General features: G+C 34.8%; 9 protein-coding genes and 2 pseudogenes across 14 annotated transcripts; 6 read left to right on the top strand and 5 right to left on the bottom strand.

Moving 5' to 3' along the window:
* LOC109060133 overlaps positions 1–1,124 on the top strand; it is a 12,458-nt pseudogene extending 11,334 nt beyond the window's left edge.
* A 10,685-nt stretch (positions 1,125–11,809) lies between these two features.
* LOC109068034 (inactive ubiquitin carboxyl-terminal hydrolase 53-like) lies at positions 11,810–61,529 on the top strand. 4 transcript variants are annotated; one of them, XM_042761133.1, is made up of 18 exons: positions 11,810–11,831; positions 24,141–24,374; positions 24,525–24,690; positions 29,138–29,230; positions 29,333–29,467; positions 31,546–31,659; positions 32,525–32,607; positions 32,718–32,802; positions 34,997–35,143; positions 38,184–38,333; positions 39,748–39,916; positions 40,474–40,623; positions 44,293–44,428; positions 49,082–49,762; positions 51,252–51,319; positions 57,667–57,718; positions 58,735–59,411; positions 60,539–61,529. In XM_042761133.1, the coding sequence occupies exons 3-18, from the start codon at positions 24,547–24,549 to the stop codon at positions 60,616–60,618; spliced, it is 2,964 nt and encodes a 987-aa protein (XP_042617067.1). In that variant the 5' UTR covers positions 11,810–11,831; positions 24,141–24,374; positions 24,525–24,546; the 3' UTR covers positions 60,619–61,529. The 4 variants fall into 4 exon arrangements, with proteins under 4 accessions (XP_042617067.1, XP_042617065.1, XP_042617064.1 ...); XM_042761131.1 differs by lacking the exon at positions 11,810–11,831 and adding an exon at positions 13,068–13,274; XM_042761130.1 differs by lacking the exon at positions 11,810–11,831 and adding an exon at positions 13,068–13,602.
* Positions 61,530–62,145: 616 nt separating this feature from the next.
* Positions 62,146–99,487, bottom strand: LOC109064837 (FRAS1-related extracellular matrix protein 1-like). The gene is made up of 38 exons (XM_042761129.1): positions 99,273–99,487; positions 89,500–89,954; positions 87,284–87,378; positions 86,820–87,133; positions 85,606–85,802; positions 85,200–85,523; positions 84,327–84,435; positions 83,693–83,824; positions 83,235–83,579; positions 81,270–81,412; positions 79,930–80,126; positions 79,731–79,821; positions 79,487–79,654; positions 76,900–77,108; positions 76,828–76,839; positions 75,398–75,491; positions 75,066–75,318; positions 73,975–74,178; positions 72,692–72,877; positions 72,387–72,583; positions 71,670–71,877; positions 70,971–71,115; positions 70,669–70,810; positions 69,329–69,524; positions 68,716–68,980; positions 67,186–67,603; positions 66,753–66,954; positions 66,508–66,652; positions 66,171–66,300; positions 66,022–66,091; positions 65,785–65,931; positions 65,432–65,634; positions 64,691–64,738; positions 64,347–64,523; positions 64,157–64,261; positions 63,942–64,057; positions 63,769–63,854; positions 62,146–62,817 (listed from the first exon to the last, which is right to left on the bottom strand). The coding sequence occupies exons 2-38, from the start codon at positions 89,833–89,835 to the stop codon at positions 62,615–62,617; spliced, it is 6,612 nt and encodes a 2,203-aa protein (XP_042617063.1). The 5' UTR covers positions 89,836–89,954; positions 99,273–99,487; the 3' UTR covers positions 62,146–62,614.
* Positions 99,367–106,213, top strand: LOC109101983 (annotated as a pseudogene).
* A 1,167-nt stretch (positions 106,214–107,380) lies between these two features.
* Positions 107,381–127,571, top strand: LOC109075704 (tetraspanin-5-like). Of its 2 annotated transcripts, XR_006160513.1 has the most exons (11): positions 107,381–107,750; positions 115,774–115,824; positions 116,114–116,260; positions 117,453–117,623; positions 119,771–119,896; positions 121,541–121,588; positions 122,912–123,028; positions 123,106–123,167; positions 124,417–124,503; positions 126,381–126,423; positions 127,308–127,571. XR_006160513.1 is itself a non-coding variant. In XM_042761128.1 (10 exons), the coding sequence occupies exons 1-9, from the start codon at positions 107,667–107,669 to the stop codon at positions 126,391–126,393; spliced, it is 819 nt and encodes a 272-aa protein (XP_042617062.1). In that variant the 5' UTR covers positions 107,383–107,666; the 3' UTR covers positions 126,394–126,423; positions 127,308–127,571. The 2 variants fall into 2 exon arrangements, 1 of the variants encoding a protein (XP_042617062.1); XM_042761128.1 differs by lacking the exon at positions 124,417–124,503 and having other exon boundaries at positions 107,383–107,750.
* A 4,501-nt stretch (positions 127,572–132,072) lies between these two features.
* On the bottom strand, positions 132,073–170,656 carry LOC109102477 (rap1 GTPase-GDP dissociation stimulator 1). Its single transcript, XM_042761127.1, is given in 16 exon segments — positions 132,073–133,210; positions 134,151–134,156; positions 134,293–134,421; positions 135,293–135,419; positions 136,670–136,774; positions 139,351–139,511; positions 139,609–139,743; positions 140,551–140,685; positions 142,025–142,168; positions 148,391–148,516; positions 148,632–148,760; positions 154,410–154,556; positions 161,076–161,201; positions 164,686–164,808; positions 166,000–166,098; positions 170,264–170,656. Coding segments are annotated over 16 exon segments (1,818 nt in total). The 5' UTR covers positions 170,268–170,656; the 3' UTR covers positions 132,073–133,088.
* Positions 170,657–176,789: 6,133 nt separating this feature from the next.
* Positions 176,790–190,760, top strand: LOC109087373 (excitatory amino acid transporter 3-like). The gene is given in 12 exon segments (XM_042761126.1): positions 176,790–177,117; positions 180,218–180,358; positions 183,755–183,847; positions 183,926–184,040; positions 184,568–184,610; positions 184,689–184,793; positions 184,874–185,058; positions 187,255–187,362; positions 188,194–188,316; positions 189,373–189,567; positions 189,666–189,780; positions 190,151–190,760. Coding segments are annotated over 12 exon segments (1,797 nt in total). The 5' UTR covers positions 176,790–176,804; the 3' UTR covers positions 190,412–190,760.
* A 4,390-nt stretch (positions 190,761–195,150) lies between these two features.
* Positions 195,151–198,132, bottom strand: LOC109087391 (gamma-aminobutyric acid receptor-associated protein). Its single transcript, XM_019101600.2, has 4 exons — positions 197,926–198,132; positions 196,219–196,297; positions 195,944–196,062; positions 195,151–195,849 (listed from the first exon to the last, which is right to left on the bottom strand). Exons 1-4 carry the CDS (start codon positions 198,013–198,015, stop codon positions 195,784–195,786), a joined length of 354 nt encoding a protein of 117 aa, XP_018957145.1. The 5' UTR covers positions 198,016–198,132; the 3' UTR covers positions 195,151–195,783.
* A 1,168-nt stretch (positions 198,133–199,300) lies between these two features.
* On the bottom strand, positions 199,301–208,088 carry LOC109087393 (CTD nuclear envelope phosphatase 1A-like). 2 transcript variants are annotated; one of them, XM_042761124.1, is made up of 7 exons: positions 207,497–208,088; positions 204,527–204,593; positions 204,260–204,378; positions 202,875–203,063; positions 202,717–202,735; positions 200,533–200,617; positions 199,301–200,446 (listed from the first exon to the last, which is right to left on the bottom strand). In XM_042761124.1, the coding sequence occupies exons 1-7, from the start codon at positions 207,608–207,610 to the stop codon at positions 200,386–200,388; spliced, it is 654 nt and encodes a 217-aa protein (XP_042617058.1). In that variant the 5' UTR covers positions 207,611–208,088; the 3' UTR covers positions 199,301–200,385. The 2 variants fall into 2 exon arrangements, with proteins under 2 accessions (XP_042617058.1, XP_018957146.1); XM_019101601.2 differs by having other exon boundaries at positions 202,624–202,735; positions 207,497–208,080.
* A 1,655-nt stretch (positions 208,089–209,743) lies between these two features.
* On the bottom strand, positions 209,744–214,009 carry elp5 (elongator acetyltransferase complex subunit 5). Its single transcript, XM_019101606.2, has 8 exons — positions 213,749–214,009; positions 213,615–213,675; positions 213,441–213,521; positions 212,072–212,283; positions 211,774–211,949; positions 211,608–211,703; positions 211,428–211,528; positions 209,744–209,928 (listed from the first exon to the last, which is right to left on the bottom strand). The coding sequence occupies exons 1-8, from the start codon at positions 213,795–213,797 to the stop codon at positions 209,820–209,822; spliced, it is 885 nt and encodes a 294-aa protein (XP_018957151.2). The 5' UTR covers positions 213,798–214,009; the 3' UTR covers positions 209,744–209,819.
* A 1,723-nt stretch (positions 214,010–215,732) lies between these two features.
* On the top strand, positions 215,733–222,250 carry LOC109087395 (ataxin-1-like). Its single transcript, XM_019101602.2, has 3 exons — positions 215,733–215,925; positions 218,985–220,099; positions 220,883–222,250. Exons 2-3 carry the CDS (start codon positions 219,110–219,112, stop codon positions 222,191–222,193), a joined length of 2,301 nt encoding a protein of 766 aa, XP_018957147.2. The 5' UTR covers positions 215,733–215,925; positions 218,985–219,109; the 3' UTR covers positions 222,194–222,250.
* The last annotated feature ends 12,910 nt before the right edge of the window (positions 222,251–235,160 follow it).

The raw sequence follows: 235,160 nt of genomic DNA, 5'->3' as shown, positions 1-235,160 counted from the left end.
TTGAATAAAATATTTTCAGTTTTCATTATAATTTTAGTTTCAGTTTTAGTAGTTCTGTTATTTTGTCATTTTTTATTATTATTCTGATATTTCTATTTATCCTAAATTTATTTATATTTTAATTTTAGCCATTTTTTTAGTATTTCAGTTAGTTGCAAAGGACACATTTACATTTTTTAAGCTCTGCAAGTCTCCATTTTTCGTCTAATATTTATATTTTAAACTATTTTTTAATAGTTTTAGTTAACAATAACAATGCTGCAGATTATGTTTAGACTATTATACATATGTATTGCCCACTTTTCATCAATTTCTAATATCTAATATAAAATAATAACAATAGGCCCTTTTTCTCTTTGAACATCCTGCAGCATATGCAAACACAAAGTAATGCTGTTTCATGTTGACTGAAGAATATTTGCCAAATATTGGAAACCTTCCTGTACTGAACATAAGAACATGTTTTATGAGCAAATAGGTGCTATCCAGCAGTATTTGATTTAGTCATTCAGTAAGATACCTTTACCTAAAATGTGCTGGGTTTGTATTATCTGCCATTCCTTTTTCTGTAAGATTCTTTTTGTTGTGTTGTCTAATAAAACCATAAGAACTCATGTTCTGTCACTCTTCTAATTGAAGGTGGCTATTCCATTCGGTGGTTTCGGCAAGGCACCCAAAGTCCCTGTTAAACCTTTGGATGTGAACCCCGACTTCCCAAGTCCCGTGGTCGCAGCACCCGCCGGGGTTAAACGGTCCACCTTCAACAGAACGGCCTCGGGCTGGGTGACTGACAGCGCCCCTCTGATGCTTCCCAGCATCCACCTTGAGCCCATATCATCCATGTCTTCCACATTTATCCCCGAGTCAGATGAACTCTGAGTGTTATCCTTATCATTGTGAGCTTGATTGTCACTAGAATATACATTACTGGTTAAATGTTGGGACTGATTAAGATTTCTTAATGTTTCAAGGCTGCATATATTCAATCAAAAATACAATAAAAAGAGAAATATTTTGAAATTTGCAATTTAAAATAATTCTTTTCTAATGCATTTTATTGTGAAATGTGATGCAAAGCTGAATTTTCAGCATCATTACTCCAGTCTTCAGTGTCACATGATGCTTCAGAAATCATTCTAATATGCTGATTTGCTGTTCGAGAAATATTTTTGATTATTATCAATGTTGAAAACTGTTGTGTTGCTTAATATTTTTGTGGAACCTATTATACAGTTCAAAAAATGTCAAAAGAAAGAAAGAAAGAAAGAAAGAAAGAAAGAAAGAAAGAAAGAAAGAAAGAAAGAAAGAAAGAAAGACTTCTAATCAGCAAGGATGCATTAAATACTGTTATAGAAAATGCTATCTATCTTAAAGAATCCCGAAAAAACTGTATGATGGTTTCCACAAAAATATGAAGAAGGAAAACTGTCCTTTCAACATTAATAATGATGCAGAAAATTCAGTTTTGCACCACAGAAATAAATTACATTTTACAGTAAATTGCAAATTTCAAAATATTACTGTTTTTACTTTATTTTTGATCAAATACATACAGCATTGGTGAGCATAAGAGACTTACATTAAAAACCTTAACAAATCTGGAATAAATACACAATCAGAAAAAAGAGGTACAAAAGCTGTCACGAGAGTGGTACCCTTTCAAAAGATACACCTGCTTACCTTATTTTAACCTAAATGTGCATATTAGTACCTCAAAGATACATATTAGTACCTTTTAAAAAGATACTGCCCCAGTTTTTGTACCTTTATTTCTGAGAGTGTGCATTGCAAATGTAGTATATTGAAAATGTACGACACTCAAGTAAGGCTATTTTATGGTATAGTGATTGATTTTTGTTTTTTGGATTATTGGAAGTGTCTCCTAATGTTGATCTAATACCATTTCACTAAGCTAATGTAACCCAAAGACTAGAAGAGCTTGCCATAATGCCCTATACAAACCTGTAAATATGTATTTATAAAGGGCTAACATCAACATTTAATTAAATTATTGAATAAACATAAAGCCCAATGAACTTACGTTTCTATTTTAACAAGCTACAAATGTATTTGGCATTATCACAACATATTTTCAAAATGCACTATAGAGGTCAATTAAAATCCAGCAGTGCATGCCTACTGTATGCTTGTGTCAGTTTTTTCACTATCAAGGTTAGAGTCTCCAGGGCCGACAAATTGAATCTGTTTTCCTGACGCAGCTGAGATGAGTGATGAGTCCCTTGGCTTTTGTAAAGCTGCTGTCTCTTGCTTTCTATCAGACAGTCGCTGATGGGCACAGCTCACGTCCGTCACCGCTCAACTTCAGCCTGTTTAGCCTCAGCTGCGTCTGTACCTAACATAATACAGATCCAATGGAATGAAAGGGAAAATGAGTTGAAAAAGAAGCAGCTTTGCCATTTTTTCATCACCTACGATGCTCTCTGGGATACTTGATTCTGATTGATTGATTGATAATTGACCCTAGTTTTATGTTTCTCTCTATCATCTCACATAATAAAATAATTTAAATACACATCAACATGTTGTGTCTATATTGTTTATTTATCTGTGTAATAAGCAGGATGGTGTATGTTCAGCCTGTCATTATGATCAAATAAACCCCTTCTGAGGGATACAAGACCTTTTTTCAAATCGGGGTCTTAAAGGAATAGTTCACTCAAAAATGAAATGTAGACCTTCCAAGATGTAAATGAATTTATTTCTACATCAGAAAAGATTTGGAGAAATGTATCTTTGCAACACTTGCTCATCAACGAACCCTCTGCAGTGAATGGGTGCCGTCGGAATGAGAGTCTAAACAGCTGATAAAAACATTGTGTTTGTAAGAAACAAATCTATCAAGATGTTAACAACAAAAAACAACCACCTCCCAAAAAAAAACTACACAACACAATAATATTGCTTCCTCCAGTGAAAACAATTAAACTTTTTTTTTTTTTTTTTATTGCCACAATTTAATTAAAATGAGGCAATAAATAAATAAAAAGGTCAAAGGAATTTCTTGCCATGACTTCTTTATTATTTTTATGACAGTTATGAATAATTCAATTTTTTTAATATTATTAATTCTTTATTTTAGTTTTTTTTAGCATAATGGTAGGACATTAAAATGAATTGACATGGTTATGAGAAAAAGTTTGAATATTTAATTGAATTGAAATATTTTATTATTATTATTATTATTATTATTATTATTATTATATTTGTAATATCTTGCTTTTATTATTATTTTATGGTAATGAGATTGCCTTCATTTTTTGTAATCAGAAAAAAATGTGATCACATCAAATACTGAAAAATCTGATTGTCAACCATTAATCTGAATATTTGGTGGATGTGTCCTTATCATGTCTTTATCTCTCTTTTTTTTAATAGCAGCATCTGCAACGATGCACATTTTTAACTGCTTTTGACTGTGTAAAGGTGAGCACGTGTGTCACCCATACAGTGCATCATTTATTATCCAGTTAGATCATCTGCAGCAACAAACACACAAAGGGAAGCAACATAACATCAGCATGTTTTTTTCTGACTCAGGCTGAGGCTAATTGGTTGGCTTTTCTCCAGCAGCTTCTGTTTGCTTACACACTCAGTTAGCTATAAGGACTTAACTCAATGTTATATTGCGGTCAAGGATTTCAACTACTTAGATTTATGATTTTAATGAAAAAGAGTCTTTAATTAAGCAGATATGTACAGACATAGATCCGTGCATCATGTATTCTTTATAAAATAAAAGACAACAATTTAAATTTAATGTAAAAAAAAGTCCATATTGTATACTGCACTTTTTTCATATTTCCGGGGTTCTCAGAAGCAGAAGTCATCATGGTTGGGTAAATGTCTATAGTGGTGAATGGAAACTGAAACTAACATAATTTTGCATTCCCATTTACTCCAAAAGCAAAAGAAAAAAATCCACAAGTGTTTCTATGACTTTCCCAAAAATGAAAACCACAATGAAAACATTGATTTTATTGGTCGGAAGAGAGAAAGAAGTCAAACTTACCATAATTCCCTGAAACACTAACGTAGCAGTGTTAAATACTTTTCTGTAATTTGATACCAAGGTAATATATATATATATAGTGTTATAAATGTACATAAATTAAAAAACAAATAAACAATTTGCTAGATTTACAATGTTAATAACTGGAAATGTTGTCACAGTTTGTGATAAAGGACCATTGGTCACCAACTGCACATTTATATGTTCTTAGCAGATACTTAATTAAATAATTAATTAATTGAAAACCTTGTGAAGAAAGCACTATAATTTTCATGTTGGAAACTGATTGATAATAGATAATCTGTTACGTTGTGCATAAACCTGACAGGGTGATTAAAAGAATAATTCACCCAAATGGAAATCAGAGTTGGGGGTAACACATTACAAGCAATGTGAGTTACATAATCAGATTACTTTTTTCAAGTAACTAGAAAAGTACATAAAGTTACTTTTTCAAATAAGTAAATTCAGCTACCATGATACTCCACTTAATCACTGAAAAAAATCCTTTAACAAACATTTACTTAACTCACATTAACATGTTACTTTAGTTCTAGATTAAATGTGAACAGCATTAATTCCTCTCACTCACTCACTCACTCACTTGCTCACAAAAAAAAATAAAAAATCAGATTTAGTTTTCCTCAAAATTAATAAAAACAGTTAAAAGCAACTCAGAATATGACTCAAAGCTGCAATAATTAAATATGTTAAATAATACAAATATCCTTTATGTATTTAATCTCATTTTATTAACCAATTTGCTGCTACCTTCGATGATTCAATTCAACCATAATAAGAAAAAATTACACAATATAAACTAACATTTCTTCTTCTTCTTCTTTTTTTATTGCTAAAGAGTGTTGAACTTTCTTCTTCTGCGTTCTACTGTACAGATGTGAATTTATATTTCCTTCAGCCTGAGGATTTTGGTGTGAAAGGGCTTTTACTTTTGCCAAAAATACAACTTTTTATTTTAAAAGCAAACAAGCAAGCCCAGCCCAGATTTAAGAAGTAACGCAAAAGTAACATAACGCATCACTTTCAATAAAAAGTAACTAAGTAACGTAATTAGTTACGTTTTTAGGAAGTAATGCAATATTATAATGCATTACTTTTAAAAGTAACTTTCCCCAACACTGATGGAAATTTGATGAAAATGTACTCATGTTTAAACTAAAATTAGGGAACAAATTCTAAATTACCAATAAATATATTTTGTCCACATCGTGCGCAGGGTTCAGTAAGAAATGTTAATGATCCTACAAATAAGCACTACTAATGTATACACACACAGAAGGGGTGGCTATGTTCTTGACAAGCTTTTATACTTAAAAAATAATGTTTAATATTCAGTGTTTTTTTCTTTTTCTTTTTTTTTTTTTAAAGTGGGCACAGTTTCAGAAGATTTTGTCATCAAATTATGCAGTAGACTCTTGCCAAAACAAAAGCTAAAATAGGAAATACCCAGTGTCCCACTGGCGGAGGACATGGCTGTATTCCTAAACACTGTCTGTTTGATTGCTGTTGGAAAGCCTTGAATCGAGTCCCTCTAACAAGCTTCTCTGAATTCCTGCACTGGCCCTCAACGAGCTCGCTGTAACCCTGAGTTGCTTTTGAAATTGTTTATCAAGGGTTGGGCTGAACTTTCCTGTATCTTTGTAACATCCGTTAAAAAACTTGTGAAAATAAATATATTTTAAACGCACCTGTTTGCCCCATGGGTGTGTTTTTTTGGTAAACTGCTAGCTCTAATAATAAGTGAACTCAGTATGGTGTAATGAACAGTTGGGCGTTTCCAGTTCCAGTGTTTCTTTGATCAACATCTAGCCAGACTTAGTAAGAGCCTCCTCCCTGATGTCAGATCTACTACACAAGTGGACTCCTTTCTTCTAACTTTGGGAGCTTCTAAAGTCTTCAAACAGCAAATGCAGTAAAAGTTTTAATGAAGATGTTTTGTGGCCATGTACGTCATGTCACTGCAGATTTAAAGTCAGCATGAAATGGAAAGTGTGATCGACTTTTCTCCTCCTTGAACAAAAATAAAATCATTATTGTAGGACGGGAATTGATTTTGTCCATCAGGAATTGAGGGGGAGGGGAAGTCAGTGTGATCGATTAAAGATTATGGGCACATAGTTTAAAAAAAAGGATGTGCACTGCAAAATTTTGATTCTAGTTTTGATTTTATAGTGACTTCTGCAGTGATGTCTACACTAGTTTGTGTGTGTGGAATAAGGAGTATGCTGAGCATATCTAAAGCACAAATAACCCCCGACAGAAGAATACACACAATAATATAGCAAATATTTGACCATGTTCACTATAAAAATACCAGTGTACTGCATACTGTGCAGCCAATATAATATGTCAAAAAGCATAATATTTCAAACAATAGTATGCATGCTATATTGTTGGCACGTGACCTCGATACTGAATGACCTGTTTAATTGCATGTGATGTCAACTTCACATTTTAAAATTAAAAATGTTATTTTGCATTTTTAGAAATTCTAATTCTGTGATTGTCTACTTCATAAAGGATACATGATGAAAATATGTGTAACCAATTAAAAAAAAGTCTTAATTTTTTTTTTTAATATGTATTATTTAATATTATTTATTTATATATTAATATTTAATATATTATTTAATATTGTTTTAATAAAACGTATTCTAAATATTTAGCTTTAATTTATTTAATTTTATTAATATTTTTAATTTATTACTCAATATTTAATATTTTTACAGAGCTCACTGCAATGCATTCTGTGATTGTCTACTTCACAAAAAATACATGTGATGAACATATGTAACCATTAAAAAATAAAAATTCTCAATTTATTTTTTTACATTTATTTCTTAATATATTTCATATGTATTAATTTATTAATAAAATTTAGGATACAATGTATTATAAATTTTTATCTTTATTTTTTTATTTTTTTATTATTTATACTTCATAGAGGATTATACGTGCTACTCTGCACAGAGGAATAAACATCCTGTACGGTTGATATTTAACTTACATTACCAAACTAACATTACATGCTGCCAGATCTGTTGCTGTTTTAAGTGATTAACACACAATTAACCTCCTGAACTAATGCTGCTAATAACTGGCCTGCAGTCTGACTCTGGACAGTGAATAGTCCCATAAGGTGATCAAATAACATATGAATGTGGCATGATCTGTGGACACACAGATCTAGAATTTGATGTAAAATTGGATTGGGGGTAACAAAAAATGCCTAAAGGTCAAGCGTAGGTTGTTTAGGGCATGGTAGAAAGGTGTAAAGGTCCCTGTTGAGCATTAATGGAAATGAGGCATGCCGGCGCACCTGCGACTCCTGTGTTTAAGTCATCGGAGTCAGCATTGATCTCTTGCACACTGCCATTACATAAAGTGACAGAATGTTATTATGACTAACATGCAGCAGCCATTCAAGATTGAATGAAATGTAATTAGTGGTGCTCGCTAAGGTAATCATTACTATTACTATTGCTCATACTTCGGATTAGAGATTTGAACAAACCATTTAACCTAAGTGTTAAACTTTGCATGTAACTCCACAAGTTTGGTGCAAAAAGGGGTCCAGATGCATTTGAGACATACTGCAATCTGATCACTCAACCCAACCTCAGCATATTTCCGAAAGAAAATTTAGCTATCCATATATCACTGTAGTAAACTTAATAAAATATACTATAATATGATACTAAATGATTGCATCATATATATATATATATATATATATATATATATATATATATATATATATATATATATATATATATATATATATAATATATATACATTTTAAATTTTTTTTAAAAAGCATAATTAAACATATATTTAAGTTTCAGTAGAACTGACATTAACGTATAGCCTTTTTAAGTTAACCATACTTGTCAATACGTTCAGAAGTCCTACTTCGGTGGGCCAAATTTAATATGAATTTAAACCAGGGGTCTCCAAACTCAGTCCTGGAGGGCCGGCGTACGCTATTCTGTGTCTACGCTGATGTGGGGAGAGACAGAGGAGAGGAACACCGCGCTGCCTGATGCGCTGTTTTCTTTCAAATCAAAGCTAAATACATGTAAAACGAATCCTGTGGGCTTGTTTTCTTCATGTACGAAAAGTATTGTCGTCGCTCAAAAATGTTCTACGCTGATGTGGGGAGAGACAGAGGAGAGGAATTATTGAATAAAGTCGTTATTTTTGTTTTCTTCATGTACGAAAAGTATTGTCGTCGCTTCATAATGTTACAGTTGAATCTCTGATGGCAGATGGAGTATTCTGATGATGCTTTTCATTCTTTCCTGGACCTTGTTATTTATTTGGCAGTCTATGGGACAGTCACAAGCCTCCTGGTTTTCATCCAAAATATCTTAAATTGTGTTCTGAAGACCAACAAAGCTTTTACGTGTTTGGAAGGACATGGGGGTAAGTGATTAATGACAAAATTTTCATTTTGGGGTGGAGTATCCCTTTAAATATACTGAAGTATAATTCTTTTAAGGGCATATTTATAGTGCAAAAACCAACATGAGCAAAACCAAATCCAGAAGTGATTTGACTGATCAAGACTTGTGACTACATGTAAACAGGCCCAATGAAACTTAGAAGTGGACTCTCTTGACTTCCTAGCAACCAGGCAGAACATCCACCCACACCCACAGCATTCCTGGTGAACAAATCAATAGTGCACATTATTGCAAGAAAAAAAATATTTGTTTTTGTGATTTTTCATTAAAATATAAAAACATGCCATGATTCTGAAAACAGCTTAACTTTTTCCAAGTTGCAGATGGATAAAATCAAGTCCCATCCTCTTTTTATGCTTCTTAAAATGTTGTTTCCAACATGTTTTCACTCCCAAATTGTCACATATGGACGCTTGATCAGGACACCCTGGCATTACTTTTTATGTCATACACTGAACAAAATTATAAATGCAACACTTTTGTTTTTGTCCCCATTTTTTATGGTTTTCAATTTAAACAGCCGCTATAATGTTATTTACTTTACTCCACACTCTTAAAAATAAAGGTGCTTCACGATCCCATAGAAGAACCTTTTTGTCTAAATGGATCCATAAAGAACCTTTAACATCTGAAGAACCTTTCTGTTTCACAAAAGGTTCTTTGTGGCGAAAAAAAGGTTCTTCAGATTAGAAAAAAGGTAAGAAAGAGATGGTTCTTTAAAGAACCTTTGACTGAATGGTTCTTCGTGGAACCAAAAATGGTTCTTCTATGGCATCGCTTGAAGAACCTTTTGAAGCACCTTTATTTTTAAGAGTGTATTTAGAGATTTCTAGGCCCCTAAACTGACCCCTACCCCTAAACCTAACCATTTCTCAATATAAAACAATGCAAAAAGAGATGAAAAATTCGCAATTACCTTTTTTTTTTTTATTTAGTGGCAGAAACTGGCCTCCATAAATAAGTGATTATGTGTAACTTATTTTTTTCCTGTTTTTTTTTTTTTTTTTTTTGTTTGTTTTTTTGCCCATACAGCAACAGGCAGATACAACTAAAGTCACAATTGATTAAAAAAAAAAGAAATGCAATTGGCTCTCGTGTGTCTCGTGACATGTTGTCATGCTAAAGTTTTGGATTTATCTTCTAAATGAGATGAAAGGAACATGTTATTGTATCATGTTGACTTTACAGCTCAATAAGAGTGACCAAATGCACAAGTTTTTGTGTACAATATCAGCCAGTATACATACATTACAGTACTTGTACACACTACCAAACCAAGGTCCTAAACAAACCAAAGCATCATGTTTGAACTAGTGTGAACTGATTTTGCCTCAGCACACATCAATAGCAGCAGGCTGGGAATGGCACACATCTACCAGCCCAATTATTTAATGACCTGCTGCCTTTAGGATCTCACCCAGTTTTAAAGCAACAGCCCAAATTAACTACACAGTTAATGCAAACGTGAAATATAATTAAGCCATAATTCTACCATGAGAACTGTGTAATGAAACTAACACTGCTCATAAGCCATGGCTCAAACTCCTGCTGTAAAATTGAAAATGTACACTCCATTTACCAACTAATGATCTTCTATAATCTTCTCTATGTCCTTATTACCATTCTACACATGGTCCTGGAAAGTGGGAAAACCGCTAGTCTTTGAATCCAGGCATTTTAAGCCATTTTTATTCGAGGGTATGTTTATGAACACAGAAAACCCTTGCATTTTCATTATATAGATACTCAACAACCCAATAAAGAACTTTGTGCCACACCGACTGCAAGTCATTTCAAAACCTTGAATATCAGAGAAGGAAACATTATATGTTCCTAAGGGAAAAGACTTACAGAAGGAAAATGCATTGTCTCTTAAATGGGCTTTCCAAGTACTTCCTTGGGAAAGGAATGTCCCGTTCCGATACACTGTGACCTCTCTAAGAGCACTCAAATAATGTGCCTGATTTCCTTTTGCACTCTATTCCATCGGCCCATTCAAGCACAGCACAATGGTCAATCACTGAATACATGCGCACTGTACCTCCTATAAAGAGATATTTGGGTAGTGATGATTAAATGGATATATGACTCGGACGAGAATGAGCACTGCACAGTGTAATGGACTATCAAACCCAGTTAAATATTTCCCCCTCATCGTTTTATGTAACAGGATTGGACAGATGGTGTCCAGATAACAGCAGTCTTACATCACATCGCACCAGACTACTGCTTTCATCACCAGACAGAAGACTATAAATAAATAATACAAAGCCGTTAAACGTCCAAAGCTGACAATACATGAGCACTGATCAAACTTTATGAGGGGAACCCTTTGGGTATGTTCACAAGACAATATTAGACTACTGCATACTGCCCAGTGTATACTGCGTGATATATATATGTATATATGTATATATATATATATATATATATATATATATATATATATAATATATATGTGTGTGTGTATGTATATATATATATATGTGTGTGTGTGTGTGTTGTATATATAATATATATATGTGTGTATGTATATATATATATCAGGCAGTATACACTGGGCAGTATGCAGTAGTCTATATACATATATATAGACATTCTACATATATATATATATATATCTATATTATATATATATATATATCTGATATTTGTCAACTGCTTATTGGGTAAATGGTCTGTAATTGATTGACTGAATATATACATGTGTGTTGTGAGCAATCATATATGAAGATGAAATGTTTTAAAATATTGTGAACATTGAGGTCCTGACTCCTGTGTGACCGAAATGCTTGTTGTGGATTTTAAAGGCATTGAGCGCCTTATTTTTTGCACTTTTAATAATAAGAGTATTGCTAATATCTTGGCATGTTATCATTTGTTTTTGGATACACAGTATGCATTTAAATATTGAGTTTGTTTTTTCACTATTTTTGGAGGAATTTCTCTTATATATTGTAAAAATTAATAAATTGTCTACAATATTTGTTGGCAAAAACATATAGTTGTGTATGTTACTATTTTTGGTATTCAAAAATTTTAATGCATGGTTCCTGACATTTTTTTTTACCCAATTTACTGTAGTGTGACAACATGCCCCACTGCAAATATAATTATATAATATAATTATGGACCGCGATTAGGACTCATGTGCTGCTGGCAGGATACTCGAGCTGTTTAAGATGTGCTGTTTTTTTCTCTATGAACTTACTTTTCACAGGTAAATTATCCCTCTGTAAACTCCACAGACCTCAGCGAACGAGCGCTGGCACGTGCATGCGGCAAACAGATGGAGCACAATAATCGTTTCAAAGGTAAAATTTTGAACCTATAAGTAGGCCTCAGTGTATTTTATGATAGCTGATAGCAGTAAATAGGTAATTAAAATATAATGCAATTAATAAATATATACTCTTGTGTTCATTTACTTTAATTTTTAGTATTTTTAAGCATTATTTTTGTTTTTAGATTGTAATGTTACAATGTTAGAATGTAATGTGATTTCAGCCTCTTTAGTAATCTACTTTCACTAGCCTATATTTGTTTTCATTGCCTTTAACATAAACATTGTTCCATTGGACAACATTGGGCAAGATATTAGGCTTTATTACACGGCTCTGTGGAACACTTGATTCTGATTGGTCAGTCGAGACATTCCGAGGTATGTTATCTCTGGATAACAACCGGTAAAAGCTAATAACACAGGCGCATCCGGGTAACAGCAGTCCGCGCTGCACTCTTGCTTGAACTATTTTTGTTCTTGGTGGGTGGAAGCTTTCCGTTTGTTTAGCTAATTAAATATTAAAACTCAATTCAAAATGATGTACAATTGTTTAATTATGTCATCCTGGTATCATGGACTCACTCTCGTTTCATACAAACCCAGCTGCTGCCATTTTGCTACGATTGTTGTGTTCGCTGTAATGGATTATGAGAACTATCAAACTGGTAAGGTTTTAAAAAAAATTGTCTTAATTATTTTGTGGTGAAATGTTGTGTAATATGTGGTTTGACTGCACCGTAAGTTTCCCTTAAATGTCCGTTTAGGTTGAATTTGCCGCTTGCTCGCAACTGCTGTCTTCACGGAAGCTTTGCATTCGAATATTTCAACTCAAATCAATATTTCGCGTCTAATTATTTACTTATGTGGCAAGTAGCTTCGCGTCGGGGTCCTGATCACCCTGTCGGGGTTTATTCTGCGAGAACAACCGGCTGGATGTACATTATCCCTTACATATTTAAGTGCTGTCAAACGATTAATCGCGATTAATCGCATACAAAATAAAAGTTTTTATTTGCATAATATGTGTGCGTTCTGTGTACATTTATTATGTATATATAAATACACATACAGTCTATATTTTGAATGTATTTACATGTTTACGTGTCTATATTTATATTCGTATTATTAAATATTATTTTTTGCCATATCGCCCAGCCCTACAGTATCTTTGATCGTTCTGTTCAGCTCACTTCACGCGGTCGTAGGTTATTAGTTCAGCTGACGCGCCGTAATGCACTGAAATGCTACAGTCAAGAAGCCCAGCAAGGATTGAAACACAGCCACCAAAATGAGTCTCTAGCTGCTCCGTGTCGACACAGCAGAGGAAAGTGTGAGAAAGCAGGAGAAACTCCTCCCTTCGGCGTGCTGCACTGGGACAGATCGACTGCAGTACACACTGTATTGTAGAGGAGAGGAGAGAAGAGGAGAGGAGAGGAGAGGAGAGGAGGAGTTTCGAAACCAGCTGGAAATTCAGGTGCCCGCAGTCAGTCAGTAAACTCATGCCAGTACTGCACACCGGACTACTGCGGGACCGCTCACTTCACATTACAGGATTATAACTAACTAAAGAAAGAGTGAAAACAACATTGAGTCATAAAAGCGAAGGCGCTTTTGGTGTTGTGTTTATAGTGCACATCTTCACCGGTGTGTTTTCGTGAGTCGTCTGTCGCTTCCGCTTTTCCGTTCAGCAGTTTGTCGCCGAAATTCAGCAGGAGTCAATGGGATTTTTTGATACTCAGTAAACTATTTCACTGGACACTGAAAGGAAAAAAAAGGAATATCAGTTACTTATTGTTCATGTGGTGAGTAGACATGTCTCTTGTCATGTCAGTACATTTTGTTTTGGTCAAACTTTTCTTCGCCATGTTTCATTCGTCATTGCGCATGTGGCGGAAACGCACCTGAACCAGGTGAACGCGCCTGGCGTTACTGTTTACATTTAGAGCTTTTACGTGACTAATCCCTGCTTTATTTTTTAAAATACTTATTTCAGTACGTACAGAGTACGTGCAATGTTGTGACGTAGCCTTCGCGTTTGTATAGTAGCTTAATATTAATATTTTCAGTATAAAGTTAAGCACCACTTGATTGATGTCACTACTGCAGGGTCAGAATCCGCTTTGATACTTGGTACTACTGTACAATACTCGATAAAATACTTAAAAGCTGAATCTATTAAACAAATTCATCCCTACATTTGCTGTATCCAAATGAAATTTAACGTATTACTCACAGTGAGAACTTGTCTTACTGATAGCAGTATTTGTGCTTCGTGCCTCACTTATGTTGGAATTGTATTTTGATCATTTAAATGAAGACACAGTTTTAGAAATAGAGATAAATGTATTCACTAATGGGTACCTGAGACCTTAATAATGTGGTAAACCTACACCAACTTAAACTGCAAATTATCAATTTTCTTAATCAGATTGTTTGTATGGCCTTTCACTAAAAATATTCAAAAGAAAAAAAAAATCCACAGATAATAGATTTGTATAGAGGACATATCTTGAGTTTAATTTGCTTAAACATTTACAAATTTTTGCTTCTCAAATAAATCTGAATTTAACAAGGAAATATTCTAAAGATTCTTAAGTTTTTACTGGAAAGCAATATACACATGCTGATTAAAAATGAATTCTCAAAGTGTAAGTGAAATGACTCTTTAGTTCAGCATTATCTTTGTATGCAATTAATTTTTGAATATTATTTCTATGAGCTTGGAGAGTAAAAATAACTGAATGAAAATGGATAAATTATCATATTGGGTTTTGAGGATATTGTTGTAGTTTTGCTGTTTTTTATATAAACACAAACACAAAAAAAAAAACATAAAAACATAACCCCAACTGGGAGTGCAAATGTTGTTTGTATTTTGCAACAAACATTACAGCTGATTAAATTGGCTCCACACACCTGCCAAAGCGCTCTTCTCATTAAAGTTTGCTGCCCGTGCATTTCATTTCAACACCATGCGATTGCAGAAGTTTGGCACTTATGCACGAGGCTAGATATGTCAGCTTTTCTTTGGCTCATTTAGTTAGTCGAGAAAATTGCAGCACACATTTGCTTTCCCTCTGATCCCTCAGAATATTTATATGCCATTAGTATTTATGCTTCAAAATCTTAATTTGTATTATTGTGGTGAATTTTAGTCCAAGTAAACAAGTCATAGATATTTGTATTGACAAAAAAAAATAAAAAATGAGTATTGCGCGATTAGGCAACATTCATTTAGTTTCTAGCACTTTGGCTTTTTCATCATGCTCCTATTTGCTCTGCTGGTGCCTACGTTTCTCCCCACACCAGTGAAATCGAGACTGCATGCGGCAGAACCGGCTGCGTCTTCCACTGTGGCCCTTCTCATCTGGGATGAGTTCAGTTTCCTAACCGCCCGCAGATCTGTAGAAAACACTGATTTCAGATCAGTTCGCATCTGTACCCTGCCAAGGTGTTTCCTGGTGGAAATGAATGAAATGTTCAGGGAGGAGTTTCATGAAAAGGCCGTTATGCAGATAGAGTTTGTGGAAACTAGGATTGGTTTGAATATGTCCTGTAACTAGCGCAGAGCAAATGCGCTCATAGTTTTTGCATAGGCGTGTGCACATTTGTGCATGTGACTGCGGGTGTGTTTCAGCCTGAAAAATAGGACTGTTTGTGCGAGCTTAACAATGATGTCACATTTATGAATCATACATGAAAGTACAGCATTGCCAAATGAACATTTCATTTGAGGCTGTGGGTTGTCTTTTTTTGACACATACAACTCTTACCTTAAAGGGAATAGTTCACACAAAACTGAAAATTTGCTGAAAATGTACCTCACCCTCAGGCCATCCAAGATGTAGATTTGTTTCATCATTGGAATTGATTTGGAGAAATTTAGCATCACATCACTTGCTCACCGATGGATCCTTTGTGGTGAATGGGTGCCGTCAGAATGAGAGTCCAAACAGCTGATAAAAACATCCACAATCCACAAGTAATCCACACCACTCCAGTCCATCAGTTAACATTGTGAGAAGTGAAAACCTGCGAGTTTGTAAGAAACTAATTTATCATTAAGATGTTTCTAACTTCAGACGGCTGCTTTCAGCTAAAATACGAGTCTATAATAATGCCTCATCCAATGAAAAGTCAATATTGTGTCTCCTCACTTCAAAATCTACCAACATATGTATGTTCAGAACTGTTTTGGTTTATAAACGTTGCTTGATTTGTGTATATTTCTCTCCAAATTCAAATGAGACGACTTTTTCACTAAAGAAAGCAATATTATGTCATAAAAATATAAAAACATCTTAATGATGGATTTGTTAATTACAAACATGCAGCTTTTCATTTAACAAGATGTTAATTGATGGACTGGAGTGGTGTGGATTATTGTGACGTTTCTATCAGCTGTTTGGACTCTCATTCTGACGGCACCCATTCACTGCAGAACAAGCCATTCTTTAATTTTTATGAGTGTTTATTTTCTCTGCTAACTTTTTTCACGCTTGTCAAGATGCTACTCTAAAAGTAACTGACAGGTGCATATGGGTAAATCTTTCCAAAGCGGTAGAAGTTTTTGCTGATCTCACCAAATCCAAATAGTCCTCTTCTCAGCACAGCATCCAGCTGCTTCATTTGCTATTGTTTGCAAGGAATCCTCCTCTGAATATCTGGAAGTGTCTGACTAAGCACCGCACTAATAATGCATGAAGCCACTGAAGCTGAATAAATATTTTAAACCATTTTTCAGTTAGAAAATGAAAGGAAAGCCAGTTGGTGGCCGCATTGTGAATTTGACATTCATTGGCAAGCCATAAAAAGGAAGCGAGGAAATGTTTAGGAAGTCGAGTACGTTTCAATGAGGATATTGTATTTCAGTCACTGATAAAAGTTGATGTCTAGATAAATCTGTTTTTGTTTGTTCAGGAGTTGTTTTGTCACCTAAGTATTAATGTATTATGTGTTTAATGGCCGTGACCTGCCCGGTGTCTCTGAACTCAAAGTGCTGACCGCGTGCTGGAACGCAATGCACGACCAACAGGAACCCCACTCAGGAAACCGCCGCAGCATTGTTGCTTGAAGCCAAAACAGTCTTCTCCGTCCCTTCGGGAATTCTGCCGCACCCTCAGTGTTGTTTCAGGGTTTCAGGAGCGTGTCATGTTTCGTGTTTCACCAGGGCAAAACTCTCCTTTTTGTGTAATTCTTTTGAGTTTACTGTCAGAAAAGGATGTTATTCTTCACAGAGTGATGACGTGTTTTTTTAGCACTTGTCGCTGTGGCGTGTGGCCTCTCATTTGGTCCTTTTCACTATGACTTGTACACAGTCTTTCCCAAATGCTTCTGACATCTGGTTGCTAAATAAGACTCCTGGCCTTTTTAGGTCTGGATCATCATTTATAGATGTAAAAATCTTTGTTTGTTTCATTGCATAACTATCCATCTGCCGTCTCTGCAGCTGTTTCTCATCAAAAAAATTATCATACACACCCCTCACACATATATTATCAAACATACATTCACTTACTCTTTCATTCAAGTTACTGTTGTTGTGCGTTAGTTTCCATAATCTGTGAGTGTACAGTGATTCAGACGTTTTGTCATTGCTGAAAACACAAGAATGTGGGGTTACGTACAGTACAGTAGCATCGGTTTCAAAATCTTCTACTTTTATTTCTCATACCTATCCTCTTTTCTTAAGGAAAGGAGATCATCCGTAGATAGTGTTGTATTTTGTTGTCTCGAATAAGAATGGTATGTAACCAGAATCTGATGCAATTTGGCCACATTTCTTTTTCGAGTCGAATCATGATGAGTTATGTTACATGGAAATTTTGAGTAGGAGTTGAAGAATGAGTCAATAAATAAAAAGGTGCTCATTAAACTTTTGAACTTTGTAGATGGCAGTGTGGCAGAAATCCATTTTCGTATTTTTAAATTAGCTTTAATATTTTATCGATGTATATTTTCTGTTACACATTACGAGTGGTGTCATGAAATGATCTTTTGAGTGATTTACACCTGCAGGCTCTTCACTACTCTGTGAATCTCCTCTCCGTCGATCTGCGGAGGGATCTTTAGATTAACACAGGAAAGATGTTAAACCATTTGTGATTTCATCATAGCCTTGAATTTTGAACATTTCAGCACATTGAGCTCCATATTCAGAGAAATTATAATCTTAGAGCAGCAGTAATCATGGTAGGTAATTAATAGGCAGGTAATATAAAACTAATATATAAGGAGAAGGAGCCATTTATTATTTTTACTTCAAGTCTTGAATATTCAGTTACCAGTAAATCAGTTTAATGTGAGTGAGATGATGAAGTTGTGTTAGTGTGGGAGATAATATACAAAGAAAAGTCTTGATCTATCCATTTGGTCTTGAAAACAAACAGTAGAAGTCAATAGTAAAACTAGAAGAAATAAACTCATACAGGTTTGGAACGACTTGAGGGTGAGTAGTAAATCACAGAAACTAATTTTTTTGGGTGAACTGTCCCTTTAAATCCACTGTGTGTCTTTTTTTTTTTTTCAGGATTTTGCACAAAAATGTCTCAGTTTTGGTGAATCATTGTAGATTAGGAAGCTGATCAAAGGCGTGAAGAGAACACAGGAAATGATGTCATGTTCAGTTAATTTCAGCTCTTTGTAGAAAGGCTGGGGGATATCCTCACTTACATTAGGTAAGAAATGAAAGAGTCACATGACCGCATGACTGAAACCATACTGTCATCATTACTTTCAATGAAAGTCTCTTTTTGTAGCTGTGAAGTTCTGGCACCTAGAAATGGCTAGATATGCAGCCGTGTGCTCATATTCCACCCTTGTGAAATACTTTTAAAATGAGTTCTTATTCTAGAAATACTATACTTTAAAGGAATATACGTAAGTGCCAACTGAATGTAATGTTTTCAGACGCATAAATGCATGTTAATGTCAATATATTAGTTTAAGTTTATATTAAATGCAGTTAACTGAACTGTGTTTTCTTGACCCACTTAAGTAGGACTTAAGTACATCTCTATATGTAATGAAGAAGTTGCAGTTTAATAATTTAAAATGTAAGCTCAAATAACACCCTAGAGTGTAAATTATAAAAAAGTATGTTTTTTAGTATAGTAAATATGTACATTTAAATTACCAAAATGTACTAAAAACAGAAATGTTTTTCCCTTTGTGTTTTTGAAAAGTTTCATGTACAGATGACAACGCTGTCAAAGCGATCCCGTTCATACAGATCAGCGAAAACGACTAAAAATGCTGTATTATGCATGCCAGGCTAGTAGCTGGCGATGTTACTTTGTAAAGAAACACTATGTGCCTGCGCACATACCTATAGACTGAACATATAATACACGCCATGCTTTTCACAAATGTGTGTATATATATATTTTTTTTATTATTTTTTTTTTAACATGGAGACAAAAAGAGTATAGCTTTCAAAAATTTTTACCTCGAAACCCATTTTCAAAAGTTTGTGCGTTGAAAACAGTGTCGTGTAAACACCCCCTTTGTATAATTCTTTACAGCATTTTTTAAATGTGCTTTATAGTGAAACTGTCAATTTGACTATTTTTAAAAACAATTACTTAAGCGTGTAACACACAGTTATGGAAGTATACTTGAAGTACACTTATGTACTTTATTTCATTGCTATATTTTCTTCAAGTACAGTTTTTTTTTAATACTTTTAACATTTAAAGAACACTACAAGTGCACATTCACCACAGTTAAGTGCACTTATTTTACACGAGGACATATTAATTCCATCTGCTGTATCAAAAATGATAAGTCTGATCATTTTGCACAGCTCTCCTCAATAAGCGGTACATTTGGAGGTTTTGCTCATGTCGGCTGCACAAAAGGAGCAGTGAGGTATATATCAAAGTATAATGCATTGGGGATAGCGGTTTGTCGAAGTCCACAACCTGATAATAATAGTAATAGTGAGGCTTAGCTTAGCATATAGCACTGATCAAGTGATCATCAGCTAGATCTGATCTTTATAATGCATTGGTAATGTACAGTAGGCAGTGTGGGTGCTGTTTCTTTCTAATGGCAGGTATTTTTTCATTTACCTCTTTTTTTCTGTGCTACCTCACCCTCGCTCTTGCTGGCCAAGTTTGTGTCTTGCTGGGATGAATGACCATGACCGGTGGCTCATGAGCTCAGGAGAAAAAACGTCACCCATAATGTCAGCATTTTCCGCTCTCCAGCTACATCATCACCTGATTGTGGGAGCTATGGTTCACTCTGCGGCACGCTGCTTTCTATTACAGCGAGTGATGATAAGACCGCAGATGACTGTGGAGGTAAATGTGGGGCTGATGTTTCGGTCTTCTCTAGAGCTGAGAAGTGGTTGAAATCTGAGAGGTCAAAGCAGAAGAAGATATGACCGTGTTTGGATGTGATTAATCAAATCAACTTTTTGTTGAGAGTTAAAAACAGACTTCTAACAAACAGTAACTGTAACATTAACCTCTAACTGTAACATTATCCAGAAGCTTTTTTAATACTTCCTCTAAATAATGCTGCTTCCTAAAAAGTAAATAGCAGTTGGATTTTCTGTTGAAAATCTAAAAGTTGAAGTAATGTGAGAAGGTGAAATCAGGGAGGTTTTATTTCCCACACTGTAGAAAACAAGTCTGTGAAAATAAGACACAATGATGTTAATATGAAGGAATTTTCCGTAGTGTTCTTATACTAGAGTTTGGCCCGTACTTTGAATTACACATTTTAATGCATAGTGTGTTAGGGTGAAAAGAAATGTCTTTAATATTTTATTTATTCATTTTTCATTTTTTTAAATCCAATTCATGCTTTATTAACTTACTTTTTAACAGGTATTTTCCTTTATCTCCACCTTGTTAACTTTATATTTATATATCATGGATGCTTCTCATGAAAAAAGACCAAATTGAACTCTAAAATCAAAAGAGAGAAAAAAATGAATTATATTTGACATTTTTCATCACATTTTCCTGCCAAATTCCCATTACCATAATGTGAAAAGCATCTTTCTTACTGTAATAAATTATTAAAAATCATCCTGTCTGACATTTTTTCAATTAAAATCTAAATTAAAAATTCATAGTCACTGAACGCATGGAAATATTAGGGAAGTTTAAATTGTGAATTCTAGTCTGTTTTCTTTCTTTCTTTCTTTTTTCAAATTATGTACTTAGTTGTCATGAAAATCATGCCACAATGCAACAAATCTTAATGTTATCCTAAAGTTATCTTCATTGTGAATTATGACTTGGACAGGTTGAGAAGTTTATTGATTGAACCAGCTGCTTTTTGTTTATATTTCATAAGTGTTTTCAAATCAGAACAACAGTCTGATTAATAGAGTTTTCAGGGTGGGGGAGGGGGGACAAAACAAAAACACCTGAACGTTATGTTCCACCAAACTAGTTGTGGTTGGCCCAAACTGGAACATGTGTGAGACTTGTTTATGGAGGTGTGTCTCCGGGGGCCGAACACGGAGCCTAATCCTGAAGACAAGAGCTCTTTAGCAACACTGTGGCTTAAGTGATCACGCTGAAATGCTGTTGCTATGGCAGACTGTGAGCACATTAATGAGAAAGGCACTCCGTAACCTCAACGTTGGTGTTTTTGCCTTGTTTACATGCTGCTGCTTTTTTTTGTTGTTAAATATAACCAAAAATACTGTAAATAGATCAGTGGTCAAACTCTGTTGGTCACCTCAAACTGCTTCTGAAACCTCCAGTTGAATGTCTGACATTCTAAGTGAATGACACACGGATACGTAGCTTCTCTTCACTCTTAACACTGTAATGCTTTTTGTCAATTTGGACCAAAACATTTTATTTTTGGGATTTTAGTTGTTTTTTTTACTTCGTCAGAATGGTACAAAACTTGTTTTTGGCACTTGCTATGTGAACATGCTAATGGCATGATTCAAAAAAGGTTAAATGGTACTGGAAAAATTATGGAAATGTTCATTGGAAATGAATGGGAAACCAGTTTCATCTAGTGGAAGCGTTTGGTACTACGCCTAAGCAAAATCTTACCGAAAGCTGATTTTTTTGAGATATCAACTTCAAATTTGGAACACAGCTTGTTTAGATTTATGGCTTTGATTTTCTCATGGTTGTTGAGTAAAACATGTTTTGGAAAATATAAATTTCATATTAAATTTAAAATAGTAGTTTTGTGCATTTTTGATAATAATAAACTTAAGCTTCTACAACTTTTTTCAAACTTTTTTTTTCAGCAGTAGTCTGCCTGTTAATGTGTTTCTTTTAAAAAGAGACCAAATTGAAGTCTGTGCTCCAAAGCATTCAAGATTTACGATAGCTTGGAAATTTTAGGTCTTTGCTCAAAAAGGTGGTTTACAGTTAATAAATGAATCATAAAGATAATTAAGTACCATAAAATCCCCTAAAGATATTTAAACCTTTCCATTGCACAAAGGGTTATTTATAGTGGAAAAAGTTTTTTTAGATTGCTGCAAAAACCCCTTTTGGAACTTTTATTTTTAAAGGGTGTTGAGAATACTATAACCGGATATGCTGAAACTGAACTTAGAACCAAAAGTAGCAAATAGTCTCCCACATGTTCTTATTTTTGGCTTTTTTTTTCACCAAATCAAGCAGTTCCACCCTTGATCTACTCCAGACCTCCACACCATAATCTCCAATGTGAGCACTGCTTGTGAGTGATATACTGTAGGCCTACTAGAAATGAAAAAACAGTAAAAGGTTGTGAGATTTCAGTATTGCAGCTGTAACAGTTAGACTACATGATGGAGAATGGCCTTTGCATTCAGTCGCCAAGCAGAACAAAGTTGCCGTCAAGCAAAAAATTATTGCGATTTAATTTCTTTTTGTGAGTAGTTCTTGAGTAAAACTTGCCCAATGCTTCAGTTAGGGTGGATAGCATATTTTCAGATCCATGGGTGTGTTTCTAAATGCTCCCTAGTTTAGCCCAAGGGAATCAGCCATTTGTAGTGCTGGCGCATTGTCAAAACCATTCCTCCATGCACTGAAAAATATGCTACCTGGAACTTTCCAGAATCCACATGGATTTTGCTCTGTCTGCTGAGATGAATGGGAATGCTAATGAATGCTAGCTTTATCCAGGTATTATAGACCTCATTGGCTGCAATGAAGATGCATGATAAAACAATAAACAAGAAGGATACTGTTTATACAACAGTGTCTTTGTTAAAAGACCATTAATGTTCAGTGATATTCAGCAATATTATTGATTCGACTGCACTGACACTATTGGAGGAAACTTGAACTGTCTTTTGTACACTACTGTCTTCTGTAGAGTTGCCTTTGTCAGTGTTTCAAAGTTGATCAATTATGAAACAACTTGAGTTAATGAACTGAATTAACATTGAACTAAATTAAGCTAAACAATGACACTTGTCTTCTGTAGAGCTTTTTCTAGCTAAATCCATTGTTTTAAAATTGATGAACACTGTAATTGAACCAAATCGAATCAACACTGAACTAAAATTAACTGAATTATTGCACAAGTATTGTCTTCTATTATACTGCTTTATAGCTGAATATAATTATAATTGATTACCTTTGCAACATCGGCACTTATTGAACTGAATTGAATCAACATTGAACTAAACTGAGCTAAACGATGACGCTTGTCTTCTGTGGAGCAGCTTTAAAGCTAAAATTGAAGTTGTTTCATAATTGGTTAATTTTGCAATATTTACATTCATATTTTCCTGTTTATTAGTGTAAATCTGCTACAATGTGTACAGTGCATTATGTTTGAAAATGACTTGACTTAAGTTAACAGATATGCTTTAATGCCGCGTCACTGTGTTGATATTGACTCATTATAACAGTTAAGGTATCAAGGCCATCGCTACTGGCCAAATTTTTTGTTAGATTTTCAAGAGGAAGCAACAAAGTAGCTGCATTTGCATATTTTGTTCAGTCTGTTATTCCTTCTCTGTGCACTTGCCAAGACTTTGTCATGTTGTCAGTCTGTTCCTGTTGGGCAACATCAGCTTGCTTGCATAGAAACAAGTCGGTGCCGTAAAACCGTAAAAAGGTTAAACAATAACATTATTCAGTGCAGCAATACCAGTTGGATGAGCTGACCTACTGACTTTTGCACAGTGTTGAATGTTTAGCCACTCCTCTTGTTAGTGATTTGTAAGGAAGTCTTTATAATGATATGGAGTTTTGTGTTGTTGTTGTCAGTGTCTCAATTTGAAGAAATCAATATACGTGATCAGCCAGGCTCACATTCAAAGTATAGATGTATTTTTTGTAATGAGTCATTCAAGCAGACATGTTAAAATGCTCTTTAAAGAATTCATGCATTGCTTTGCTTCTCTCCACAGAGTGAGTCCTACTCATCCTAAGGCTGATGTCCTCTGAGAGCAGTGTCTGAAACATGGATGACCCTTTAAAGGTTGACTGATTCCAGCTGACACCTTCATAACTATGCTGCGAGTCTCTCAAGGCCTGATGGCCACAGTAGGCGCCAACAACCCCCCGAAATTCCCAACCCAATTCAGGGAATGATCAAACCATCCTGTCTAGGACATACACATCAAGAGACCTCTTACATACAGGTTAGTAACAAAAATTAAACCCTTTTACTCAGTGACTGACTACAACTTATAGGAAATGGACATTAAGATCCTCAAGTTAACCTGTCATAACAATCCTTTCCCATTTTGACTGCTAAAATTACTTGAAATTACAACTCAAAACTTCTGCAGGACTGCAGATATCCCAAATCTAATGGCATGGGCCAAGTTCTTCAGGAGACCAGGAGGCAATCTTGGCAGGTCTTACCAGCCGGGATCTATGCTATCCTTGGCCCCTACCAAGGGACTACTAAATGAGCCGGGACAGAACAGCTGCTTCCTCAACAGTGCAGTGCAGGTACGTGTTTAACCCAAAGCTAATGAAACAGTTGCATGAGCAGGTTTGTTTTACATTACATGACATTAATACTATTCTTTACTTGGAATAAATATACTTAAAAATGGAAGTCTAAATGAATTTAATAAGTGAAATATATATATAACAAATTGTGGAAAAATAATGTGTATATACTAAATATTTTAAATTAAATATTTAAATGTATTTTAAGGCTGTATTTATTTGTTCAAATAAACAATAAAAAATTATAATTTTTATAATTATAATTAATTTAAAAATAAAAAAATAACTGTTTTCTATTTTAATATATTTAAAATGTAATTTATTCCTGTGATGCAAAGCTGGATTTTCAGCATCATTACTCCAGTCTTCAGTGTCACATGATCCTTCAGAAATCAGTCCAATATGCCGATTTGCTTCTCATGAGACATTTTTTATTAAACCAGTAAAACCCATTACAAAGGAGGCATTTGTTGCCTCCAGTGGGGACATAATTACTGATTATAATGACTTATACTGTGTTTTTACATGTTGCGTTGCATATCGCGCCACGTAAACATAAAACTATGTCTGTATTTGTGATTCGGAGAAACGTGCTAATGTTACTCTACACTGATTAAAACTCGCGTTGGAATCGTCAGTGGCAAAGTTTTTAAATATGAAAACGTACTTACAGGCTGTGAGTCAGAAGTGCCAGACTGTCATGCAAAGTTGGAATTGCCCCACTTTATAGAAACAGCCTTTGGGCACAGACGGCCATGTAGGCTACTCTCCCAGGTTCAGAAAATAGTCCTCTGTAATGTGCTGCCCACATCTGAATATTTGGGTTTAAATGTTCTGGTTAAGTGTTTGTAAATACAATTTAACCACTGATTTTCAAGTTTCTTAGCAGAACATTTGGGCGGCGTTGTTATGCAAATCTTCCGACACAGAGACATAGACGTGTTTGAACAAGGTGTTTTAGGAGGGCGTGGACGAGTCTTAACTTTTATGAAGAATATATCTTTGGGTTTGAGACTTTAGTCTTTGCAACTTTAGGGATCGTATCTATTCACGAACAGCTTTTAACACTCCAAAGAGAAAGGAAAATTTGAAATTGCATCATATGACCCATTTAACCTTTAATGGCTGGCTTTAAAGTCTTCAACTTTGAATGAATGAACTAAATACTGTTACCTAGTACATAACACCTATATATAAAAGTCAGACAGACTGGACTTAACACAATCACATAAAAATATCAAGCCACCCCCTGAACGTACTTAACTTTCTTATGACTCATTGGAAGTCCGACCTTCACAGCAAACTGTCATCTCCACTCCACCAGCATCCAAACTCCACCCTTTATCCAAAACTCCTCCCGTCATCCCCCCTAAATCTTTGTCATGCTCCCAGTTCACTAGTTACTGGAAGTCAGTTTTCCCTTTTGGACTGGACTGTGGACATTATGCTTGAGTGTATCTCTGTTATCTTGTTCTTTTACTCATCACCATGGAGTGAGGTCATGCTCAGACTAAGTTGTCTGGGGCCTAAGGGAAAGACACTGAGTGAAGAGTAACCTTACTCTGGCCAAGCAAGGACAATGAGTCATAATTCTTGGAGTTGTAACAACAAAATGATCTCACCCCCATCTTGTCATAGCCTAATCTCCCTTGAGATCTTCCACCAAGCAAGGACAATGAGTCATAATTCTTGGAGTTGTAACAACAAAATGATGCCTAATAAGAAAAGGCAAAGACATACAATAATGCATGGCCTTTGGATGCTGACTTTAAGATTGGCACTATGAAGTCGTCATGCAAAACCAGAATAATATTTTAGGAGTTTAAAAAGATAGATTTGAGAAGAAGCACACTATCGCCAAATTTACAATGCAGAGGTGCTTCTGAAGTGGCATTTAGGTATCATTACATGGATTGTTTAATGCTACTCTGAAGTGGCATGAATGCATTTACACAGATGCAAATGCAACTGTATGCTTTGGTACTAGGTGCTAAGGTTGGTCAGAGCAGGCTTAATTTATGTGGCATTACATCTTTACACAGCAGTTTTTGAGCAGGGCATAGAGCAGCCTTTAACTTGGCTGTGTAAAAAATGCCTTATTTTTTGAGGGCGCTTCCCTACATACACAGGATTTTGAGGCACATTTCAGATAGGAAGGCTGTTACAAACTGCTTCAACACAATCTTTACACAGCTGAGTTAAGGGTGCTCTGTGCCTGCTCATAATTCTGTGTAAATAAACAATGGCACATAAAAGCCAGACTAAATTATGCCTGCTCTGACCCACCTCAGCCCCTAGTATCAAACTACTGTATAAAGGTGCAGTTGCTGAGTAAATGCATTAATGCCACCTCTGAGCAGCATTAAATTGACTGTGTAAGAAACCTGTACCAAATTTACACAGCAAAGGTGGCACAGAAGCGCTTCTGAAGTGCCATTTAGGTGTCTTTACACAGACTGTTTAATGCTTCAGAGGTGGCACAAATGCATTTACACAGCAACTGCACCTTTTTGCCTATGTGATTTATTTTCAGATTGTATGAGGTTTACTAAAGTGCCAGACTGTCATGCAAAGTTGGAATTGCCCCACTTTATAGAAACAGCCTTTGGGCACAGACGGCCATGTAGGCTACTCTCCCAGGTTCAGAAAATAGTCCTCTGTAATGTGCTGCCCACATCTGAATATTTGGGTTTAACTGTTCTGGTTAAGTGTTGTAAATACAATTTAACCACTGATTTCAAGTTTCTTAGCATGAACATTTGGGCGGTGTTATGCAAATCTTCCGACACAGAGACAAAGACGTGTTTGAACAAGGTGTTTTAGGAGGGCGTGGACGAGTCTTAACTTTTATGAAGAATATATCTTTGGGTTTGAGACTTTAGTCTTTGCAACTTTAGGGATCGTATCTATTCACGAACAGCTTTTAACACTCCAAAGAGAAAGGAAAATTTGAAATTGCATCATATGACCCATTTAACCTTTAATGGCTGGCTTTAAAGTCTTCAACTTTGAATGAATGAACTAAAAACACTTATACCTAGTACAAAACCACATAAAAAAAAATAAAAACTACACTAAACACAACAACAAAAAAAAAACAACACGCCACCCCCTGAACGTACTTAACTTTCTTATGACTCATTGGAAGTCCGACCTTCACAGCAAACTGTCATCTCCTCAGTGCCTACCGAGAGAGTATTTACAGCATCCAAACTCCACCCGTCAACCCCCAAATCTTTGTCATGCTCCCAGTTCACTAGTTACTGGAAGTCAGTTTTCCCTTTTGGACTGGACTGTGGACATTATGCTTGAGTGTATCTCTGTTATCTTGTTCTTTTACTCATCACCATGGAGTGAGGTCATGCTCAGACTAAGTTGTCTGGGGCCTAAGGGAAAGACACTGAGTGAAGAGTAACCTTACTCTTGAAATCCAAAACCAAGAAACAAAAAAAAAAAACAAAAAAACAAACCCCACCCACATCTTGTCATAGCCTAATCTCCCTTGAGATCTTCCACCAAGCAAGGACAATGAGTCCATAATTCTTGGAGTTGTAACAACAAAATGATGCCTAATAAGAAAAGGCAAAGACATACAATAATGCATGGCCTTTGGATGCTGGACCTTTAAGATTGGCACTATGAAGTCGTCATGCAAAACCAGAATAATATTTTAGGAGTTTAAAAAGATAGATTGAAGAAGCACACTATCGCCAAATTTACAATGCAGAGGTGCTTCTGAAGAAGTCACATATATATAACAACACATATATTTTAATAATGCTACTCTGAAGTGGCATGAATGCATTTACACAGATGCAAATGCAACTGTATGCTTTGGTACTAGGTGCTAAGGTTGGTCAGAGCAGGCTTAATTTATGTGGCATTACATCTTTACACAGAGTTTTGAGCAGGCATAGAGCAGCCTTAACTTGGCTGTGTAAAAATGCCTTATTTTGAGGCGCTTCCTACATACACAGGATTTTGAGGCACATTTCAGATAGGAAGGCTGTTACAAACTGCTTCAACACAATCTTTACACAGCTGAGTTAAGGGTGCTCTGTGCCTGCTCATAATCTGTGTTAAATAAACAATGGCACATAAAAGCCAGAGTAAAGTATGCCTGCTCTGACCCACCTCAGCCCCTAGTATCAAACTACTGTATAAAGGTGCAGTTGCTGAGTAAATGCATTAATGCTACCTCTGAGCAGCATTTAAATTGACTGTGTAAGAAACCTGTACCAAATTTACACAGCAAAGGTGGCACAGAAGCGCTTCTGAAGTGCCATTTAGGTGTCTTTACACAGACTGTTTAATGCTTCAGAGGTGGCACAAATGCATTTACACAGCAACTGCACCTTTTTGCCTATGTGATTTATTTTCAGATTGTATGAGGTTTACTAAAGTGAGTTCATTCTAAATCTGAATTTCCCAAAATTCCATGCAGGTTCTTTGGCACCTCGATATCTTCAGACGAAGTCTTCGTCAGATTCCAAACCACTACTGCTTGGGCGACTCCTGCATCTTTTGCGCTTTGAAGGTATTCTCATGACCAAACACATCATGAAGCGGTGTTTAATGCTTCCTTTAAAAAGATGTTATAGTGTCAAAAGTTTGAAAGCACTTCATGTTTGTTTTGCAGGGAATATTCTGTCAGTTCCAGCACAGCCGAGAGCGAGCGTTACCCTCAGATAACCTGCGTAATGCCCTCGCCGAAACCTTTAAGGACGAGCAGCGCTTTCAGTTAGGCTTCATGGATGATGCTGCTGAGTGCTTCGTAAGTGTCTTTGTGTGTGTGTGTCTGTGTCTGTGTCTGTGTCTGTGTCTGTGTCTGTGTCTGTGTCTGTGTGTGTGTGTGTGTGTGTGTGTGTGTGTGTGTGTGTGTGTAATTTTTTTTATTTAATTTTTATGTATTTGGGTGGGTGATATATCTACAAAAAAGATAATTTGATAATATAGACATTTGATATAGCCCAGTAATACATAGTACTGAATAGAATATAAATAGAAAATCCAAAAGGATCTTTTATTTATTATAAAAGGTTATTTTATTTATTTATTTATTTATATGTTTATCACACTCTAAACACAGTGATCAATTAAAAAGTGCATTCTAATCAATGCAACATATCAGACATTTGATATAGCCCAGTAATACATGCAATATTATGAAAATAGGAAATTAAACTTAAACATATTTTTAACATTTAATTTTTTGATTTTGCAGTCTGCTGGTTGTGTTTTTATTGTTATCTTTTATAGAGAAACGAAAGGGAAGATTTCCAAATTAAGCTCTGTTGCTATAATGTGTATTATGCACAGCACAGGTCATGCACCCTTGTCCTAGTGTCTCTGTCTCTTTCTGGAAAGCTGAAGTAAGCATGTTCACCCTAATGTTATGTGCAGGATTTCTCTTAGGGCCGTCTAATTGCAGTAAACCTGCTTAGCACTGGGACCTGTAATCATTTTCTGTTTAGCACAGCAGGACTGTGGAGAGTCTGTCATTACCTCAGTAAAAGTGCATTAACATTGCTGCCTTAAACAACACAATCAATGAAGGATCTCTATCAATGCAAGCCTGGAGTCCACAGATGCATTCACACTTCTCTCACAGTCAATGCAGGCTCTCTATCGGTGCTGGGGTAGATCATTCATCCAATGCTTTTGTATATTTGTACAAGCAGCCCTGAGCCAGGACAGGACAAATTAGCTAATCTGTACTGTAGAAACAAAATTAATCTTGCCTTTTTTCAAAACGGCAAATTGTCTCAGCGCTGCTGGTGTTACTGAATGTGCCCACGGGTCTCAGGTTTGAAAGGGTGCATTTAAGCAGATAATAGGCTTGGGGAAAATTGCTAAAGCTTAAAGTGCTTTCTCCTAATGCCAAGGTATCATTGTACCAGCCCAAACAAATTTAGTGTGATTAGGTCACACCGAATATATAGTGTGCATATGTGACCCTGGACCACAAAACCATTGTCAATTTTTCGAAATTGAGATTTATACATCATATGAAAGCTGAATAAGCTTAAATAATAAATAAGCTTCCCATTGATGTATGGTTCATTAGGATTGGACAATATTTGGCCGAGATACAACTATTTGAAAATCTGGATTCTGAGGGTGCAAAAAAATCTAAATACTGAGAAAATCAGCTTTAAAATTGTCCAAATGAAGTTGTTAGCGATGCATATTACTAATCAAAAATTAAGTTTTGATATATTTACAGTAAGAAATTTACAAAATATCTTCATGGAACATGATGTTTACTTCATATCCTAATGATTTTTGGCATAAAAGAAAAGTTCATAATTTTGACCCAATCAATGCGTTTTTTTTTTTTTTTGGGTATTGCTACAAATATACCCCAGCGACTTAAGACTGGTTTTGTGGTCCAGGGTCCCACACACACACCACACACACACACACACACACCACACACACACACACCCCACATATATATATAAACCATTAATATAATATAAAAATTCTCTGCTCTCTGCTCTCTCTCTCTCTCTCTCTCGCTCTCTCTCTCAAAATCTCTCTCTATAGATATATCATATATATATATATATATATATATCTATATATATATTTCTTTTTATATTTATATTTTTATAAAAATCTATATATATATATGATATATATATATATATATATATTATATATATTATATATATTTGTTGTTTTCTGTATTAATATGAAAACTCATTGTGAGGATATATTTATGATTTAATTGTGATTAATTACAATAATTGTGATCTTATTAGTTTTGTCTTTTGGAGAACGTCATGTCAGTATTTGTGTAAAATGCACTATGACACACACAAACTGTAGGTTTTATATATTTCATAGGAGAACATTCTAGAAAGGATTCACCTGCACATCGCTCCCGATGCAGAGACTGACGCTTGCACATCTAAGTCCTGTATCACTCACCAGAAGTTTGCTATGGCACTTTATGAACAGGTATCGTAGCTTTTTAATACTACACGTACACACACACACGCATGTCACGTGAGTAATAGTGAACTGATTGTCGGGTACAGCGGGCGGAAAACTCACAGGGAATACTAATACAGGGACATTTACATTCACTCTCCCTTCTTCCCCTGAGAGATGGAAGCAAAGCCCTGATAATACCATAGTGCTCATATAGTGTGTGTAATACACTACCATTAAAAAGTTTTGTGTGTGTGAGTGGAATAAATTAAATGTATTAAGCCACAAGGATAAAATAAATTGATCAAAAGTGACAGCAAAGACATTAAAAATATTAAGCAGCACAACATTGATAGTAATAATAAATGTCTCTCAAACATCAAATCATTAGAATGATTTCTGTATGATCATCTGACACTGAAGACTAATGATGCTGAAAATTCAGCTTAAAAATCACACATAAAATCTTTTAAAATCATTTCAAGTTGGATTAATATTTCATAAGGTAACTGTTTTTTTTACTGTATATTTAATAATATAAATGCAGCCTTGGTGAGCATAAGAGGCTTCAGTAATCTTATTGACCCCAAACTGCCATATTTATGTACTATAGTATTTATTTGGTTCTTCAGAGTACCATAGTATTCCTGTCGTACATGCCCAGTAAGTATTTCTATTGCATAATACAGAAATCAAGGTGCAACCATGGTACAAATAAAATATTTGAGAATGATTCATTCTTGTTTTGCCTGTAAAAGTCATTTTTAAATTCAGGTTTAACACATCTGAGGCATCTCTTACATCACATACAGTAGTGTAATTGAGGCTTTACATAATATAGCAGTCATCGCTTGTGATGCATGATTGTGTGTGCTTGTGTTTTCCCCTGCAGTCAGTGTGTAGGAGCTGCGGTGCGTCGTCCGACCCGCTACCCTTCACTGAGCTTGTGCACTATGTGTCCACCACAGCCCTCTGGTAAGCCAGCGCCGTCATGCCTGACACAAGACGTGTTTATGTTGGAAGATTGACCTGAAAAGATTTTTTAAATCTCTGTTTCTCTTTCGTCCTCTTTCTCTGCGCTCCAGCCAGCAAGTCTTGGAGAGGAGAGATGAAAGGTTTGGGGAGCTGCTTCAAGCCGCCAGCACAGTTGGAGATCTGCGTAACTGTCCGGTAGGTGGCTGCTCATGTTGATTAATAATGTGGCATTTACAAGCACTTCCAGCCCTGAGAGGACACTGTCATGCATATGGTATGATGGCTCTTTCTGCGCTGTGATGTCGTTAGGCACACTCAAGGACAAACACACACACACATACACTCTTCTTATCTGATATTCTGCTAGTGTAACACCTTCATGTGACAAGATGAGCGAGATGAAACCTGAGACCGGAACGTTCTTCTCACATGTCAAGACATATTCTGCATTTTTAAACAGGCAAAGTAGGAAGTTACATCCTACTACAGTCACTGCCAGAAGCAGTACAACATTCATGTGTCTCACTGGAGTAGTAAAATGTTTGGTCACAACAGGGTTATTAATGTTAACTAAAACGGTAAAAACATGTTACTGTAGCTTGAAGGAAAATACACAAATACTTAAACTTATTTTAAGCTAGTTGCCAAGACACCTTGTCATTTTTATGTCATTTAACTTGATAAACTAAGATAACTGAAGCTAAAATAGTAACTACTTAGACATACAATAAAACTATAAGTGGGTCAAAGTCATGAAACATTCAGTTTTGGTGTCTGCATCAAATTCAGTTTTAAAAAAGTGATTTTATATACATAAGTAAATTATATGCAAGTAAAGTGCCTACCTTTAACGTTCCTAATAATAATTTTGTAAAAAAAAAAAAAAAAAAAAAACAAAATAATAATGAATTAATAATCATCAATAAAGTGTACAAATATATATATATATGTGTTTCATCATCATGTGTGTGGATATACTATATATATATATACATTATATATATATATATATATATATATATTATATATATCACACCATATATCTATATCTGACCTGTACTATATATAAATATATATATATAAGATATTATATATATTATATATATATATAATTTTATATATATTTTATATACATATTTATATATATTTATATACATAACAGTTAAACACGAACTTATTCTGACATGTACTTATTAAAATATAAAAAAAAAAACGTGCATTTTTAATAATTAATTTAATTATCTATTTTAGATATGTGTCTCGTGTGTCAAACAGTTATCACGATTATCGCATCCAAATAAAAAAACATTTGCATGATATAGTGTGTGCTCTGTGAAAATATGTATACATATAACACATTACATAAAGTATATATTTTGAAAATATTTACATGTATTAACATGTCTATAATTATATTCATGTACATATAACATGTATAACATAACATATTTTTTTTAAATATATACATGCATGTGTGTGTATTTATATATACATAATACATATACACAGCACACACATACTATGTAAACAAAAACTTTATTTTGGATGTGTATAATCATTTGACAGCACTAATTTTAAATAATTAATAACTTCTTGTTGACAAATGGGTAAAACCTAGTGGATTGGTAAAAACCAGCACTGTAACCCTTATATTGAGTCTTTTAATGTCATCTAATGATTCTAGTTTTATATGTGCCAGACAGATTTTTTTATTATATGAATTATTGTTACATCGACATTTTAGTGGGTGTCTTCTGTAAATCATGTTTAAAATGTATGATAGCTTTAATTTTTTGCTCAATTAAAAAATTAAGCCAGAATCATTCTAACGCATTAAAAATTAAATTTAAAGCTGTATTAAACTTATTGTTTTTGTTTTTTTGACTTAAAACCCCTTTTAGTGTTCGACCCAAGTAATAAAAATGACAAAAATTCACAAAGAAATTCCTAAAACTTTAACAACATTTGAAATTAAAATGGAAAATGGAAAAATGTAGACTAGTTCAAAATATTAAAATTATAGTAGTATCTCAATGATACTAAAACAACACAAAAACATTATACCTGAAAATGTGCTGTACTGGCATTGAAATTTTACTGATTTACTCGGGGTGGGATGCATTTTCATTCAACTTGTCTGCCATTTTTGCTCAGATTTTTAAAAAGTTGTATCATACATAGCATACATAATCATTTATTAGGCTGAAATAAGGTGTTTATTGTTTTATAAATCTTGTATTAATTGAATGGCAAAGTTGTTTAGATCATAGTTTTTATGGTGATATACAGTTTAGAATTTGACCATAAACCTTGGTGTTGTTTCAAAACACTGTTGCTCCTTAAACACTATGTAGTTCTATTCTTACATCAGATTACATTATTATTACAGAGTAACTGTGGGCAGAGAATCAAGATCCGGCGCGTGTTGATGAACTCTCCAGAAATCGTGACCATCGGATTTGTGTGGGACTCAGACCAGTCAGACCTCACCGAAGACGTCATCCGATCTCTCGGACCACATCTCAACCTCTCAGGGGTAAGTCTCGTAAATACACTCTGCTCCACCTGCTTAATCTCAGCAGGGCACCTGGCCGTGTCCTTAAAAAACCAGAGTACAAAAGTACTACATACCTCAATGGCGTTGTACAACATCTGTGGTGATGCAGAAAAAAAGATCGAAAGGGTTGAATGTGCTTCCGGATTGGTCACGTGATTTGATTATACTTGCTTTCAAAGGTCTGTTTAATATAAATGTGAATGTGTTAAGGACTAAGTAGTCTTGAATTCTCCTTACTTATAAATATTGTGGTTGGCAAACCATGATATAAACTGTAATACTAAATAGAACCATATTCGAAAAACATTGTATAATGAAAAAAAATTGAGAAAATGGGGGGGGGGATTGAAAAGCCATTTTCACTCAGAACCTGCTTTTAAAGTTCACAAAGCATTGCAAAGAAAATAACACTTTGAATTAAACAACATTTTGAAGTAGGAAAACTGATATAGTATTTTCTTATAAAGCACACTCCGGCAATCTTTATTTTCAACTTTGAAAAGTTATATGGTACTTAATTTTACTTAAATCAAAAAATAACATTTTCAACATTTGCTGATCATTTCTTCTGTGTAACACTTTTATATATAAAAATAAGGTACAAATACAACGGAAAATAAAAATACAATGGAAGTCAATGGTAACCAAAACCACTGACTGTTTATGTCACGCAGGTTTGAAGCGACATGAGAGTGAGAAAATAATTACAATTTAAATTTTTGGGTGGACTATCCCTTTCAGACAGCTTTGAAGAATCCAATCAAATCCCAAGAAAATTACTATGGTGCATGTCTAAAAATATATTGCATTACCATGGTACATTTTTCTTATTACAGAACAATAGAATAGTTGGTAAGAAGATTACTGTCCATATTACATCATTCTAAAAAATAAGACCTCAATAAACAACAAGAATCTGCTAATCAGCGTGGCGGTTACCCAGATGTTTATGTCTGTGAAGATTGAATCTTTGTGGGGAATTCCAATGAAGACCATCTTATTTCTGGCTATTGCATAAAATATAGAATTCAAAGGAAGCCTCCATCAAGATTAAAAGGTTATAAAAAGCTTCTGACATCACCACGGTCGCTCTTTTACAGTTATTTATTTATTTTTGTAGCACATCTGGTGCTGGTGTCATTGAGGCCAGTTTATGGTGGTGCCATGGAACATAAGTATGAAATAAAGCAGACGTTTATCCTCTTCATAAGACTGAGGTTGTGTAACTGCATCAGTGCCTGAATAGCCCACGCCTGATGACCAGAAGCCACTGCAGTGGAAGGTCATCTGACTTCCGAGTGTGTAGATGCCGTTCATTTCCAGCCTCATGTGTAGGAGTATAAAGACATACTTAAGACTTGTTTACCACCAGACAGGCCTTCTGTTTGTGCAGCTGCATGCATTTCAGATGGATATAATGCATCTATACACTCTTGAAAAATAAATATTCCAAATAAATAAATATATTCTCAGTGGTGCCATAGAAGAACCATTTTGGCTTCCCAAAGAACTTTTTTTGTTGTTTGTTTGTTAGTGCGAAGAATGTTTTAATATTTAGAACCTTTTTACAAATTTGAAGAACATTTGGAATGCAATGGAGTGGTTCCATGGAATTTTAAGGTTCTTAATGGAACCATCAATGCCAGTGAAGAACCTTTTAATAGTCTAGGTGACCTTGCAAGAATCCAGATTGGAAGAATCAGTTCTTTCACTCAAAGCGAACGTCGCAGATGCTAAATAGCATTCATTCATTCTTTACGCCCACTTCCATGTTACCACCCTCCAGTATTGGATTCGTCTCAGCCGAAAACCCTTGGACAAGTACAAAGGCCTTAATTCATTCCCTGGTTCTCGCTGTGATGGTGGAGACTTCAGAGGGAAATCGCTCCCCCTGCTTGGAATCCATTGTTTCACAAGCCTCCGAAGAAATTCCAAAAGAACTCCAAAGAAAACAGCTATTCAGGAACCAGGGTGTGATGGAGCAAGTGTTGGTTATGCAATAGCTGCTTTATTTAAACTACATACTTCTGTGTTCTGTCACCTACTTCTGGCTTCTAAATCTGAAGGACTCTTTGACGCAATGATTTTAACTCAAGAAGACTGCAGTCTAGCATTCGTAGCTTAAGAAATGCTGCTTAATTGTGATCACAATTATTGCTTTGCGATTATTCTGTGCTGTTTGCTGCGACTGCATTTGCAATCAAACCTCAGTGATGAACTGTAATAAATCTAAACATGGATCTCGACTCTTCTTTGCGATTGTGGCTGCTGAATAGATGCCTTTACGTAACCTCTGTGTCACAATGCGAAGTCATTTTTGTTGTTTTAATAGAAAAACATTAACATAATTTGGAATTGTTGTAATATTAGGAATTTCACGGGTTTAGATGTTGAGAGAAGATTCCCGTTTTAATGTGATCATGCTTATGTGTCTATGCTCTCTTCATTTGTCCTTATGTGAAAGTGCAATAATTCTGATCAAATATAAAAAGAAGCTCTTCAAATGACATTAATCACAATTCATTTGGAGTTGGACCATTATCAGTTTAACCATTATCATGTAGCCCCATACTTACATTCTCATCATTTACTCACCCTCATGTCAATTCAGACATGAAATTATAATTATGAATTAATTTTAATTATTTTATAATTTTGTGTGTGTATATATATATATATATATATATATATATATATAATATATATTATATACTAATTAATATAATATAATAATAATTTATATAATTATTATTTTCCTTTTATCAGAAAGGACTACATTTGCTAATTTATTTAAATAACCTCTTCACTGGAAAGTGCTTTAGAGGCTAAAAACAGTTGTTTTAAAATCCCCTCTTTTTGGTTGACAAATATTAGAAGAACATTGTGCTGTATTCTGCTGTTTCGGCCAAATATTTTTGGTTACCAACATTTTGGTGCATCACTACCTTCTATATTAGAAGAACATTGTGTTGTAAGATTTTTGTTATAATTGTCTAAATGCATTTGGGTGTGTTTGCAGCTCTTTTATCGCGTCACAGACGAGCGTGCAAAGAAGAGCGAGCTGCTATTGGTGGGAATGATCTGTTACTCCAGCAGACATTACTGTGCCTTCGCCTACCACACCAAATCATCCAAATGGGTTTTCTTTGATGACGCCAATGTCAAAGAGGTGAGACTACATTTGCCTGTTAGGGCTTAAGTCCTTCTGTCTATATATTTACACAATTACTATTCACAATGCTAACGACCACCAATCATTCCTTTCTTCATTCACCTCACTAAACAAACAAAACACTCCATCCCATACACACACATAAAAAAAACATACCATTTAACATACCGAACAGATCACGGTTTTATTTCCTGGAACGTTTTTATTTCCCTTTTATTTACTTGAACCTGAACTTGAACTGAACTTGAACTGAACTTAATTTGGATTGAACTTAATTTGGACTGAACTTAACTGAACTTAACTGAACTTAACTGAACTTGACTGAACTTGACTGAACTGAACTGCAAAAATAGATTGTAAAAAACATGATATTGTTTTTTCAAAATAGCATTAAGTCTTACATGCATTGCTAAAAATGAATACCTTCCTCCGTATTTTTGTCTTGTTTTCCAATACAAATATCTAAACATCTTTAAATCAAGATCGATTTACTTGAGCTGCAAGATGAAGATATAGAGTCTTGTTTTCTGAGAAACTGAACAAAATTAAGTGAGTTTAAAAAAGAACAAATATCTGTCATTTGGGGTTTGAAAAATTTTCTCTTTGAAATAAGTTGTTTTTCTAAGTCCATTGGTGGATATTTGTTCTTTTTATTCATAACCTTACTTTATTTTGATCAATTTCACAGAATTGCAAAACTTAACGCCATTTCACTTCTCAATTAAACTGATCTTCATTTACAAATCGTTAGACATTTGCACTTTTAAATTGCACTAAACTAAAATTTCAACAAATATAAAAATAAAACTAATTCACAATAATAAGAAAAACCATAATGGCATCTCAATTGTACTCAAATTACAATGCCACCAATATGTGGCGATGCAGTGTAGTGGTGCATCTCTTCATCAATCTGTCAGTAGTGTGCGGCTTGTGCTTGCGTGTGCACTTCAGCTCTCACTGGGCTAGTGCTGCTCGTCTCCATCTCCAAGATAGATCACTCTCGCACACACAATATGTGCACTACAGTAGATGTGTGTGTGCTAACAAAGCATAGAGAGCCGATCCAGTATGCAGTGTAAGAGAAAGTACTTCATTGTTGATTAAGCATGTCTTAATTCATCTCCTTTACAGTCTTGCCTGCTCTTTTTAGACTGTTCAGATAATTATGTTTCTTTAATGCATCCTCATACTGCTTGCTGACTTTACCTGCTTTTTTTCCTCTCTCTCTCTCTCACTCTTGCTCGCTCTTTCTTTCTCTTCCGTCTGTTAATTAAGAAGGAAGGTTACATCTGTTTACCTGGAGAAACTTTTGCCGTACAACCTCCGAAGCATGCAAGCCTTCACCTCTAATAATAATCTAACACTTCAGGTAACTGCCATTTATATGCTAAAGAACTTTTTTTTTTTTGTGGGATCCAGATGGAAGGATGTGGTCACTAAATGCATCAAAGGTCACTTCCAGCCTTTGCTCTTGTTTTACTCTAACCCTGATGGCAGTGCTGTGGTAACAGACGAGGCCCAGCGGACCAACAGCAGTAGCACCCAAAATAAGAGCTCAGTCAATGGAGAAGCACCAGGTAGAAAACCAGTTTCAATGCAGTATACATTTAAATTCAACAAAATTCAACACATACCAATTTAAACAAAGACTCTGCTATGACTTATTTCGAAACTATTTTTGTTGCTGGTAGCAAAAATATTATAGCTGTCAACATAAATTAAACATAACATTAAATAGTTATTTTTACACCTTTAATAATGCATTTGTCATTTTAACAGTTTCATTCTGCTTTAAAAAATTAGATTAATCACAGATAATTATTTAATCACCTGAATTTTCAGATGCGGGCTTCCTTAAAAAAAAAAAAAAAAAAAAAAAAAAAAGCTGTTCAAAATATAATAATAGAATAAATATATTTTCTAAAATATAATATTAAATAACATAATATTAAATAATATTTTGGAATATAATAATATTGCAAAATATAATAAAAAATGTTAATGAATAAAGTTCTGCGTCTTCATTGAGTTTATAAGCGAGGATAATAATTAAATAAATAATATTATCAAATTAAATGAAATAGTGGTGCATAAAAAATAAAAGAATGGAATGATTTGTATGTGTCTCTTTCAGGTACTCCTATACTGGGTGGAAAGAAGTTGGAACTGACGCGAGAGAACTTGACTGCTTTCTTCTCAAATCATGGTACTCCGAAGCAGAAGTCTCAGCCTCCCTCTGTGTTCAGTCGGGGCAGTAACCAGACCAGCGGCGGAAGAGGGCCAGGTAAATAAAAAAACACAAACACACACATGTGACCCTGGACCACAAAACCAGTCATAAGGGTCAATTTCTACATAAAAAGAGATTAATAAAAAATCTTAAAACTGAATAAAAAAAGCTTTCCTTGTTAGGATAGGACAATATTTCTATTTTAATTTGATTAATTGTGCAGCCCCAGTAACAACATTATGACAGATGTTTTCTTATTTGAAAGTCAGGAATGAATTACACCACTCAAGACTGTTAAAACAAAACAAAAGACCCCAAAAGTGTTATTTTAGTATCATTGAGTTACTAAGTTGAGATATTTTTTGTTAATGGTTTGAATTAGGAAATAAAACTATTTTAATTTTTAATTAACAAATATTAGTTATATATAAATAAAACACACACACACAGGAGTTTAATATGAGTTTATATGTGTGTGTATATATATATATATAAAATTATATATATATATATATATATATATATGGTAAACTAAAAGAAAATGAGAAATTAAATGGATATATAAAAAAATATAAAACATAAAAACTACACAGATAGACAGATATATATATATATATATATATAATATATATATTTAATTAACAAATATTAGTTATATATAAATAAAACACACACACACAGTTTAATTAACTATAACAACCAAGGACCAAAAAAACCACACACACACACAGTTTAAGGTTTTATTTCAGTTAAGGTTGATTTTATTTCAAGTAACTTTTTATTTTATTTTAGTTTTAGTTAACTGTAATAACCCTGGACCCAAAATACCCAATACCTTGATTTACCTGTTTCACTTGTCCTAATCCTCATGCTTTTTTCATGAACGGTGCAGTGGTCGAAATGTTCTTTCTAGGAGGCAACACTGTTCCCCCACAAAGTATTTTAATACCCAGAGGATCAGAGAGAGCAGCGCAGGATGTTTGGACAAACACAGACAAGAAAGACCTGCAGGGAGACTTATGGCCTCGTACTCCAGTAGCCCACATTCCTCTGTTATTACAAACCATAATGGCTTGATGCGTCTCTCATTTTATGGTAGAAGTTTCCTCTCCACTAAAAGCTCTTAGATCATCTTTGTAATGGATTTCTGTCCTTAGGCAGTGAAAATATTCCCTTTGGCTCGGGGATATAGCTTATAAAGCCGTGCAAAATGAGTCTCTTTATTGTAGTCCTCAGCGACTCAAGTGCACAGCTGCAATTCGAACAAAGTCTTACTAGAATGTGACAATAATTTACTTTGTGCCAAGTCATTGCAGTTTGTTTCATGAATGTGTTTACATTGTTTTGACATCATTTTAGGCAGTCTATATATAATGTATAGTGGCCTCAGAAATCATACGATACTTAAGCCACAGTTAATGTATGAATGTCACTGCATTTGATGATAAAGTCATAAATACCATAAGATTCACTTTTTGAAAACATTTTTTGTTTTGGTTTGCTTTGCTTTTATTTTTGGTTTAGTTTGTTTGGGTTTTTTATGGCAGGGTTTTGGGTTTTTAATTTTGTTATTTTGTTTTGTTATTTGTTTTTTTGGTGTGTGTTTTTTTTTTTTTTGTTGTTGTTTTCTTTTGTTTGTGTGTGTGTGTTTTGTTGTTGCTTTTCTTTGTTTTTTGTGTTATTTTATTTTTAATTTATTTTCTTTGCTATGGCTTTGGTTTGGGTTTTTTGTGTTGGTTTATTCATTTTTTTGTTGTTTTTAATTTTTTGTTTTTTGATATCTTGTTTTGTTGCTTTGTTTTGCTATTTGTTTTTGTTTTGCTTTTTCTCAATTTTGCTATGATTTTCTCTGCTTTTTTGTTTTTGCTTGGTTTTGGGTTGCTGTTTTTTTTTCCTCCTTTTTTCAGTTTGTTTTAATGTGGCTTAGATGTCCATGTATCTCTTCAGGCCACTGTAAAGCCGCGTTTCCACCGCTGGAACTTTACCCAAGAACTAGGGACTATGGGCTGGTACTCGGTGTGTTTCCACCGCAGGAACCAGGAACTAAATAAAGTTCTGGGTAAAAAAGTGCCCCTCAGAAAGTCCCTGCTCACAAGGTATTACTTTTTCAAAGTTCCGGAACTTTTGGGGGCGGGACTTGGGCGCTGAGGATGCTGATTGGTTGAATTCATGCAGCATTGTGATTTCAACCACCATTTATTCAGATAATTTTCTAAATATTACCCTTATTGTGTCATGAAATGTAGTTTTAAAAGTATTTCGGGTGAGAATGTAGTTGTTGAAAACTCAAATCTGGGGTTTATTTATAAAGACAGCGCCTATTTGAAAATCTGTTTTGCCGATTTCGGAGACGGTCAGCTCCACGAGATCAGCAGACGCTCAGAGCTCATGTATCTGCCTAGAGCAGTCTCAACTCGGCTACTCCTTCTGAGATTTGCCTCTGGCTCTGATGTCTCTTTAGTGGTTAAACAAAAAATATAATTCATTTAGAGTAAATCTAACAGGTAATCTTTGGTCTTTATTCAATTTATCTATATGTTAAAATGAAAATGAAAAGGAAATTGATATAATATTTAGTTTCATTGTAATGTAGGCTTTATATATACACATTTCCCTGAACCAAGTACATTTCTGCGGCTATTATTATGTTTAAATGAAAAGGAAAGGAGGCAGTGGTATTTGATATCATATATTTCGTTTTATTGTAAATATACAGTGAGGAAAATTGCAGTAGCCAAGGCGAGCTGACTGATGTTATCAGGTACACAGCTTTTTGCAGAATTACCGGACTTGCGTCGTTTCGTCCGCGGGAGATCATACTCGCAAAGACTCGCAAAGTCCGAACTACCGAGGATGCAAGTCAGAAATTTGCGTACTTTGTATCGAGAAACACGAGCAGGCTTACGTCACCAGACTAGTTGCCTAATCTTCACGGTACTTTAGACCGCGGTGGAAACACAGAAAGCAACAGGTCTGGGGGGAAAATAGCTCCTGGGGAAAAAAGTTCCTGGTACAATTGTTCCGGGTAATTTCAGTGGAAACGCAGCATAAGAGTAAACTTTACAAAGGAGATCTGTATCTTTGAAGTATGTTTGGGAATGTGATCTGAGATTGCTGATATCATGATGTTTTCTCAGCTGTGACCGTTATGTGACTACAGTGTGTTCAAGGGCAAGAAATGTCCTTTCTCTTTCTGTTATCTGTCTCTCTCTCACTCTTAGCTCTCTTGTAACACTTCACTGCTTTTCTCCTCCAGCACAGCAAAAAATACTGGAACACACACACACACACACACACACACACACACACACACACACACACACACACACACATTGATTGCTGTTAAGGCTCTCAGGCTCTACTGTCCTTCCCAGAAGCCTCAGGGGTGTATTTAAAGAGTGCAGAGGCCACACTTTCTCCCACCATCCCAAAGATCCTTAACTTCAAGTGTACTCTAATGCTTTATTTGAAGGGTGCTGCATATGGATTTTACAGCAGACCCATAAAACATACTTGACAGGTTTTTTAATGGTTGCATTAACACATCAGAATGCCTGTATCAAAAAAAAAAAAAAAAAAACATTAGATTCAGACCATTCAAGCGATATAATTTTTAAGACGTTGGTAGGACCTGATTTTGCGGAAACAGTGCCTTTTGCTTAATTTGTGGAATCTCTGGTGAAAGTGCTGCATTTATCCATATCTGTGTTGTTTGTCTTACAGTCAAGATGAACTTTGATCCGATTCAGAGTCAACTCAAGGAGATTTTGCGGGAGCTGCCAAAAGAAGGCCGTCCCATTAACCTTATTAAGAAGGACTCAGATCGGTCACAGACGAGACCAGAAACACTGAGGCACCGAAATAATAACTTTAAATATTGACTTTTAAATGACAAAAAAAAATTTTAAAAAATAAATCCTCCAATTTACTATTAATTATACAATAAAAATCAAAAATAATAATAATAACAATTTCAATGGAAGTCTCTTATGGTCTCTATATCTCTTATTCCTTTGTTTTGTGTTGTGTGGTGTTAAAAATGTTTAAATCGTGAATTAATTAATGAGTATCATTATTTTGAGGAGTCATACCACACTTTAACAACCTAAATAAACCTTGTCTTGTCAGAAAAAGGTCAAATTATTTGATATTTTAATTGACTTTTGACCTTCTTGAAGTATTCAATAAAATGATGCAAAGCTAATTTTTTAGTAAACCATAAAACTTTAAATAAAGCATAAAATAAATAGTATGTAATTGTTTTAAATAAAATTTTCTTTACATTCTATATTATTTATGTTATTGTATACATAATAATATTATTATAATGTTGTATTTTTGCTTGGAAACATAATCATATAAAATTGCATATAAATTCTAAAATGCAAAACTAAGTTATATTGTGAAATATTATTACTCAAAAGTTGGAATAATAATTTTTTCAATGTTTTTGGAAGTCTCTTATGCTCACCAGGGATGCATTTATTTGATCAGAAATATGGTATATTGTGAAATATTATTACAATAGCTGTTTTCTATTTGAATATATTTTAAAATGTAATTTAATCATGTGATCAACGCTGAATTTTCAGCATCATTACTCCTTCAGAAATCCTTCTAATATGCTGATTTACTACTCAAGAAACAATTATTATTGTTATCAATGTTGAAATCAGTTGTGCTGCTTGATATCTTTGTGGTAACCATGATAACTGTCAATAAAAAGTTTGGGATAAGAAAGATTTTAAAAAAAAAGATTAAATAAAATAATACTTCCATTAAGCAAAATTGCATTAAATTGATCAAAGTGGTGTAAAGAATGTTACAAAAGACTTCCATTTCAAATAAATTGTGTTCCTTTAAACTTTTTAGTAATAAAAGAATCCTGAAAAAAATTAATCACAGTGTATCCACATAAATGTTGAGCAGCACAACTGTTTTCAACTTTTATAATAAGAACTAATATTAATAATTGAGCACCAATAATAACTGATAATAAAGAGCAAATCAGCATATTAGAATGATTTCTGAAGGATCATGTGACACTGAAGACTGGAGTAATGATGCTGAAAATTCAGCTTTGATCACAGGAATACATTACATTTTAGTTAATCAATTAGAAAACAGTTGCTTTACATTGTAATAATATTTTACAATTCAACTGTTTTTAATGTATTTTTGATCAAATAAATGCAACCTCGATGAGCAAAGATACTTCTTTCAAAACTTTAAGAAATCTGAATTATTCCATCTTTTGACTGGTAGTGCATTCAGGGTTAAAGATCTGAACAAGCACATTTTGCAACCATAGCAAGAAAGAAATGAAAGAAATTGCTCTCTTGTATTCAGACAGAGCACTTTAAATGTCTTCTCAGTCCTCTTTAGAGAAGCACAGATGTGTGGTGGCTACACTCGAAGCTTTTAGCGGAGATTTGGAGTGGAATAAACTCGCTCACAGCACTCTGCTGGTCCTTATGTAACCCGGGGTCAGCGAGAAGTGTTAAAAACACAGATTACCTCTGACGTGTGCTCCAGAGGACTGTAATCTCTGTAACGGTTCCTCAGTCTATCTTTTCCAGTGCAAATTAATAATGGGTCATTTAGAGTTATATTTAAATTTCTTTACAAATGAATATCATGCAACTCTAAACGGAGGATTCAGTGGATGCAAATTGTTTTATGGTTAAAATAGCAATGCATTTTTATTATTGGTTGATTTATATTTATTTATTTACTTATTTAAAAATGTATCATTCCTATCATAGTCAGCATAATTAAGCATATGGCTGACTGTATGTGCACCTAGTACCCTAAGGTACAAAAGCTAAAAAGGACATTTGTGTACCTTTATTTAACTTTAAATGTTACATATTAATACCTTAAAGGCACATATTAGTACCTTTCGAAAGAGGACCGCCTCAGTTAGTTTAGTACCTTTTTTCTGACACAGGAATAGTTTACTGAGAGAGTAATTTACTCACTCTCTTGTCATTCCAGACTCGTATGGCTTTCTTTTTATGTGAAATACAAAAGGAGAGATTTTGCAGAATAATTTTCCATATAAAGTGAATGAGCTTCATGAAATCAGAGTCTCCCTTTACTTTATTACATGGAAAAGAGTGGCTTGTACATTCTTTCATATTTCTCATTTTGTGTCACGCAGAATAAAGCAATTTTAAATATTAGTGTGAGTTTTTATTTTGGGCTAACTGTTGCTTTAAAAGCAATGCCTTGTGAAAGAGAACTACACTTTAACAAACTTTTAATACAAGTACTACTTATGGGAAAAATAAACTTAATTGCATGTTATTTTAAATTTATATTAAATCCAATTAGCTTTAGAGAGATTCTTTATATGCAATTTGATTATTACTTCAATTGTTTTTTGAAATATGGTTGTGTGTACTGCAGAGCGTAACTAAAATTTACTTCAGTGTCATTTCTATTGAAACTTGTATGTCTTGTATTTAAATATATTTGCAATTACACATCTGTAATGATGCTGCAATTAATAACAAAAAAAAATTTAAAAACATAATATAAAATTATAATAATAATTAAATATGCGTACTTATTATTATTATAATAACATAAACCTAACCCTAACCATATAGTACTGTAACTAACCAATAGTACTAAAAAAAAAATAACCTAAACCATATAGTACTGTAAGTACATGTATTTAATTAATATTACTTAATTACGTACTTAAATGTATTATTACCTTAAAATGTATTAACTTTAAATCTAATATTGACTAACACTTCAAAATTGGTGTACTTTATTAAAACATGACAATTGCAAGTACTTTACATGTGCTTTAGTATGTTAGTCAACACTTCAAAATTGGTGTACTTTATTAAAACATGACAAAGATTATTAAAACGTGTTGATATAAAATGTACTTTAAAGTGAAACTTAATTTAACATTATTACAAAGTGCAAAGTTTAAAATGTAAAACCATATTGTATAGGTGTCATGTGACCAACATTACCATCTCCTTTTATTGCTCATAAACTGTAAAATTGTGCTTGATGCTTGACTTTGCTTTACCCTTTTTTTAAGAAGGTATATGGCTTACTAATGGCTTTTTAGCCTTCAGCGTTTAGATCTCAAACCATGCCTTCGTCTTGTAGAAAGTTAACTGTGTAGGCTGTTTGAGAATTCATTATGCCAGATAATTAGCATTTTCAGTGTGTGTGACGGCCACAAGTTAAAGTTGCATTAATATCTAATGAGATAATGCTGTTTTTTGAAGCTCATACTGCATGATGATGTAGTGAATTTGGCAATGTGGGATGGAGCAGTATGGATTTTCTATGCCAGCCCATTTAACAGTGCCAGTATCAGAACTGTTCTGCCCAAAGAGAGTCACTCTTCCACCTTCACAAGAAAAAAGGTCATCCAGGCTATTAGTGCAACCCCGCGTATGTCAGAGATGGATGATTCTGGCCTGCAGACTGGAAGCAGGTTCAGCATCGATGGATTGTGTTTGTGTAATGCAAATGAACGCTTTAATAATGCAGCAAAATGTGAGACTCGACCAGAACCAGGGCTGCGTTCACACAGCGGCACAATGCACGGATCAGTCTTGTTTGGAAAGCTAAATACAGTTCTGTTCAGTTCTGGCTCTATGGTTATGAAAGCCTGACAAATCTGAAATGCTGAACTGTTTAGAATTAAATCCTTACAAGTGTTGTTGTTTTTTTGTTTTGTTTTTTTTTAGTGTTAAAATGTTTAAATCGTGAATTAATTCATGAGTATCATTATTTTGAGGAGTCATACCACACTTTAACAACCTAAATAAACCTTGTCTTGTCAGAAAAAGGTCAAATTATTTGATATTTTAATAAACTACTTACCACCTTCAAGAATTAAACAAAAAAATGAAAAAAAACTAATTTTTTTTTTTTAGATAAAAATAAGTTAAATAAAGCATAAATAAATAGTATATAATTGTTTTAAATAATTTTTTTTTTAAATTCTATATTATTTATGTTATTGTATACATATATAATATTATTATTTATATAATGTTGTATTTTTTACTTGGAAACATAATCATGAAATTGCATATAAATTCTAAAATGCAAAACTAAGTATTTTCTTTGTTTTAATGATGCTTTTTTATTATTATTAATTATGATATCAGGACACAGTAAAAAAAAATACTTTTTGTGCCCACAAAAATATCTAAATTAATTTTAATTCAGAAATTGAAAATCAACCTCATCATAGCAGTGGTGTAATCAAGTAATTGCATGAATTAATTAAATTTTATATGTATTTTTACACCGTACTAATAGGTCCAGACAAAAAATTAAATAAAAATGCATAACCCATGTGATAACTCCATTACCTGTGTGCTTCTAAAAAATTTTATTTATTTAAAAGCAGTAAGTCACATTGAATTGAGCTTGAAATTTTCTTGTAGAACTTCAATAATCTTTGCTTTATTTAATACTTCAGTGAATATTTATTTACACTGCACCTGTTGTATTTCTCTTCCCCAGACTCACCAGATAAGCCTCATTCCCGCTCGCTGTCACCTCCGGAGAACGGCTTCAAGCATCTGGAGTCGCGGCTCTACAGCAGCCAGGGCAGAGGGCCGACGAAAGCCGAGCGCTGGCCTGTTACTAACACACACCACAACCATGAGCCCCGCTCTCAGTCCCAGCCTCGCGTCCCGCTTCATCCTCCTGCAGAGAGCCGCTCTCGGAGGCTGGATGTGGCCAACGGCTACGATACAGACAGCAGTCAGGACTCCCGGACGCACGGAAACCCTCGCAGCCGGCCGAATCGAGCGTGGAGGCCGACACGAGAGGCGCTTAACGTCGACAGCGTCCTAAACAGCGATAATAATCAAAACTCCCACAACTCTCGCAAACAGACCTTTAATCAGGACGGCGAAGAGTCAGCGTGGGGCCGACGAGAAGAACGCAAACCCAAGAGCTTAATGACCATTTACGAGGACGAGCAGCGGCAGGACATGGGCAGCAGGAGCTCGCTGGATTCAGAGGACAGGGTTAAATCAAGCGTCATTCGGACTGATAACTGGAAAATCCAGCGCACTGAATCTGGATACGAGAGCAGTGATCGTCTCAGCAGCAGCTCGGCAAACCTGGACTCTCCTGTGGTGGAGAACCTGAGCAACAAAGACATGCAATCCATACCAGAAACACACCTCTCCAGGTAAGAACTGAATTAGGAAGAACATCAAGACATTTGCACTGGGTGATAAGTGTCACTATGATGATGCCATAAATGTGGTAACAAGAGAAGAAATCAAAATTAATTCAGTAACGATGTGAGCTTAATTACACATCCCTGTTAAGTGTCATTTTGTAAGGCTGAGAAAGCTAATTAGGGAGATTTATATATGCATACTCTACCAATTAGATGTTTTGTGTCGGTATGATTATTTGATTGATTATATTTGAAAGACATTAATAGTTTTGTTCAGAACGGAGGCATTAATTTGATAAAAAATGACATTTGTAATGTTACAGCAAATTTCAATCCCAAATAAATTGTTCTGTTTTGTATCACAGTTTCCACAAAAGTATTAACTCTTTTCAACATTTATAATAAAAAGTAATGTTTGTTGAGCAGCAAATCAGCATATTAGAATGATTCCTGAAGAATCATGTGACTCTGAAGACTGGAGAAATAATGCTGAGATACAATATATTCAAAACAGCGCTTTTAAATTGTAATAATGTTTCAAAATTGTACAGTTTTTACTGTGTCTGATCAGAAATTAAGCCTTGGTAAGCATAAGAGACTAATTTCAAAAACATAAAAACATTTATATATATATATACATACAATTAATATATATATATATAATATGTATATATATATTATATATATATATATATATATATATATATTGTATTATGGGCGGAGCTCTTTTGGGCGGAGCTCTTTTATATATTTTTAAATATATTTTTTATGTATATTTTTTTTAATTGTTTAATAAAAAATATATTTAATTTATTTAAAATTTTTCTGTGTAATTTTTATTTATTTATTTATATATGTACAGTATTTTTTAAATGGTAAACATCATGCAAGACGTGCCTTCTGTGTAAGCAAAGAGTGCTTTTTCAGTGCAGTTTGAATGCTTTTCTTTTTCAGATAAGGGATCTGATTCATGTGTAGCTGTTCATATGTTGTCATTGTGAATCAGAGCACATTGTTTCTCAGTAATGTTAGATGGAGGTGTTTACATCATTCTATTAAACTGTTCTGAGTCTTAGAAAGGTTAGTCTAGGGAGGAACTAATGCAGACTGACTAAAGGGGCGTTCACACTAGAAGACTGCTTCATACAGCTCTTCTATCTGGAATTTAAGTGTAATAGTTTAAGTTTGTACTGCATCACTTTAACTTATATGACTTGACAGCACCAAAACCATGTTTTAGGCAAGAGGTCAATCTTTGGCATTTAGAGTATCTTTTGATTTCACAAATTCATCCATATTACATGTTTGCCAAATGTGAACTTGAAATGATGCAGTGAAAGACAAACAGTCTAAGCATATGCTTGTATGCTTATTCTTCCACATTCAAACGACTGAAATGAAAGTGAAGGCAGCCCAGAGTACTGTGACCACCACACAAGCAAAGCACAACATTGCTAAAGAACACTACTGAGTTCAGTGCGTTGTGTATTTTTAGGGAGCCTAACTACCAAAGGAGGTATGAGGATTCAAAGGCCCAGATCCCACCTTCGTCCATTATCTACAGTAAGTGTCCTCAAATGCTTCGGAGTGGTTGTTATTTTTAGGTGATTTCAGAAATTACCAAAACATTATTAATATAGCTTCCCAAACCTAGTGAGCTGCTTGCTGCCTACATAGACAGCTGACTTCTAAGGCAGCATGCTAACTTCTGTAGAACCACTGACATAGAGCAGAGTTATTTTAGTATTATTTATATGTATATTAGGATTTATTAAAATGTATCTTAATATTTGTCATTTATTAATATTTATATTAAGTTTTAGTAAATTTGTTATTTGTTTCTGTGATTATCATATTGTATTTTTATTTTACTTTTAGTAATTTTAGTACTTCAGCCTTGCTATTTCAGTTAGATGCCAATTTTCATTTAAGTTTAGGTTTTTCGATCAATTATTATCATTTATTTCAGCTTTATTTCAGTTACTGAAAATGACTTTGAGTTAACAACAAACTGACAAGCAGTGACTGGTTTTTGAATATTAGCATGTTGTAAATTGTTTGATGGTAGCATTAAACTAAAAGCATTATATGATATTTAATGTATTGTGGAGGTGTGGGTGGTTTAAGGGTTGCCAAGTGTGTATTTTTTCAGCCTGTCACCCTTTGACAGATCTCACCACAGAGGCTCGGGGTCGATTAAAGCCCCACGCAGAGTGTTAAACAACAGCTGCCAGTCAGCTTAACACTTCAGTTATGATAAGAGCAAGCGATTATATGATTTCTAACGCTGCATTACTGTTTCTGAAGGAGACAAAATCAAAATGAGAGTCCGGGCATCTCAACTGTATCCAAAACATCACAAGCTTTTAAAAACCAGCAAACTAAAGCTAGTACTATTCAAAACAGTTTTGATTTAATTAGGTGATAAAAAGAAAGAGAATATAAATATTAGATATATATTATAGATTTAAAATACACTTAAAAAATTTCACTAACACATAAATAAATGAAGCAAAAAAAATTCAATAATTTTTAAAGCTAAAAATTAATGTTTAAAGCTAAGCTAAATTAACTGAAGTGAAATTATTAATATAATTATAATAAACTGAAAATATAAAAATAAAACATTATTCAAAATATTAATGAGTCCTGTAGTAGTGTATAAGTAAGTAATGTGGCAGTGCACGCTCTGGCTCCAGATGAACTGCTGAAGTGAAGGGTGCACATCGGGTGGTGTTTGGGACGAATCATTGGTCCCGGTTGTCAGCGCTAGGAGCTGTTTTGTATGTGTGAGTGTGTTGTGATGGTCGGACGGGGGTCAGTTTACCCCAGCTCTAGGTGCTTTATGGGCTGAAGAAGTGAAGCAGAAAGGACAGCTCTGAGGGCTGTGTCCTCTCGCGTGCCTTAAAGGCTGTTTTCGTGAGCTCTGAAGTGTTTGTTGCTGTGGGAAATAATGGCTGTGCGTTCTTTTGACATTAAATGAGGGGGAGGAGTTAGACAGGGAGTGATGCAGGGCGTTTATATCCATGTTAATGTGTGTGTGTGCATATGTGTGTGTATTTACAGAGTACACATTCATTTGGATATAAACATCCTATATATATATATATATATTAATTTATTCATTCATTCATTCGCTGAAATATTCCATCACATTTTATATCCAGTTGCAGTTTAAAATTATATTGACCGTTCTTTCCAAATGTCATTTTGGACTTGGTTCAGATGTGCTGAGTGTGTGTTGCCTTTCAGACTGGCCTGAATATTGCAGGAGGCAACAGAGCAGAAGTCATTCTGAAAAGTTAAGAGAAAAAAATAAAAAAAAATATAAAAATATATAAAAAAAAAACAATAAAAATACAATATATATATATATGTATATATATATAGTTTTAATAATTGAATGATTAAAATATTAGAATAAATAGAAATATTTAATAAAAATAATGTAAGAACAATGAATAAAAAATTAATGAAAGACACTCTTTTGGCTACACGGTTTGTAATAATGATATGTGAAATATGTGTTATTGCATTAAATGGCAGCGGGTTAAAAACACCTAACACCTAAGTTAGTTTTTAATTATACATGATACATAAAATAGATTTATTGTTCAAAATATGTATTTCACACACTTTTTAGCTGTCAAACATACATAGATAATAGGATAAAATATTTAACAAGAAAATACGATTTCTGTCTTTTTTTTTCTTAAAAAAATGTACATTTAATTCAGTGTGAGTGAAAATTGTTTCTTCACCAATTTTTTCAGAATGTGTGGACTTGAATAGAACGGACTTGCATCCACTAAAAATCACCTTCTAAAATAATATACAAAAACAAAAATTTGCAGATGGGACTGCACTTCCTTCCTTGGCGATACAAACACAGGAACAGCAGCCAAAAAAAATAAATAAATCTCGACATGAACATAACACTTAAAAATGTATGAATTTAAAGCATTTAAATTCATACATTTTTAAGTGTGATGTTCATGTCGAGATAATTTTTCTGGCTGCTGTTCCTGTGTTTGTATTGCAGAGGAAGGAAGTGACAAATCCCATGTTAACAACCCAGGCTTTGAGTAAACAGTGCAGGTGAACGTTGCCCGTGTTTGATCAGAAGTGCACTGCAGAGGGCTTCTTTTTAAAGAACTGTTAGGCAGGATGTGTTTTCTCCTGCTCCTAAATGCCAACTGTCTGTTTGTCTCTGTAGTGTGTTGTTCATTATCAGTGCTGTGCTCACAGTTTTCACTCTGCCGTGGACGATGCTTGTAAAGGTCAGAGCAGCAGGAGTTTCTGAAAGTTCAGCGTGTTGAACAGACAAACCCCTGACTGTTGATCTGCTGCTGTTTGGACTCGATGCTTTTTAACAGACTTGTCTGCAATCTTACAGCATTTGTGTTTCAGCATGTAGACAAACAAAACTCAACAAAACATGTTTGAGCACATTTCTTTCTACCCATTTACTTAATTTTAAATTTTTTTAATTATTATGTATTTTTTTATGTATATTATCATTTATTTAATTTTAATTAATTAATATCTATTTATATTACAAGTAAAAGTGCAATTTAATGCAGTGTGATTATTGATAACTAAAATACTGTATTAAAATGTTCATTTTCGGTAATTTAAATAAAGCTCAAATAATAATGTAAATATTAGAAGAAAATCTTGAAAATTAGAAATGAAGCTTATATATATATATATAAATATAATTTTTAATCTTTTTTTATTTTTTGGGGAGAATGACCCATGTATATTTTGATGTTTGCACATTAAAAGCATGAAGAGATATTCTCTAAGTTGCATTAAGAGAGATCCTGTTGCACTGTGGAAAATATTTATTCTTAGACTTCAGTAACTATTTTCGTCAGGTCGACGGATCCAGTTCAGTCTTGTCTGATGTGATGCATATCTATGCACATGTATATCTGCATGAATTACTTGGCAAGTTATTGCCTGTGGAGTCATATTCTGTTTTTTAGAGGTAATGGAAAAAGATGAATTTAGCTTTAATATATTAATCCTTATTGTCATCTCAAAGATCGCGTAACTTCAGGCTGATCTGATTGTGCTGCTGAATTGTTTTGGGCTTGATTGATTCAGAGCAGTCTAGAGAGCAGGTGTGTGTCGCTCTCTGCTGAGCTGGCAGTGTTCTATTGTTGGCTTAGATGTCGAGTGTTGATGTACAGCTGGAGTCTCAACTTCTGATACAAGTCCGTCTGCACATGTGACGGCCGTCTATGAGATCATTTCTTCACGTGTAAGGATGTGTCGTTTAAGGAACATGAATATTAATTGAATAATTGTGAATCAGGTAATGCTTTTAAATTATGATTCTGAGTCAGGCAGTGCTTTTAAAATAAATCCGGGGAAAAAAAATATAAAACTGAAAAAGAGAAGAAAAAAAAATATATATTTTTTTTTATTGCACCAGCTAGTGATGTTCTCATTTTTATTTTTAAATGTGCATTTTTTTGTTGTTATTGATAACTAAAACTACTGTATTGAAAAGTTCGTTTTTATTTTGAAATAAAGTGCAAAAAATAAATGTTGTTATTGAAAAACTAAAATGAAAATGTATTGAAAAGTTGCGTTTGAGCAGTTTTACTTTTTAAAATATGTCTAAATAGTTTTTTATTATTATTAAATTACATTTTATTTTAGTTTCATTATGTTAAAAGATAGTTGTTATTGCATGCATATATTATATATGTTATGTATGTGGATTTTTTTTTGTTTGTTTTTATTTATTTTCAGGTAACACCCTTTTTTATTTTAAGTAATGATTTTTTTAATGGTTTAGTTTTAGGTTCATTTCTGATCATTTTTCTGATAATGACATAAAAATAAAAGCTAATTCAACACATAATAAATACTATAATATATATTATATACATAATAATAAAATAAAACTGGCACCAGCTGATGTTGATTTTCTTTTTCCAACCAGAATATTACACACAGGTTATTTTAAGGTGTTTTTTTTTTCTTTTTTCATTAGAGAGCTGTCCTTTATTAATAGTTAGTTGTGTGTTACTGTTTGTGGATATTTAGTATTTGTGATATCTCAAATCACGCAGCTTTTTAAAAGAGAGATGATGTAACTGTTCTGCTTGGTGGAAGATTAAACAGAAATCTATCCAGAATATCATAGTAGTAGTGCTTTCCTTTTTTATGTTGTTGTTGTTGTTGTTGTTGTTGTTGTTGTTGTTGTTGTTTTATCAACATTGTAATAACATTACTCCAACACTGCAAGTCCTGGCCATCAAACGGAGGTTCTTCTCATGAGGCTTAGCAGCTTAAACACAACAGGCTTGAAAAAACAGAAAAAAATGGGGTCTAAAGTCCAATCCTCTCATAATTGCATGCTAGCCTCCTTCTGTTAAAGCTTCCATTATAACAGAAGAAGGGGTAGGCAATGTGTGTGGATACATCACACACACAAACACACACAGAGAGAGGGAGAGAGAGAGAAAGAGAGAGAGCAGGCTGAGTCTCAGGGGTTTAACATCGGGGCAAAGATGAACCGACGATCCCATGATGCCAAGGAAGTGTAGAACTAATTAAGGATTTCAGTTTTCTTTTCTGTTGTATTCTGTTTATTATGATGCTTGTTTTACATTAAAAGAGTACATTATTTAAGTAAATGGACATTTATTGGTCCAGTTGGTGTTTTTTTGTTGTTGTTGGTGGGGGTTTTTTTTTCAGTGCTGTTAAAGTTGCAATCAAAGTATGCCTCACTGAACTACGAGTGACTTGTCTGCCAGTAAAGTGAAGTGTTCATCTTTAGCGTCCTCTAGTGTTTACATTTTTATTAGATCCCATCCTTACAGACCGCCATAGAATGATGTGATGAATATTTTTTTAACACATTTCCTATATAAATAGGAATTCGGAGTGGAACTGTAAAATATAAAATTAAATATACATGAAATTAAATGTATATCTTATTGAAATGTATATCTTAATTATTATGCATATTATTATTTTAGATGTTTTATATGTATATATATATATATATATAATAGATATTTAATATAGTATTATTTACTTGGCAATAGTGAAAGAAGACATTCATTTTAATGAAGAGAGAAAGCATTAAACACACATTTATGTACATCTGTGAGCAGTAGATAATGTTATCAGTGTTTTTGTTTGTTTGTTTGTTTTTATGCTAAAATTATTTAGTTAACTTTTAGGAGTGCACTAGCATTAAATTTATTTAATCCACAAATTAAATTTTTTGATTTCCTTTAAAAAGCAGCTATTTTGTCACTGGAAAACCTCACTGATAAAGGTTGATGTTGTGAGGTTTTTGCACAGCAGTGCTGCTTCCCTGACAGTCTCTCTGTTATTTTGTGCACTGTTGAATGTGTTCCCAGCATGCATCTGTGTAGCCATACATCCCATGGTCCACCTGACAGCTCCTCAGATTTAAAGGTTTGGTCTCTACAGCAACACATTGAAAGCTCTGCTGTTTTCTCAGACTCACTGTTCACTTGGCAGGGCATGGCCACTTTTATGATCGCGTTTACCCCTCGAGCTCATTGTTAACAAGCCATCGGCAGTGCAGAGAAGCTGGTTTGAACCGGATGGCCCAGCCCGGACCCCTTCTCTCTGGACTTGTGTGCTTTAGACAGGCCAAGAGACCCCACTGAGACATCCTCACTGAACCCAGACAATACCCCAGCCCTGAGCCCTTACATAACACGTCTGCACTCACCCACGGTCACATATCTGCCAGAAATCAGCCTCAGTATGTGTCCAAAGATTCTGTCTTTTACACAGTTTTTCAGTGCAGAAATATTTGAGATGTGTTTTTTTTATTAATAAAACCTATACAATAAAGAATGCATGCAAATGTACATTAAAGATAAATATTTTGAATCATTTTTTAATAGGTGAACCACAAAAGAAAGCAAACGATCGTTCCATGAGTCCTGTTATTCCAAGGTACGTTATCAGAAAATATGAATGCATGAGGCTTTGAATGTTTCCTGTGCAATTTATGTGTACTTTCCTTATGCAGAAATATTCAGATGTGTAAAACCATAAATAGAGTGGACTGAAAATGCATTTGGACATTTAAGCCTCACTTATGATTATACAATGAAAAAAAAAAAAAGGTTATAGTTACATTTTTAGATGTCAAGTAAGTGTTCTATGGGTCTATGGATATACACACTACATGCTAATACACACTTTTCAAAGAACATTTTGTAGCTCGGGTCATAAATACTTTGATACAGTTTATTGTAGTCTCTTACAAAACAGAAGTACAATTTGGAATGGGAAATGGAAAAATAGTAATAATAACTTACAGTAAGTGCTAACTGAATGTAATGTTTTCAGACACAAAATTGCAATAAATTGAAAATGTATTCTAGTTTACATTTATATTAAATGCAATTAGCTGGATTTCAGAGTGTTTTTTTTTTCCACCCACTTAAATACGTCATCTTTATATGTAATGTCATAATTACTTCTACTGTCTTTGAAATATGGTTAAAGTGTACTGTCGAACGTACTGACAAGCATTTATGATGAGCTAAAATATACTTTAATGTCATTTCTATTGAAACTTGTATCTCGTGTTTAAATATATTTGCAGTTACACATTTGTGATGAAGTTGCAGTTTTGTACATTTAAAATAAATAAAAACAAATTATTTAAAATATCAATTAAGACACTACAGTTCAAATAAATTTGCAATGTACGTTAAAGTAAAACTTCCAAAATGCATTTTAATTTCTGCAAGTACTGTTTATATATATATATATATATATATATGTGCAAGTATTTTATATTTCTGCAAGTATATATATATATATATATATACTTGTAAGATTTGAAGTACACTACAAGTGCACATTCAGTACTCTTAAGTGCACTTTAAAAAGATAAAAAAAGGTAATATGGTGCCAGTATGAGGTAGATATTACAAGCCTGTGTGTGTTTCCTCCTGCAGAAGACAAGCTTTTCAATACAACCCTGCTAAGGAGAGGACGGAGAAGGCTGAGAGAGAACGAGCTCGTGCGGTAAACGGGAACCCTGTCTCTCCTTATTTCACCAAAACCAGCAGTTCAGAGTGGAACAGCTCCGACGATCTTTCCGGCCCCTTTTCCGAGCAGGAGGATTCATCATCACATGCTGACGTTCCTCCTCAGGTCCCCTTCAGGACTCTGTCTCACACCGCAGCTCCGCCAGTGCCTCCCAAACCACACAGTCTGAGCTCAGAGAACCGGCGACGAGATCCCCGTCCACCCAGTCCTCAGCGTCTTCCTCGAAACGGCTCGGCTCTGTCCCAAACCGCCCTGCAGAAGTGGCTGGAAAACTCGGACACGAGCTCCAAGTCTGGCTCCTCTGATCAGGAGAGGAACGATCTGTCAGCGAGTGAAGGTGAGGAGAAGTTCTCCAGCTTTCCCAAACCTGCGGCCGGCTCTCCTGTCATCCCCAGCACCTACTTCTCCGTGGACAGCTGCATGACAGACACGTACCGTGCCAAGTACCATAAAAAGAGACCTGCTCTGTACGTGATGGCAGACTCTAGAGCCGGAGATCACACCTCGTCTGGTGAAAGTGATTACGGGGAGAGACCGTCACCGGCTCCTTCAGAAACACACAGCAGAGCCACAGCGCTGCCAGGTAACGTCAGGCTCTAATACAGATAATATAGTTATAGATTTTATAATAATTATTTTAGATTTTATATATAATAATTAAAATCAGACAGAAAAAAAAAAAGAAATTATATATTTATATATATATATATTAATTAAAATCAGACAGAAAAAATTAATGTATTTATTTATTATAAGTACTGTACATTTACAAAACTTTTTTTGTTTTTTATTTGCTTTCAAACATTAAACAGAGATTTTATTTTTATAAATATTTTAATATAAATTTAGTTGTGTGTGTATTGTTTGTTTATACTATTTGATTAATAATTACTTGATAAATAGATAATTGTATAGATTATATTGATTCTAATTATACTAAATTTATAATAAATAATAAATATATTTATTTCAATTTCTTTTATTAATTAGACATTATATGTGTGTGTGCATTAATTAAAATCAGACAGAAAAATTAATGTATTTATTATAAGAACTGTACATTTACAAAACAATTTTTTTTTTCTTTGCTTTCAGGCATTTAACATAGATTTTCTTTTTATAAATATTTTAATATAAATGTTGTTGTGTGTGTATTGTTTTATTGTTTATACTATTTGTTTAATAATTGCTTAATAAATAGATTATATACATTCTAATAATACTAAGTGTATAATAAATAATATATTTATTTTAAAAAAAGTGTCAAATTAATTAGACATTATTTATATATATATATATATATATATATATATACACACACACACACACACACACACACACACACACACACACACACACACACACACACACACACACACACATAAATATAAACATGCATATGCATATATTTTTTTGCATATATATATATAAATAAATTTTTCTTTTTTCGTTTCTTTTTCTTACATTGACCAAAGTTGGGAATATTGTGATATATATTTTTCTTGAACTGCCTACTACTATCTTGCTATTTATCTTCATTATTTATATGTCTTTTTTTTTTAATCATTGGTAATTTCTAGGATTACTATTATTATTATTATTATTTATTCGGATTAATAAGATTTTATTATAATAAAGTCCTTTTCCTAATTTCAGTAGTCTGATGATACCGTTCTAATGTTAACATTCATTTATGTGTTTGTTTTTCAGTTCATGCGTCCAGTAATAAACCCACTGCTAAATGGAACGCAGTTTCAGTGAAAGGACTGGATGAACACGGCTTTCTCTGACAGCAGATCTCGTCCCCAAACACTCAACGTTCAGCGGCTTTCACTAAAGCTGTGTTTCTACACTGCGGATGTGTAGTGTGCACTCAAACACAGCGCGTGTGGCAGTATCAGACATCACATTTGCACAATTTCAAGCCAAAAGAGAACAATATTACGTACTGTATCTTTAAAGAAAATATTCCAAAACACTCCATAGGCTTAAGGATATTCGATGTACTGTAAGTAACATAAGACTAACAAAACTAACAAATCTGAAAGAGTAAGATTGATTGTCCAGTGACAGTTTGCCCTGTTTATGAGAAAGTGCTTCAGTTGGGTTTCTGTTCACTGCTTCTGATTTTCTTAATGTTTTGATTGTTTCTGGAGGGAGGATCTGATAAAAGATCTGATTGTGTCTTCAGAAGGTGAAGCTGCTAAATGTGAAGCCGTTCCTGTGTTCGAATAGCAAAATTGAGCTTAATGTTTGATGGCCTTTTTTGTTGTTTTAGGTGTATAATACTGTATATCTTGTTTTATCATTTAGTCCCTGATCTAGAATTACAAAGGGCAACTTTACATGTTTTGACGCTTTTATCATGTTGAGCTCAGTTTTGTGCAGAGAAATGATCGAGAAGACACTGGAGATTGTTTGGTCATTTATATGGAAAAAGTGGAATTTGACTTTATTTGGGCACATCTAAATGTGCTTGTTTTCTTTTCATATTTGGGACAATACAAGTTGTGCATTTTGTTTTTATTTGTATGATAATGTTTTATGTTGCTTGGCAGAACACTGAACAGTGCCTTATTTTGTATGTAAAGATGGGATAAAGGTGTTTTTATTCGTAAAATGTTCACTTTTTCAATGCTTTTATAACATTGTAGCTCATTTTGGTTAAAAACTTTTAATAAACTGATTTATTTAAGAATAACATGGTTGCATAATTTGTGAAGATTGACACTGCCATTCAAAAGTTTGTAGTCAGTGAGATTTTAATGTTTTTTAAAATAGTAAAAAAAGTCATATGAAATATAAGTTCCATATGAATATATTTTAAAATGTAATGTATTCCTCTGATTTATTCCTTTACTGCAGTCTTCAGAGTCACATGATTCTTCAGAAATCATTCTAATATGCTGATTTGCTGCTCAAGAAACATTTCTGATTATTATTTTTGGAAACGGTTGTGTTTAATATTTCTTTGGAAACCGTGATACAATTTTTAAAGATTCTTTGGTGAATAGAACCGCATATATTTTGTAACATTATGTCTTGCTAACTCTCACTTATGATCAATTTAATGCTGAATAAAAGTATGAATTTTTCCAACAAAAAAAAATTATTCCACTCAAACTTTTGCCTCTTAGTGTTTTTTAAAAATAATGTAAAAATAAAATATTATAATATTATTATTGTTATTAGAGCTCTATGCATACGATTTATTTTAAAATTTACTTTACAGCTGAGAGCCTTGAATATTTTTAGGGATGTATATTCAATCTCTGACACAATTATTAGCAATAATTTGCAGACAAATCAAATTGATAGAACGTTCATTTTTAGGTGTTATATCAGAAAATTTTATTTCAAAGTCGTGATCTTTGCAGTGACATCATTTACAGTATTATTTTTTTTAATTAGGAAAAAAAACTAATGCTAACTAAAAAAATTATACATATAAACATCATAGCTACAAAATCTAAAAGATCCCAGTCCCACAACATACAGAGCACATACAATAATAAATACACATAATACAAATAACATTGAGTAGCATACAGTGTGTTACATTTACATAAGACACAACAGTCCTCTGAGTTTGAGAAGATGTTCACCCTTGGGCTCAGAAACAGTGAGCTGACAAACCCTTGTTAATGTGGGCTGTTCTGTTTGTATTTATTTTCTAACAGACTCTGAAGTGCATCAGCCACAGGACAGCACAGTGACATCACGATTAACACGTGCACTAAGCAGCAGAGATGCTGTGGCTGAGAGTCTGTGCAGCTGTGACTGAACTCATATTTTAACGTGACACACGTAGCGGTGTCCCTTTCCTTTCTTACAGTCTCGTATCTGCCACTTCGTCTTCCTCCAGACCAGGGCGCACCTCCTCGTTCCCTTCTTCCTGTATTTAGGAGGGCTCCGCCTCCAGTTGGTGTAAGTGACAGGCTCTCCTCCCACCCACTCCCAGCGGCCTTCACTGTCACGATCATTCAGACCTGTTATTACACAGAGAGAGCGACGAGTTCATGTTTAACCCCTTAGAGCCTACTGGCTCACACTTTAGGGTCCAGTTCTTACTATTAACTATGACTTTTTGCATCAATAAACTCCTGATTTTCTGCTTATTACTAGTTTGTAAGGTAATTATTAAGTTTAGGTATTGGTTAGGAATATGGGATCTAAAATATAGTCATGCATAATAATATAAGTACTAACAATCGGCCAATATGTTAGTAATATGCATGCTAATAAGCAACTAGTTAATAGTGAGAACTGGTCCCTAAAGTGTTACTTCCTACAATATCATAACTGATACTCAAAGGCCTCTAGATGATCAACATGATCATAAATCTACTACATGCCTTTTGTAATCTGACTGGTAGTTTATACTATTTTTATACTTTTAAAGTATAATTATAAAAATGCTGAGTTTTATAAAGTAAACATAAAAATAATATATATTTTAGTAATATTTTGAGATGAACACTCACTGGACTGAAGCAACTTAGGTTTACTTGACTATTCATACCACATATTTAAATGAGATCCAACATGCTTTCCAGGAGTTTTTGTTCATCTCTCAATCATTTTATTGCGTTGCATTATATGTTTTGAAACTTCAGAGCTTTGATCATAAAACTAAGCATTTAAATATATTGGCATATATAGAGTGACACTTGATATTTATATGCATGTCATGTAAGTAGTCCGCTATACTGTTTTTACTTCATAGTCATATAAATATCAGCCCCATATTTAGTTTGGGCCTCCGAATAAAACTGAGGTGTCCTTTCTGCTTTTTTTTGAGCTCCATAATCTCTAAGATCACAGTACGTAAGCCATAAAAGCACATATGCAAACTTTCATTTTTTACATTTTTTTGTATATAGTGTTGACACTCTAATTACACTGACTGCATAAAATTCAGAAGAAGAAGAAACAGTTACCAATCCAAAAGGGTTTTCTATCACTGAAGTCCCACAGCCAGTCCATGTCTCCTTTTGACAAAACACTGACCAGGTGTCCATTGTAGCTTGAGGGAACAAGTATTTAGTATGTAGTAGTCACGGTTACTCATAAGCGTTGATGTTGTGTTTATCTAGCGTTTGGCCGCCCTCACCTCTCTCTGCAGGCCCGCGCCGCGGCGCTCCACGTGGCTTTGTGCTCGGTGCTGAGTATGTAACAGTAGTTGTTGTGATAAGTCCATCCTCGAGGACACTTCTGTGCTTCTACAGTCTGGGTGAGTGCAGAAAAGACCAGAAAACATTCAAATCATCTCATGAAATGTTGAAACTGAAGGCCCAGTCAAATATTAAGTACTGTAACGTTACTGACCTCATTAGTCAGTGTCCAAGGCCTCCAGGAGCCCCCGTTACAGCGAAACAGCTGAGCCGAGCTGTCGCTCTGATGCAGAAAGCCTGTGAGCTCTGGAGTGCAGGGCTTGGGAGAAACACAACCAAATATGCAGGTTTATTTACAAAAGATTACTGTAAATTTATCTGACACACACTCACACAACTCTCACCCGAGTCACAACACGCGGGAAAGCTCTGGTGTTTGTGTGCGGGGCGGTTTGATGGGGTTTTGTCCTGTCGTGAGGAGAGCGCTGCTGCCCCCAGCTGGTCACCTGCACCTGAGCCTTTCTGTCAGTCCTGGAGCCAGCGCTGTCCTCCTCCACCGCCATCGATATGAGTCCATGATACTGTCAGTGATTAGTAATATTAATGATATAAATAAAGTGAATTATGTGTGATTTTATATAATGAATAGTAACAAAATTAAGATCAAAAATGATTTTTGAACATAACACAGGTATATGTAACGTTAGTCCCAGCTGCTCAAATTCCATTGTGTTTTTATTCGACCTACTTTGTAAATGACATCAGATCCCTGGCGAATGGTTTCAGAAGGCTGAACCTGTGGATGAAAGGTCACCGTGTTATCTTTAGTGAGTAAACAAAAAGAAGTAAGTAAAGCTGTACAAAATACAAAATAATAAAAAATGTATAAATATAATATTTATCTAATAAAATTTAGATTATATGAATGTTGCCTACACAAATTCTGAAATTAAAGCTGAAATGAAACAAACTTAAATGGAACTAATAATGTATTAAAAATAGTTTTTAAGTGAAATGAAGCTAAAAAGAAACAATAAAAAATCAAAATATTAATTAATGTTTCAATAGTATAAATAACACTGATATACTGTGTGTGTGTGTGTGTGTGTGTGTGTGTGTGTGTGTGTGTGTGTGTGTGTGTGTGTGTGTGTGTGCGTGTCTGCTTGTATCTGCGTGTGTCTGTGTGTGTGTGTGTGTGTGTGTGTGTGACTTCAAATAAAAATATAACATTAATTATTAAATATAACATGAAAGACTTACGCTTTAAAAACTTGAAAATTAAATTAAATAAATATAACTAACTGAAATAACACGTTTTCTAAAATTGCAAAAATTAAATAAAATATACTAAAACTATAAATATATATATATAAAAAAAACTAATAAAAATGTCAAAAGCACATAACTAAATTGCTAAAACTTCAAATGAAATCTAAAAAAAAAATCGATTAAACTATTAAAACAATTTTTTATGTTTGTATTAACGTACCACTTTCCCATTCCCAATGACTCGGAGTCTTTTCTTTGTAGCAGTGGGAGCTTGAACTATCATATCCCCGTCTCCTCTGATGAAGCTCTGAGAGAAAGGTAGAGTCTCCACCTGGATGGAGCCGTGTTGAGGGTACGGCCCCGGCTGCACCTCTCGGCCCTGAAGACCAGTGTCCGCTTTAAACCGGCTCTCTCTGCACTGACCTTTACAAACACCCAATGAATCATCTTACTACACACATAACCTGTGACGCTTCACCATTGTGTGAAAAACAAAAAAGATCAGAATTGTTGCTCTTTTCATTAAAGGAATAGTTCACCTAAATTATGATCTTCTGGATAACTTGCACTAACCATTTGTGTCCTTTATGAAGATGGTGGCTTTTGAGTTGTCTTTCAGCATTGCACCCACGGGAGAGACCAAATTAACCTCAAATTTCTCATCAGCTTCCTCTAAAGAGTCCTGAACAATCTCCACTTTCCATACTCGACTGACCACCCCTGGAAACAGACACCGTTTAAGTTTTATTAGCATTGATTTTATTATTGAATTAGCTTCTGTATTATCTTGCAGCATCTCATTAATGATACCTGGGTCAAACTGAATCAAAGATGAAGACGGTATGAAGTCTTTTCCAGCAGATGCTGTTAGTTCTTTCACCTATGGGCAATGATAAATATATAAAAATCCACATAAGAATAAGAAGCAAACAAATAAATACAAACAAATCAAGATATACCTGTACAGTAACATAAGACGAGTCCTGCACATTCCCCTTCCTCTGGATGGTCAGTGAGACCGACCCTTGACTCTCACATATTACATACTCAGTCCTGCTCAGGTGCACACTGGCCCAGCTGAACTCTAGTCTGACAGAGGGCAGAATATCACACATCCTAACATCCACCGACAACATGCCATCCAAGTGTATGGGTGGAGGTGTAACGCTCAAGAAACACTCACAAATACATGTTGCTATGAGAAATTACAATTTATGGATGAAGAAATGAAACAACACGGTCACTAATCCTGCAGGAAAACAAAATCAAAGCAACATTTAAAAGCCCAGGGTTTACCTGTGAGAGGCTCCGGTGTTTCCCAGCGCATCAGAAACAGCAAACTCCAGACTGTCAGTTAAAGCGTCCAGAGCAGAGTTTATGATGTAGACAATATTCCTTCTGTTCAGATCCTTCTGAGAGAAACGCTGCCTTACAAACTCACCTACAGACACGGCAAAGATTATACATGATGTGTATGCATTAACACAGACAGACAGACAGACAGACAGACAGATACATAGACAGAGAGAGAGATCTCTCACCACTGGTATAATTTTCCAGGTACCCAAAGTACGGTTCTCTGAGGATGTGATAGATCAGATCAGCATCTGCTGAGTTCAGATCCTGAGCCTTGAGCTCTCTGGAGGAAATGAAGATCCCATAACGACCATCTTTGAGGAGCTCCACTTTCCACAGTGTTTCCAGCACTGCAACCTGTGGAGCGAAGCTGTCTAGAGCTTCAATCTGTGGCACACACACACACACAATCACAGCAGTGTTAGAAGATAATGACCTCAACATCCTGCATCGCTGTTATATATCCTCATATCACCCAACCCTAAAACTTCCTTTTTAAATCACTAACGCATAGACAAAACAGTATGACTTTCAGTAAAGCTGTATTGTGAAAATAAATTTGAGTAATGTGTAAAAATGTTCTATCAACAGGTACAACAAAAAATTATTGTAACTAACTTGCAGTGTGAAAAAGACGGGCTCTGTTTGTGCTTTTCCGTCCAGCAGGAAGCCTCTCTCTGTGCTATCAGAGGCTGTGAATCTGAAGCGATCTATCTGAGAAGCTCCTCCAGAGTGTTTGTATGCAACACACAGATCCTGAATATTCTGCTGGGAGAAATTACTGCCAGCGAGCAGCGGCTGCCCCTTCAGGAGCAGCTGACCGTACTGAGGAGGCTGCAGCACGCTGAAGCTCAAGGCAGTGTGTGGGCTGTCAGGGTCAGACAGGAACAAAGCATCAGGGGTCAAAGTCATGCTGGAGCCCTGAGGAACCCGCAGACCGCTGTTACGCACTAGTGTGGGCAGAACCTTATCAGTCATCTCCACTAAGATCTCCAGGGTCCCGTTGCGAGCTGATATGCCATTGCTGACCACAAACCTATGGATAATGTAGACATATGACGTTATGTGTAAAGACACAAAATACAAATCAAAAACCCTAATGGTAGAGTAATCACAGCTACACAAGTATTCAATAAATTGGGGGGGAGGGGGGCTGTAAAAAAGTGTAAAAATCTAAAACTATAAAATAGTTGAGCAAAGGCTCGATGTAATCTCACATCTTGGTCATATTTCACCCCTAAATAAATAGAGAGAAAAAAAGAGGAAAGAGCAAGAACTTTTACTTTGCAAAAAGAAACAAGTATAATTTCACATGATGTAATGTATATGTATTTTTTACATTAATATAATTGTAATATTTAATGACAGTTACAGTACTGACAATTTGTGCCTAAAATGTGTTTAATGAATGTTCCAAAAACAGGCTTGATTTACTTTGTTAAATATAATAAATATTAATGAATATTTTTTTGTTTGTTTGTTTGTTTGTTTGTTTTTTCATAAAATAAATGTATAAAAGATTTAACTTTATTAATTTTAATGTAACTTTGCAAAAGTAAAGTGAAGAGCTATTTAGGAAAAATATTGTGGAAAAAATATAGATATTTTTATATTCTTATATACAAATATAAGATATTACATAAAATAACGTATAATGCAAAATAGAAATTGTATCATATATTAATATTACATTAATATTATCTCAATTTTTAATAATTTATTATGATGTATATAATGTCAAAATGCTCCTACATATTACTAAACAGGCTTCACTTTCTTGATTGTATGTTATAAAAATTATTAAAATAAATAAAGTAAAGTGGATTTTACTTTGCAAAAAGAAAGTAAAAAGTATATATATATCATTTATATACTTACAAATGTATATTATATATTGTATCATTATATTAATAATAATAATTATATTATCTTAATATTTAATGATTAATTACCATAAATATAATGTCAAAATGCTCCTATATGTTGCTAAAACAGGTTTCACTTTTTGAAAATATTATAAATATTATATAAACATTGCTTTTATTATTTTTTTTTTTTTAGGGTGAAATATAATTTTTACAATATTTCTTTAAGTGATTTAAAATCTTAATTAATATATTAATTCATGTTCTTGCATGAGGTCCTTACCGCAGGGTCTCTTTAGGTGAAGTGGCTCTGTTGTCATGTACGTAACACACCAGGTTTGCTGCTACGTCCAGCTGACTGAACGACTGGATTTGCACTCCGGGGTGTTTGATGTACTCCACATGTCCATGTGCTGGAGGTACGGTGATGATGTACAGCAGCTCCTCCGGCTTGTCAGTGCCGTCCACAGCCAGCAAGACGTCTGTGGTGAGGATCACACGCTCCCCGCGGCTCGTCCTCACAGGCTTCAGGAGCAATGCTATGTCTCCTGGAGAGAATCACAGACTAGACTTGAAAAGATGAGCAATTTGTTGATAACCCTTAGAATATAGTATGCATAGAAATGTATAGAAAATACAGTCATATCAAGTACTTAATGGTAAATTTTAATGTAATTTTCACTCAAAAACTGCTAGTAAATTTCACAAATGATTGCAAAGAAATTGCACACAGTAACATTGAATTAAAAGGGAAATTTTGAATTAGAATGACTCAGATTTCTTGTAAAACATACTCAGTCTTTATTTCCATCATTTTTTTACAGTGCTGGGAAAAAATAAAATGAAGTGCATACACTTGCTCAAAATGAAAGCATGAGAATAAAGCAGCAGCCCACCTTTCTCTAGTTTTTTGATCGTGATGTGGAAGTGCTGCGCAGGAGAGCGGTTCTTGCCATCCAACAGGTGGAAGACTAAGAAGTCAGCAGCGGCGGCTCCAGGATGACCGGTGTGAAGGTAACGTAACAGGTTCATATCCAAAACCTGCTGAGAGCAGTTCATTCCTGCTGATACTGACATCCAGTCTGTGCCCACCTGAGGAACAGCAGACAAGCAGAATGTCAAAAATGACAATTTGCTGAAGATTTACTCAGACTCAGGCCATCCAAGAGAAGAAGAGTTTTGGTTCTTCATCAGAACAGATTTGGAGAAATGTACATTCCATCACTTGCTCACCAATGGATCCTATGCAGTGAATGGGTGCCGTCAGAATGAGAGTCCAAACAGCTGATAAAAACATCAGAATAATCCACACCACTCCAGTCCATCAGTTAACATCTTTTGAAGTGAAAAGCTGCATGTTTATAAAAAAACAACTCCATCATTAGGACATTTCAACTGAAACATTGCTTCTGGCCAAAATGTGAGTCTAATTTTGGACTCTCATTCTGACGGCACCCATTCATCTTGTTTTTTTTCTCCTTAAAACACAATCATGTACATACATTCTACTTACATATTATTGTAGCCCAGTTTGTACTGATTGCAGTATTATTAGACTTTAGCCATGAATATGTTTAGAAGCAACTGAAAAAAACACAAAAGTCAGGGCATGTCAAAACTTCTCCAAGCCCCCAAAAACCCCTAGACCTCAGAGGGTTAAGCACTACATTCATTGTCTTCTGTCTTCTGTTTGAATTACCACAGTGTGAAGGTAAGTTCAGGCAAATTTATGAATGAACCACTTGGTTTAAAACCTTTCCGGTCTACTGACATTTGTTAGGACATCCGTTTTGAACTGGTCGTGATAACTTTTGTTAACTCTACAATAAGTAAATCCACTTCACCAGCCAATTACTTTTAAACAGTGATGCTTTAGAGCGACCACAAAAATCATAAGTTAAAAGACAGATTTCCTAAAGCTGGCTGTGCACTTGTTTCTCTGGTGCATAAGGTCTATAGTAGAACCATATTTGGTTCCCCGGATGAACCTTTAAGGGAACAGTTTTTAAAAGAACCATATTTTCTTAATGTGAAGAACATTTTTCACACTATAAAGAACCTTTTGTGTATTGGAAAAGTTCAATGGATGTTAAAGGTGCTTCATGGAACTATTGATGCCAAAAAAAGAACCTTTAGTTTAATTACGAAACAAATTGTAACTTTTAAGGTATAAAAAATTATCACATACAGTAATAACTGCTGATTAAAAATCTGACTGCATATTGAGTAAACTGACTTTCATCTGAATGACACCATGACTCGGGACGCTCTCGAACACATAGATGATGTCGGAGGAAGGAGTGTCTTTATCGTGAGCGCTGAGCACAGCACTGGAGATCAGCCTGGACTCCCCCGCCTCCATCTCAATCCCAGTGTTTCTGAGGAAACCAAGCAACTAACTTAGACAAGCAATAAGGCTATAATGTCCTCAATGTTTATGGTTTGAATGTATTGTATAGTCAGCGATCAATAATCATATATATGTTACAACAACGAAACAAATGTCTAATACATAAATGTATGATTTATTGCAGTTACCGTATAAGTTGTGGCTCCTCATCATTGACAGGAAGTACTTTGACCCGCACGTGTTTCTGGAGCTGGTGTTTCCCATCAGAGAGCTGAACAATAAATCCATCCTGCTCACTCTCAGAGTCATCGTGCACGTACATCAGAGTCATGCCTGAGGACAGAGTAAGATATATGCTTCTTATCGATCAAAATACAGTTTAGACATTTAGATTTATTTATTAAATTGGAAAGGACAGTTCATTTTGAATTGATCAAAAGTGACAGGAAAACATTAACAATGATAAATAAAAAATTATATTTCAAATAAATGCAGTTCTTTTGAACTTTCTATTCATCAAAGAATCTTGAAAAATGCATCTCAGCACAGCTGTTTTCAACATTGATAATAATGTTTCTCAAGCAGCAAATCAGCATATTAGAATGATTTCTGAAGGATCATGTGACTCTGAAGACTAGAGTAATGATGCTGAAAAATCAGCTTTAGCCACAGGAATAAATTACATTTTAAAATATATTCAAATATATAGAAAACAGTCAAATTTAAATTGTAATAATCGTTCACAATATTACTGTTTTTACTGTATTTTCAATCATAAAAATTTAGCATAATACAGATTACGAACTATATGCATATTACAAATAATAGACTACAGATTAATATGTCATTTAGACTGTAGACCACACAATTCAGATGTATAGCAGTACCGTTCCTGAGGTCGTCCATGGTGAAGTGCTCCACAGGGATCTCAGATCCACGCTTGTAAAGTGTCACACCATTGCCGTGTGGCACGCTCATGATGGAGCCGTGCTGAGGCTGCTGGACTATGCTGAACATTAAATGCTCTCTAGGAACATCAAGATCCACTGCACTGATTATAGCTGGGTACAGCTCTTTCACGTCTCCCTCCCGAACCTAAAAGCCAAATGTTGGTCATCAGACAATGATGTGAACTGACTACAGCAATGTTTTTTGATAAAGATCATGCCAGTATAACCACAAAAACCTTCAGTAATTGCTCTAATCAGTTACTCAGCTAATAAAAATATGTTCTAAGAACATTTAGCTAACGTTCCCATTAAGTTATAAAAACATTATTTCTGAATGTTCTCAGAACATCCAGTTTTAAATACGTTTTTTCTTGGTTAGTCGAACGTTAATGGAACATTCCAGATGATTATGGGAACGTTACTTTTGAACGTCCTCCTAACATTCTGAAACAATTAGCAACATTTTTAAAACATTAGATTAAACTAACAAGTTCAGGAAAAAACAAAGTTCCATAAACGATGGATAAATAATGTTCTTTAAAGACCAGAGAACTTTGAATGAGCATTCTATTAATGTTACTTGAAGACATCATAACTTTGAGAGAACCTTAACAGAATGTTAGTCACTGGGTACAAGATTACTCTCTGACTGACCGTGATGTTTCTGGCCAGGAAGTCTGGAATCTCATCATTGGTTGGATGGATGATGATGTAAAACGGGACTGAAGAGGACTGTTGTTTCCCATCGGACACATGCAGCATGAGCTGGTCGGTGGTGGGCTCAATCCTCTGGTGTCTAGACTGGACATAGTTAATGTGTCCATTCAACACATCCCTGTAAGTGAAAGAGGCTGGATGTGGAAAGAAACATTGTTGTTTCACCACAGGCTTCAATATAATCAACATATAATATATGCACATATAACATCAGCTTTTAGATCCAGTGAAACGTGACTTACCAATACTGATTCCCGTGTTGCTCTTTTCAAACCCTGGACTGGGCAGGACGTTTTCTATGTATCCAAACTGTGGAGGAGCGACCAGAATGAGGTTAAGGTCCTCGGGAGCAGAGTCTTGGTCTTCAACTCTCAGATGGGGGACCGTGATGGAGGCTGACCCTCCCTCATCCACCATAAACACCTCTCCTGATGAGAGAAAAGATGCTTCATGGACTCTAGCAATTAGTGCTAAAATATGTCTTCTGAAAAGAGGCGCATTAATTTGTATTAAATGTGCACTTGTAGTGTACTTCAAATCAAGGTGCATTTTGAAAAAACTTTACTTTCTGATAATATAACATAAATTAAATTAAATGCCACTTAAAGGGATACTCCACCCCAAAATGAACATTTTGTCATTATTCACTCACCCCCATGTCGTTCCAAACCCGTGAAAGCTCCGTTTGTCTTCGGAACACAATTTAAGATATTTTGGATGAAAACCGGGAGGCCTGTGACTGTCCCATAGACTGCCAAATAAATAACAGTATCAAGGTCCAGAAAAGGTATTAAAGTCATCGTCAGAATACTCCATCTGCCACCAGATGGCCAATCTGGGTTATACGAAGCAACAGGAACACTTTTTGTAAGCGAAGAAAACAAAAATAACGACTTTATTCAACAATTCAACAATTTGTCAACAGTCTCCTCTGTGTCTCTCCATATCACCGTATGCTGCGTATGCTCTTCTGTATCATCCACGCTGTTTCACGCTGTTTCTACGTACGTGTATTTAGCTTTGATTTGAAAGAAAACAGAGCATCCTTGTGGCACGGATGATACAGAAGAGCATACACAGGATACGGTGATATGGAGAGACACAGAGGAGACTGTTGACAAAGGAATTGTTGAATAAAGTCGTTATTTTTGTTTTCTTCGATTACAAAAAGTGCTCCAGTCACTTCATATAACCCAGATTGCACATCTGATGGCAGGTGGAGGATTCTGACGACAACTTTCATACCTTTTATGGACCTTGACACTGTTATTTATTTGGCAGTCAATGGGACAGTCACAGGCCTCCCGGTTTTCATCCAAAATATCTTAAATTGTGTTCTGAAGACGAATTAAGCTTTTACGGGTTTGGAACGACATGGGGGTAAGTGATTAATGACATACTTTTCATTTTGGGGTGGAGTATCCCTTTAAGTGAATTTGAAGAGAGATACTTTGATGACTGTTTCAGTCATACGCATACTTACAGCATGTTATTCTAACATCAGAAAGAAATGTGTTTCCATTACCAACAGCAATAGAAGGCGGTTGGTTGTTCACGGGATAAACGGTGATATTAAGGTCGTAGACAGGCAGGGTGTTCTTTACTTCCGGTGTTTGTGCGCTGAATACAGTGGCTCTGTCACTGCAACAGGAAGGAAATGGCCCTGATTCTCCATCAGAGATCACAAACGTAACGACGTCATGACGTGGCTGCAACCCAATCTCATGTCCTTGAGTGTATAATTGATATAAATTTGTTATGGCAGGGATTTATAATCAAAATTAAGAAACAGCATCAAACAAATGCATATACCCTTGTGAAAAAGAAGTGCACTTAATTGTATTTAATGTGCACTATACTTGAGACCTTAAAAGTATATTTTTTAATTAAGCTGCTCTTAGAGATAACATAATATTAATGAAATAAAAGGCCATATAGGTGTATCTAAAGAGACTACACTTAACTATTTTAACACACCTAAAATTAAGCTCATTTGTAATAATGTAAAATAGTAAATTTGAAACCATTATGTTTTAATATTTTTTTGTTGTGCTTTAAAGACGTACACTTATTTTGATGTGTTGACTAACATACTAAAGCACATGTAAAACACTTGATTCAAATCTGAACTGTAGTGTGTCATTCAATATTACATTTACATTTACAACTCCATCATTTCAAATGTGCAATTACAAATATATTTAAATACAGGACACAGTAGTTTTCATAGAAATTACATTAAAGTATATTTTAGTTTAACATAAATGCTTGTCAGTATTCGACAGTACTTTAACCATACAGTTTTTCGAAGACAACAGATGTACTTGAATCCAAAAGTGGGTCCAAAGAAAAAAACACTTTTAAAGTCCAGCTAACTTCATTTAATATTTAAACTATAATACATTCATTTAATTGTAATTAACATGCAATTAAATGTCTGAAAACCTTACAATTAGTTAGCATGTAAGTGAGTGTTTCCATAAAAAAAGTATGAGAAAGTGTACTTTTTTCACAAGGGTAGGTCAAAACATGGTTAGATATTAAATCGAACCACTGAAACAGAAACACAATCAATATAAAAAATGAAAGTATCCAGTACTATTATTCTCATATTACCTGTGTGTCTGTAGGAAATGAAGCCAGCAGTTACATCTGCTTGAATGAAGCGGTCCACAATGATGCCATTTCTTTGAACTACCCCGTGATATGGTTGTCGGGCGATCATATACATCAGTGTGCTGTCATCACTGTCAGGATCCGTGGCACAGATGTACTCTATGGTGATGAGCACTTCCTGTCCCTCTGCACAGGCTAAAACGGGTTTCAGTCCTGGCAATAGGACTGGCACCTCATCGTTGACTAGTGTCACCTGTTAAAAATGGGTTTGTTTCATGTCTTCATGTGTTTCTGTTGTGATAAAAATCAATTGCAAAATACATCTTCATTACCTTGATATGTAGTACAAAGTCAGCAATATTAATCCCATCTGTGGCAATGAATTTAATAACATCATGTTCTGTCTCAGAGCTGTCATGGCGATATCTGTCCAGACAAAATAGTCAAAACTAAAAATAACATAGAGGTAGTGAACCAGAAAAGTGGAATTTAACTTAAAGGGATAGTTCACCCAAAAATGAAAATTCTATCATTTATTCATCCTCACGTCACTCCAAACCTGTATGTGTTTTTTTCTTCTTCCACAAAAGAAGACATTTTTGAATAATGTCGGTCACTAAACAGCTGAAGGTAACCATTGACTTTTTATGTTTTTTTGTTTTTTGATTATTTTTTTCCATACTATGAAAATCAATGGCTAACCGGAAACTGTTTGGTTTCCAACATTCTTCAAAATATCTTATTTTTATGTTCAAAATTTTGGGTGAACTATCCCTTTAAGGCAAGACACCCCAGTTGAACAGAGTAAAAAAAATTAACCAAGATATCACCTGTAGATAACCCCAGTTGACTGGCTGTATTAACAGTCTCAAACATTTTTGTATTACAGGTTTTCTTCAATGTTATGTTTAAATATGTAAATTCATTATCTCATTAAATATGCAGAGATTTCCCTACATTTCTAGAAATTTAATCTGAAAGTCAGATATTCAGTTCAATATTAATTTTGTTAACATACTGGAGTTTGAGGTTTTTACAGAGGGAATTTTGGATATTTATTTTTATCACTTCTGATAAATCTGAAAATACTGTTAACAGCCAAAAAAACATAAATTTCACCCCCTTTTTAAGAATATATAATTGTGGCATAAAATCATGCAAATTATATATGAACAAACCTGTCTGTAAAAAGTATTCATAATATAGATAGGACTAAAATTGTTTGTTTTTATGTTTGTAAAACACAAAAAATAAACATTAACTAATATTAAACTGAAAAAATATAAAAATTTTACAAACCCCTCTGTAAAAACCTACAGTACATAGATATGAATAAAAAATAAATAAATAAAATTTGTAGTGCTGTCAAACGATTAATCATGATTAATCGCATCCAAAAGTTTTTGTATGTGTGTGTTTTGTGTTTAATATATAAACATAACATATTTTTCTGAAACATACATGCATTTTTGTGTATTTATGAATACATAATAAATATGCACAGCACACATACATATATTATGTAAACAAAAACTTTTATTTTGGATGTGATTAAATGCTAATAATTGTTTGACAGCATTAAAAAATTTACAAAACATCCTATAAAGACATGTAATTGAAATGCCCAGGCAAATAGATTGTAAACCTTACAGACGCATGCATTTTCATAAAAACCAAGTAGCCCAAAATCTTGAAATTCACCTGACCAACACCACAAAAAAAAAAACCAAGCACCAACAAAATATTAAAAACCACAACTGACCTAACTTTTAGGCTTTTAATAGGTGAGTACAACTATGAAAAAACCACATCTGACCTAATCTTGCTAATAGGCTTTTCAAGATCCCTGACTGTGAAAGTGTGGCCTGGACTCATGGCTGTCCCGTCCAGGTAACCTAATGCTGCATTTTGCCATGCTGAGGTCCCGGTCTTCAGCTCCACGTGCAGAGAGTCCTGTAGCGAGTCCTGGTCTGATAGACGCATGTGGTCTTCACTCACCCAGCTCTCTCCACCCTCATCCACCCTCAGCGGCTTCACGTGCACCTACAGTTGACAAGAAACACATCCTAACACTCAACTACCACTTTTGTTTGCATAGTATAGTTATGTATGAATAAAAAAGCGTTATAGTTTGTAAAATAGGTGAGTAGGTGATAACAAAACGTGTCTCATCAGCATCGGGCTAATAGTAAAATCATCTACTGACTTAAGCAAGCTCAAGGTAACAAATAAAAACGTACTGTTTAATCAATTAAATATATGAAAACTAACCTAATAAGATATGAATATGAATGCATTTTCCCTCATTCATAATTAAACGAGTGACACGTCTTGGGTATTGTATAGTTTTTGTCATTGCGCCTACAGTCGATCTGGAGAAGCTGCGCCAGCAGAGTCAGCCGATTACTTTACTTGTTTTGCGGGTCAGGATGCCCTTTAATAAATCACCGGACAATGTGAGCTAAAATGCAGACGAGTCCTACAACATTTAGATGCAATGAAAGGTTGTAATTCAATTTGTATGAAACATACTTCAGAATGTTGCACTCGACATATTTTAGTCTGGCATTATGGTGTGAAAAGTTGAAAAGTTCAACAAGTGAATGTGTACAAGTTTATGTCACAGTAACACAAATAAGTTAAAATAAATGACTCATCAGAATGAGATCATCCGCTGCATTAAGCTGCGTCGGAATCACAATTGCTTTTTCCTTAAGAAGCGCGTCTTCTTCCAAAAACAAAAAGTAGCTGAAATGAACTTAAATCTTTCTTTGTATACGGAGGTGATCGCATCTCAAACCTGGTTGCATGTCTCAAGCATGGTTACGGCTGGTTTGATCATGCGCGATGTGCGTGGGGTGTTTATAGGTTATCTCAGACGAAGAGACTGTACCCGTGTGTTTTCGGATTATTTTATGATCAGGAAGATTGTTTTCGACATGACTTACTTCATTTAATAATAGACACTTCAAACCCTACTTAAATACACACTAAATTACCTCTCATTTCATTTACTTTCATCATAAAGACATTCACAAAGAACAAGAATGCAGAAAGCGCACCCAATTTGTTTTCTTTATTTTACAAAAAAATTGGGAGTGTAGGCTATAAAAATAATACTTATGTATTTTTTTCTGTCAATGTTAAATTAATGAAAGAACTATGAGTTTCTCTTTGTAGTGCATTTTTTAGGTTTGATAACTTAAATAGTAAAGTAAACTTCAAAGTAACATAAAAGTAATCAGTAATCTGATTACATTTTTAAATGCAGTAATCAGTAATGTAATCAAATTACAATTTTAAAGAAGTAATTAGTAATATGTTTTGGATTACTTTTTTTATGTAACTTACCCAACACTGGTTAAGTGTAACCTGCTGTTTTGTGAGTCTTGGTCTAAGTCAGTGTTCTAGTACATGTTTGTTTTCTAGTCAAGCTATGTTTTAGGTCAAGTTATTTCAAGTTTACCTTTTGTTTGTAAAAGGGATAGTTCCCCCAAAAATGAAAATTACCCAGCGGAAATATCCGCTGGACGCCACTCTCTCGTGAACGTGCATACGACAGTTAGCAGAAGCTAGAGATTAAGAATTATAAAGTTGTAAATATGGATATTTTTCTTACACAAATGCATCGCGTCACTTCAGAAGGCCTTTATTAACCCCCCGGAGCCGTGTGCACTTCTTTCATAATGAATGGGTGCGATTTTTTGGACTTCAAATTTTAGGCTACCATCCACTCCCATTATAAAGCATGGATTAGCCTGGACATTATTAAATATAACTCTGATTGTATTCATCTGAAAGAAGAATGTCATATGCACCTAGGATGGCTTGAGGGTGGGTAAATCATGGGGTAATTTTCATTTTTGGGTGAACTAACGCTTTAAGTTATTTTTTTGTTGTTGTTGTTGTTGTTGTTTTGTTGTTTTTTGTAAATAAACTGCACATGGGTTTGCTTCACATTCGACCCACCACAGTGGACTTTGCTCTAATAATTGTTTTTGTTTTAATATATAATTGTTATATATTAACATATAATTATTATATTTATTTTTTATATTAAAATATTTATATTAATATATTGACACTCATAGTTTCTGTAAATACATACATTTGAAAAAGAGCAGCTTTATCATTACAGCAGATACAACAGATATCTTAAGGGGCCTTTGAATATTTACAATGGGGGCCTTGGAGTCAAAACGGCCGAGAACTGCTGTTCTATGATATTCTAGTCTCTAGATATGGCTCCAGACCTTCCTTCATTCACAATCTATTTTTTTGGGCCATTTTACTGTCCATCATGGGAATATCAGATTACCTACAGTAGAACAGTACTATAGCACAAGTCTCCTCGATAAGCACCACAAGCAAGCACTGTAATTATCATCTGTTCTGGTTTGGGTAGATGAGGGCTGCTGTACCTCTGGTGCCAGGTTGTCCTCCGGCAGAACCGTTATGTTGGAGCAGATTCCAGCAGTCGTGCTGCCTTGCTGGTTGGTCACTGACAGGACAAACTGGATGTGCTGAGGGAACGGTCCAATGTCCAGGATGGGGGGCATGTAAGCAACCTTCATGTAGTTGACCGCATGCTACAAAGACAGGATCATGTACTTGTTCAGATGGTTTTGGGAAAATCTATATCTAACCTTAGTTCAGAATATTTACCTGAGTGAAAAGTCTCAGCATTGGAGCATTTGGGTCCTTGGTAAATTTTGGGATGCTATCAACCAGAAACAACCTTCCTGCATCAGAGCCTCTGGAAATTAAAGCCTAAAGTCAAGACTAAGCTGCAGGTATCTGTTTGAATTGAATGACATCCTGTGGACTGCATGGGCTTCTTATGCAGAGTAGCTTAATTTTGTACCCATAGGTGGTGCTGTAGAAAGGTGGGGTGGTGACGGTGTACGTGAGCTCACTATCCGGTGACTCCAGATCCACAAAGTGCAGCTGCTGCTTGGTCAAGTAGGTGACATCGGTCTCTTTGACAACCAAGTGTCTTGTCACACCCGGTGCCTCCTGTGGAGGCTGATCAGGGACTGGCTGGATTTGAATCACAATGACCTGCAAAGATCACCTGCTTAGTAAAGAACCATGTGAACATGTGAGGAAAATCAGATTAAGGGAAACAGATGAAAGAAGTTAAAAACTTCAGTATAGCTTGGATTCCTATAACCCAGGAAACAAATTCATGTAAAAAAAAAAAAAAAAAAAAACTGTTGTGGGAACCTTGTTTTGAAATGTTTCTAAAACATGGAAATGTCCGAACTGAAATGTTTTCTCGTTGTGATCATAACATTATTATATAAAATTCCAAAACGTTTCTTATAATATTCTACTAACTTTATTTTCAACTAAAATATAACATTATTTTTATGCTTATTTGATTATTCTGAACGTTAAAATGTCCAGTTTTCTTGTTGAGATTATAACATTATTTAAATGTTACAAAAATGTTTCTTACAACGTTCTTTTAACTTTATTTTCATTATATTTATTTTTAATATTTTAAGAATGTTAAAATATCAGGAGATCATAACATTATTTAAAAGTTACACAAATGTTACTTACAACGGTTTACTAACTTATTTTCATTATTTGACCGTTTATGTTTTAATATTCTAAGAACATTAACATGTCTAGTTTTCTTGACATGATTAAAATGTTATTTAAATGTTACAAAAATGTTTTTTACAATGTTCTTCTAACATTATTTTCACCTAAAACATAACGTTATTTGACTTTTTTTTAATATTCTAAGAATGTTAAAATGTCAGCTTTTTGTCGTGATTATAACGTTGTTTAAATATTACAAAAAATGTTTCTGACAATGTTCTACCAACTTTATTTTCACCTTAAATTTAAATTGTACATTTATTTTTAATATTCTAAGAGAGTTAAAATGTTGTGATCATAATGTTATTTAAAGTTTACAAAAACACTTCTTAGAACGTTCATCAAGTACAAATAACATCATAAGGGTTCCAAGAATCTTGTTCTAACATTGTTTCTCTCAACATTATGACAATGTATATCAAATATTATTAAGGTTATAAAAACACTCCTTAAACATTACTTTAAGAACATTTTGTCCTAACATTTATATAACTTTTTTTTTTAAAAAAGGTGAAAGTTGTAAGAACGTTTCCTGTTAGCTGGGAAGGATGATAGAGATATTGCATTGATCAATGAATATCCAGAAATTACCTGAGGCTCTGATAGATTAGGGGGGTCATGAAAGTCAGAGAGCACCACCTCAAAAGAGTCATCAAACACCTCACTGCCTGAGTGCCGATAGTAGATGATGGAGTGGAAGAGGTCCTTCTGAAGAAAACGGGTCACGGGGTATCCTGAACAAATAAAAAAACAGTATTTAAAGGACACCTAAGGAAACTCAGTTCCTCAAGAATTAATTAGGAATTATGATTTTTATATATTGTAAAGAAAATGTAAAAGCTGTTTGCTGTGCAAAAGTCAGGTTACTTTTTAGGGTGTTGCAATGCATTTGTTGAGGTGTTCTAGGTGGTTCCTACAGAGCTGCTAGTTGGTCGCTAGGGTGTTGCTAGGTAGTTGTGTGGGAGTTCTGGGTAGGTTCTAGGGTGTTGCTACAATAGGTTAGGATGTTATGAGTGGCTTCTAAGGCACTGCTAACTGGTTGCTAGGATGTTCTGGGAGGTTTCCAGGATGCTGCAATTATGGGCGGTTACTAGGGTGTTATGAGTGGTTACTAGGGTGGTTACTTGGCAGTTACTAGGGTGTTAGGGTGGTTAATAGTGAGCTACTAGTTGGTTGAAAGGGAGTTCTGAGTGGCTTCTAAAGCAGCTGCTTTACTGTTTTGAGTGGTAACTAAGGTGTTATTAGGTGGTTGCTGGGGAGTTCTGGGGAGTTTCTAGGGTGTTGCTACAATATGCTAGGATGTTATGAGTGGCTACAAGGGCATTATTAGGTGATTGTTAGTGAGTTCTGGGTGGTTTCTAGAAAGATGCAACAGTGGGTGGTTGCTAGGGTGTTATAGGTGTTTACTGGGGAGTTGCTAGTTGGTTATTAGGGATTTCTGGGTGGTTTTTAGGATGTTGAAACAGTAGGTGGTTTCTAGGGTGCTATGAATGGTAGGACATTACTAGGCAGTTGATAGTGTGTTCTGGGTGATTACTAGGGAGTTACTAGTTGGTATCTAGGGTGTTCTGAGCGGTTTCTAAGGGACTGCCAGGTGTTTGGTGATTTGTGGGTGTTATGGGTTATTACTATGGTTTTAATAGGTGGTTGCTAGTGTGTTATGAGTGGTTACTAAGGGGTCACTAGGCGGTTGCTAATGAGTTCTGAGTGGTTACTAGGGTGTTGCTACAATAGGCGGTTGCTAGGATGTTACAAGTGGCTTCTAAGGCATTGCTAGCTAGTTGCTAGGATGTTCCGGGAGGTTTCTAGGATGCTGCAATTTTGGGCGGTTACTAGGGTGTTATGAGTGGTTACTAGGGTGTTACTTGGCAGTTACTAGGGTGTTTGAGTGGTTACTAGGGTGTTATGAGTGGTAACTAGGGTGTTACTTGGCAGTTACTAGGGTGTTTGGGTGGTTACTAGGGTGTTATGAGTGGTTACTAGGGTGTTACTTGGCAGTTACTAGGGTGTTTGAGTGGTTAATAGGGTGTTACTTCGCAGTAGGGTGTTTGGGTGGTTACTAGGGTGTTATGAGTGGTAACTAGGGTGTTACTTGGCAGTTACTAGGGTGTTTGAGTGGTTACTAGGGTGTTATGAGTGGTTACTAGGGTGTTATGAGTGGTAACTAGGGTGTTACTTGGCAGTTACTAGGGTGTTTGAGTGGTTACTAGGGTGTTACTTGGCAGTTACTAGGGTGTTTGAGTGGATAATAGGGTGTTACTTCGCAGTAGGGTGTTTGGGTGGTTACTAGTGAGCTACTAGTGGGTTGAAAGGGAGTTCTGAGTGGCTTCTAAAGTACCTGCTTTACTGTTTTGAGTGGTAACTAAGGTGTTATTAGGTGGTTGCTAGGAAGTTCTGGGTGGTTTCTAGGGAGTTGCTAGAGAGATCTACCTAATTAATAAACATATATATAAAAAAAAATAATCAAATATATTCTCACATTTAAATCTAATACTGTTTATTTGGGAAAGTGCATCTTAAGTGTGTTACAGCTTTCCCTTCAACCTTTTTCCTCACCTGTGATTCCAGGACCAGGCATCTTCATGATCTCTCCTGCCTGTGGAGGTCTGGTGATGTTGAACATGATGTAGTCATCACTGGAGTCCATATCACAGGCTTGCAAGATAGATCCTCTCAAAAGAGCCGTCTGACCTTCAGACAGCTCCAGCACCATATTGGTAATGAGGAAGGGCGGACTGTCATCTTTGGGCAGGATGTTAATGGGAAACTTGTGTCTGGTTTGATGTAAGCCATCAGTAATGCGAAAGACTATATAATCTTTAGTAGTGTCGCTGTCATCGTGGTGGTAGCGTATCACGCCGTCCTTAATATCTTTCACAGTGAACATGAAACCTTTTCCACCTAACATACAGATAAACATACAGTGCTAGTGAGAATGTTTAGTTCAAAATTCAAAGATATGACTGAATCTGATGTAACATTAATAACTCAAGAAAAATCATCTGCATGTGTACCTCTAACCGTTAGTCTCCCGTGCTGCAGGCCGTCCACAGTGATGATCTTCACAGCCTTCAGGTTGTCATTGTCAACAATCTGAAACTGATCCCATGTGATTGGACGAGACTGACCTTCCAACAAACTGAGACCTATTAATATCACAGAAATAATAAATAAATTAAATAAATTAAATAAATATTTAATTTAATTTAATTTAATTTAATTTAATTTAATTTAATTTAATTTAATTTAATTTAATTTAATTTAATTAAGGAGAAAATTGTCTGCCATTTATATGAATGAAATATAGTTTCATATTAAATGCAATTAGCTGAACTTTAGAGTATTTTCCAACCTACTGGAGTGCATCTTTATATGCACTTTCAGAATTCTGTTGTAACTGAAATATGGTTAAAGTGTACTGCTAAACGTACAGTTTGTTAGTCAACACATACAATTAATAACACTACTGCACGTTCATTGACTGATTCTGGATTGCCTCTGTCTGGACCTGTTAGCTCTGATAATTGTAAATAATTGTACATAATATTTGGGCGAGGTAGGGAGACCAGAGCCATTTTTTGTTGGAAACTTTATTGAATAATAACAATAACAAGTATATTGTGTATGAAAAGGATGCACAATACAGACCCATGTTCCATGATACTCGTGGCGCATTGGTATCAGCCGTCCTGATTGACACGTGTACAATCACAGGCTGGCTTTTCTCAAAGTAGAAATCATGCACCTCAAACTCCACCTAGCAGAAATGAACAATACATGACTACTGCATTATGGAGTTTAAACAAATAAATAACATCTGTTTAATGTTTGCTAGTACAGCTCCCTTGTGAAAAGAAGTATGATAAACTGTATTGAATATATACTTATGCACTTCAAATCTATAAGTATATTTTTGGAAATCTGTACTTATAATATAATAATGAAATAAAAGGCCATTTAAGTGTACTTCAGATGAGAACACTTTCATGACTATGTTTAGACCTTTAAAAAGTGCACTTAATAATAATGCACAATTAAAAGTTTGCATGTGTATGCATGTGTGTATATATATATATATATATATATATATATATATATATATATATATATATATATATGTACATATATGTACTAAATTAAAACTGAATCATTACAAGTGTATAATTATAAATATACTTAAATACATGACATACACGTTTCAAAAGAAATGACATGAAAGTATATTTTAGTTTACCGTATATTCGGCAGTACATTTTAACCATATTTCAAAGACAATAGAAATAATTATGAAAATACATATGAAGATTCTATAAAGTCCTGCTTAAGTGGGTCAAAAAAGCACCTTCTAACTATATTTAATATACATTTAAAATATAATAAATTTTAATTTAATTGTAAACAACATGCAGTTAAGCATCTGAAAACATTACATTCAGTTCACACATAATAATTCTAAAATAAATAATATTACTAAAATAATAAAAAAAAATTAAAAAAAAATGCTAAAGTGTGCTTCAGTACCTCGTAGTTCCTGCGCTGTGTGTGGCTGGAGTTTGGAGGCTGGTAGCTGATCAGCATGTCGTTGAGATCCGTCCAGGTGAAGGAGGTGATGGGTTTGGTGTGGTCAGACAGGTGAGTGATGAAGCCCTCACTAGGGGCTTTAGTGATGTTGAACACCAGCCGCTGTTTGGGCGTCTCATCATCCTCTGCGTCCAGCGTTGCCGTGGAGAGAGGAGTCAGGATGAACTGATCCACCTCTAAGATGAACATGGACATAAAAGCAGGCTTGGGCGGCTGATTGGGCATTGCGTCCCTAATGGTTACCGGGATCCAGGCCTGCTCCGACTGAATGGGAGACGGACAAAACTCAAAATCATAGGTGTGAAAACTCAGTAATAAGAACATGCCTTAATTTGATAATGAGCACCTGGATGATGCTCCTGCTGCGGGTGTCTGTGAGGTCCAGTCTAATGGCGATGTAGTCTATGTCTGGAGATGGAGGGTCAGTGTGCTGGTAACGGATGCCCATCATGAGGAAATCATTGCATGATACTTTGGTGATCTTCAGCAGTTTAAGACCCTTTAGACAGTCATCACTCTTACAATGTGCTCTGGCTTTATTATCTGCAGGGGGACAGAGAAAATGATGCCTTGATATTAAATTACAAAGTAGGTTGTGAAATACAGTAAATGAAATTTTTCTCCAGATATTATAATGCTCAAATTAAAACAAAGTATATTTTGAAGTATTTTCATATATTCAGAAACATAAAATGCAATGAATGAATGAATTAGTTAAAAAAAATGTGATACTACTATCAGCTGTTGCAAAATTGTAACAAGCAAAATTCTATTATTTTCCCTCCAATTCAAAAAATACACTTTATTGCAGCATAAATCTCAGTTTTCATTTAGCCTATACATAATTTTATTTAAAAAAGTTGGAAATTATATAAAACCAGTGTTGTTATTGTTGGCTAAAACAACTGAACTATTACAACTGTTTTTGTTTACTGAAATAAAGTTAATAAAATAGAAATATAAAATAGAAATGTAAAACTTTTCAAATAAAAATAAAAAATAAAAAAAAAAAAAAAAAAATAAAATAAAATGTAAAAATAAAATATTAGATGAAAACCCTAACAACTTTAAAATAAAATAAATTTATACATTTTAAAATAAATAAAATAAATGTATAATTTAAAATACATTTTAAAATAAATAAAATTGAAACAAAAATAAGAAATGCTGCCTTGGTAAATAATTGAAATAAAATAAATGTAGGTTAAGTACTAAAAATTCTAAAAACTAAAACTGAAATAAAAACAAAATTAAAATTAAATAAAAATGTTTTAAAAAGAATAAAAATGACAAACTCATATAATCCAATTACTTAAACTAAAATAAAAAATAAAGGCTAGTTCAAAATATTAATAAATTCTATAAAAGTATAGAAATAACACTAAAATAACATTAAAATTGAACCCATTGGAATATTTGATCAGCCTTTAGCTTTCATTTCACTATATTTGACCTGATGGAATAACTTCTAGAGTACCTTTGTTTATATGTCGATAACCTGGATGTTTTTGTGAAGTAGAGAAACTGGTAAATTAGGTTAATTGTTTGTAATGATTTTACCCAGCTGTCTTCGAAGAGCAGCAAAGCTCTCTGGTTCATCTCCTCTCGGCCCTTCTGGTTTCTCCGGCTCTCCGGTGACTAGCTGACCGTGAACAGGTAGATGCGTCTCCAGAGTGGTCACCTGAACTGTGCACTCAATATTGTGTCTGTGTTCATAGTGGAAGGACACAACGTTGCCGTCCAGAACATTAGAGAGGCCATAAAACTCTGGCACCTCGAGATTCTGTGACCCGAACTTAATCACATTACAGTCCGGCTCCATGATTTCAACACGGAGAGAGAACAGCTCACTGTACGTCTCTGTCTCTGTAAATCTAAACGACAAAATCGACATGAAATGTACATATTCATAAAGACAGCAAAACAAAAACAAATAAAGTCAAACCAAACTATAATATTTCTATTCTATTTGACTTCCTGTTCTGTAATCATTTCAAAGTTTTACAACAACATGCAAAACATACCTGTACAGACGAAGTTTAACAGTATCTTCTTTTAAAATCGGACATCCATTATGAGTGTATTTCACTTCATCAGCCAAAAAGTGACAGTCAAAAACCTGACAAATGTGAAATAGTCACAAATGTCAAATGTGAAATTCTGACAACTTGCATTAACAAACCTGAATTACACACACACACACACACACACACACACACACACACACACATATATATATATATACATTCATACATATAAAATCAGTGTTGTCGTTGCTAACTAAAACTATAAAAAATGTTTTCATTAATTGAAATAAAAACGTAAATAAAATTAAATAAAAGTACTAAAATTACTACAACTGAAATAAAAAAATAATTAAAGCTAAATAGAAATATTAAGGATATAATGCAAATGACAAAAACTAAAAATATAACAGATACACTCTCTCTTTTATATATTTTTTTTTTTGGATTTGAAAATATTCTAAATGAAATGAAATTATTATATATATACTGTGTGTGTGTGTGTGTGTGTGTGTGTGTGTGTGTGTGTGTGTATGTGTGTGTGTGTGTGTGTTGTGTGTGTGTGTGTGTGTGTGTGTGTGTGTATATACACACACACACACTATTTTATTTAATATATAAGTTATATAACTTAGGCACCAAGGTTTTACTGAAAATGAACAGCATTGATATTTAATAAAAATCATTTAAATAATTGAATTTGCCTTAAATAACACAGATATATAATATATACTAGAGTATTTATCATAGCTTAATATCATAGCTATTTCTGCCTAATGTGCCTCATGCAACATATTATGTTGCGAAAACTAAACTGCGTGACATACTTCTTTCACTTATGAGAACCCTATCTTTGTCAGATGATAGGTCTTAATATGATGGCCGTTCTTTTCAGTTCTCAATCTCAACATTGATATCAGAGTTTCAAAAAAGTGAAAATCATGTCGTCAATTTTGAAATCTATGCATTTTCATTCTTATGCTACATTGTTAGCAATTGTTTTTATTAAAGGATTTCTCAGCCGTAAGGTGGGTTGTACTGAGACGATGAGAGTCAAGGCTTGTACTGTAGATGCTGTCTCTCTTATTCTCTTATTATTTTATGATAACAAATGAAGCAGTACAGCTATGTAGTAGTGTCCCTGGAAAACCAGTGTCAAAATGTAAAGCTTTAGCAGCTCTCAGTTTCCACTGCCGTCTAAAGAAGGTCACAATTAGCACCCCTGGAAACAGCTGTGTTACCAGTTATGCATCCAATGACCTCAGTCTCATCACACCAGAAGACATGAGCCAGATCCGTCAGAGGTGGTCATTTACACAGCACTTTAATTACACGGGGGTCAAACTATGATGATATCAAAACATATTATTACCCTTTGTGAACAAAAATTCTTGTCACAAAGCTATTCTTCAGAAAAAGTCAAATCTACCCTTGTGAAAATGAAGCACACTTCTGTAAAAAGATTACTGATTACAGAAATAGAAAACTTTAAAAGAATATACTTAACTGTGAATTGAATGTAATGTTTTTAGACACTTACTGTAAGTGCATGTCAATTGCAATTATTGCAAATTTAAATTAAATGCAATTAATTATATTAAGTGCTATGTTGATCTGCTTAAGTACTTAAGTACATCTTTATATGTAATTTCATAAATACTTCTCTTGCCTTGGTTAAAGTGTACCGTCGAATGAACTGACAAGCATTTATGTTTCTATTGAAACTTGTATGTCTTGTTTTTAAATATATTTGTAATGACGAAGTTGCAATTTAGTACATTTCAAATATATTAACTTCACATGTAATACTGAATGACACACTACAGTTAAAATTATAATTTAAGTATTTTAATTGTGCTTTAGTATGTTAGTCAACACATCGACATACAGTAAGTCTTCTAAAAAGCACAACAAAAGATGATCAAAACACAGTGATCTAAAATGTACTTTCAAGTAAAATTCTTAATTTGACATTATTAAAAAGCGCACTTTTTTGAAGTTTTAAGTGGCCTTTTATTTTGTTAATATTATATTATCTGCAAGTAATTTTTTTTAAATATACTTTTTCAATACACTGTAAAAAATTTACTGTAAAAAAATACAATGAAGCATTCTAGTTCTTCAAATGTCAAATTTGAAAACTCTACTGGCATGTTCATCAGTGAATGACTGGTGGATAACACAAAGAGAGATCCTGAAGATGTCAGAGGCGTTACCTGAGGGGCCAGTGTGCCGACCCGCTGTGTAATGGGCTCATTCAGCACAACTTCCAGCTTGCAGGCGTCCTTGGCTCTGGGTATGTGAAACTGCAGATCCTCCTCCTGCAGGAAGACCGACTGGCCTCGCTTCACCTTTAGACCAAGATTGGTTTTTACCAGAGAGCCCTGAATCTGCTGGAAAAGACCCAGCAATAGGAAAGACAAATATGTCCTGTCTTTAGCAGTCATTGTGTTGAGTTTGAGTGGATCAGGACCTCTGCAGTGAGGGAATGAACGAATCTGCTGGAGGAATCTCTGTTGTTTGGTCTCGCTCTGTCCAGTGAATGTTTTCATACAAAGTCATCTCCACTTCTTCTTGATCCTAATGTGAGACGATCAGAAGCATTGCTCGTGAGTATCAGGTCAGGGGTCAGGATCTTGTTCTTTCTCCATTCACATATAAGATATGATATCTGAAAAGAAAACAAAATGTCATTGCCTAAACACAAAGGTCCTATATGTCACTGCATTAAGGAAATTAAGCCAATAGGCATATATCAAGCCTATTGATATAATGAGGCTAGTGATATTAATAGTTATTAATATTAATAAGATATATACTGTATATTATTTTTGTTAACTTAGAATAATAATTAATATTTTAAATAAACTTTTAAATTAGTGTAATATTATATTTTAAAATATTATATATATATATATAATTTAATATATTAATATTATTACTAAAGTTAATATTAAATACCAATTAATTCAATTTATTAAATTCCAAATCTTAATATAAAAAATAGAAAGTTAAAATATACAAAAAAATACGAATTAAGAATATTAAATATTAAAAAATGTTAATATGAAAAAAAAACATTGTAATAATAATAATAATAATAATAATAATAATAATAATAGGGGGCACTGGTCCAAAACCATTAATGAGAACCCATTAATTTACTCATTAATGCAATGTAAAATATACTGTTATATACTGATATTTAAATTGCACGTAAAAGTGTGTATGTGTGTGTGTGTGTATATATAATACATATATATATATATACATATATATGAAGAAATGATATGCAGCTTTCCCATTAATTCATAATAAATAACTTTCAAAAGAAGGAATTTGAAAATCAAATTGTCCTCAGTTTGAGGCTAAAACATCTCTATCATCTCTGTATGACATGTTTGTTGAGTGATGGGGGAAAAAACTCCTTCCAAGCCCAGTTCCACTGAGGTGAGACGTTAACTTAAAAGATGACCTTTGACCCTAAACAGTCTCTAGGACCTGGAATGATCAGTTTGGAGATCAGTCAGCACTGAACTCTTCCTCCTGCAGTTTAATGAGCCATTAAAACACAGAAACCTTACAGCTTCATGCAGTAATATTACTAAAAATGATCAACTCAAATCCTAAAAACATTCTTCCAGACTACAAACTTACTTTATTTTATTAATCAAATTTGTTTTAATAAACAAAATTAACTTATGTCTTATATTTGTCACTCTAATTCCACAAATCACCTCGAAGCAAAACAATGAAATATCCAGCAGACTTGTGCAGTACATTTCTGTGAATCTGAGCTTACTGTGTCACATTTTTCTAGCATCCAAACATCTGGAATTCGTCTGTCTTTGTTTACTCACTAACATGTTTTCTTCTAAAGGCCTCTCCTCTTTTCTTCCTGCTGTATTTCTCTATTGGAAACCCCAATTTTCTAAGATTGTTCCACAGCCTCGGGCTAAACAAAGTCAAAGCCAGGCCACAGTCTTTCATAGCTTAAAAAGCTAGATGTAATCAGTCTGTTTTTTTTTGTTTTTGTTTTTTGGCTGGTTGTTTTTTTTTTTTGGAATGGCGAAAAATTTCATAGAGGTACAAACAGGGACGACTCAATATAAAGAGTCAGAGAAAAAGAAAAAACACAGGCAGCTCTTAAAAATGACTCATTAAAATATGTGTTCTTGTTCAACAAATGATGCTGCAAAGGGTTACAAAACCTTTCTTAGAGCATTTAGCAAACCATAAACCCACAGAAGATTTTTTCCACCTCTGTAGAGAAGCATAAAGTTCAGGACAACCATGAGCACAATGACGCCTGATCGCCCTCCTCGTGAGAAAGAGGTGCATGTAATTGTTTTGAATGTACTTCAAATGTTAAAAGATGTTTGATGTTTGAAATAAAAGAGAGACACACTTTCATGACTTACATATTTCTTAACACTTAAAGTGCACTTTGCAATAATGTCAAATTAAAAGTTTTACTTTAAAGTACATTTAGAATCATTGTTTTAAAAAAACATGTAAAAAAATGTAAAGCACATGTAAAGTACTTGATTATAACATTACCTGTAGTGTTTAAAATTATTACATTTAAAGTTAATATATTTTAAATGAACTAAATTGCAACTTCATCATTATGAATGTGTAATTACACTGTAAAGAGTGATAACCTGCAATTGTTCCCTTAAACAGCTTATTTCCTGATTAACCCATAACCTGATTAACCCATACATATCAAAATAAAATAGGTATAAATTACTGTATTTAATTTTATTATATGCTTAATATTTTTCACTTGAATAAAACCAGTTCAATTACAGTAGATGTTACCGTTTTCAGGTTAGCACTTTTTCAGCGGTCGAATATATTTATGACCTACAAGTTGAAATAGAAATTATATTAAAAGTATATTTTAGTTTACCATAAATTAATGGCAGTGCAGTCATCAGTACACTTTAACCATATTTCAAAGACAATAAAATCATGACATTAAATATAAAGATGTGAGTCCTACTTAAGTGGGACAAAAAATCACTTTAAAGTTCAGCTAATTTTCATTTAATTTACAATGTGTTCATTACTTTTAATAAGCTAGCACTTGTTGTAGTTTAGAAAGAGAAAAAGAATAACAGGATTAGGCCCTTCATATTTAGATTAACACTATTCCAGCGCTCCAGAAATCTTCCAGAATACAATGTCATGTATCAAAATGTTTTCAAATTGCATTATTAAATGTGAAAATAAAGGGGTTAACTTGATTACTAATCGCCTTTCCATCATGTGATGTCAGGTGATGTAAAACATCTTTTCATCTTGTCCATGTGTGGCACTCTGAAACACTGATACCTGGAAACAGATGTGGTAAAATAACTCCCTATCCAGTTCCCAAACCCTTGTTTAACTCTCTTCCAGTCCAGACACCTTTAGTTTGGCGTTACATCATGCTTTTCATTGAGGACACATGGTTTTACTGTCCTCAAGCATGACACATGTATTCAGTACCTCACAATCAGGTCGATCAGAACAGGCCTAAAACACAGCAGTCTAATAATGACTTCGGCTGAAAGTGGCTAAAGGATATCGGTCTAAGCTAAGAATCTTTATTACCACAAATCTCAAATCTCAATCTTCTTACGTATCAAAAAAAAAAGATCTTAATGTAGTACCTTTTCAAACCCCCACACTGCAAAAAGTGATTACTCAGTATTTTTATCTGGTTTTCCAGTACAAATACCTAAACATTGTTGAATACATCTATTTGAGAAGCAAAATGATGTTAGATATTAAGTCTTGTTTTTGTTTTGTTTTTCTGACAAAATTATTAAAATGAAATGAGTTTAAAACAAAATGGCTAAAACAAGAACAAATATCCGCCAATGGGTTTGAAAAAATAAAATCCATTTTCCATTTGAATATGTTTTAAGCATAAAACATAATAGACTTGATAGCTTGTGTCATTTTGCTTCTTAAGCATATGTACAATTTATTCGCTTCTTAAGTTAACTGTTAAGTAAATCTTGATTCAAGAATGTTTAGACATTTGTAGTGGAAAAAAAATACTGAGTAAGAAAATGACTTTATTTGTACACTGGAACATTAATAGTTTTGAATTTGTGCAATAAATATTTAACCAATAGACTTAACCACCTTACTTTTAACATAAGAGCAGACTGTGTGACCCTTCTGGTGTCAGACGCTTCCAGTTATTTTAGCGGTTCATTATGCTGCTTGATATTGCAAACTGCTATTTAATCTATAATCATAATCATATACACACAGGTTCATAGCGCAACATATACTGCACTTTTTTACTGTTATTCTTCGTTATTTACCCATAGCGACTAATAAAGTCTCACACATTCACAGAAAATAGCTTTCTTAGACACTGAATAATATAAGGTGGATAGTACACAATCTCTCTTTAAATGCAATATCTGTGCATTTTTGCTTCGCTAATGAAAACAATCGTAAACAAAGTCAAAGTAGAATCAACTGTTGCATCTCTGAATGACACACAGTAGTGCGGATCGTTACAGTATTTTAAATGAACCGGTTGAGTGAATGATTCAATGACTTATACATTTAATTCCTGAATGAATCGGCATTTTGAACTAATCATTTGAACGAATGATTCAATGAGTCGCTCGTAAAGACAGTCACTTGACAGTCCTAGTTCTGTTGGACTGTTATCAGTGCTCTTAGAAAAGCACATTTGTACATTTACTTTAGCTACTTCCCTGTCATAAGGATGTTCATAAACCCGTGATGTCAAGGAAAGAGGATTGTGTTTGTAAGCTAAGCTTTCACACTGCAGGCCCAGGAAGTCTATAAGAGGGAGGATTATGGGTTTTCTTCACAGGTTATTCTCCAAAAAAGGCATAAATTCCTTGTTGCACTTTGTAGTAATTTTAGCACTGGGATATTTCACATCACTGCAGCCCACCTCAACCACATGCCTCCCAAATCCAGTGAGTAAAAGCCAATGTGTTAAGCATCTTCTTACATTACAAACAGTACAATTCTAATATCATTTAACAGTTAAACGAAACTAATAAGAACAACCAACATTTAAAAACTACCATCATGTCTTCACAAATACTGTTCGATACTGTTCAAACGGTCCCTTGAGAAAAAGAAATACACTTTACCATACTTTTAATAAAATTAGACTTAAGTGTGAACTGAATGTAATGTTTTCTAACACTTATTTGTATATCCTTTACAACTATATGAAATTAGAGTATTAGAGTTTAAATGTATGTTAAATGCATCTAGCTAAACTTTATAGTGCTTTATAGACCCACTTAAGTAGGACTTTACATCTTTTAATGTCATTTCATAATTGCTTCTATAGTCTTTGAAATATGATTAAAGTACTGCTGAATCTACTGACAAGAATTATGGTAAACTAAATTATACTTTATTGTCATTACTACTGAAGCTTGCTTGGTATGTATTTAAATATATTTGTAATTACACATTTGTAATGATGAATTTGCAATTTAGTGTATTTAAAATATATTAACATTAAATGCAATATCAGTATAATACAATTAAAATTATAATGTAGTACTTCACATGAGCTGTAGTATGTTAGTCAACACATCTAAAACACAACCAAAGATTATTAAAACAATGATTCAAAATGTACTTTAAAGTAAAAAAAAAAAAAAAAAAAAAGTGTGCTTTTTAAAATTGTACTTAAGCGTGTTAAGAAACTTTAAGTACTCCTCTGATTTCATTTCATTATATTATCAGCAAGTACAGTTGTTTAAAAATATACTTTTTAGACTTGAAGTAAACTAAAAGTAGGCTACACATCCAGTGCAATGGGTTGTAAAACATACTACCTACTTTTCCAACAACAACAAAAAGTTTTTTCCTCTCTGATTAATGGCTTAAAATCCCCGGAGTGCCTTTAAGGCATTTCAGACTTTTTCTTTTGGTTTTTTTTTTGTTTGTTTTTTTTAGCAAACCACATCAGACTTCCAGTGCATTCCCAACTCTGCTTGTGTGATCTCACAGTTTAGAAACTGTCAACATTGTTCTCGGGGCATGATTCCACATGCTGTACAGTCTGTGATTATACACTTCACCCCTGTTTGGGATGTTCTCTGTAGGTTTGCAGCAAGTTCAACAGACAAGTGTTGAAGGGATCCTTCAAGGGTTCAGGTAAACACAAAATCGTAATGAAGCTTGACTAGGAAAGGTTACAGCAAAAATGCACTGAAGAGACGAAGACAGATGTGAGAACAAATGAACAGGAAGTTGAATGAAAAATATATGTTTTGAACTCATATCTTGCTCTCATGTAGGTAAGCACGTGAACAATCACACCAGAACAGCTGCTGGGTTAAAATGTGGAATATGAGACGTAAACATCTCACAAACACAGTTTGACCAGCCCACAAACTGAATTTATTGTAATTATAATATATAATATATTTCCATGATAATCTACAACAGAACACCAGCCATTCTGAAATTAAATGTCCTTTAAAAAAAAAATCATAGCTATTAATGTTTAAACTTAATGTTGTTGCACAAAACTTTCTTATGAATTTTTTTAAATAATAATTTGAGAGATTTCAATGATTTAAGATTTCTTAGTCTCGTAAAATCATATATTTCATTTAAAAAAAGAAAGCCATTATTGACCATTCTTCTTTCATGTTTCATGTCTATTATGTAATTTAGCAAAAAACTGGGGTAAAAAAACAGTGACGTTTAAAACCACAAAAGTCACAGGCCATTAAACACAACAATCCTACCAGTCTCAAGCAATCAGACTCAATTTAAGCCATTTGATTGAAGAAAGAGGATGTTTTGAGAGCATTTCACACAGGTTTATTTGTAGTAATTGGATACTATTGTAGTAGCATTGTTTGTTCGTTATGGTTATGGGCTGGAGGGATGGGAAGATGAGTTTAGCTGAGATTCTTGTCTAGATGTTTTGGTGTAGATATCGGGGTGATTAAGAGGCTCCGGGCAGGAAAGCCCAAGGCAGGCCGGGTGGGTGGCCCCGGACCCCTCTGCACTATGTCTAAGCTTCCCTCTGGTTCCATTCAAACATGTGGGGGCAGTTTTCCTGTCATCAAAACGAGCCAAGACCAAGTGTGAGAAAAAATATGAGTAATTTCAAAATGTGCCACTCAAAATGTGTTATATTTAAATAGCCATATATTGGTAACTGTCTGTCTTTTAACTGCAAAAAAAAAAAAAAAAGTTATTAACCAATTTAATTAAATACAGTTAAATAAAGACTACATTGCATTACTTCCGAAACACTGCAGCCAAAAACTGTAATATGTATATATATATATATATATATACTCAAGTAGATGCAGATATAAATAAATGTTACATCATTTATAATATATAATTAAATCATAAATTATATATGTTTGCGACATTTGTGCTATATTATGGCATGAACATTTTCTTATGCTATTTTTTTTAAAAAAAAGTGCAAATTGGGTAAGAAAAATAAACTATTATTTATTAACTAGTATCTATGAATTAAACTATTATATCTACTATTAACTAATAATTAAACTATTAAACTATTTGTACATTTATGCTATATTATGGCATAAACATTTATATGGCACAATATTAAACATTATTATTTATGCTAAAAGTGTAAATAGGGTAAGAACAAAATAAACGATTAAGAACGAATTATTAATTTAGAGAATAAATCTTGAACTGAATTAGATACATATACAGTATATATATATATATATATATATATATATATATATATATATATATATATTATAATATATATATATGTAATATATATATTAGTATCATATATATATATATATATATATATATATATATTATATATATATATATATATATATATATATATATAATAGACTATATATATAAACAGAATATATTATACATATATATACTTATTATATTTTACTTTACCTGTTAGTGATATCTTAATTATATAATGTATGTTTAAATAAATCTGTTATGAAACAAGTTATGACAGCCACTGTGTAAATGAATTTTAACAACAAATTGAAACTTTATCGTTTAGAATTAAAACTAAAAACTGCATTATGTGCAACTTTTTATTTATTTATTTATTTATTTATTTATTTATTTTTATTTTTTGCATACATTTTTTAAACTAGAGTGTTGATTATTATATTTAAAAATAAATATTAATTAAATTTGAGTTTGGGCTCTGCTGTTATCTGTAACCTTATAGTAATGTAAAAGAGCTCCCTATAGTTTAGACTAGAGCTTAAGTTGAGATAGATTTTTATCCCTAAGAACATTTTAATTATATTTGAATTTATTTAAAAAAGAGCAATTTGTTCAGTAAACCACTGTTTAATAAAAAAAAAAAAAAAAAAAAAAAAAAAAAGCACTTTTATGATATTCCCCCTGCTGCACCAAAACTGTACCCAACCATAAATAAAATACATATATTCTAAATATACTTGAGCTCCTGGCCCTTTAATCACGGATGCTGATGCCCGATGAAGTGCCCTTTCAGTCAGATCTAGGTGCCCCTAGACCGCGATTTCAACTGAGGGGGTACACGGTGTGTAACTGTTCTTACAAGGTGAGGCCAAGCAAACTATCATTTTCTTCAACTGCTCTTATTAGAGCAAAATTGTGCGTTCCTCTCTGAAGAAGTGGCCTTTCTGTACATCTGGGACTTACTGGAGCCAGCAGAAATCGGCTGCCTTTCCTCACAGCGCTGTGCACTGCTTCTCATCTCGCTAATGACAGGGTAACGAGCAGACAACTATTTCCAAAGCAAAGATGAGCAGAGGCAAAGGGGGAGGCTTCGCTCTCTAAACAGCTTTGGCCCCCTGTTTGGCAGCATACCAACCGTTCTCAGTGTTTGCAAGTGCTGAAGCCTCCCAGATGAAAAAAAGCGAGTATGGTTAACAGTCAGGATGATTGTTATTCTAAGCTTATAAAATGCTCTAGATTCATTCATATGGTGCATGGACAGAGATCTGTTTAATGCTTTACACTTGACTTTCACCTGGATACATCAATAACTTTATTCTGAGAGCGATTCCTCTTACAGTATGACCAAGTGAAGATTCATTCAGTCAAAATTTGTATCCTTAGCCAAACTATGCTATTTTTGGACAATACAGTATAAGCGAGTCTCATTCATGAATAGGAAATCAATAGAAAATTATAAAAAACTTTCTAATGGCCTCATTTGGAGAACAAATGAGTTGGCAAAGCTAAAGTTTAGAAATAGTTTCACAGATTTCACAAAGAGAACATTCGTTGAGGTAGAAGTTTCAAAATAATATCTACCCTCTTAAAAACAAAGTTATTGGCATTTTATGGTTCCATGAAGAACAATGGAACTTTTTCATTCCATAAAAGGTTCTAAAAACTTCTTTAGATTATTCACACTAAGAAAAAAAAATGTTCTTTTAAGAATCACTCTTAAAATTCCAATGGATGGTTTTTGCAGTGATGCCATAGAAGAACCATTTTTGGTTCCCAAATAACCAAAATGTTTTTTTCTTAGCATGATGACTATGTTAATAATCTGAAGAACCCCTTTCCACTATAAAGAACTTTTTCTTAATCTGTAATAAGGATCTATGGATGTTAAATGCTCTTCATGGAATCATCAATGCTAATAAAGAACAAAATGGTTCTTTTAAGAACTGTTGACTGAAAGATCCTTTTGTGGAACCCAAAATGGTTCTTCTATGACATCACTGTGAAAACCCCTCTTTGACACCTTTATTTTTAAGTGTAAGTAAATTTGATTTTCATAAAGTATCATATACAAAATAGCTGTGACTAATAAACACATTTAACTGGTCATCTTCAGTTATTTAATTTGAACGATAATACTGTTGTTCTTGGCTAAACTTCTGAAATGAATTAAATTAATAAAAACAAAAGCTCTGGCACGTGACATCATTACACACTCAAAAACAAACACACAGGATACACATATAGAGTTAATCAGACAAGTTCTTACCTGAAATCACAGCACTTGTCTCTCCACAACTGTTCGTCTTCTCTTTTTCACTCCAGTGCTTTCCACAGCAACTGTCTAATTGACAAGAGTCCCGATGGCAATCCACACCCCTGCGAAGAGATGGGAGAAGTGTAGGGTGTTCTGTGGAAACTCAGAGGAGGGAGGTGGGATTGTCCTGCTCCGGAGGAGGAGTGAGTCTGGGTGCAGAGAGAGCAATCAGAAAAGAAAGGCAAACACAAACAGACAGAGATCAAAGAAAAGCAATCTACGCTCAGACAGAGAGCACCACACCATTAGATAATGACAGATTGAGATCTTCCATCAAAGGGTGTCTAGATGAGTAAAAAACAGCATGTTTGTTCAAAGATCTGTCAAATCATTTTCTAAGTGTCTCTTAATGGGTAGCTGGAAAATAATATGGGGTAAACTTTTTTTTTCTTCACAACAGGGCAAAGAAAAGCTATATATTAGGTGCTGTGACACCATTTTTCTAGCGTTTAAATTTTTTATTTGTCATATACTGTACATAAAAGTAGTGAAATGTTATCTACCCACATGGTTGTGCATTTAATAGTCATGTAGTGGGATAAATGCACTTAAAAATACAAATTAATTATCAAACTTATATAAACTCATACAAATGCATGTATAAAAAGTATGCAATAATTAGAAAATGCTGTTTATGTCTCCAATCCTGATAAAAAGTAGTTGGAAATAATGAGCTAAACTTTTTTTCTTCAAAAATACTAAAATAATAAAACTATATTTTATGTGTTGTGACACCATTTTTCAAGTGTCTACCTACACTATATATTTAAAATAATAGCATATTTTACATAATATAAGAAAGAAAAAATATATATAAATTATTAATGCACAAAGAATAAAATATAAAGTGCAAACTATTTGTTTTCTGTATGTAATATTTTCTGTTTTAAGCATCTTTTAACTTTTTGCTGTTCACTGCATAGTCATGCAGGGTGATAAATACATTTAAATTACTTAAGTTAGATAATTACACAAATTAATTATCAAACTTAAGTCATAAAAATCAAGTATGTAATAATTAGAAAATGTTGTTTAAAGCAGTTTTATATGTAGATTTATTTCTCACAAATCCTCATAGTAGTAGATGGCAAATATTGATTGATGTGTATATATATATATATATATATAAATATATATATAAAAAAAAAAAAAAAAAAAAAAAAAAAAAAAAATAAATATATATATATATATATATATATATATATATATATATATATATATATACAGTACAGGTCAAAAGTTTGGAAACATTACTATTTTAAATGTTTTTGAAAGAAGTCTCTTCTGCTCATCAAGCCTGCATTTATTTGATCAAAAATACAGGAAAAACAGTAATATTGTGAAATATTATTATAACTTAAAATAATAGTTTTCTATTTGAATATACTTTAAAAAAATAATTTATTCCTGTGATGCAAAGCTGAATTTTCAGCATCATTACTCCAGCCTTCAGTGTCACATGTAACATCCAGTCTATCACATGATCATTTAGAAATCATTCTAATATTCTGATTTATTATGAGTGTTGGAAACAGTTCTGCTGTCTAATATATTTGATGAATAAAAGGTTAAAAAGAACTGCATTTATTCAAAATATTTAAAAAAAATTCTAATAATATATATTCTAATAATATATTTTCTTTACTATCACTTTTTATCAATTTAACACATCCTTGCTGAATAGAAGTATTAATTTTATTTAAAAAAAGAAAGAAAACAAAAATTACTGACCCCAAAATTACTGACCAGTAGTGTATATAGTTATTACAAAATATTTATATTTTAAAAACATAGCTTCTTTTTTTTTCCTTTTTATTCATCAAAGTATCCTAAAAAAGTATCACACGTTCTGAAAAAATATTAAGCAGCAGAACTGTTTCCAACTTTGATAATGAATCATCATATTAGAATGATTTCTAAAGGATCATGTGATAATGATCCTAAAAATTCAGCTTTGCATCACAGAAATAAATGATAATTTAAAGTATAATAAATTTAAAGACAATTATTTTAAATTGTAATAATATATCACAATATTACTGTTTTTTCTGTATTTTTGATCAAATAAATGCAGGCTTGATGAGCAGAAGAAGCTTCTTTCAAAAACATTAAAAATAGTAATGTTTCCAAACTTTTGACCTGTACTGTGTACATATATATATATATATGTATATGTATATATATATATATATAATATATAGAGATATATATATATATATTATATATAATATATATATATATATATATATATATTATATATATATATATATTTTTTTTTTTTTTTTTTTTTTTTTTTTGCATACTTAACTGAATATGTTGTTGACCCACATGATTCTGCATTAAATTAAAAAACGATTTCATTCTTTTTAAGCACTGCATAGTCTGAAGCGTGAAAAATGCATTTGAACAAAATACAAAAACTTTCATAACTTCCATGAAGTTATTAAAATGCACATATACATTTTTAGATATGATTTTATGTTTCACAAATCCTGGTAATTTTAGACCACACTGCATTTAGTTAATTATTAACATCAAGGTATAGCAAGATTAATTTTAATTCTAATAGAACAATGTCCAAATTTCATTCTGTCACATGCACAATAACCATCAGTGGCTTCTGCCCTGTAACCTTTGACCTTACAATCACCGTTAATCTCTCATCAAAGTGCAGTCTGAGAGAAATATTCTCCCTCCTGTGTAAACAGAGTAGCTTGCAGCAGTTACTGTAGCTCTCAATAGCATAATAGCTCTGAAGACAAAATAGACATAATAGCGATAAGTTGTTTAACCGCACCTCTTAACAGACTTAACATACACAGAGTCCATTATCTACACTTTTCTTATCCTGAGGCTTTGGAAATTGTTTCAAGAAGTACAGTTAAGAGGGTTCAGGTTCCCTTATATACTGATAAGTAGGAGACAATCTGCTTTGTGTCAACAACTACAGTCTGTGAGGATTATGGAGGCAAAGGGTCAGAATTAAATGTAATCATTTAAAAGTAATTCTCAAGTTTTCAAAGTTTCCCAACATCATAAATCTGTGGTTATTGCCATAGTGAGTGTGAAATGACAAGAAAAAGTCAACAAACGCTTTTTCTGCTCTTTCTCAGTTTCCATTCACTCAAGTTACCATGACTGCACAGTTTTGAACACATAAGAACTAAACTAATCCCTCCTAAACCTCATCTCATAAAACACATTCACTGAAGTTTGTGGGAAAAGTCAACCATTTCATGTGGTTGACTTCAGTAGCATGTTTCCGAAGTCGATTTTTTTTTATTCTATTCATGTAAACATACAGTAGCGTATAAATGAGCAGCATTCAAGATAGTTACTTCAGTGGTTTATCTTCACTTCAGAACTTATTATGAAGCTTATTAACAACTAATCAGGATAATTCTTTTTTATATATTTTCTAAATTTATTTTTAATTTGTTTGATTTATTTGCATGTTTTCAAACATTTAAAAAAAACACTGAACATTCAAGAAAGCATGTTTTACCAATATATGAGACCACATACAGAATTTATCACACACACACACACACACACACACACACACACAGAGATAGATAGATAGATAGATAGATAGATAGATAGATAGATAGATAGATAGATAGATAGATAGATAGATAGATAGATAGATAGATAGATAGATAGATAGATAGATAGATAGATAGATGGATTATCATTCATATGTTTTTGAAAATACTGTGAAATATAGTGACATCTATTGTTTAAATGCACCAACTAAGCTGCAAGATGAATCTCAAAGTTAAAACCAAGAGCTTGCATTTGATACTTTGTTTGTGTCAAGAATGTGTGCAGTTAATGAGTGCACTATATCCGCTTACACTGAGAAAGAGCTACAGGTTGAAAAGGGCCCTTGATTCAAGTTCGTGAAAGGTACTCGAGCCTCAAACCAAAACAAACCTGTTCACTTTGTGGCAGGAAAACTGAGAGCACAATGCCTGTCAAATGGAGTGTGACATTCCAGGGTTTTCTGTGGGAGAGCGGTAATTGCTTTTTTCAGTGTTTGGCCGTTGGTTGCACGGGCTGTGAATCCTGCCCACCCGCTAATGAGTGAACGAGGTGCTGCTGTGCCCACTGCTTCCTGACCGAGCTGTGCAGGAGAATCAGGGCTCGGCTTTCTTCAGTGAGTCTGTCCGTTCTTTCATTTTTGCAGAATGTGTATTTTTCAGCATCATTTTAATGTTTCCTAATTGGTCTTTTAGGACTAGGAGGGACTCATGGTTTGCTGTTAATGGAAGATCACGGGGAGGAACTGGAGGATAGAGACCTGAGCAAAGCTATTTTGGAGATGTTGCAGATAAATAAACTGTCAGCGCCTCAGCAGGCAAAGCCACGGCCCTACATGAAGCTCGCTTACCAGTCACTGTACGCACAGGCGAGAGATCTGCGTGGTGCTGATGGGACTCCGGAGCATCGAAGGTAAAGTTACTTACATTTTAATCTGAATAAACTGAATCAAATATTAAAATCTATATATGTTCTCATCTAAAAACTATTTATTATTACTTTTGCCTTAAAAAAGAAAAAAAAAGAATAATGTAGCTATACTATACACTGGGGTCAAAAAGCATCACCACTGAAAATGCATTTGGGTTATTTTTAATTTAAAGTAAACTTTCCTTCTAAATTGTGTTATTGTCATAATTTCAGTGAAAAGTTTAATTTTAAAAGGTCTTACTATTCAGTTTCTGACAGTGTTATTTTAGTATTATTGAGATATTATTGTTTTTATTAATATTTAGAAATAGTTTGTTAAAAGTTAATGTATCAAATTAAACTAAATGAAAATAAAAAATGTTGCTGAAATAAAAATTTTCTCTTTTATATTTACTTTTATTTCATTTCAAGTATATTTTTTTCCGAGTTTTAATTTTGGTTTTTTTCAATGGATGCAAAAACATCTGACAGTCTGTGCAATGGCACACATTTGATTATTTGGTTAAAAAGTAAAATATTACTTCATTATACTGAAATTTAAATTATCTGTATGTATTCAAATTATCTGTATTCTATTCATTTATAAGTAGACTTATAATATATTGTATATCCAAGTTTAAATAAACAAAAAATAAAATAAAAGTAAATTAATTAATTTCCAGATTTTCAATGTAGCTTTGGGTCCCACTGTACATTCATTGAAATGCATGTTCTAAATAGACCTGGATGCATAAAAAGGTTTGACAACCTACAAAGTTATATACAATCCAATAAATACTATATATATATATATATATATATATATATATATATATATATATATATATATATATATATATATATATATATATATATATATCCAACCCAAAGACTCTTAAAATATGTTTTTTTTTTTTAAATACGACTCAAAGTACGGCACTCCGGGTTGGATCTGGTTCAACACGTCCCAGCTGAGTCCCTTCATGAGGGTTGCAGAGCTGGTCCTGCTGAGGAAGACTCTTTATCACAAGCCGCTAAGTGTGATGGTCACAGTACACAGTCTTTCACCGGGACCAGATAACCTGAGCATCAGCTGCCCTCTTGCAGAGCACTTATTGAGTCTGGACAAGCTGCCTCCATCAGGATATGATGTCTTCGATGTGACAGCTGCAATAACCCAGCCACCGCACCACTCAGATGTCTTGGGCTTCCAGCTGCGCTTTGGGGATGAGAGTGGCAGCTTGGTTCTCCATGAAGCCCTGACGCAGAGCCTCTACTGCTTGAACGGCAGCTCTCTCAGCCAGCCGCTCTTAGTGGTCTACAGGAGCACATCGATGGAGCACCAGCAGAGGGCATCAGGAGCGAGTTCAGACTCAGAGCACAGACACAGACCCAGACCCAGATCACAAATGCAAACCATGTGCATTTGTGATCTGAGAAACGACAAACAACAAGCGCTACTCTACACTGCTCAAAACTCAAGTTTGAATCATCAGTGGCAGATTCTTTAAATATAAAACATGAACTTACAGGCTGTGAGTCAGAAGCACCAGACTGTCCTTGCAAAGTTGGTACTGCCCCACTTTATAGAAACAGCCTTTGAGCACAGACTCATTGTAGGCTACTCAGGTTCAGGAAACAGTCCTCCATAAAATGTGTCACACCGTGTCACACAACTCCGGGCTTGAGTGAGGAACAGCCGGAGGGTTAGAGAACGGCGTGGCCGGCGGATTCCATGAAGGAGTGGCTTGCGGCAACCACATGTGATGACCCCGGGCTGGACTCCGCTTCGTCCACGGTGAAAGCCGATCCAGCGATCCACAGCGCAAAGTTTCCTCAGCAACCAGCACGGATCAGCTCTAGGCATGATGAAGTGGATATCGTCCTCTTTTGGAAGGCCAAACAAAGTAGTTTCGCTTTTACAACGAAACACACAGTGTCTCTACAACATGGCAGCTGCGGCAACAGAGAGAATAAAAATAACGCCTTCTTTTTTTGCGTGAACATCTGGGCGGTGTTATGCAAATCTTCCCACATACTGACGTAAAGATGTGGGGGCGTGTTTAAACGAGCCATTTTGGGGGGCGTGGACAAGTCTTAACTTTTATAAAGAATATCTCTTTGGATTTGAGACTTTAGTCTTTGCAACTCTACAGATCTTCTTTATGCACAAAGAGCTTGTAACACTCCAAAGAGAAAGGAAAATTTAAATAGCATCATATGACCCCTTTAAAACTTAAAAGAAGTAGCTGTGGGAATACACTCACCTAAATAGTCCGTGGGAAAGTCCGATTCTTTCTACTGAATCAGATTATTCTAAACGGTCTTCATAGACTGGGAAGTCCAATTATTTCTGGTGAATCACATGATTTAAACAGTCCTCAAATGTAGACTTGAAATTTCCGATTCTTTCCAGTCAGTTCTTCATAAATGGGGCTTAACTTAATAAGTCTGATTCATTCTAATGTGTCATGCTCTCGGTTCATTTAAAAACGATTCATCTAAAGTCCCTTTAGGCCTATTATTTTGTCCATTCAGTTTGTTCAGTGTAAGGGTGTGTTTATTGTATTTAATATAAATTTACCAGTTGAAAGTTTAAAGTCATTGGTTTGACAATAGTTTAACTACTTCACATAACATTTACCCCTCTTAAAAAGTAACCCATTAATGTTCAACTGTTCAAATACACAAAAAACAACAGACATCAAAAACACCACGGAGAAAATGTTTTACAAAGGTACATTCAGTATTCATTACAGCTTTTTATACTTATGAATGATAATTGGGAGTCTTAGTTTTGAATACGCAGTTGTGACAGATGTTGACCTATATTTGTATATATTTTCTAGATCAAAGGTAAAAAAAAGAGGTAAATGCAAAAATCAGGAGGTATTCATTTCTCTTCACAAAACATTCAGTTCAGCGATATTCTTAGGATGATCTTAAAAGCATGCTAAAATGTCTTTATATATTTACAGTAGATATGAAATGTACTGTACTTTTGGCCACAGGATGTCATAACAGAGCAAGGCTACTTTCAATGTTCATCTACAGTATGTTGAAAATTTTCAGGAGCTACACGATATGACTGAGTTATGTAATTATTAACAAGAAATAAAAGTTGAGTATATGAATGCGAGGATGTGAATTTTGAATTTGATACCATGGTGTTCATCTTGGACAAAAAACTTTTCAATGCCTTTCTCGGAAACCGCTGATGCCTTGGGAATATGAAACCAAAACATTCTATTCTGGAATTTCCCTGTAAAGTGGCCTTTCTATATTCTATTCTATATTCCATAGGAATTCTTTTATGGTTATATAGGCTCACATATTATATGATTCAATAGGTACAATTTGTGTTTACAGTATTATGAGAAACATAATCCTTTGTCTTCTTCTCTCCCGCGATTATTAAACTTTTGAAAAGCAGTTTACGAAAAGCGATCGTTCTAACCATTCCCTATTTTTTTACAGAATAAACCGTGCAACAAAAATGAGCGACAGTTTAGCGAAAACTACTTGTGCGCGTGCCTGTGAGGGGAGGCGTGTCCTAGGAGGCGCAGCATCTGATTGGTTACCAGCGCTGTCAATCAAAAGCAGCCATGTCAAGTGAAAAAGAGAGAGAGCGACGTGAACTAATTGTGGAGAAGAGGGGGTGTTATTTCGAGATAACTCTGGGTTAAGGTCAGCGGGGTTGTTTCTAAATGACAGTCAGCCTTGCGCTTGATTTAGGCGCTGTTGAAGCGGCTCAGCATTATGCTTCTTTTATGCGGATAGTGACATTGCTGGGACACTTTGACACCGATGTCCTAAGAACGGAATAATCAAACTGAACCTGCTTCGCGTTGTTTTATGTGACCAAGTAGTTTGTTTCTGGAGAAAACGAGCCAAATGATGTCAGGAAAGCAGTACAATGGTCAAGAAGTCAGCTGCTGCATCAAATATTTCATATTTGGATTTAACATAATATTTTGGGTAAGCGCTTGTGTTTGCAGCGCCGCGGCTTTGTTTGTAATGCATCACTGTTTCTGTTTGTCACTGCTCGTGAATGTGAGTGTGATATATGCGCACGCATGTCGATTCAGCTCCTTTGTTCGTTTGTTTGAAACAAACCGGTATATGCTGCACAAGACAGGCACAAATTGTCGATTATTCTGCGTTGAGGTGGAAGCAGAAGCCTCGGTCCTGTGTCTGTGTTAATATAAACTCATTTCATTGCGATTTATCTCAGATGTTCATGAGTCAAGTGCGTACTACAGATAATCGGCTTTCTCTGTGTGAAGCAATGCATCACTGTATGGACGAACACATGCATCCCGTGTGTGTCCTGGATTCAATACAAAAACTGGAGTGACTAGAGATTACATCGTGACTATAAAAAATGCAGGAAGCCTACTGAAAGACCAGGGAGTAACACGTTTTGTTTCAGAGTCTGTAACTTGGTGCCTAAACCTTTGATACAGTATCACCCCTGCTTCAAATTACAGTTTTGAAATATATAGCGTGTCCCTAAAATGTTAAAAATAATATCAAGTACAAAGACAAAGAGTGATGTTGTTGTACCTACCTTTTTATCACGGTGAAGTCTAACTCTGAGTCTAATAAGCACTTAATTTTGTGCATTAATATAGCTAATCAGATACAGTTGTTTAGAATTATTTATTATGCCATAGGCCTACCACCAAACCCCACCCCAATTTACCCCCTTTAAATTTAAACATTTGAAATAGTAAACATACAGTGAGTGGGTATAGACAAGAATCACCTCCTTTAAAAATAATCACATTATGTTGCTTTGCTTCCTGAAATGAAGACAGGCAAGGTTTTTGTTTTATACAGATGTATTCACTTTCATTTCAGGCTGCAAAGCAACAAAATGTTTACATTTCTGCAGACCTTAGGCATGTTTCATTTCCATTTTTGCGGTAGATCTAAAGCATCACTGCTGATCAGCAGTTAGCTGGTGAAGTGGATCTACTTGTAGAGTTAACAAAAGCTATCATGAGCATTTTAAAGTTCGAAGCGGATGTCAAAACAGTAGGCCAGGAAGATTTTAAAACGAGTGGTTCATGCATGAATTCATGCAAATTTATCTTCAAGCTGTGGAAATACTGTAGGAGCTGAAGACAGAAGACAACAAGTGATGCAAAGGGGCGGAGTTACATACAGTAGTCTATATGAATTTTAGGGTTGCATTCTTTTGAAGATCTTCTGGAGCATACAGAATTGCTTTTTAGAGAAAACACATATGTCCAACACATTTGTGATGTATATAATCAAGTGGTAAATGATGGTGTCCAGTGACTAAATGTTGTTGCTGTGGTACTTCCTTGATTTCACTGAAGTAACTCATTTAGAATAGTTTGAATTGATTATACAACTCCAACACTTAAAAAAAAATAAAGGTCCTTTTTTTGGCATTGTTGGTTCCATGAAGGATCTTTAACATCCACATAAACATTCCATTGCACAAAATTTCTTTATAGTTGAAAAAAGATTATTGAAATGTTTTTCACGCTAATGAAAAATGGCTCTTTTTAAAGAACTGTTCTCTGAAAGATAATATTTTGAAAAAAAAAAATCTTCCATCCAATCCATCCCAACAAACACCTCCATTTATCCATATGCATTAAAATCAAAAATTTATTGAGTTCTGTGATGTTCAGTAATAAGGGCGCTATTATTGAGCATTTACTGTGCTACTGTACAGAACTCAATAAACTTTATACATTTGTTACATTAGTATGTGTTTACTGTTGTCTCATACTGCTCCGTGCATGTGGGAATAACTTCAGTGCACATTTTCAGACATTTTTCAGGCATTACTAATGAAGGAAACTGAGTGTGGTGTGATGTTTCGCAACAAAGACAAACATTATCTTAGTTACAAAGACAAATATTTTAAAAGTAAGACTGTGATTGTGAAACCAGTTTTGAATAGAGTATTTGTTATTGTCCGTGTTACTTATTGCCAAAAAGGCTAATATTTCCCATAATACACTATCCATTGTTACTGGTTTCATTTGAACTCATTATTCCTTAAAAATAACGCTGACAACTTTTTAAAGGACAAATTCATTGAGTCTCTTGTTGTTGTCATTCTAGACTAGACTAGATTAACACTGTAACAAAAGTTAGAATGCATCTGTATATTTCACTTAATATTTTCAGGAAGACTTACACTATAATTTACACTATAACTGGATGCTGAGGTCATAATTTCTTGTGATTTCACCCAAGTAATGCTTTTTGTCTTTTCTCACATTCTTTATTTGGGTTAACATTGCTCACATTCTTTATTTGGGTTAACATTGGGGGTTTTGTGTCACAGCGTTGACAAGTATTTTACTGAAACATGACATAATGGAAAATGAAATTTCTCTTACATATCAGAAAGCAGCTGTACTATTTATAGTCAGAGTGCAGTGCTCAAACGTTTTGTACAGTATAGCAGTTTTTTTTAATTGTGTACGATATATAGCTTTGCAGTGTCTCCACGACATGGCGGCGCGGCAACAGCAAGAATAAAAGTTATGCCTTCTTTCTTTGCGTGAACATTTGGGCGGTGTTATGCAAATCCTCCCACACAGTGACGTAGAGATGTGGGGGCGTGTTTAAAATGAACCGTTTCAGGGGGTGTGGTTGACTCTTAGCTTTTATAAAAGAATATCTCTTTGGATTTGAGACTTTAGTCTTTGCAACTTTACAGATATTCTTTATGCACCAAGAGCTTGTAACACTCCAAAGAGAAAGGAAAAATTGAAATCGCATCATATGACCCCTTTAATTCTCTTTAGTGTCTTTCCATGCTCTGATTGAATCTGATGCTGATGCCATACCTTTCAGACTACTTGAGTTACGAAAGCTTAATAAACACATGCAAATAGCCAAGATTGCATTTATCCATGTATCAGTCCACAGAGACATAGAGAAATGGGTGTGTGTGCAGCTTTAATATCACAAAAAACACCCTGTGATACTGAAAAATCTGCATGGTTTCCGGTTCACTCCATTGTGCCGTGCAAAGTTGAATGGGAATGAATGAAGCCTTTGTACTCCACACAACTTCTGTCTGTTTTTGTAATCAAGCCCAAGAAACTGAATTGTCCTTCATGCGTCACTCTCAAGGTCTCCCTCTATTAGCAAATTAATTTACATAATCGTTTAAAAAAAACATTTTATATTTAAAAATGACTTAAATTTACAAAAGAAAAAAAACAAGTGATGAAAGATCTTTTTTTCCATATTGTGATATGCATCCAAGTGTAATGGATATGAACAAGAAGTAGTGTGGGAACTTGGTTTTGTGCATTGGTTGATATTGAGATGTGGGTGTTTAAACATATGCAATAAGATCTATAACATACATTTAGAGCATACACTGAACAAAATTATAAACGCAGCACTTTTGTTTTTGCCTCCATTTTTTATGAGCTGAACTCAAAGATATAAGACTTTTTCTATGTACACAAAAGGCCTATTTCTCTCAAATATTGTTCACAAATCTGTCTAAATCTGTGTTAGTGAGCACTTCTCCTTTGCCGAGATAATCCATCCACCTCAAAGGTGTGGCATATCAAGGTGCTTAATTAGACAGCATGATAATTGCACAGGTGTGCCTTACGCTAACAACAACACTTTTTGGAGCATACTCACCAGACATTACAACAAATCACAATGCCACAGATGTCGCAAGTTTTAAGGGAGCGTGCACTTGGCATGCTGACTGCAGGAATGTCACCAGAGCTGTTACCCGTGAATTGAATGTTCATTTCTCTACCATAAGCTGTCTCTAAAGGCATTTCAGAGAATTTGACAGTACATCCAACTGTCCTCACAACCACAGACCACGTGTGACCACACCAGCCCAGGACCTCCACATCTTCACCTCCAGCATCTTCACCTCCAAGATCGCTCTGAGACCCAAAGACCATACTGACAGAAACCAGCTCATCTGCATGCTCGTCTTCCTCATCGGGGTCTCGACCTGACTGCAGTTTGTTTACGATGGCTGCTGAAAACTTCCCATTCCCACATTCGATGGCGTCTGGCACTTTGGAGAGGTGTTTCTCTTCACGGATGAATCCAGTTTTCACTGTACAGGGCAGATGGCAGACAGTGTGAATGGCGTCGTGTGGGTGAGCGGTTTGCTGATGTCAACAATGTGGATCGAGTGGCCCATGGTGGCGGTGGGGTTATGGTATGGGCAGGCATATGTTATGGACAACGAACACAGGTGCATTTTATTTATGGCATTTTAAATGCACAGAGATACCATGAGGCGAGATCCTGAGGCCCATTGTTATGCCATTCATCCACGACCATCACCTCATGTTGCAGCATGATAATACACGGCCCCATGTTGCAAGGATCTGTACACAATTCCTGGAAGCTGAAAACATCCCAGTTCGGACATGTCACCCATTAAGCATGTTTGGGATGCTCTGGATCGGCATATACGACAGCGTGTTCCAGTTCCTGCCAATATCCAGCAACTTCACACAGCCATTGAAGAGGAGTGGACCAACAATCCACAGGCCATAATCAACAACCTGATCAACTCTATGCAAAGGAGATGTGTTGCACTGCTTGAGGCAAATGGTGGTCACACCAGATACTGACTGGTTTTCAGAACCTCCCCGGACCCCAAATACAGTGAAACTGCACATTTTAGAGTGGCTTTTTACTGTGGCCAGCCTAAGGCACACCTGTGCAATAATCATTCTGTCTAATCAGCATCTTGATATGCCACACCTGTGAGGTGGATGGATTATCTCAGCAAAAGAGAAGTGCTCACAAACACAGATTCAGACAGATTTGTGAACAATATTTGAGAGTAATAGGCCTTTTGGGTACATAGAAAAAGCCTTTGATCTTTGAGTTCAGCTCATGAAAAATGAGGGCCAAAACAAAAGTGTTGTGTTAATAATTTTGTTCAGTGTAGAATCGCAAACCACTGATGGTGCTGATATGAGGCTTTAGACAGTAACCAGCCTGTCTTGATGCACATCTCTAGATGGGCAATGGTCCAAACCATGTCTCTCATGCCCTCTATATCCCTGCTGGAAAGAGAGAGAGAGTAACTTAAGGCTTTTTAACTACTTTCAACCGAAATACTATGCTGGTCAACTAGCTTCACTATGTAAGACCAGGGTATTCTGGTCCATCTTCACAAAACGAAATATATTCAGTCTGGAATTTTTTTTTCGTATATTAATGGTAACACTTTAGTTTACACTTTAGGGATCAATTCTCAGTATTAACTAGTTGCTTATTAGCATGCATATTACTAGCATATTGGCTGTTTATTAGTACTTATAAAGCACGTTAATGCCTTATTCTGCATTGCCATATTTTAGATCCCTTAATGCTACCCCATACCTAAATTTATCAGCTACCCTAACAGACTATTAATAAGATGTTAATTGGGAAAGTTGGTCCCTCAACTAAAAGTGTGATCATATTAATTATTACACTGTTAAAAAAAAGTTTATTGGAGTATGTTTTGCAAGAAAATACTATTTCAGTCTTTCTACTTGATTTCATCTTATTCAAATGCTGCTTGCCATTTCTTTGTTATTGTGAAATTCACTAGAAGAGTGAAAGTGAAAGTAAATCCCACATCTGTTTTTTCGAATGTGTTACGTCTAAATACAGGACAGACTGTACAGTGTCTGAGTTTGAGGTCAAACTAGTAAAAGAACTACTGTATTAGAGAGACCCTGCACCTACAATCACTGTACTGTTGTCTTGCATAATTCATACACAAAACCCCTTGTGTGAGGCATAGTCTTGTGCACAGTGGGCTCTCTGATGATGAAGAGATGGAGCATTATGAGGGACAAACAGGGCTGTTTAGGCTGAAACGATGTGGCGAAATATAGCCGTGAATGCTTTCTTGAATAGTGAATGAAATTCTGATGGTTTCTCAAGTCTCTGATGGCTTGTGATATACAGGGTGATCTGACTAAAGGTCTTGACCCCACTGAAACACAGAGGTCCTATTTGAAAGCAATAATGAGTATGCAGAATGGCATAGCTGACGTTCAGGTCAACATGTTTCCACCTACTTCTCTTTTTCTTTATTTTGCTCTTAAAGGAATAGTTCACCTAAAAATGAAGATCTGCTGAAAATTTACTCACCCTCAGATCATCAAAGATGTAGATGAGTTTGTTTCTTCATCAGATTTGGAGAAATTTAGCATTGTATCGCTTGCTCACCAATGGATCCTCTGCAGTGAATGGGTGCCGTCAGAAGGAGAGTCAAAACATAAGTTAAAAATGTCTTAATGGATTTGTTTCTTACAAGCATGCAGCTTTTCACTTCACAAGACATAAACTGATGTACTGAATTCATGTGGATTACTTGTGGATAATTGTGATGTTTTTATCAGCTGTTTGGACTCTCATTCTGACGGCACCCATTCACTGCAGAGCATCCATTGGTGAGCGAGTGATGTAATGCTAAATAAACCCATTTACATCTTGGATGGCCTGAGGGAGAGTAAATGTTCAGCAAATTTTCATTTTTGAGTGAATCGTTCCTTTAATTTGGCCTTTAATGTCATTTTGGGCTATTCCTTTAAATTAATTTTAATATCAGCAATACAAAATCCGGCAATGGTACAGTTGTATCTAGAGGAATAAATGTCAAATCTCACCCCAGATATGTTTCTTTATATTTGTAAGCATTACAGTTCATGTGCACACAGATCATTTGTGTATTTAAAAAATAAATAAAATAAACAGTGTATATGAAGAAATAAGGTACAAATAAAGGCAGTGTTCATTAGTTCTGAAAGGCTAGTAGAATCACAACCCTGTGGACACAATGAGGACATACGTCTCATGGGAAGAACCAGATGTCTGCTCAGATTCCACCATTTAAGAGCAGACTGCAGAAACTGTGTCAGAGAGTGAAACTCGAGAAGCTGTTGAAGTTAAAAACAAGACCTTAAGAGTGAGATAGGGAGGTTGGCACGCTTTCCAGTCAGTGGTTATTAGTTCATGACCTAATGTTTTGCCAGGCTTTCATCAGGGAATCTGATAAAATGCCGTGTTTTTATCTCTAATGTTTAGTATTGGCTCACTGGGAAAGGTGTTTTGAAACATTACTGTGTACTTTAGAGAAAAGTAATCTGGGCTCATTTGGTTGGAGCTGATAAGAAGTTGCATTCCTATTTACTGACACACTAAAGAAAAACCCAAAATGTATCTAAGACCGAAACACCTTCTACATCCACTGAAGGCCTGTTCACAGCAAGACAAAAGTTTGGAGCAAAAATTCGAAGCAAAAACATTTAAATTTGAATGAACATCAGTCACTGAGGTGTTTGAATTTCTTTTCCATTGCACTACGAAAAACACTGGTCATCCAATAAGATTTGTGCTTTTGGTCACATGCCCAAACAGTCTTTTCATAATCATGGACAACAATTTGTTTTTAGATTTCCATATCAGAGGGCAATATTACATACTTGGTTGGTCTGAACTTTATTTTTTATATATAATTCCCTACACTTAAAAGTTGAGTTCACCCAAAAATGTAAGTTCTCTCATCATTTACTCACACTCATGTCATTCTTGCTTTCTTCTGTTGAACACGGAGATATTGTGAATAATTCTGGTAAGCACACAGTTTTGGTCCCTATTGACTTCCATTATATTTTTATCCACACAATGGAAGACAGTGGGAACCGAAACTGTTTGTTTATCAACAATCTTCTTCTTTTGTGTTCCAGTTTTGGGTGAGTGGGTGAATGATGACATAACTTTCATTTTTTTGAGTGGACTTTCCCTTTAATATTGAGTTATTATGACATAATTACCAGGCATAATTATATCCGACAACGTTTTCAACAGTGCAATGCACATACTGTAACATCTAAAAATTAGTTTTAGACTTTTATGACCTTTTAAAACTTCTTAATTTCTTTGCGATCTTAAAAATGTTTATCACGTCTGAATGAATTAATGCAATATCTGTCTTGTTTTATAGTTGCTTGGGGTGGCTTTCCTTGGGATCGGATTATGGGCATGGAGTGAGAAGGTGAGAAAAAACAGGATCAAATGCATAATCCATACTAATATATATTATTTTTTTGATTTTTTTTTTTTTTTGTCTGATCTTTTACACACAAATCTGTATAAACACCCTTTGATATATTGTGTGTCTGTGTATGCTTCATCAATTTCTGTGCCATATTTGTGACTTTGAAACCACACCGTTTCTGTTTATAATGAAATATTTGCAAATATTTGTATCTGCTGTAATTGCAAACAAATTCTCAAGGTTCTGGGAAGCAGTTCAACTAATTAGAGCTCTGTGTGTTCCTCAGGGAGTTCTGTCTAACATCTCGTCCATCACGGATCTGGGTGGATTTGATCCAGTGTGGTTGTTCATGGTAGTTGGAGGGGTGATGTTCATCCTGGGTTTCACCGGCTGTATCGGGGCCTTGAGGGAAAACACCTTACTGCTCAAATTTGTATGTTTTCAAGTTTTGATTCTTATTAGGTGTAGGTGTAGCCTCCTACAAAACAGATTAGTTAGGTGCTTTTTTTTTAACACGTACATGCATGGATGTTTCCGCAATCATTAATACACGCGGGACAAATATCCACCAGAAAGTGCATGAACAAATTGCTCAAATAGTGTAAGAACAGTTTAGACACAGATACACTCTCAGAAAAAAAGGTACAAAAGCTGTCACTAGGGTGGTACCTTTTCAAAAGGTACACTTTTTTTCCTTTTAGGTACTAATATGTACACTTTAGGAACTAATATGTACCTTTAAGGTGACAATATGCACTCTTTAGGTACAAAGGTGTGCCTTTTGAAAATGTACTGCCTCAGTGACAACTTTTGTACCTTTTTTTTCTGAGAGTGTAGAATATATATTTGATATTTTATTTTGTTCAAAATGCAACTTCCTAATGCTAATTATTGTAAAATCACTAACATACACTAATCTGAGGTCACTAGTGACATTTTTTAAATATATATTAAAGCAATTGGATTTTATTTTATTTTTTTTCATTTTGTATGTATGTATCTATTATTTCATTTTTTGGACCAAAACTAAACTAGTATCAATGCATTTTGGTTACAATCATTTAACAAATAAATGTAAACTATTACAATCTGAGGTAACTAAGGGACATTTTTGTAATAAAGCAATTAAAAACGGTGTGTTTGTATTATTGTTTTAATTGAGTTTGCAAAAATTAAACTGGTGTCAATGCATTTTAGTAACAGTAATAAAAATACATTTACTAAATTTGCACCATCACAATATGAGGACACTAGTGATCTTTTTTTCAACTTTGGCATTTTGTGTATTTATTCATTTATTTTATTATTTTGTAAAAATTTAACTAGTGAGACATTTATGTAAAAAAAGCAAATATAACTTTTTTTCAGTTTTAGCATATTATTTTTTTAAATTCAGATTGCAAAAATTTAACTATTTTCAATGCATTTTAGTAACATTTACTAAACTTGCACTATTACAGTCTAATTGACATTTTTGTAATAAAGCAATTACTTTTTTATTATTATTATTTTGGCATTTATTGCATTATTCACAACAGAAAAGAACTACTGCATTGGATGAGGTTTAGAGGTAAAATGAGTGTTAATGACTGTAGTAAAGTGTATTTGTCTCCCTCCTCTCCCAGTTTTCGGTGTTTCTGGGGATAATCTTCTTCCTGGAGCTGACTGCTGGTATCCTGGCCTTTGTCTTTAAAGACTGGATCAAAGATCAGCTCAACTTTTTCATCAACAACAACATACGAGCCTACAGAGATGACATTGACTTGCAGAACCTCATCGACTTCACTCAGGAATATGTAAGACTCAGGTCTCCAGCATAAAGGCAGAGAAAATGCACTAGAAAGTGAAAATGAGGAAAGGTGTAAACTAGATGGAAGGGGAAGATGTGTGTGCATGGGAGAAAAACGCAAACTATCAGTTTATCTGTGCAACATATCATTACAGAAGCAGTTACCATAGCAACAGCATGACTTGATGACTCTTTATTCACTGTCAGTACACAGTCACATCATTACTGAGATCCTTGATGGCTCACGTTTCTTCATTTCTTTGAAAAGTAAGATGTCAAAATGCTCAGAATTTAGTATATTTCGAGGGCAAAATGTGTTGACATTTTGAAGGTTACTGGGCCATTCTCAGGAAATAGTGCTATTTGGGAAAGTTGTTGTTTATAATCTGAAAACAATTCGAAAAGGTCACTATTGCACTTTAGAAACTTTTTTTTTTTTTTTTACCCCAATATTCAGATTAGTGGTCCTCAAATAAATCTAGAGACACTTTCTACGTAAAAATAGTACCAAAAAAATCCAACTTAACACATTGATTAAAATTAAGTAAGTTGCAAAAATGAAATTCCACTACAAATAAATTTAAATAATTATAGGAGAAAAAAATTTAAAATAACATAATGAAAATAGAATAATGTTTTATATAATATTTTGAATATAGAAATTTTAAATGTAAAAAAAAAAAATAAAAAAAATTCAAAAAAAATAAAATAAAAATATAAAATTAATGTTTTATAAAATAGTAATTCAAATAAATATAGAAATTTTAAATGTAAAAAAAAAATTAAATGATACTTTTAAATATTAAATTAAAACCAGTGGCTGGCGACAAGTCTTTAAATGAGTGAGTCATTGAATAATTAGTTCAAATCCATTTGGTACAAAACGGCTGATTCATTCAGGAGTCATTGAATCATTCATTAGACTGATTCGTCCGGAAACACAGATTCATCTTTCAGAAATGACTGCTGTGTTCTACTGCAGCTTTGGTTGGAATTAATTTTGTTAGCGAAATAGAGCAAAAACAGACAGTATTGTCAATACTATTACTAAACTCACTTAATATTAACATTTTAATGTGTGATATTGCTTTAAATTTTCATAGGTTGTAAATATAAAAAACAAAAGTTTTTGCCCTCATATTTTGAATTTAATTAATTTTGATGCCATTTTGCCCCAAGTTCCAATTCATTTCTGACGGAGCTGGTTACAGTGTTGCAAAGTACCTATAATTATTTATCATAACTATGTCTGAAAAAATAATAATAATTAATGTCAATTAGATTTGGCATGCCTTTTAATAGCATATATTATAATCGAAAACATTACTATTTACATTTGAAATGTTTTGGATTAAAAGTGCAGACATATCATTGCACATTATTTTAGTCAATATACAATTTTTTACTGTTCAAAAGCATTTCTTGTGAAAAAAGGTCTGATGTCACTCACTTGCATTAGAATTCAAACAAAGAATTCATATTATATATTTTATTTAGTTTTTTCATTTATTCATCATATTCTGTATTTCTAATCAATATAAATTAAACCGTTAAAATGTTACTAACTTTATTTTAAGGAACAGTTCTCACTATTTACTAGTTGCTTATTAGCATGCATATTACTAGCATATTAGCTGTTTATTAGTACTTATAAAGCACATATTAATGCCTTATTCTGCATAATCATATTTTAGATCCCTTAATCCACCTCATACCTGAAGTTGTTTAACTTACAAACTATTCATAAACCGCAAATTAGGAGTTTGTTCAGAGACAGCTCTTAGTTTCCTGTTTATATGAATACAAGTTTACACTTTGCACACAGTAGACATTGTTTCCTGCATGAAACACTACTACAGTCCCACACTGCACTGCAACTGCAGCTTTACTGTGCGTGTTTTCCAGCATTATGCTGTGTACTGCAGCTCTCTTTCCAGCAGATGCCTTTCCTCAGGACAGATTTCAGTAGATATCAGATGCTGTCATGTTATTCGTGCCACATCTGTGACGTTGATGTGTATTAAACAGATACAGTCTAATGCATTCAATGCTTTCTCTGTACTTCCTTTTAGAGATGTGTCTCAATTTTATGATGAAAGTGCATTCCAAAACTCAAGAAATGTAATTGCATGCACAATATTTGTGTTTCTTCAGTGGGAATGCTGTGGGGCGTTTGGAGCAGATGACTGGAACCTCAACGTCTACTTCAACTGCACAGACAGCAACCCCAGCCGAGAAAAATGTGGCGTGCCCTTCTCCTGTTGCACCAAAGACCCAGCGGTGAGAGATGAATTTGTATGGCAACGGACTGAAAGTGTATAGAAGCTCTGTGTGATGTTTAAAGGTATAGTTCACACAAAAATGTACATTTGCTGAAAATGTACTCTTCCTCAGGCAATCCAAGATGAAGATTAGTTTGTTTCTTCATCAGATTTGGAGGAAAATGTAGCATTGCATCACTTGCTCACCAATGGATGCTCTGCAGTGAATGGGTGCCGTCAGAATGAGAGTCCAAACAGCTGATAAAAGCATCACACCGCTCCAAGAAACAAATCCACCTTTAAGATGTGTTTACCTTCAAACCCTTTTTTTTAATGCTTTTTCCAATGAAAAAAAAAGTTGTCCCGTCTGAATCAGGAGAGAAATATCCACAGTGGTAAACAAATATCTGGGTAGATTTTGAAGTGAGAGTACAACAGGGAATGCACTTTTTCACTGACGGAAACATTATTATGGATTATGATCTCATATTTTGGCCAGAAGCAACGGTTTAAAGTTAAAAAGCCTTCAAAATTGTTTTGCTTTTTCACTGGAGAAAGCAATATTATTGATAGAGGACTCCAGAGTATTTTAGCTGAAAGCAATGGTTTTAATGTTAAAAACATCTTAATGATGGATTTGTTTCTTACAAACATGCGGCTTTTCTCTTCATAAGATATTAACTGATGGACTGGAGTGGTGTGGATTATTGTGATGTTTTTATCAGCTGTTTGGACTCTCATTCTGACGGCACCCATTCACTGCAGAGCATCCACTGGTGAGCAAAGTGAGTAAATTTAAATTTTTGGGTGAACTCATTCTTTAAACTAATTCCATTTTTATTTGAATGTGATGCAGCTGAGACTTTGTTTGGAAAATTTTGCCACGAAGCACGATTTGTATGCCACTGTCTTCATGATTTAAGAGAGACTTAAAGCACGAGGGGGGAAAGGGCAAACAATACATGACAGAGTGAAACAAAAGAGGACTATTAAACAGGATCTGGTCTACGTGAACAGAGTAAAAATAACATTTCACAGACAGTAAACAAGCACTGGAAGCACAACATCTACAGCAGGAAAGAAATGATAGCCTGTTATGAGCTATTAACTCATAACAAATAAACATCGTAGACATTCAATGATTAGATTATGAGCTCTTCTGTGAATTCCTCATTTCAGAGTGAGGGAAAATGCAGACGGTAATGTCACGGGTTCATTTACTGTAAATTGGAATTAGAAAAGCAGAACTAAATAGAGAGTCATTTAAGTTTATAACTGTTTAAATACTTCAAGGAGTAAATAAAGAGTTTATTAATTGCTGGAATGTTCAAATGAAATTTATTAAAACCACTGGACGAATGAAAAGAGCAACAAGATTTTCAGAACTGAATTTCAGACTTGTTTCTCAAAGACGGACAACGACTATTTATAAGTCATAAAGATTCAAAGTATGACAGGCACATGCTGTTACTAGTTTGTAAGGAGGAAGGCTTACTGTATGAAAAATGACCAACTAACTCCCTCAGCGTTTGCTATTTCCAGTCTTATCTCTTCACTCCACCCACACTGGAATTATTCTGTCAACACACTTCCTGTGTTGACAGTTGAAATGTTACCATTGTCTTCCATTAATTACACATCAGTGACGTTGAATGTTTTGCAGGAGGATGTTATCAACACACAGTGTGGATATGATGTTCGGGCAAAATTGGTGAGTCTTGCTCGTAGTCTTATGACTTTTCACACTCCCTCCATCAGTTTGATGCAAAATGAAGGCAGTGTTTCCTCACTTCACCTCTGATTGCTTCTGAGAGCCAATATATCAACCGCACAGCTCTCAAAGTAAAGGCCACTTTGACTCACATATAAAAGAAAGACGCTGCTATTCATTTCATACACAATGATAAAGTAACTCAAAATACTGTACCTAGTACACTATTTGCAGAAATATGCACGCATGTAAAAGTTTGCATAATTTTTTAATAATTCTTAATAATATAATTTAGGAACTTTAATAAATAAATAAGTTCTAATTTAATAAGTTCATTTAAAAATGAACTAATAAGAATGAATGGAAAATTAATAGAGCAGTAAGGTTGTGCTAGATATTTGTATAAAGTAAGTCATGCTACAAAGTAAAAATAATTTTAAAAAAAAACACTTTTTGAAATGAAATTGATTGTGAACTCACACAAGACCAATATTGTGACAGCAGAAATGTTGCAGAAGACAAAGTATGGCATGCTGTACAACAGATTTTTTTTTTTCTTCACATTACCCTGCAATATTCCATCAAAATTCACATCAGAAAATTAATTATTCTAATTTATTCTTAAGTGCTCGTTCAACCTCAGTGAGCACCTTTAGATCATTTAAGCATCTCATTTAACATTAACACTGAGATATTTGTACATTTATTACATACAGTACCATTAAAAAATTTTTGGATACAATTATTCTCATTGTATACTCATTATTATTAATATTTTCTATTATTTGCCTGAGATGCTTTATAAACAGTATTTTCAATATATTTTTTCTCCATTGTCATGTCCAATTTAAAAATATATAATTAAATTTTTTTTCTAAATTTTAATTCTAAATTTTCTAAATATCTAAAAAAAAAATGAATTGTGTGTATATATATATATATATACACGCACTGAAAAAATGTTAAAGAAACAGTTTTCACTCAGAAATTGTTAGTGCATTTCACAATTAATTACAAAGAAATGGCTAGTAACACAATGAATTAAATGTGAAATAAAGTATTTCATTTTAAAATGTACTTCAATAATTTATTGCTGGAGTGGGATTATTTACAATTTCGGAAATCTTTTTTTACAGTGATTTATATATATATATATATATATATATATATATATATATATATATATATATATATATAAAATGTGAACAAAACATAAGTAGAATCCTTTAGATAGAAGGTCTGTAAGATGACATAAGAAAAATGTTTAGACTTGTGTAGAAAGAGGACAGAGCATTGATTCTGATCTCATGTGTTCATCTTTAGGTCACAGAGCAGGCGGCATACATTCATGTCAAAGGCTGTGTGCCGCAGTTTGAGAAATGGCTAAAGGAAAACCTGACGGTAGTGGCTGGGATCTTCATCGGCGTCGCTCTGCTGCAGGTGAGAACGAACGCCTTCATCTGCAATCGCTGACTGCATCTTCTGCTTCTACTTCATGTTTCTCTCTCTTTTTCCAGATATTTGGAATATGCCTTGCACAGAATTTAATCAGCGATATTGAAGCTGTGAGAGCCAGCTGGTAAGAACACACACATGCAAACTCACGACACGTTGTCTCTGTTCCTGCTCTACTTTTGCTTTAGCTTTTCTCTTTCACCCCAGTGCTTTGATGCCGGTGCATCTTCTACTTTATTCATAATGCACATTAATGGCTCACTGCTTTAAAACTGTTAATGAATCAGCATGCTTCTGGAGTTTGATAAAAAAAAAACTCAAAACAACCTTTCCGAGTTTGCTGTTTTTGCTTCGAGAAGTGCCCCCATGTGGACAAAACAAGAATCAGACGAAGATGATGTTTGATCAAATCTCTCTCAGCTGTCAGTGTGTTGACAGATCACTTGAACAGAGAAATACTGGTTAAATATATAATATCAAGATTAATTACAATATTGACCTGCATCATATTTGCTGAATGAAATCCAATACTTGTTTCTTAAAATAAATATATATAGGTTTTTTTCGTCTAGCATGTAACTTTCTTACAAAATATAATGTGCATTTTGTGCTTCCAAATTCCATATATATATATTATAAACACATTTCAGCAAATTTGCTAAAAATGTACTCTTCCTCAGGCGATCCAAGATGTAGATGAGTTTGTTTCTTCATCAGATTTGGAGAAATGTAGCATTGCATCACTTGCTCACCAGTGGATGCTCTGCGGTGAATGGGTGCCGTCAGAATGAGAGTCATCATAAAAACATCACAACAATCCACACCACTCCAGTCCATCAGTTAATGTCTTGTGAGGTGAAAAGCTTTGTGTTTGCAGAAACAAATCCAACATTAAGAGGTTATTTACTTCATACAAGTCTCATATCCATCATATTGCTTTCTTATGGAAGCGTTATTATGGATTATACCAACACACAGCTTTTCGCTTCACAAGATTAATTTAACTGATGAACTGGAGTGGTGTGGATTACTGTGATGTTTTGATCTGTTGTTCTCATGCTCTCATTCTGACGGCACCCATTCACTATTCCTTTAGATGACACACATATAGTTTGAAATATATCTGATTTTGTGAAAAAAGGAGGTGATGGAAATTTTTATTGATATTTTTAGAACATGGCGTCATCAAATTGCTAATAAAAGGCATTTCAGCCAATTAGCAGAATTTTTGTGATTTTACTCCTAGTTGAACTCCTCGCCACACACACACACACACACACACCACATCTCCACTCACTTTCCTCCGTCCTCTCTGTCACATCCACGCCAGCTCACCTCACAACCTCACTTCTCCTCCCCCATGCCTTCATCAGGGTGCCGCCCCCCTCTTACGTCACCCGCCGCCCCCCGTCCCACTCCAGCAAGAAAGCCTCGGTGTACTGCTGAGGGAGGTTGGCCTGGTGGGTGTGAAACGTGTCTGCTTGTGTTGTGTGTGTGCTCTCTGTGTTCTTCTAGATCCTCAGCGCTCTGTTCTTCCTCCACTGAGGGCTAGTCAGTGTTCTCTCAGTGTTTGTCCTTCTGTCATGACAGAAATCATTCATCAGAGCTTCGGGCAATCACTAACATCAAACCAGTTACACTTTCACATGTTTAACCATCTTTACATCATGCCTGGATGAGATTCTGAGATTGATGCTTCATGTTTAATTCACATTAAGAAGGAAGTTTTTGGTTTCCTTGTTACAGTGTAATTATACATTTAAGTACTGAGTAATATTAATTAACCACATGTACTAACTATATAATTAGGGTTAGGATTAGGGTTTGGTTTAGCATGTAATTATGCTTAATTAATTGTTATTATAATAGTAAGTATATGTTACGTGTAACAAAGACACCTTAAAATAAAGTATTACCAAGTTTTAAATACCTTTGAGTAATTATTACAGAAATAACATCCTTTAAAATAATATGCATAAGTGCAAACTGAATGTGATGTTTTCAGACACTTCACTGCACGTTAATTGCAGTTAAATGAAAATGTATTTTAGTTTAAATATATAATAAATGCAGTTAGCTGACCTTAGCTGAACATCTTTATATGTAAATTAACAATTACTTTGAATTACTTTGAAATATGGTTAAAGTGTATTATGTAAAATAAAAATACAAAAACAAAGAAACCGAAATAAATATTTAAGAGTCTGTGTTATTTTTAGTATAATAATCATATATATGACATCAAATAGTAAGGTTTTTGTAACTTTTTAAATTCAGCTTTTCACTTAAATTGTTATACATATAATATACAATTTATTAAATATTTTGTATTAAATTATGTGCAAATTTAAGAACTACTTTCCTTCTTGGAGCCAGTGTTGTTTGAATATATAATTCAGATAATATTATAGTTTTTATTAGTATTTTTAGTTTTTATATTTACCATTTTCATTTTAGTTTTAGTAATTTAGTTGTGTTTTTGCCATTTGTATTAGTTTTCTGTATCATTATTTTTTATTTCAGTTTTTATTTTAGTACAAGTTAAACTAAATAAAATGATAAAATGTTGTCTTAGCAACTAAATGAAAAATAAACTTTTTTGTTTTTATTTCAGTTTACATTTATTTAAAGTAATATATATATATATATATATTGTTTTAGTTAAGTGTTTGGAGCCCACTATATATTACTAACAAACAAATAAATAAGAAAAGATAAGAAAAATATTTCATTCATAAGGTTTACTTTTCTTCAATTATGTACTCCAACAAATATGTTCTGTGAAATATGAAATATACTACATTATATATTCTACAAAGTATATTCTGATATATATTTTAAAGTGAATAATTTAATAAGTATTGCATGGCCTTTTTGTAAGACCCTTTCATACAGTCTCATTATAACACACATTCTCACAGCTCCAGTCTCACGGAGATCTACTGCAGGAAGAGAGCAATAAATGTGAATGTGTCATCCTAACCCCGTCCGTCCGCTCCTCAGATTCTCTCTCCCACTTCTAGTCCCGTTTAGCTCCTCGGACCGTGTGCTCATTATAACCCTGATCTGCCAGCAGGCCTTGCTGCAACCCGTCCATCCATCCCACATCAGTCATGTTCCCTCTAGCTGAAATCAGTCAGTCACACTGTAGATTGCAGTTCTGATTCCTCTAATGCAAGGACCCATTTATCAAGTTGGCACAAAAAATAAAAGCTCTACTTTTGTTTTATTAGAAAAGTCAGTGGAGTAATGCCAACTCCTAATGAGGCCTTGCACCATTTGCTCTAGACTTCTGTTTATGACCCTTGTCTTCTTTTTATATCTTTGTCTTGTGCAGTTTGTTCACATGAAGTGGCAGCTAGTCGTTCAGACACTCACAGGTAATTCATACATGTATACACTTCCATAACACACAATCCTGAAATTAAGGTGAATATTACCAAAGTAAAAATTCTGATATAATATTGATTTCCCACTGACTTTAATATTCTTAAAGGAACAGTTCACCCAGAATTGAAAATTTACTCACCCTCAGACCATCCAAGATGGAGAAATGTAGCATTGCATCACTTGCTCACCAATGGATACTCTGCAGTGAATGGGTGCTGTCAGAATGAGAGTCCAAAAACATCACAAAAAAACCACAAATAATTTCAACACTCCAGTCCATCAGTTAACATCTTGTGAAAAGCTGTGTATTTGTAAGAAACAAATCCATAAATGCATTTTTATCTTCAAACTGTTGCTTCCAGCGTAAATATAACTCCTCTATACATAATACAGCTTTGTCCAGTGAAAAAGTCATCTTGTCTGCATCAGGAGAGAAATATGCACAGATCAAGCACCGTCTACAAGCAAAAACAGCTCTAAAGAAATATGTGGGTAGATTTTGGACAACAGGAGATGGACTTTATCACTGGAGGCAGCGTTATTATGGAATATGGACTTCTATTTTGGCCACACACAGCTTTTCACATCACAAAACGTTAGATGTACTGGAGTGGTGTGGATGACTTGATGTTTTTATTAGCTGTTTGGACACTCATTCTGACGGCACCCATTCACTGCAGAGCATCCACTGGTGAGCAAGCAATGTAATGCTACATTTCTCCAAATCTGTTCTTATGAATACACAAACTCATCTAGATCTTGGATGGTCTGAGGATGAATACATTTTCATTTATGGGTGAACCTTTCCTATAATACCAACCTAACTAAAAAAATTTGATTTGTCCAAACTGTGTTTCTTTCTCTTTGTAAACAGGCCTATGCCAGCACGATGAAGGTAGAGAATGATGAACACAAGATGCCAAGTGCACTGGATCGTGTGTGTGTGCACGTAACCTTTTTCCATCTGTAAATAGTGCTATTTTTTCAAAACACTTGTTTTGTGTAATGTGAAGAAACGTCTGTGTCAAGTGTCACAGAGTTGCGTTAAACAACAACAAAAAAATCCACCACTGCAAAAGCATTGCAAAAAGCATAATTCAAAACTCATTCTGTCACTTTGACAAAAAGTAAACTAACAGAAAAATGTGTTCAAAAGTCAAAAAACACACAAATTAATCGGCTCACTAGTTCAGTAGTCAGGACACTGTCAAGGGCACTGAACGTTTGCTTACTAAAAATTCCCACAGTACACTGTGTACTAATGTTAAACATCACATAGACTAACAACAACAAATGAGTTTATTTTGGCATAATGATTTTATTTTATTAAGCTACACACTAAATTCAACTTTAATGCATTAATAACTAACATGATAACATCCATACAAAGTGACAAATTAATGTGATTAGCTACTTCAGGTGTCAGTAATGCAACACACATGTTCTTCCACTCTGAATACTGATAAATAGAACTTACCTGTTACATCGGACTAAATTATTGGTCAAAAGACACCATGATAATAATACTGATAATAACAACAGGCCATATGTATTAGCTGGTTACTTCTTAAAGGGACAGTTCACCCAAAAATGAAATCCCTGCCACGAGTAAACCTCTCTGAATTTCTTTCTTCTGTTGAACACAAAAGAAGATATTTTGAAGAATGTTGGTAAATAAACAGCTGACGGTAGCCATTGACTTCCATAGTATTTTTTTCCAGTGGCCATTTCTTTAAGGAAACTTGGGTTTGCTTAATTATCCATATTTTAGTCAAATATGATCCATCAGGCTTTATTTGTTCATCTCTTAACGATCACATTATTGCATTGCATTTGTTTTGCTCCCACAATACAACCTACAGATGTGATCGTAAAACTAATAAAACTTTAAATATCATCTTACTAAGACATATTATTGGGAGATGAAGATATTTATATGCATTTTATGTAAGTAGTCTGCTATACTTCCCATATACGTAAATATCAGCATCCCCACCAATAAAAATAAATTTTCACTTCCTCCTCTAGATTGAGCTCCACATTCTCACTATATCATATTATATGAACCATAAAAAATATATCAAATATGATACTGTACTTTTTTTTTACATTTTTATTTTGTTAAGGTTTCTTTTATTTTTTTTTAAGGTTTTTTTTATTTCATATGTCAGGCTTTACAAGGTTAATTATTAGATATAAATATTTACCATGCTAAGATTATATTAAATACATCTAGGCCTATATAATAATCTGGGAAATGAGAACAATGATTGATGGAAACACACATTTCCTTCAGTGGCGGCTGATTATTTGTGTCGCAGCTCAATCATCTCTTGTGTGCGTCTGAAGCTCAGTCAGTGAATTTCTCTCTCATTGGCGATGTTTTTATTAATTATTCTGTTAACACTGGTTCACATTTGCATTTAAGTTGCATATTATATTTCTATCTTAAGTATAAACGTTTGATGCAAATCTTGCAGCTTATGTTCACTAAAACAGGAAGTCATTTAAACATTTTATTTTGTGCATTGTTCTTGCACTAACAAATTAGAGATACCAGAACATTTCGTATTCAGATGTTTATCTTTCACAAGCAGTTTCTGATAAAAGAGAAAATGCACCGTGACAGTATTTTTCTGTAACGTATGGACTAATCAGAAGTTTGTTTGTTGCAGGTTGTTATAAATATCTGAGTGATATTTTAGCATTTTTACAATGCAAGTGCAGTTGTGACGGTGTAGCACTCCATTAAACACTACTGTATGTAGCACTCTTTTAATTGTGTATCACTAAAACTGCTTATAACATGGTTTGTGTCTCCTTTTTTCTTTTAAGGTCACTCTGATGTGGTTTTTATAATTACAATGTATTTCAAATGCTTACAAAAAGAAGGGAAAATGTTCAAGAGTCTGAACTTGTCCTCTTACTGGAGCTGTGAGGATATGAATGTTGGTTGTTATTTAGGCTGTGTGTCATATGTTTATTTGACGCTCCAGCAATAAGAACAAACATTTTCAATAAATGATTTCTCTGGTTTTCTGATTAATTAAGCTTTCTGTCGTATGTTACCATTTATCCTTAAAAAGTCTTTGAAAAAATAGAGAATATTAATTCAGAATTTCTTTAGCCACAAATATCGTTCATGTGTAACATGTTAACAGTTAAACACATTACACATGTGAGGTATACTTAGGCATGGCCATTTTAGACATTAAAAAAAAGAAAAAAATCATGGTTTGATAAATCATTATTAAAAATTTTTTTTTTAAAACGTTGAAATCACGAGATTCAAAATGATGATTTTAATAGTAAAAATTACGGCGAAACCATTTTTATGTCATAATTATGACTAATTACAGTTTATTTTGACTATTTTAATTATAACTGTCATAATTTTGACTCAATTATGCCTTTTTATGTTATAATATAAATTTGTCAATTTTGTCTTGCTATAATTATGGCTTTTCGACAATTTTGTCTTGCTCATAATTTTCTACTTGTCATAACTGACATGACACAAGTCAAGTTTTAACCCTCAACTCCGTCATAATTTTTACTTTTTATCTTATGTTTCAACTTTTATACCATTGTCAATTTTGAGTTATTATAATTATGACTTTTTATCTAATTTTGACGTATTAAAGTTACAACTTTTCATCTAATAATTTCGACGTCATAATTTTGACTATCACATAATTTCCACTCATTGTGTAAATTTGGACTGACATAGATGTGACTTTTTGTCATAATTGTGGTTTATGTCACAAAAGTTTTAATCTCATAACTACGATTTATCACACATAATTGACTTTTTATGCTGTAATTATGATTTACCAAAGCTTTTTTTCCCCTCATATGAGTAATAAAACTGCATCCATATATAACCATATATTTTTTTAAACAATTATAATATTAATTATCATATCATTATATATATATACAACAAAAAACACCTGCTGTTTTATTAAAGCTGGTTTAGAATATTTCAACATCCTTTTTGACAGTGATAGATTTTCTTATCACCACCAGTGCTTTTGCTGATTCAATCCAATTTCTCAGATCATTTTATTCCTGCATCGAAATGGAAGACATATGAAGTGTTTTTATTCTACCTAAAGATCTATACAATTGAATAAAAGTCCACTGCAGTGTGTCATTAATCTGCTCAAGACTTTCCTGTCAACATTTAATAAACCATTTCCACATTAACGGATATTAACTTTGACAAGAAGGCAAGGTAGAATCACAAAGCATAAATTTGTCACCAGCGATTGTTTTAATAAGTTTAAATCTTTGAAATGTACAGTTCATCAATGACATTTACAACAATTATTTCCGTTTATATTTGTACGGCTCTACGGTAGATATACTGGATTGCCAAGTGGTTCCTCGAGGGTACAAACATGATAAATAAGAACTTATTAACCTGACATAAAACGGCCACATAACAGTGATTTTCACAGTATCGGACATGCAAGGAGGTGCATGTTCAGAGGATACTGGAGAGGATGGAAAGAAGGACAGGCAGCTTCACATGCAATAAAGACACTTTCTCAAAAGAAACATTCACAACGAGTCTGTCGTCTGAGACATTATTATTATTATTATTATTCGGTTACCTTGCTCAGCGTAACTGTGGCGGTTTCAGCTACACACATGACCAGTCCCAGCCCTTACATGTCTCAGTAATCTGCCATGAGCCTACCGTATGTGTGTGTGCTAATGTACTGGCAGTCATGCTAGTCATTTCCTGATTGATTTTAAAAGGATAGTCCACCCAAAAAAAATTGAAAAACGTCGTCATTTACTCTTCCTAAAGTCTTTCAAATTCTGTATGCATTACTTTTTAAAGATATTTTGACAAATGTTGGTAACCAAGATTCCCATTGGCTTCTATAGTCTGGTCAAAAAATACAATGAAAGTCAATGGGGACCAGAAACTGTTTAGCAAAATTCTTCAAATTGCCTTCTATAAAATGTTGGTATTTCTTTCTTCTCTGGAACACACAAAAAACTGAACACAAAAAAACATAAAAATAACAATTATAACAAAAAAAACATTACCAAAAATAACTAAAATAAAATTTAGGCATTTCTTCTATTTAACATAAAAAAAAAAAAATTAAATAATGAATAAACATGGTAAACAAATGGTTTGTGGTCCTCCCTGGGACCTGAAACTGTTTGATTACCAAAATTCTTCAAATACCATAGAAGTTTATTTGAGTTTTCTTCAAAATTCTTCAAATACCTTGGTTTGTTTACCAATATTCATCAAAGTATCTTCTATAGAAAGTTGGAATTCCTTTCATCTGTAGAACACAAAAGAAGATATTTTGAAGAATGCTGGTAACCAAATGGTTTCGGGTCCCATTGACTGCCATAGTATGGACAAAAAAATTGCCATTGAAGTCAATGGTAGCCAAAACATTCTTCAAAATACCTACTATAGAATGTAGCCATTTCTTTTTTTTTTTTTTTTGGAACACAAAAAGATATTTTGAAAATCTTGAAGAATGTTGGTATCCATATGATTTTGGTCCCACTGACCTGCATAGTATAGACAAAAATTAGTATGGAAGTCAATTTTGTTTCCAAAATTCTTTAAAATATCTTCTTTAGAATGATGCCATTTTTTCCTTCTCTGGAACACAAATGCTTGTATCCAAACCGTTTCGGCCCCAATGACTTCTACAGTATGGACAAAAGTCAATGGGACCTGAAACAGTTTGGCAACCAGCATTCTTCAAAATATCTCCTTTTGTAAGTCTTACAGGAAAAAACGCATACAAGGTTTGGAACAACATGAAGGTGAATAAATAATGACAGAATTTATTTTTGGGAGAACTATCCTTTCAAGTTATTAAAACTACACTATAATGACATCACTTCTTTTGATGAGGTCCTGAAATGATAAAAATCGCGTATCCGAGGGCGTCATGTACAACAACTTCAGTCCTTGGTATCAAGATATATTACTTCTCTATATGACAATAATCACTGATTTTTGTAAACGCAACAGTCTAATGATTATGGAATTAGCTCTTTCCAGTAGATATGGATTATGGGCGGCACAAGGACCAGGAGGCAAAATATGAAAAGATCCATGCTGGTCCAGAGGTGCCCTATACAGTACAAACACATTTGATCTCTATTCTTCTATGTAAATTAGTAAGCAGAAGGAGAGGGGGCGGGGCATATCATATGGGCGTGGCTTGAATAGCTGAACACAGATACACCAACAAACTGGACGATTAAAAATAACAAAACAAAAAAACATGCACATCGGTTGGTAGGTATGTGTGATTTTACATGTCATGAAAGCACAACTGCGCTATTTCCACTGCCAACATTCATGTTCTATTTATTTTTTTTCAACTTTTATAGGTGAATTTCATGTTTTTTTGTTTTTTTTTTAATCACAGCTATGGTCTTTTAAAAATATTTTGCTGTTCGGGTATGAATCTATTGCAGAAGGCTGTCTACAAAGTATGGCGGCCTTTGGGTAACGCGTCTCTGCATGCGCGGGGCAAACAGAGGGCTCTGAGAGTCTGTAGCAGGGAACGCGGAGGGGACAACAGCTTGGCACATGACAACGAGAGATATGTGTGTGTGAGGGGAAGCAGGCAGGGAGGAGATGCTGTGGAAGAGTCCTTTAGCTCTGCGCCGTTAACCTTTGCTCTGTGAGAGAGGCCTGGTGCGCCACCGTCTTGTTCTCATGTGAGCGCAGACTGGACACCACGTCGATGAAGGCCAAGCTCTGCACTCCTAAATGAAATGACAAAAAATTCACAAAACAAAAAATCAAACAAAACAAACAATCAACATGAAGAAACAGTTTCATGCGAGTGTAGTTCGGCATATTAAACAGTATTTGCAAGGATATTAAAATATCAAACAATAAATGGTTTATAAAAACAAAAAATTATTAATAAAAACATATCAAAATTAAAACAATTATTTCAAAAACAAAACAATGAGTTGATGAACAATAACTTTTGTTTTTTATATTTAGCTTGAATTTATTTTTATTTCAGTTTTGTAATGTAATTACATCAACTTCTTTCATTTCCATTCAAATTTTCATTTAGGTTTTTTACTGAATATTTAGATTTGATTTCATCTTTATTTAAATTAGCAAAAATGATTTTTAATAGTTTCAGTTTGTTAAAGGGCACCTATTATGCAAAATCCACTTTTACATGGTGTTTGGACATAAACCACCCTACAATGATAAAGATCCACCCACTCCTTATTTTTTAACCCCCATTAAACCAAATCAGTCTCATTAGAAATGCAGTTCTGATTCTCTGAGCAATGTGACATCACAATGTTTAGGCCCCGCCCACGGCCGCTGACTGACACCGCCATGTTTTCTAAGACATGAAAGAGAACTTAGTTTAGTACCCACAGCCGCTTTCTGTGCGCTCAGAAAACACTCAATCAGAAGTTTAAACTGATACGGCTTTAAAACGCATGATTTCAGCTCGACAGACATGATAATCAAAACCAAACAGATGTTTTTTTGGCAGAGTATTTGAGGTACGAGCTGTAAAGGCACAGCCCTATTGTGGAAAAGTGGGCAGGGAGCAGCAGCTCATTTGCATTTAAAGATACAGGCACGAAAACAGCGCGTTTCTGCTTGCTCTCAAAATCTGCATTTTCAAAATGATATAATACATGATCCGTGGGGTATTTTGAGCTGAAACTTCACAGACACATTCTGGGGACAGTTGAAACGTATATTACAAACTTTTTAAAAAAGGGGCTTAGTAGGTGTCCCTTAACAATAACAACACTGGTTTCAGTGCAGTTTCAGGCTTCTTTAGGGTCAAAATTTCTGTGCTCTCCTGACTCACCTGATCCCATGATGGAGCAGATGAGAATCATGGAGTTGTATTTGATCTCCGGTGCACTGTGCTCATCTTTCAGTAGCTTGTGTAGAACCTGCACCAGATTAGCGGCGACAAAGTCCTTCTCTGCGCAATCTGAAATCAAAACCATGAAGTGACTGGGTTAAAAGTTCTGAACAGCTTAAACCAATGCACTTATACACACACAAACACACACCTAAAATCTCCTCTAATCTAGTTGTTTAAAAACCTTGCATTGTGTATTCTGAGTATTGTTGGCTCTGATGAATTGGTTTTGTTTCTCTTTTGCAAGATGCTTTAAAAAAAAAGTCTCTGCTAATTGCATAAATGTAAAAGTAATGTCACTAAAGGCTTAAATGATTCAAATTAGTTTTGGAAGACATATAAATTGTGCATAGATGTACAAATATCTTTACAAAACAATCATTTTAATAAAATAAATCTTAAATACTACAAATTGTGTTAATTTATTTAAATTAGGCTTTCAACCTCACTAAATTAAAAACTTAATCTGATCTAATAAGGTAAATTCAGGTAAAAATTGGTGAATTCTTTTTGCTATTTATTTCAAACACAAAATGATCCACTTTACCAGTGATATTACAGTTAACTAAAACTATTAACATTTTTATCATTATTAAATAAATCAGTTTAAGCTGAAGTACTAATAATACTAAAACTAAAAAGAAATAAGGAAATAAAAATACATGAAATAGAAACGAAAAAAGCACATAACAAAATGACTAAAAACCAAAATTAAAATGAAAACTGAAAATATAAAAAATAAAAGCGAATTTAAAATCTGGATATATACTATAAAAGTATATAAATAATTATTTACTTGAATTCAGGTCTGTCAACATCATATTAAAGATACATGTAGAGTTAATTCAGGATTGTTGGGAGATTTTTTTTCCCGGTTATCTCAGTGGCAAGTGGAGTTTACCTGAATTCACCCTAACACACAGTAATCTTTGATTTTTACCCAGATTTAGTGCCGCTATGAGACCCAAGGCCACCAGCGCTTCATTCTGCATGATCATGTGTTCACTCGTCGCCATGGTTACCAAGTGCTTAACACCTCCACCTTGTATAACTGTTTGGACCACATCCTATTCAGAAAGACAAAAGCAGTCAGAACCTTCCAGAGGATGTGAATCTGTGACGGAAGATCAGCTGCAATAAAATAATTCCTCCACAGCACGAAACAATACAACCAGAACATGCAGTCCAAAAAAGATTGAAAGTTGTAAATAAAACAAAAATTACTGTAATACATTTAACAATAACATACTCATTCTACTTAAAAATTTCATGCTTACTTCAACATGTTACATGTTGTTCCTTATCAGTGAAAAATAGTTTCTACACCAGATCTTTGGTAACAGACATGCTAGACATTTGTCTGGTTAGCATAACAGAAGTTTTACTTGGTAAGGATGGGTTTTCTGGTTGCTGCTCAGTCATGTCATGCCTGGTTCTGACATGCTGTGAGATGATGCACGTGTAGTCAAAGTGCTGCACCATCACTAAAGCATCACTCAAATGAGTAGTGCCTTATTAACTCGGTTTTATTTTTTCCAAACTGTTTATTAATTATTTTTTTAATTTTTCTGGACTCCGTTTTAATGGTTAAATTAAATTTTAGTAACCAAAAAGCATTTCAAATTATTTAAAATCAAAAAACCAATACAAATTAAATAAAAACATAAAAAAAATATAACAAAAAATTTTAAGAACAATTTATCAAAAGTTTAACAAAAGTTTTCTCTGTTTTAATTGTTCTGGCTTCTGGATTCCGTTTTAATTAATTAAATAAAAATAAACAAAAAAAAAAAAATTAAAAAAAACAAACCTTACTAAACAAATCAAATCAAATGAATAAATAACTAATTAAATTAATAATAATTTTTAATAAAAAAATAAATATAAAACATGGATAAAAAACTGTGAGATTATTCCTTAAAAATAAAATTTTAATAATACTTTAATTATTATTATTGCAATGATAATTCTACTGTACAACAGTAATATATTTCTGTCACAATTTCGAGTTAAACCAAACATGTATTTTGTATCTGTGTGTATTCTGTATGACGGTAGTTTTTCTAAAAAATAAAACCGTAATTACTCATCTGTGCCATTCATTCATATGCAGGATTCATATTTAAATAGTCTTTTTGTGGTTTAATATTCACAGACACTAGTCCATATTGTGATTTGATGTGCACAAACACATTATTCCACCAATCCATCCTTACCTCCTCACAACAAATTCCATTTTAATGACTGGATTCCACCATTCCGTCCTTTCTTCCGCATCACAGAAATCATAAGGCCCTGAGAGAGAGAATGAAGAGACCTTTGACTTGCTGTGTCGGATGAGAGCGGACAGCAGGCGGTTGGACTCTCCCATCACTCCGGCGTGGTCTTTCGCTTCACACCACTCCACCAAACGCTCCACCAGCTTTGCGTTTGTGTGCCAGACATAATCGACCCAACACAAGCACCACACACACACACACACACAGCGCTAAACATAATCGACCCAACACAAGCACGTTACAACACATTAGTTCATTTATATATTTTTTTTCTATTTTAAAATACTGTTGAATATTACAGTGCATGTAATAATTTTGTTTAATATTATTAAACAAAAATAATTAGTTTCATAATTTTATTTAATATCTTAGCTTTAAAAATTCTTCAAATATCAAACTGTTTTTAATCAGAAAAACTGTGCGATTTTTCCGCCTCAAAATTGTGGAAGTGCATTTTTCCGGCTTCAATACATTATGAAAGATGCACGATTCTGCTGCGTGTTTAATGTTGTATTTTCTGTGGTATTTGGCTGCGTGTCTCAGATGCTGTCGATACAGCTCAAGTTATATTTGCCCAGGAATATTCATTTTAAACCCAAGCTGTCACTGAGAGCTAACGCGACTGGGCTGCTGCCAATGAAAGACAATGCCAAGTCGTCCGTGGTGGAGCCCTCGTCTGCAGATCCATAGTTACTAAATGACAGAGTGCCATCGATCCCCCGCTCTCTTAATATCAGAGACTGACTGCTGTGTGGCAGCAGCTGGGACGGGCCTGAACCTTAGTTTAAATCACACATGCTGTGTCTGACACAGCTAAACAGCTGTAAAACATAAAAGGACTTATAAGCTTATCAATTTCAATGAAAAACCCATAGAATAAACAACTGTTTTGTGGCTTTTAGCTCATGTCTGTTAGTTTGACGTCATCGACGTGCCAACCTTTAGCAGACATACACGTCTGAAGCTAGAATTACGTCAGTGTTATTTTATTTTTTATTTATATACTTTAATATTAATTGAGAATTAGCTTTTATTTTTATACTTTCAGTGTTCAATGTTAGTTTAAATTTGAATAATTTTATGTGCATTGTTTTATTATCTAGTTCAATTTAGCTTTGCTTTTAGTTCAGTTTTAGTTTTATAGAACAATTTTAGTTCTTTAATCAAAGTGTATAAAATAAAATGTTATGGTTAACACTGCATCTTTCTGGGGGGAAAAATGCAGCGATTGATATAGAGTTTATTTATAGTCATTTTCAAAGCTTCAGTGTACTTCATTAATGTTTATTTAATTCTAACAAATAAGTTCCTGTTAAAAAATAACCAAAATGAAACATATTTTGTTTATTACTTCTGCACAGGAGAGACCTGGTGTTGTTTCCAAACAAAAGGAAATATATCGGTATCGGCCAAAATGAGTTGAAAAATATCGGCATATTGGATATCGGCAAAAATCCAATATTGTGAAAAAAAAAAAGGCATTTCATGACCCCTTTAATACAGAAAAGAGAACTTCAAGCATCAAGTCATGCATTTTTTTTTACATTTCTTTATATTTCCTTTCTCTTTGGAGTGTTACAAGCTCTTGGTGAATAAAGAAGATCTGTAAAGCTGCAAAGACTAAAGTCTCAAATCCAAAGAGATGTTCTTTATAAAAGTTAAGACTTGTCCACGCCCCCCTAAAACGTCTTGTTTAAACACGCCCCCACATCTCTACGTCACTGTGTGGGAAGATTTGCATAACACCGCCCAAATGTTCACACACAGAAAGAAGGCATAACTTTTATTCTCTCTGTTGCCGCTACTGCCATGTTGTGGAGACGCTGTGTGTTTCCATATAAAAGCGAAACTACTTTGTTTGGCCTTCCAAAAGAGGACACAACTAGAAATCTGTGGTTAAGGATTTATTTATACACTGTTCCAGAACAGTTCAACCCAAATATTCAGATGTGTGCAGTGCATTTTATGGAGGACTATTTCCTGAACCAGTAGCCTGCAATGCGTCTGTGGCACAACAGCTGTTTCTATAAAGCTGGGCAATTCAAACTTTGCAAGGTTTGACTGCCGCTTCTGACTCACAGCCTGTATGTATGTTTATTATATTTAAATAATTTGCCAATGATGATTCAAGTGCGAGTTTTGAGCAGTGTAGAGTAGTGCTTGTTGTTTGTTTTTTCTCCGATCACAGATGCAGACATGGTTTTATGTTTACGCAGCACGATATGCAACGCAACGCGTAAAAATACAGTATAAGTCATTATAATCAGTAATTATGTTATTCACTGGATGCAACAAATGCCTCGTTTGTAATGGGTTTTTATTTGTTTTGTCTCGTCTAGTGATGTCCGGATTGTGAACGAATCTTTCTATTTATTTTTCCGTCACATGCTTGAGGCAATCGGCCAATCACAAGCGCTGGATAGCTGGCTAATCAGAGCACACCACACGTTTCAGAAAGGCGGGGCATAGAGGAGAAACAATAATCAACATTATATGGAAAATAATGTGTTTTTTGAACCTTAAACCACATAAACACATTGCATTGCACCAAATACACAAAATAATGTTATTTTTAGCAACGTCATATGACCCCTTTAATATTATAGGTAAGTGTTTCATTTTAATGCTAAATTTAGTTTGAGCATCACAACCAGTCCACACAGCAACACCAGCTCAACCAATGTCACGATTCTGGGCCGCGAATATCTACAGATAGTGCTTTTGTCTTCCGAAACGTTTGCTGTTAATAAATACCCTGTGTGTCGATGAGCATCCGTAATGTTCCCAGAAGCTTGAACTGGACTGGAGGCATCTCAGATTTGAGGAACTTCAGCACTATATCCGACACACCAGCCAAGAGCATCTTAGATTTGTTGACCACTGGAGAAGAGAGAAGAAGATGGAGCAGCTTTCGTTTTAAGACACTCATGCACAGGTGAGTGAATCATTCAGTGATGGAGCAGACTTTGAGACTGACCCGGGATGGCGAGGTTCCTCAGAGCACTGAGGGCGGCGTGCTGCACCGTCACGTTCCCCTCTTCAACATGTCTGTCTAACAGCTCGAGAAGCTTCTGTACGATACCAGTGTCTACCATGTGAATGCAGTTCCCATCTGTAGACGAAAAAGCACTTATTTACTCTCTCAACAACACAGTGATCGTCATGATCTTGCAGCTGCAGGACTGATGTAATGCATCACTTTTTAACTTACAAAAAGATATCTGAGTTACTTTTTTAAATAGGTAATGCCAGTTACTTTATTTTCCGATTTATTGACTGACAGCTCTCTGGTGTCCATGTTGAGAGAAATCAGGAGTGAGTGCAGATGCGTTGTGTGCGCTGTGTGAACATGATTATTCTAGATTAAATGTGAACATGCATTTACTCATCTCACTTGCACAAAAAACAGATTCAGTTTTGCTCAAAATGAATAAAAACAGTAAAATGGAAACTCAGATTATGATGCAAACCTACAATAAAGAAATATGTTAAATAGCACAAATATCCTTTATGTATAATGTATTTAATCCCATTTTATTTGCTGCTGACCTTCGATGATCCAATTCGACCATACTAATAAGCAAACATGATTTTAGATAAAGCTAATGTTTGTTTCTTTTTTTTTTTTATTGCTGAAGAGTGTTGAACTTTCTTCTCTTGCATCCTATTCTTCATGTAATCCACAGCTGAAAGGTATGTTTGAGCTGCGCCCCTCTACTGTACAGACGTGAATTTACATTTCCTTCAGCCTGAGGCTTATTCATTCAAAATTACCACAAAAATGAAATTCATCACCCAAAAACATAACTCTCCCAAACAAAAACAAACAAGCAAGCCCAGCTCAGATGAGAAAAAGTAACGCAACATTGAAATGCATTACTTTTAAAAGTAACTTTCCCCAGCACTGCTGATGTCTTACCATTGCGGGCAAAGTTAGCGATGGCGAGCGCTCCTGCTAGCTGGAGCTGGTGGTTGTTGGAGGGCACCCATGAGAGGACCCTCTGAAACACGCTGCCTTTACCCCCCTCAAACATCCTCCACAGACTCAACTAAACTAAAACAAAACACACAACACAAAAAACACAACACAAATACATCAATATGACAAGATATTATATGGCCTTTAAGGCCGTTCACACTAAGAGCAATAACTATAAAGATAACTAGAGCTATATTAATCCAAACTACTCAATGATCCAGCACGGCTGGTTTTGGCTGTTGTATTCAGCAGAAAGTGCAGTGATCTTATGCCACACTACAAAAGGCAAAACGCATTAACTACACATTTTGTCACCTTTTGAGTTACGAGTGAAATCAGGGTTTTTTTCAGACTATGATCTGCAGAAGTCAGATAGTTCAACTATGCTCAGATTCAGAGAAAATGGAGTGTGAAAATCTTTTGAAGCCCATTTAAGCCATTTTTTCTTTATTCAGATGCCTTTGTAGAGCGTTATTACTAATACATGTGATATTGAATGGGAACCAGAAAGCAAATGAAGAGCTGACAGAAATGCAAACTGCAAACTAGACGATTATCATGTTTGTAATGACGCAATGTAAAAATACTCTTTTTGTATACTCTTTGATTACAAGTAAGAGTAAAGATATTTATAATGCAATTTTTTTTTTATTCTGTTCTTTCGAACTTCATGTTCATCAAAGAATCAAAAAATAAATAAAAATACATTGGTAGGGTTTACACAAAAATATTACAATGCAAAACTCTTGTTACTTTAGCATCCAATCAGCACATTAGAATGATTTCTGAAGGATCATGTGACACTGAAGACTGGAGCAATGATGCTGAATATTCAGCATTTCATCGAAGAAATAAATTACATTTTAAAATATATCAAAATAGAAAACAGTTATTTTAAAATTGTAATAATATTACTGTATTCACTGCATTTTGGAACAAATAAATGCAGCCTTGTTGAGCATTAAAAAAAACATTTTAAAAATCTTACCGACTACAAACTTTTGAACTAAACAGTATTAGAGGATGAAGTTTTCCAACCTGCAGAATTCATTCAGTGATAGTCATTTTACTGCCCCACAACTCTTTCAGCTAGTGTTTAATACTGATATCGCTTCACTCCAGCCTTTCCTTCTCAAGGTAAATGGAGTTGCATCCCTATTTAGCTAGCTTACATAACTGCTGGGAAACTGAATTAAATGATGCATGTTCACAGGAATAGCACACTTCATTAATTAAACACACCGTATGAGTCATAGCTTGACATTATGTCATTATGTTTTATAAGGTCCTGTTTGCTTTATTCACACAGAGGAGATTACACGTAAAGTGCATTATTGTTGCATGCACATATATTGTTCTTTCAAGGCATTTATTTAAGGGTTGTTTGAGTTCTGTCAGAGGTTAGGTCCTGTACCTCCCAACAGCAGAAGGACCATGAGGTCTGAGGCCGTCTTGAGCTGAGCCACGTCCTCGTCCCTGTCGCTGTCCACCGTCTGAGCCACGACCTCCAGCAGACACTCCACCAGACCAGCATCCACCAGCTGAAGCTTGATCACATCTGACAGAGAGAGAGAGACACAAGACACATACTATTATATCTGAAGCTTCACAGACACCTTCATGTCTAACAGGGCTTTCACAACCCATATTAAAACCCTAGTGCTGCACCTCAGAGTTACAGTCGAGATCAGACACAGACTAAATATCAGACACCCAAAACAAAACTCGGCTCAGATCCAGGCTGAACTAAACCACAGAAACCAAAGCTAAACCTGTTGGACCAAAACCAGGCTGTAATGTTGGATTGAAGTACAATGAAGTAGAGAAATGCTGAATTTATTGCAGCATTTATTTCAGTCCATTTTTGTGACTGATCAATGATTGGTCGATTTGAGCTTATCAGCATTTGCCAGCAGTTTCTTGTATTAATTTTAAAGTCTAACAACAGCCTTGTATGTGTATAATCTTTTTCAGCTTTCAGTGTTTTTATGAAATAAAATAAAAGTCTGATTACAGCTTTTTTGTGTGCATCTGATCTTATTTATCACCATTTAATTATATTAGTTATGTATCAGCATAACATTAGTTTAACAACAGCCTTGTCTATGGATAGTCTTTTTGATTTTAGCAATTTTTTAAACAAATAATCTTATTTGCTACCATTAAATGATATTATTTTACATCTGAATTGCATTAGACTAACGAGAGTTAAAATAAACTAAAATATTGTTTGATTTTAGCAGTTTTGTGTACATATGATCTTATTTGCTATTATTAAATTATATTATTTATATATCAGCATTACATTACTCTAACGACAGCCTTGTCTATATAAAGTCTTTTACGGTTTTTAATGTTTTTGTAAAATAAAGCATAAATTAAAAAGAATCTAAATATTGTTTGATTTTTAGCAGTTTTGTGTACTCTTTGCCATCATTAATATTATAATATAAATATTATATTATTTATAAATAAGCATTACATTGTCAGTCTTGTCTATGGTTAATCTTTTTCAGTATTCAATATTTTATAATAAAATATAATCAAATTTAGGTTGACTATCAATTTTTTTCTTAATTGCTATTATTAAATTATATTATTTATATATCAGCATTACATTAACAACAGCCTTCTCTATAGAAAGTCTTTTACAGTTTTTAATGTTTTTGTAAAATAAAACAAATAAAAAAAATGATTTTTGCAATTTTTTAAACAAATAATCTTATTTTCTACAATTAAATGATATTATTTATACATCTGAATTGCATTAGACTAACAAGAGCCTTGTCTATGGGGAATCTTTCTCAGTTTTCAATGTTTTTATAAAATAAACTAAAATATTGATTGATGCTAAAAATAAAATATTGATTTTAGCAGTTTTGTGTACATATGATCTTATTTGCTATCATTAAATTATATTATTTACATATCAGATTTGCATTAGCCTAACAACAGTCTTGTCTATAGATAATCTGTGTCTAATAAAATTAAAAAACAAAATAATTATAATTGATTTTTGCTATTTTGTGTGCATCTGATCTTACTTGCAATCACAGAATGATATTTTTTACATACAGGCATTGCATTAGCCTAATGAATAATCTATGGATAATCTTTTTCAGTTTATAATAAATAAAATAAATGAGATAAAAGGTTTAATTTTAGCAATCATTATTTTGCATTGTTTAGCTTTATACTGACAACCCTTTTTGTTAGAAATTGGCATCAGCCACTAAAAAAAAAACATGTCAGACCATAAACCTAGACCCAGATCAAACTTTAGTGCTTTTTAATGCATGTTTTTTTTTTTTTCATTCAAATACATAACAGACTGAATAACATAACTCTCTGACCCAAAAAGACTAAACCAGACAAGTGATGCAACAGACGTTACACTATGACACAATTTCTAAGATATAAACAAATGCAATTTGCATGATTCCCAAAAATGCAGGATAACAATCCAACTGACCAAATACTGACGATTCATACAGTGTCAGTGAATGACACAACAACCAAAAGGGAAAATCCTGCACGGATGGATGTCTGAGGTCAGACTGTTGCAGACACATGGCCGTCTCACTACGCATTTGGCTGGTTATGAAATGCCTGCAGTGTTCAGGTACAGCACAGCTCACCCTTTCCCCTCTATATCACTCACACACACAAAGCTGCTCTTCCTGCGGCCCACGTGACTGGCAGAGCTTCGCCTGTAGTGCAGTGTAGTGGCTCTAAATAGGCCGTTGTCTTGGAGACTGGCAGTATGGGATAGCGGCGCTGTCTGCTGAATGCTAACAACCAAAGTGGTGCTTTCACACATGCTCTCGATGCTGTCGGCTTTCCATCTCCCACGTCTGCTCTCGCTCTCCCGCTGCTTTTACATAAACATACTAGAATTGCAACTTTTCTATACATTTTATACTACATTTCACTCATACAGTACACTGCAAAAATGGCTGTTAAAAAAGATTAGATTTGAATAAATTAGATTAGAATAAATCCATGCTTGTTTATTTAAAAATAAAACAAGTGAAATAATCTGAATATGGAATAAAATACTGGGGGAAAATTAAGAAAATTGCAACAAAACAATAATACTTGTTTTAAGAGAATCAGGGCTATTATAGTGAACAAAAAAAAACATTTTAAAAATTGCTACTTGAAATTAACATTAACTGAAATAAAAAAAAATAACATTTTATTTCAACTAGTTGCCAAAGCAACATTTTACATTTTCATTTAGTTTACTGTATCTTGATGTACTGAAATTAAAAATAAAAATATTTTAAAAAATAAAACTGTATAGATACATTTAAAAACGCAATCGCTAATAAAAATGTGAAAAACACAACAAAATTATTACAACTTTAGATTTAATCAATTTATTTGTAAAAATAAAAATTAAAAAAATAATAAGACTTGTTTTAAGAGAATCAGGGCTATTATAGTGAACAAATTTTTTTTTAAAAATTGATACTTGAAATTAACATTAACTGAAATTTAAAAAATTAACATTTTATTTCAACTAGTTGGCAAAGCAACATTTCACATTTTCATTTAGTTTACTGTATCTTGATGTACTGAAATTAAAAATAAAAATATAAAAAAAATAAAACTGTACAGATACATTTAAAAAACGCAATCGCTAATAAAAATGTGAAAAACACAACAAAATTATTAAAACTTTAGATTTAATCAATTTATTTGTAAAAATAAAATAAAAAAATAAGAACATAATAAGACTTGTTTTAAGAGAAATAAGACTTGTTTTAAGAGAATCAGGGCTATTATCGTTAACAAAAAAAATAAATTGTAAAAATTGCTACTTGAAATTAACATTAACTAAAATTAAAAAATTGAAAATTTTATTTCAACTAGTTGCCAAAGCAACATTTCACATTTTCATTTAGTTTACTATATCTTGATGTACTGAAATAAATAAATAAATAAATAAATAAATATATATATATATATATATATATATATATATATATATAATATATATATAATAATATATATATATATATATATATAATATACTAAAAATATATTTAAAAAAACTATATAGATACATTTAAAAAACAACGCAATAGCTAATAAAAATGTGAAAAACACAACAACTTATTAAAACTTTAGATTAAGAAAAAATTAAGAAAATAATAAAAGACTTGTATTAGAAGAATCAGTGTTATTTTAGTTAACTAAAACTAAAACCATAAAAAAAAAACATTTTCGTTACTTGAAATAAATGTTAACTAAAATAAAATAAAATCTGGAAAAAAAAAAAATATTTCAGATAGTTGGTTTGGCATTTCACATTTTCATTTAGTTTATCTTGATGAACTAAAATTTACATAAATATATATAAAAATAACTACAGTACACAAAAATGCTAAACTAATAAAAATGACAAAAACATTACTAAATATTCAACTAAAATTCAACAACCATCTAAACACACACTGGCTCTCTTTCACACCCAGCTTTCTTTCTGGCACACATTTCAATGTCGCTTCAAATCCTCAGACGCGCTCGCAGACACACAGAGCAGCTGACCGCGGCAGGAGGATCTGCCTTCAAATAAGCAAGTCCAGACCGCAGCTGTGAACAGACCCCAGAGTCCTCTTCTGAGGAAACTGCCATTGTGCAGTGATAACACTTATTATCCAAACAAAGAAGAAGCCGAGAACTCTCACACATCTGCGTAATTGTAGCTTTCTCTGCCGTGACTCAACCGCAGGCGATAGCCAGCGTCTTAAAAATGCATTTTGTGACATTTTCACCATCAGAAAAGCCAGATTTTACATTGAGAGAGATTTCGCTCTCTGTGGCTTGGCCAGTTTTGATGTTCCAGCTTACATGAAAAAATAGTAAACTGGTGATTCCTAAATGTAATATTTGAGCGTGAAATTGTGTTGGCTCATGCTCAAGCTTTCTGAGCCAAAACACAGCTGCAAACGCATGCATTCATTTCATGAAGTGTCTTGTTTCTAACCACAACAGGTGGCGGAGTTTGACTTTCTATATAAGTAACACACCACGCTCACAGCTGGGAAGAAAAGCCTTTGAGCTGCTGAACGCTGCCGCCCAAGTGACTCCAACATCAATATCCTTAATCAATCTTGATCAGTGTCTACAGACCCTCAACTCATGCTGGGAGCAAAAGCAGCACGACAAAACTGAAAGCTTAACCTGCGCTGTTTTGATGCATTATGAAAATTACAGAACAGACATCCATCAACGGTGAATTAACAAAATAAATACAAAAGAAACTCCTTACAAACATATACAGTGACACAGTGACATATACTGTCAGATACAGTGACGTGGTACTATATGAATACCATTCATTTTAAGTCGTTATATAGTATTTCCTAAATACAGGTTCAGTTTTTGGCCATTCTGAACTCATCAGCACTGGCCGATGGTTTCTTGCATCAATTTCAAAGCCCAACAAAATATGATAAAATAAATATCTATGCTATATTATTCTGTTCAATGTTACATTATTACATTATAATTACATTAGTCTAACTACAGCCTTGACTATGGATAATCTTTTTTTTTAGTTTTCAAAGTTTTTATAAAATTCATCTATCTATCTATCTATCTATCTATCTATCTATCTATCTATCTATAGTATTAATTTTAGTATTACTTTTTTTAATTTCATTTTATTATTTTTAGTTCCTTTTTATTAAATTTTATTAAAAGATTGTGTTATTGTACCTATTTTATGTAGATCTTGCTATAATTAAAGTGCTTTATTTGAATTTCATGCAAAAAAAAGTTGTCAATAGTGTGAGATATATATATATATATATATATATATATATATATATATATATATATATATATAAAAATTTGTTCAAAAACTAGACAACGATACTCATTACAAAGTGTTTTTTTTTTTTTTTTTTTGCAATGCATCTAAAAAAGAAAAGTTTAAATAAAATAAGACTTGTTTTAGGTGAATATAGTTATGTTGTTATTCTATTACTTATAGTAAACTGAGAACCATAACAAAAATTTTCATACGTGAAATAGAATAAACATTAACTGAAATCAGATAAAATATGAAAAAAATATCTAATTTCAGCAAGTTGCCAAAGCAACATTTCATTAGTCTAGTTTTTTTTAATAGATATAATTATATATATATATATATATATATATATATATTATATATATATATATGTGTGTGTGTGTGTGTGTGTGTGTGTGTGTATATATATCAGTGCTGTCAAACATTTAATCGTGATTAATCACATTCAAAATAAAAGTTTTTGTTAACATAATATATGAGTGTGTACGGTCGGTGTATATTTATAATGTTTATATATACTGTAAATACAAACACATGCATGTACACATTTAAGAAAATATGTTATGTTTATATATTAAATATATTTATATATAATATAAATATAATATAAATATATAAATGTACATACATGTAAATATTGTCAAAATGTATGCTGTATGTGTGTATTTATATATACATAACAAATGAACAGTACACACTCATATTATGTTAACAAAAACTTTGAATGCGATTAATCATTTTATATATATTAGAGCTGTCAAATGATTAATCGCATTCAAAGTTTTTGTTATTTATAAAATACACATTATGAAGGTTTTTTTTTTCTCCGTTATTTGCAATGTATTTAAAATATGCAAACAGAACAAATAACACCATTTGCATAAAAAAAACATGAAATGAACCTGGTACCACGCTCAAAAATCATTACTGAACGCCGAACACAATGATTCTCACCGTTCTCAGCGAGTGGTGCCAACACCTCGAAGATCATCTCCCTCTTCTCATGCTCCACCTGCTTACGGAAGAGTCGAACCAGCTCCTCGGCAATATTAGTAGAGGCGAACTGCTCCTTACTGGACTCTGTTTGAGGATCAGGCAAAAGAGACGTGTTCGCTTTATCCAATATGTATTTTAATATATGAAAATCTGGATATTATGTAGCAGGCAGTGTGACTGAATCGAATCGGTAACTCACCAAGCTCTGCCAGGTTGCCAAAGGCAATGAGGCACATCTCTGTGAGCGCGGTGTTTTGAGAATGAACTCCCAGCAGTCTGACCAGTGTTGGGATCACACCCATGATGATCAGCTGAGCCTGCAGCGAGTCTAGAGAGGAAAGACGAAACAGGAGATTCTCTTGATTCTGCTTCAGGCAGATCTTTTTCTCACAACATAGATAATATATTAGTCATTTACATTATTGGTTAAGTATTATGTATTTGTCATTCTTCTGGCAATTACATTGCAATAAATGGAGTTTATCCAAACATAATTTTCATATGAATTAAAAATACTTCATACTTCACTATCTAATGTCACAGACAAAAATGTGATTTTTACAATGAATAAAACTGTAGTAACTTATCATCCACCATTGTCATCAAAAATAAGGTTTTATCAGTGTTGTTATCGATAACTTTAAGTGAAACTAAAACTATTACACACAATTTTTGTAACTGAAATAAAGATAAAATAAAATATTAATAAATATAAAAAAAACAAAAAATGAAAACACAACTTAAATATGGTTAAATATTAAAATTAGTAAAACTAAAATGAATTAAAGCTATACAGAATTTAAAAAACTAAACTAATAAAAAAACATAAGCACATAAAATTGCTAAAAAATTAAATAAATAAAAAATTAAAGCTAATTCAAAATGTTTAACAAATTCACTGATATCCACTCAAAGCTTAAGGTGTAAAGTTATGTTTTCCAAAATACATGATTTTTTTTTAACTAGCTCTCATCAAATTTTCTTCCTTTTTTAATGTACATGATTTCATTTCTTCAGTAAGTCTTCTAAAACTACATTATGTAAAGTGGGCTTTCAAATGAAAGTCAAAAATGAATCACTTGTTAAGAGTGATTTCAACATCGTTTTTAACCTGCAATGACTGAAAACAGGCTGCAGGCTGAAAGAGCTAATTTATCAGCTCAAATACAGACCGTACATAAAATGCAGCCATATTATATATTGCTCTGAGATTTGATTTTTGTAAAGTGCTTAGAATAGCACAGAAAATATAGTCTTGACCTGAAATTGTGAAAGATAAATCAAGACCACAGTGGAGCAAAGGACTGCTTAGCCACACATTTCATGTACATAACACCCCTGAAAATACTGGGTTCAGCCACACCTGTTTTCTAGCAGAAATAATCAAATGTCTTTAGAACAAGAAATCTACCTGAGAATTAAGCTTGCATCGAATTTTAATATCTTTTATAGAGAACATTTTATTTGTAATTTTGACAGACATCAACACATACATCACTAGGGTGATATATTGGCTGATATTTGACCCTTTTAAATTATCAGCATCGGCCTATAAGTTTGGCTGATTAATGTCGGAATCAGTTTTTTATTTTGGCAGCAGATATTTTAATTATGAGTGCATGAACATAATCTCTAGAGCTGTTCTAAAAGTCACTTCATGAATATTTTACAGATTCTTTTGAGAAGAACTATGATCATATCATATACAAACAGAAACTTAAATGTCTTCACAGCAACCAGTCAAAATAAAAGTTTGGGTTAACTTGAAGAAACTGTGACAGAAATATATTACTTATTACTCCTAATAATAAAATGATTATTAAAACATGATTTTTATAACAAATATTTACCAGAAATTTAGTTACCTGCATTTATTTAGCAGAAAAATGTAAATGCACAATACAGTATGAGAAAAAATGAGAAATAAATAAAAATAATAATACATATATTTTTATAAAATCAATTAATTAGAGATGCTTTTGATTATGACAATTTAATAATAATAATAATAATAATAATAATAATAATAAGTTTAATTTATATAGCGCCTTTAATGAAACCATTAAAATGGAATACAGAAAAATTAAACATTTCACAGGGACTTACAATTTATTTTTTGTTAAAATGTAATAAAATGCTGTTAAATTGTGTAAGTTCCATGATTTTAATTAATTACACATGCTTTTTGATTAATAAAATTTAATTTAACCATTAAAACGGAGTCTAGAAAAATTAAAACAGAAATTAACTGAAAGCAGAAAAATTTTAATGGAAAAATGGAATTTGGAGGGGAAAAAAACTTATTCCTATAAACCTATATTCTGCACTATATACAGTTTGCCACTTGGTCATGTGTCACTGTGTACTGTAAACTAAAATTATTGTTACCTTGACTTTATTTCAGAAAATGTATAAAAAAAAACAATATTGGTTGACAACTACTTATTTTAATATTGACTTTATCACCAACTGGTAACCCTGCTCTCTAAGATATCGGTATAGGCCATTAAAAAAAAAATCAATATCAGTTTACATCTACTTATTTTAATATTATCTTTATATCACCCATTGGTCATCCTGCTCTCCCAAGATATCGATATCGGCCATAAAGAAAAATCAATATTAGATGACAACTACTTATTTTAATATTGCTTTTTATTGCCAATTAGTCACCCTGACTAAGATATCAGTATAGGACATTAAAAAAAATCAGTTTACATCTACTTATTTTAATATCAGCTTTATATCGCCCATTGGTCACCCTGTTCTCTACGATATCGGTACAGCCATTAAAAATATCAGCTTTGTATTGTTCATTGGTCACCCTGCTCTCTAAGATATCGGTATAGCCATTAAAAATATCAGCTTTATATTGTTTATTGGTCACCCTGCTCTCTAAGATATCGCTATAGGCCATTAAAAATATCAGATTTATATTGTTCATTGGTCACCCTGCTCTCTAAGATATCGGTATAGCCATTAAAAATATCAGCTTTATATTGTTCATTGGTCACCCTGCTCTCTAAGATATCGGTATAGGCCATTAAAAATATCAGCTTTATATTGTTCATTGGTCACCCTGCTCTCCAAGATATCGGTATAGGCCATTAAAAAAAATCGTTATCGGTTGACATCTGCTTATTTTAATATCGGCTTTATATCGCCCATTATATATATATATGTCAATTGGTCACCCTGCTCTCTAAGATATCGGTATAGGCCATTAAAAATATCAGCTTTATATTGTTCATTGGTCACCCTGCTCTCCAAGATAAAAAAAATCGTTATCGGTTGACAACTACTTATTTTAATATTGGCTTTATATCGCCCGTTGGCAATCCTGCTCTCTAAAATATCACCATCAGCCAAAAAAATAATAATCATTAACAGTCAACCACTACTTATTTTAATCTTAAAGCTCACTAAATGTATCATTTTATGTCTTGTTTACATTTAATGACAATCATATTTTACAAAGCTGTACAAGTAAGCCCTTAAATACCCAGTTAAAAAGATGTTTCAGTTTGTTTAGAAATAACTCAATGACACACCGCGATGTGGGCAGCACCGGCACACATCTGGGACCATTGATTTGTCAGGAAGCAGATGTTGATCAGTAAATTCAATGAAGCAAAGTGGAGACGGCAGCAGAGACAGCAGAGAGCTGTGTTAAAGAAGACGGCCCAGGCAGAAGAAAAGATCCACAGTTGAAAAAGGAGAAAATTATATTTTATATTAGTATGAGAGACCATGGAAGCAGAGTTTAGTACAAAAAATTGTAGCACATAACCTTTAAAACATTTTTGCAGCAGAAGTCCCTTCATCACATTTAATAAACAGTTGACAGTCCAAAATGCTTCTTCCCTAATACATAATTGCTTGTTATTTGCTTTATCAACCACAGAAGCTTTGCTGGTCTGAGTAAGAGGAGCATTTTAGCAACAGCTATCAGCTAAATGTATCAAATGAGAAAACACAACATAAAAACCCTTGGCAGAAATGGATGTTAGCCAGAAATCATTTAGGAACTCTTGCCAGTAATCGAAGCCCAAATCACATCAAGGAAATGTCAACCGGGGACCTGCAGATCTCACTGATGGAGAATGAGTCACGTTTCCTAAAAGAACTGTGAAGTATTTGCATCCCATCTAAAGCTCATGTTAGATTTAAATGCATAGGTGCTTTCATTTCCAGTAAAGCGGAGAGCTATTAACACTGACAGTTTACAAACAGCAAAACTCGGCCATTACAAAACTCCATTATACGAATAGCTGAATAACTAGTGACTTTACTCTTTACATAAACATATGTAATTGAAACGATAATTCCATCCCTGGATGCTAAGTGGTCAAGATTACAGAATATTATTTTAAAGAATTATTTCCATAATAATTACTCTTTTTAAAAGTATGATAAAGTGTGATCCTTCTTCACAAAGGAATGAATCAGCAATGAAAGGCGTTACGGTTCAGAAAGTATTTTGGTTGCAGACATACATGGAAAAGCAAAATAAAAAATAACATCTGACGAGGCAAGTACAGTGAAAGATGAACATAAAAAAAGCTCCAAAATGATTAGCTTATGTGATCAGATGAGTCATTTATCTTGGTGGCTTAGTAAACATGATGACGGGCTTTAAGTTAAAACAGATACACTTTGCAAGGAAGCACAATCTGTTACAAGACACAACATTTGAAAGAAAAAGAGATGAGGAAAAGAAAAAGACTGGTTCAAAACAGCATGAGGATGATATTCAGCAATAATAAGCAGCCCACTGGCTGTTTTCTTCCATTAAAATGAGATCTCACCATTTATTTTCATCAGGAAACCGAAACCGCCTGACCTAAATTTGTTGATTTGCACTAGCCTCTGGATGTGAAGTGTAATGGATCGAAAAAAGCTATTACCATTTCAAGCCTTGCCAACAAACAGGGATGAGGATAGCAGGGCTTGGCCTGTCCATCAATTATTCAAGGACATCAAGTCACAAAGATGTAAATACACTGCCTGCATTCCAAATATGCAATGCACTGTACTGCTGAATAGAACAAGGCCAGAGCCTTATGTAACCTCCTGGGCATGCATTTTACCATACAGACACCGAAAATGGTACGATGTGTCCCAAATACATATCTCAGGTTAACTATTCTTTTAAATGTTTAGTGTGTAATTTTTACAATGTTAAAATCCAAGTTTAATATGCAGAACCAATTAAAACATTGCTCTGATTGTTTATGCAGTCCAAAATAGAGATAATCGGTGGAAAGCTATACGTTAACATTTCCATTGATCTCAATGGCAGTTGCTTGGCTGGAGCATTCAGCTCTGGAAGTAGACAACCTGTATGTTGGATTCTTTGATTCATTTTTTAAACCAACAGAGTGCCAATTAAAAATTATATTTTTTCTTTTTGTTCTTTTTTTTTTCAGAATACACAGCTACTTTTTAAAAATACATTTTAATAAGGTTTCAAATAAAAAAAATTTTTAATTTAATATATTTTTTAATAATATCAAAATTCAGTTTATATATTTATTTATTTATTTTTATAGTAATATTTATTTATTTATTTTCTGCTACTGCACGCAACAAAATGTAACATTATTTATTATGGATGATATATAAAAAAATATTTGCTAAAAGAAATTAGCAAAAATTAATAATAATTTAGCAAACCTATAATGTCAAATCAGTGAAAGACAGTAGATTCAGAATACATAGGAGAAGTTACACAACACATAGGCTTTCTTAGAGTGGTCCCCTACAGATATTACCGTTAATGTTCAACTGTGAGAAAATACTGTAGTCAGACTCAAATTAAAACACAACTGAAATTTTTATAGACAATTAAATGAAAAGCAGCATTATTTATGTAGAATTGATTAACACATTAATAATTTAGAGAACATCTCAGACAAAACCAATAAGGGACCATTCAAATATATTGCCTTCTTGGTTTTGGGGGATCGGTCATTACCATTATCATTGCTATAGTTCATCAGCATGCCACAAAAGACAGTCAAGAGCTTCCCGGTGGCCGGGTCAGTGCTTTCGGCCAGAGACTTAATGTGCTCTGCAACTATCTGAGCACCGCCTGCTGCGTCAACTGCACTTCTGCCCTCATCTGCAAAACAAAGAGGTCACATAAAAAAGAAATAAACAATAAAAAAGGCAACAAATGACACAAAGAAACAGCAACCTGGAACAGAATGACACAAAAGAGGATGTTAAAGGAATAGTTAAAATCTTCGCGAATTAATTTTCCTTTTTGGTTAAACTATTCCTTTAACGGAGGGACAGGTTGGGACATCCATGAATGCATCCTTATGGAATGTAATATGACAACTGAGAAAATAACCATTTTGAGATAAAAGAAGAGCAAATGAGATTGAAAATTGTCTAATGAAAATGCATATTACACCAGCACTGGATTTGTTTACAGCTGTCAAGTTGACATGAGGTGCAGACGTAACTAAAGGCAAAACCAGAGACCAGAAGTGCAGCAGAAGCACAGCATACTGAATCCAGACTGCAGCTAACAAGGGAAGATGTTAAAAGATCCACAGAGATGCCGAGGTCCAGCGGAGTCCAGCATTATTTACACACAGAGCATCAAAGTCAAGAGTGTGACAAGAGCTTGAGTCTTCTGTCAGCTATAGCTAATAAAAGGTCAAAAATTATGAATAATCAAATAATTCATGACAAAAGATTTTAAAACCATATGAAATGGCAAACACAACTTATTTTACTTTTGATGCATTTAGAGAAAAAGCTAATATAGGGTGGGGCTTGAAATTATATACAAAAACACAACAGTAGCATCCGGAAAAGTTAAAATGGTATGGCGTGGTGATAAAAGATAAAACCAAAAGTCATTTTAAGAGGTAACTGTGCAGTAAGATATCACAATTTAATAACATTTTTGAAAACGGTGCATAGATGAAACTCACTCCTACGGGATCAACTGCTGGCCAAGGTTGGACAACATCAATAACCACACAAAAAAAAAAAAAAAAAAATATTTGAAAAGCACCAAAATCATCAAGAAAATATGTTTGTGAAGGTTATAACTCAAAGTACATAAACAAGTTATTGGGCATTAAAACCTCCACAAGAAGCCATTATTTATATCACTTACTCTGAAAATGTAAACATTTTGAGTATTTAATCTTTTTTTTCTGGTTGGTTTATGGATATCTATAAGAAAATAATAATGATTACATTTTTAGAAACTGTGAGCTGCTTCTCAGCGTTATTATTGTTAACAAAAGCTAATAAACAAACATACATACATATATGTAAGAATAATAAAATAAAATAAAATAAAATAAAATATTAGATGAAAAACTTCAACTTAAACGAAAATTAGGAATGTAGCCTTGGCAACAAACTAACTAACTAAAATAAAATAAGTTTAAGCTGAAAATGAACAAAAAAATATAACATAAAAATAAATTAATGCTAAATAGAATAAATAAATACTTTAACAGTATATATATAATACTAAATTGTCTGTGGAAAACTCAGTGTCATAATATTACAACGTTGTGGATGTTTTTAGCATACTGTAACGTTGTTGCTGGGTTGTTGTTTACTGGCCCAAGTCAAAAAAATACAAATAAAATGCCCATCCTCAAGTCTCCTACCCTACACTTCACTGTCCTACTTTCAACATGCTTTGACTATATAAATAAAAGTGATTCACAAATCATCAAACTGAGATTCATTCCCTTACACAGCATTTTACTTCCATTTTTAGTCATACTTGTCACAGAAACAAAATACTGTCTTAACATACACCAGCGATTTATATTTAAGCTATGTCTAGTTACGTTTTCCTGTAAGCTCTGTGAACAGATGACAGTGTTTGTGTGTCAGATATGAGTCAGCTTAGCTGGTATGAACAATGTTTCAGGTTTGTTTACACTGATGCTTGCCCATGCAGAGTCAGGAAGACAGAGGACAAGAAAGAAAGTGACTTAAATGCAACAAAATAAAGTAAAAGATCCAAATACAGAAAACAAAGACACTGAACAATTTCCAAATTGGCTGCTTTGGTTGGTTTTGGACGCTTTGCAGTGAAAAAGACAAGTACTGCATGGGGTTTGCAAGTCAATGAAGCCCCTGATTGAAATGCATGACGATGACGTGTCATCTCTATCAAAGGGTCAGAGCCTACCGGGATCAAGTTCAGCTGCCCCGTCAATCAGATTCACCATTAAACACATCTGTGTCCATTTGCCCAGGGTTCGTAATGCAATGCCATTTGTGTCTCTCTGTAAATAAATCAACTCTAAGTATTTGGAAATTTAACAGTATCACTTATTACTTAACGAGGGATAATTAACGAACACAGGTGAATCAAATGAGACAATCACACAAGAAAGAAACTGGGTCACAGGGAGCATGTGGGGAGAAAAACACACACAGACAGTCCATAATCTTGACATATCACCCCCCTCCCGGAAGGCGCGTCCTTGCGCTGAGGGAGGGACAGAGGGAGGGATGGGTGGGACCTTGGGAAGAGGCTCGGGAGGAGGACTGACACCCAAGAGGGAGCCGGAGTCCAGGGAGGTGATGAAGGTAGGAGGAGCCAGAGAGGAGACAGGAGGGACTTAGAGCAGGCGGTGCCAGGTGGCACCCAGGCCACAGCCGTAATTGTGACCCATGGTGGAGCCAATGGAGGGAGGAGCCATGGAGGAGGAAGGGCTGACGGCTCCAGGGGGCGACCGCAGCGGTGAAGCAGGAGGCAGAGGAGCTTGAGGCTCCTAGAGGGATGAGGGAGCCCGGCGGAGCCAGTGGACTGCCAGGCCACAGCGGAGAGGAGGGAGCTAGGAACCATGGTGGAGCTGCTGGGTCGATGGGCTGAGGTGGAGTCCGGGACTCAGAGGCTGGAGGCGGAGGCACGGGATTCTCCAGCCATGTCAACGATGGAGACTGGCAGACCCACGGTGCTTGCACCAAACAGATGGTGGGCTGATGGTGAGCAGATGGGCTGCCAGACGACAGCAGCGGAGGAGGCAGGAGAGGAAGGGTAGGTGGGCATCTGTTACGATTACAAAGCGGGCAAATAAAGCAAAACACATTACTGCCATAAGATATTTGTACGCTCACTCAACAGCGAAAGGAAAAAAATGTGATATAATTTCAATTACCAACCACTGCTTGTTCATCAATATGGTTCATGTACAAAATAATTTCCAAAGGACTAGTTAATTACTGATGCGAATTTGTGCATGAATTCAATAAGTCAATGGTCTAGAGTCAATTATACCACTCACACCACAATCACGTTACATCTTATAATACTTTGGGATGTCTGTCAACCAATCAGAATCAAGAATTCAGCAATGGTATAAGCTCCTGTACAATTACCACTGGAAACCATGAGCCTCCGGGCTCTTAGGGCTGCCCTTGGGAATAGAAGCCCTCTCCTGGCTTGATTCAGGAACAGAAGCCCTCTCTGGGCTGAACTTGGAAGCAGGGGCCCTCTCTGGGCTGGACAGGGAAACAGGAGCCCTCTCTGGGCTGAACTTGGAAGCAGGAGCCCTCTCTGGGCTGGACAGGGAAGCAGGAGCCCTCTCTGGGCTGAACTTGGAAACAGGAGCCCTCTCTGGGCTGAACTTGGAAGCAGGAGCCCTCTCTGGGCTGAACTTGGAAACAGGAGCCCTCTCTGGGCTGAACTTGGAAGCAGGAGCCCTCTCTGGGCTGGACAGGGAAACAGGAGCCCTCTCTGGGCTGAACTCGGAAGCAGGAGCCCTCTCTGGGCTAAATTTAGGAACGGGAGCCTTCTCAGGACGGGGGAAACAGGAGAGACAGAGGGCTCAGACAAAGGAGGAAGGAGATGGGGCAGGTTGGCATATAAATCCTTAAATTCTCCTTCAGAGTTACACAGTCCCAGATCCAAAATTAGCTCACCCTCGGCCATGGTGTAGTGGGGAGAGCTCCTCTCCGCAATCTCACTGTCCACGGCTCTTTCCCACACGCTGGGCATTGTAGCCGGCTCTCGAACCTGGTCTGACGTCATTTGCAGCATCGGCTCCGTGGCGTTCCTCAGCTCTGTTGCTCCGTGCGGCGATGGCTCGAGCTCTCCATTATCTGTGAGCTCGGGCTTGGGCTCCGCACAGCAGGGAGATGGTGGGCTGGACACTGGGTCTGGCTTTGCTCTGGATCAAGGATAGATGCTCTCCAGACTCCGGATAATAGCTTCTCTTCAGCTCAGTCCGGTGGCGTCAGGGAGGTCGACAGGGCGGTAGTAGTTTGCCCCGATCCAGAACAGTGAGTTCAGCGTAGCATCGTCGAATGCCGTTAAAATGGCAAGCTGGCTGAACTCAACCGCTCAACCACTCAACCTTGCGGGCTAGGGAGGTGAACATTGAGGAGAGGGGATCCATGGGGAACAAAGAAAACAAGACAATGAACAAACGGAGGGGTAAATGCAAATAAAGATTTATTGGTCGCAGAGTCCTGCACGGATCCATTTTTGGAGACCCGCCCCCGCCCGTACCCGCAAAGTTTAGCACCAGACCCGACCCGTCACCCGTGATGATATCAAAATTAAATCCGCACCCGCCCAGACCCATTAATATTTGGCCCGTTACCTGATCCGTGCCCGCGATAAATCACACATGATAAAATCATTCCAATTAAAGTGCTTTATTTTTTTATCTCGCACCTCTCTCAACATCACAACAGCATCATGAATGAGCTAATGAAACAGGCTAAAGTGCACTTTGTTTTGCGCCATTCAAGTAGCCTACCATCGGCACCTAAATAGGCTATGGAACCTGATAACTATATGCAAATAGAGCTATTAATGAAAAAAAAAAAGAACAAGAAAAAATACAACCTGAGCCTGTCGCTCACAAACAATAGCCTTACTAGGCTACGAGAAGCATCAACAAAAGTCGCACTGTTTATTTCAAGTTTATTTAGAACTCTAATTCAGATGAGAGGTTTAATAAAGTAAACTAATCGCATTACAGAATTTAAGTTTGATTATTGAAAGTACGAAATGTCACTAACAACCCAAACATAATTTGTGCAAAAGGGAAAGTTCAAAGTTTTGCGCAAAATTGCATTTAAATAATTATTTAATCATTTTAGATTTGCAACAAAACAGATTTGTGCAGTTTCTTGAATCTGTGTTTATTTAATATCGTATAATATTAATATCTGTTTACTTAGACAATGTCTGTGCTTTTCCCTTCTGTAGAAATCTACCTCTGTCTGACATCTTTATACTCCTATATATATATATATATAAAGGATATATATTAGACATAAAAAGTCAAAATTATGAGATAAAAAGTCACAACTGATTCATTCAAATTTGAGATACTAAGTCACAATTATGGCGACATTTATTTATTTTAACTTTTTTTAATTTTTGAGACTTTCTGACTCTCTATGTTACAGATATTACTTAGCACTAGGGGAGGGCGATATGACCAAAATCTTATATCAAGATCTGAGTCATTTTTATTTCACAGTAACAATATATATTACAATATAGGCTAGTTATTTTTGCTTTAAATAAGGTCTTTATGATATAAAAATTTTTGATGCCATAGAAATTTCATAATTCTTGTCACCAGTGTCAATATCACAAAAAAACTAATACTGGCTTAAATAAAAAATAACAAAAAAAAAAAAAAAAAAACTCACTGCCATCAGTGGTTCAACCGTAACGTTATGAAGTGACGAGACTACTTTTTGTAAGCGACAAGAACCAAAATAACTAATTTAATCAACAATTCGTCTCCTCTGTCTCTCTCCGCATCACCGTAGCTCCATTTTGGAGGACATACGCTGAACGCAGGCAGCATATGCTCTTCTGTGTCAGCTGCGCTGTACAGATGCACTATTTTCGTTCAAATCAAAGCGTAATTACACATAGAAAACATATCCTTGTATCGCGGCTGACACAGAAGAGCGTAAGCTGCTTACGTTCAGCTCATATTCTACAAAATGGCGCTACAGTGATGCAGAGAGACACAGAGGAGACAAAGCTCTATTAATTTCTCTAAACTCTACTCGTCCCAAAGGTTTAAGACTCTACAACATACATTATGTCAATACGGATCACACCATTGTACTGTTACGATTACAAAGCGGGCAAATAAATCAAAACACATTACTGCCATAAAATATCTGTACGCTCGCTCAACAGCGAAAGGAAAAAAATGTGATAGAATTTCAATTACCAACCACTGCTTGTTCATCAATAAGGCTCATGTACAAAATAATTTCCAAATGACAAGTTAATTACTGATGTGAAATTGTGCATGAATTCAATAAGTCAATGGTCTAGAGTCAATTATACCACTCACACCACAATCACATCTTATAATACTTTGGGACGTCTGTCAACCAATCAGAATCAGGAATTCAGCAATGGTATAAGCTCCTGTACAGTTACCACTGGAAACCATGTGTGAAATGAAAAAGTGCAGGAAAAGTTTCGCTAGACATCTAAAAGCAAGCTTCTAGCTCATCTATCAGCTGCACTGCATGCCTCATGTCACTCATTCAGACATCTGTAGCAGCAGTTCTCCTTCAGATCATCCCAGAGACTCTGAAATATCTCACAGTAGATGCGGAGGGGCCGGGAGAGGCTGAGGGAGTGATAATGGGCACTTACGGCTGTCGTAGCAGATGTTGCCGAGGGCTCGTCCCGTCTGGAGCAGTATTTCCTGGTCCTTTGAGTTTAGCAGCTGAACCAGTGGAGGAATGAGTCCTGCTTCCACACACGGGCTCCTCATGAATTCTGCAGAGAAGACTTCAGCTCAATAAAACATTATCAGATAAACACTTACTGATACCCAGCCCTAATCATAGTAACAGCACAGTAAACCATACTGTAGCAAAAGCATCAGTGAAATCCTAAATTGTATCTTTAGAAAGTGCTCGAGACTTCGCAGATGTTCCCCGAGGAATGCTGACAGCCGAATGCCACTGTCATTAGCTACCTAGCAAACTGCTAAAAGCCCATTCATTATTTGAACCTTTTATTCTCAGGCACTCTCCATACACTTCCAAACCTCAGCTCTAGCTGTCTGAAGTGCACGATAAAGAAACACTTGTGTAATCAGACTAAAAGCTGTAGGTGAAGAAGCTAGATCTCGGGCATGATTTAGTAATTGCTGTTTTTCTCCAGGCTTATTTTCTTTGAAGATACCACACCAGAGCCTGGTAAATATTTGATAAAAGTTAATTAAACCAAATACATTTAAAAAAACAAAAACAAATATATAGATATTTAAAAGCAGTGATCAGGGAGACTAATTAAGCTGATCAAAGAACACAGAATTACATGCTGCGCTGGTGTGTTCGCACAAGAAATTTAATTGCTGATCTGCTGTTGCATAATCAAGGTAACTTATCTGACGAGGAACGACTGGTTCTGTCAAACAGAGCTCAAAAACAGACTGAAATTATGTCTACAAAGCAAATACATTCTCAGCTCCACACAGAAAGCTCTCCTGTACTCTAGTTTTTCCTGCCAAGCTGTTATTCAACCCTGTTAACATCACATCTGTGATTGGATTTTGAAAAAGAAAGACATCCAGGGAGAATAATGCTGCTAAAAAAAGTCAAAACTGGCAAATGGTACACACTCATAAAAGCAAAATGCATTTGAAATATTCTGAATATTTTGTTATGGTATAATATAAATATGTGACCCTGTACCACAAAACCAGTCATAAGGGTCATTTTTTTTCGAAATTGAGATGTATACATCATCTGAAAGCTGAATAAATAAGCTTTCCATTGCTGTATGGTTTATTAGGGTCGGACAATATTTGGCTGAGATACAACTATTTGAAAATCTGGAATCTGAAGGTGCACAAAATCTAAATATTGAGAAAATCACCTTTAAAGTTGTCCAAATGAATTCTTAGCAATGCATATTACTAATCAAAAAATAAATCTATATATATTTACGGTATGAAATTTACTAAATATCCTCATGGAACATGATCTTTACTTAATATCCTAATGATTTTTGGCATAAAAGAAAAATCAATAATTTTGACCCATGCAATGTATTTTTGGCTATTGCTACAAATATACCCCAGAGACTTAAGACTGGTTTTGTGCTCCAGGGTCACATATAAAAAAAATGGCATCTCAAACACGCATTTACCATATTTGATCACATTATCTACGAATGAAATCTGCTGGTCATATGGAATGATTGTTTTTCTTCGGAAGACTTGAATTAAACCACTCGATTCATATGGATTATTTTTATGATGTCTTTATGTACTTTTTGAAGCTTGAAAATGTTAATTACCTAGACTTTCAGTGGATGGACAGAATATTAGAAACGTCTTTATTTGAGTCTTATAGGTATGAAACGACACAAGGGTGAGTACAGATGACTAAATTTAGTTTTTATATTTTAACACATTACAAAATATTTTACAGATGTGTAATAAGTAAAATAAATATTTTACAGTGTAATAAGACTGAAATAAGGACCTCAAAAGCAAAACGGATAATAAAAATAATTACTTTTACATTCAAATCACGTTATGCAAGTAAGGCATGTTTTTTTTTTTTTTTTTAATGAGAAAACCTACAGGCAATTAGTATTGCAACATTTATATTTGAAATGTATATTTACATTTTTAAATATATATTTTATATTTTTTGCACAGCATGCATGTACACATTTTTATTTAATTCACTGATAAATTAAAGCAATAATTGACATTAACTTTCAAAACAATTGTTAGATATAGCCCTACTTTAATTGTGATAATTAAATTTAAAAATTACATCTTATTATATGAGTAGAGTAGAAATATTCATTTTCTCATATTGCATATTCTCAGGACTGCATCATGCGTAGAGTGGTGTGTTTACAAGTCAACTGGATTTTAATCCGTCTGTTTTGAGATCGACTGGTTCTGCTGCGCTGATCTTAAAGCTCACATCATTTCCTTCACGTTGTCAGTAGCAGTAATAATGACACGCATGAACGGCCGCAGACTCGACTGCAGCATCAGTGAAACTGGGAAGCAGAGAATAGCAGAGACAAACAAACAGACCCGAGTGGCAAAACAGGTTTATTTCATTATTTTAAAACAGGTTTCTATGAAGAATGATAATGCAGAGCTGTACTAAGGCTAGTCCAAATGAACGCAGTATATTAATGCTCTGAACTCACAGAAATGAAGACACTGATTATTACAATGCCAGTGATTTCTATTACCTCAAACTTTCTTAAAGATTGATAGCGATTTTTATTTTTAAATTTAAAAAAAATGTATCTCTAGAGAACTGAACCATACTTTTGAGTGAGAAAATTTTATTTTATTATTTTATTATCATTGAGATACTATTATTATGTTTAGTTATATTTTGAATTAGTTTTTATTTAATTTTTTTCCATTTTCTAATCCACTTTTCTTTATTTAGTTAATTTCAGTAATTATTTGTGTTTTTGTAATTTCTTTTAGATTTTTTTTGTTTTGTTTTTATAAATATGTTTATGTAGTTAATTTTTATTTCAGTTTTATTTTTAGTACATCAAGTTAAACAAAACTAAACTGAGAAATGTTGAAAGCTGAAATATAATAAGTTTTATTTTTGTAAAAATTTATTTCATGTATTTTTTTTTATGATTTTGGTGTACTATAATAACCCTGAGTGGGTCACCTCGATCACATGACCATTTTAATCCTACTCATTTTATATTGGTAACACCTTCTACTATCAGGCACTTAATTCTTACGGAATAAATTAATCATTTCTACAATGCTACTGTTGACTTTTGCGTGACGCAAATGTCCTCCATGTGCATCAAAAAAGTCATGTGACTGCACTATGGGACAGCAAAACAGAACCAGTGGACCGATCTCGTTCCTCAGCATCTGAAATGTTACGGTCATTTTGAAATGTCCGAGCAAAGTCTGTCATCAACCTACAGCAGCATCCACCCACAAAATCGCTCTGAGGCGCAAGTAATTAAAAACTAAAATCACTAATACAAAAATAATTTATTATATACGCCTATGAAAATTATTATATTCAGGGGTTTCTTTTAGCCTAGCACCAGTTCTATCAGGAAGTGACGATTTTGTTCTCTCCGACTCGTTGGATGGAAACGGCGCTTATTCGCAAATGTTTTATGCGATATTTCAATTTTGCGCATAAGTTAAATTCGCAACTTTGGATGGAAACTGCTAGTAAGTCCAAAATGGTGTAGGAAGCAACACTACTGGCGATGTAGGAGCACTTACCATTTTTGGCCACCTCTGCAATGATGTTGGCTACTTTTGGTGTGCATGAGTTCTGTGCAGACAGAAGAGCGGGCATCATGGCAAGAACACCCATCTCCTGGATCTTTTCACTAGTCTCAACATCTGACAACAGAGCCAGGCACAGCAGTGAATTACATGAGGATCAGAAAGGATCAGAGAGGTTTCAGATTCAGTCACAGGTGGTCCATTTAGTACATATACAGGGTTCACTCTTTGAACAATGAATTTCCATCATGTTCATGTCCTTTAAAATCGTTCAAGACTACTAGAAATTATCAGTGGGATAGATTGTCATTTTAGATACCATCTTTGGAATTAATGCATCTGAACAAGAATACCATAAATGTGCAAATATCTTCAAGACTCTTAACCAGAAAAACTGATGAGAACACTGATGGTTTGTGGGGAGGCTTTACATAACCACATTATAAAGTAGCTAGCTGCTGAAACTAGTACATTTTTAATCACAACAAAACTAGAAACATGCTCTTATCCGCCCGGTAACAAAGTCATATTTACAATAGTTTTGTTGCTGTTAACTAAAACTAAAATAAATGTTTCCGTTGAAGCTGAAATAAAAACATTTATATAAATATTAGATATTAAAAACTTAAAAGAAAATGAGAAATCTTGAAATTAGAAATTAACTGAAATAAAGTATTTAAATTACTAAAACTGATATAAAATTAAATAAAATAAAAAACAGAACTAATCAAAATGACAAACCCACATAAAAATTAATTTTAAATGTTAATAAATACTACACAAAGCCTACACACTTCTTTTCCATTTATTTATTTTTTAAATCATTCATTGTTCCCCATATTAATCTAATTGTAATTTTTTTTTATTTTTTTATGTTCTCTAACCTCAGTCCTAAATGGTACATAAAACTTAATCAGACGGTCTCTTCCGGTATAAATGGGCATTTTTGGCAAGAATAAGTTGAGGAGGATTCAAGTAATTCTGCAGCATCCTGAAAACATCATTAATGAAACAATAAGCTTGATCTTCCCATTGCATTTTAACAGACACTTTGTTTTTATTTTACTTTTCATTGAGTTTTCAGCTGGCAACATTTTTCTTAGCAACGTGACACAGCAGAATAAAAGTAACTGCAAGGTTTTTTTATTTAGTTCAATCCTGCGTCCTTGAATAATCTGAATATAAGACAGAAGAGGCCTAAGCTGTCCTTAAATCAAGGCACCTGCCCTCTTCAATCATCCTTTATTTCAGCTGATGCTGTAAGGAATGAGAAAAATGAACAGCTATATAAAACACATGCAGACTTACTATTGTGGGCCAAAGCTTTGAGCAGGCAGTCCAAGCAGCCCTCGACACTGTCTGCCGACGAGAGCTTCAGCGTCTTCAGGGCTTCGCTCAGGTTATCCGCTGATGGACGAGAAATAACGGACAGCTTTATCTCTTCAATAGTTCACAACTGCACAAAAATCACGAAAAGACAAAGAACCTACTTTTAAGTAGGTAAGATTTCAAGATGAGCACTTACTGGACTGAAGCAACTTAGGTTTGCTTGATTATCTGTACATCGTTTTTTAGAAAATTCATATAATATGTGAGTATCAAATATTATCATCAGGCTTTTTGAAATTTATTTGTTCATTTCTCAGTCATCAGTGCATTGAAAATAAAAACTAGAGCTTTGATCATAAAATATCACCTAACTAACACATATATTATTAGGAGATACAGAGTGACAACTGACATTTAAATGCATTTTATGTAAGCAGATCTCACTTTGATTTGCATTACAACAAAGTGATCAGAATTTCATCATAATTTTTGGTCATATAAATATTAGAAACTGCACCAGCTTGCTTATATTTGCTCAGTTTGGACCTCTGTATGAGCTCCATGTTCTCCTAGATCATACTTATATGAGCCATAAAAGGTTGATAAATATAAATATCAACAAAAACCATATGCAAATTTTTTAGTATATTTTAATCAAATATTTTATATTTTGTCTAGTGGTTAAATGACTCTTCCATTTTTTTTTATGTGATTTTTCAAACCATTATTTTATGCTTTATAAGGTCTTGAAAAATGTATAATAGTTGTGTTACCAGGAAAAAGGTCTGTCTTATAATGTGTACGTTTTTTTCTCCAAGTTCCCGCCTTTTTGCCTTTACTTCATCAGGACAGTGTAAAGGCTGACAGTAAGCACTGAGAGGAACAGGGCTAGGATGTCAGGTTGCTATATGACTCCAACATTACTCATATTACATAAACTCATATTGCTGATGCTTTAATCCAAAGTTTTCGTGCCTCCTCTGAGAACTTGACCCGTGACCTTGGTGTTGCAGGCGCCGTGCTCTACTGTCTGATTCACAGAAACATCTGTCACGTTTGGAAGCTCTTTTAATAGGTAGAAGAGCTCAACTAATAAGACAAGGGCAGAAAAGAAGCCAATTAAAGTGTGAACGGTGATTCTAGAATATACTTGTCACTCCAGGGATGTTAAAGCCAGTGAAGCCTTCGTTCCATTAACAAATCACGTCAAGATAAAGGCCAACGGAGACAATGAGTCAGATCTAACATCAAATCACCCGTCTACTTTGTATTTAGGCTGGAAAATGAAATAAAAGCACCAATTCCCAAGAACTTTCAGATTCAAATGAACTGATATCATACTCCTGTATAAGCCATAACTACAACAATACTGATTAAACATACTCTACTTTCCTTTTCTGCATAAATAAATAAATACAATTTGGTGCAATTTTCTACATATGCTGGTTGTGACTTCTTTCTACTCGACTGAATACCAAAGAAGTCACAAACTGTTCAAACAGCTAAAATTACTTGGTTTTCATTTGTTCTACAATACATTTAAATATAATGGAAAAAACTGCAGTTAGGGTTACAGGACGCAGAAAAACCAATTTTTGGTGTAAATTAATACGTTGCAATTGACCCTTTGCATTTGATTGACAGGTGATCTGACCAATCATAATGCTGAATCTGACATTTTGCCCGACAAACCAGACAAGAGAGTAGATTAACGTCGGTGGACTTGAACTTGAAAAATGGTGTGTACTGACATCTTTTCGTTGCTGAAACAAGATACCCCTGATGTTCATTCATGTTTATTTCATGCTATAATAGTTAGTAAAGAGGAGGAGATGATCGGTTCACGTGCCGCTTGAACTGTGGCGCTACGCCGATCTGTTGTGAAGGGTCAATTACTATCAAACTCGGACAAAAAAGTAGCACGCAACTAAAATTAATTACTTTAAAGGTGCTGTATGTAAGTTTTTGACTCTACTAAAGCATACAAATACCATCATATGTTTGCAGATATTTAAGAAACATGCTAAGTTAACATACTTGTTTATCTGAAAAACAATGCTACAGTCAGTTATTCTTCTTTGAAAATGTGCGTTCCGTGCAGGAATATCTGTGTTTGTTTTGGTTTGTGAAACCCGCCCACTGCCAGTTTAGCCAATTGTATTTCAGCAGGGTTGCCAGTTGGCGGAAAACACAGCATATTTCATTTCAATCACCGTCAAGTGCGCTCTCTCTCAACCTTCTCGTCAATCAAGCAACATGAGTATGCGCCAAGTCTGAAAAGAAAAAACCCTCTTAAAAAACCCTCTCCAATATTTTGAATTTGGACTGCAATACCTAGTTCAACCACTCGGTGTCAATCCCACATACAGTGCCTTTAATCTTGTTGTGCAATATTTTTAAATGCACAAAAGTTTTCTCATCCGTAATGATCATTCAAACAAAAATGAAAATTTTGCCATCATTTACTCATCCTCATGTTGTTTCCAAACCTGTTTGAGTTTCTTTCTTCTGTGGAACACAAAAGAAGATCATTTGAAGAACGTTGGTAGCCAAACAGTTGCTGGTCTCCATTGACTTCCATAATATGGAAGAAAATAAAATAAATACTATGGAAGTCAATGGGTGCTCGCAACTGTTCAGCTATCAACATTCTTCAAAATATCTTCTTTGTTGTTTAACAGAAGAAATATTTACAGGTTTGGAACAGCACGAGGTGAGTAAATGCTGGTAAAATTTCTCTTTTTTGGTGAAATATCCATTTAAAAGAGTGGAATGGCTGTTTAACAATCAGGAGCAGCATTGCAGAAAAATGGGGTAAAGCAAATACAGCCATACGCAGATACTCTGGAGTGTAAAATATCTTTGCTGTTTCTCTTGTCTTGTCAGAACCGTAACTGCTGCCTTTTCACAGACTGAACACGAATTACATTGAACTAGTTTATCTAAAAGAAAAACCATGCAATTAATTAAATTAACATACAATGTGTATGGAGCGATGGAGATAGATCTGAATGCAAGCTTACAGTCGACTGTAAGAGACCGGTGTCGCCAGAAGTCACCAGAAAGAAGTCTATTCTGATTAAGAAATATCAAAAAAGGTATAAAAAAAAAACATGCATGGATGAATAATTCACAATAAGGTCAAAACCATGCATTTAGAAAATAAGTGAAAAGAGTGATTAATCTCACTTTTTTTCAGCTCACTTTTTAAAGTCGTCACGAAATCAGAACTGATCCCGTTTATTTTCTTGATGCATGTTACCGATCGTATTATGAATTATTCTTTCATGCATGCATATTTTATACTTGTACTTCGTAATCTGTCCTGAAAAAATATTTATTCGATTTTTCAGCTGTTTCACTCAGAAAAAGTCAATGGCACATTCTTTAAAATATCCTCTCTTTTTTTTCCTAGAAAGCAAGCCATACAGATTAGTAATGGCATGAGGGTGAATTTTCTGAACTATTCCTTTAAGAAAATAAAATAAAATACTGTGTTTAATCCCTAAAAGCATGCATAGATGACACACGTAGCAGAATATCCACTATATGGTTTTAATAATAATAATAATAATAATAATATGAATGGTAGCACCAGTTAATAGGAACATATTTATGATTTTCTGAGTAAATAAGACAAAAAAAGGTTGAAAACCACTGCCCCGACACAAACGCAGCCCATCCCACCATCAGAATATTCAGCGTATGTCTGCTCATGTGTGACCTCCTTTTCTGCAGACTCACCATCTTACCGCTTCATGGTCCAGATTTGTTCACATCTGCATGTGAATCAATCTGACATGCACCTTCGGCTCAACACACATGCACTGGAATCTCTCGCCATCTAGTTCACACATCTGTGTCGAGTATTACATCACAGGCTGTCAGTCACACAGGACTGGGATGCACCGGGGACCTCCAAGAAAACATGAGCTGTGGTTCACAGCAGATTTAAACACTCATAGACTGTTTCCAGGCACTGGTCTCCATCTCACCAAAACCAGATGACTATAATTAGCCCAAAAATGAAGGATGGTCCTGTGAACAAATCCATGGCAACGTTACATCACAGCCTCTCTCTCTCTCTCTCTCTCTCTCTCTCTGAAGGATGGGCTCTCAAGATGAGTTGTCTGGTTGTGGCTCGAAACCACTGCCTGGGCTACTCTCACACACTCACTAGTGTGCATCTGTAATATTAAAGCCTGATCAGGAGGATCAAACCTTCATGTTTCGCTTTACTTACCCATCAGGCTAGCGTGTGTGTGAGTGTGACAGTCCAAACGGGCTCCAAGTGTGCTCTCTGGAGGACTGAGTGCGCTGGTTGTTATCTCGAGGCGGGTTCCGGATCGGTTTTGGCTCGCTTGTCAGACAGATATCCGGGCAAGGCCCACCTTAACCCACGCTGCTCCGGTCAAAACAGCCTCTGCCGCTCGGGGGGAGATGCATACAACCGGGCGAGGCCCCTCTGTGCTGATGTCGGGGATTACGTTATTTTATCCGAAGAGATTAGAGCTCTTGTGCATCAAAATAAAGCCAGGGGCACTTCATATGCACTTCCTTCTAGTGAGCGAGCGGTCTGTTCTCCGCGCAGCGGACGAGCGCGGCGATGCCCCGCATTCCTCTTAGCTGATTGGTTCGTGATCCGCACCGAGGGTTCTTGTCTCGATGCTGATTGGTAAACGATGTTGTCGTTGAAACAAGCCACGCCCCTTAAGGGTTTGCTCGAGGAAATCTGACTCGTTTGCGCGAACCGGTTCTTCCAAACGCTTTATTTCCGTCATGACGTAATTACGTTATCACGTGGTCAGTAAAGCTGTTTGTTAGGTTTTATTCGTACACAAGTTTATTGTCTTTTACTGTGCCCCAGTTTTTGCATCAGTGATTCATCTCATACAATTGCACACAGCTTAGATATAATTTGCAGTTACATTTCAGTCATCCAGTTTTCGATGTTTTAATAAAATGCTATGTTTAGGCACGTTTTAATTAAGATAACTCTCTTTTAGCCCCTGAATTGTATTGTATATTTCAGTTTTTGATCAAAACAGGTAGGAGAATGACAACTAGTTTTATTCACACTACTAACTAATGAAGTTACTCCCTCTACTGGACATTTTTTGTGAAGTAAATCATTAAAGCACTTATATTCTTTAACAATTACGTAACTGTGAGAATAAATTTACAGTGATAAAATTATATTATGATGATCCATGGATTTACTATACTATTATAGGCCAGATGTCTGATTTTATGACACAGTAGGCGAAAAACTCCATAATCATTAAAGCAAATTCTCATCAGTGGTCCCTAAATTGATTATATATGGACAAAAGGACATTTATTTATGTAGAATTTCATTTAAAATGTGATTTACCACCTTGATATGACACTAAACATCTGTTACATTTGTATTAAATCACATTAAAGCAATTATTATTTGTTAATTTCAACATGTTCAGCACGAGTACCTGAATTTGTGGAGAAACTTATGATGCCATGTGATTGGTTGTTATCTGTCAACATTTTTAATATATTACAAGATTTCGCAAAACACTATCAACTATAAAATGAACTATTAAATTAACAATTAGTAACTATTAAATTAACATCACATTAAATATTGCATTACATTCTACAAGGAGATATTGGTCAAGGGGGAAAAAAGGTAATGTAGGCCTAATGTAAAAAAAAAAAAAAAAAAAGAAAAGAAAAAAAATACTTACATGAAGACTCAGACCAGCTAATTCATGTGAGCTTATCATTTCATCAGTCTTTCACTTTACATTATTAAAAAGCAAGCAGGCAGTGAAGGTCACTATATTGTATTATATGTTGTGCTCAGTGTATTGTATTATCAGTACATTATCTTGTATAATTTCATTTGTACAAATATTCTCAGAAACAAAAGCAGTTGTAAAGGACTGTCCTCTGTAAACTGATTAAATTAAAGTTGACATTTGTAATATAAAATGGCAGTTCCACAACAGCACTCAGCACAGGAGAGCAGCGATGTACAGTATATGCTTTCATTGTTGCTGTGTTTAGTAAAAAAATTATTTGGTGAGTGATATTTGTCCGGCACACACTGCAAGTGTTACAGTGACGGTACTTTGATAGATACTAAGGATCTAAATGATTACCATATTCATCCGAAATGCTATATATATATATAAGTAGACACATTCAACAACCATCCCGTTAATGTGGATGGGGTCGTGCATGCTTCCTTTCTTCTTCCTGAAGTCCACAATGAGCTCCTTTGTCTTGCTGGTGCTAAGGAGCAGGTTGTTGTCAGCACACCATGAGGCCAGGTGCTGTACCTCTTCCCTGTAGGCAGTCTCATTGTTGTCACTGATGAGGCCGATCACCGTGGTGTCATCTGCAAACTTAATGATGGAGTTTGATCCATGCACAGGGTTGCAGTCGTGGGTGTAGAGGGAGTAGAGGAATGGGCTCAGCACACAGCCCTGTGGTACGCCGGTGTTGAGTGTGATGTGGCCTGACCTAACATGCTGAGATCTGTTGGTCAGAAAGTCCATAATCCAGTTGCAGAGGGAGGTGTTAATGTCCAGGTCTCCAAGTTTTGTGGCCAGCTTGGAGGGAATGACAGTGTTAAATGCTGAGCTGAAGTCAACAAACAACATCCGTAAAAACAGTATTTACTATGTAAATAATGTATGTTAAAAAGTCTATACTGTTTTTTTTTAAATGTTTATAATGTTAATATTATGTTTATACATTTATATTGACTCCATACATTAATATATGTTTGAATGTATATGCAGAGTTTTTGACCCACTTAAGTAGGATTTAAGGACACAGTTACATTATACTCAAGTACTGTATGTAGTATGATACTCAGCATATCAAAATAAGTGTACTTCTTTAAAACATGACAAAAGATTAAGATTAAAACAATGATTTAAATGAAAGTTAAAGTAAAACTTTTAGTGCATTCTTTAGTTGTTACCTTTTATCACATTGATATTAGTATCTGATATGATATTATTATTATCTGTAATTACAGTATTTTAAAAAGTAGGCTACTTTTACAATTTAAACAGAATTGTTGTGTCAAAACTAAAGGAATGGAAGCATGTAAATCTTTACACAGACATGCACCCACACATTGTTTTTTATGTTTTATGGGCACTGCAGTAATGGTTTTTATACTGTACAAACTGTATATTATATCCCCTTACCCTAAACCTAACTCTAACAGAAAACTTTCTGCATTTTACATTTTTAATAAAACTTTGTTTAATTATACAAATTGTACAAATAATACAGATTGCTCAATGTGAATATCATGACTCAGTCACTTGTTGTATTTACTTGTAAAACTGTACTGTAGTCTTAGTCTTATTTATTGTCTGTGGTTATAGGTTTGTTTTTCTAACACCAGTCAGGAGCAGTGCTCCTAATTTCGTTGTATGCAGAAAAATACAATGACAATAAATGCGTTCGATTCAATTCAATGCAATTCAAATTCGTGTCTTCTCATAAATCACATGAACATGCAAACACACACACGCACACACACATTTATTGATACACACACACACAAACACATTTTGGATGAAAACTGGGAGACAATGTCTTTTATACTTTTCTGGACCTTGACACTTATTTATTTGGCAGTCTATGGGACAGTCTCAAGCCTCCCGGTTTTCATCCAAAATATCTTAAATTGTGTTCTGAAGACTTTGTTACGCTTTTACGGGTTTGGAACGACATGGGGGTAAGTGATTAATGACAATTTTCATTTTGGGGTGGAGTATCCCTTTAAAAGGCAGTAATGAGATGTAGGCTACATTCTCTTAGAGTTTTTACTCAACAGTTAAACACTTACCACGTACACTGTTAGACTTTTTATTGTATTTTTGCGGCAACTTACTGGCAGCACTATTGCCAGTAATTTACTGTACCTACCCCTTTACAGTAGCTTATCGCAAGTTCATTTTACAGTATAATGCCTTTACCGCAATTTAATTTTACAGTATGATGGCCTTATCGAAATTTAATTTTGCAGTATAATGCCTTTAATGCAATTTCATTTTACAGTAAAATACCCTTACTGCAACATATCCTTATATCCTTAAAGTAACTTAGTTTTACAGTATAATATTACAGTAATTTTACTGTAATTTATTTGACAATATTTGTTTTATAAAACATTTGAATATTTTACATGAATGACACTGAATTTCATCAATTCCAAATAAGTGACCTGAGTCCATGTACAACAGTATATTAATATGACCAAGGGCATGTCGCTTTGGAGTGTAGTTTTGACGCAGAAGCATAAATCAGCCTTTACATGTTTTATCTTATCTTAAAATAAATGTTGCGATGTATTTTAGAAATGGCTACTTGCCTAGCCTACGCCTTTAAGATGTTGTAATGGTTTAGATAAAAAAGAGATAGATTCCTTTACTGGAAAAATGCAGCAATTACTTCATATGAACTTATGCTACTGTGAGTTTGCTAGCTGAGTAAGAGACCATACTCCCTTTATCCGTGTCATCTGGTGTACGTGTGTGTGTGTGTGTGTGTGTGTGTGTGTGTGTGTGTGTGTGTGTGTGTGTGTGTGTGTGTGTGTGTGTGTGTGTGTGTGTGTGTGTGTGTGTGTGTGTGTGTGTGTGTGGCTGTGGGTGTAGGTGTTTGTGTTCACCGAAAATGGAAATGCTAGATAGAGAAGACGTATTCTTTTTGTGACTATAAAATGTTATGTTTGGAACAAACCCATGCCGCAAAACGGGGTGAAGACTTCTCGTTGTTTACTTTTTATTGTTATTTGCTTATGAGCTATTGTTTTTAATAAAGCGAAACCATTTCCTATGGTGTACTCTTTTAAACAAGTCTCTGAGTAATTTATTAAAGGTAACCTATTATCATAATTTATACCTAAATCTCCATTACAAGTTTCATAGCGGCAAAGACCTCAGCTGAGCGGGTCAGGACACAGGTGGGAAGAAGTATTAAAGCTTCTATTACATCTCCTAATACAAAGAGGTAAGGGCGGTATTTATTTATTGCAACTGCTTGTGGGAAACAAATATGTGAATAGAGGATTTATTTATTCTTCAATCTGGATATCAAACACACAAACACACACACACACACACACACTATATATATATATAAGCCACGTACACTGTTATATATATACAGTACAGGTCAAAAGTTTGGAAACATTACTATTTTTAATGTTTTTGAAAGAAGTCTCTTCTGCTCATCAAGCCTGCATTTATTTGGATCAAAAATACAGAAAAAACAGTAATATTGTGAAATATTATTACAACTTAAAATAATAGATTTCTATTTGAATATATTTAAAAAAAAAAAAATGTATTCCTGTGATGCAAAGCTGAATTTTCAGCATCATTACTCCAGCCTTCAGTGTCACATGTTACATCCAGTCTATCACATGATCATTTAGAAATCATTCTAATGTTCTGATTTGGAAACAGTTCTGCTGTCTAATATATTTGATGAATAAAAGGTTAAAAAGAACTGCATTTATTCAAAAACTGCATTTATTCAAAAAAAAAAAAAAATTCTAATAATATATATTCTAATAATATATTTTCCTTACTATCACTTTTTATCAATTTAACACATCCTTGCTGAATAAAAGTATTGATTTAATTTTTTTAAAAAAAGGAAAAAAAATTACTGACCCCAAATTACTGACCAGTAGTGTATATTGTTATTACAAAACTATTTATATTTTAAAAACATAGCTTCTTTTTTTTTTTTTTTTTTTTACTTTTTATTCATCAAAGTAACCTAAAAAAAGTATCACATGTTCTGAAAAAATATTAAGCAGCAGAACTGTTTCCAACTTTGATAATGAATCATCATATTAGAATGATTTCTAAAGGATCATGTGATAATGATACTAAAAATTCAGCTTTGCATCACAGAAATAAATGATAATTTAAAGTATAATACATTTAAAAACAATTATTTTAAATTAAAATAATATATCACAATATTATTTTTTTTTCTGTATTTTTGATCAAATAAATGCAGGCTTGATGAGCAGAAGAAACTTCTTTCAAAAAACATTAAAAATAGTAATGTTTCCAAACTTTTGACCTGTACTGTAATATATATATATATATATTATATATATATATATATATATATATATATATATATATTATTATATATATATATATATATATATATAATACACTAAGATTAAGAGGAAAGCACATTCACACCTTTGCTTTCTTACAGTAAATACCTTTTTTTCTGTGACTTTTAGTCTGTAAGTATCCCAGTGATGGTGTTACCCTTATAGTTAAAGTGTAGGGAAGTGTAGATTTTTTTTTTAACCACTGTGTGTGTGTGTGTGTGTGTGTGTGTGTGTGTGTGTGTGTGTGTGTGTGTGTGTGTGTGTGTGTGTGTGTGTGTGTGTGTGTGTGTGGTAAAACTGTGGTTACAAAAAAAAACTGCTCATTACACTTTAAAACTTACAGACTAAAAGTCACAGAAAAGCAATTATTGCCAAAGAGGTGTTTACTGTAAGAAAGCAAAGGTGTGAACGTGCTTTCCTCTTAATCTGAGTGTTAATTGTTAATCTGACCAAACAGTACCTAGCCTACATATAAACAAAATAAGGCAAGATTTTTCATGTTTAACTAAGGAGCTGAACAATTCGATGTTTATATTGCAACACTAGCCTGCTGCACAGTAAGCACGATGACAGTGATATGTGGTGCTTTCTAAATTCTATCATTTTTAATACCTCATTCATGGTCTTATGAGACGAAATGACGGTAAATCAGAGGTCAAGTTGCAACAAACGACCGAACAAAGGTTATCAAGAGACTGTGTCACAGACAGAAGCAGCAGCAGATCACATCACCCCTCCCTCCATCCCTCCTCCTCCTCCTCCTCCTCAGCAGCAGCTCCACGGTTCACCTGCCGCCGCTGCCGCCGCACAAGAAGACCGTCCGCGAGCCAGACTCATTCGTGTCTCCGTCATGGACATGCTGGGGAAGAAAGAGCGGAGAGGCCGGGATGTGAAGGGCTTGTTGAAGAGGAACTGGATTCTCATAGCAACCATCAGCGCGGTGATACTGGGTGAGAAGGGCTGGAGCGCGTTCATGTTTCCTCCACATTTCTCTGCATCGCATACCAAGCTTCATTATTGTGCTCTATCACGTCTCATGCCGTTAATTATTTATCTAGTGCTGTTGTTTTTATGAATATTCGCGCTAATTCTCTGTCTGTGCTTGCTGTTATGGATCTGCACCGCCGTTTTGATATCATTCAGTGGCTGGTTTGACATTAAGAGCAATTAAAGTGTTTGTGTTTGTTGCATTTAGCTGCGTGTGCAGGTGTGTTGATGGATGAATGTGATAAATTAAGGCATTGATCAATGTGTGTGTGTGTGTGTTTGTGTGTAGATATTTTACTACTGCCACAGAGAAACGTGACCAGACTTCCAGTATGACAATCTCTCTGCGTCTCATCTCACAAAAGCAGTGACACACGTTGTAGCCTATAAAGAGATCGGGGCTAGTTGTCACACTTTATTCTAGTGACTTTGCTGCTTTAGAAAGTCTATTTACATTCCTTAAAGCTAATTGAACATGCCCATAGTTACTGATATTTTGTGACAGATTTGGAGAAATGTAGCATTACATCACTTGCTCACCAATGGATGCCGTCAGAAAGAGAGTCCAAACAGCTGCTAAAAGCATCACAAGTAATCCACAGCACTCCAGTCCATCAATTAATGTCTTGAGAAGTGAAAAGATGCTTGTTCGTAAGAAACGAATCCATCATTAAAGCGTTTTTAACTTTATCAATCATTGCCTCCATGCTAAAATATGAGTCCTCTATCCATAATACGGCTTTCTCCAGTGAACAGGTCATTTAATCTCAATCAGGAGAGAAATCTGCACAGATCAAGCATCAATTACGAGCGAAAACAGTCCAAAACCATTCTAAGCAAATATATGGTGGATTTTGATTTTGGAAATGGACTTTTTCACTAGAGGAAGTGTTATTATGGATTGTGAATTATTAATGGATATATTTTATTGTGGATTATTTTAGACGTTTTGGTCAAAAGAGTCATTCAAATGATAAAACGCCTTAATGATTTGTTGCTTAGAACCATGCAGATTTCATTACACAAGACATTAACTGATGGACTGGAGTGGATTATTGTGATGTTTTTATCAGCTGTTTGACTCTCATTCTGACGGCACCCATTCACTGCAGAGCATCCATTGCTGAGCAAGTGATGTAATGCTACATTTCTCCAAGTGTACAAAAAATACTTTATGACAACCATTTCATAATAGCAAATGTGTATAGTTCTTGAAAAAATAAAAATAAAAAAGCATGGTACACTCTCAGGAAAAAAGGTGCAAAAGTTGTCACTGGGGCGATACCTTTTCAAAATGTATTATGCGTGTACTATTTTATACACTTTTATAATATGTGCAATATTGCTATTATAATATTTATAATAATGTTATTTTGATTGCATTTTTACATGATAAAAATAACCAAAATAGCGATGAATGTTTTCTGTTTAACTAACACTCAGTCCTGAGCCTGTTTAATAGTAAATTATGCTATTATTATTTAATTTAATTTTATCTTCTGGATTTATATGGCCATGTTTGTGCAATGGTCAAAACACATATTGTTTTGATGCCACGCAAGCTTGTGCAGTCACCTACAATAAAACAAATAAAAAGCAAATCACTCTTTCAGTGTTTCATAACATCTTTTATTTACTCAGTCATAAGCTAAAATGTAATAAAGATATGTTACAGTACATCAGAGACTATTGTAATTGACTGTTGCATTTGTGGTTACTTGGGTTTGGTTTAGCCTCGTTAAACATTCAAGACGTCTTCAGTGAAGCCATCCCTTGTGAAAAAGAAGTAAACTTTAGGATACGTTACTTATTATGGGAATAATATTCTTTAGAAATAAAAAGAAAGTACTTAAGTGCAAACTTGTTCACATAGTTGCATGTTAATCGCTATTAAAAATTGTATTATAGTTTACATTTATATTAAATTAGCTGGGTCCTTTTATTTCATTAATACATCTGCAAGTAAAGTTTTTAATAATATATAATAAAAAAAAAAACATGTACACATTTGATCTGATCTTTGTTAAAGCAAAGATTTTCCTGTGCAACTTTTTGTTAACTATGCCTGATGTTATAGAAGGAGATTGGAAACAGACACATAAATATAAATGTTATTTGCTGTAGCTGCAGTGCGGTCAAATGCACTTCATTAAGGGTATTGGAAAGCTTTTTAGTTCATTTGATATACGCTATATCGGACTGTTTCAAAATCCATCATTATAGAAGAATGAAACTGAGATGGTTGAAAACCCAAAATGACACTAAAATATATTTGTGACCCTGGAGCACAAAACCAGTCTTAAGTGTCAATTTTTCTGAATAAATAAGCTTTCCATTGATGTATGGGTTGTTAGGATAGTACAATATTTGGCCAAGACACAACTATTTGAAAATCTGGAATCTGAGGGTGCAAAAAAATCTAAATACTGAGAAAATCACCTTTGAAGTTGTCCAAATGAATTCTTAGCAATGCATATTACTCATCAAAAATTAGGTTTTGATATATTTACGGTAGGAAATTTACTTAATATCTTCAAGGGACATGATCTTTATTTAATATCCTAATGATTTTTGGCATTAAAGAAAAATAGATAATTTTGACCCATACATTGTTTTTTTGCTATTGCTACAAATACACCCCAGCGACTTAAGACTGGTTTTGTGCTCCAGGGTCACATATATCAGTTTAACAGCAGCAGCTAGTGTTAATAACGACAGATAAAAGGATATTATTTGTGGCCTGATTGTCACGGAGCATTTATGAGCTCGCTCTTCTGATTGTTAGCATCCTTTCGAAATGTCAGTGAGATTGGAGATTTGCGTTCTATCGCACTCACTGTGAAATCACTCTGAAGATCAGGGATGACACCTTGTATTTTTGATCATTCAGATACAGTACAGTCAGACTAGTAATTGACCCACATGAATATGAAGTTGATATTATTGGAATATTTAGGTCTGTACATTCAATCTGGCTTCTTTCAGGCTTCATGTAGATTAGGCACAATGGAGAGCTTCACATTTACAGTCAGTTTGACGTTCTTTCTGTCTTTCTGTCTGCAGGGATCGCGCTGGGAGTGCTGGTGCGGGACTACACCTCTCTGTCCCAGCTGGAGAAGCAGTACTTTGGCTTCCCAGGAGAAATCCTGATGAGAATGCTAAAGCTGGTCATCCTGCCTCTCATCGTCTCCAGCATGATAACAGGTATCGCTCTCTCTTCAGCCCATCACAGTATCTCCATTTATGACTGGCTGTGAAAATTCGGAGGTTGTAAATGTTGCTCTTATGTTACAAGTGTCCAGGGCCACCTTCAGGGATGAGGGTCCACCCATAAAAAACTAAACGCAGCCCTGCAAGGGTCTTCTGTCCTTTTCAATCTCACAGAATGTCAGAATCACCCACTAGCTATAATTACAAAACACATTATATTATATTATATTATATTATATTATATTATATTATATATTTGAAAATAGTTATTAATATGTGGAACATTAGTCATAGCCTACCTATTTATGATTCTCAAACATTTCTGTCAGCCAAGCAGGGTTATTAAAAAAAAAAAAAACAAATAAAAAAATTAAAAAAAAAAAATTAAATAAATAAATAAATCCTTTTTTTCAAGTAGTTTCCAAGGTGACATTTTTCATTTTGGTTTATTTTAACTTGAGGTACTAAAATAACTAAAACTAAATAAACAAAAGCTATATAACTAAAACTAATATAAATATACAATATATCTGAAATATATATATATAATATATATATATTAAAAAATGAAGAAAAAAAAAAACAAATTCTGAAAACAAAAATAATAATTAAAAAATAAAACATATAGACATTTATTTAAAAAAACATTAAAAAATGAAGAAAAAAAAAACACAAAATGATTAAAATTTTATCTAAAATGAAAGTCAAAACAGAAAATTCAAACAGAAATATAACTATAATATAAGAGTGCAGCGAGGCTTAAGGCACACCTTAAAGGGATAGTTCACTCAAAAATGAAAATAAGCCCATAAATTACTCACCCTCAAGGCATCTTAGGTGTATATTACTTTCTTCTTTCAGAAGATTCCAGTTGGAGTTATATAAAAAATTGTCTTTGACCTTTCAAGTTGTTTAATGCCACTCAGCAGGTGTTGCATGCATCAGTTCAAAAGAAGTGAAATAAAAAGCGCCCATCCATAAAAAAAGTGTCTCATACGGCTCCAGGGGGTGAAAAAAGGCCTCCTGTAGCGACTCGATGCGTTTTTGTAAGAAAATTATTCATATTCAAAGTGTAATAATCAGTTTAATGTAGCTTTCCCTCACTGTTGAAAATGAAGCAGTTCCGGACGGATGACTTATGAGGTCAGCTTCGTGCAGCTCAGAAGTGACGAACGCAGAAACGCAGCAGAGATCAAAACACAACAACGATCACTAATTAGACGTACAAAATGAGGATTTGTAAAGAAGAATGTCGGAGGATTTTGAGATAAGCCAAGAGGAGACTGGTTTTCCTTTGCTAAAGTAAGGAAATTTTGCTTCCTTTGCTCCTGTTAACAAACGTTGGTTTTCACTAGACTCACCGGCCCATGCGCAAAGCCGACCTCATACGTCATGCTCCCGGAGCTGCTTCTGTGTACAACTGTTGGCTGGGGTATATTTCTAGCAATAGCCAAAAAAAAAAAAAATAGTATGGGTCAAAATTATCGATTTTTCTTTTATGCCAAAAATCATTAGGATATTAAAGATCATGTTCCATGAAGATATTTTGTAAATTTCCTACCGTAAATATATCAAAACTTAATTTTTGATGAGTAATATGCATTGCTAAGACTTCATTTGGACAACTTTAAAGGTGATTTTCTCAATATTTAGATTTTTTTTGCACTCTCAGATTCCAAATTTTCAAATAGTTGTATCTCGGCCAAATATTGTCCGACCCTAATAAACCATACATCATTGGAAAGCTTATTTATTCAGCTTTCAGATGATGTATAAATCTCAATTTTGAAAAATTGACACTTAAGACTGGTTTTGTGGTCCAGGGTCACATATTCAATATTTTTATCAATTTGCTATATATTGTCTACTTTTAGTAAGTAGTTTACTTGAATGTTTTTTATTTCAAAATAATGTTTTTTTTTTAATTTTACATTTTTTGATTTCATTAATTATTAGCTTTTTATCATCTCACAAACCCCCTACAGTTTCCTTATGAATCCTCAGGGGTTCATAAACTCTTATTTAGAAAACACTGGCATAGTACAGCCAAAGATTTTATTGCTGAAATATGTACAGTATACAGTGCCGTTCCAAAAGATGAAATGCATTCAGTGTCTTAAGTTTTGAACAATATCAGTCTGGGTATTGGACAATATCCTTATCATTTCTCAGCATAAAGGCAATATCACTGAATGGTGTTATCACTGAAGACCAGCAATAATACTTTCATTTTGATTACATACTGTAATAATGGCAATATATATAGTCATATGTGCTCCTTTGCCAGATGTGATGCTTGATTACCGGATTAAATTGGCCCAGTTTATTTATCTGACTGATTGCCAGTTAAGCTTAGTGTGTAATAGACCAATCAGAACACAGTTTAGAGATCATTTATAAATAGCTGTAGTATTTTTCTAGGTTCTCAATTTATTATTTTAATGTTTTCAAACTTTGTGTCGTCCCTTATCAGTGCAAATCATCACAAAAAGATAAGGATTTATGCTGCTGATAATGTCTGAAACCTCATGTCTAGGGCAAACAGTTCCAAACATTTGAAGGAAAACTGGAGCTACAGAGTTTTTTTTGTTGCAGTGTAACTTGCATTGGTTAAAGGGATAGTTCACCCAAAAATGAAAATTTGATGTTTATCTGCTTACCCCCAGGGCATCCAAGATGAAGGTGACTTTGTTTCTTCAGTAGAACACAAATTATGATTTTTAACTTCAGCCATTGCAGTCTCTCAGCCGTATAATGCTTGGCAATGGTAACAAAATCTATGAGAGTAAAAAAAAACATGCATAGACAAACCCAATTAAACCCTGCGGCTCGTGACGATACATTGATGTGTAAAGACACAAAACAATCGGTCTGTGCAAGAAACTGAACAGTATTTATATTGTTTTTTTACCTCTGATTCACGCAATGTCCGAACTGTTGTGAACGCGCTTCACAGCAGCAGGGCCTGAGGCATCTTCTTCTTCTTCTTGCTTTATGGCGGATTGCAGACTTATAAGTGCATTACCACCACCTATCTCTCAAATGGACCATTAACACTATATCTATAATCTCAATTAGAAGTGTCAATGGTCCATTTGAGAAATAGGTGGCGGTAATGCACTTATAAGAGTTCTAACAGTTCGAACATTGTGTGAATCAGAGGTAAAAAGTGAGACTGCAATGGCTGGAGTTAAAAATCATAATTTGTGTTCTACTGAAGAAACAAAGTCACCTACATCTTTGATGCCCTGGGGGTAAGCAGATAAACATCAAATTTTCATTTTTTGGTGAACTATCCCTTTAACGTTCTTTGTTGACATTGTTAAGTGGGTCAGTCATGTTCTTTGGAGAATGAATAAGTAGTGATAACTTCTGGTCTTGTTTGTGAAGGAGTGGCAGCGCTGGACTCCGAGGTATCGGGAAGGATCGGTCTGCGTGCAGTGGTTTATTACCTCTCCACTACCATCATTGCTGTCATTCTTGGTGAGTCACGTAAGAATCACATCAATAAACTTTAAAGCCATAAATTGTGATTGTTTAACAATGATGTTGTGCTTAAAGGAATCGTTCTTGTGACGACGATTAAACCCGGGGTGTCTCAGAGTGCTGATAATATCGAGAGAGCAGGAAGCACTCCAAATGTGTCCACTGTTGACACCTTACTGGACCTGGTTAGGTAAAAAATTGCACACCTTGGTCTACCTATGTTGTAAGAAAGATAATATACAAATATACATACTATGCATGCATAATATGCATATTTGAACACTTAAGGAATACTTAGAAATGCATGGTATTCGTTGCAATAAATAACAAACTTGTGCAATGACCATTTTTGTCCTGATCACATAACATAATGTAACGTAACGTAGCGTAACGTAAAATAACATAACAACATAACATGATATAATTTGGTCACACTTTAGTTTGGGGACCAGTCACTATTAACTGACTTTTGCAACAATAAACTCCTAATTTGCTGCTTACTAATAGTAAGTAAGGTAGTTGTTAAGTTTAGGTATGGGGTAAAATATGGTCATGCAGAAAATGTGCTTTATAAGTCCTAATAAACAGCCAATATGCTAGTAACATGCATGCTAATAAGCAACTAGTTAATAGTAAGAATTGGTCCCTAAAGTGTTACCTATAATATGATCGTGAATCTGTATCAAGATTTTGTTTGTTTATACCTTTTCTTCATAGGAATATGTTTCCTGAAAATCTTGTGCAAGCCTGTTTTCAGCAGGTAAAATATAGTATGTTTTAACATATTAAGTCATGCAGATATCATATTTTGTTTAAATGAACTTCATCTGTGTTTTAGTATAAGACGCAGCGCAAAGAGATTGAACCATCGAAAACCAACATAAGCACAAGTAATATGACTACATTTCCACCGTTCACCACCATTATTTCAACAGTTGCACAGGTGAGAGACAGACTGAAAAATGAATGGAGAATGTGTGATGGAGAATGTATATATTGATTTTTGGCTTCTTTATTCCGTAGAATTTGACCAAAGACTACAAGATCGTGGGCTCATATTCAGATGGTATTAATGTTCTCGGTCTGATCGTATTCTGTGTGACTTTCGGCCTGGTCATCGGCAAGATGGGAGAAAGGGGTCGAATCCTGCTTGAGTTCTTTGATGCTCTGAATGAGGCCACCATGAGACTCGTACAGATTATTATGTGGTTAGTTCTGACACTTTACAAGCAAGAATCATTATTTACAGTCATCGCTATTATTGCTCATACTCATACTTGAGGATGGGCTCTATTGACTTGGGTCAGTAAGAAACCACCCAGAACACCCTAACAACCACATTGCAACTCCCTAGCAACCACCCAGAATACCATCGAAACCACATAGCAACTTCCTAGCAACCATCCAGAATACCATCGAAACCACATAGCAACTCCCTAGCAACCATCCAGAATACCATCGAAACCACATAGCAACTCCCTAGCAACCATCCAGAATACCATCAAAACCACATAGCAACTTCCTAGCAACCACCCAGAATACCATCAAAACCACATAGCAACTTCCTAGCAACCATCCAGAATACCATCGAAACCACATCGCAACTTCCTAGCAACCACCCAGAATACCATCGAAACTACATAGCAACTTCCTAGCAACCATCCAGAATACCATCAAAACCACATAGCGACTTCCTAGCAACCACCCAGAATACCATCAAAACCACATAGCAACTCCATAGTTACCATCCAGAATACCATCTAAACCACATAGCAACTTCCTACCAACCATCCAGAATACCATCAAAACCACATAGCATCTCCCTAGCTACCACCCAGAATACCATCGAAACCACATAGCAACTCCATAGTTACCATCCAGAATACCATCGAAACCACATAGCATCTCCCTAGCAACCACTCAGAATACCATCGAAACCACTTAGCATCTCCCTAGCTACCATCCAGAATACCATCGAAACCACATCGCAACTCCCTAGCAACCACCCAGAATACCATCAAAACCACATAGCAACTTCCTAGCAACCATCCAGAATACCATCGAAACCACATAGCAACTACCTAGCAACCATCCAGAATACCATCAAAACCACATAGCAACCTCCCATAGCTACCATCCAGAATACCATCGAAACCACATAGCAAAGCTTCCTAGCAACACCACCCAGAATACCATCGAAACCACATAGAAAACTTCCTAGCAACCCACCCAGAATACCATCGAAACCACATAGCAACTTCCTTGCAACCACCCAGAATACCATCAAAACCACATAGCAACTCCCTAGCAACCACCCAGAATACCATCAAAACCACATAGCATCTCCCTAGCTACCATCCAGAATACCATCAAAACCACATAGCAACTCCCTAGCAACCATCCAGAATACCATCGAAACCACATCGCAACTCCCTAGCAACCACCAAGAATACCATCAAAACCACATAGCGACTTCCTAGCTACCATCCAGAATACCATCGAAACCACATAGCATCTCCCTAGCAACCATCCAGAATACCATCGAAACCACATATCAACTCCCTAGCAACCACCCAGAATACCATCAAAACCACATAGCAACTTCCTAGCAACCATCCAGAATACCATCAAAACCACATAGCAACTTCCTAGCACTACCTAGCAAACCACCCAGAATAGCAACCATCGAGAAACCACAAAGCAATAGCAACTTCCTAGCTACCATCCAGAATACCATCGATAAAAATGGCAGACAAATTTAACAATACTAGGAATAAAAAACCAACCACCAACAACACACAATAATTTAAAAGACTAAGACTAAATTAAAAATGGCAGACAAATTTAACAATACTAGGAATAAAAGAGCAACCACTCAGATCACCCAAGAAACCACATAGCAACCATCTAGCAACCACTCAGATTACCCTAGAAACTGCATAGCAACAACAGAGAAAAGCCTAGAAACCACATAGCAATTCCTTAGCAACCATTCAGAATACTCTAGAAACGGTATTGCAACCATTTAGCAACACCCTAGAAACTGTATAGTAACCACCTAGAACTCCCTAGAAATCACACAGCAACCACAGAAAATCCCCTCGGAACTACAAATCAAAAAACCCTAAAAACCAAAAAACCAAAAAACAACACCCTAGAAATCAGTTCCATAGCAACCATTTCAGAATACCTTAGAAAGTCCATAGATACAAGCTAGCAACCAACCACAGGAAGCACTGCTCACTTTTTCTTTAAAAAAAAAGTAAACATCTATTTTTTATTACCATTAACATACCAAAAAAAATCTGTAGGAAGATACATCAGCCTGTAAATGAATAGCTTCTTGGAATTATGAGTAACGTTGACTATAAATGTAATGATACTTAACGAATTTTCTCCGGCAGTTACATGCCCGTTGGCATCTTGTTCCTGATTGCTGCCAAGATCATGGAGGTGGACGACTGGGAGATCTTCAGGAAGATGGGCCTGTACATGGTGACGGTGCTCAGCGGGTGAACAAGCTTCTCTAACGTTCTCTTGTTGATTAGCAGAGGAGCAGATTTACTGTCGGCTCTGTTCACTCACAGATAAGAGCCACAGACATTTAAAACTGCTCAAGCTGCAGAAATGACTCTACATTTCCACTAATTTGAGTGATGCAGGCGACCGAACATCAGTCAGGAGATTCTGTAGCTGTATGCACTCATGTGGAATGAACCGAAAGGACGTGTTTGGGTTGCACACTGCTGAGTCAAACAGAAAAACTCTAGCTCTTTAGACTACAGAGGACATAAATCCAAGTGACCTTGGTAAAAATACTGGATGCTTTTAACTCTTTCCCCGCCACTGACTGAATTTTCCGCAGCGTGAAAACATGGCGAAGAAGAAGTAGAAACAAACAATCACGTGTGTAAGCAGATGCATAAGTAAATTAAAATAACACGACCATCAGACATTAAACAGCATATAAATCAAAACTGCCTAATGTTACTGAATGAAATTTCGACTACTTAAGCGATCTACTTAATCTATGTTTTAATCACAGATCTGAATCCAACAAAAATGGGATTTTCCCAGCTTTTTGTTCAAAATTTTACTTTTTGAAACCTACCGACAATCAAGTGTTGTTTAAAAAAAGAAAGCATGACATTAGAAAGTCTTGTGAAAATGATTAAAAGGTTAGAAAAAAAAAAGAGTTAAGTAACATGAAACAGCTTTTTAGTTACACTGAAATTAAAGCTATATTTTACAAAGATTGTTGTTTATTGTAAAATATCTATTCTAATGTTCATTGCTTTTGATAATGTCGTGGATTGTTTTTAAAATATGTTCTCCTTCCACAGACTAGCCATCCATTCCGTAATATTCCTCCCGCTGATATACTTTGTGTTTGTGAGGAAGAATCCATTCACCTTCACTCTGGGAATGGCACAGGCCCTGCTAACTGCTCTCATGATTTCCTCAAGGTGAGCCAACAAATACTCTGGCGTCTGTATTATCTGGGTATGAAAAATTAAAGCTGGAATACACAACTTAAAATCTGAAGGGACTTTAAAACACTACACTTTTAAACACTTTTTGGTTAAATTAAACATAAAATCGTTGTTTTAGTAAGCTTTTCACATGCTTTAAAGAAGTACACTCATTTTAATGCGTTGCCTAACATACTGAAGCACATGTAAAGCTGTATAATTTTAACTGTAGTGTTTTATTTAGTATTACATTTAAAGTAAACCTATTTTAAATGTACTAAATTGCAACTTCATTACAAAAGTGTAATTAGAAAATATTATTTAAATAGTTCAACATTCAAGTTTCAAGAGAATTACATTAAAGTATATTTGAGTTTACCATAAATGCTTGTCAGAACATTCAGCAGTACTTTAACCATATTTCATTATGAAATTACATATAAAGATGTACTTAGTGAGTCAAAACCTCACTAAAGTTCAGCCTGTTGCATTTAATATGAATTTAAAATATAATACATTTTCTTTTAATTGCAATTAAAATGTAATTAAGTGACCAAAAACATTACATTCGGTTTGCACTTGAGTATTTTCTTTTAAAGTAATATTTTAATTTTCTTTTTAAAACTATGCTTAAGTGTACCACTGATCCTGAGAACATTTTTAGTACATTTTATATATAAAACATTTTTTAATTTTTTTTATTAATACTAAGGAAATAATGTGATTTTTTTTTAAACAAATCACTAAAATGTAGTTTTTTAATGCAATAAATTCAGACATTTTAGATGGGACTTGAGTGACACGATAGTTTCTGCACAAACAAAAGGCATGCATTTCTTAAATGCCATGAATAATTCTTTAAGAGAAGCAGTCTTTAATGATGTGTTTTGATCATTAATGTTTTAGCTGTTTATAGCAAGTCTGCTCAGTCCTGCTCCTGAAGATCTGTCTTTCCAGTTTAGATATTTTTGTGAACAAACAGACTTTTTAAATCCACAACAATCAAAGAAAACTGCTATTATGCAATAACAAGAGTCTTTACTGTATCAGCTCAGCCACTCTGCCAGTCACGTTCCGATGCGCAGAGGAGAACAACAGGATCGACAAGAGAATCACTCGCTTCGTTCTTCCAGTTGGTGCGACTATCAACATGGACGGCACTGCACTGTATGAAGCTGTTGCTTCTATATTCATAGCTCAGCTGAACAACTACGACCTGGACGCTGGCCAGATTGTTACCATCAGGTAGGATATAAGCCAACTGGTGTGATATAATAGAGTTAAGTGGATTTATGAAGGACAAAGGCCTGAGTGATACTTTTTTTGACATGTTCATTCCGTAGTATCACGGCAACAGTCGCCAGCATTGGTGCAGCAGGAGTTCCAAATGCTGGACTGGTAACCATGGTGATAGTCCTCACAGCAAAGTACCTTCCTTCCAATGACCAAACCCTCATCTTTACTGACTTTTTTCCTCAGACAGTTCTAAAAAATTGTGAGAGAAAAAAATCTGAATTGTGAGATAATAAACTCAGAATTATGAGCAATTCTGAGTTTATATCTGGCAGTTCTAAAAAATTGTGAGATAAAACAAGCCTCCATCTAGCTAACACCTGACAAAACAAATACCAATTAAAAATTAAAAATACAAACCTAATAAGAATTCAAAATATAAACCTGACATAGTTATTACGACTTATAAATACAAACTTCATAGGAATTCTTAAAATGAACTTCTGGCAAGACTTGAAAGTATATAATTTCTGAAGGACCGTGTGACTCAAAGACTGGAGTAATGGCTGCTACTATAGTGTGAAAGTTTACATTGATTTCTCTCATCTAAATCAGCGATCGCTTCCGTACCATGATCAATGTGCTGGGAGATGCCTACGGCGCTGGAATAGTCCAGAAGCTGTCAAAGCGAGAACTAGAAAGGATGGACCTGATTTCAGACGTGGACGCAGCCAACCCCTTCGCCCTGGAGACCACGCTGGACGACGACGAGTGCGAGAAGAAATCTTACGTCAACGGTGGATTCACTATCGACAAAAGCGACGCTATTTCTTTCACCGAGACCTCGCAGTTCTAGAGGCGCTGGCGCTCGCTGCTGAACATGTGATATCACTAAAAGGAGTCCAGAGAGGTAGGAGCCATTCATAAAACCAGTGCCATGACTAGGACGGAAAGTCATTAGCGAGGACATGATTGAGCGCAGACATTAGCAATACATGCCCTTGCGGTTCTCCTTCCTTCATTTTCCCAACCTTGCTCTTGAACTTACGTGTGCGCTAGACTGAGGCTGTGTTTACACAACAACGATGTAGTCAAAAACGGAAAAGTTTTTACCTCGTTTTTTTTTTAAGTTTCACGTATACACAACGTTTTCAAAACGATTCACATTTACACATATCTGCGAAAACGGACAAAAATGCTGTATTACGTATGCCAGGCCAGTAGTTGGCGCTGTCACCTTGTTAGTAAACAGTACCTGTAGGGAAGTCACGATTATATGTTGTATATGATGCGTCTCCGCTGTTGGTTGTAATATTGGTGAAGTAAATCCACACTTTGCTGAAGAAGCGTTAGCAAACTCTTGAGCAGCAACAACAGTATCGTGTACTCCGCCATTGTTGTGTATGTTTGTTCGCACTTGCCTTTAAAATCAACACATACTGCACATGTCTACATAACGAACACGTACTACGCATGCGCATGACGTCACCGTTTTCAAAGATTCTCGTTTTTGGGTGTTTGCACAGAAAAGACAACGGCTGCATTTTCCCGTTTTCAAAAATATGCATTTTCAGTCCCCAAAATGCCGTTGTCGTGTAAACGGACAGGCAAAACGCATAAAAAGTTTCCAGTTTTTGGCTGAAAACGTTGTCATGTAAACCATAGATATATATACGTAGATGCCTCATTAGCGACTGTTTCTATGGTCTGCTATACGTAAGCCGTCCGCCATATTGTAACGGTCAACTTGACATCATTCACTGTAGTAGTTATTGAATATTCGAAAGATGGCACAATCCTGCACAGAACGGCTCAACAGCTCTGTGAGAAACTACAGTTTGGTGAATGACGTCAAATTAACCATTCCAAGATGGCGGCCGCATCTACATGCCTGAAGCCGTCGAATAGGGCATCTACACATATCTATGATGTAAACAGCCCCTAGGACGGAAAGTCATTAGCGAGGTCATGATTGAGCGCGGACATTAGCAATACCTGCCCTCGCGGTTCTCCTTCCTTCATTTTCCCAACCTTGCTCTTGAACTTATGTGTGCGCTAGACTGAGAGAAAACATGGACGTGAGAAAACTGTGCTTCCATAGTTCATTAACATGTTTCCATTAATTATGCAAAGCTGTTTTCTTTTTATTAACGGCAGTTGTTTCCTTTGGTTTTGTACTAACGAATAGCTTTTTAGCAGTAGGCAATTTTCGTATTTGTGTGTACGAGAAGGAGCTCTGTGCAATATTGCACATCGGTTTGAAAGAAACTCGGCAGATTAGTGTAACGTACGCATGTTGCTAACTAGCCGATGTTATTATACTCCAAAAACGCTGACTTTAATTAAGGTTATCAAAACCCGTTTTCAAATTTTTTCTTCGCAAATCATATTTAAGTTTTAAATTCAGTAACGTGTGAAATGTTTCCAGTTCTGTATTTGCACTTGCTTTTGAAAGCCAAATGTTTATGAGCTTTGCGTGTCTTTCATTTCAGATTTGTGCCAAACTGAATGTGTTGATATGAAGGGGAACATTTTTATACAAACGTTGCATGATAAGGATTTAATGTGAGGTACAGAAATGGCCTTTGGAATGAAAATGAAAATCAGATCCTTTATACACAATTATTTTGTCATCAAAGTGGCAAGCCTTAATAGTTTCTTCAGCAAGCCACTGATTTATTATTTTACTACTTCTGTTGTTGAGTCAGAGCTATTTTGAAGAATATTTTTAAAAGACCACACCGATGATATTGCCAGTGCCAAATTTCTGCCATTGAGCCACTTTTAACTTTCTTTTTTCAGTATTTCATTTCTTTATACTTTGGGTAATATCAGAAATGAAAGAAATCGATCAATGTGAAGCATTGTTTGAGGTTCTGGGATTGAATGAACACTGTAAAGCACACCATTGTACAACTGTATTTATACAGTACAGTAGTCAAATTAGTCATACTGTATGATTCAACAAGTACTGTATGTGTATCCACAAAATAATAAAGACAAGTATGTCAACACCTGAAAAAAATCAATAAATTGACTTTTTCCAATTTATTTTTTCACTTTAGATAGACAGATAGATCAAAGAAAGATTGCTGCTCCTCGGCTCCAACAAGGGAGCCAGCCCTTTTTGTTATGAGGGTTTTATTAAGCACATGTACCATTTTAAGTGTCAGTAGAGTCTTGTTTTGTCTTAACGGATACACACATTTCTAGCGTTTCTCTTCAGAGCTGAATCAGGTGTGGACTGTTGGGACCCTCCAGAAACAGGAATAAAAACCACCAAGCTTCAAAAATTCCAGGAATATAGATTTCGTTTCAAAGCTGCAATACAAGCACAACTACAAACAAACACACTCATAATTGAATGGAAAAACATGCAATGCAACAGGAAATCACACGGTTCTCTGTTTCATCTGCGGATAAAGAGAAGAGCAAACCCCTTGAACTTCTCTTCTTGCTCTTCTGTGTCATCCGTGCCACAAGGATGCGCTGTTTTATTTCAAATCAAAGCTAAAAAACACATAGAAACAGCGCATCCTTGTGGTGTGGATGATACAGAAGAGCATACACAGCATACGGTGATATGGAGAGACACAGAGGAGACTGCTGACAAAGGAATTATTGAATAAAGTCATTATTTTTGTTTTGTTTTTTCGCTTACAAAAAGTGTTCCCGTCACTTCATATAACCCAGATTGCACGTCTGATGGCAGATGGAGTATTCTGAAGACGACTTTCATACCTTTCCTGGACCTTGACACTGTTATTTATTTGGCAGTCTACGGGACAGTCACAGGTCACATTCATGCAAAATATCTTAAATTCTGTTTCCAAAGACGAACGAAGCTTTTAGGGGTTTGGAACGACATGGGGGTAAGTGATTAATGACAAAATTTTCATTTTGGGGTAGAGTATCCCTTTAACACACGTAAGCAGGCTTTTAAAAGGTGCACATTGTAATCATGTTAAAGTTTTACTTAAAAGTAAATTTTAAATCACGTTTTAATATCTTTTATCAAGTACGCTTATTTTGATGTGTTGACTAACATACTAAAGTGCATGTATTTAATTATAATTTTATCTGTAGTGTGGAATATTTAATATTACATTTAATGCTGATACTTTTTAAATGCACCAAATTGCAACTTCATTATAAACATGTAAATACAAACACATGACAATACACTTTAATCATATTTCAAAGACAATAGAAGTAAATACAAAATGACATCTAATGGAAAAAAAAACACTCTATAAAGTGTTTTACTGTAAATGTAAACTATAATCCATTTTCATTTAATTGCAACTAAGAAACAGTTAATTGCCTGAAACCATTAGTCAGTTCACTTTTAAAGTGTATTATTTCCAGTGGGTCAAGCACTCACACAGACTTTCAGGAACTGGAATCAGTGTCTATGAACTTGATCCTGCAATAAGATTTTGTGCACTCTGCTGGCCATCACTAATTCATCAACAAACACAACTACCAACCAGGATCTTTAATGTGTACTCGTAGTGTACTTCAAATCTTAAAAAGTATATATAAAAAAAAAAAACCTTTACTTGCAGATATTGTTAAAATGCCATTTAAGTGAACTTAACGAGAGACACTTTGTTGGCTGTTTTTTCACAATGTTTTAATAATCGTTATTTTGATGTGTCGACTAACATACTAAAGCACATGTAAAATACTTGATTAGAATTAACCTGTAGTGTTATTCAATATTACATTTAAATTGAATTTATTTTAAATTGCAACTTTGTGTTTACAAATGTGTAATTATAAAAATATGTGACCCTGGACTACAAAACCAGTTTTAAGTGTCAATGTTTTTGAATAAATAAGCTTTCCATTGATGTATGGTTTGTTAGGATCGGACAATATTTGGTCGAGATACAACTGTTTGAAAATCTGGAATCTGAGAGTGCAAAAAAATCTAAATACTGAGAAAATCACCTTTAAAGTTGTCCAGATGAAGTTCTTAGCAATGCATATTACTAATCAAAAATTAAGTTTTGATATATTTACGGTAGGAAATTTACAAAATATCTTAATGGACCATGATCTTAATTTCCTAATGCTTTTTGGGATTAAAAAATAAAATCAATAATTTTGACCCATACAATGTTTTTTTGGCTATTGCTACAAATATACCCCAGAGACTTAAGACTGGTTTTGCTCCACCATCACAAAAAATATAACAAAAAAAAACAACAATAAATAATAAATAATACCACCATAAATGCTTGTCAGTACATTCAGCAGTACATTATATAACCGGAAATTAGATTTGACAAAACATGAGTCGTAGTTCTGTAGCTCATTTGTAGTTTACACTACTTTGTCACACTATCAACACTGCATTTAAAAAACAAACAAACAAAAAACCCTTGTATATTATATATATGATGTAATGGAGCCAAACTGTTCAATGAAAGAAATACGGAGGATTCTATAATTGTGGGCACTACAGCTGCGGACAGTACTGCAATTATATGAACATTTATTTATTGCACAGCCATTCCCATCTGAGCTTCCATATTAAATACAGCAGTTTATTTCACCAGATATGAGATAAAATGACAACAGACAAAATTGGTGTGCATTTTGTTTATATGGTCATTGTCAGGGGTACCAGAAATACAACTGAATACCGAGATTAAAAAAACTAAACACAACTGCAAATAAAACTTGCACTTTAGATTTACAACTTAAAATAAATCTACCCATCTACATTCATTTAGGTACGGTAATAAAAGAAACTCAAGGTAACAACAGCATATTAGACTTAGCTGATAACAGAATACACTTTAGTCCCATTTCTCGACTGAATGACCAGTGAGTGCTGGACTGCACATGCTAGTCAGAAACCATCTAGAAAAAGCTAAAATAAATAAAACTCAGCTTGACTAGGAAAGGTCTAAATATTATAAATGGACGCACCTGCATATAAGCAGAAATCAATTTGAACTTTAACAGTTTTAGTGACATTTTCAGAGCATTACAGCATTGTAAGACCCATGAAAAATGAAAAACGGCTTCTTAGTAAACATCAGAATTGAACGTCAGGCCGAATGATAAAAACACAAAAGGAGATATGATAAAATGAAAGCAAAAGTGCATCTGATACTTCAGTTCTGAGAGCTCTAGGCTGCCAGCATGACGTCTATATATTGTTTTAAAAGGAAGAGAGAGAGGGGATGAGGGTCGACTCGTTTGCCTTTGGCTCTATTCTCCATACACACTCTCGTCACTGTAGGCGATGTAAAGGAAGAAATCTTCTTCGTGATGTTCCTGTGTGTGAGAAAGTGAAATTATAAGAGGAACAAAATGACTTTGATACTGACAAACCAATCAGAGTGAGAGAGAGAGAGAGAGAGAGAGATACCTGGTACAGCTGGCCCATGGTGGCGGAGGTCGGGGGAATGACGTTGTTTACGAAGAAGAAGAGAGCGTCCTCGGCTCTCAGGTGGATTCGCTTTCGGATGAGAAAGTAAAACTGGCCCACTAAAAAAAAATTAATAAAAATACAGTTCTTTATGTTGTTTTACTATGCCAACATAAAAATGCTCACTACAAAACAACACAAAAGTATCTTCTTTTGACAGCATTTGATCTTCTGATTGTAAATAAACATTATTAAAAAAACATGACAGCACTTACCCGTCAGGTCGGAGGGGACCAGGTATTTCTTCTTGTCTAGGTCACCTATTCTGGCTTTTGGAGCTTTTTCCACAATGACCTAACACAGAATCAAACAAACACTGGTAAGTGTAGAGATGATAGTGTACAGGTAAAGCAACAGTCCACCCAAAAGTGAGAATCAGCTGACAGTGAACTCACCCTCGGTCTGTTTAACATGTAGATGAGTTTGTTTCTTCATCAGATTTGGAGAAATGTAGCATTGCATCACTTGCTCACCAGTGGATGCTCTGCAGTGAATGGGTGCCGTCAGAATGAGAGTCCAAACAGTTGATAAAAACATCACAATAATCCACGTTAATGTCTTGTGAAGTGAAACAAAATATGACTCACCTATCAAGTGAAAGCAAAAAGTTTGCAAACAAATCCACCAAGATGTTTTTAACTTAAAATATGACTCCTCTATCCATAATTTTGCTTTCTCCAATAAAAAACAGTTCTTAACAAAAACACAATAGAAATAACCAAACATCAATCAACAATCATGATTGAAAACAGTCCAGTAGTGAACGTGGGTGGATTCTGATGCGAGAGGACAACAGGAGATGGATTTATCACTGGAGGAAGCGTTATTATGGTTTTTGGTGAAAAGCGATGATTTAAAGTTAAAACGATGGATTTGTTTCTTAAAAACATGCATCTTTTCTCTTCACGAGATGTTAACTGATGGACTGGAGTGGTGTGGATTACTTGTGAGATGTTTTATCAGCTGTTTGGACTCTCATTCTGACGGCACCCATTTACTGCAGAGGATCCAATGGTGACCAAGTGATGAAATACTAAAATTCTGTTGAAGAAACAAACTCATCTATATCTTGGATGGCATGAGGGTGAGCACATTTTTGGGTGAACTATTCCTCTAATCTAGCCTCAGGTGAAACTGAGATAAACTGCTGGGTTACTTTCAATTAATTTCACTCATTTCTTTCATATTTCAAGCCAACTATGTGTGACTCCGAGCAAAGAGGATCTGAGAGAAGCTGTGCTATTTTTGATAATTAGGCTGCAGATGAGGAACCAGATAAAAGACCCAAGACTATTTAAAACTGTATTGCTTCTCGGAAATATATTCATGTTTTTCTTTCTCATATGCAAAACGTCCATCGCTACCAAAATTAACATAACGTCTCAGAGAAATCCCATGTAGTGAATTCTTCAAATCATATTTGTAAAACAACTTTTATATGCCACAAGCATCTCATAAATAACCTTGTTTCGGTAGTAACAGCTTCAGACAGGAGAAATTACTGCAATGTTTAATTGCTAGAGGATTGCTTGTTTTGTTGTTTTACTGGTTTGGATGTTTATGTGGTAAACAAAGCCAACCTTGTGGATGTTAACATGTTGACTGAAGGACCTCGAGGCTATTTTAGGAATCACCACATGGTCCTAAATGTATTATTTTACCCCACAAATACATTTTAAATAATAATAAAGAGGCTGCGATCCACAAGGCCTTCGTCCGCTGCTAAAGCTAAACATGTTTACGGTCGTGTAGCTCATGCTTACAGAGAGCGAATCAAAAAACAAACTAGTTTGTCTTTCATTAATGACGAACCAATTAAATCACGCTGAAACATCGCGTCTTTCGCTTTGTACTCGTTTGTTGTGCTCCTCGTTACGCTAACGCTAGCTTCTGTTTACGCTACACACATCAAACCCACTTACAGGAACCCTGTCTGGGTATTTCTTCCTGATTTTCTCTCCCTCTGATCGCCTCTTCTCAAAAGGATGCTCCTCTTTGTATTGAAACTTCATGGTTGTTAAAGGAGGAGTAAGTTAGTATTTTAAACAGACACACACACAGATGTGACCGAGGTGTTACCGAGCGCTTCACACACTGCTGCTGCGCGTCCCCGTCTGCGCATTAATACAGGCGCACTACATTTACATCATTTTTGTCAACAAAACCACATTTTCCCGAGAATCACGCATCCAGAAAAATTATTTGATACATTTTAAACAAGGCCTATTAAAGGTGATCGATGGTTACTAAAGACGTTTCTGATATCTCATTATGTTGTGTTTGTGAGGTAGGGACTACTTTTTCGCGTATAAAGATATACAAGCGGTGCTCCGGTCAGTCATATGACCGTTTCCCTTCACTTCCTGTATCCAAGTGACGCAGAGCTGTTTTTATTATTAGGAGCAAATCAAAACAATAATAATAAATAAATAAAATACACACACAAAAAAAAAAAAATATATATATATATATATATATATATATATATATATATATTTTTTTTTATATATATATTTTTTTTACTTGCAAATAAATAAATGTTAACTAAAATAAAATATAAAAATATATTTCAACTAACCTACAATCAAAACAAAACCTTCTCATTTTCATTAACTAAAATAACAAAAAAAAAAACAAAAAATAAAAAAAAAAAAAAAAAAAATATAACTAAAAATAAATAAATAAATAAAATATATATACATAACTAATTAAATTAAGTAATAAAAATAAAACATAAAATAAAATAAATATTATAAAACTAATTTCATTCATACTAAAATAACTCTGGAGAAAATGTTACAATTAAAGCTACATACACTCTTTGTTGTATACTTTGTTCTAATAAAACATTACTAATCGCTCATAATGTGAGGAGATATATATATATATATATAGTTGTTGTCCAGTATATGTAAACTCATGTAAAACAAGATGAACAAAACAAACAATAAGTTAAAAAAATTATATTATATATTTCTTACCCCACCAATAATTGGTTATTTTTGTGTTGTTTTGAGCTCAATTCAAACTAAACTTAACTTAATCAAGCGTAAGCTTAAAACAAATGTGTGTGTATATATAAAAAAATGACATTATATATATATATATATATGATATATATATATATTATATATATATATATATATATGGTTTAGTTTATGTAAAAAGCTATTTTTTGTGCATCTGCAGGGTAGAAGATATATGTTGCTTAGAGAAGATTTTGCGTTAGAAATGGTTTTCTGCAGCTGTTCCCTTAAGCTATTAATGAGAGCGTAAGTGAAAACTGAATCCATAGTATAGGATAGTGACACGTTTTTATTAGTAACGTGCACAGGTCTACGGACTTGTGTCCCAGGAAGCTGCCTTGAGACTTAACAAGTGTTAGATTGAAGAGAATAGCACTGACATTATCTGAAGGGTGCACAGAGAAACCAACATGGCCTCGAGTAAAAAACAAAAGGTGTCTGTTGCTCAGTCAGCTCTTCAGTACAATGAAGTTTTATAAATTCAAGTCTTGCCATTATTACATTTTCAGGAAAGAAAAAAAAAAAAAAAAAAAAACACATTTGTAAAAAGGCGTCCAGGTGGTAGGATTTCATAACCGACCACATACATTCTGTAGAGAAGAATAAGAGCAGAAAGGCTTAAAATCTGTCCTTCAGCTTCTTCAAAGCATCCTCCCTGATAATCATGACAAATTCATTCACTGCCAAGAATAAAATAAGATGAGAACTGACCAGAAGAATAAAACTTAGGAATCTGCGGCAGAATTTATCTCCATGATCTGAATTTGGACAGGCTTACCATACAGAAGTCATTAAAACCCCATGTCTTCAAAGACAGTACCTTAATAATAGCATATACAACTATACCACGATAACCCTGAAGTCTCCCAGTCCGTCATAATCCGTGTCATCGACAGTTTTCCAGTGAACTCTATTCGATGTGCAGAGTGCCGCTGGCCAGTTCTGAGCAGATCTCTATTCGCACCACCTTTAAAGTGAGGTATGACGTCCCAAGCTGGGATTGAAGACGCAAGTCATGAAAAGGTCTGTTTTTCTTGCCTCAAATATCTTCAGATATTTAAAAAGAAAAACAGCAGATGTCCTCATACACACATACCACACACACACACACACACACACACACACACACACACTCAGCATCGGTAGAGCTGTAAGGCAGAGACTCCATTCTGAAGAAGGGAAAAAAACATCCTAAAGTTTGCCTTTTCCATCCCCTTTGAGTTCGGGACAGACTCTCCTCCCGATGGCTGTTTCCGGGACGGGAGGCGATGAGTCGAGGGAGAACGGACAGGCAGATGCCGCTCAGGGAAGCAGTTAAAAAAAAGAAAAGAAAAAGAAAAGCGGCCTTGAAGATGATCACCAGAGTCGATGCTGGTGGAGATTTCTGCTCAGGACGGACCGTACGTCTGCCGTGAATCTGAGAAGGGAACACACAGGGAAGTGGAGTTCAAGTGAAGACCACAAAAATCATTTCTGCACGTTTTGAATGCTGTAGATCTTTACCGTAGTGCATCCAGCATGGGCAGCAGGTTAAGAAGTGCTGTGTCACTGGGGTCACTAAACCATGACTTTATAGGTATTGCATTATCTAGTAGCAAAAAAAAAAAAACACAGTGTTACAGATAATCACGTATTTATGGAAGCCAGTTTCTGCCACTGAATAAAAAATAAAAACAAAAAAGGTGATTGCAAATTTTTATCTCACAATTCAGACTTTTTTTTCCACACAATTATGACTTTTTTCCCTTAGAACTGCATAATATAAACTCGCAATTCAGACTTTTTAATAATAAAAATAATAAAAGTCTCAAATAAAAATAAAATGACAGTAACGAAATAGTTCTCAAAATATAATAAGGTTTCTGCATTACTTTTTCTAGACCTTTTTAAAAGCAATTAAAGAAAATGTAAGGAATAAATCGAGAACAAAATAAGTCAATACATTCTCTAGCTTCTTGAAAATACCTTTTAATTTCCATTGTGAGATATAAACTCAAACTTCTGACTTTTTTTCTCCCAATTGAAAGTTTTTCTGAATTCCGATTTTTTTTTTTCTGTTAGATCATATCTTGCAATTCTGACTTTTTTTTTTAATTCTCAGAATTTTGAGAAATAATATCACTATTTTCAAAGTTCTAAAGAGTTAGAAAATCCAATTCTAAGGAAAAGAATATTTTACAAATACAAATCTTACAAATATTTTCTTACTTTCATTCTAACTTTATAACTCAGTTGCATCTTTATATCATTCAATTCTGATAATCTTTTATATATTTTTTATTCAGTGGCAGAAACAGACTTCCATACATATTCAAAACAAACACAATCTAGGGGAGAAGGAACTTTTCTCAGTTATAAATCTAAATCCATACATTTGCGACTAATAATGACAAAAAAAATCCAAGACAGATCAAATGATCATGAAACACAAAAATTGATCAGTTCTTCTAAACTGCTCCTGTAACATATGAAGTGGTATTGACTGACCGTGGTTTTTCTCTATGGCCATTTACTTAAAGGGTCATGAAATACTAAACTGCATTTTCTTGTATTGCACACTGTAAAAGACAACAGCTACGTTTACATTTATTGATGTAAATACAAACACCTCAATCACACTGTTGACTGAATTAAAATGGTGTAGACCTGGAATAAATCAACAAAGATATACTATTATCTCAGTCAGATTAAAAAGAATACCGCAGTAACGTGATCCGCATGTTTACACAGGGTTTACGTCATATGAACATGTGTCTGTTTACTTATGCTTCATGTCTTAGTAAATATTCAGTCTCATCCGCTGGAAAGGTCACAAATATTTGCTCTTTTCACGTACACGTCAGCCTTTTTTTAAGACATGTCAAGGCATTGTTCTGGTGACATTATCACTGTGTCTTTCTCCAGTTCTGAATGCGGCGACTGGGCGCTACACAAGCGCTGTGATTTTGTTTTGAATATGAAAACAAATGTGAATCAGATTGCAAGGCTTCATATAAACCAAACTTTCAGAATCTGAAATCGGATTCGATGAAAATGAGTGCATGTGTAAACATACCTAGTGTTAGCAGTCGTTAATTTGAATTGTAGGTGAAAACTGGTTGATTTTTAGCTTTTTATTTTTCCTATTTAAATCAATGTGATAGTTGAGTTAGGCAAAAGTAATCTAGAAGTAGTCTGAATTGATCTCCATGATCAGTTTCATGCCCCTTTAAGTAGATTTGCAACCTAAAGTTCAGATGTTCTTAACATTAGATTCATTATTTTCATGCATGATCAATCCTTTTAAAGCCAGCATTACAATTTACTTCCATAAAGTGATGCACTTCAGAGTAAAATTAATAGTCCAAAAACTATTTGGATTCTGTAAAGTTGTCTTTATATGATATAATATATTAAATCTGATGTTTGCTTATGGTTCACATTGTGGTGGCGCTGAACATGATAAACACGTTGAGGGTGAAATGGGCTAAAGTGCACAAGCACAGACATCATGTAGAGAGACCAGCTGGAAAACCGCTCACACACATCTTAATCTACACACACACACACACACACACACACACAGCGTGCTGCTGAAATCAGGTCTAGTGTTACCTGGATGACTGCGATATGCTCCCGGCGAGTTGTCTAGAATGACTACACTTGATAAGTCTTCATGTACGACGGACAGGTCTTTAATATAACTACCTGAATCCAGCGTACAGTGCTGCACACGATAAAGACAACACAAAAAGAAGAGAAAATATTATAGACGTACTGTATATGCTTTCACATTTTTGGCCTTTTCCATATTACTCATAGCAAATGTTTATGCAAACTGAAACATCAAGAGTTGTAGCGGTTACCTGTCTGTAGTATCTTCTTTTCAGGAATCCCTTGTTGTTATCCAGTTTATCAGCTACTGCGGATCCGTAGATCTCCATACTAGCAGTGAACACTACTAACTCGTACCACTGACTGACCACCTCCAGGAAGAAGTCCACATGCGGCCTTTTATGCACAAAGAATCTGACCGGGTGTTTGTCTATTACCACCTGAAGAAACAACAACAGCTTACATGAGAAAAATGAAACGAGACATCTGGAGTGACCTACGGATGAAAAGTCACATATGTTTAATGGATATTATTAACAATAATAATAATAATAATAATAATAATGCATTATTATTGTAACAAATACTGTAATAAATGTATTGCTCACTGATAGTTCATGTTAACTTATGGGACCTTATTGTAAAATATTACCATTATCATTAATTAATATTATTATATTTTAATATTAATATTGTAATTTATTTTAAAAATATAATATTAAAATATAATAACATTAGTAATACTTGATGATTACATTAATGTTGATAACTATTGTATTGTAATAATAATACAAATAATACTATTAATTTTATTATTGATCTATTATTATATTTTAATATTATTATTGTAACTTATATTAAAATTATAATATTAAAATACTATAATAACATTAGTAATACTTTATTACATTAATGTTGACAATTATTATATTGTAATAATATAAGAAAAATTAAATTTACTTTTATTATTGATTTTATTATATTTTAATATTAATATTATTATAGTATTTTAAAATTATATTTTTTTTTTATAAAAAAATGAATTTTAAATTATAATAACATTAGTAATGCTTGATAATTTCATTAATGTTGATAATTATTAGATTGTAATAATATAACAAAAATTATAATATTACTTTTATTATTGATCTATTATTATATTTGAATATTGTTATAGTATTTTTGGGTTTTATATATATATATATATATATATATATATATATATATATATATATATAGATATATATATATATATATATATATATATATATATACACACACACACATCAATATTTTTTTTTTTTTTTTTTTTATTACAATTTACTAATAGATTGTTTTTTTTTAATATAATAATACCACCCTACTAACGACAACTGGCTTGATGACTGGTATTATTATTTTTTTTTTTTTTATGCATTTATTTTGTGAGAGCAACATAGAACAGCAGCTAGCTGATGAAATATTTTAGATCCAAGCATAAAGAAAAACAGAAATTTCCAAGAATGAATTACCCTGGCCTACAATCATAATAACGGACACTTCCTGGTTTTCAATGAGCGTGGTAACCTTTGTTCATAGATGTGCATTTTTAATACTGCAAATTTTAAAAGCTTATTCAAAAAATATTTGGTCTTACTTTGAGGATGAAGTCTGGCGGTGTTCCTGGCCGCACTGTCGGTCTGAGAACGCCATCGTGATGCGAGTGGATCAACGTCTCGTCCAGATCTAAAACTAAGATCTTTCGCTTCACGGTGTCTGAGCAGAAATACACACACAAACTCACGTCACTCAGGGAAGATCAGCACATGAAAACACTGCACGCAACGACAACTCGCACTCAGATCAGGCTTTCTGCTGTCATACCAGTAACTTTCATCTCCGTGAGAAGAAAAGAAATACTCACTGAGTCTGTTTCTGGAAAGGGGTGACAATGGTAAGATGTCATAGCGCACGGTTTGATACTGGATTATCTAGAAACAGGAAACAGCCACCTCAGTACGCCACAGTGTGTCAAACATGTATTATACAGCAGAAGACAATGAACACACCTTTTACAGTTTATTCAGCATGCTAGATTGGGTTTAATGACACATTTTTACATTTAAGAAATTCATAACTTTTAAGAACCTGCATAGTCTCTTAGGAAAAGTAAATAAAGGACATCTGAACAAAGCACACTAAACAAAGCTTGTCTATATCTGCAGCAGGCAGGACTCTGGATGATACAGAATTTAGATAACAAAATAAAAAATAATAAAAACATACAGTAAATAAAAATAGTCCATAATTGACTAGTCGAGGAATCAAATTATTTTTCTTATTAAAAAAAAAAAGACAGACAGACATAAAGCTAGATAAACAGATATTTAAATATATTTGCTAATTTATATTATAAATATATATTTGTAATACATAATATTTTAGAAAAATACGGCTGGACTGCTCTCTAGATATCAGGAATCATGAGAAGCATTAGCAAATCAATCAAAAACACAAAAAATAACAACAAAAAAAAAATAATAATAATAACAAATATGTATATGTATGAAAATTTAATTTTTGCTATTAAACATTAATATTATTCACAAATATGTTTTAGTTAATATTTAATTTGCATCAATTATAAATATGTTTTTAATAAGTCATATTTTAATTAAATATGACTAATAAACTGATATTTTGGCATTAGGGTGCTTCTGCTCTCCAGGATTGGCATCAACCAAAAAACAAACAAATTATCATAATAATAAAATTAATAAACATAAATACTATCTTAAAATACTAATGTGTGTATATAATTATACTGGTTAAAAATGTCCATGGCTAATGTGTGATTTATAAGTGTTCTAGCCCCAGAAAGTGTTCACTGCAGGTTTTCAGTGACTGTGGGAACCCTGAGTTCATCAAAACGAATATAAGAGGCGTCCTGGAGTCACCCGTTTCACAACCGCTCAACCAGCAGATTATTACTCAAGGAAACAAGCTTCTGGAATGATTTATTTGTTTGTGGTTAACACCATTCCAGCTTCTGCGGCTGCCGGCTTGGCGAGAAAATGTATGGCTAAATGATATCAGATTTTTACCATTGATTTTCGCTAAGAACTCTAAAATTGCATTTGGCTTAAATCTTTTCAAAAGAATTAACTGGGAAGAAAAAAAGTTTTCAAACCAGCACAATCTAATAAAACATGGGTTTTGGCTGCGAGAACATGTTGGAGGATCTTCTCCTGATATAAAACCGATTCATCCACAGCGGGTATAAACAACACCTTCTGCAATCAACCTGAGCTCGACTCGGATCACACTTCCTTTAAGAGCTGCGAGGCTCACTGCTCACCACAATGAGGATACTCTTCCTCTCTTTCTCCAAATCCCTCACTTCTGAGCTATCTTTAGCTCTCCCAGCTGTCCAGAAGTGTCAGAGGAACTTGGGAGAGCACAGCTGAGTGAACCTGCCAGGGTGACTTTGAAAAGGGGGCAGTTTACTCCCAACTTGATTTAGGCCTCAGTAAGGTCTCATTCATAATGTTGTGACTGTAAAGCATGTCTAGTGAAGTGTCCACTACTCCGGCACCCATACCAGAGTCCCAGACGAGTAATGCCTCTAGCTGCGTCTGGTTTGCCAAAGCCTGCTGTGCACAGCGGGATTACAGCCTGGTGTTTACACACTCTGAGCTAAAGCATGTGAGTCGGTTAGCAGCTAATTCTGAAAAACAATGACCTATTTGATATTGTAATTATATTATTTAGTCATAAATTATACATTTATAATATTTTATTTTTAAAAATATATTTCTTTTAAACTTATCTCACCCTGATCATTACTGCTTTAGGCTTACAGTAAAATGTCAAATAATATAGTACAATATAATACATCTTTTAGTTTGAGACTTATTTTATTTCATTTAGCTGCAAAGAAGTCAACATTTCTAATTATCGTTTTATTTTCATCTAATATTTCTAATTTATTTTAAATTTATTTAATATTTTTTTATAAAAATGTATAAACGATTTTGCTCCACAGTAAAATTATGCATTATTTTTTATATGTAAATTTGATGCCGTCATATTTTACACTAATGGTACTAACTGCCCACATTAAAGTGTCACGTGAACTAATGTTAGGAGTTGACAAACCTGCCGTCATTAGCTTTTAATTCAACTTGATTGATTTCAGTCAGCTGCCAAGTCAACATTATTAGTTTATTTCATCTAATATTTCTTATTTAAAATGTATTTCAATTAACGAAAATCATTAATTATTTTTTTTAATTAAAAAAAAATATTTTAATAGTTTTATTTTAGGAAATTATATACTGGTCATAAATAAACTTATATAATATAGTAAAAATAAGTAATTTTGGTGCCAAGTCTTATCTTATGCTGATTTTGCTCCACAGTAAAATTGTCATATACACACACACACACACATATATACACACACATATACATACATACACATAAAAAAAAAAAAAACACACATAAAAAACATAAAAACAAATACACATCTTACACTAAAGTAAAACAGTAAAGTGTCACATTAACTAATGTTAAGAGTAGACAAACCTGCTGTCATTAGTCGGTGTGTTTAATCAAGTGTAACACATTAATAACCAGTAAGTCCCTGTTCTTCTCTAGCTGTGCCGTTGACAACTAAACAAACTGGTATGAATGATGGAGACTCAAAGGTTGAAGGATGTGTTTCTCTGATGAACCAGAGGACAAAATAAACACTCGCTGTGTCCAGAAAGAGGACTCAGAATAAACAAACCCAGCCCAGAGAGGTGTCTGCTGCCCCTCTTAGACCCCTGCGCGAAAGTTCAGCGTCGTGTCACGCAGGAAAAGTTGTGTGTCTGTGTTTTCGGACACTCACCGTTCGTATGTGCTTCCTGAGGATGTACAAGAAGAAGCTCCATATTCTGGAGGTCACGCCGAGGAAAGCGCGCACACCGAGCAGACACTGGCGGGTCTTCAGCATGTCAACCATAACCCCAGAGAGTCCGAGAGGAGCAGCACAACACACCTGTGCAGATCAGAGCCCGCCGAGCCCTCAGCACTTCACACCGGAGCGTCCCGACGCGCGTCAACTCTAATCAACGCACGGAGGGCGCTAAAGTGCGTGTATAAAATATCACTTGATGAATGTCTTGATCTTTAGAGAGGTACTTTCTTCAGACGCTCGTTGGCTAAAGCGGTCAAACCGACTGGAGCGTCGAGAAAACGTCTCCGTGCTGCCGAGAGAAGCGCCACCGTCCATCCGCCGCGGCTTTAAAAGCACCGCGCGCCGCTTTCGGAGAGCCTTCGGTGAAAGCGAAAAGAAAACGCGCACGGTTTCTCACCTCTGACAACAGTTTAAAGCCAATACGGTGGAGCAGCACGGGCCGCCATCACTTCCTTGACGTCACTTCCGCGAAACGACAGAAAGTTTGCGCTCACGTGGCCGCGGAGGTTTCAAACGGCCACTCGCGTTCCGTCAGAATTCAAATCATTCGAATCATAACAGTCGGGCAGTTCAACGGTCCTTGAAAATCGTAATCCGTTACTGATTCCAGATTACATCGTAACCGTTACATCGAACATTTAATATACTCAGAGTACTTTTAGAATACTTTTGACTCGTTTATCTTATTGATTTAAATTGGATAATCGCGTAGTCTACTATATTGATATAAAATGCAAAGGAAAAGGAACTATATTAAATTTATTGTTAGTAACATAATTAAGTGCATTAAATAATTACATTAAATCAAGGTTTCCCAAACTGGATGCAAACTTTCGTGATGCAAACTTCGTGAAGGAACTGCAGGGGTTTCACAAGTTTAATGAAAAGCTAATAAAAAAAATTGTAAAATTAAAATAAATTATTTTAAAATAAAACACTAAAAAACGTCATGTGTGGCCATTAACCAATGTCAGAAAACCGTGATTATGCAAATGTTACTTATTTATTAACTTATTACCTACCTTAAAATCTCAGGGGGGACTTCAAATAAATATATTAGGTGAAAGATGAAAAAAGGTGAAAAAAAAAGTTGGGAAATGCCTACATTAAGTAAATAAGAATAACGTGAAATTGTGCATTCTAATGTGTTTGAAAGAAAAAGTATAGTATAGTATAGTGATGCATCGTTAAATAACCTACCGAGTGATAATTCAAATACAAAATAATGTGTTCATCAGTAGTTGCTGCAATGTTGAAATGCTGAGAAAACACTTGTCCACAAAACTGGAAGACTTTCTGAGTGTATATTTTAGAAAGGAACATTTAAAAGATTAGGGGAGAATCAATAAGTTATGAATAATTTATCGCTGTCGTGTGAATAATGTGTAATCATGTAATCAATAAAAAGTAACTGTAGTCTACTACGAGCATTGTAAAATGCAAGTTAATCTAATTTCAAGTAGGCTACTTAATTTTTAAAATCTGATTATGTAATCCAGATTACATGCAATCAGTTGATGGGATTTTGATTCATCTCGACGACTCAAATCTTCTGAATTCGTTCACCGAAAAGATTCGTTCAGTAGCCCTTTCTGCATGTTACACTGTTTCAGTTATTCACTCGTTGTTCCAAAGAAGCATATCTTACAGCACCAAATATATTTTGAAGATGTTGGCAAACAGTTCATGGTACCCATTGACTTCCATAGTATTTTTTCCCTTATACTGTGTAAGTCAATGGCTACCGTCGGTTGCCAACACTCTTCAAAATACTTTATTTTGTGCTCAATAGAAGAAAGAAACTCATAGAGGTTTGGAACAACTTGAGAGTAATGTGTGAACTATCCCTTTAAGTCAGTGAATTTGGATTTGTATGTATATTTCACTTTCAGTATAAATTTTATTGATCATTTATTGTAATATATTTAGTTTGGAGCATCTCACGTGGGATAAGGTTTGTGGAGCTAACAAAATTGGCTTGGTAGTGAGTCAATAATAATCATAATCATGCATTTATGCTTAAAATATTTTCAAATGAGTGCTTTTTTTATACACCAATTTTCCTACCAATACAAAAACTGCACAACATTACTAAGAACATTGGTTCATTGATTCTTATCCGTCATAACATTCTCAAACCTGGCCTTGTAATAGTTCATAGATGACAGACAGCCATAATGAATCATAAATAAATATATTTATGGAGATGGTTATGACATTCGCAGATTGAGGTCATGATGTGGGCTGACTTCAGTCACACATCGAGATCATCATCTGGATCCTCCTCGTCAAAGTCGTCGTTGGCGTCAGGCTCGTACACGATCCTCCCGGAGCCAGGAGTCGGCCGCAGAAGAGCGGACTTTCTGCAGGGAAGAAGAAAAAAACAGACTGCAGCATGAAAGACTCGATTTCTCTGACGTGAAAATCAAAAAAAAAAAAAAAAAAAAGTATTTATTTTTAAAATAACTTCTGATCTTTTCTATAAAATAAGCATTGCAATAGCATGTTGCTATTGTTGACTAAAACTAAACATATTAAAATGCATTACCTGAAATTAAATCTAAATGTTACATAAAATGAAATCAAATGCTGGAAAAAAAAGATATTGAAAAAAAAAAAAATAATTGAGCTAAAATTCTTAAAACTTAAATAAATTTAAAGCTAGATAGAAATATATATAAGACTAAAAAATATAACTAAAAAAAAGATAAAAGCATAGAAAATTACAAAAGCTTGAACTAAAATTAAAATGAAAACTGAAAAAAAAAAAACGTGAAAGTTAAAGTGATATAAATGTGATAGAAAAGCAAAATATGAATAAAAACTATAAGAGTAAATTAATAATACTAAACACTGTTTATAACACCTGGGGTCTAAAATTGAAATAAAATTAAAGCTAAACAGAAATATAAAACACTAAAGCTAATAAAAAAAGGGCAAAAGCACATAAAATTTTAATTAAACTGAAAACTGAAAATAAAAAAAAGTTTAAAAGCAAATTCGAGTTATTAATAGAAACTATAATAATATCTCAATAATACTAAAACAACATTGTTTACAACAACTGAGGTTTAAAATAAAATAAAGGGTAAAGTGAAATAAAAAAAAAACTAAAATTAATTTAAAAAATAAAAGCATAACATTACTAAAATTTCAACAGAAATTTAAAATGAAAACTGAAAATAAAAAGTGATATAAATATAATAGAGAAGCAAAATATGAATAAAAACTGTAAGAGTAAATAAATAATCCTAAACACTGTTTATAACAGCTGGGGTCTAAAATTGAAATAAAATTAAAGCTAAACAGAAATATAAAACACTAAAGCTAATAAAAAAATGGCAGAAGCACATACAATTTTAACTAAAATGAAAACTGAAAATAACAAAAAAAAAAAAAAAGTTTACAAGCAAATTCGAGTTATTAATAGAAACTATAATATCATCTCAATAATACTAAAACATTACTGTTTACAACAATTGAGGTTTAGAACAAAATAAAAGGTAAAGTGAAATATAAAAAAAACTAATAAAAGAAAAAAAAGCACATAACATTACTAAAATTTCAACGGAAATTGAAAATGAAAACTGAAAATAAAATAAGAGAAGCAAAAGTGATAGAAAAGCAAAATATAAATAAAAACTATAAGAGTAAATAAATACTACTAAAACAACACTGTTTACAACAGTTGGGGTCTAAAATAAAAACTAAACAAATATATAAAAAAAAACTTAAATTAATAATAAAAAAAAGACAAAGCACATAAAATTACAAAAAAAAAGAATTCTAAATATTAATAAAAATATAATGGTATATAAATAATACTAAAACATCACTGTTTACGAGAATTGCGGTGTCTTACTTTTGTTGGCTAAATACAAACGGCAGTGCCACTTTCTCCTTGGCTTTCCTCTCGTCCTCAGACAGACGCAGATTGAACGTCAGGTTTGATGTGGGATCAGCCTGATCAGATCACAATAAGAGACGAACAGTCACAACACAAAACCTCCAGCTGAAGCTGCTCTGAGGCGGCTCTGCTCACCTCAGACACGTCTCGCTCTCTCTGCACATGTCCAGGCTGACGTGGTTTGGCCTGCACTGAAAGAGCCGCGTCCTCGGACACACTGAAATACTCTTCCTATAAAATGATTTCACAGATAATCGGTTTATAATCTCATGTTTGTTCAGACTGAAACCTCATGTCTTACCTCTTGCATGACTTTGCCTGACTTTGTGCGTCTCGTGGTCTTTGCCACAGAAAGGCGTTCATTGTCTGCAGGTGCCACAGAGATAACAGTATCGGCCAAGTGGCACACAATACCCACAATGCCTTGCTGATGCAAGTCTGAATGCAGGAGACCGATGATAGTTTTAATAACTCCTCCTAGTAGTCAGTGGAAAAAACAAACAAGAGCTTTAGTTTTCCGAGATCTTACGATCAAGCCAGTGTTTATAGATGCAACGCATTTTGTGAAAGTGTTTCTGGGGAAAAGCAAAATGCTTCACCTTTCCTGAGCTCTTGAAGTGTCTGACAGAAGACGACGGGGTCATGATGTCTCAAAACCATCGAGAGAGAGTCAACAACGAGCACTGATGCTTGGGCATGCTGCGTGTCTTTGATGAGCTGAGTTATGTGTTGAGAAGTGAAGCGCTCGACCGTGAAAGACGACCTGCACGTCCAGCCGAGAGGATCGGGGAAGCCCTTATGAAAATGAAGCCTTTAAACAGATCAGACAAAAGCATTTCAGTTGCAAAACACTTGCATCAAAGACAGCTGTTCTCAAGAATAGGCTGCGGGAAAAAAAAAATGGTAAATGCAAATAATAATAATTAAGTAACAAACCATATATTGTACACAGTTGGGTGCATACATAGTTAAGGCAGCAAAACTTAAATAAATGTGCATATTTTGGCCTATATTATTCAGTCACTTGACTAATATTAATAAGCTACGGCTAAAATATAATACTTTTTCTGTTTAAGCCAAAGAAAAGCAAGATACTAAGGCTGGTATTAATCAAATATTAATCATTTATAATAACAAAATTGGCAAAAATCATGTGAACAAACAACAGGGAAAATAAAGGTCATTGCAAATAATAAAAAGTAACTAACAATACTGTACACAGTTAGGGTTATTAATTAATAAAATAATACTTTTGCTGGTGTTTGTGCACTAAAATGCATAGATGTATGTTAAGTAAAAAAGCAGGAAAAAAGGTAAATGCAAATAATAAAATGTGAAACAAATTAATAAACTTAATATTTTGGCAGGTATTCTTCTGTCACGTGATCCTATGGCTAATATTAATGCAACATAATACCGCTGCTGCTGATTGTACACTTACCAATCGTAAATGCAAATAATAAAAATGAATAACAATATCGTACTTAGTCTTGGTAGCAATTTAGCAAAACAAACAGATTTATCAACATTTGTATTATATCAAATGCTGTGCGTATTTGGTCACAAAATAATCTGTCACTTGATACAACTGCTAATATTAATAAAATAAAATACTTTTGCTGTTGTTTATGCACTTACAAAGGTTATGTTATTAAACACTAATGAAAAATAAGGGTAAATGCAAATAATAACAAGTAACTAGTAATATTTTGCTTGTTGTGCATACTGTCAAACATTCTTCAGTCACGTGATATTACAGCTAATTTGAATAAAATATAATACTTCTGCTCTTATCAAAATTAATGTTATTACTTTGCATTAAAAAAAGTACTCTTCTGCATGGTGAACTGTTTTGGTGTGGTGTTATATCACCTGATGTCCAATGCAAAACTAGTGCATTATAACATTTAATGATTTTGAATTATGAAGTGCATCCTCTGATGTTGTGAGCATTCATAATGAACTCACCTCTGCACGCTGCTGCTGTCCAAACCAGCACACACTTGTGTTTCAGGACTCTCAAACCCCAGCACATGGACGTCCTCGCCCCTTTCAGAGATTAAGACACACATTAAACATCACACGAAGTCTAACCACAGCACGGAAGTCATGTAAAACGCAACAGACGCAGACGGTTCTTGCCTCTTCAGCGCTGCATGAATGAAACACCTGAGGAGTCCTCGCGCGGAGCACTGCACGCTATCTGAAACACATCACGAGCACACTCAGCGCTGTGGGAAGGGAAGGGACAGGTGACACTCACGAGATGATGTTACCTTCCAGGAGTATGAATCCTCCTCCAGCCTGCATCACATCCAGCAGCATGACTCAGACCTGCTCACTCTAAGAAGCACCTTCACAACGAGAATGACGAGACTTATTATGACATCCTCGGACTACTGATGAAATATGACAGATCCAAAATGCCTTGTTTTATATAAGAGTTATGGTATAATCCACGAGCAACACGCGTTTGATTGGAACCACGGGTCTCTGTCTCTGTCTCTGTCTTCTTCTTCTTCTTCTTCTTCTTCTTTGGCTGCTTGCAAACTTGAGTAATGCATCACCGCCACCTATTGTGCTGTAGTATGAACAGGTTTTATATTGTATTATAATATATTTATATATTATATAAATATAGAACATTTATATATTTTATATATTAAATTATATAATAATATTATATTATATTATATTATATTATATATTTTATAAATATATTATATTTATATATTCAATAATATAATATAATATAATATAATATAATATAATATAATATAATATAATATAATATAATATAATATAAAACCCCTTTCAATACACAGCACAATAGGTGGCGGTGATGCATCAAGTATTATATTATGTTATATTATAATATGTTATATTATGTTATGTTATGTTATGTTATATTATATTATATTATATTATATTATATTATATTATGTTATATTATATTATATTATATTATGTTATGTTATATTATATTACATTATGTTATATTATGTTATGTTATATTATATTATGTTATATTATATTATATCATATTATATTATGTCATATTATATTATATTATATTATATTATATTATATTATATTATACTCAGTGCTGTCAAACGATTAATCGCATCCAAAATAAAAGTTTGTGTTTACATAAAATATGAGTGTGTACAGTGTATATTTATTACGTGTATTTAAATACAAACACATGCATGTATATATTTAAGAAAAATATGTTGTGTTTATATTTTAAATATATTTATATATTATATAAATTATGTGAATATAAATATATACTTTTAAATACATTCAAAATATATACTGCATGTGTGTGTATTTATATTCAATTTAATTCAAGTTTGTTTGTATAGTGCTTTTCACGATACAAATCGTTGCAAAGCAACTTTACAGAAAATTAAGTTTCTACAATATATTTAGTAGTAGCTTATCAGTGGTGACGCTCAGTTATATACATAATAAATATACACAGTACACACGCATATAGTATGTAAACAAAAACTTATATTTTGGATGAGATTAATCGCGATTAATCGCTTGACAGCACTAATTATATTCTATTAAAAATTGGCTACAATTTTTGAGGAAGTTTGATTGTTGTTATCCAACATCAGGGTTTTCTAATCAGAGTCAGGCTTGGAGTTAGAGAAAAAAATGTAAAAACAAATATTTTTTATAAATAAGATTAAACTAAATAAATACATAGATTGTGAATACCAAAGTATAACAATATAATAAATTAATAAATAATAAAAGTTGTTTTTTCACCTTAAACTGGGTGAAAAATATATAGACGCTGTTTTAGTATTTATGGCCTACTTTGGGAGCCTGTGGCATCTAAAAGCCTTGCTTAACAGATCTGATCCCTTAACCATGATTAGTATGATCAGATCTGTTGTGTTTAGCCTCTAAGTCTGAACATCTCGGTGCAGAGTAAGGATATTTTTATCTTAAAGCGAGTAAAGCCCTTTAATTGTCTGTCTCTTCGAGGCCCAGGATATAGTGACAGCTCAACATTGCCCTCTATCGATTTTATACAGAACATGGGAGGGTAAAAACGACAAAAAAACAACAACAACAAAAAAAACTCCTGTTCAGTGAGTTTTGAAAAAAGAAAAATAACTAATATGACTGATTTCAATATTAAATAAATATAAAACATAATGCATTAATAAATTAATTTATATTATATGACATATCGTACATAAAATATATTTAATGAAACCTAGTAAAACACAACCCGTCCCTAAAACGAGATGTTTGTGCTGGAGTGAGCGAGGCGCGGGTCGTGACGTCATCCGCGCGCGCCGCTGGGCTTCAGTCTGCTGGCCTCCGGAATGGGCAGATTTCACCAGCCCGCGATCAACCACTGATTTATAGCGCGAGCTCCACCGAGAGTCTGTGTTTTAGCACGTCGTCTACACGATGCCATGCGGAGGTGAGTGTTTCCGTCGCGGGGCGGCTGGAGAAGCGTCTGTTGGAGTCTGTGTGAGAGTGATTAGCCCGCTAGCGGCGCTCCGCTGGAAACCCCAGCCCCTCGTTTACTCCTGCTTTAGTTTCGCACGCTCTGACTGACAAAATGAGGTTTTACTGACTGAAACAAACGCACTAAACGCTCTTGTGTTTGTGTTTCCCGTGTGAAGTCTGTGGCTGGTGAGCTTTCAGGCTTTGATGTCTGCAGGCTAGCGCTGGGGTCTTGATGAAAACATCTCTGCTGTGTCTCTAGTGCCACGATTCACTTCAGCGCGATGTATTACTCTCTGACTCCTGAAACACAGAAACCTGCTCTACTGTTCTTACAAATGTGTTTCATCGGTGCTCTTTGATGGCTTTCGCTTTTCTGTTTCAGTTTAATAGTGTCAAGGCGAGGGCGAAGTTTCCGTTTCGTAGAAACTTTTCATTTTTGCGTGTTATTCTCTGCCTTCTGCTTGATTTCTGAAACTGGGTATTAAAAAAGGGGGAAAGCATATGTAGAAGCTGGGAATACATTTTTATCCCCCTGGCATGTAGTATCAGAAATATGCTTTTACCACGAAACGATTTTAAGACCTTTTATGGGGGTGTATTTTGTCTAATCAAATCAAAACAAATTCTGTCGCGTGTTGTGCACTGACCTCGTGACTAGATATGCTTAGATTGAAATACCACAATTTTAGATAAGCTTAGCTTAAAATATATACCAAATTTTAGATATTCTTAGATTTTTATATATATATATATATATATATATATATATATATATATAATTTTAAGATAAGCTTATATTTTGTCTAATCATATCAAAACAAATTCTGTCGTGTGTTGTTCACTAAACTCGTAACTAGACGTGCTTAAATTGAAATATACCAAATTTAGACATGCTTAGATTGAAATATGCCAAATTTAGACATGCTTGGATAGAAATATGCCAAATTTAGACATGCTTGGATTGAAATATGCCAAATTTAGATATGCTTGGATAGAAATATGCCAAATTTAAGACATGCTTGGATTGAAATATGCCAAATTTAGACATGCTTGGATTGAAATATGCCAAATTTAGATATGCTTGGATAGAAATATGCCAAATTTAGACATGCTTGGATTGAAATATGCCAAATTTAGACATGCTTGGATTGAAATATGCCAAATTTAGACATGCTTGGATAGAAATATGCCAAATTTAGATATGCTTGGATAGAAATATGCCAAATTTAGATATGCTTGGATTGAAATATGCCAAATTTAGACATGCTTGGATTGGAATATGCCAAATTATAGATTGAAATATACAAAAATTTGTGCTTAGATAGAAATATACCAATTTTAGATGTTTAGATTTAAATATATAAAATTTTTAGATAAGCTTAGATTGAAATATACAAAATTTTAGATATGTTTAGATTGAAATATACCAAATTATAGATATTCTTAGATTGAAATATACCAAAGTTTAGATATGCTTAGGGTGGAATATACCAAAATTTAAATAACGCACAAAAATGACAAACTTGCTGTTTTTAATATATATATACAGGGCATTGTGGCTCTCAATTTTGGTTATTTTGTGATCTGGCAAGCACATGGACCACAGTACATCAGAGCTAGTGTCTTTTTGGACAGAAATGCCTCGCGCTTTTCGTCTGTTTCTGCACTTGCATGAGCATTTTCTTTCTCTTTATTGAATCTATCGTGTATGAATCACAGAAGCATCGTGGGCACAGTACAGTTTGCCTGGAAGTAATGTATTTTGAGTGCCTTATCTTTTAGGTATAACTGTATTTACTGTAATAACTGTTGCTGCGCTTGGTTTTTATCTCAGACACAAGATTAAATAGTATTATTTTATATAATACAATTTAAAATCTTAAAAGGTTAGATTATAGTTGATTTGCTCGGGGCATAAAATTAGTGATAAAGTAAAATATGGTGTAAATCTAAAATTTTGTATGATTATCTGAAATTAGAAGTTTACAAAATTCCGATTTAACTGCATTTTTAAAGTTTAATGATGTTTGTCATGTAGTTTATTTATCTTATTTTCTAGTATTGATATGGGCTGGTGTATTTAGGCCAAACTGGAAGGCACATTTGTGGATTTCCTGGGTAGTTTCCAATGGGTGGCTTTTGATTTACGAGAAAAAAAGATCTGTGGTTAACATTACTCAAAGACTTCCACATTTTGCTCAGTAGTATAAATGACACACAGTCATACCTCAGTAAAAAAATGTTTTCTTTGAAAGGACAAGTTTGACCATTTTTAACCAGCTTTGTAATGTTGTGATGTTGGATTTTCAACGTGTCACTCATTAGACTTTCGCTGTTATGTGCAATTTTTGTTAATTTGTGTTTGTGTGCGTTTTAAATATTGCTATTTTACTGTATTTTTTTTCAGGTTTAGTAATTTTAGTGCTTCATGTAAACTTATGTATTTTAGCTGTCAAGGCAGCATTTCTAATTTTCTACGTTTTTTTAAAATTTATTTTAATTTGTAATGTTTCTTTTTAATTTGCAAAATAAATTGCAAAATTGGGTTATAATTGTCCAGATAATCTGAATTGAACCGAACTCTAATAAACGGCGAAATCTGGGTGCATGGAAACATGGAGAAAGATTAGTGTTCATTATTCACAGATACTACCGACATTGCAAAACAAATCTGGTTGAAAATTGTAAGACTTTTATTTTAAAACTATGAAATGCAAACTAAATTACGCTGTATTTACTCAATTCATAGTCCTTTTGCACATTGCTGCAAAATATGCCACCTATTTTAATATTGCCACCAATTAATATTAATGTGGTAAAACAATATTTACTCAAAATTGACCAAAAATGTTTAAATGTATAGAAAAAGTGCAATATAATGTGACAAGGCTGTTTGCAGAGTTTGAAAGTAACCAATCTGACAACCTCAAAACCAGCTGTTTTATTGGCCTTGCCAACATGTTGAGCACTAGCCTATACACCAATGGTTTAAAAATATTTAGTTTATACATGATTTCTTTATGCATTTAGGTAAGGTGATGGAAGAGGCCAGCGGGAGGGTTTCAGAGCTGATTCCAGTGGTGCTATTTCCGCGGTTGCCAGGCTTTGTCCCATCCTCTGTTCAGTAACAGCGCCCGTTCTCATCCCGGATCACCATGAAGCCAGTCCACGAGCGCAACCAGGAGTGCCTCCCTCCCAAGAAGCGGGACCTGCCTGTTAACAACAACAACACCTCTACCAACAACAATAGCAGCAGTAGCGTCAGCGGCGGAGTGGGAGGCAGCGGCAGCATTGGGAGTGCAGGAGGAGAGGACGCCCCGTCTTCACAAAGCTCTGGAGCGAGCGGAGAAGGTAGTGGCGAGTGGGTGCGAGCCCAGCCGAGCGTGCATTATGGGGTGGATGGTGGCGAGGGTCTTGTTGGACTTCCTGTGGATCAGTTTAGCATGCTTTATAAAGTAGCTCTGCCCGCTGGCACCTACTCAACCACCAGTCTGCACCCCGTTCTCAGCCACATTTCTCCTGCCTACACCGTTCCCTCCCTCCAGCACGCGAGCGTTCCCTACCCTCCGCTCGGCTATGCCCCTATGCAGTTTGTTAGCTCTCCGTACCCGACTGCGGTTCCCTACCCCATGCCTCCAGGATTCGTTCCCAGCCCTTTGATGCCACCTCAGTCCACTATTTCCCAGCCACACTCCGTTTCCCACCTGGTTCCGTATCCATCAGTCATTCAGGAAGGAGTTGGCTCTTCGCAGCAGCAGGTCTCGACCCACGCGTACACCAAAATGGGAGTTCCTCTGGTGCTCCCTTCTAATCAAACAGCAACACAAGCGCAGCTTGGGACTATAGGGATGCTGCCTGCTGGGGAGCTCAGCCCAAGAGCCGTGTACTTCCACCCTGCCGTCAGGGGCGTCCAACTGCAAAGAGATCTGCACAGCAGCTCCATGGAGCAGGAGAGGGAGGTGAATGGCGGGGACAGAGAGCACGGAGGCAGGGAGAGCCATCAAGATGCAGTTTATTCGACCAGAAGTGCACAACTGCTGCAGGCATCTGCACCCGAGCCCCAGCAAGACAAGAGCTTTAAAAGCCGCAGGCCGGAGGGCAGAATGTCACCAGGACAGAGGAGCACACCAGACACTGATCTTGAGGTGAGAAGCGGATAGTTTGCTAGAACAATGCCTAAAAAACTATTTGGAAAGGGGAAGTAATTTCAGAGGAAGGGCAAGTTTTTACAATATCACCAGGAAAGTGCTTTAAGTAAATGGGATGATGTTATGATTTCATGTTGATTTAATTTTCCACACACAGGACTATTGTCGCTTAAATGTACAGTAGTGAAAATGTTTACCTTTAGCGTTTTTTTTGTAGTATTATTTATTTTGCATAACAAGCAGTTACAAATTTTTATGGCAAGGCAAGGGAGAATTACAGTTGCCAATAAGTTGCATCCGGGCAAATGTCATACATGCGTCCAATCAGTAAACTTAACTAGGAGTACACCTACTTTCTCAGTAGCTTTACGATGTCAGACTTTTCCATGTAACTTGATGTAATATTACTTTTTTTTTTTTTTTTTTTTTTTATCTGGATCTCCATAGAAGACGTAAATGTCTCCTGCTTCATCACTATTACACTACTACTACTGCTACTAGAGTTTGGCCTTTTTTGAGGCAATTCCTATGAGTCAGCACCAGTTACACCACTTCCTTCCTTTATTAGCTGTTCTTTGGGTGTATTAAGGATTGAGTAACTCAGGCTGCTGCTACTTAGAAACAACAGAGATTGTTTTTTGGTTTATAGCAAAATCTGTTCTGGGGCCAGTCTCCTCTTTAATTAGTCACTTTCCAGTTTGTGGTGCTTTCTAAAAAGCAACTTCCATCCAAACGTACATTCTAAAATAAAATGACACTTTAAATTTGATTCCATTTCAGGTACAGCAGGTGGTCGGACGACTTGCCTCTCCTGTCCATGGCACGAGTCGCAAGGAAGCAGCACATGTCCCTCTGAACCTGTCTCAAAGCTCTCAGAGGAGGGGTCGAGAGATTCAGGGCGAAGTCAGAACACTTTATGCATCAAATCCTGCTGAATCTAGAGCACATCCACAGCAGTTCATTCAACAAGGACATGCTGTTGTCTTGGCCAATGGGCAGCCTGTTCTCGTTCCTCTGGACTACCATCACCACCAACAGCCGCAGCAGCAGCAGCAGCAGCATTTCCAATCCAACGATGTGGCTACCGCTACATATACAAAAGCCATGGATGCAGCAGCGTGTCTCCCAGAGAGGTCAGTGGTGGACCTGCCTCCCCAACAGGGGCAGCAGCCGTCCCAGCATCTTCCAGCTCCTGGTACTTTCCCACAGACTCCTTCGCTAGCACCCTCCGGCCCGTCGCACTTCATGAAGGGCGCCATCATACAGTTGGCAACCGGAGAGCTCAAGCGCGTAGAAGATCTGCAGACTCAGGACTTTGTGCGAAGTGCAGAAGTAAGTGGTGGGCTGAAGATCGACTCAAGCATGGTGGTGGACATCCGTGCTAGTCAACAGCGACCCGGTCTAGTGGCGCTGTATTTCAATGTAGGGGAGCAGCAGAGCAAAGTGACTATAGATGTTCCCCCCGAACACCCCTTTTTCGTTTTCGGACAGGGCTGGTCGTCCTGTAGCCCTGAGCGGACTGCCCAACTGTACGGTCTCACTTGCCACCACCTGCAAGTGGGCGATGTCTGTGTATCCGTGACACTGCAGCAGCAAGCTGCGTCGCAGCAGAAACCGCCGCAGCAAGTGCAGGCCCGGACTCCAACCAAAGTCAACTCCACGTCAGGAGCCCCACCTCAGCCCATGGGCCCCCCTGCGCCCCAACACACTCCTCGGCCACAAAGCCAATTAAAATCTGAGCGCATCCACCGAGAGAGGGACCGGGACAAGGAAGAGCCCATGCAGGTCGGGGGTTTGCGACACACCGACGTACCCCCAAGACCGAACAGGACTTCAGCAGAGCACACTCGGAGCCAGAGCAACTACTATTTGCACACTGAGGGTCATGCTCCACCGGGAGCCGCAGCGGGAGCCTCCTCCGTAGCGGCGTCCCAGAGGCGCTGGTCTGCCCCTGGCTTCCAAAGATACAGCATCAAGAACGAGGAGGGAGGGAGTTTAGCATCAGCTGCCACCTCTGGCTCCTCTCGGCTGTCGTTTATCCCTCAGGAGGTCAAGCTTTCCATCGAGGGTCGCTCGAACGCCGGGAAGTAGCAGACAAAAGAGATTGTCCATGGGAGCGAAGTGTCAGTCGGGCGAACAGATGCGAAAGAGGGGAGCGTGGTCGGAGGGAGAGAGAATGTAGCCTCAGAATGTTTGAGATTTTTGCACATATTGGAAGATTCCCGCTGCCTAAGCCGCCCCCTTCTTCGGTTCTGGTCTCGAGCAGAGGACTTTTGTGTCAGGTCATAGTCAGCGTTCACGATGATCTGCATGGGCAGCTTTATCCGGTAAATCACGTACCAAAGCCTGCGTCGTCTGCGTGTTCCTGTGGGTGAACTATCATGTTTGGCAGTGATCACTTGTGTGAAGAGATCTTGCAGTTCCTCGAGTAGATGTTTATTTCAGAAAGGCCAGGGATAAGAATGGGATACAGCCATAGAGTCTTGACAAGCCTTCACAGTAATAATAAATATATATTTTAAAGAAGGACAAAAGAGGATAGATTGCTCAACAGCCCAAAAGACAGGCTCTTTATCTCTAAATGTTGACTGTTTCCCTTGTTGCGCCGCCAGGCATTTATTGGCTAAGACCTTAAAACTTGGACAGTTTTTAATGCGTCTCTCTCTAGAGGTGTGTTTATCCTCACTTTCCTCCACTCTCCTCCACTCCCTGCCTCTTCTCAGGGTGCTTCTGCTGAGGAATCCTTTCTAGTCTGGAGTTTGAGAACAGTTGCCCAGCGTCGTCACATCAATCAACAGTTTTTCTATAATCAGGAACTATTTCCAGATGAAGTCAAACATGCATCTTAACAGTTGCTTTAACAACTCCTTTAGAGGTTTTTAAGTTTTGATTCAGCAGTGGTTCTGAATCTGCATTCCAGTTGTGATCTCTCCTCCTCGACCCATTGGAGTTGTCATTACCCAGTAACGCCGGCCTAGGAAAACCGCCTCTAAACAGTACCTCATGGTTGGAAGCATCCTTCAGTCTGATTATGAACCTCTTTATTTTTATTTAATCCTACGTTGTTGTGCCCTTTTCCTGGAGACAACATGTGGCGTCAGCCAAAATCAGCCCTGCTTGCGAAGCTGAGACCAAATGCAGAACAGGTTCTAGCTGTTTGCGAATGGCCTGTTCCTGTGGAAATGGATTATTGCTCTGAAGCATGCAGGTTTAAATGAAGTCGTTCCATGGAAGCGTTTAGCACACACAAGTGTAGGGTCACTGCTGTTGGGTGTGGACTGCCCTGCTCAGTTATCAAAATCAAAGCAATAGTTGTCAGAACACATTTTTCTTTTCTTTCTTTTTTTTTTTTTTAATCCCGTGCAAGACAGATTATTCCTTTGTATTTAATTTTTTCTATGTGCAGAGACCTTTTTAACCTTATCCTGCACTTCTCTTGATTTTCTAAGATGATGCAGTTTTACTTTGATAATCCTTATTCTAACAGTTACTACAGGAGTTCATTCAAAGTATGCGACTACCCATAAAACAACACCTCTTTCTTTTAGGTAGTTTTTCTTGCTGACCAGTAGTATCTTCAGAGATTACTTATATGAAATCACACATGGAAATGGGGCTTTTCTAAAACACCCACTGATTAGGAAGTTTAGGATCTGCTTTGTTCTTTATAGAAGGCACTTAGCCCCTTACATTGTGTCCTAACCAGGTATGAAACGATAAGACAAGCCATAAAAGTCATGCTTGAGTTACGGTTTGTTGCTTCTGCAAAAAGCACTAAGCAACAGGATGCTTTGTCTTTCACATTTGTTAGTTTTTATTTTTAAGTTTAGTATTGTGCTCTGTAGCTCCTCCAACTGTTAAAACCTCGTTGGTCCAAATTCAGTCCATAAGTTTTGACATGCTGTGATTGTGTCACAGGCATGTTTGCTTTCAGTTTGGATGGTCAAATTCACTGGAAACTTGTTGCGTCACACCTGGTTAGAAATGGTGATGAACTAAAAACTTATCTTGAAACTGCTTTTCTCTGGAAAAAGCTTCATTAATAGTTTCCAATCTGTGCTGAGGTTTTTATGGTTTCTTCTTTGGTTTCTGTAATTGGTGAACTCTTGTACAGTATTGCATTCTATCTCTTTTCTTGGCAATATTACCCACAAGTGATTTTTAAAACTTGTACTGCAGGTCTTGTATTGCACAGATAAGTTCAATTGATTCACGTTGACTCTTTAATGGGAATTAGATATGTTGTATTGTTTTTTTTTTCTTTTAATAATGAAGGGAAAATGTTTGTGTTGTTTTGAAGTATTCAGTTTTTTTGGTGGTTTTTGGCTCATGAGAAACTGACAGGCAAAGTTGACACTGTTTACACATTAGCCAAGAGAAAATGCTGCAGTTTCACTTTTTGTAGTTACTGGACATTTTCAGATGGATGAAATCATGACTTAAGTGCAATTAGACCAAATATAAACATTAGGAAGCTCATGTTTTATTTCAAAACTGCATTCCAGAAAGAGCCTGACATTCCCATTTTGTTTGTTGTTGTATTTGTAGTTTCTCTTTTTCCCTCTCAATATTTTGATACCACTTCTTGTCAGATGCAAATTTTTATTTCCATTTTGGCCCAAGTTCTTTCATGAGACCTTTGATATTTCTCTGCATTGTTGGCTCTTGGCATTGCTGGGCTGTCTGTGTTTGGACCAGGATTTAACTGGTTTGGCCTCTTGCTATCACTCAAGGCTTTAAGAGAAGAGGTTTTTTTTTTTTTTTTAGGTAAGAAATAATATATTTTTTTATATAAATGTAGCGCTAGCATTGGACGGGTTTGATTTCGACTTCCTTCAAACTGCATCAACCTCAACAATACCACATTTCTGTGAAGTTCTTAAACCTCTAATGTTAAAGAGAAGAAATTCGGTATGGGTATAAACAAGGGTAGTCACATGAATTCACAGGACTCATGACTAAGGCTGTCACTGACGATTATCTTGGTAATCGAGTAATTGGTCGATTATTCTGGCGATTAATCGAGTATTCAGATTTTTTTGTTGTTGTTTTTTTGTAATAAAAATATACCTAAGCGAACAATAGACTTTAAAATGATTTAAAACACATATTATAGCATTGAGGCAATAATAATTTGTTCAAATAAAATATCTAAAGCAAATAATCATTTGGTTTTATTGAACAAAACCGTTAAAGCACATCATGTAATGAAACAATATAATCATAATTTATGTACATTAGGTATTTTATCACATACCTGCAGAGGGTGCCAATGTCCTGACGATTGTTTTTACACTTTACAGTGTAATCTAATCCTTCTTTAATATTTGCTGCATTCATGCAATGTCGTAATTATTGTGATTTCTAGATGACAACACGTGACTTATTAGTTGGAGCAGTTTAAACACTTGGGGCCCTATCTCACACCCGGTGCAAGTGTTTTTGCTAGTTTCAGCCCGAACAGATCTCATATTCCCGTCCTGCACCGCGTTGTTTAAATAGCAAATGCATTTGCGCCCATTTGTGCGCTCGTGGGCGTGCTGGTCTAAAAAAGAGGTGTGTTCAGGCGCATTGTTGGTTTGTTGCTATTTTGAGGAACTGAAAATAGACTGCACCATAGACCAACTCAAACCTGGTCTAAAGTCTGGTGCAATATTTTTTCTTTATTATTTAAAGAGCGCGTTAGTAATATGCGCGTGCCTATAGGTGGGTGCACAACTCGTGAACACTTCGCTTATTACACACACAGGGACGCGCAGCAGCACACATTTTTTAAAAATGAAAAATTACATTCCGCCATGTAAATAGCAAACCCGCCATGGCGCAAGTGCAACTGGCTTTTAAAAGGGATGGGAGATGAGACTCTGATTGGTTTATTGCACGTTACGCCCAAAAAACACTTATTAGGAGAATAGGGACAACCCGTTTAGACCATGCGCCTGGGTGCGCCAACCATTTTCCGGTCGTTAAACTAGCAAAAGTGGATTCAGACACGGCCTGAGTGCAACTGCGCTGTGTGCTTTAGACCATGCACTTAGATCGTTAAAATAGGGCCCAAGGACTCAGAACTATCACACTATCAATGCCTAAACATAGCACCTAATCAAGTGGTACAAGTAGTAGCTCAGTAGCTCCCAGTTCACAAGTTGTCATTACGAGTTCAGAGAGGATGCTTTTTACAAGTTGGTATCTCGTAAGCATGGTAATTACGAAACAGCGTGAATGCACCTATTGACTAAACAACATTTAATTCAGTTGTTACAAATGATTCACCTTATAAATCTGATAGAATGGTGCACACTGTTCCCAGATGAACGTCATAAGCAACTCACAGCATATGCAGAGATGGAGGTTGAGCGGGTCCGCTCATGGACATGATAACTGTTTATGTGGAGCAGTAGATGCACGTAACCTACACGAATATAAATAAAGCGCATATTAAACCCGCAGCACATATATTTATTTAACTGAATCGCAGCCTTTGTGAATTCACAATAGCAGTATGCTTTATTAATAATTATAAATAAATTTAATATAATATTCAGCCAAACAAAATAAAATAATAAAACAATTAATTTCATGGATTCTCATCCGTGGAATGCGCCACTTCTGCGGGTTAATCCACACGGGCAAAATGCAATCGAAGATTTTTTTTTTTTTATAATCGAGTACTCAAATTTAATCAAGAAATTGTGACAGCCCTACTCATGACTAATTATGAGGGTGCACTTAGTGGGCCTCATAACCTCTTGTTCCCCATTGACGATGGTCCTTGTATAAGACCATCTGGTTTTTCGGCATTACCAACAAGTCAGATTTAAACAAAATGAAGAAATGGCAATGTGTGTATTGAGCATAACAGTATTTGGTTTTGATCACCTTAAATTGGTTCAAATCCATTTGTTGTTTGCATTTATGAAGCATTTCACAAGCCTCATCTGTTGTATTTCTTCTGTTAATATTTTGTTTGAAGACATCCTGTTCCTTCTCAAAAGGAGTCACACTTTCATGCTATTTCTGGTCTCAAATCTTGTTCATGTTATTTCTTCCTTCCTGTGCCCTTTGTCCTAGAACGTTTTGTGGCACTTGGACCCCTTTAAATTCACGGAGGACACTTAGATTTCAACCTGGTGTGAACTGTCCAAAAGGGCCACAGTTGTCATCTAAAGCCTTGCAAACACAAATCGAATATCTTCCCGACGAGGAGAAATGTCTTAAACTGTCTAGATTTGGTCTTCTGTGCTCAATCCAGTTGGTCAGCCAGCTGGCTTAAGTTATTACATTGTTTCCTCACAGACAGCTTTGTTAATCCAAATTAAGACCTGTTCCATTATTTTAAGTATTAGATTTGACATGAAGCAATACTCGAAATAGCAGAACGATACAGCTTTAGATGAGCTATGCAGTAGAGACTCAGTCAGCACCCTAATGCAGTTTCAATACTCAAATCTCACCAGTTCGTCTGTGGTTTGTTCGCAGAAGTCAGTTGCACGTTTAATATCGTTGTGCAGTCTGCGTTTTTTCCTAGTAACCCACAGGCTCTGTGACCTTTATGGTAGCAATTAGTTATCACACTACCAAGTCACGAAAGCCGAAGATTATATGGTGTCGCGTGTTTGGTGCTGTATGTTTTTTTTGTATGTGTCAGCAATGGTGCACTGTTCTCTGTCTTCTCAAATGCACTGCCTTACCAGCCATCTCTTGTCGAGATGAAATCTCCAATCTGCAACCTTCGTGGCGGAGATGGACTGAGTTATGCTTTCATTAAGAACTGAGCTTCTATCCTGTGCACTGTGCAAGGAGAGTTGATGCTATGTTTGTGCCTTCCCAATGTCTTAACTTAACTCTGGTCTGTCTTATTAAGCTTTTTTCTCTGGGAGATTTGCGTGTCTCCATTTTGCTCTTAATGTCTTCACGTCATATATCTCACAGGCTTGCAAACCCTACTGTGCTGTTCAGGGTCATTTTGATCATATCTAAACGTAAACCATTCAGCCTGATACTTCATGGCATCCTAAATACTATAATCAGAGAAACAGAAAATTTGTGATTGAGTGCTGCGGTGATTACTTGTATTCGAAGGCCAACCTAAAAGTTGGCATCACATTGGTTCCCTCGACAAAAACCCAACCTCTTTAGTCCCATTTAGCCATTTCTAAGCAGCCACCTTTTTCAAATCAAGCAAAAGCTTCAAAAAACAAGGGGTGTTTTTGATGCATTTTGTCGTAAAATAAAAAGTGAACCTGTCTTGAGGACAACAGACCTTATTTCCTGGGGGAAGTGTGAAAAATGTGACTCTCAAACTGTAATTTTTAATCATTCAGGGTCAATTTATAGTTGTATCTTTTAATGGTAACAGCACAGAAGGGTTTAGCACAAGCTTCATTCCTATAGTTAGTACGTGTCTGCATTTCCTTCCCTCTACGGATGTGTGAAAATTAATCAAAACATGTCCTTACCTCACATTTGCATAAATGTCAAGTACAGCATCCCCTTTTAAAGCATTTCATGTTCCTGTAATGATTAGGGCGTCTGCACACTAGATAAATGCAAGGGTTAATGGTTAGAAAGCATTTTGAATGTGAAGAGTAAGATAAGTGGAAATATAGTGGGAATTTATTTTCCAAAATACTTGCAAAAGCACAACCCGCAAATGAGTGTGTTGTGGTTCAGATTCAGGTTTTGGTTGCATGGCAGACACTTGCATTTTTCCTCTTTCAGTGATGATATTTCTAGAGTATATCTGGTGTGTAGATGCCCTATACTTTTTTTCCATTTTAGGAATTCCATGTTGTTCTTCCATAGAGCCTAAATTAATCATGTAACATAGATGTTTGTCACTTTGATGCAATGAAATGTTCTGCACTTATTTCCCCTCACCTTTATTGTTACAATAAATGTTTCGCTGTTATATTGAATCATTCGAAACCCACGCAAAACAACCATCCAACATTTTTATGCTTGTACAGATATGAAGATAAGTTTTGTATAGTATTAGCTTGTCAATAACGCCTTAAGATGTGCACCGTTTGTAAACAAAAGTGACTCCTGCTTTTCAAGGTCATACGATTTCGCATGGAGACAAAGTCTCATTCGTTTCTAGTTGTATTGACCGTGGACTCCTCTCTAAAGGTGGCTCGGGTTGCTCACTGACAACAATTAGTGACGTTGCACTTACTGATTGTAAGACGATATTTTGGGACTAGCTCATAATGTGTATCTTTGTTGAACAAAATGTAAGCTTAACATGCGTTCTAAATCTTTAATGTTTTATTTATATTTTGCTCTTGTTAGGAGGGCAGAAGTGAAGACTGATGCGTTGCACTGTTGACATCCCTGATTCAAGCTCGGAAACGTCTTCCTTCACTTCCTCAGTGCTTTGTAGAGAAAGCGTGTGATGTTCGAATCTCACAAAACCCAGCGTTGGGAAGGTTACTTTGGAAATGTAATAGGTTACAGATTACAAGTTACCCTATTTAAAATGGAATAAGTGTAACTATTTCAATACTTTGTACTGATTACATTTGATTACTTTTCTAACGAATGTTTTCAACTGGGATACTCCACCCCATACTGAAAATTGTGTCATTAATCACTTACCCCCATGTCGTTCCAAACCTGTTAAAGCTTTGTTTGTCTTCGGAACACAATTTAAGATATTTTGGATGAAAACCGGGAGGCCTGTGACTATACCATAGACTGCCAAATAAATAACAGTGTCAAGGTCCATAAAAGGTATGAAAGTCATCGTCAGAATACTCCATCTGCCATCAGACGTGCAGTCTGGGTTATATGAAGCGACGGGAACACTTTTTGTAAGCGAAGAAAACAAAAATAACGACTTTATTCAACAATTCCTTTGTCAGCAGTCTCCTCTGTGTCTCTCCATATCACCGTATGCTGTGTATGCTCTTCTGTATCATCCGCGCCACAAGGATGCGCTGTTTCTATGTGTATTTAGCTTTGATTTGAAAGAAAACAGCGCATCTTCGCTTACAAAAAGTGTCACAGGCCTCCCGGTTTTCATCCAAAATATCTTAAATTGTGTTCCAAAGACGAACAAAGCTTTTACGGGTTTGGAACGACATGGGGGTAAGTGATTAATGACAAAATTTTCATTTTGGGGTGGAGTATCCCTTTAATCAACTCTCAGACAGGTTGAAGCCTAAAGCTTTCAGCAGCAATGTGGAATGATGTAATTGGCAGATACAGTATACTGCAAATTCAAACATGAGAACCAATCAAAAGCATCAGAATAGCATCGCTTTACTAAACTGCCTTTAAATGGCAGGATGCATCGTGCACATCAAAAACAGGCAAAGCAACAAATTAATGTTATTCAGCATATCCTAGCTTTTTACAGAAAATATTCCCCCTTTGTAATCATTAACATTTTCATAAGTGACTGTAATTTAATTACCCTTTTTTTCCCTTAGTAACTGTAATGGATTACAGTTACATTTATTTTGTAATTAAATAACTTAACACTGTTACATGTACCTAGTTACTCCCCAACACTGACAAAACCATATTTTGCCCCAAAATCAAATGGAGGAGAATCTAAGCCTGTTAAGACAAAAAGATTACTTTTTAATTTTTGTATTTGAAATATTACAATGATTCTTTTCTCAATGGGTATTACTGTTGAGAGAAAATGGATTTTGTATGCTTTTTTTTTTTTTTAATTAAATTTTTTTTTTTATAAAAAACCTACCAGCTCTTTATCACTGGAACTTGTGCTTTTCTCATTAAAGTGGTTTGAGGAAGTGAGTGAAAGCTAAATTTATTGGAGTCTGTGTTAGAAGATGCGTATAAAGCAAGAATCTCTGCAGTTATTGATGTAGTTGAGGCTAAAAGTGCATTTAGTCTCCCTGTTGACTGTCGATGCGAATGGAGAGTTTCTGGAGCTGACATGTTATCATAGTTTGTGAAGTGTGAGAACGACTGAACCCAGTTGAGGATAACCATCTGGGTTAGGGATGAATGTGCAGTTCTGAGTATCGATAACATTTCAGTGTGTTATTGTGGTATCGGTGCTTCAAAAAGTTTTTTTTTTTTTTTTTTTTTTTTTGGTGAAATGTATTGTTTCAGAAGGCTTTATGAAGCTAACACATGGTGGTTTTGTGTAGATCCCAGACAGAATTTGGTGGCACGGCAGGCCAGAGTCCGTCAAGTCGGCTGAAATCAGGTTTCTAACGGTTTCAAGGTTTTAAAGGAATCATTATATACTCTCGAATTTGTCATTGTACTTCTTGGCACTAAGTGACACTGCTTTTTATGTGACGTGTGACCGGTTTTAAAAGAGATGGCATCTTTGTTTAATGCATAAAATCTGCGAAATATATGCAATGATGTATGTGTAATATTCAATCCTCAAGTATAATCCAGGTTGTATAAACTTTGTAGTACATTTTAATATCGTATGGCCGTACCAATATGTATTAATTCTTCTCAGAAGCCTTAGAGTCGTCTACCCAAAGTGCTCCCTTAGACTACCCTACACCTACCTGAACTTTACAAAGCATTAATAACTATATTTTGTTGCGTTTTTATTTGTACCCTTTTTTGAATAAAATAGATTTGTACTGTATATTTGTACCTCTCTGTGAACTACTTAAGGCTGTTTTGTTTTACTTTGTTTTTTGTTTTCCTGTTTTAATTCTATGTAAGGACACAAAGATATTGTATTTTTATTGTTACAGCTAACTTCTTGGAAACATTGCATTTATCATGTTTGTTAAGTAAACACAATATAATATATATATATCTATATAATATTAACATGCTGGCTTGACGTCTTTTTTTAATATGCATTCCATTCAATTAGTAATTGTAATAAATTCTAAATAGAGTTGTAAAAGTGCATCAAAGCACCTGAAAAATTTAATGCAGAGATTAATAAGATTATTATTACAAAAATACCTGATGTATTATGCATTCATTTTTTTTTTTTTTTCCTGAAATACAAACCATGAGTCTGTGAATGTATGACTTTGTGTATTGCTCTTTTTTTATGTTCCACAAAGGGGTGAATTATTTTTTTGTTTTCAGCATTCTTTTGAAAATAATTAAGATTGAATCAAAATGTATTGTGATCAAATTCAAATACGATGCATCTTTTTATTACAGTGGGGCCTGAAAGTCTGAGACCATTCCTAAAAATGCTTGACAAATAATATTATCAGCATGACAGTTTTTGAATACAAGATTTTCAATGTGGTCTCAGAGGTTTTAATCTCACTTTACATGTGTATATACTTTTTTTTTTTTTAAGAGAGAAAGACAGAAACCGACTCATAGCAGTGAAATCAATGTTTATTCCACATTCTGTTCCTGCTTTTCATGATGAGCTTCAGCCAATAACAGAGCATGGCTTTCTGAACAGGACCATTTGGCGTTGTGATCAGTGTTATTCTTGTCACTCTCATTAAGTTTCATTCATTTTGGCCTTTTAGAATTGTAAACATTATCATGAAAATATCTAGATAGACTGACAAAAAGGCAAGTCGTTACTGAACTCCAAACATGAATTCATGTATTTTATAACATGCAAGTTCCATTGCCAGGGGTTTACTGACTTATATGCACAGACATGTAAATGTTTAATACAAAGCATGTCACATGGCAATGCATGCCACTAAAATACAAGTTTAGGAATAATGCGGACTAATAGGGTTAATGTTTGAAAATACCCTTTTATAAAAAAAATCAAAATAGACAATGCATTCTGCCAACATCATGTTTTGGACTACAGCGAATCATTTGATTTTCTCATTGCATCAGGATGGGTTTCCACAGCTTTGATGCTACTGAATGAAATGACTCAGTGCTTTATAATGAATTTCAGGGAATTGATCATTGCATTGTTCTTCCTGAATGTGCATACATCAACGTCAACTCTGTCCTTATCAAGGGAGTAACTGAAAACAAAGCTAAGGATGGATCTGGTGGTTGAGGACCAATGGCTTGACTGTCAAGAGTTGCCTGAGGTTTGTGATCTGGAGCATTCGAGTCCATTTACTTTCATATCAACTGCATAGTAGTAATACAAAGTTTCTTGAGTACAGTACAGCTCTCAATTGCATAGTGATGCTTCATCACATGTACATTAAATCCTTTCTTTTACTTAAGGAGCCCATCGTTAATACTTCACAACAGCATAAACGTGGGACCATTATCCAGTTGCCTTCAACTGTGCGGGAAAGCTCAGCTGCTTCACTTTGAGTATTAGAGGTATCTCTAAAGAAGGTAATGACAACATAGTGAATTTAAAACACTGAAATGTGCGTCATTCACTGTAGTAATAAATTGTTATTAGTATTGGAATGAAATATTAGACATGCATATCATACACACAAAGTCTACCCTGTTTTCAAGAGGTTCTTACAGATTTTCAATGGTCCGTTTTAACATTACTGACCCTTTCGCCCGATATGAAACACTGAGGAGTGAGTTAAGTTTCAAGGTGACGTGTGTAATGGACTCCCAACTTTACATGCAGAGTGGTTCTCAAACTTTGCAAGTTTAGTCAATGAAAAAAGCACCAACACTGAATTAACTAACTAATTAACATTCATTTTATGACAGTGTTTTGTTGTCTGTCTTGATGCATGTAAGCATTTGGTCCAAATTATTAGCTTGCATACAGTCGGTTCATTGGATTATTAGCTAAAAGAAGCATTTATTTCAATAAAATAAGAACAAAACAGTGTTCTGGAAAATATACAGATTGGTGTCTCAAGACGAAAAGGGCACTGAAGAAATTTGCTGGTCTGCTTTTATTTTACTCTTGAAGTGGTAAACTCAAAAAGTTTAAGAACCACTACCATAAACACTTACTCTGCGTTGCTTATGCTTTGCTTGTTGGGCGTTCTTACATGTCAACTTCTGAACTGGTTTGAATTTTTTGGTGGGAGTACCTGTTTGGTGAATGATGGAAGACAGGGGGCAGCGTTTGGGATGCAAGTGTTATTTTGGTATCTGCCTTTCTCAGAAATGACACACTTCCCCTTTAAATTAGTGTGAAATGTGTGAATGTGTCTTAACCTTGTCATTTAACTTTTTACATACATATGCAGTATCATCACTGCTTCATATAGGAGGGATTTCTCTCTCTGGAAGTTTTTGTCCCAATTGTTTCATTGTACATGCATTCACTAAACCTTTACATCATTGCACAGCTCATAGAAATAGCACACAAATTCATTTAAATCATTAAATATTAAACCAAAGCACAACTTTCCAGTGACAAAGGCAACAATCTGAATTTGTACACTATGCATGTTGCCACAGAGATCGAACACACACTAAGTGCCTCACCTTTAACAACAAGCATTCCCAGGTCCAGTGTGGGTTCGCACTGGTTTAAAGAGGTAACATACACATTATACAGTACAGTGACAGCAGCAGAGGGCAGAGACTGGTTGGTTAGCTGAGATGTCATGGAGTTGCGTAATATCCATATCGACATTTTGGCTCAGGTGAGGAGTTTGCAGTCTGAACAAAGAGAAAAAATAATGAAGAATAAGGAAGAGGAGGTCTCCTGCTCCCCTGTGTTCTCAGGTCGTGAGGATGCCGCTGATCCACACCATCCCTGAGTTCCTAGACAAATATCAACCCGTGTAGCATTGTGATAAGGTATAAAGCCTTTCGGAGGTCAGAGAAGTATGTCTGAATGTGCTTTGAAACAGATACTTTTAGTATTTAACAGTACATCCACACCTTTCTCTTTTAAAAAAGGACAAAGTCGCCAAAAGGGGCCTTGTCCCAAATGGCACCCTCAGCCCTTGAAGTACTTCTTGAAGTCCAAACTTAAGTGATATAAAGCCGCATAGACTCTTGGGTAGCAGTCAGTTTCCAAAGTCTGTACCAGGCTCAACTAAAGGGTGCATTGAGGGACACAGTGGCTGCAAAGGTGGCATCCTTGTATATCGTGACACGTAGGATATCTTACGGTCTAGTGAACAGAAAACTGCATTAGCAAAAACCAAGAGACCGCAAGCCCACGTAGATTTCAGCATTTGGGTCAGTGGGATTCAAACAGCATTTAAATAAGGTG

Source organism: Cyprinus carpio, chromosome A7, assembly GCF_018340385.1.
Source record: "Cyprinus carpio isolate SPL01 chromosome A7, ASM1834038v1, whole genome shotgun sequence".
NCBI classification, from domain to species: Eukaryota; Metazoa; Chordata; class Actinopteri; order Cypriniformes; family Cyprinidae; genus Cyprinus; species Cyprinus carpio.
This window is presented reverse-complemented; position numbering and strand designations above follow the sequence as displayed.

What these genes read in the sequence shown, in the direction of transcription:
- LOC109068034 (XM_042761133.1), top strand. Translation starts at nt 24,547, where the DNA reads ATGGCATGGGCCAAGTTCTTCAGGAGACCAGGAGGCAATCTTGGCAGG. An exon ending in ATGATGCTGCTGAGTGCTTC is followed by an intron (nt 29,468 to 31,545) that starts GTAAGTGTCTTT and finishes TATATTTCATAG; the next exon opens with GAGAACATTCTAGAAAGGAT. An exon ending in CTATGGCACTTTATGAACAG is followed by an intron (nt 31,660 to 32,524) that starts GTATCGTAGCTT and finishes TTTCCCCTGCAG; the next exon opens with TCAGTGTGTAGGAGCTGCGG.
- LOC109064837 (XM_042761129.1), bottom strand. Translation starts at nt 89,835, where the DNA reads ATGAAAACATTCACTGGACAGAGCGAGACCAAACAACAGAGATTCCTC. An exon ending in CCGTCTTTTTCACACTGCAA is followed by an intron (nt 66,955 to 67,185) that starts GTTAGTTACAAT and finishes TGTGTGCCACAG; the next exon opens with ATTGAAGCTCTAGACAGCTT. An exon ending in TCCCGCGTGTTGTGACTCGG is followed by an intron (nt 64,262 to 64,346) that starts GTGAGAGTTGTG and finishes GTTTCTCCCAAG; the next exon opens with CCCTGCACTCCAGAGCTCAC.
- LOC109075704 (XM_042761128.1), top strand. Translation starts at nt 107,667, where the DNA reads ATGATGTCAGGAAAGCAGTACAATGGTCAAGAAGTCAGCTGCTGCATC. An exon ending in GATTTAACATAATATTTTGG is followed by an intron (nt 107,751 to 115,773) that starts GTAAGCGCTTGT and finishes CTTGTTTTATAG; the next exon opens with TTGCTTGGGGTGGCTTTCCT. An exon ending in GTTGCACCAAAGACCCAGCG is followed by an intron (nt 119,897 to 121,540) that starts GTGAGAGATGAA and finishes AATGTTTTGCAG; the next exon opens with GAGGATGTTATCAACACACA.
- LOC109087391 (XM_019101600.2), bottom strand. Translation starts at nt 198,015, where the DNA reads ATGAAGTTTCAATACAAAGAGGAGCATCCTTTTGAGAAGAGGCGATCA. An exon ending in GGTCCCCTCCGACCTGACGG is followed by an intron (nt 196,063 to 196,218) that starts GTAAGTGCTGTC and finishes ATTTTTTTTTAG; the next exon opens with TGGGCCAGTTTTACTTTCTC. An exon ending in CCATGGGCCAGCTGTACCAG is followed by an intron (nt 195,850 to 195,943) that starts GTATCTCTCTCT and finishes TCTCACACACAG; the next exon opens with GAACATCACGAAGAAGATTT.
- LOC109087393 (XM_019101601.2), bottom strand. Translation starts at nt 207,610, where the DNA reads ATGGTTGACATGCTGAAGACCCGCCAGTGTCTGCTCGGTGTGCGCGCT. An exon ending in CGCCAGACTTCATCCTCAAA is followed by an intron (nt 203,064 to 204,259) that starts GTAAGACCAAAT and finishes TTGTTTCTTCAG; the next exon opens with GTGGTAATAGACAAACACCC. An exon ending in AGCATATCGCAGTCATCCAG is followed by an intron (nt 200,618 to 202,623) that starts GTAACACTAGAC and finishes TTTTGCTACTAG; the next exon opens with ATAATGCAATACCTATAAAG.
- elp5 (XM_019101606.2), bottom strand. Translation starts at nt 213,797, where the DNA reads ATGCTGCTGGATGTGATGCAGGCTGGAGGAGGATTCATACTCCTGGAA. An exon ending in GACAGCAGCAGCGTGCAGAG is followed by an intron (nt 212,284 to 213,440) that starts GTGAGTTCATTA and finishes ATCTGTTTAAAG; the next exon opens with GCTTCATTTTCATAAGGGCT. An exon ending in GAGAGCGAGACGTGTCTGAG is followed by an intron (nt 211,529 to 211,607) that starts GTGAGCAGAGCC and finishes TGATCTGATCAG; the next exon opens with GCTGATCCCACATCAAACCT.
- LOC109087395 (XM_019101602.2), top strand. Translation starts at nt 219,110, where the DNA reads ATGAAGCCAGTCCACGAGCGCAACCAGGAGTGCCTCCCTCCCAAGAAG. An exon ending in CACCAGACACTGATCTTGAG is followed by an intron (nt 220,100 to 220,882) that starts GTGAGAAGCGGA and finishes ATTCCATTTCAG; the next exon opens with GTACAGCAGGTGGTCGGACG.